Source organism: Rattus norvegicus, chromosome 5, assembly GCF_036323735.1.
Source record: "Rattus norvegicus strain BN/NHsdMcwi chromosome 5, GRCr8, whole genome shotgun sequence".
NCBI lineage: Eukaryota > Metazoa > Chordata > Mammalia > Rodentia > Muridae > Rattus > Rattus norvegicus.
The window spans coordinates 142,186,624-142,415,514 of NC_086023.1; the positions used below are offsets into that span (position 1 = coordinate 142,186,624).

The 228,891-nt window shown below is 47.9% G+C and overlaps 9 protein-coding genes, 2 long non-coding RNA genes and 1 pseudogene across 30 annotated transcripts in view; 6 read left to right on the forward strand and 6 right to left on the reverse strand.

Annotated features, from left to right (window-relative positions):
- LOC102548116 (uncharacterized) overlaps nucleotides 1–8,183 on the reverse strand; it is a 136,631-nt gene extending 128,448 nt beyond the window's left edge. For 2 of the 8 annotated variants that reach the window (XR_005504987.2, XR_005504989.2), the window contains exon 1: nucleotides 7,639–8,165. This is a non-coding gene — a long non-coding RNA (uncharacterized LOC102548116). Of the gene's footprint in view, nucleotides 1–7,638 lie in introns of all 8 variants that reach the window. The other 6 variants (XR_005504985.2, XR_005504984.2, XR_005504986.2 and 3 more) reach the window with 6 other exon arrangements.
- Nucleotides 8,184–8,466: 283 nt separating this feature from the next.
- Pou3f1 (POU class 3 homeobox 1) lies at nucleotides 8,467–11,447 on the forward strand. Its single transcript, NM_138838.2, has one exon. It carries the CDS (start codon nucleotides 8,504–8,506, stop codon nucleotides 9,857–9,859), a length of 1,356 nt encoding a protein of 451 aa, NP_620193.1. The 5' UTR covers nucleotides 8,467–8,503; the 3' UTR covers nucleotides 9,860–11,447.
- Nucleotides 11,448–29,350: 17,903 nt separating this feature from the next.
- Utp11 (UTP11, small subunit processome component) lies at nucleotides 29,351–44,236 on the reverse strand. The gene is made up of 8 exons (NM_001107978.2): nucleotides 44,106–44,236; nucleotides 36,720–36,781; nucleotides 34,694–34,796; nucleotides 34,014–34,127; nucleotides 33,203–33,296; nucleotides 32,977–33,107; nucleotides 30,617–30,727; nucleotides 29,351–29,923 (listed from the first exon to the last, which is right to left on the reverse strand). Exons 1-8 carry the CDS (start codon nucleotides 44,166–44,168, stop codon nucleotides 29,840–29,842), a joined length of 762 nt encoding a protein of 253 aa, NP_001101448.1. The 5' UTR covers nucleotides 44,169–44,236; the 3' UTR covers nucleotides 29,351–29,839.
- Nucleotides 44,237–48,255: 4,019 nt separating this feature from the next.
- LOC120103210 (U6 spliceosomal RNA) lies at nucleotides 48,256–48,355 on the reverse strand (annotated as a pseudogene).
- Nucleotides 48,356–52,010: 3,655 nt separating this feature from the next.
- Nucleotides 52,011–59,388, forward strand: Fhl3 (four and a half LIM domains 3). 2 transcript variants are annotated; one of them, XM_039110011.2, is made up of 6 exons: nucleotides 52,011–52,141; nucleotides 56,690–56,866; nucleotides 56,963–57,137; nucleotides 58,083–58,252; nucleotides 58,337–58,547; nucleotides 58,633–59,388. In XM_039110011.2, the coding sequence occupies exons 2-6, from the start codon at nucleotides 56,711–56,713 to the stop codon at nucleotides 58,785–58,787; spliced, it is 867 nt and encodes a 288-aa protein (XP_038965939.1). In that variant the 5' UTR covers nucleotides 52,011–52,141; nucleotides 56,690–56,710; the 3' UTR covers nucleotides 58,788–59,388. The 2 variants fall into 2 exon arrangements, with proteins under 2 accessions (XP_038965939.1, NP_001101449.1); NM_001107979.1 differs by lacking the exon at nucleotides 52,011–52,141 and adding an exon at nucleotides 52,167–52,214 and having other exon boundaries at nucleotides 58,633–58,918.
- A 544-nt stretch (nucleotides 59,389–59,932) lies between these two features.
- Sf3a3 (splicing factor 3a, subunit 3) lies at nucleotides 59,933–85,430 on the forward strand. 3 transcript variants are annotated; one of them, XM_063287750.1, is made up of 18 exons: nucleotides 59,933–60,019; nucleotides 65,710–65,942; nucleotides 66,219–66,266; nucleotides 66,566–66,618; nucleotides 66,720–66,825; nucleotides 67,862–67,934; nucleotides 70,196–70,287; nucleotides 73,326–73,408; nucleotides 74,264–74,402; nucleotides 75,315–75,383; nucleotides 76,178–76,245; nucleotides 76,509–76,616; nucleotides 78,296–78,365; nucleotides 79,287–79,451; nucleotides 79,539–79,649; nucleotides 80,675–80,765; nucleotides 84,336–84,391; nucleotides 85,158–85,430. In XM_063287750.1, the coding sequence occupies exons 2-18, from the start codon at nucleotides 65,847–65,849 to the stop codon at nucleotides 85,233–85,235; spliced, it is 1,506 nt and encodes a 501-aa protein (XP_063143820.1). In that variant the 5' UTR covers nucleotides 59,933–60,019; nucleotides 65,710–65,846; the 3' UTR covers nucleotides 85,236–85,430. The 3 variants fall into 3 exon arrangements, with proteins under 3 accessions (XP_063143820.1, XP_063143819.1, NP_001020869.1); XM_063287749.1 differs by having other exon boundaries at nucleotides 59,966–60,019; nucleotides 65,386–65,942; NM_001025698.1 differs by lacking the exon at nucleotides 59,933–60,019 and having other exon boundaries at nucleotides 65,784–65,942; nucleotides 85,158–85,414.
- Nucleotides 85,431–92,832: 7,402 nt separating this feature from the next.
- On the reverse strand, nucleotides 92,833–94,864 carry LOC120102976 (uncharacterized). Of its 2 annotated transcripts, XR_005504990.2 has the most exons (3): nucleotides 94,738–94,864; nucleotides 94,314–94,419; nucleotides 92,833–94,086 (listed from the first exon to the last, which is right to left on the reverse strand). It is a non-coding gene; the product is annotated as an uncharacterized LOC120102976 (long non-coding RNA). The 2 variants fall into 2 exon arrangements; XR_010051979.1 differs by lacking the exon at nucleotides 94,738–94,864 and having other exon boundaries at nucleotides 94,314–94,618.
- On the forward strand, nucleotides 94,831–159,370 carry Inpp5b (inositol polyphosphate-5-phosphatase B). The gene is made up of 24 exons (NM_001100755.1): nucleotides 94,831–94,880; nucleotides 95,169–95,551; nucleotides 95,899–95,993; nucleotides 99,925–100,022; nucleotides 100,176–100,205; nucleotides 102,592–102,702; nucleotides 108,499–108,639; nucleotides 133,014–133,119; nucleotides 136,262–136,429; nucleotides 137,633–137,734; nucleotides 139,169–139,283; nucleotides 139,625–139,741; nucleotides 140,304–140,491; nucleotides 141,655–141,766; nucleotides 143,375–143,484; nucleotides 144,809–144,944; nucleotides 149,022–149,132; nucleotides 149,665–149,827; nucleotides 150,788–151,023; nucleotides 152,930–153,043; nucleotides 155,800–155,884; nucleotides 156,217–156,344; nucleotides 157,494–157,605; nucleotides 158,573–159,370. The coding sequence occupies exons 2-24, from the start codon at nucleotides 95,495–95,497 to the stop codon at nucleotides 158,686–158,688; spliced, it is 2,751 nt and encodes a 916-aa protein (NP_001094225.1). The 5' UTR covers nucleotides 94,831–94,880; nucleotides 95,169–95,494; the 3' UTR covers nucleotides 158,689–159,370.
- Nucleotides 159,371–160,400: 1,030 nt separating this feature from the next.
- On the forward strand, nucleotides 160,401–205,187 carry Mtf1 (metal-regulatory transcription factor 1). 6 transcript variants are annotated; one of them, XM_006238884.5, is made up of 11 exons: nucleotides 160,401–160,515; nucleotides 162,492–162,947; nucleotides 178,468–178,706; nucleotides 179,446–179,577; nucleotides 182,511–182,584; nucleotides 183,316–183,452; nucleotides 188,526–188,603; nucleotides 195,975–196,077; nucleotides 196,445–197,043; nucleotides 200,256–200,316; nucleotides 201,855–202,599. In XM_006238884.5, exons 2-11 carry the CDS (start codon nucleotides 162,543–162,545, stop codon nucleotides 202,049–202,051), a joined length of 2,025 nt encoding a protein of 674 aa, XP_006238946.1. In that variant the 5' UTR covers nucleotides 160,401–160,515; nucleotides 162,492–162,542; the 3' UTR covers nucleotides 202,052–202,599. The 6 variants fall into 6 exon arrangements, with proteins under 6 accessions (XP_006238946.1, NP_001102147.1, XP_063144087.1 ...); NM_001108677.1 differs by having other exon boundaries at nucleotides 160,431–160,515; nucleotides 200,253–200,316; nucleotides 201,855–205,187; XM_063288017.1 differs by lacking the exon at nucleotides 160,401–160,515 and adding an exon at nucleotides 160,565–161,219.
- A 1,880-nt stretch (nucleotides 205,188–207,067) lies between these two features.
- C5h1orf122 (similar to human chromosome 1 open reading frame 122) lies at nucleotides 207,068–208,181 on the reverse strand. 2 transcript variants are annotated; one of them, NM_001108678.1, is made up of 3 exons: nucleotides 208,088–208,181; nucleotides 207,799–208,000; nucleotides 207,144–207,546 (listed from the first exon to the last, which is right to left on the reverse strand). In NM_001108678.1, the coding sequence occupies exons 1-3, from the start codon at nucleotides 208,120–208,122 to the stop codon at nucleotides 207,451–207,453; spliced, it is 333 nt and encodes a 110-aa protein (NP_001102148.1). In that variant the 5' UTR covers nucleotides 208,123–208,181; the 3' UTR covers nucleotides 207,144–207,450. The 2 variants fall into 2 exon arrangements, with proteins under 2 accessions (XP_063144088.1, NP_001102148.1); XM_063288018.1 differs by lacking the exon at nucleotides 208,088–208,181 and having other exon boundaries at nucleotides 207,068–207,546; nucleotides 207,799–208,081.
- Nucleotides 208,182–208,209: 28 nt separating this feature from the next.
- Nucleotides 208,210–213,175, forward strand: Yrdc (yrdC N(6)-threonylcarbamoyltransferase domain containing). Of its 2 annotated transcripts, none has more exons than XM_039110147.2 (5): nucleotides 208,210–208,734; nucleotides 209,259–209,373; nucleotides 209,466–209,665; nucleotides 211,731–211,873; nucleotides 212,431–213,175. In XM_039110147.2, the coding sequence occupies exons 1-5, from the start codon at nucleotides 208,343–208,345 to the stop codon at nucleotides 212,601–212,603; spliced, it is 1,023 nt and encodes a 340-aa protein (XP_038966075.1). In that variant the 5' UTR covers nucleotides 208,210–208,342; the 3' UTR covers nucleotides 212,604–213,175. The 2 variants fall into 2 exon arrangements, with proteins under 2 accessions (XP_038966075.1, NP_783194.2); NM_175604.2 differs by having other exon boundaries at nucleotides 208,330–208,734; nucleotides 209,466–209,585.
- A 17-nt stretch (nucleotides 213,176–213,192) lies between these two features.
- Maneal (mannosidase, endo-alpha-like) lies at nucleotides 213,193–220,337 on the reverse strand. Of its 2 annotated transcripts, XM_039111233.2 has the most exons (4): nucleotides 219,671–220,337; nucleotides 218,344–218,453; nucleotides 217,135–217,211; nucleotides 213,193–215,227 (listed from the first exon to the last, which is right to left on the reverse strand). In XM_039111233.2, the coding sequence occupies exons 1-4, from the start codon at nucleotides 220,203–220,205 to the stop codon at nucleotides 214,591–214,593; spliced, it is 1,359 nt and encodes a 452-aa protein (XP_038967161.1). In that variant the 5' UTR covers nucleotides 220,206–220,337; the 3' UTR covers nucleotides 213,193–214,590. The 2 variants fall into 2 exon arrangements, with proteins under 2 accessions (XP_038967161.1, XP_063117398.1); XM_063261328.1 differs by lacking the exons at nucleotides 217,135–217,211; nucleotides 219,671–220,337 and having other exon boundaries at nucleotides 218,344–218,414.
- Between the last annotated feature and the right edge of the window lie 8,554 nt (nucleotides 220,338–228,891).

The following is a 228,891-nucleotide window of genomic DNA, read 5'->3' on the forward strand; positions in this document are numbered from 1 at the left end:
CCAGGTGCTGGGACTTATGACAGGCACACAGAAAGCCATATGCTAGCCACTCTGCTCAGAGCCATGTGACATGGCCCAGCGGGGTCTTAGTGGGAGCACTCTGACTTCAGTCTACTCAAAAAAGGATGAGAATGAAACAGAAACCTTCCAGACCAGTGACTAGACTGAACCTGTCTCTTCCTTCCCTTTAACCTTGGCTTCTGGGGGGTCACTGAGGTGCAGGCCCATGGTACTACAGGTAAATCGAGGTACTCCACAGAAAAACACTTCTCTAACACAATGGGGAGGCGAGTCCTCCATGTACTGTTCTCAGCCACGGACCAAAATGAAGACCCCAGAGTGATTTTATCAGCAATGAGAAGCCCATTCCCAGGCTCAGACAGGTGTTATTCTGGACCCAGCAGATGTCCCCAAGTCGGACACATGTCCAGAGCTCAGACAGACATTGCCCCCAGGCCGGGAAGATGTTGCATGAGGCCCAGACAGATGTTATGCCTGGTTCAAACACATGTCTTGGGCCCAGACAGAAGCTATCCCGGGGCCAGATAATGTGCTGGGCTCAGCCAGGTGTCCCAGCCTCAAACAGATGCTGTCTCCAGCCCAGGCAGATGCTAGCTTAAACTCAGACAGATGTCTGCCACCAGAGATACATAAAGATGCCAAGAGGTCTCTAGAAAAATACCATCCCTAAATCTCCCGTTGCCTCTTCACCTACTACCCCAAGGTCGAGGAAGGCCAGCTAACCATCCATAAAAGTCACCAAACTATATCAGTGTGCTCCTTCACCCCCCACAGCTCCAGGCAGCCACTGCAGGAGGCAGAGCCACACGGTGTGGTAGTAAATGAGTCACACTCATCACAGTATAGGATACCCATGTGTGCCGTGGTAGATGATGGTGGTCAGGGTACCTAAGCCAAATGTAAGGAAGGAGGACACTTGAGGAACGAGGTAAGGACCTCAACTCCTCACTGTGGGACTAAAGGAGTCCTGTGACCTCATCCTCAGAGGCATACTTTGCTCAGCACCCAAGCAATCTCATTCCTGGGTTATTTAAACCCAGAACATGGAGTGAGTGTTAAAAAAAGGGACCCGGAGGCTGGTCCAAGGGAGAAAGAATAGGGAGAGGGAGGGTCCATCCACCAGCTTAGCCTTAGCTGAAAGGTGACCTTCCTTCTCCAAGAGCATCTTGCCCTTGGTAGAAAAAGAATGTCCCCCTGGAGGCCACAGAATTGCCATCAGGAAGCTAGAATTTTGTGGATATCCAGGTCCGAGGGACAGCCTGGGGCCACAGGTGGAAAAGGCTCTACCTCGGCAGGGAGCCTGACCATTCCATCATCTGCCCTGAGAGGTCTCTGTGGGCAGCCGGTTCCTGTAAATAAAGAACCACGCCTTTCAGCAGGTGATGGTTGGGACCTCCCTTGGATCCCTCTTACCCGTAAGAGCTTCCCTAGGCTGAAGAAGGTGAAGGAGACAAAGGCCAGTGAGATGGCTCAGCTGATAAGGAAACCTGGGCTAAGTCTGATTATAAGAGTTCAACCCCCACCCCCACCCCCACCCCCACCCCCACCCCCCACCCCACCCCACCCCCGTCTGCAGAATGGAAGGAGAGAACCAACTCCCACAAGTTTTCCTCATACCTCCACATGTGCACCATGACCACACACACACACACACACACACACACACACACACACACCACTAAATTTTAAAATGTAAAAAGACACATTAATTCATGGAAACCAACATACTTATAGTCACCATACACAAAAGTACCACAGGCCACCAGCTACCACTGCAAATACTGAACCACAAGGCAGTCTCTGCTCTCCAGTCACCCCAATTGAGCCACCTACACCAGCCTTCGGCCAAACCACAAAGCCAGCCCCAGCCTCAACTCTTCTGACAATGGGGACCAGGATTTAAACTGGCGCTCTCTGTCCTCACCCTACCCTGCTGTGGTGAATTTTGCATCCATTCAAGTAAAAGTAAGAAGGGGAGGGAAGACAGGAGAAAGAAAGAGGAAGAGAAGAAAGAGAGGGGATAGGGAAGGGGAAAGGGAAGGAAGGGAGGGAGGAGGAGGTACCAAGCCCAGCCTTTCACAGTAATTAATCCCCTCTAAGAATTTACTGCACGCAGGCAAGGCTCATGTCCCCTATTACAGAACTATGGGCACGGACGCCAGCTCAGAGGCTCCATTCTGCTAAAATAAAAGTACATCTCAATAGCAACTAGCCACTCCTGATGCAAATGCTACAGACAAGAATGACCATCACTCCCACCACAGACCTGTGGGCTGAGGTGGCGGGGAAGGTAAAGGAAATACATCCCTCCTTCCCATCACCAAGCAGAGACAGGAACCCTAAGACTTGGGCGAGACTGTGTCTCCTCTATCAAAAGCTGAACCACCCCTACCCCTGCCCTCCTCAGCCTTGAGCTCTAGAGAGAGAGCTGGGGAAGGACAGAAAACTAGATAGAGTTCAGAGAGAAAGGGGCTGTGCCTTGGGTGGTGCTGAGCACCTAGCCGATACCCACCCACATAGAATGACCCCAACACCCACATTCACCTCCAGAGACCAGGGTTCTGTGACAGCCAGTACCTGACAAATGCCTCCAATCAAAACCACATTCTAGTCTGGAAATGCAGCTTAGTGGGTACGCGTGCTTGCCCGCCACTCAGCAAGTCCTGGCTCAGAGGGCTGAGGTGGGGATTGGACATTCAAAGTGATCCTTGCCTACATTTGAAGCCAGCTATGCAAGAATTCTGTCTCAAAAAAAAAAAAATAGATTTCAGCCCTGAGCAAGCAGGGCAGCAAACAAGCCCCAGTGGGCACGGTCACTCCTGATACCCTTCAGCCAGAACTATGGGGGGGAAGGCAGGTGGGCACTTGCTCTTGAAAGCTGTTCTCTGGCCTTCACATATGTGCTATGGTGTACACGCACCCACACACAAACTCACCCCATACACACCTACGATAATTAAAAATTAAATAATTAATCTGAGGAACCAGCAGTTTCTGCTCCCACAACTCACCCAGACTGCTAACAGAGAGCAAAATCAAGCCACATGTACCCTTTCCAAGCTTCCACTGGTGTTAATCTCATCCCCTCTTTTCTTTCTTTCTTTACTTCTTTCTTTCTTTCTTTCTTTCTTTATTTATTTATTTATTTATTTATTTATTTATTCTTTGAAAGTCAAAACACTTTATTCAGAGGCTTGGGGAAAAGCTGGAGGTCCACACTGCCTGTTGTCCCTCACAGGCAGATCTTAGAGGTCTCCCATCGCTAAGAGTCCTACCTCTTTAATCACCATCAGAGGTCATCCTGCCCAATTTATAAAGGAAGCGATGGAGAGGTCAAAGGCCACAGAGATCGGGATACTGAGACTGGCTCAAGATCCACAGGCCCTGAGCCAAGGCCCAGATGAAACCCAGGACCCTGACTCCCAGAGGCTGCTCTCTTTCTGTGAGAAGACTGGCAGAAGGGAGAGAAGGCAGGCAGTGATTGCTACCCAAACCCAGCCGGCCGCAAAGACTCTAAGAAGCCCTTGGGTAGGAAGACATCCTAAGACAAGGCTCTTCCATCAGCCCAGCAGGTGGACTCTGTCACCCTGTCCTTCTTTTACTCTTCCCAGCATCCCTGATTTGCAAGGGCTCCAGGTGGTGCATCCTGCCCCCACACCACAAAGGCTTATGTCTGCGGCTGAGCCTGCCCTCTGCCCTTCCAAGCCTCCCCACTAATGGCTAGAAGAAAGCTCAGGGGGCTCGGGGACCTAAGGGGAAAGCAGCCAGATCCAGCTGCCACCAAGAGACACTAAACAGGACTGCACCCCTCCTTCCCGCCCCCACCCCAAACCTGTGCTCATGAGTCACCCACCACACAAGCTGCACTACCAGGTACGTGGAACTGAACTGTAACAATGTATGCATCATTGCTAGGGTGCTGACGGTGACAACCTTAGGAGTGTAGCTGTGTTCCCAAGGCAGCCTCGGTGGAGGTCTATGTCTGTGACCTCAGGCTTTGCAGACTGGAGCTTGCATAGCTCTGACTCCTCCCTACAGAGCCCTCCCCACACCCACACCCACCCCCAACCGCCCCGAAGCTCAAAGGCCCCCCACAGCGAGGGCCCCATCTGCTGGAGGCTCAGTGACCTGTGTCAAATGAGCAGGCGCTCGGTCACACTCCAGAGCCTGGAGGAGGCTGGGCACTCTGGGAAAGCTGAGGAGCTCCTGCCTGGGGGCCGGTGTGCGGGGCAGGGGCCCCATGGGGGAGCCTGAGACTGGCAGCAGCCTAGCTGGGAAGCTGCCCAGTACAGGCAAGAAGAGCTGAAGGGAGGGGAGAGAACGGCAAATAAAAAGAGCTTTCCTATGTCCTTGGGGCTAACACTGAGGACAGCAAGTGGACCAGACTCTGAACAGAGCGCAGTCCCTTCCAGCTTTCTGGGCCCTTGTGCAGAACTGGCGGTTCATTCAGAGAATGGATAAAGGGTGTCCGTATGTCTTCGAGATGGTAGAACCCTTTGTATCTGTTCACCTGGGTAAGAGAGCATGCATGGCCAGCTCCCTGTGCTAACAGATACCAAAGTGTACCTATTTGTGTGAATAGCACCGTGTGCCGCTCAAGATCACTGTGTTTTCGACCCCAGGGGGCCCACAGGTCTCACATATTTTAGGGTCAGACAAGGAAGACCCATGTCAGTCTCGGTGAGCTTTCTATATCTGACCCTGTTTAGACACACGCTTTATTTATCATTCAGCATTACTTTGTGTAACTGCATGTTTGACCTACAGACGCAAGACTATGCCCTGTGGCGACTTGGTATGTGTGTGTCCCTGTACTGACTTGCATATCTGAATCTATGTGTTCAGTGTGTATGAGAGGGAACATCTTCTGGCAAGTCCTCACCACTCCAGGTGCACCAGCCATGTAGGCGCCTGACAGACATGTGCGTTCCCATGGCTGTGCAGTGTGGTTCTAAAGAGGACCTCTCCCTGAGACTAAAGGACGTGATCCTAGACCAATGGTTCTCAACTTTCCTAACGCTGTGACCCTTTAATACAGCCCCTCACGTTGTGGTGACCCCCAACCATAAACGTATTCTTGTTGCTACTTCATAACTGTAATGTTGATACTGTTAGAAATTGTAATATAGGGGTTGGGGATTTAGCTCAGTGGTAGAGCGCTTGCCTAGCAAGCGCAAGGTCCTGGGTTCAGTCCCCAGCTCCGAAAAAAAGAAAAAAAGAAAAAAGAAATTGTAATATAAATATCTGTGTTTTCTCACGGTCTTAGGCAACCCCTGTGAAAGGATCATTTGACTCCCAAGGAGTCATGACCCACAAATTGAGAACCACTGTCCTAAAGAGACAGGCCATTCTGGTAGAGGTATCTGCCAGGGGCCTATGACATCTTCAATGCTCCATGTGATCTCCAAGAGTAAGAAGGAAAAGGATACCAAGATTTTCTATGGAAAACTTAACTCCTAGGAAAAGTGGGACTCAAACCCACCTCACTGTAGACTCTACAACATAGAGGGTCTAAAATGTCCAATGCAAAGTTAAGAATTTGACCATTCCTAGTTCGTGTTGCTGCTGACCCCTGGGGCAGCACCCACTATGTACAGGAAGGACACTTAAGTTACATTCTTTGTCATGGCCTCCGAGCCACCGTAAGATGCAGGCCTCACTGTCTCCACTTTAAGATGGAGAAGCCTGGGCTCCGAGAAGCTAGTGACTCACACAGGCTGCTTGCCTATGGGGTGTTAGGCTGGGGACTGAGACGTGCTGAGTAAGAGCCTAAGAGCTTGAGTCTAGCTTTCCTGAGGGTAACCCTCCTCCGTTCAGCACAAACCAGGGAACACAGCTTCCAGGCAGCCCTGACCTGCTCACAAGCACGGCCAGAGATGAGACTGTAGGCCATCTTTGCCCTAAAAGCCAAAACTGCCATTCTTGCAAACTACGGCAACTGGGGGTTGGGTGGGGGAGGCTTGGACCAGAATGAGTAAGGCTAGCTCTGCTCTATCTTCTGAGGATGATGTCATCAGCTCCCCCGGGAGTTAAGGCACAGACCAAATGATGGACACAACAGCACCATGCCCGTGGGTTCACTGAGCCACAGTGGTAAATCTGTACATTGTAACATGTCTGCTGTCTGCGGGGTTCTCATCCTCCAGCAGGATCGGGGTAGATATATAGACTCCCAGACTGTCAAAGACGGAAGAGGAAAGGTATATTGGTCCAAACTCCAGAGCCCTCTGAAGAGTTAGCTGTCCACCTAGCAGACTGTAACAACAGAAAAGAGCAAATAAAAGCCTTTTGTGGGTGGTGGGGTAGGGGGCACTCCCACTGTCTCATAGCATTCCCTGTTCACCTTAGGGAGACAGGAGGGCTGTAAGCCTTTGTCAGTCCCAATTTACAAAAAGGAAAACCAAACTTAGAACAGACCAAGGTACTCTAACCGGAAGACAGAGGAACCTCCAGTTTAAGCCCAATCTTCAGAGGCACAACAGGCCTCGTTAGGACTGGCATGAGAGACTTCAGCTGTAGGAATTCAAGCCTTGGTCCTACCTACACTTAGGTCTGGGAGAAAGCTCAGCCAGGTACGTGGACCAAGAGAACCTGGACTGCCTCACAGTAATTACTTCCTGGGCCAAGACCCAGGAAAACCCGGGTTTTCCTATCTGGGTTCAGGAATCCAGCACAACTCCTGCAGCTAGAATGGGACCTAAAGGAGCCTTGTCAGGACTGTGGCCAAGGGTCAGACAACCCTGACCTCTTCCATTCCTTCCCTTGAAAGCTAGCAGGTGCTAAACTTGGGGCACTGGGCTCAGAGGACAGGATAACTCTTGTCACTGTCAACTCTGTCCCAGCCACCCTTAGAACATCCCCACAGCAAATGCCATCAGAGCCCTTGTCTCTTCTCTTCAAATAAACAGGCTTCACTCCACAGTCCTAGTGGGCTCCTGTCCAGTGAGGTCCTAGCTAGGCCCCCAGCTCGGCACCCTGGTATCTTTGAATCACTTTGAAGCAAAACTAGGAACAGAAGAGGATCTGGCAGTGTACAGAAGCCCAACGCAGGAATAGACTGAAGTGTAGAGGTATGTAGAATAAGGAAGCACACACCAGCTGCAACTGAGGCCCTCCTCCACTCAGGATCCTTAGGAGAGACACAAAACACGAACAGGGATGAAGAAGTCGGCTGCATCCCACTGTCCACTTCTCCAACAAGGACACCTCAACCTCAATTCCTATCAGACGAACCCGAGTCGGCTCCACGGGAAGCTAGACAGTTGCCAGCTAACAGCCTGCACATTGGATTTCCGAAGTGCCCAACTGTTCTTCCCTAAGTCGTCCACTCATCCTATCCTGCAAGTTTCCAGCCGGCATGACCCCACCATAACCAGCGCCAACAACGGACCACCGGTTCAAGCTGGGAGGAAACAACAAGAAAAGGCTACAGCAGGGCAGGACAGGGCCCAGTGTCCATCCCCCACCCACTGGTGGCGCTTTCTTAGGAACCAGTCTTCACCTCGAGGTTCTCTCATTCCAGAACCCCGGAGCCCGGCTGGTTCCTAGAGCTCGCATCTCCGCGTACAGCCTCTGTGGCTCGCTGTCCTGGCTCAGCACTGCCCACGCGGTACTCACCTGGCCTCGGTGCCCAGGAAAAGGAAGGTGAGCCGACGAGAGGCGTGAAGCCCAAGCCGATCCGACTCTGTCCGTGCCTGCTGCACTTTCAGAACCGCATAGGTCTAGCTAGTTGTGACGCTGAATCTATAGGGAGAAGAAGGAAAACCGAGACCGTGGGAGAGCCCGGTGCGACCTGGCAGCCGCAGGAGGCGAGGCCCCGGAGGTGAGCAGCCGCGCGGTACCGAGCCGAGAAGTCACGCTGCCTCGCTCTCGCCGCAGCCTAGAATCGCGGGATCCTGGCCCGCAAGCAGCGGCGCACCGCAGGAAGGAGTGCGGGGCTGAGTCTCTGCTCGGAGCCCGAGCGCCTCCCGGAGCCCGCAATCCCCCGCCCGCCCCAGTGGGATGCGGGCGGAAATTGAGCTTGTGTGGAACGTGGGGACCGACCGGGCTCCGAGTCTCCCGCGCTGCGGTGAGAGCGGGGCCCACGCAGCCGGGACCGGAGGGGGTGCGGTCCCAGTGCCACCCCCGCGCCACTCCCCACGTGGCGGCCGCGCCCCCGGGGCGTGAATGTGTACGCGGGCGGTGCTGGGGGGGGGTCATGAATGAAGCCCCAGCGGCCAATCAGCACTGCCGGCGCGCGGGACCCCGAGAGCGAGACCCAATAGAGAGCTGTGGGTTGCAGGCCACGGCGGAGGGCGGGCACGGGGGGCGGAGGCCGGGGCCGGGAGGCGGGAGGCGGCTCCGCGGGCAGCCAATGGGCGGCGGGCGGGGTGGGGCTCCGGAGCGCCCAGCGGGTCCCGGCTTTAAGCCGGCGGAGCGCGGCGGCGGGGCCCGCAGACGGAGCGAGGCGGCGGCGGCGGCGCGGCGCAGGGCGCGGGGCGGCATGGCCACCACCGCGCAGTATCTGCCGCGGGGCCCCGGCGGCGGAGCTGGGGGCACCGGGCCGCTCATGCATCCCGATGCCGCCGCGGCGGCGGCAGCGGCGGCGGCGGCCGAGCGGCTGCACGCGGGGGCCGCGTACCGCGAAGTGCAGAAGCTGATGCACCACGAGTGGCTGGGCGCGGGCGCGGGCCACCCCGTGGGCCTAGCGCACCCTCAATGGCTACCCACGGGAGGAGGCGGCGGCGGCGACTGGGCGGGCGGCCCGCACCTGGAACACGGCAAGGCAGGCGGTGGCAGTACCGGCCGAGCTGACGACGGCGGCGGTGGCGGAGGTTTCCACGCCCGCTTGGTGCACCAAGGGGCGGCCCACGCGGGCGCGGCATGGGCACAAGGCGGCACAGCGCACCACTTGGGCCCCGCCATGTCGCCGTCGCCCGGGGCCGGCGGGGGTCACCAGCCCCAGCCGCTCGGGCTGTACGCTCAGGCGGCCTACCCCGGTGGCGGCGGCGGCGGCCTGGCCGGGATGTTGGCGGCGGGAGGCGGCGGCGCGGGACCCGGCCTGCACCACGCGCTGCACGAGGACGGCCACGAGGCACAGCTGGAGCCGTCGCCACCACCGCACCTGGGCGCACACGGACACGCACACGGACATGCACACGCGGGCGGCCTGCACGCGGCGGCGGCGCACCTGCACCCAGGCGCGGGCGGTGGTGGCTCGTCGGTGGGCGAGCACTCGGACGAGGATGCTCCCAGCTCCGACGACCTGGAGCAGTTCGCCAAGCAGTTCAAGCAACGACGCATCAAGCTGGGCTTCACCCAGGCCGACGTGGGGCTAGCGCTGGGCACCCTCTACGGTAATGTGTTCTCGCAGACCACCATCTGCCGCTTCGAGGCCCTGCAGCTGAGCTTCAAGAACATGTGCAAGCTCAAACCGCTGCTCAACAAGTGGCTGGAGGAGACCGACTCGTCCAGCGGCAGCCCCACCAACCTGGACAAGATCGCGGCGCAGGGCCGCAAGCGCAAGAAGCGCACGTCCATTGAGGTGGGTGTCAAAGGCGCGCTCGAGAGCCACTTTCTCAAGTGTCCCAAGCCGTCTGCGCACGAGATCACCGGCCTGGCCGACAGCCTGCAACTGGAGAAGGAGGTGGTGCGTGTCTGGTTCTGCAACCGGCGGCAGAAGGAGAAGCGCATGACCCCCGCGGCCGGCGCGGGCCACCCGCCCATGGACGACGTTTATGCGCCTGGGGAGCTGGGGCCTGGCGGAGGCGGCGCGTCGCCACCCTCTGCGCCCCCGCCACCCCCGCCGGCCGCGCTACACCACCACCATCACCACACACTACCCGGCTCCGTGCAGTGACCCTGCGGACTGGGTTCCCCGCCGGCGCAGCGGTGCCTCCGGCGCGCAGCCAGCGCGCGCGGCCTGGACTCTTTTTGTTGTTTATTCGGTTGCTTTGGATTTTACAAAAAGAAAAAAGGAAAAAAAAAAAAGCCCAGAAACTTTTAAACAAAACCAAACACCCGGGACCGACCCCTCTCTCTGGCGAGCGGCGAAAGGCGGCCGAGAGGCTGTGTTGCCCGAGCCCAGGGAGAGAGCAGCGAAGATCCAGAATGCGCCAACTCACTCTGGGCGCCCTGCGCCCACTGCCTGCTCCCTATCCCCATCCCCTCGACGACCCCCGCCCCTGCCCCCGGGCTGTTCGGGGCCGGATCCCGGCAGCGGCCTCCCCACAGCGAAAGGTAACGCGGTGCGGGATTAGGGATTCCCCGGGAGAATGGACGAAAAGAGGAGAGTCCCCAGCAGCTCTCCCGGGCGCGGACTCCCTGTAGCCTGCAGGTCACGGGTGGGGGGCTGTCACTTTATTCTTTCCGCGCCTCTTCTCGCACCTGGACGCGCCCCACCCCCTCACCTTTTCTCCGGGCTTGGTTTTTTACGGTTTTTATTTATTCGTGGAGCCTCTCGGCTCCTGGGGTCCTTCTAACTCCGCCCGCGCCCTTAATTTAAATCGCTGTATACTGTATTTATCGGGGCCCCAGAGGGGAGGCCGCGAGAGCCGCATCTGTGTATAAAAGCAGGAAATAGCCAAAGCTTTAATCTAGCCTAATTTATTTTCCCTTTCTCTTCCCCTCTCCTCCTTCAAGAACGCAAAACAAAAACAAAAAAAAACTAACAAAAAAAATTTTTTTGAGTGTTCATTTTTCGTTTCGTTTTACCAGAGCCCTCGGCTCGGTTCCTGGCCTAGCAGAGAGGGTCTGCGCTCCCACGCACACCCGGGTGGGAAGGGGCATCTTCACCCGCAAGATCGAGCGCGCACCGCGGGCCACTGCTTCCCCGCCGGGCCCTGCCCCTCCTGGCCTTAACGAACGAAACTTGGAAAAGTTGGAACTATTTTTTAACTAGCTGTAGAAATAAACCGTTCCCCCAAGAACCTTCCGCCTGTTTCCCTACCGCTTCCCCCTGCTCTCTTTCCAGCCCCCGCGGGATGCAAGGATGCTGGGGGAACCCTGGGGAGAAACTCTCCAAATTTGGGGTGAGGTGGGAACCATGTAAATATGTGAGATATGTACACAATGGCGGGGGGGAAGAAACACTTTGTGCTTGGTTTTTATTTTTTGGCTTTCTGGGTTGTTCTCCCTCCCCACCCTAAAGGGTTTTGTATGCCCGACTAAACCGAAAAAGATATTTTAATATGGTTTCCTAATTTCTGACCCATCTCTATTTATTTTCTGGATGTGTTTGGAGCTTCCCCCCTTCACCATTTCTTCATCTGTTTCTTAAGGTTTGAGCGTAATTTTTTTTTAAATTTTTTGTTATTCTCAGAAAAATGTTTTGGTCCATTCTCTTTGTATCTTTATTGCAAAAAATAATAATAATGTAGACTGGGAAGTTCCCTTTATATTTATGTTATAGTAAATATTTTATTACTCACATAAACATGTACCCCAGGGCTGTGTCCTGTTCTCTTTACTGCTAAGGCTGGGTTTGTTTTGCAGGAAGCGGTGTGATTCCCCTCTCCTGAAGTTCTGGGCTCAGAAAGGAAGGGAAACACCAGCCTTCCCTGTCTGTATCAGGATGGCCTGCCTGTTGCTTGGTCAACAGTTGGGCACCTGGCCCAGGTACAACAGTTTGGCAGGAATCCCATCCTTTTCCCATTGACTTCTAAAACCAGACCAGGGCCTGGGACAGTAAACCATTGATAACATGGAACCTGGGGTCAGCCATGAATCAGACACAAGCTGACACTCTTCTCAGCCAAAGCAGCAGCTAGCTCACCTCTTCCTGATTACCAGCCTTGATTGTTTCCCTTGATGGACACCCCAACCCCTAACTTTGATTTCACCTTGTGTTCCAGGAATGGAGTCCAAGCCAAGTTTTAGAGTTAAGGCAACTGAAGATCTAGTCAGGCTCCTCCGTCCTACCCCAACTGGCTCTCCATCCAAACAAATGGTACCCAAGTCCACCTCGATACATTGGGCATCTGACAAGTTCAGACTGAGGTCCATTCCATGGTCCTGCGGAATTAAGTCCTCTTGGGAGGGAGTCCTGCCTGTCTGCTTTGGGCAGAGGTAGCCCTGCTTTGCAAACCAACAGTCCAATACACTCTGAGAAGTGGGAGCATAGGCTGCTGTGGGAAAGGCTGAGCATTTCTCCTAGGTAGACATGCAAGAACAGCCCGGAGAGGAGAGATGAGTTTGCTAGCCAAAGGGCTGTGCAGCGCGACCTGAAGGGAAAACCAACATTCTGAGATACTCTCAATCCTTCAGTAGCAACATCTTCAGAAAGTCTCCGTGCTGGGGGCAGGTGTCAGTTCAGCTCAAAACCCAAGGTGACATCCCAGTCAGGATATTTTTTTCCCTTTAAAACAACCCTTCCCAGGTCTTCTATAGCACAGTTCTTTTCCCTTCTCAGGAGAAATGCGAGGTTCTTATTCTTTGTGGAGCAGAGTTTGAAGGCACTGTGGTTCTTCGGGGGGGGGGGGGGAGTTGTAGCCCAGAGAAGAGGTGTAGTAGGAGCCTGTGTGCCTGGGAAGCTGCTCAAGTCTAGTAGGTCTTGGGAGCCCTTGGATCCAGCTGATGGATTGGGTGACGCGCAGGGTCAAGTATTCCAGGACTCCCAAACCTGTGGACTTTAGCTGGACTGGCACATCAGGATAAAATGCAAAACTTTGACCCCTAGATTTGTCCCTGACTTGTAGGGTGTTCCAATATGGAAGCAGATGAAACTTGGCTTTGCCAGTCCCTGCCAGCCCAGAGCCTCTGCAGGTTTTGAAACTGGAAAGGCCTTGAGGAAGACAAGGCCCTTTCACGGGCCTCTTGCCTACAGTTGACACCAATTGATTGATTGATTTCCTAATTGTCTGCTTAATCTTGTACAAGAGGGTGGGCTTATTATTTAAGCAAGTCAACTCAAAAATAGCAAAACAATGCAGCCTCCCAAGAACCAGCAGCAGCTGAGGAATAGAACAAAAAGAAAGGGGGAAAGGGGGAGGGAGAAGATCTTGCACTGCAAGGATTTGGCTTAATGAGATACCAGCCTGGAATCGCCACCCTGCTCCAGACAGCCTAGGAACCCAAAGTTCTAATCCTTTGACAAACTAGTTTAAGAAAGGCATATCAGTTGTGGGCTTGTGTATTTCTTGTATGTAGGTCTGCCTGTGCCAGAGTTCCTCAGACTTCCGTTTGTCCAGAGAAGTGCATCCTTCCATTGCAAACTCAGAATTTCTGAGGCCATCTCTCATCCTTTACGCTCAAAAGTTATTTCCTGTGATCTTGGAGCCACAGGTCGGTAGAACTTGACTGGTCTCAGGAGAAAACATAACTGCTGATAATTGTGTATTCTGTGTCTGAAAATCCATGACTGGTCCCAGAGCCACATGGTATGGGACAGGGGGGATCCATACTATACTGGGAATCTGATGTAAAGCATTTGCAGGAACAAAGGACTGTTAACACTGGAAAGAAGGAAGGTAGCCGTTGTGGTCATTAAGGCAAACCCAGAAGGTCTTAAGCATCAAGCACATTGCTCTTCTCCCTCATCTCCTGTCCCAGGTTATACAGGCTTCTGAGTTGCACGGTATAAATTCCAAGCAGTCATCCTTCGTCCCTAGAATTCAACTCAAGTGTCCACAGGTCTACCTGACTCCTAATCACGGCCCCCTGCTTGGAGTTACTTGAAAGGCTCTAAATCTGTGTGTAGGGGAAAATGAGTCATTGTGACCCACCCAGGGCCTATCTTCTTCCTTTCTGGACATTCCACAGCAGGACTTGAGCCCCGGAAAGAAAAGTCACTTTGGCAGAGGGTAGAGTGGGAGGGGGTTATCTAGCCCAGCTACTCCCATAAGTTTAGCCTAGAGGATCTTGCCAGAGTTTCAGGTTGGAGACTACTGCCAGAGGCAGCTTAGAGACACTTGAGTTCTATCACACTCTGAAAGCCCTGGATTTAGTGTTTCTCAGGTCTTCCCTAATGCCGCTCAAGACTCCATGTGGGAGGACTGCCCTCTATTGGTCCCTGAGCTAGGACATGACACCCAGTCACCAGAATGACCTAATTGTTGCGCATGCCCTCCTCCCAGGTCAACTTCAAGGTGATTACTGGTAGGTAGGCTTTGCTACCTTAGAGCAGAGAGGTGAGTTTAGACTCAAAGGAAGCAATTCTGTTTCACACACAAATGTGCTGGTCTGTGACCCTTCCCTTTCCATGTACACGGCCCACACAGCCATGCTCAGAAACCCACTACCACATGCTGCCTCTCTTATCTCTCCTGCTCACACACATCCCCATCTCTCCTCACCAGCTCCTCAACACTTACACACACACACACACACACACACACACACACACACACATTGCCTCACCCACACCACTATTTGGCCGTCGAGACCCAGCTTTCTGATGGTTGGTATTGAACCCTTGGAAGTCCAGGTACCTGATCCACGTACTGATGAAACACACATTACCGTCCGCCGTCACATGTACCCAGACCCTCTCCCTTCAAGGTTTCTAAGCACTTAACCCCACAAACCACTTTCCAAATACATTCCTGCCCGTCATTGCCCCAGCTCCTCCCAGATTTCTCTGCTCCTTTCAGATAATTAAAGTTAGGCTGTGTGTTTGTATGTGTGTGTGATCTTATTTTTTAAACACACACCCCCACACGTACATATGCGTGTATATATACAAACACACACACTGCAATTAGCTCCAGCCTCCGCCATCATGCTTGAACAGCAAAACCTAGTTATGCATAGGTCCCCATGGGCCCTTGTGATGAACCCAGATTCACCTAGTCATGGGCCCTCCCTCTCCCTCGCTCTCTCTCTCTCTCTCTCTCTCACACACACACACACACACACACACACACACACGCACGCACGCACGCACGCACGCATGTTATAAAGTAATACCCACTGTACACTACAAGAGTATAACCCGCCCCCTGCGTCCCACGTCTCTCTTCAGAGAATCTTAATGGACTCTCCTCAAATGACCCAAGGACCAAGAGCACTGTGCTTCTTCCAACCTGTCCCCTGCCCACGGCATCTCCAACCACACAGCAGTGGACACAGCTCCCCGCTGAGCCTGACCAGGGTGGGCCTGGGTTTTATTAGGCTTCAGAGACAGCACGGAGGCATATGGTCTCGTACACAAGAAATAATGTTCATGTTAAATCAGACCTCATGCATAATGCATGGTGCCTGATCTCACATTATTTTGGGTGTTCGTCAAAATCAGTGTTCTTTCTTGTGAGAACTCCTGAAAAGAAGGGAAAAGAGCGTTTGCTAATTACACCCACAGCCCGGACCCAGGGATCCCAGAGTGCCCTGGGAGCCTCCTCTGCCCCACGTCACCCACCAGTGGGGTCCTGTCCCTCTCTTCCACCCTATCTCCTCACAAGGAAAGAGGGCTTGCCTTGGGTTTGTAGCAGGCAGAAGGCCCCGTGTTATTTTTATTTCTTTTCTCTCAGCTCTCTGTCCCTGGAGGGTTCTGGGGAATAGCGGTGGCTCCGTCGCTCTCTCACACCCGATTCATTTGCCGTTTTATGAACTCCTGGTTGATTCATCGCCTCCCTAAGTCAATGACTCACTCCTGATGGCTTTTCAGAAATCCTTCTTGAAGGGCTCCCGATTGTTCAGCTTCGAGCCGGGAGCCTGAGCCGAGGTGGACCTGGACCTTGCACTGCGCAGTCCCTGCTCCCTTGGCCTGGAGTCACCCTGCTGGGGCTTTTGTGGAAGCTGAGCTGGGAAGGAGGGAGTACTCCCTCCATGCAGGTGCCAGGAGAACCTACCCAAGTATCTCACGGCCAGATCTAGCCTGTGGCAAGGCTCCCTTCAGCAACTGTGGATCACCTGCCTTCTCCTATTGTCATCAAAAAGCTCCAAGAAACTTGCTGTGACTGGCCGGGCAGAGCAGAGTTGCATGACCTGAACCAACAACTCATATTTCCATGCCTCAGTTTCCCGATATGATATGAATGGCTGCTCTCTCCTATGGAGTTGTTTTGAGAATTAAGTGGGATAGTGCTCACAATACTTAGCATAAATGATGGATAAATCAAAGTTGTTTTATTCTGGAAGACCTCTGACCAGGGACCCCATTTTTTCCAAGGACCCTTTTATGTAATAGGTACCCACCTCACCTTACGCTTTATGTTGACTGTCTCCCACAACATTGCCCCCTTTTATGAAAGAGGAAACTGCAGCCCAGAGAGTATTAGCTTAGTCAAGACAGCAAGATTAGCAAATGCCAGCAACTGGAATAGAAGCCATTTTATCTGACTCTTGAGCCTCTCTTCTTTTAATGCGAAGGCCAACGGCAAAAATAGTAGTGAATGCTGAGTGTTTGCTCAAAGCAAGAAGAGGGGAGCTCCAGAATGCAGCCATGGAGATTGGGAATCAAGGGGTTAGAGCCAGCTATTCGGCTAGAATCTACAGCTCCCTTTCCACTCACTACCCAGAATCAGATACATCCCCTGAGGATGTTGGACAACTTAAGAAAGTTGAACAACTTGCCTAAGTTAGTTAGGAAGATCCTCCTGATTGGCCCTCTCCAAGCCTCGAATCACTGAGCAAACACATTGTAGCCAAGGATGGAGACCTAACATCTGCCCAGGCACTCATCCCAGTGTTCCTACCCACTAGCCAGGAGTCTTCCAGAAAGTTCCTTAAGCTCCCCATATCTCGGTTTCCTCTTCTGTAAGCTAGAGTAACAGCATCAGCCCCTCAGAACTGCAGTGAGGACTTGATTGTCGAGAGAATATATAACGTAAACACTTGGAGCCTGGCACATTGCGAGTACACATTAAATGTTAGCTGTAAAAAATAATTTTATATGTACAGTGTGTATTATTGCTGAACTGTTGCAGAAAAAAAAAGAATGTCAAGTACTTCTTGTACTTCCCCTAACACTCTTGCCTTTCTAAAATAATTTCATTCATAAATCCGCTCTAGGATAGTTAAGTGGATAGTCTAAACTCCCCATGCCCAGACCACAGGTAAGGAAACTGAGGCCCAAGGATGGTAAAGACCTTTCTCAGAGGGACCCAGCATACAAGGTGCAGCTTTTAAAGCTACTGCTTCATTCCATTTTGTGGTGAGCCTGCTTCCCCAACCATGTCTTCTGAGGTTATAATCCTAAATTCTGTGTACCAAAGCTTTGTACTGGGCTCTGCAGAAACAGCACCCAGAGGCATTAAGTTGGGCCATTGAAGAGTGGTTGGAGATTTGCTCAGGAGTCCCTGGATCAGGGCCTGATCCCAGAGACAAGACCCTCAGTCCCTGAACCCTCAGACCGTATTTACTCACCCTTCCTGAATCCTGAATCTTTACACCTTTCCCACCCCATTCAGGACCCTCCTGGAGCAGGCCCCAGCACGTTTTTTGACCCTAGCACAAAAGATTCAGTACAGGGTCATGGCCTCTAAACCCGATGGGGTCACAAACTATGAGATTAAAAGTCTGACTGAAGCGTCCTTCAGGTCTCCGTGACTGGTTTTACTGCAACCCTAGCCAGAGGTTAACCAGCCTCAGACACTTGGGGTCACCAATTGGATCATTTGTCACCACGGACTAGAAAATAGCCATTCCTCCATTCACTTATCCGTCAGTCCATCTCCAGCCATCTACTCTTCCATTCATCAAGCCACCCACCTTTGCATGCAACCATTCATCCACCTACCCCTAAACTACCTACTCAACTACCCACCCATCATCCGCCATCCATTCATCCAGTCATCTGGCTTAACGGATGTCAAGACCAGTGGCCTCTAACCTCCACACACTCCTAGCTAGATCCCATTCCCTTCCTGCCCCTCAACCATATAGGGTAGGTGTTTGAGAAGGTGGTGTAGAAGGTAACATTGCAATCTGTTGTTGTATCTATGGAGTTGCATGTGTCAAGGCACTGGGACTTCCCACACTCCATGCCTCTCCCCAGGGTCCCAAAGAAGGTATAGTCCATACAGCCCATGTCGAAAGTCTATGCGGCCTTAGGATCCCCCTTAGCTTTCATTTCTTACCCCAGGAATGTCAAGTTCTGAGTTAAACGTAAGGGGTTTCACTGGTAAGAAGAAGGTTAACAACATAGCCCCTTTCAAGGCCAGCACTGGGTTGCTTTTTTCTATCAAAAATGGCAGGCACATCTAAACACTAGGGCGATACGGGGTAACGCTGTTCCCAGCCCTATCGGTACCTGGGTGTGTACTTGGGACAAATCCCTGATGTACCTTCCCATCACCACAATCCCTCCCAGTGCAATATGGGGGTCTTAGCAGTTTGGAGGATGTTTCCTGCCTTCTAGCCTGGGTGGGCCTGCTTCTTTGACAATGGGGCTACTCTGACCAGCCCACACAAGAGGAAAGATGGGAGATGACGTGGTTGGTGTTCAGAGCCCTGAGGACTCTAGCTCTAGCTATTCAGCCCCCCTCCCCTGACACAAACAATCCTCAGTTACCTCCCCCTCCTGCTCCCCAGAATCTGGGCACAGCTGGAGCCTGCTATGCCCTAGCTACCCCATGAATCACCCCTCTATGGTCCCCGGGGGAGTGGTCCAGGGAGCATCCTACGCTCCACGGAGTGAGGGCCAGAACTGCAGCCCTCAAGCAGGCAGTGTCCACAGAAACAATGGGGGCCTGTGGCTAAAAGCCGGAATGCAGCTATTGTCCTGCCCCGGCCCCCAACCCCAAGGCCTCAGGTCCCCAGGCCAGGCAGGCTGGCGTGGATCAGTGCGTCAGACTCTCGTGTACCAGGACTGGGCACACATGACCTGCTGCTTGCCTTCTCTGGGTAGGCAGGAGGGTAGGCTGATGGGCCAGACCCCACCTCCACAGCCAACCTCACAAAGGATCCTCCTGCACAGAAAGAGAAGCGAGATGGGACCCACGGGAGTAAAGGCAACCTCCAACCTACTCGTCCCTAGGATACTCCGGGACTAGCAGCTCTGAGACCCAAGCTATACATCACAGTGGGGAGGAGACCACATTAGAATAATGCAGGATTAGAGTGGGGTTGCTATAGCGACGTATTAGGGCAATACATCTAGGGAGCCCCAGCCCCTTGGTGATGTATGGCTCTGCTCAGCTGTGGGGAGCAGGGGGAGGGGACCTATCCCTCCCCTCCAAGGGAGAGCAGACACCAAACACTTTTCATTGGAGGAGAACATCTGTGTTAGACACTAAAAATAAGCATCTGAGGACCCTGTCAAGACTGAAAAGTATACCTGCCAACCCCCACCGTCCTGGGCATTCAACTTGGTGTCAACTTCACATCTCAGCTCTAGCCTTAGCCTCGGCCCTCTGCCTATGTTCCATCCCTAACCCTAGCTCATGAAGTAGCACTAAGCCTCCAGCCCAGCCCCACCAGGCTCCAACATTTGTTTCATTGATAAGGACTAGTCCCATACTGTCTCCCTGAATATCTGACAGGATTTGTAAGACAATATGGAGGTCCAGGGCCAAAGAAAGGAACAGAGCCAGGCTGTAGTGGCCTATGTCTTTAATTCCAGCCCCTGCACTTGGAGGCAGAGACAGGAAGATCTCTGGGAATTTGAGGCCAGCCTGGTGTACAGAGCAAGTTCCAGAACAGCCAGGGTTACACAGAGAAACCCTGGGGGGTGGGAGAGAGAAGAAAGAAGAAGAGAAGAAGGAGGAGGGGGAGGAGGAAGAGGAGGAAGAGGAGGAAGAGGAGGAAGAAGAGGAGGGGGGGAAGTTTGGGGAAGAACAGAAGGGAAGGAGAGGGCAAGCTACTAGAAACCTCCCTAGTGAAATCCAGGAAGTCGGTCTTAGACACATACACCCTCCCAGCCCAGTGGCCGTTTTGTGCTGACACCTGGCATCCCATTCCATCTAATCCAAGTCTATCTAGCTTCCCTCTGTATGACCTCAGGGCCACAGAGAGGTTGTACAGATGGACCTACTGGACACACACACACACACACACACACACACAAAGAGGCTGCCAACAAAGAAAGACTCAAAACCAACCAAACAACAACCACCACCAAACTTTCACTTTCAGACGTTTGTATAGTTACGTGACAAAGTCAGATGACAGGCTGCCTTCTGAGCACACTATCAAGTCATTTGTACTGGCTTGCCCACCTCTGAAGCCCTGGGCCTCAACACCTTAGGGACATCAGGGAAGGATTCTCCAGGGACAACACCGACTGTTACTTAGTCGGTGTTTCTTACCTTAGGATCCTACTGAGAGGAGAAAGAAAGCAAAACCTGGTTCAGAAGCAGACTGGCTCCCTTGGCCGTCCATGTGTATTCCACCTATGTACTGTGTATGGGCATGTATGCTGATGTGCATGAGTGCAGGGTGCATGTGCACATGTGTGTGCATGTGCGTGCCCTGCTTCCTCATTAAATATCTTTTTTGTTTATTCACTGAGTACAATAATTCTACAACTCCCCCAAATTCTTCTGGTTTTTCTTGTTTTGGTTTGGTTCGTTTTGAGACAGGTTCTTGCTACCTGACCCAGGCTGGCCTTAAACTCGAGATTCTCCTGTTTCAGCCTCGCAGGTGCTGGCCATCATGCCAACTTTACCCTCTTCTATGTTTGAAAATGACACTGAGGTCCTGTCTCAGCCTGGGCTCCTGGTTTAAACAACGTGTTCACGAAACCCAGCCTCTGTCGCTGCTATCTCCTGGAGAAATAAAAACAACCCAGACCAAAGCAGGAGGCAGAGTAGAAGGCCCTTTGCATAGCCTAGTCCCTGGTGCTAGCCCCCAGAGAAGCAAGGTCTTCATTCCTAATTGAGAACTAACTCTCTCTCTCTCTCTCTCTCTCTCTCTCTCTCTCTCTCTCTCTCTCATTCAGCCCGTATGCATGTGCTCCCTCCTCAGTCAGCCAGACGCACACAAATACACTCACAATGCATTCACTCTCACACGTGGTGGTGGAACAGAAAGCTGAAAGGAAGGTAGTGGGGGAGCAGAGAGCAGAGTGTGTGCCCAGAGGGCAGTTCCTGGGGTCGGGTGGCAGGGTGCCCAGGGTACTGAGTGGGCAGGAGACCTCATAGCTTCCTCTCTTCTCTAGCCAGCGACCAAAGGTCAGCTCAGGCGGCTCGGCCACGTGCAGTCCACCCACAATCCTGGTCAGGTCATGTGAGACCAGGACTGAGGCTTTGTCAACACTCCATTGTCTCCCAGAGCCCAGCCTGTGTGGTAGGGGGAAAACCCTCTCCAGCCCAGACTAGCTGGTGAGTCTCCAGGGCCTTGATAAGATCCCAAAGAGATGCCTCCACTCAGGAGTCCTTCAAGCATGGTGGTGGTGGTGGTGGTGGTGGTGGTGGTGGTGGTGGTGGTGGTGATGGTGGTGGTGGTGATGGTGGTGGTGGTGATGGTGGTGGTGGTGGCGGTGATGGTGGTGGTGGTGATGGTGGTGGTGGTGGTGGTGGTGATGGTGGTGGTGGTGATGGTGGTGGTGGTGGCGGTGATGGTGGTGGTGGTGATGGTGGTGGTGGTGGTGATGGTGGTGGTGGTGATGGTGGTGGTGATGGTGGTGGTGGTGGTGGTGGTGGTGGTGGTGATGGTGGTGGCAGTGATGGTGGTGGTGGTGATGGTGGTGGTGGCGGTGGTGATGGTGGTGGTGGCGGTGATGGCGGTGATGGTGGTGGTGGTGGTGGTGATGGTGGTGGCGGTGATGGTGGTGGTGGTGATGGTGGTGATGGTGGTGGTGGTGGTGGTGGTGATGGTGGTGGTGGTGGTGGTGGTGGTGGTGATGGTGGTGGTGGTGGCGGTGATGGTGGTGGTGGTGATGATGGTGGTGGTGATGATGATGGTGGTGATGATGATGGTGGTGGTGGTGGTGATGATGATGATGTCATCAGTGCCCAGCAGGACCCCATTCCTCTTTGGGACTTCACACCATCTTCAAGAAGTGGTGGTGGTGGTGGGGCTTCTTGGCATTGAGAGATGGAGAAAAGGGAAGAAGGGCCTTCTCTCCTCTGCCACCATGTGACCCCAGCCCCCCACCTCACCCATTCCACAGATGCTCTGGGGGGAAAGAGAGAACAGCAGAGAAGGCTGAAACATGGCCCTGAAGGTCATCTTGCACGTCAGCACTGGGAGGGGCCCCGGAGCCCCTTGTGTCCTGGCTCCCAGCCTGGACCACAACACAGGCTCCATTGACTCCTGTATACCCTCTTTCCCAAGATGCCCACAAAGTCATGGGCTCATGGTTCCTAGCCATAGGCTCCTGAGCCACAGGATCCACCCAAGAAGAAGGCCAGGGTTGGCCAGAAGGACATATATTGCACCTGCACAAGAGTCTCTCAAGTCCAGGCTGGAGGTCATGGCCAACCTCCAGGCCTTGTCCTACCCAGTCTGAAATGAAGTTAAATGGAGACCCAGCTAGGGAACATTCTCCGACAATGCCATCTACAGTACCAAGTCCTATGTACACTTCAAGGATATCCTCGGTGGACTCAGCCCCTTCTACTGAGATGTAAGGCAGAGTCAGCCTGGTCCACTCTGTCTCCTGCCAGGGGTGTCAGGTGAGGGAAGGGGGTGGTGCCTGGGAATGGGGTCTGGAGGGAAGCTGGGGCCCGAGGAGCTCCAGTCAGGGGAGGGCTGGCCCTGCAGCATGACAGAGAGATGATTAAACCCACGGAGAAGATTGATAAGGGTGCTAAACAGCTGCACGTCTGCAAGGTGGGCTGGGGACAAATCTCATCTTGTCCTGACAGTGCTCCAAAGTACTGGGGGGCTGGGCCAGCCTGGCTGAGCTCCTGACCTGTACAAAGAAGCCCGGAACAGGCATGGGGGTGGCTAGAAGGCCACTTTCTGCTTCTCCCTCCTGGCCTCTGATGGGGGCTTCTAGAGCTCACTGAAGCACCCCTGCCCCCTTAACACCTGGGCAGTGCGTCCCTTCTCAACAGTGCCCCGTTCACCCACAGCGTCTCCGCCTCAGCTCTCACTCTCGTTTATTATTAGATGTGATTTACAGCGGAAGCGCTGAGTCAGACAAACTGAGATTTCCCCTAGACAGAGGCAGTGCGAGAGAAGAGAGTCCAGGGGAGGTGGGCAGGGTCCTCAAGAGAGAGCCAGGAGCTGGGTATCCCGGCCTCGAACTTCTAGAATGAACAGGGAGTTTACGTGGCTGTTTCTCCTACTGCTCAAGGCCCAGGATCCTCACTTGAGACTCTTGGACATTTCAGACCCCTTTTCTGACATCTCGCCTCACCTTTGAACTTGTCTTGGTTCTCCTCATTCCCTTTTACAAGTTTAAGAGGAGAACCCAGAAGTCCTGAAGTCTGGAAATGAGTCTGGGCCTTGTGTTCTCAGAAGGCTCTGAAGGTGGTCCCAGGCTCCTCGAGGTGGAGAGAAGCAGCGGAAGGGCCCCCGGCCACCCCACCCCCACTCTGCAAATAGAGACCCTAGCACTGAGTTCCGGGCAAGCGGGGTGTCCAAAGGCGCAACACCGCCTGCGGGGAAAGCACACATTTCTGCTTTCACCTTGTAGAGAAGAGAGTGGTGGGCAGGTCGGTCTCTGCTCCCTGGGTCTCTGACTCCCTGGCAGGGAGGAACTGGGCATTGTTGCCAAAAATAAACGTTCCTTCTCCCGCTCCCTGGCTCCCGGCTCCCGCTCATTAGGATGCGTGGCGTTTGGCTGCGGTCCCACACCTTGCAGCTCATTATAAATATGCAGTCGCTGCTGGCGCTACCCCAATCATCTCTGCAATCAGAGCTTTTAATTAGGTTAATTAAATTGTATCAAATCTCGCAGGGACGCAGTTCACTGATGCTGATGAGGCAGCCAAAACAGACCCCAGCTCCTTGGCTAATGAAGGCCGCTGCCTGCCTGAGCAGCGAGGGGGCAGGAACGCATAATAAAGGGGTGCGTCCTCTGGGAGGAGCTGCTGCCCAGGCCCACGCTCTGGGGACCGGGGAAAGGGTCTTCATTTAGCAAGTTGAGCTCCAGCTGCAGCAGTCTCCCAACCCCAGAGACTATCAGCCTCGATAGAGAACCAACCGTGGGTAGCATCAGGAACCCAGACAGGTGGGCAGTGTTAGGCCTATGCACCTCCACCCCAAACTACAGAGTAAACACCGACTCTATCTGGGGGAGCCTTACTTCTTCCACAGACTATTTTAATAAGGAAAGGGAGCAAGGGAGCGCCTGCGCACACATGCCCGTACACACGGCGGGGGGGGGGGGGGGGGTATCCTGTCACTGCCTCCTTGGTTGTCTTATTAGCCTGTGAGGCCAGGCTGAGGCTAGGAAGCCCATCCCACTGCTGGCCTAGTCTCCATCTGCCATGGAGGCCATCTGCCCCTGGCAGGGGGTACTTTATAATGCTACCAGCCAAAGACAGGAGGGGGTGGCACCCCCCTCCCCAGCTTCTATGTGCCAGATGGACCCTGTATTTTCCCACCTTCCACTCTACCTAAAGAGCCCTCTCTCAGGGAGAGACATTAGTCCCGGCCCTTCAAGATCAAATTAGCTCTGGAAGAGAGCTGATTCCTTTCCACTCTGGTCCTTCCTCACCCTGAGCTGACTGCCCGGGTCCCTGCACTCTCCCACTGGCCGAGGGAACCCATACAAACCAGAGCCGAGGGAGCCAGAGAAGGTCTTCCCCTAACTTGAAGCAGAATGGCAGGTGCTGCCACCTCTGGGGGGTTGTCCCTGCACTGCTCAGCCCTTTCCTCTTAACTCTTCAGTCTCTGAGCAAAACAAGACCAAAGATGGGGACTTTTTTAGTGCTTTCAAGGTGAATCTCTTGGTTCTGTAGACGCTGCTTTCTTTGGTATAGAACGGTTGTGGGTTTTTTGTTTTTTCTACTCAGTAATGTGAAAACTTGAAACCAACCCCCCCCCAACATTTTTCACCTCAGAAAGAAGCCTTTGGGGTAACGAAGGGGGGGGGAGCTGTAAATTAGTCAGACTGGCTCAGGGCAAGGGAGGGAGTGCCCGCCTGCCTCCAGGCACCAGGGTTTCATTAACACTGGTGATCTGAGCGTGGCCATCAGGTGACAGACAATGAAGACCTGAAAAGGCTTCCTTCCCACTTTCCTTAAACCCCCACAAATGCAGCAGCCCTCAGCCTAGATTCTTGGTTCTATTCTAGACTAGCCTCTACCTGCCAGGGACAGACTGCAGGACCTCCCAGCAGTGTTCCTTCCTGGGTCAGGATACGGCCATCACCTCTTCTAGGACCATCAAGTTAGGCAGAGGAGATGGACAGGGAGCTGTAACTGAGACAAGACCTCCCAAAATGCTATGCCAGAGGGAAGAGAAGACAAAGAGATTCCTTACTTGGAGTCAGAAGCCGTCGAGCGATGTTTCCTCTGGCCTGACCTTCTAGGGGAGACAGGCAGAAGGATGCATACCCAGAACAGCCTCTTCTGGATTCCCAAGTCTCAGACTTGGGCTTTGGAAAGCAAGGCTAAGACTCGAGTCCAGGCGTTGCATATTCTATTCTAGGCCAAAGCTCTATCATAGAGTGATACCCCAGCCCAGGGGTAAGCACAACCTCTCTGCCTTTCCTTGTTACACTGTTGCTCTAGCATCCATTCACTACAGACCCAGAAGCCAGTGGGAACTACTGTGCCAGCAGAGGCCCCATGACCTGGCTGGCTAGAGAGTGCACCGTCTGACCCCAGAAGGCAGCTGCAAAGCCCAAGAAACCTGCCAGCTCAGCCTCCCATCCCCCATTGCTCCACTCATCTCCAGTTTTGAGCCAGGACTCCCACCCCAGGCTCAGTACACCCTTCCCAATGCATGCGGCTTTGGGAACTGGCAAGCCAAAATGGCTTTGGGAGGAAGAGAGCCCAGAACCACACACATACTTACCTCATGGTTTCAAGTCCCAGCAGGCCCTGGCCTCACCAGCCTCTACTGGCAAGCAGAGCAGTCTGCACACTGCTCTCCCTGATGCAGGACCTGCAGCTTTGACTGTTCAGTGACCCACAGCCAGGAGCACAGGGAGATAGCAAGCCACAAGTCAACCCTCAGAACTTCACAAAAGGAAACCCCACCACCACCACCACCACATCCCGGTGGACCGACCTCTGGGAAACCTGAGGCTTTGGGAAAGACCCTAATGGTCCCTACAGGATCCTCATTAAAAGTGAGAAAGCCACGATACACTCAAACTAAAAGGAAAGATCTTTTTCATGGAGCGCTCCTCCGTGGCATTAAATTCAATAAACAAATCCATACTCAGCATCTCTGGGGGGCAAGGAGGTTCTGGCAGAAGCTCCTTCGGCATAGACACTCTGTTAACAGCCCAGCAGAGAGGCAACAGCGCCACCTGCTGGGTCCTTTCCCACCCACCAGTTCTTATATCAAAAAATAAAACAAGGCCTTGGCTGGGACCCTCAAAGGTGACTACAAGCTGACAGGGCTGGCCTCAGGGACTCTCTCCCTTGGGTGGATCCTCGGGTTCCACAGGCTTCAGGTGGCTGCTGCTTTGAAGATTTAGCTTATGCCAAAACATGAACCAAACAAGAATACTGAGTCACAGTCCACTTCCACAGGCTGCCCCAGGCCGGTGGCAGGCCAGCATGGTATGCCACACACGTCCACATGCCACACCATCCCAAGCCCAAGAAGGTAGACAGAAAACAAACTGTCTCCTGTTCCTAGCCAGTCTGTCAACCTGCCTAAAGGCTTTGGCTTAGTCTAAGAGTGCATGGGGCTGGAGCCTGGGATGGCTTAACGACAAGAGACCACCAATCTCCCCTTAAGAATCCTCTTGACACAGTGGCTTATAACTGTAATTCCAACACTTGTGAGGAGGCAGAATAATAAAAGTTTGAGGGCTGGAGAGATGGCTCAGTGGTTAAGAGCACCGACTGCTCTTCCCAAGGTCCTGAGTTCAAATCCCAGCAACCACATGGTGGCTCACAACCATCTGTAATGAGATCTGATGCCCTTGTCTGGTGTGTCTAAAGGCAGCTACAGTGTACTCATATATAATAAATAAATAAAATATTTAAAAAAAAAAAGTTTGAGAGCAGCCCAGGCTAGCACAAAGCCATGTTAAAAAAATAAGAGCAAAGGACTGGAGGTGGCTCAACAGATGAGAGTGCTTGCTACTCTTACAAGAGAATCGCTGGCCCCAGACACGGCCAGCAATGGATGGCTCAGCAACGAGGATATACCTAGTCTTGTTCCTCTGGTTCTGTTTACCTCCAGCCTGGAAGCTAGGGTGCTTCAAACACAATGGATTTTGTGGTCCCTTTGGACCAAGTGCAAGCCCCTTCAAGCATCTCCATCTGTGTGTGCCCAGAGGGAGGGAGCACGGATGTGTCCATTCCTGTTTCTGAGGCCCAGGTTGTTGCTGCCTCATGCATCTGTGAACACGAGAGCCCATGCGGCCTTGGGTACTTTGGTGTACGCTTTAGGAGAAGGTGGTCACAAATACTCCCAGTTCTCCCCAGCCTTCCTAACCAGGAATGACAAGAACCAGAGCAGCAATCCCTGGCTGCTTACCCCAGGGCAGACCACTGCTTGGCCTGTTAACTCCTTAGCATGTCAAATTCCTTTCAGGTACCCTACCCTCACCTTGTTCCGGCTAGTGTTTCCTAACAGTGTTAACCTGAATCCTCTCTTGTGGAACCGACATTCAGACCATTGCTGTTAACTGAGCTCAGCACCTCTGCTCTCTGGAACCTTATTTTTCGGGAATCTCAGATCTGAATCCTACAGTTTACAGTCTGAGAAAACAGGCTTTCCCATCTTGGCTCTATACTGGGACCTAGTAGTCATGTCACCTATTAATACTTAAAAAAAAATCTTGGTCTGGAGAGATGGCTTAGAAGCTAATAGCACTGGCTACTCTTCTGGAGGACTTGGATTCAATTCCCAGAACCCACATGGTGTTCACACTCAGCTATAATTTCTTTCATGGGATCCTATACCCTCTTCTGGCCTCTGTGGGCAACAGGAATGTATGCGGTGCAAAGGCAAAGCACTCACATACGGATTTAAAAAAGAAAATCTATCGGTTTTACCAATGGAGCTATTCCTCTCCAGAACGTGGGATATGAACAAGGTTCCCAGAATCCTATTCTCGGTTCTCCCACATCTTCCTCAAGCATGCCCAGTCCTGTTCTGACTGGCCATGGCCTACCTTCCCTATATAAGGGCAAGGAAGGGAAGGGTGGGACCTAGGGAAGAAGCTAAGAAACAGCTCCATATAGCCTGGGGTCTGTATTCTCAGGTGAAGTCATTTATAACCTTGGAATCAGCACTTGGCCCGGAGGAGAGGGGCAGGAGCAGAGCCAGCTCTAGGGTTCTGATGTGAGCTTCCTGAACAAACAGGAGCACTATGAGGTCCTAATTCTGAGTGTTTATGTTTACATGCAAGGAGGGAGGAACAGACTCTTGGACAACTTATGAAGTCACCCAAATACATAAGGTAATGAAGTTCTCTCTCCGGACTGTACAAAACATTTAATCCTTAAGACAGATTACTTTAGCCAGGTGTTTTTGGCATGTCTGTAATCTCAGCCCTTGGGATAGAGGCAGAAAAATCAGGAGCTCAAGGTCATCCTTAGCTACAAAGTTAAGCCAAGGCGCCATGAGATCCCATCTCAAACAGACAGACATTCAGGTTCAGTTGCTAAGCAAACATAAGAATTTAACTTTGCCTCCCAGAACCTACATTTTTGTTTTTGTTTGTTTTGGTTTTTGGAGACAGGGTTTCCCTGGCTGGCCTAGAACTCACTCTCTAGACCAGGCTAGCCTTGACCTGCTTGTTTCTACCTCCCAAGTGCTGGCGTTAAAGATGTGCGCCACCACTGCCCAGCTCTAGAATCCACATCTTAAAAGCCAAGTGTGGAGACTGATGGGATGGCTCCGCAGGTGAGGGCGCCTGCCATCACGCCTGATAACTGGAACCTCATAGTGGACGGAGAGAACCAAATCTAAATTGTCACCTGACCCACTACCCAACACCTGCAATCCCAGCAAAAGGGAGGCAGTCAGCTGGGTCCCTGGGGCTCGCTGGCCAGCCAGCCTAGTGTCAGCAGTGAGCTGGAGGCCAATGAGAGTGTCTTAAAACAAAGTGGACTTACCCTAAGGGATGACCTCCACATGCACCACCACATGTGTGCACTCATATGAACACACATGCACAAAATAAGGATTTTACTTTTTACTATGGTTTTATATTTTTTTTACATTTTTTAAGATTTACTTATTTATTATGTATACAGCGTTCCTCCTGCATGTATGCCTATGGGTAAGAAGAGGGCACCAGATCCCATTGTAGATGGTTGTGAGTCACCACGTGGTTGCTGGGAATTGAACTCAGGACCTTTGGAAGAGCAGTCGGTGCTCTTAACTGCTGAGCCATCTCTGCAGACCTATATTACTTTTGAAAAATTCAATAATGCAATAAAAATGGAATAGAACTAATGATTTAATTAAAAATTAGAATAAAATCTACTAGAAGGAGAATGACAAAACAAAATTATAAACAAAGCCAATGTATAACTCTCCCAAACGGGGAACATAAACCAGAATGCCTGCAGTAGCCGCTCACATCAGTAGCCCTAGGTCCTGCTATGGAATAGATAAGTTGTCTTAATACTGAGAATGGAATGTATTCATCTATTTTCTACTTTGTTACATGAGATTATATAACTCTCCTAGACAAACATAAGTACTTATGTAAGAGGCTCAGTTCATCAATACAGAGACAATAACACTGGGGAGGGACTTTACTATTTTCATAGAAAGATGTCAAGTACTGGGTTGACAGTAAGCCATGATTACAAAAGAGGAAGACCGAGCCCTTTGGACTAATAAAATCTGAAGTTATTACAAAAGAAAGGAGGAAAACGGTAAGAATTCTTTTCCATACAGACTGCTGAGGCTGATTTTTAAGACATCAACGTTTCCGGCGAGTCTGGAATCTGTATATCGCTGGGGAGTTTACTGTTTCTTTCTTCACCTTCACCTTCTGAGTTTTATCCTGGAAGAGGAGAAAGGCGACCAGTAAGCATAAACAGGCTTCATAAAGCAGCAAAGGCTTTCGGTAATCTGGCTAAGGGCAGCCCCGACACAGCCCGTCTCCCAGTTCAAAAGGGCCTTGGGCGCCCTGTGTGGAGCCACCTAACCTCTACCAGCTGTGGACGGTCTTTGGGAAAATTGAGGAGAGAGCAGCTCAAGTAATTATTTTGTTTAAATTATAAATTTAATTCTCTCTTGGAACCCCAGTTGAGAAAGGCCAACCTAAATGATCTGCAAGGCTGGAGAATTTGACATTTAGAGGAGCGGTGATTCGAAAGAGCTTCTTAAATTCCTTAGCTCTGTTATTTAACTGCACACTGTTGTCTATTTTTAAACACCAGTGAGTGGCATGCACTGTTTTGTTAACCTGTTTAAATGTTACGGGAGCTGCTCATAAGCTATAACGTCCATATGCTACCTGATCCTACCCTTTGCTGCTCCAGAGCACTGACTAATAACCCCCCTTATTACCTTCTTAATCAAGGAACACTTCAACAGTGTCAGAGCATAGACATCGGCTCAAACCCCTGCCCCCAAGGAGCAGACATTTCACTGGTGTTGATTTACACACAGCCTAGATCACAGTCTCAGTTAAGACCTTTACAAGAAAAAAGGAAGAAAGGAGAAGAGAAAGCTCAAGGCTCCCGCCGCCTACCATGAGGTCTTTGCGTGTCTGGATTTTCTGGGCAACAACAAACAGCTGCTTCTCCCGCTCGATGCGCTGTGTCAAGCAGTCATACTGCTTTTGTCGTTCTTTGGCTATCCGCTGCAGAAGAAACACTTATTCTCAATAAAGCAAGGCAAAGATGAGTGGGAACCTGGTTGCATCGGTGGTGCCATCAGCTCCCTCCGTCCAGTATCCACTCAATGGAGCCATTGCTAAAGACACCCACTTTAAAAACAGCTCATTCCGGGGTTGGGGATTTAGCTCAAGTGGTAGAGCGCTTGCCTAGCAACCGCAAGGCCCTGGGTTCGGTCCCCAGCTCCGAAAAAAAAAAGAAAAAAGAAAAAAAAAAAAGCTCATTCCGAAAGCGAGACTTAGAGCAACCATGGAGACTTCCTATCAATATCATTTTAGCAATGCAGAATGAGACCCAGAGAAGAAAAGTACCGGCCTAAAGGTAGATGGCTTGCCTAAAGCCTGTCCTGAGCTCCCACTTCCCAGAGTGTTCCCAGAGGTACGCTAAGCAGCCTCAGCCTGAGTGCCCGATCACTGGAGCAGAGCGCAGCAGCTGCCCAGACTGATCACATGCCAAAGTGAACAGAGAGCTCGAGAGGCCCAGTGACGAGTGCTGTGCTGGGCCTGAGAACCCGAATCTAAACCTCACAGAGAACAAGGAGGATTCTTAGCATGAAAGTCCCTGAAAGGGACTTCTAGGGACTCCTCAGAGACTATGAAGTCCTTACACTTCAGAGACTCTGTGAGCATCTGAGAAACAACTTTGGCTTCTTCTTTAAGACAGCATACAGACTGAGTATAACTCATCGGAAATGCTTGGAACTTGCATGTTTGGATTTCGAATTTGGGGGTGTTTGGAATATTTGCATGTGCATGAGATATTTTAGGGATGAGACCCAAGTCTAAATAAGAGACTCCTCATTTTTCATATATCCCTTATGTACACAGCCTGAAGATAACTTCGCATAGTATTTTTGGCGTGCCCGTATCTTGACTGTAGCCCATCATAGGAAGTCAGGTGTACAAATGTCCACTTGTATCCTATTGGCACTCAAAACACTGCAAATTTTGAAGGGCTCCAGAGTTCACTGTTTTGGACTAGGAATGTTCAACCTGTAAACACAGAAACCCATATGCACACATATACACAGAATGTCAGTGTTTGGAGTGGATGCTCACAGACCTCCTCAAGCCAGTCACACAATTTTTGTATCGCTGCAAGTTGCAGACTTGCAGTCCACTCACCAGCACTAGACTCTCCACGAAAGTAATGATGCTTTACACAGAGCAATGGAGTGCCTACACCAGCAGGTCCAAGCCCTCTCACCTTTGTCACTGCAGGTGGTAGACCGTTCCTCGGGGACTGTGAGGACCACTGTACTACCTGAGGAGCAGCGGGACTGTGAGGACCACTGTACTACCTGAGGAGCAGCAGTGACTCTGCTGACTGAAAATACAACCAAGGGGCAGTCAGGATTATCACAAGAAGCCCTCAGCCGGCTCCTGGGATAAAGTGCTTCCTACAGAGCAGGGCTAGCACGGGCCTCAGACTCAGGCTCCTCAGCGCCACGACAGCCTCACAGCAGTGGTTGCAGACAGCTTTTGTTTTCACTTTATTGCACAGACTGTCAAATTTATGGGATTACCCAATATAGTCAAACTAATTAGGGGTATTTATATTACTAAAGCAAGTTTAGCTGCCTCAGAGCTAGAGGAAACTGCTGTGAAATTAAACATTGGAAGCAAAACTGATGCGGTGTAAATGATTCAAATCAAAACAGAACAGCTGTCTGCTTGAAACACATTGACAGCATTTTTTTTTTTAAATGAATCAGTCAGAAGTGAGAGTTCAACTCCAGAAGGCTTTCAGAAAAATCCTGTCATCTCCACAACCCAGTTATGTGATAGAAAGCACCATAAGGAAAAGTCAATACAAAACCTTGGTTACAAACGAGCACTATGAAAACATTTTAATATGTGTACCCACCGCTAACGGCTTAGGACCAAGGCAACATACACCACATCTCTGATTCCAATGCTCCCTCCCTGCTCTGCATTCTCTAAATGTTGGCAAAGGATCCATACATTAAAAGCACAAAGGACCAGATCAGAGCTGGGATTCAAACCCAAACCTAAGCTCCTGACCACAATGGCACTTGTCCTCCAAAACAAACAAATAAACAAAAACACTTCCATCACCAAATCCTCTTTCCACTCCTGTCAACCGAGGTTTAAAAGTTTTCCACAAATATACAAAGTGGCCAAAAAGGAACCACAGACAAAGAGAAACCAAGACTCGCCCAAACGCCCATCTGAGTGTAAACTGAGACACATACCTTGAGGCGAGTCTGAGGGGTAACTCCTTTCACTCTCTCCTTCTGCAAGGTCTCTATTCTGGGTCTATTATAGACCCTATCGAGTAGTTCTGGGGCCGTCTGCAAGTGAGTCGCAACATCAAACTGTTCAACTGAAATTCAAGACAAAGCTTTGAGGCACAGGCTGTCCCTAACAGCACATGACACACAGTGACATGCAGATCTCCCAGACACCAACATTTCATACCTTCCTTTTTGGTGTCAAAAAAGAACACGTGCTTATTCTGTTGCTTCCCCTGGACATCCAGCAGGTGGAGCTCTGATTTCAGTCTTTCAATTTTCTGGAACACAAATATGGCCTCTTTAAAGTAGGTTCTCCAGAGTATCAGAAATAAACTTGCAAGAACTTAGACACTGCACATCATCGCTGTCAGGCAGCAAAGAATTCATTTTGTTCTATTTTCTTTTTGGTATTTTTAGGAACCGACTTTCATCCGGCATCGTCAGCTTGCCTGTCACTATACTTCGTTCTCAATGGTTTGATTCTTTTAAATGAAAGCACTGAAAACATACCATCACCACCTATTTATCAAGTACTAGACTAGGCATGCCACAAAACTCAGCACTGAAAATGTATGACAGAAATAAGCATTCCCATGCTGGATCTCTGTGAGTTTGAGGCCAGCCTTCTCTAGAGCGAGTTCCAGGATAGCCAAGGCTACACAGAGAAAACCTGTCTCGAAAAACAAAACAAAAAAGAAATAAGCATTTTCAAGAAAATTAACTGGTTAATAACCATGGGGCTAGAAACTAGCAGAGCCTGAACTTAACCTAAATCTGTCTCACTCTCAAACCTGAACCCTGTTCCACCATGCTGATTCTATTCCTAAATCATCATCACCTGCAAGGGCACTGAAGACTGGAACCCACTGACAACTGGAGATTATAAAATCCTTTCCTCCATTGCTGTTGTTTAAACCAGGGCCTGGATATTTACTGCCCCCCAAGCACTGGGATTAGAGATATGCACAACCACCATCTGCCCTGTTCTTTCTTACCTTCGCCTCCGCCACCCTCTTCATCTCTATGTACTTGATGTCCTGAGTTCTCATCAGTTTTAGCTGCTCTGCTGTCACTTCTTCCTTGTTGTCTTTGAAAATATGAACTCCGTCCTAAGAGAGGGGGTTACCAGGTACAGTCCTTAGTAGAGAACGATCATTAGTAAGCTGTTGGCATAATTCACATTTAAAACAAAGACAGGCATGTACTGTGTGCACCCAAGAGTGCTCTATGGCCTCGGGCCATTGATGCCCGCCTTGAACAGAGGCCACCTCCAGTCATTTAGCCTTCATATAAGAAGCTGGGGTGTGGGTTGGGGATTTAGCTCAGTGGTAGAGCGCTTGCCTAGCAAGCACAAGGCCCTGGGTTCGGTCCCCAGCTCCGAAAAAAAGGGAAAAAAAAAAAAAAAAGAAGCTGGGGTGTGCGCAGCTAAGGGGTAAGCACTTTGTCTAGTATACAAATGTACTGGGTTTCATTTGCAATTTAAAATAAAAACAAATAGAAAACAGAAGACGGTGCAAGGTGAGCATGCTGACCAGGAAAAGGACCTCTCACCAGGACACCTGGACCAAGTGGAGAAGGGCCAGGTTAAACCAAGGATGCTTCCTGCTCTGCCTTACCACCCGTCCTTATTTCTCAACACACAGGACTCCAACCACTATATCTGCTTTGCGCCTACCTGGAGCTTGGCCCGAGTCATTTTATAGTAGAATTCATCTGGATTTTTTTCAAGAGCCTTCTTCCGGAGAGCTCTGAGGAAATCTTGTTTTTTATGATAGTCACTAAAAAAGCAAAACAGAAAAAATTCGTTGCAGAAAAAGAAAAAAAAAACCTTCACACACAAATGAACTAACTGCATGCATTTAAAAATTCATAATGTGGATGTACACCTGTTACCTCAACACTCGGGAGACTGAGGCAGGAGAATCACAAATCTGAAATCAATCTGAGCTTGTCTCAACAAACAAACAAACACCCTCAAAGCAAACAGACCAACGAAGACCGCATAAACTAAAATGTGTTACACACGTAAAGACTGCTCTGTGGTCACTGTGACTGAGTCACCCTCTCCACAACACTCATGATCTTCAGAGCCCTTGTTCCAGCCACAGCTACAATCACCTGTCTCCACTGCACATCCCAGGACACCAGGTAAAGCGCCACCTCAAACTCCTCCTAAGGGCTGCGGCGCACGCTTCAGCACCAAACTGTTGCCATGACTCAGACCCCACTGACTGCCACCCAACACAAGAGTGGTGACTTCTGCAATCATACTGGATAGTTTGTATCCAGACTCCGCTACTTCTGGCTAAGTAACCCTGGGCAAGCTGAATAACCATTCTACTCCTGATTTAAGAATAAGGTGAGTATAACAGTAACCTACCCCAGAAGGTTGTTGGAAGGAATAAATGGGCACCCAACTGTTATCTGCTAGAATGCTGCCTGACCCACCACAGCACTCAGGGCTGGCTCTAAGCTCATGGTAGAGAGCTTCTCTGGAAGGCATAAGGCCCCAGGTTCAAGTCTCATTTCCCACCACACCACAAAAAGGGAAACAATCACTACTCAGTTCTTGCAATTTGCTTCAAGACCTTTGGTACAGTGGGCATGGTGCACACACCTTTAATTCTAGCACTCCAGAAACAAGACTGGTGGATCTCTGAGTTGGAGGCCAGCCTGGTCTACACAGAGGCACCCTGTCTGAAACAACAACAACAAGCTCTGGTACCAGCCAGGCACGATATATAAAATCCTAGAACTAGAGAGGCCGAGGTAGGAGATCTTGAATTGGAGGCCAACCTAGATACACAGGGAGACTGTCATAAAAATAAAGTTATAAGAAAAAAACTGAGGGGCTGGAGAGATAGGTCAGTGGTTAAGAACACTGACTGCTCTTTCAGAGGACCAGAGTTCAAATCCCAGAACAGACTCAGCAGCTAACAACTGTCTGTAACTCCAGTTCCAAGGGCTCTGATGCCCTCTTCTGCCCTCCACGGGCATACATCCAAGGCAGAGACAGTTGGATAGTTGCACATTTAAGGTCACTCTGGTCTACAAAGCGAGTTTTCAGGCCAGTCAGGGGGTACATAGTGAGACTCGATCTCCAAAACTAAAACATAATAGATAAATTTTTAAAAATTAAAATCTTGGACCTATAGAAAAATCATCATCACTGGCCACCACCGCAGGAGCGTGAGAGCCCCAGCTGACTGAACTCGAATAAGCAGTCACAAGCGTTTTCAAATGAAGTGCCAAAGAAAAGAATGGACATAATTGTTCATAAAGTGTTTTCAGAGTTCATCACCCACTCTCAGGCTCATGACCCGCTCTTCACAGCTCTCCATTCCACCCCACACAGAATGATGCGAGAGACTCGGCAAACGCAGTTTCAGATTCTATCTTTCACTCAAGAAAAGGGAGCAAAAAGAGTCAAGCGCCAAGGTGGAGGCAAATCAACCCCACTATGAGAAACCTTCTGGAAGGGCATAAAAAAATCACAGCATGAGAACTCAAAGAAGTAATGCTCAGTCTCAGCAAAGGGAAGCCTGCGATCACAGGAAAAGATCCAACAGGCTGCCAGAGCGTTGAGTGTTTAATCGATGGCAGGGAATTATTCCGCAGTTAGACGCTTGGGCACTTTAGCTGTAGGATGGGAATGTTGTAATCTCTCTTGGCAGCACCTCTACCAGAAATACTGGACTCACTTTGCACGGAGTTTGTAATCTTTCTTTTTCTCTAGCAAACCCAGGCGTTTCCGAAAGCCAGGCTAGAAGACAAAAGGAAAAAGAAGCAGTTAGTTCTCTCTGCAAACACATGCAATGTGTCACCTGACAGAAACAAGACTCTGTAGTGCTCAGTAAGTGTGTGTCCTTGAGCCAACCCACTACTCCGTTCCTCCCTCCTCCCCTGTACTGGGCCCTGCCCAAGGATGAGAGGCCTCATCCCAGAGCCAGACAGGTCACAAGCACCACCGTAGTAGGTTTCTTGGCCTATTAAGGACAGAGAGAGGCAACAATGACTCGGCACTAAGCAAGCAGTTGCCAGTTGTACTAAAATTACTACCAACTTAATCCAAGGGCTTATAAAATACTATGAAGGGAAAACAGAGTAACAGGAGGCAACCATGGTAAGGGAGCTAAATTTAGAGTTTTCAGACCTAGGTTCAATCCTTGCTTTACCTCTTAACAATCTGTGTGACCTTGGGCAAATAAATCACTGAACGTCTGAGTTGTCACTTCCCTAACGATAAAATAAGACAGTAAGGCTGGGTAAAATGGTGCTTGCCTACAATCCTGACACTTGGGAAGCTAAGGCAGGATTGAGAGATTAGGCTACACAGTAAAACCACAAACAATTAAAAGAGAACAGTAGAGACAAAACGAAGGGCAGTGTGAAAGTGTTATCTCTAACATACACTTCTGTAGCATATAGGTGTAGGGTTCAATGAGTATATCTTGATATATCCTCGTACAGGCTACCATTACTCTGAGTGCTTAATGTCAGGTTAAATTGGTAATGCTTATAATCCCAGAACTTGAGAACTAGAAGAGGAACAGGAGTTCAAGGCCAGCCTCAGCTACATGAAACTATATAAATTATGTGTATGTGTCTATAGCAGATGCCTTTATGACCTTTTGTTATGGGGGAAGTTTTTTGAGACACGGTCGATTCTTTTTTTTTTTAAAGATTTATATATTTATTTTATGTATGTGAATACACTGTCACTGTCTTCAGACACACCAGAAGAGGGCATCAGATCTCATCACAGATGGTTGTGAGCCACCCTGTGGGTGCTGGGATTTGAACTCAGGACCTCTGGAAGAGCAGTCAGTGCTCTTAACCACTAAGCCACCTCTCTAGCCCCAACAGGGTCGATTCTTAATAATCCTTCTACATACTTGAACTCTCCACATGCAGAGGACTGGAATTAAAGGATATGCCACCATATCTGGTTTCTATTAGGTGCTGAGGATCAACCCAGAACCTCTAACCATCGAGGCAAGTACCCTACCAACTGAGCTACGTCCCAGCTCTCCCTGCATCAACTTAACGCTCACAGCTAAGTACTACTCGATTGCAAAGCAATGTTCTATGCTCATTACACATTCCTATTTCTTCTTTATGACACTACAAGAAAGTAAAGCGTATTCCAGAAGCAGGATGGCATTTACAGACTATATTCAATGCAGAACCAAGGCTGGGGATAATGGGTAGAATGCTTGCCTAGGTTCAATCCACAGCACCACATAAACCGTGCATGCTGGCACACACCTGTAAGTAATTCTTGCAGGAAGAATGTAGGTGGGCCGATCAGAAGTTCAAGGTTGCCAGGCAATGATCACACATGCCTCTGATCCCACCACTCAGGAGGTAGAGGCAGGGGGATCTCTTTAAGTTCAAGGTCAGCCTAGTCTGCATAGTGAATTCCAGGACAGGGAGGACTACACAGAAAAACCCTGTCTCAAATAAAACCAAAGTTCAAGGTCTTCCTAGCTGCATAACACATGAGGAACTCACTCTTTAGGGATGTAGAATCAGTAAACCCCAAAGCTAGAACTAGAATCCCTTCTGCTCATGCCAGGCCACACCATTTCAGAGCCCACTCTACTCCTGCTCTGAATAACCTGTGTTTGGCTTTAGTTTTGGAAGCAGGTTTTTATACAGCTCTCCTTGACTCACGACCTCCTCCCTCATTCTGACAGAAGCTATGATGATGGATGGGTGTGTCCACCATATCCAGCTTTGTGTTTTGTTTTGTTTTGTTTTGTTTTGTTTGTTTTTTGAAACTGTGTCTCATTCTACAGCCCAGGCTGGCTTGGAACTTGAATAACAGCTCAAGGAAGGCCTTGTAATCCTCTCTCCTCAGCCTGTCAAGAACCAGGATAGTAGATTTGTACCACTGCAACCCTGACTTCTTTTTTTTTTTTTTAAAGATTTATTTTATGCGTAAGAGTACACTGTGGCTATTTTCAGACACACCAGAAGAGGGCATCAGATCCCATCACAGATGGTTGTGAGCCACCATGTGGTTGCTGGGAATTGAACTAAGGACCCCTGGGAGAGCAGTCAGTGCTCTAACCGCTGAGCCGTCTCTCCAGCCCCACAACCCTGACTTCTAAGGCTGCAGATTCATGTTTCTCCTGAACTTGGAATAATGACTGGATGGAGTTTTACAGTCACCTTTGTCACTCTTAGCCTCTCCAGGAATAATATAACCCACTGTGTACAATGACAATCCTGGGGTGGGAAGAAGGTTCAAAGGTAAATGTCTGCCACTATGTCTAAGTCTGATCCCCTAGGACCTACATGATGGAAAGAGAGAACTGACTCACCAAAAGTTGTTCTCTAACTTCCATAACGACTTCAAGGCATGGTTGCCCAAAACACATACACCCACACCCACACCCACACACCCACACACACACACACACACCAATACATAAATGTAATTTAAAAAAATGTTTAAACTGTGTATGCTGCTGCAAGCACTCAGAGCACTCAGAAGACAAGAAGTAGGTGAATCTCAGTGAGTTCAAGGCCAGTCTGGTCTACACAGAGTACTAGGCCAACCAAGGCTACACAGTTAAATACTGTCTCAAAAACAGACTTTCCTGACTTTTCTTTTTCAAAATTCTTTTTACGGGTAGTGGTGGCATGCACCTTTAATTCCAGCACTCAGAAGGCAAAGGTAGTCGGATCACTGAATTCCAGCCCATCCTGGTCTACATAGCAAGTTCTAGAATAGTGTAGAGCTACAAAAAAGAAGAAAGGGAGCAGGAAGGAGGAAGGGAGAGAGGGAGGGAGGGAGGAAGGGAGGGAGAGAGGGAGGGAGGGAGGGAGGGAAGAAGAGGGAGGGAGAGACAGAGAGAGAGATACTTAGTCAAAAAAATGGGACTGGACAGATGGCTCAGCAGTTTTTAAGAGCACTGGCTTGTAGAAAGCGGCGCGGCGAAACAAAGATGGCGCCGACATCCAGCCTTGTCTGGATATAAACGACTTACTGCGCATGTGCAGGCTTGTCCCCTTGCTAGGGCTCCCTCTAGTGGTGAATAGCAGTACTGCACATGTGCAGTTTATGCACCAGGTATCAGTTGACCGTTAATATGCTAATGAGGTGATTCATTCTCCGCCAATCACTGGAGGACAAGTAGTGGGGTGATCCATGCCCCACCAATCCCTGAGAGATAATTAGCATACTGTTGTATATATAAGTTGAGTGACTTTGCTGCCCGGGGTCCCTGTTCAAGAGAGCTGTAACACTGAGAAGAGCTGTAACACAGTAAAGGCTTGTTCGCAGAAGAATCCTGTTGCCGCGCGTCGCTCTTACTGGTGGGACATTAGGCGCGTGACACTGGCTATTCCTCCAGAGGATCTGGGTTCAATCCCAGTGCACAATAGCAGCTCATAACTGTCTGTTAGGGGTTGGGGATTTAGCTCAGTGGTAGAGCGCTTGCCTAGGAAGCGCAAGGCCCTGGGTTCGGTCCCCAGCTCCGAAAAAAAGAAAAGAAAAAAAAAAAAACAAAACTGTCTGTTACTCCAGTTCCAGGGGAAATCAAACATCCTCACACAGACATTCATGCAGGCAAAACACTAACTAACACACACACACACACACACACACACACACACATATATATATATATATATATATTTTTTTTTTTTTTTGAGCTGAGGACTGAACCCAGGGCCTAGCAAGCGCTCTACCACTAAGCTAAATCCCCAACCCTCAAAAATATATTTTAAGGAATTATTTTGGTTTTTGTTTTCTTTCTAGTTTTTTGTTTGTTGATTGGGGTTTTTTGTTTGTTTGCTTTTATTGTTGTTTGGTTTTTTTGAGACTGGGTTTCTCTGTGTAGTCCTGGCTATCCTGGAACTCTCTCGGTAGACAAGGCTGGCCTTGAGATCAAGAAATCCACCCGCCTCTGCATCCTGACTGCTGGGACTAAAGGGTGAGCCACATCCTGGCTAGATTTGTTTTCTGTGTATGAGTGTTTTGGCTGTACATACATATGTGTACCACATGCATGCCTGGTGCCCTGGAGGTCAGAAAAAAGCATCAAACCTCCTGAAACTGATGTCATAGATAGTTGAAAGCTACCACATGATGTTAGGAACCAAACTGAGATGCTGAATCTTCCACAAGAGCAGTAAATGCTCTTACCTGCTGAGTCATCTCTCCAGGGTCCACAACAGCTTTACACACACACACACACACACACACAAACTTAATGATTTATTTTTATTTTATATGCACTGGTTTTCTGCCTGCATGTGTGTCTGTGTGAGGGTGTCAGATCATCTGGAACTGGAGCTGAAGGCAGGTGTAAGCTGCCATGTGGGTGCCAAGAACTGAACCCAGATCTTCTGGAAGAACAGCCAGTGCTCCCTACTGCTGAGCCATCTCTCCAGACCACTAGCTTTTATTTTTAATACAACAAGGGAGGGAGATTGACAGAGAAAGACATTTCAAGGGTCAGGGAACAACACTGGGACAGAAGTTTTGAAATCGTTACTGTGTGACTGTACGTGTACATCACAGAGAAAAGCAGACACAACATGCGAATCTGTTGACACATTTACCTCCTTAACACAAAGCATTGAGCTTCCACTGCCTCAAAATGAAAGAGGACAAAGAAACATACAAGGAACACAAAGTCAAAAATGGCTCAGGCATTGTCTCAAAATCCCTTTGTTTTATGTTAACCTAAGTCAACTCTTTGCAACTGTGATTCTAGATATGAAATTTAATCTCTTTAAGCATCAGGTTCCTAATTTGTAAAACGGAATAACATCTATCTCCCAAGGACATTTTGAAATTAGACAATCTTTGTACAGCATGTACGGCTATTCCTAGACCTCTCAAAAGGTGATTGTTTCAAGCAGAATGTAGGAGGCTGAGGCAGAGGGACTATAAACTGAAAATTGAGGTAAGTCTAAGTTAAATAGGGAGATCTTGTCTCAAAAAAAAAAACAAAAAACAAAAACAAATTTACTATCTTTGCCTTCAAAAGCAAACTGATCGCCCAGTCCAACACATTTCACCACAATGCTCTATACCTCGACCCTCTCCATATATGTTCCACATCTGATATTTTAAACTTTTATTGTTTTTCATTTTATGTATATGACTCTTTTGCTTTTGTGCCCGTGCACCACAAGTGTGCCTGGTGCCCAAAGAGGCCAGAGAGCCTCAGACACCCTAGAACTGGAGTTACAAATGGTTGTGAGCTGATGTGGATGCTAGGAACTGAACCTGGGTCCTCGGGAAGAGCAGTCATTGCTCTTAAGCACTGAGCCATTCTCTCCACCCCCAAACCCCCCACTTCTGGCATTTTTAATGTGCCACCTCTTATAAAGTTGCCTCTGGCTGAGCAGTGGTGGGGCACACATTTAATCCCAGTGCTCAGGAGGCAGAGGCAGGCCGGTCTCTGTGAATTGGAGGCCAGCCTGATCTACACAGAGTATTAAACCAACCAAGGCTGCAGAGTGAAACACTGTCTCAAAAACAAATCCAAACAGAGGAAAAGTTGCCTCTATCTCCTTGAAGCATCTGACCCAAGTTCTGGCTTTGTCAGCTCTGGCTGCACCTCTTCCAGAACAGCACTTGACCTTTCTGAGCCTTCATTTCCTCCGGAAAATGTGAGGACATAATAACGTGCTTGCAGACAGCTGCTCTGAGTTAAGTGGCAGCGAGAGTTATGCATTCACACTGCAAGTTCTGGCTACTCCTGGTTTTACACAGGTCCATACACAGTCTCACAAATAAGATGTTAAAATACATTTCTGTTGGTGCGATAACCCAGTGGATAAAGTCACTTGCCACCCAGTCTAATGACTTGAGTTTCAACCTGGAACTGACTCCTGAAAATTGTCCTCTGACTTCCACAAAGCTGTGGTACCAATACACACATGGTTAAATAAAAATGCATGCAAAATAAAACCTTTTAATTCTACTGCTTCCACTAAGCATACACTTTTAAAGAAGGCTACTAAGCAGGAAAGGGAACTGTGGTATAGAAGGCAGTGCTATCACTTCTCAACCTTTTGGCTAAGATCAACTACAAAAGGATTTATAAACCATAAGAGAGAGAGAGAGAGAGAGAGAGAGAGAGAGAGAGAGAGAGAGAGAGGCAGGCACATGTGAGTTGGTGGACTTCCTAGAGTGGAGTTACAGGTATTTGTGAGTCCACGATGTGGATGCTGGGATTTGAACTCTGAGAGAGCAGCCAAGTACTCTTAATCACTAAGCCCTCTCCCCAAGCCTTGTTAAAGGTTTGTTTGAACCAGTTATGCAATTTCTGAGAATAGTTAAGTGGATAAAGTGATTCTGCACACATCTTTATCACACATCTTTATTTCTATCACACATCTTTATTTCTACCACATATCCAAACCCCAACACATTCTCCTCAGAAAATCCACACCGATTTATTCTAACTAAATTTACTGGAGGACTCCCTCCCTCCTTTCTTTCTTCCAAGAACTAAATCTACTGCCCCACACTTACTAGGCAATCAGTTCACCACTGAGCTGTATGCCTAGAAATTTTTAAATCCTTATTTTGAGTCAGGTCTAAGCTGCCCAGGCAGTCCATGATTTTGTGATCCTTCTGTCTTGGCCTCTTGGGTAGCTACCTGGGCTATGAGGTCCCCCAGAGTTTGTAAATAGTCAAGACACTCTCCAGAAGGGATAAAGAAAGTACCACGATTTTAGGGGGAGGCATATGACAGATCTACACGAACCACAAATCCCATGCCGAAAGTCATGCCCACTTTAGGAACACCCCTGTATGCGTCAGTTGTGGGGTGGCTACTGTCGCTAGTCAGTCGGTTACGTTCGGTTGACTTTGGCTTCAATTTCCAGGGAAAGGCATCTGGCACACCTTGTCTCACTGAATTAACCCACTGAATCTTCTACCGTAGAGAATGACAATCCCCCTAACCCGGTCCCTGGGTCTCCCGGACAAGGCACGCCGGGATCAGGCCCCATGTGTCCGGTATTGACAGAAAGCAGATGCGCTGTATCCGGATGCTGGGACAGCTAGGGGGCGGGGGCCACCGGCAGGCGCCCGTGGGGCCTGCAAGGCCTACCTGGCTTCGTTCTCGGTGTTCCCGCTGCCGGGTCTTGGCTGCCTTGCGAAAAGCCGCCGACATGCCTCCTGAGGTCTAAGAAATGCTCGGCAAACTCCACCACGGCGACCGCACTACAAGAACCAGCCGCGTCCACCAGGACTACCGGAAGCAGACCCAGCCGCTTGCGACTTGCTATGCAACCTATCAGAAGCCTGCCTTACCGGAAATACATCCCCGCTCAAGCGGCCCGAACAGGAGGCTTCTGGGAAATGTAGTTTCCTAAGCTAGAGGTTTGGGATTCCTTCACAGCTCTCTGTCGTCAAAGAGCATTCACTGGTCCAGGGACCTAGCCTTCGCTCTGGGCCACACGTTGGCATCTGAGAACATGTGGCTGGCACTGCTCTCTTGCAGAGCTCGGCTTGCGCATGCGCATGTACTGTCACCTGCGACTTGGCTTGGGTTAAAATTCTAAGGAGAACGCGGCTCACACTTTTAATCCCAACTCCCTCAAGGCAGAAGCTGGCAAATTTCTGTGAGTTCAAAACTAACCTGGTCTTACATTGTGATGGCCAGGCTAGCCAGGGCTACATAGTGAAATGAAACCTAGTCTAAAAACAAAACAAAACAAAAACTAGAAATAGCCTGAATCTTAACAGTATACTAGAAAGAGCGCCTTAAAACCACATTTGGTTCCTCAGCTGACTTCTGGCTGTGTGACTCTGAGCTGATTGCTTGCCTTTAACTAGCATCATTTTTCTCACCCATAAAATGAGCATAATAAAAGCAGGCTGGTCTTGCTCATAGGAGTATCAAGGGCACTGAGTTGCAGAATTGTATCTATAAGCAGAATAGAAAAGAATCATGTAATGGCAATAAAGTTCTGAGTCTTTCACAACCATCAAAGTTGTGAAGTCTGGCAGACTTAATGTAAGGTAGTATAATGTGTTGGATAGAGCCTTGAACTGTGGAGGGAGTGCTCTGATCGAAGCTCTGCTCTTAACCAAGAAAAGTAGTTTTGCTGAGGCTTAGTATCCACATCTAGTCATAAAATAGTGAAATAATGCTATACCTCGGGACTGTGAGGTTTAAATGACGTAATACATTCGCAGTGCTCTATGTTTCGCTTACTTGTTAGCAGGTTCACAGTAAAGTTGTTGTGTTTCCGGTCTCATTTTGTTTTCTTGTTAGTTTGTTTTATTGGGTTTGGCTTAATCTAATTAGGTTTGGTGTTTTGAGGCAGTGTCTAGCTATGTAGGTCTGGCTGTACTGAAACTCATAGACCCAGCTGGCCGCAGATTCTCAGGGATCTCTTGCATCTGCAAAGAGCTTCGATTACAAGTGTGTGACAGTGTGCCCCCCAGCTATCCTGTTATTCCTGTCACCACTAAAGCTACCTTTAAGTAGTACGGGAGAGAGTTGGACCTGGCCAACCATCACACATCACAGCAGTGTTTGGGGCTGTTTGAGCTCTCCCCCACACCATGATCCTCCTCTCCTCCCACTCCACACCCCACCCCCACTCCCTGCTCCTCCCCAACCCCGGCTCCCGCCCCTCCCATCTCCCTGTATGTTTTCCTCTGTTGGTATTTGGAACCTTTTCCACTACCTGAGACTAACCTTCAGCAGGCTCTTTTTTTGTTTTTGTTTGAGACAGGATGTCACAATGTCGTTCTTGCTGTCCTAGAAGTCACAATGTAGAGTTTAATACTGAGATTAAAGACACGCACCACTACACAGGCTCCTCAGGCTTCCACAGACTCTTTATTGCATCCATTTCACATGACACTGGTCACCTCTCTAGCAGAAGAACGCACCACAGAAACCCTCTTCCGAGAGAGAGTCTAGGGGACAAGAGGATCACGAAGGTCACAGTATAAAAAGTCTTTTTCCTTCCTCTACACGCTTGATCTTTGTTTGCCCAGCTAGGTCCACGTGCATGAGGAAAAATTCCATTTTGTGTGTCATCCTTGGAAACAAGCTACTTCATGATCTAGCCTGTGACCGCCTTCCCAGCCTCATCTCATGAGGCTTAGTTATGTGATAGAATGACCAGATGGTAGCTGTATCCATGCCTACCTTGTCCCCTAAAGAAGTATTAGTGGTCAGCAGCATCTGGGGAAGCCATCACTGTACCCTGGAGGTGGGGACTCTAGAGATAGCCCTGGATTGGCATTGTACAACTATTAGCTTGGCATTTAGAGCCATATCACCCAACTCTTTGTAATCACTTTGTACGCTGTTGTTGTTGTTTTAAGATTAAGAGAGGTGGGGGTTGGGGATTTAGCTCAGTGGTAGAGCACTTGCCTAGCAAGCGCAAAACCCTGGGTTCGGTCCTCAGCTCCGAAAAAAAGAAAAAAGAAAAAGAAGAAGAAAAAAAAAAAAAGCTAAGAGAGGTGATAACTACCATGCACATGGAACCTACACACAGCTTTTCTCTCTGCCTCCCTGCTGTACTCCGCCTTTCACTCATATTCCCCTCTGTTACACCCTTGTGGGCTTGAGAGCACAAAGGACGTCTCTAGGGATTTGAAAGAGAGTATTTACTAAGCTTGAGGCTTGTGAGGGCTCTGCACACTGCAGTGTGAGGAATGAGCAGTAAAGCCAGGGAAGGAAGGGTATTTTCTCCCTAGGAGGAAGGAGGTCTTGCGGTTGCAGGCACCAGAGAGTGATTCAGCACCCAGAGGAAGCCATGAGCAGCTTGGCAGAAGAAAGCCAGAACATTCTTTCGAAAACTCTTGCAAAGTAAGAAGACAAGATGGGGCTTCTTGAGTTTGAGGTAGGGAAGTGTGCATAGAGATCTCCTGAGTGGGAAGGAACACACACACACACACACACACACACACACACACACACCACACACTTTAACTGAAGCCCGTCTCCAAGCACTCTGTTTCCAGCTCTGGCTCAGGCACACCTGTTTCTCAAGAAGGGGGGAGAAGACAGATGGGGAACAGGGACAGAGAGTCCATGAGGCTGATCCCTGAACTCCCTGGGGCACATCTTTCTGGGCCAATGGAAAGAGAGTGAGCAGGGAAATGTGAGTCCACTGGAAATGGAAAGGAGAAAGGTCACAGCCCCCACGGCCTGGGTCTCCCTCCCCCAGGCTGGCCAAGGCCACAGATCTCCTAACTTTCTCTGACCTTTAGACTCTAAGTCCTAACAGCAGAACCTTAGCACTTGACCATGAAAGGGAAGGAGGGAGGGTTCCCACTTACTGAAGACTTAGTGCCTGGTCTTATCCAGTCCTCAACTATGGTATCCTTGAGGGAGAGACTGCCTTCCAGAGGTTCACTGACTACCCAGGTGATGGGTATGATCACTTTTGACATGGAAGCATTGGCATTTGACAGTCTGAGTTTCAATCCTGACTTTGACATTCTTGGCAGCTACTCACTGTATTTGCATTCCCCTTCTCCATCCCTCTCCCTCTCCATATTCCCTCTTTCTTTACAGGGGCTCACAATGTAGCTCTGGCTGGCTGTCCAGACTGGCCTCCAGCTCACAGAGATCTTGCCTATCTAGGCCTCTTGAGTGCTAGGATTAAAGGTGTAGGCCACCACAAGTCCAGCCTCCATTTTCCCATGTTTGTTTGATGTTGTTGCAGGTTAGGTGACCATAATAGAACAAATAATTATACAATAAAATTTTATTTAAAGGGACTAGAAAGATGGCTCAGCAGTTAAGAGTACTAGCTGCCACTACCCAAAGACTATACAAGGACTGACCCTGGGCTCCAACCTCATAGGTAGCAATGAATAGCCTAGTAAGGGCACCAGTGGAAGGGGAAGCCCTTGGTCCTGCCAAGACTGAACCCCCAGTGAATGGGATTGTTGGGGGGAGGGTGGTAATGGGGGAAGGATGGGGAGGGAAGCACCTATAAAGAAGGGGAAGGGGAGGGGCCAGGGGGATGTTTGCCTGGAAACTGGGAAAGGTAATAGCAATTGAAATGTAAATAAAAAACACCCAATTTAATAAAGAAGGAGAGAGAGAAAAAAAAAGAGTACTGGCTGTTCTTCCAAAGGACTGTGGTTCAATTCCCAGCACCCTTGTGGCTGCTCACAACTGTCTGTAACTCCATTTCTAGAGGCTCTGACCCACCTCACACAGACATATATGCAGGCAGAACTCCAATGTACATAAAATAAAAATAAATCATAAAAATTATTTTTAAAATATGGAATATTTTATGAATTTGCAAGTCATCCTTGCACAGGGACCATGCTAATCTCTGTATCGTTCCAATTTTAGTATCTGTGTTGCTGAATCAAGTCCCATTTTTCTCACCTTTGAGAAGAAGATTAGAAATGTATATTTAGGGCTGGTGAGGCAGCTCAGTGGGTAAAAGCACTTGCTGTGAGAGCCTGCTGGCCTTAGTTCCTGACTTAAACTCATGCTGGCAGACTCTAACTGACTCCAGGGCCAGCAAGATGCTTCACTGGGCAAAAGCACTTGCCACCAAGCCTGACTATCCCCAGGACCTACATGGTAAGAAGAAAGAACTCATTCCCACAAGTAGCCGCTGACTTCCTATACGTGTATACGCGCGCGCACACACACACACACACACACACACACACACACACACCACTGTTTTAGAATTTATTATGTATTTTTTATTTCTGTGTATATGTTTGTCTTTGTGTGAGTGAATGTCACCCGTGCTCCTGTCTGAGGAGGTCAGAAGAGGGCATCAGATTCCTTGAAGCTGGGGTTAACAGGCTGTTGTGGGTGGGAGCCGAGCTCAGGTCTTCTGGAGGAGCAGTTCACTGGCTATTGTGTCAGCCTGACACAAACTAGAGTAACTGTGGAAGAGGGAAACTCAATTAAGAAAATGACCCCCACCACGTTGGCCTGTAGGGAAGCCTATGGTAGGCTTGTGGTAGGCTTGTTTGATGGTCGGTTGCTTGCTGTGACTCCTGGGCTGGTGGTCTTGGGTGCTAGTGTGCCGACGACAACAATGACGACGACGACAGGCTGAGCAACTCATGAGAAACACCAGTGAGTAGCATGTTCTGCTACAGTTTTTTTTTATAAAGATTTATTTATTATATATATGCAGCTGTCTTCAGACACACCAAAAAAGGGCATCAGATCCCATTACAGATGGTTCTGAGCCACCATGTGGTTGCTGGGATTTGAACTCAGGACCTCTGGAAGAGCAACCAGTGCTCTTAACCACTGAGCCATCTCTCCAGCCCTGGCTCTGGCATGGTTTTTACCTCCAGGTTCCTGTCCTGCTGGAGTTCCTGCCCTGACTTCCCTTGATGCTGCTGCTATGTGGAATTGTAAGCTGAAATAAACCGTTGACTCTCTAGCTTGCTTTTGGTTATGGCGTTAGAAAACTAACAGCAAGCAGGCTCATGCAACGAACTATCTGTCTCGCCCCCCTAATTCTATTTTTAAAGAGAACTGACTCCAGAGAATTGTCCTCTGACCTCCGACACAAGAACACAGGTACACTAGCACTAGCACACACATGTGAACACACACACACACACATACACACACAAACCACCCACATATATGTACATATATATGTTTATTGGATAATTACATGAGTTCATGTATGTAAAGTGCTTAGGGAGTGGTGCGCACTGAGAGTTCACAGAGTCTGGGATCTTGGTAACACCCTTCAGTAGCACTTCAAGCCATAAAAACAAGATGAAAGATCAGAGAATGAAGTACCTTTACTGCTCACTCATACCTCAGGGCTCAGTCCTAGTTAGGGTTTCTACTGCCATGAGGAAACACTGTGACCAAAAGGCAAGTTGGGGGGGGAAACGGTTTATTTGACTTATACTTCAACATCACAGTGCATCCCTGAAGGACGTGAGGACAGGAACTCAAACAGGGCAGGAACCTGGAGGCAGGAGCTGATGCAGAGGCCGTGGAGGGGTGCTGCTTACTGGCTTGCTCAGCCTGCTTTCTTACGGAATCCAGGACCACCAGCCCAGGGATGGCACCACCTGAAATGGCACTGGACTGGGTGTTCCCCCATCAATCCCTAATTAGAAAAATGCCTGGGGTTGGGGATTTAGCTCAGTGGTAGAGGGCTTGCCTAGCAAGCGCAAGGCCCTGGGCAGCTCCGAAAAAAAAAGAAAAAAGAAAGAGAAAAAAAAAAAAAGAAAAAGAAAAAGAAAAATGCCCTACAGGCTTTCATACAGCCTGATCTTATGGAAGCCTTTTCTCAGTTGAGGTTTCCTCCTCTCGAAGACTCTAGCTTGTGTCAAGTTGACATAAAACTAGCCAGCACACTTTCCCACCATTGTCCTCACTTCATGTCAGGACAGACAGACAGACCCCTGCTGTCTGCTCCAACCAGGAATGATGGTGTTTCCTGCATTCCTGTACATTTAGAGTTCCCTAGACCTGAGAGACAAATCCCAGAGGAAGGGCCCACCCTTAGACTCTCTATTCACTGGCTAGACTCCTGATAGCAGGTGCCTGGCAGGGAGTAGCAGGGGGGTCTAAATGAAAGCAGTGTGTGACATTCTTTCCTCATTTACTGCAGGTCGAACACTGGAGTAGATACTGGGAATGCCGTAGTGAACAACAACAGAAACAAAAACAAAACAAAAAAACCCCGACCCAACCTCTGCTCTCGTGGCATTTGCAATTTAAGAATCAACAGCATTGGGGTTGGGGATTTAGCTCAGTGGTAGAGCGCTTGCCTAGGAAGCGCAAGGCCCTGGGTTCGGTCCCCAGCTCCAAAAACAAAAAACAAACAAGAATCAACAGCATTGTGGTTGGGGATTTAGCTCAGTGGTAGAGCGTTTGCCTAGCAAGCACAAGGCCCTGGGTTCGGTCCCCAGCTCTGGGAAAAAAAAAAATCAACAACATTGAAGCAATTCTTTAACTTTAAAAGGAAACCTGGTCTGGTAATTGTTTTAGGACCTAGGAACCAGACCCATGTTATGGAACGATCCTCACCAGCCTTGAAGGCTCTTAATCCCCACAAACTACCTTGGCTGGATGCAGCCTTGGATCAGGGAAGCCTCTCTGGGCATCTGAATCATCACGGAGATGCAAAGGTTATTACCAGGGTTAGTTTGTTGTCTCTTGTTTTGCAAACAGCACAACAGAGCTTCCCCCACCCCACCCCCGCCCTCCAGATCAAGGCTATTTATTTCTAGTGACAAGCCTGAGGATCCCAGGGGGGTTGGCCTCAAGGACCTGGATGGGCCTCATGTCCCTGGCAGGCGCCAGTCCTCCCTTCCCGAACCAGGGTAGAAGCTGGAGGGTCAGAAACTACACAAGTTCCCTCTCTTCTTAACCACCCCTGCCTACACCAACCCAACCCCTCACATTGTTCACACACCCTCTCAAGAAACCCAAAGCCAATGGGACCTAGGATTAGGGTCTCCCTGAGCCTGAAAGGTCAAAATTATTCCTGGGCACTATTGAAACCTCAGTGCCAGGACACAGCTGAAGATGGGGAGGCTGTTGCCTGGGCTTTCGCCACTCGCTTATAGAATAAAAATCCTTTGAAATTGAGGAGGATAGAGGCTCTCTCTCTTTAACCCAAGTTTTTAGAAAAAACAAAAAAAAACAAAAAAAAAAAACAAACACAAACCCTTGATCTCCACTGGTAAGTCAGAATCAAAACCACGCCTCCAGCAGGCTGGATTAAGGCCTCTTCCCAAGCTAAGGTTTAGTGTAACATCTGGGGATGAGCTAGAGGGAAAAGAGGAGGGGGTCTGGTCCCCAGATGGACTCTAGCTAAGTCCTGGAAGCCCCGTATCCCTGGCCTGGGATCGCTTCCAGAAATCCCCCGGGGTCGAAGGGGCGTAGAGGGCGGGTCAGGCTGCAGGGGGCGAGCAAGGAGTGGTCGAGAAGGTCAGAGCGCCAGATTCGCCTGGGCTGGGCTCGCGGCAGGCAGGAGGGGGCGGGGTCTTGCCCCCGCGGGCGGGTTGGGGGCCCGGGGGCGGGGTCCGGGCGGGGCGGGCCGGCTCACTTCCTCGGAGGCTTAGGGCCGCGCGCCCACTCGCCCACACAGTCTGTCGCAGCAGGCTACCTCGCCGCGGCTCTCTCGGCCCCCTCGGCCCGGCCCGCAGGTAGGAGCCGCCGGGAGATCGGCTCCCGCCCCACCCACGCCGCTCGCGCCCAAGCTCCCGCGCCCGCTTCGAGGTGAGAGTCCCCCCACCCACCCAGCTTCCAGCCCCTGTTTCCGCGCTGCGTTCGGACCAGGGTTGGCGCCCGGGCCCCCACCCCTGTCCTCTGCTGGGGCATCTCGAACACGGGATCCCGCGCGCCTGCACGGACCCCACCGCTCCGCGCCTCCCGGTCGGGCAGGGACCGCCCGAGTTGCAGGGGATTGGGACCAAGTTTGAACTAGAAAAGCTTTAGAGGTAGCGGGGTTGGAGAAACTGAGGCTTTTAAGGAGTCTGGTAGAACAGGGAAGGGCGCGCGCCCCAGGAGGCTACCCGGACCACACCAATGGTGGCTGAGAATGGCCGGATAAACTTCTCGAGGCGCTGCCGGGGACCCGGGTTCTGTGGAGCAATTTAAGAAGCAAAATGTATGACCCCAGGGAACTCATTGCTAGCGCCCTTCCCAGGGCCTTGGAAGGCCCCGAGGCTGGAGCTTGTTAGACTATGGCTAAATCTGCCTCCCTGAGGCCTAAAGAGACTCTCAGGTGAGAGACACTGAGACGCTGAGAGACCAAGACTTGGATGCACAGGGACAGAGATCCTCAGAGTGGAGGCCCCACTAGGACACAGTTTCAGAGATACAGGAACACCTTCACCCCAACACAAAGACAGCAGCCCAAGGGTACCGAGAGGTATGGAGTGGAGGCTAGAGTTCACTGAGGAGAGACACCTAGTGTATTCACTGACAGCTGCCCCAGGCCTGAAAGGGTGGAGGCAAAGCTAGGGGGAAATTGAGTCTTAGCCAGCCCATCCCCCAGGAGGCAGAGGACCTGAGGCTGTAACGCTGAGCTGAAGAAAGAGAGCCCCGTACAGCCTCTAAGACAGCGCCAACTTATTTTTAAACTCAAATCTTGGACGCTCTGCCTCAGCCCTAGGGGACTCTGGGGTGAATGAAATGTTCCTCTCCTGTCCTCAGAGCAGCTGCTGGATCCGCTCCCTTATCCCCTTCTCCCTAAACTGCTTGACTTCCAGGCCCTGTGGGCAAGAGGGGCGGTGGAGAGTTTGGGATTGGTGCCTGGTTGGGGGACAGGGAGAGGGAGGGTTAGAGGGGGCTCTAATTTCTCCCCTAAGTCTCTTGTCAAGGGGGAGGGGTCTTCTCTAAGTCTGAGTCACAGCTGTGGGGTCTGGCCAGGGTCCTCGTGGACTTGGGATATGTGGGGGAGCGGGAGGCGGGGAAGGGGGGTATACCAAAGGGTTGAGCAGTTGGCATGGGTGATTGGAAAGACTTCTGGGTGTCTTCCAATGGCAGGTTGACAGCTGGGGAGGAGAGCCAGCCCCGTCCTCCCCTCCCCCCATGACTGCCCCTTCCACCACTATCATAGCATTTCCAGGCAGAGCTCTCCACTAAGGGATAGGTCACTTGTGCTCCAATTGCTGAACAGTCTCGGTCATGCCCCTAGCCTGCCCCTAGTGTCTTGTGCTGAGCTCTAAACGAGCTATACACTCTGTCCTGCCTTTTGGTGTGCGGCTTGTAGTGACCGTGGGGTATGTATTGTGTAAATAACAAGACATCGAGCAAAGTGTGTGCCCCCGGGAACTACCCACCTGTAAGGTCTTTAAAGTTCCCCCTCCTCCTGTGTCCTGCTGACTGGTCTCAGTGGTTCCCTGAGACTCCTGAGGTCACATCCCAGGCCAATTCCCGCTTCAGGCCTGCCTGAGACCCACCGTCTGACCCCAGTAGGAGTTGAGGGGCTTGTAGTAAAAATACAAGTGACTACCGTTTACTTACATAAGGCTACAGACTTATGACTGGCCAGACACTGTTCTGGGGATTGTCACATTTAAGCTCAACAGCTGTCTTAGGAGAGGGAGGTAATAGTATCTCATTTAACTAGATGGACAGTCTCGGGGCATGTAAACTGTGTACCCAAGGTCACAGGATTTCAAGTCGGGTTTATATTTTGTGACCCAAGCAAGCTGTTATACACTGGACACCGTACAGAAAGATATGCTGCCACTCTGCTCTCGGAAGTTCACTGGTGTGTGTGTGTGTGTGTGTGTGTGTGTGTGTGTGTGTGTGTGTGTGTGTGTGTTCAGTCAGGCATGGAGATATGTGTGTTAGTGGAAATAGCAGATTGGGGTCATCTGGAAGACCCACTGTCTCCTCTAATCTACCCCCCTCCTAACCCCCTACTCCTCCACCCCCTTCACCTCCTCACCCCCCTCACTCTCCCACCCCCTACCTGCTACCAGGAATACAGACCATCTCCCAGCTCACCTTTCTAGTCCTCCAGCCTTGCCAGGGATGGGGGTGGGGTGGGGGGGACTGGGGAAAAGACAAGTGGGCCTTGGTGGTGCCCTTCACTCTGTCCTCATTAGAGACATAGATTAAGGGATTGGGAGATTCTGGGAAGGAAGCAGAAGGCACACCCATGCCCTATTTGGGGTGCCTCATCTCATTGTGGTGACTGGCTCTGAGGGGGTGGATCCAGGGCTAGCCTGGACCTGGGAAGGTAGCTGCTGCCGCCAAGCCCGGAAGGAAGGGCTCCCAAGTGGACTCACGGCCACAGACCACCTGTATTTGCTGTTGTGGCTAACAGCCCAGGCGATCCTCAGAGGCTGGGCCAGAGGAGACCAAGACCTGAATGACGGTGGGGGGAGAGAAGGAGAGGGAAGAGGAGGTTCTCTTCATCCTTTAGCATAACCCCTACCTGAGGACTCTCCCCTTTGAAGACTTCAGCTTTGGTCTGTCCAAAGCTTTGGTGTGTCCTGCTTTGGTTGTGAACCAGGTGTTCTCCCACCTTGTGGAAGGGAAAGTTCAAATTCATAAGCCACAAAGAGGTGGGCCCTTCAAGGCTTGGGACATCTGTTGTTGCCTGAAGTCTGAACTCTAAGGCAAGGCAGACCAAGGTGTTTGGTGAGAATTTACTGTACTTGCTGAGGGGGGTGTGTGTGTGTGTGTGTGTGTGTGTGTGTGTGTGTGTGTTTTGGGAGGGCGGGGAATGCCTTTCCTTCATCTTAAGCCAGGGCAGCTATGGAGAAGGGGGTTGGTAGGATCCTTTGCGCACCCCCCTTTAACTTCCTCCAGTCTCCTGTGCGACAATGACACCATCCCGACTTCCTGTGGGTCCTGGGGGATCTTCCTCACTGTCCAGCCCTTTGAAAGCTTGCTTCATAATGGAGCAGGGTGGAGCAGGGGAACTCTGACTTTGGGGCCAGGGAGACTGGAATTGGCCAGCAGAAGAGACCGGGAACCCCATTTCCCTGCCCCCCCCCATCCTTCATGCTCCTGTTCCAGAGGCAGCTGTGTGGGTGACCTCATCCCACAAACATGCTTTGTTCCTGAGAAAATGGAAAGTGTCTGAGGTTTGGTGGGGGGCTGGGTGTCTGCAGCAACAGCACTTAGGACTCCCCTTGTCTTACTCCCTGTTAAGAAGGGACCCCACTGGGGCTCCAGGGGCTCCCACCTTCTCAGCTTTCACTACTCTGGCCTCAAACCCTGGGAACCCAGGGAAGGTAGGCAGAGGCAGCTTGTCCAGATGCAGGGGACTTTGCAGGGCTAGAACGGGCACCTGGCAGGAGAAGCAAGACACTGCCCTATCTGTGTGTCTCCATTTCCTTCCGCTTCCCTGGGCATCTCGTTTTTTCCCTTTTTTCTCCCTCTGGTTGGCAAAAGGCTGACATCTGGCCCTCCGTGCTGCCACAGCTGCAGCAGATGTCACAGCCAAGACTGCCCGGGCTGGTGTGACCAGAGACACAGCAGAGGTGGTAGGGATGAGGATGAGGTCCAGCTGGGGAAGTCTGGCTGTCCAGCTTGCAGGGTTTCCTTCCTGCCTGAACCTAAGCGGAACCTCTCAAGTTTTTGCTGCTTGGCTGATTCCCCTGGGAGGGGAGGCCCAACTTCTCACACCGACGTGCACCATTCATCAGACAAGCATCTCTCTAGCAGTCCACGATTTCCTGCATCTGCATCGGTAGGGAGTTGGGGTGGGGGAGAGCACACAAAACAGCTCATTCCACCTAAAACTCCCCCAGACCGGGAGTCTAGATAATTAGCCCCTATGATTCCTATCCTGGGAGTCAGGAGGTGAGAGTGTTGTCTATATGCAGTAGGGTTGGCGGCCTCTGTCCTGGCCTTTGGCACCCTAGGGACAGTCCAGAGAGTGGAAGCAAACCTCAGGCTAGGGCAGGAAATGAGTCACTGACCCAGGAAAAGCCCCCTCCCCCCAGATCAGCCAGGGCCTAGATAAGAAAACTTCTGCTTCCTGATTTTTTTTCCTGACCCCTTCCTATTCTCACAGTCAAATACAGAAATAAACATGGAAGATTTGAGCATACACTGAGCGCACTGGGTCCCCAGAGCGGTCCTCCCCCATCTCCACCTGCATCTAGCATCTCCTATGCCCCCTTTCTTCTTTGAATGCAAGGAGGTTTTTTGTTTTGTTTTGTTTTGTTTTAATCCAGGACTATGCTACAGTCCTTCTAGGTAAACTCTGTCCATCTTCCTAACAGGGCTCACTGGGCACCGCCACCATGAGTGAAGCATTTGACTGTGCAAAATGCAATGAGTCCTTGTACGGCCGCAAATACATCCAGACAGACAGCGGCCCCTACTGTGTTCCCTGCTACGACAACACCTTCGCCAACACCTGTGCCGAGTGCCAGCAGCTCATCGGCCACGATTCAAGGGTAAGGACCGGACCAAATGGGTGAGAGTCCGGGAAGACGGATGGGAGAGGGCCAAAGATAAACCCGCCCCCGCTTTGTCTCCCCCCCCCCCCCAAGGAACTGTTTTATGAGGATCGCCACTTCCACGAGGGCTGCTTCCGCTGCTGCCGCTGCCAGCGCTCCCTCGCCGATGAGCCCTTCACCTGTCAGGACAGTGAGCTTCTCTGTAATGAGTGCTACTGTACAGCCTTCTCTTCCCAGTGCTCTGCCTGTGGGGAGACCGTCATGCCCGGTATGTCCCAGGGCCTCTACCCAGCTTTGGGAATTGCTATCTGAGTAAGGTCTTTTCGTCTACCTGTCTCATACATGCGTGGGGGTTGATGTGAGCAGAGACCTACACATGCTGGATGTGTACGTGAATGTGAACATCCTGGAACATGTGTGGAACATGTATGTTCTTGAGAGCTTATTGCACACAGGGAATAGCACACCTGGCTCTCTCTACACATGACAACTTGGCAGGTACCAAAACTGACAAGCTGGAGGCTAAGTGTATCGGACCAGTAGGCCTAGGGAACCCCTTAGGACTCACCATAGGCACAACAGCTGACGTGTCTCACACACACGGGCGTCAGTGTGTGTGTAAAGACACGCATGTTTGGCAGCCTGAGATTCTCAGACTTGCTGCTTTGAAGTTTTAGGTGCAGAGATCAAGCTGTAGGCTTACAGTGTATGGTGACCTCTATGCCTGATGAGTGTGTGGGGATTTGGCATGTGTGGGGAAGGATAGACCTAGAATATGCAAAGGCTTAGGCTGTACTGAACCTGCCATTCCCTAGGGCATTGGGCTTTGTGGAGGCAGAGTAGCCTGGTTAATGAGATCTTGCCTAAGTGTTAAACTGGGAGCTCTGGTAGATAATGGTTATTTAACATGTACTAGGACAACATATATTTTACACAGGGGCTTGATGTATGTTAAAAAAAAGACATGGAGGTTTAACATGTGTGCTTAGCGTGTGCTGTACCATCTTGTGAGTTTGAGGGGGAGAAGTTGGTGTATGTAATATGCCTGGTAGCAGTCTCGCTTGGTGTGCATGGACGAAACTCTGCTAGGTTACAGAAGCGGTGGGGACAGGTTACAGGCGCAGTGGGGACAGCTTGGGAAGAAGAGTTGGCAGAGTGGACCTCGGAGAGTTTGTTTGGGCCACAGTCTAAGTGGGATTCCTGTTTCCCCCAGGGTCCCGGAAGCTGGAGTATGGAGGCCAGACGTGGCATGAACACTGCTTTCTGTGCAGTGGCTGTGAGCAGCCACTAGGCTCCCGCTCCTTCGTGCCTGACAAGGGTGCTCACTACTGCGTGCCTTGCTATGAGAACAAATTTGCTCCTCGGTGTGCCCGCTGCAGCAAGGTGGGGTCTGGGCCTGTGAATTCAGGGTAAGCTCTGTTGTGGGTGGGAATCCTCACTCCCCTGATGATGGACGATGCCCCACAGACGCTGACCCAGGGCGGAGTGACATATCGCGATCAGCCCTGGCATCGAGAGTGCCTGGTCTGCACTGGGTGCCAGACGCCCCTCGCAGGGCAGCAGTTCACATCCCGGGATGATGATCCCTACTGTGTGGCCTGCTTTGGAGAACTCTTTGCACCCAAGTGCAGCAGCTGCAAGCGTCCCATCACAGGTGGGAGCGGCAGCGAGGGCGCAGGTAAGAGCGCGGATGTGATACTGGGTGAGCCTAAGGGGCAGCAGTGTCCGCAGACCTGCAGAGCTAACCTCCAGCCTTCCTCCAGGACTCGGTGGAGGCAAGTACGTGTCCTTCGAAGACCGACATTGGCACCACAGCTGCTTTTCCTGTGCCCGCTGCTCCACCTCCCTGGTGGGCCAAGGCTTTGTACCAGATGGAGACCAAGTTCTGTGCCAGGGCTGCAGCCAAGCAGGCCCCTGAGCCCAGGCTCCTGACTCTCCTCTTTCCCAAACCAAGGGTTCAAGACTATGGCTCCTTTTCTGAACCACTTCTGGGGCCCAGCCCCTCCCTAGAATGGGCCTCCCCAGTTCCCCACTCATGGAGACTTCAAGATTCAGTCACCCAATCCTAACATATCCCACTGGTACTCCCTGAGCTGAAATCTGGGCTCTTGTGAAACGCCCATGATTTAAGCCATTCTCCAAGTCTGGACTCTAGAAATGAGTCCTTCCCACATCAAGGCTCTGGCACCCCCATCCCTCCAAATATGGACTCCTGAGAGGCCTAGGCCTCTTTAAATCTAGACTTCTAGGGTAGATTTTTAGTTTTCCTGCAGATGCCTAAGAAGTCTTCAAAAGTAGATTGTACCCCCGGTTTGACCTCACCCCCATCCCACCCCTATTTCTGGGCTGCATCCGTATGTATAGCAGATTAGGGGCTCCCTGGTTAGAGGGTTGTAAGGTACAGGGTGCTGTTCAGCCTATGAGTACCATGTTATTTCAGCTCCATGTTGCCCAGAGATAGGCAGCAGGAAGGTTGCTCACCCTGTTTCCAGAGAATGCAATAAAGCAGTGTGAGGGAACACAGGCCCCCGTGTATTTGTCGAGAGGGTGAAAGAAGGTTCCAAGGCTGAGTCAGGCTTTTGTGAACCTAGTGGGCGGGCCGTGGGGTGGGGTGGGGATTCTCTCCCCAGGAAGAGGATCCCCTCTGGCAGCCACACCGGTCGGTCCCTCTTGAGCTTGGCCAGCCTCCCCACTACTGGTGGAGGGCTCTTCTGTAAGCGAGGGAGGGATTGGGAGAGGTGCCAGACCGAGCCAAGTGGCAGTGGGTTTCTTGGTCTGGTACAGATCTTCCCCTACCCCCAACAGCCCTGCCTCAACACGACATAGAAACACCGAGTTCTGATCCCCAGTTGGACCCAGACCCTCAACCCCCTTCCCCCTCTTCCCAAGGATTAGTGGGGGCGGCTCAGGATCCGCTCAGGGCCGCACGTTTTTTTGCCAAAAAAGGCAAGGATGCAGCTGCACGCGCCGCGGGAACATCTGGATCCGATTCCCAGCATGAATGGGTCATGGCCCCGCCTCTCGTGATTCACTGGCGGGGGCGGGAGTGAGCCGGAGGGCTGTCCCCTGAAGTGGGGCGATGGGGCGGAGCACTCCCCTGCTGGACGCCCAAGCCTGACCGCTGGCTCTGCGGTTGGACTGTGGCGGCAGGTATGCGCCTGGGTGGCTGAGGCAGTCTCTGGAGGCGGAGACCGCAGGGGTGGAGGGGTGAGGGACTCCAAGAGGAAACAGTGAAAGTGTAGTACCTCCCGAAATCACCCTCAACCCTGGGCCCGCCTTCTCAGAGGGGTAGACTCCTGGAGTCATCTGCCCAAGCTCGCAATGACAATCACCTGAAGACCCAGATACTGGCAACCTCTGGCCTTTACTGGGTGAGGAGTAGGGTCTAATTGTATAGTCCAGGCTGATCCTCCTGCCTCAGCCTCCAGAAAGGTGTGAGCCAACCAGCACACTCAAAAAAAAAAAAAAAAAAAAGTTGGCGTGTGTGTATGTGTGGTGTGCGCGCGCGCGCGCGCGTGTGTGGTAGTGGGTTTTTTTGTTTGATTGTTTGAGATGGTTTCTCTGTGTAGCCCTGGCTGTCCTGGAGCTCATTCTGTAGCTCATGCTGGCCTTGTTTGCCAAGCAAAAGTGGAGAGGTCAGAGGACAACTATGGGAGTCAGTTCTCTCCACCATGTGGGGCTGGGGGGAGGGGAGGACGACTCAAAACTCAGGTAGGAAGATGACGGTAAGCACCCTGCAGCAGAACCATCTCAGCGACTGCCCTACATTTTTATGAACACCCAACATAAAACGTTTGTAGGTTTACATTTTCTGTTTCTCCCACCAACCACGGACCTGCCTCTTATGCCCTTGCCTTCCCAGCTTCCTGCACTCCCAACTTTTGCTACAAGCCTCGAAGATAACTGGGGAAAGGCCCAGGGACCTAAAAGCATAGGCTCGTTTGGGGAAGCACAAGTAATTTTTCATGGAGGAAGTGCCAAGCTACTAAAATGGAAGGCAGAGCTGGGGTGGTCAAAAGTCAGATGCCAATGTAAACAGACCTCACCCTGCTGGTGAGCAGCCCTTGGAAATGTGGAAGCGGGGGCATTGAAGGGTCAGTGTGAGAAAGATCATTCTAGCCGTGTCTGAATAATGGATTAGCAGGGTAAAATGAGCAGGCTGATCAGAACACTCATGCATCGGGCCAGGAGATCATGAGACAGTAGCAGCCAGAAGGGAAGGGGGCGGGGGGAGCCTTGGTGACTGATTGGAAAGCCCAGTGCAGAGTGAGCACAGAATAGCAGTTAGCTACAAGGGAGGCTTCAGACCTGAGGCTGAGGGAGAATAGCATGGTTTAAATCTGCTCACCTCGGAGGGAGGGGTTCGTTTATCTCAATATAAAATTATTCAGAAAAACGTGTTAGTTTGTATAAGCTTGGCACATGCCTATAATGCTAGCACTTGAGGCGAGGCAGGAATGAAGGAACATCTTTGGCTGCATAGTGAATAGGAAAAGAAAAGGGAAAAAGAAAAAAAGAAACAGGAAAAAGAAAAAAAAACCACATGTACAGGAAAGAAAAAGGAGAAAAGATGCTGTATCTTTTTTTTTCTTTAGAATTATTTAATGTATGAGTACACTGTAACTGTCTTTGAACACACCAGAAGAGGGTGCCAAATACTGTTGCAGATGATCATGAGCCACCATGTGGTTGCTGGGAATTGAACTCAGGACCTCTGGAAGAGCAGTCAGTGCTGTTAGCTGCTGAGCCATCTCTCCAGCCCAAGATACTGTATCTTGAGTATAAAAAATGTTAAGGGGTTGGAGAATTGTTTTAGTGATAGAGCACCTTTTAAGGCCCTGGCCTTGGCACCTACACACACAGACACACTTTAACTCAAGTAACAAAATGAAACGGAACAGTTGTCTTTCTATGCCAGATCACCAAGGCTTATCTGCTTATTTTTTGTTTGAGATGTGCGTGTGAGTGTCTCTGTGGATGTGTACATGGTGTGTTCACATGTACACACAGAAATCAGCATTGGGCATCAGTTGCACTCTCTCTCCTCTTATTCCTTTGAGGTAGTATCTCTCCTGGAGATTATGTTTTCTTAGCTAGATTAGAAACCAGCAAGCCCCAGTTATCCTCCTATTTGCCAGCTTTGGCGCCAGGGTTACAGGGTTGTGCTGGGATGCCCAGCTTATTGAGTGGACAGTAGCAATTCCAGTCTTTTTTTTTTTTTATCCCTTTTAATAATTTTTATTTTTTTTTAAAGATTTATTTATTTTATGTACAGCATTCTGCCTGCATATGTGACTGCAGGCCAGAAGAGGGCACCAGATCTCATTACAGATGGTTGTGAGCCACCATGTGGTTGCTGGGAATTGAACTCATGACCTCTGGAAGAGCAGTCAGTGCTCTTAACCACTGAGCCATCTCTCCAGCCCAATTTTTATTTCTTTATGTAATGTATATGAGTACAGCATATCTGTCTTCAGACACACAAGACCAGAGCATCAGATCCCATTACAGATGGTTGTAAGCCATCATGTAGTTCCTGGGGAATTGAACTCACGACCTCTAGAAAAGCAGCCAGTGCTCTTAACTGCTGAGCCTTCTCTCCAGCCCCTTTTTCTTTATTTCTTTTTTTTTATTCATTTATTATATATAAGTACACTGTAGCTGTCTTCAGATACACCAGAAGAAGGCATCGGATCTCTTTACAGATGGTTGTGAGCCACCATGTGGTTGCTGGGAATTGAACTCAGGACCTCTGGAAGAGCAGTCGGGTTCTCTTAACCGCTGAGCCATCTCTCCAGCCCACTTCTTTCTTTCTTTCTTTCTTTTTTTTTTTTTTTTTTTTTTTTTTGAGGTCTCACTTAGCCTTGGTCTTTGCTGGCTGATTTATTTTTATTTTACATGTATAGTTATTTTGCCTGGGTGTACAGATGCACACGACATGCATGAAGTACTCATGGAGGCCATAAGAGGGCATCAGAACTGGCATCAGAGGGCATCAGTTCTTAGCTGCCATATGGTTGGGGGGAATAGACCCGCTTCCCCATGGAAGAGCAACCAGTGTTCGTCAATCTCTCCAGGTCCCCAATTCTTTCTAAACAGGAGACTTATTGGGGTTATAATTTATATGCCACCAGGTCATTCATTTTAAGTGCAAAGTTGACAGAATTGCACAACTCTTGCCACCTCCGGAAGGGTTCCTTCTGCACATTCTGAGTCTCTTCTTCTTTTTTTTTTTTTTTTTTGGTTCTTTTTTTTCTGAGCTGGGGACCGAACCCAGGGCCTTGCGCTTCCTAGGCAAGCGCTCTACCACTGAGCTAAATCCCCAACCCCTCTTCTTCTTTTTTTTAAAAATAGAATAGAGTGTATTGAAGGCATGGGGAGGGGAGTTAAGAGGGTAGTAGGGGAGAAAGAGAGAAGTAGAAAAATAGAAGAGGAAAAGAGTAGAGTAAAGCGGAGGCTGAACATGAGTAAGTGGAAAGAAGAGGGGAAGGGATTAGGGAGAAAGGGGACAAAGGGGGAAGAGGGTAAGAGCGAGAGAGAACAAGAGGAAGCAAGAGCCTGAGTCTTATCACAAACAACTACTCCCTTCCTTTCCATGGATTTGCCTGTCCCAGCATTTTGTCTGAACAAACACTTTGTTTTCTTTTAGTGCAACCACTGAAAGCCATGATTTTTTTTAAAAAGATTTATTACTTTATGTGTATGAGTATACTGTCACTGTCTTCAGACACACCAGAAGAGGGCATCGGATCCCGTTACAGTCGTTACATGTGGTTGTTGGGAATTGAACTTAGGGTCTTTGGAAGAGCAGTCCGTGCTCTTAACCGCTGAACCATCTCTCCAGCCTGAACAAACACTTTTTGATTGTTTTCGATCCTTTTCGATGGAGTCTCTATATGCTGTTCTGGCTGGTCTCAGACTTAACTTCTTGCCTGAGGCACTCAAGTGGACAGTCGTGTCCACCCTGTGCCTTCTTTCTTTCATCTTAAATGTTTTTTGTTGTTGTTGTTTATTCATTTATTATATATAAGTACACTGTAGTTGTCTTCAGATACACCAGAAGAGGGCATCAGATCTCTTTACAGATAGTTGTGAGTCACCATGTGGTTGCTGGGAATTGAACTCAGGACCTCTGGAAGAGCAGTCAGTGCTCTTAACCACTGAGCTATCTCTCCAGCCCCATCTTAAATGTTTTATGCACTCTTTATTTTGTTTTTTCTTAAAGATTTATTTTTATGTGTACGCGTGTTTTACCTGTGTGTATGTATGGTGCACCATGTGATGCTTGATGCCCATGGAGGTCAGGAGAAGGCAACGGGTCCCCTGGAACTGGAGTCATGGATCGTTGTAAGGTGACATGCGAGTGCTGGGAACCAAACCTGGGTGTTCTGGAAGATAGCCACTGAAGCGTTATACCAGCCCCTTCTGTCTCTATGGAGTATGATGCTTTCATGGTTCCTTAGAGCGTTCCCTCACTGCTGAACAGTGTCCTCTGATAACACGTTTATCCATTCACCCATGAATTAGGTGTGTATGTATGTAAGAGTGGATGGCATGTGTACCAGGGTGCCCAGTCATTCCTTGGACCTGGAGATGCAAGTGGTTGTTAGCCACCTGACTCGCGTGCTGGGAACTGGATTCAGATCCTCCGGAAGAGCAGCGAATGCTCTTAACTGCCGAGCCATATCTCCAATCCCAATTAATGGACTCTTGGGTTACATGCAGTTTTGGTGAATTATGAATAACAGGAGCATATGGACAATGTTTTCATTTCTCTGCCTAGAGTAGGCATGTAGTAGAGTCCCTTTTCTTGTGTTGATGTTGAAACCTGTACCTTGGATTTCACACGCGTATGTGTCCATGCGTGTATCTGTGCGTGCGTGCATGCGTGTATATGTTGTTTTGAGATAGGGTCTTATCACATAGCTCAGGCTGAACTTGAACTTATTTTCCTCTTACCTCAGTCCCCTAAGTCTGGATCACGGGTGTGAGCCACTCGACCTTGCTCTAAAGCTGTTTTTCCCAATACATGCTAGACAGGCACTCTATACCAATTCACGCTTTGTCCCTATTCTGTTTGTTTGTTTGTTTGTTTGTTTGTTTGTTTGTTTGTTTGTGTTTATTTCCTGAGACCGGGTCTTTATGTCGCCCTGGCTGTCCTGGAACTCACTATGTAGATCAGACTGGCCTAGAACTCAGAGATCTTCCTGCCTCTGCCTCCTCCTCTTCCTCCTCTGTCAAAGAAAGTCAGCCTAGATTTCATTTTCTAAGCCATACAGTGGCCGGGTATGGTGGCTCAGACCTGTAATTCCAGCAAGTTTCTGCGAAAAGCAGAAAAATTAAGAATTACAGAGAATCAGAAGCCAACCTGTATCAAATAGCAAGCCTACCATTGCTTGAGTGTACTACATTTTTCTTAAAGACTCCTCTGCTAATAAACAAAGGTTGTGTTTTAGTATGAGTAAGTATGACTTTTGTTAAGAACAAAATCACCACCATCTGCATTTTACTGACAGACATACTAAAGTCCAGACAAGGGGAAAACATCACCAGAGGTCACACACTGAAAACTGGAGCTTCCAGGTCCCCTTTCCTGTCTGTATCCTTCAGTTTATCGGTTCAAATGTTAGTGTGTCCCAGCCGGCCCAGCTGTCTGCAGCAAGCCTCAGGCAAGCCAGCTGTCTCTCACCCTCAGCCTGCAGGATTCTTGCAGGCAACCTAGAGACATCTTTCATCGCTGAAGCATCGCGTTTTCAGACCTCCAGCCAGCAGGGGGCAGTGTAGCTACTGTCGCCGGTAGCATCGACTTGCTCTCTTTGTGGTGTTCATTTTTTCTTGAGTCCCCCAAGCCACTTCCGGGACACGCGGAACTTTGGTGCAGCCGGATACTGCGCTCAGAGACACGGGCGTGCAAGGCGGCAGGCAGTGTTTCCGGCAGTGTTAGCGGTCTGAATTGAAGTACCGCGGCCAAGAGAAAATGGAGACAATTTTAGAGCAGCAACGGCGCTATCATGAGGAGAAAGAACGGCTTATGGATGTTATGGCCAAAGAAATGCTCACTAAGAAGTCCACGGTGAGTGAACAGTGGTCGGGGTCGCATCAGTAGGAGGGCCTCGGCCCTCAGCGGAGCTCTCGGCGTTTTATTTGGTCTCAGACCCTCCCTGCGCCCCATCTTCATCTTCCTCCTAAGCTGTCTGGGCGCTCTGGCCTCCTTAACGTCTTCCGAGGGCCCAGCAGCCCTTCTGCTTCAGCCCCTGAGACCTAAACCAATAAGCTCATCCTTCGGGTGGCCTTTCCAACTCCTGAACTCAGAGTAACAACGTATGTGTTACCGTTTGCCTTTCTGCAGCTCCGGGACCAGATCAATTCCGATCACCGCACTAGGGCCATGCAAGATGTGAGTGCCCCGCTGTCTGCTTCCCTTTGGGTCTGGCTGGGCGGGAAAAGTGCTGGCAGGGAAGGTTTGGAGGCTCAGCGTGATTCCTGCCCCTGGGTTCTTAGTCAGATATCCTCTCTCTGCCTCTCAAAAGTGTGGGCGACTACTCTGGGTTCGGGCTGTGTTGTAAAAGTGGTGGAACTTTCAAGACTTTGTATCCCGTGAGGTTTCCTTGGGTCTTGCCAAGACTCCCTTTGTTGTTTACCTAGCCCCATTGTACAAATTTGCTCCATTCTGATGGCTTTGTGTTTGCGTTTCAGAGATACATGGAGGTCAGTGGGAACCTGAGGGATTTGTATGATGATAAGGATGGGTAAGTGACAGTCACATCCCTTCTAACAGTGCTTCAGGGGAGCCATGGTGAAATGATGGCCTTTGTGCTTTATGCACTTTGAATTTGCTGATATCTTGCAGATTACGAAAGGAGGAGCTCAATGCTATTTCAGGACCCAATGAGTTTGCTGAATTCTATAACAGACTGAAGCAGATAAAGGAATTTCATCGGAAGCACCCAAATGAGGTGAGGCTCCCAAAGTAGTTTCCCAAGACCTATCCTTAAAAAAAGGAAAGATGCGAGGAAAATGGTGGCATGCCATATAGATGTCTGTCCAAGAAAGAACGTGCCACTTCACTGCAGTGAGCACAGTTAGGCGACATCCTTCCTGGTGTTCCTCTGCAGTAAGAGAACACAGGAAGCACTAGAGCCTATTTCTTTCTGTCCAGTGAGAGATCGGGTGACCTTTGCACCAGAGTTCTTTATTGGTTTAGTTCCAATTTTGTCTCCCTCATAGTAGCTTTCCCCCTACCCAAACTTACTTTTTCCTTTTTATCTCTCTTAAGAATTTCTCCCACCCAATACAATGTGCTCCTAGCTCTGGCTTGAAATCTACCAACACAATTGTACTGTGCTCATTCCCAGAGTTCAGTGCACCTTCAGAACTCGTGTAAAATATCTCTTGTGGACTACCTCCTCCAAGGCAGTCCTTCCTTAGGATGCTGTATTTGTGGCAAGGAATCAGACGTCTGCCCAGTTATAAAGCAAGGGAAGCTGAGAACACTAAGTAGTGAGCTCCTCTGTACACTTAAGGTCAAAGCGAGCATTAGAAGCCCAGCCTTAAAGACTTGCAAGTATAATATGCATATGTATATACTGTAAATATGTGTGCTTATGATGAGATATAGTTCAGGCTTTTAAAGAAAAAATTCCTGACATTTGAGACAATATGTATATAAAAAAAAACCTGTCAAACATTTTATTTGTATTTTATGTTTGGTAGATTTAAAGAAATAGAACAAATTTGTTGAACGGTTTTTTTTTTAATACAGTATCTAGATGTACATGGACAACCAAATAGGAAACTCCACAAATTGATGTTTTAAGAGTGTTTTATAAACTGATGGTAAAGACTGTATGTTTGGATTTAAAAGAAGCCCAGTAGATGAATAGTTTCACACTAAATCTTGTAGATTAACCAATCAGTGAAAAAAAGCAGTCCAGCCCTGTACTACAAGCCTGAGACATTGCCAGACCCACCTGAGCTTTTCTCTCCCACCAGATCTGTGTGCCAATGTCGGTGGAATTCGAGGAGCTCCTGAAAGCTCGAGAGAATCCAAGTGAAGAGGCACAAAGTAAGTAATGGCTTGATGTTTCTTTCTAGGGAATCCAAATCCGTTCTGAGCTATATAGCTACGACCTATGTTTTTTTTCTTAACCTCTTTTTAAATTTTGTCTGTATGGCTGTTTTGCCTGCATGTATGTCTATATACCACGCGTGTGTGTGATGGCCTAAAGAAGCCAGGGGAAGGATCTACTCCTACTATAGTTACAAATGGCTAGCTATCGTGTAGGGATTAGGATTCAAACTCAGGACCTCTGCAAGAGCAGCCAGTGTTCCTAACTGCTGAACCCAAGAGCCTGTCTCTAAAAACATAAATAAAGGCTGATTGTGATGAGTATAAATTTAATCTCAGCCCTCAGGAGTCAGACAGTTCTCTGGATTAAATAAAGGCCAGACTTTCTTTTTTAATTGTATGGTGAGTTAATATCTTTTTTGTTGATATTTATTTATTCATTTATTTATATCTGCATTGGTGTTTTGCCTACATGTATGTATGTTTAAGGGCATCAGATCTCAGAGTTACAGACAGTTGTGAACTGCCATGTGGATGCTAAGAATTCATCTCAGGTCCTAATGAAGAGCAGTCATTGCTCCTAACCGCTGAGCTATGTCTCTAGCCCCATTATTTTGTTTATCTTGAGACAAAGTTTCTCTCTAGCCCTGGAACTCACTCTACAAACCAGGCTGGCTTCCAATTCAGAAATGGTCTGCTTATACCTTCCGAGTGCTAGATAAAGGCATTAAAGGTTTGCACCACCTCTGCCTAGTTTCCTTTCTCTCTCCTCTCCTCTCTTCCCCTCTCCTCCACCCTCTCTTCCTTTCTTTTTTAAAGATGAGAATCTCAGAGCTAGAAAGATGGCTCAGCGGTTAAGAGCACTAATTGCTCTTCCAGAGGTCCTGAGTTCAATTCCCAGCAATCACATGGTGGCTCACAACCATCTGTAATGAACTCCAATGCCTTTCTGGTATGTTTGAAGACAGCTACAGTTTACTCATAAAAATAAAAATAAATAAATCTTGAAAAAAAGAAAAAGATGGGATCTCTACTTGAAGTCCTGGCTATCCTGAAACTCTGTGTGGACCAGGCCGGCCTCAGACTCAACAGTGATCCACCCATCTCTGCCTCCCAAGTGCTAGGATTAAACATATGTGCTACTAATCCTAGCTAATTTGGTTTTTGCTTATTTGTTTGTTTGGGTTTTTTTTTAAGATTTTTTTTTATTTATTTTATGTATGTGAGTACACTGTAGAGTGAGTACACTGTGGCTATCTTCAGACACACCAGAAGAAGATTTCAGATCCCATTACAGATGGTTGTTAGCCACCATGTGGTTGCTGGGAATTGAACTCAGGACCTCTGGAAGAACAGTCAGTGCTCTTAACCGCTGAGCCATCTCTCCAGCCCTATTTGTTTGTTTAATTGTATATGTGTACAGACAGGTATACAAAGGCATGTGTGTAGGGTCAGAGGACAACTTTATGAAGTCATTCTCTTCTCCTTTTACCTGAGTTTGGGGTTTGACCTCAAGCCTGAGAGCCATCTAGCCGGTCGGTCTGTCTGTCTGTCTATCTTCCTTCCTTCCTTTCTTTCTTTCTCTCTTTCTTTCTTTTTTTGACAGGGTTTCACTATGTATTTCATATTGGCCTTGAACTCTGTTTGTTTGTTTGTTTCTTTTGTTGAGACAAGGTCTCTACATAGCCCAAGCTCTTCTGGAACTGACTGTATAGACCAGTCTGGTCTTGTTGCCATACTGGCCTTGAACTAGTGATGTAGCTGCCTCAGCCTTCTGAGTGCCAATTTTGAAGCAAAGGACAGGATTAGGTGGCTTAGATTTGTGCCCAGAGACTTAGCTCACTTGGTAGACTATTTCTGAGTATATGTGAGTTCAGTTCCTGGCTTTGTAAACCAGCGTGATGGCGCATGCCTGTAATCCCAGCCCATAGGTAGAAGCAGGCAGCTCAGGAGTCTAAGGCCGGTTTAAGCCATCTGAAACCCTCTTTAACCCCCAGCCCTTAGGGCCTCAGGGATTGTAGCGGAGTTTTCAGATTGGTTTCTAGGCTCTGTGGACACTCTGATGATCTTGCACAGAATGCTCTTTTGTGCTCTCTAAGCTCAAAGTGGAAACCTACCTCTGTCACTTGATGAGAGCAGAGAGGACATTTGAGGGACAGGCTACCTCATAGAACTTCTAAAAGGTAGTGCATTTGAAAGAACAAGGTGAAGAAAGTAGCCTGTAACATCCGAATCATTGACGTGTGTGATTCCTTCAGACTTGGTGGAGTTTACAGATGAAGAGGGATATGGTCGCTACCTTGATCTCCATGACTGCTACCTCAAGTACATTAACCTGAAGGCATCTGAGGTAAGGCCTGGAGAGTGGAGAGAAAGTCTCATTCTGGGACTAAGTCAAAACACCTAATTAAAGCAGGTAGAGTGTCCCCCAAGTAAAGTAACTCGTGTAAATATTAAGTAGATGACTGTTTCTTGGAATAAACACTATTTATAATGAAAGTCCGGGTCTTAACGTTGCTGTTAATATAGGAAGCCCATTATTTTATTTATTAATTTATTCATTAACAACAATACTTTGGTAAAAATAGACTATCTGGGCAGTCCTATAGCCCCTCAGGGCAGTGGTAGGGACCTGGACACAGTGTCACAGTGATTGAGCTGTGAACCTGGTGGTCATGCGCCTAGCCACCTGCCCCCCTACCTCTGGACTCTTCATCCTGATGCTGCATGGGTGCTGCGCCCACCCGGGTCGGGACGGTATGAGTTTTTTTTGGGCCAGAATGTGCTCTGAAGTTCATGGGACCAAGTGTCTTAACTGAAGACTTAGTGTACCAGGAGGTAACCCCTGACCAGAAGCTTCTGTCCTGGAGACTCCTGACCAAGACCAACAGGATGCCACGTTGAGCAGAGTAATTGTTTCCTGCCAATGTCACTCACTCAGTGTATGTCCTGGAGGACTTTAATCTGGACCCACAGAATCAGCTCATAATCACCTTCACCCAGAACATCAACCATGCCCAGCTAATGGTGGTGAAGGAATGATGTGTTTACTGTGTGAACTCTGACAGTAGCAGCTGGACCGGCATCTGTCCGGAAGCCTGGGTCTTTTCTAGCTTATTTGGCATCTCCAGAGCTTTCCAGGAATTTTTCTTGCCTGTTTCAAAAGAAATGTTACCAAGACAATGGAGGGCTTTGAATATATCCTGCCCAAGCTACAAGGTAAAGCCCCTTCCAAAACACTTGTTGAGACAACGAAAGAGGCCAAAGAGAAAGCAAAGGAGACAGCACAGGCAGCTACAGAGAAGCCCAAGGACCTGGCCAACAAGGCCGCCACCAAGAAGCAGCAGCAGCAGCAGCAGCAGCAGCAGCAGCAGCAGCAGCAGCAGCAGCAGCTCCTCATATAGCTTACTTCCCCTCCCTTCTCCCTAGTGTACTTGATTATTAAAGATCAACCTGCACCCTCTCTGCAGTCTGGGGTGGTGGGTCAGGGCGCTGTCCTGGTCAGCATCTGTGCTACACCCAACTCTGTACTGGGCAAAGGGGTGCAATGACTTGCCCAAGGTCACAGCAGTGTCAGGTGATAGACTATGCTCCATGAGGGCAGGGCTCCTTGTTTTATTCTCTACTGGGTCCCAAGTACCCTGAACAATATTTAGCACATAACAGGCACTAACAAACACATGGTTTGACTGCCCCCTCCCCAAATAAAATAAAATAAACTATCTGGGGGGTAGGGGTGCTCCTGGGAGAGTGTGCCAGATGTCAACATTCGGTGTCTTTCTTAATTTCTCTGTACCTTTGTTGTTCTTTTTGGGTCTTGGTTTTTTGAAACAGGGTTTTTGTTTTTTGTTTAAAGATTTATTATTTATTATATATAAGTATATTGTAGCTGTCTTCAGACACACCTGAAAAAGGCATCAGATCTTATTACAGATGGTTGTGAGCCACCATGTGGTTGCTGGGATTTGAACTCAGGACCTCTGGAAGAGCAGTCAGTGCTCTTAACCACCGAGCCGTCTCTCCAGTCCTGCTACCTTATTTTTAAGACAGGATCCCTAAATAGGCCTGGAGTCCATCCTTTCAGCTATACTGCTGGCTAGTCATCCCCCAGGATCTCTGCCTCTCCAACTTGGGTGTTCTGGATATGTACTACCATGTAGAGAGAGGTGTTACCTGGGGGCTGAGGATCTGTGTTTAGGTTCTCATGTTTACACTGTAGGCACTTGATTCACAGACCCATCTCACTGCACAAAGAGAAACACCTTGTTTCTTTGTTTGCTTGTTTGTTTTCTGAGACAGGGTTTCTCTGTATAGCCCTGACTGTCCTGGAACTCCCTGTATAGTCTGGCTTTGAAATGAACAGAGTTCTGCCTGCCTCTGCCTTCTGAGTGCTGGGACTAACTGTGTGCCACCACGCCTGGCACACTTCTAAACCCTAAAATCCCTCCAGTGCTCATGTGTTAGGTGCTCGGTGTGACATATGTGAGATGGGAGGTACCTGACCTGTCAGAGAAGGAGGTGTTTATTTGGTTTTTGTTTAGTGGCAAGGTTTAAATGACAGTCTCAGGTCACCAGGAAGTTTAATAGTAAGTTTATATAGATGTGGCACATGGTGGCACTTTTTTAACCAAAGCACTCAGGTGTCAGAGGCAGAAGGGTCTCTATGAGACCTTGTTTCAAGAGAAGAAAAAAATGTCCCCAAGCTCAGCTCCTAACCTTGAAACTCTGCAAGAAGTACCTTGTCCTCTACTGTGCCTCCAGTGTGGCTCAGAGATGCCCAGTGAGTGGCTGCGTGGATTAACACCGCCACCTTTCAAGACTTTATTTTAGAATGGCAAAATCTTTAGGCAGGATCCTGGCCCACCCTGAGTATCCAGCCCAGGTCTTATTTGGATAAATGTTTGTTGACTTGGTCTTGTAGAGTTGGTGTCATGTTCAGCGATCTTGTCCTCACTTCCGTGGAATCAGCAGCCTTAGGATTGAAAGGCAGAAAGGAAAGCCACAACATGAGCCAAGCCTTGATACTTGGTCAGAGAACACTCAGTTTTGACCTTGATTTAAAAACAAAACGGGGCTGGGGATTTAGCTCAGTGGTAGAGCGCTTACCTAGGAAGCGCAAGGCCCTGGGTTCGGTCCCCAGCTCCGAAAAAAAAGAACCAAAAAAAAAAACAAAATTATTTGTGTAGCAGCCTTCAAATGTGGAGGTCATGGAATATCTTGAGGGAGTTAGTCCTCTCCTTCCACAGTGTGTGTCTCTGAACTAGAACTCAGGTCTTTACGCTTGGCGGCAAGCACTTTTATCCACCAAGCCCTCTTTCCAGCCCTTGACCTGACGCTTTGAAGTTGAGCTGCCTTATACCCTGACTGTCATGTGTTTCCTCTTTTCAGAAGCTGGATTACATCACATACCTGTCCATCTTCGATCAGTTATTTGACATTCCGAAAGAAAGAAAGAATGCAGAGTATAAAAGGTAGGCACTCAGTTTCCAGGCCCTTTCTGAATTTAGTTAGAATTCCATGGAAGGATTTAAAGTCAAAGTTGTGGCTTTTGTTGTCTGAATGCTGTACATGAATGACTCTTGGGTTTATCAGAAGATAAGGATGTTGAGTATTATGTTTTAGAAATACTTGTGATGTTGTCATGGTGGTACAAGCCTTTAACCCTAGCACTACAAGAGAAAAGAGTAGGCGGGTCACTGAATTCAGCTGGTCTACATAGTGAGTTCCAAGCCAGTCGGGGATATGTAATGAGACTCTGTCTCAACATAAACATGGGGATGTTCAGCTTATAGACAGAGGTATTTATGAGAACATCTGTGGTTAACACATGCCTTCCTTAATTTTGTGTGATTTAGAAAGATGTCTGTTTGGGGACCTCTGAGGTCTTAGAGTTCAATGGGGAAGTTTTCATGCGATGTGATGTGCTTGCATCTGGCATTAAGCAGAAAGTACTGTCGACTTGGCCACATTTCTCATTCGTGTTCCCCAACCTTGCTCCTTCTCATGTTCTGATTGCCTGACTTTCTTCAGTGCGTTAATTAAGACCTAGTATTTGACAAACTCGTTTAAGAATTTGTAGTGGGCTAGGAATATGGCTCAGGTACAGAGCACTTTCCTAGCCGCCATAAGGCCTTCAGTACTAATCCTACAAGTACAACACACACACACACACACACACACACACACACACACACACACGAATGCTTCAAGTGTTATCTTACCCACTATTATTAGAAATTAAGTATAGTTTTGGGAGCATAGCAGTATGTCACAGGTAGAGTTGTTTCTGTGCTGTGATGGTTTCACCATTGCATGGTTCTCTGCAGATACCTGGAGATGCTGCTGGAGTACCTACAGGATTACACAGATAGAGTGAAGCCCCTTCAGGATCAGAACGAGCTCTTTGGGAAGATTCAGACCGACTTTGAGAAGAAGTGGGATAATGGCACCTTCCCTGGATGGCCGGTGAGCTTCAGTGGGGTTCATGCCAGGGAAGCAAACTAATTATTTTAATCTTGAATCTGCTTCAGGAGGTTGACTGTCAGTCTCTCAGTATCAGGTCACCCTGAGACCAGGCATTCTTTGTACACTTAGAACAAGATTTGTCTGGTCTCACTAGACATTGTCTGGGCCCAGGATTATTTTTTTTTTTTTTTTTCGGAGCTGGGGACCGAACCCAAGGCCTTGTGCTTGCTAGGCAAGTGCTCTACCACTGAGCTAAATCCTCAACCCCTGGGCCCAGGATTTTTAACAACTGTATCCTGACTTCTGCTGACCAAAATCTGATCAGTTTGTATGATTAGAATCTATGTTTGTTTGTTTGTTTGTTTTGTAGAAGCAAGGTGATTTTATTCTTTTTTTTTTTTTTCCTTTTTTTTTTTTCCTTTTTTTTTTTTGGAGCTGGGGACCGAACCCAGGACCTTGCGCTTGCTAGGCAAGCGCTCTACCACTGAGCCAAATCCCCAACCCCCTGTTTGTTTGTTTTTAAGAATTATTTATTTAATTTATGTATGTGAGTACACTGTTGCTGTCCTCAGACACACCAGAAGAGGGCATCAGATCCCATTACAGATGGTTGTGAGTCACCATGTGGTTGCTGGGAACCGAACTCAGGACCTCTGGAAGAGCAGTCAGTGCTCTTAACCACTGAGCCATCTCTCCAGCCTGAGTCTATATATTTTTACTTCTGTTGATAAATTTGAACTTTCAGGAAGAAAACTAAACTGTCTGATTTTTTTTCCTCCATTTCTATGAATTGATCATTGTTTGTAAATGTGATTAAAAAAAGGGATCAGCCAGTCCTGGGAAGTTGGACGGCTTCCTTACCTTCATTCTTCTTATTAACCTGGTTCTGAATAAACTTCCTCTTCCTGCCAGAAAGAGACAAGCAGTGCCCTGACTCACGCGGGAGCCCATCTTGATCTCTCCGCATTCTCCTCCTGGGAGGTATGTTTCATGGCACTACAGGGTACTGCTCTTGCTTAACTAGTTTTCTTTCTCTTGGTGGTGGTGGCGGCGGCGGCTGTAAATCACTGTAGGTGTATGCCCTTGCATATGTGCCACAGATGCATATAGAGACGATAAGTTGTGGGAGTTGTTTCTTTCCTTCCACCAGGTGAATTCTGGGGATCAAACTCAGGTCATCATGTGACAGCGGGCATTTTTTTTCTTGATGAGCCATTTCACTAGCCCTGGCCGTCCTTCAGAGGGACTACTTGCTCTCCTCTATTCAGTGTCTTAGACTTGTTGCAATGCCATTTCCTAAGGACAGGCATGTACAAGGGATATGGAAAAATCAGAAGGAAAAAAATCTTTTAACATCTCTGAAGACTTAAATTTCAGAGACCTATGATATGATGTCATAGGGTTTAGAAAGTTAGAGGGAGACTGAGGCAAGAGAATTGCTGTGAGTTTGAGGCTAGCTTTAGAGTAAGATCTGTCTCAAACCCAAAATCAGTTATTCTAAAACAAAGCAAGGAGCTAGAGACAAGTGTTCAGTTGGTGGGGTACTTGCCTAGCATGTGTGAGGTTCCGAGTTCAGTTCCTGTCTCTGCAAAAAATACTTCTATGAGTGGCCTCCCTATGGAGAGCCACTGAACACTCCCTTCCCATGGTGGCTGACTCTGGACATGGCAGTAGTCAGTCTTTGGGGACTGAAAGGTAGGAGGCTGACTGTAGAATGTAGTCCTGCCTGGGGAAAAAGCTAGTCATGTTGTGTTGTAACCGATTTCTCTTTCTAGGAGTTGGCATCCCTGGGTCTGGACAGATTGAAATCTGCACTGTTGGCTTTAGGCCTGAAGTGTGGTGGGTAAGAACCTGGTTTTGCTATCAAAAACCCTACTGGCTGTGTGTTTGGATGATCCTCTAAGAGGCTGTGATTTTGTTGTTTGATTAACACACACTGCAAAAATCATTTTGTACAGTGTATGATGGTGAATGCCTTTAACCCCAGCACTGAGAGGGCAGGCAAGTGTCTGTGTGTGAGTCCGAGACCAGCCTGGTCCTTAATAATGAGTTTCTTTTAAAAAGAAAAAAGACCATCTGTGTAGTATGTACCTCTTACCTCCTTAGGACCCTAGAAGAACGAGCTCAGAGACTCTTCAGCACCAAAGGAAAGTCCTTGGAGTCGCTCGACACCTCTCTGTTTGCCAAAAATCCCAAGTCAAAGGGCACAAAGAGGTGAGTAGCTGGTTCACATCTCCACTCTGGTTTTTACATTTCTGTCCTATGGAGCCTGCTTTCTACTTCTCCTTTTGCTTTGCTTTTCCCCTCTAAGTCAGGCTCTCCCATAACTCGGATTGGCCTCAAACTTGCTCGTATCTGGGCACGACCTTCAGCTTCCCCCATGGCATCTCTGTCTCAGAAGGTTGCTCTTGCAGGCATGTGCCACCAGGCCTGGTTGGTTGGTTGGTTGGTTTTCCTTTTTTTTTTTTTTTTTTTTTTTTTTTGAAACAGGGTCTCACTGTGTAGCTCTGGCTGTACTAGAACTCACTATGTAGACCAGTCTGGCTTCAAACTCACAGACATCCAGTTGCCTCTGTCTCCCCAGTGCTGGGATTAAGGAAGAGCACCATTAAACCCAGCTAAGGATCGCACAATTTTTCTTTTTCTTTTTTTTTTCTTTCTTTCTTTCTTTCTTTCTTTCTTTTATTTATTTATTTTTTTGAAAGTAGATTTTTTTCTTTTATTGAAGGTAGATTATTGTCTCCTACAATTTATCCTGATTATAGTTTGCCCTCCTTCTATCCCTTCTCGTTCCTCCCCCTTCCCTCTCCTCCCCTCTCCTTCCCTTCAGTTCCACTCCCTTTCTATCTGTTATTAGGAAAGAATAGGCTTTTAAGAGAGAACAGCCAAACGTGACAAAATAAAATATGATAAGGTGAAGAAAAAACTATCATATCAAAGTTAGGCATGGCAACCCAACAGAAGGAAAAGTCTCAGGGGCAGCCAGAAGACTCAAAGATCCATCCTAGTCACAGTCAGGAGTCCCATAAAAACACTTGAGCTAAAAGCCATAATATATACACAGAGGACCTAGTGCAGCCCCGTGTAGGCTCTGTGCTTCAGTCTCTGAACTCTTATGTCTCCCTTTGTCGATGTGGAGAGCCCGTGCTCTCCTGCTGGCCTCTCTCCTCTGTCTCTTACCTCCCTGCTCTTCTTCCCTGAGCTCAGGGGAGGGATTTGTTAGAGACCTCCCATTTAGACCCTCTCTCCACAGAGTGTCTGCTGTAGGCTCTGTGTCTGTTCCTATCTGCTGGGAGAAAGCTGCTCCAGTGATGACTGGATAAGGCACTGATCTAGGAGCAATGTTTTAAGGGCTCCCTGAGTTAGACTTTGTCTCAAAATAGATTTTTTTAATACTTTAATTTTATTAGTGACAGCTGGGTATATTTATGAGCTGCATATGTATACAGGGTATTGTTTTTTGATTTGGCCTTTTTTTTTTTTTCTCCCTAATATGTTATACCAATCCTGGAAAGTGGTTGTTAATCTGATTTTTGCAAGGACTTGGGAAAGTTGCTAAATGTGACCTTCCTTGCAGTTGCAAAGCAGCGGAATTAGGACTTTGTATCGTTACTTGCTTTCAGGGCTTCTTATATATTGCATTCCTTTGTAAATCACAGTGGTGCCATACAGTTGAAGTGGTCTCACAGGCCATTCACTGTACACACAAAGTCAAGATGAGACTCCCTAGCTTCTAAGAACTGCCCTCAGGATTTGAGCAGGGAGGCTGCCTCGTGTGGCCTGCTCACATGCTTGAGATTGTGTAATTCTGTCACAGAGACCGTGTTCCTGACAGGGAATAAAGCTTTCGATACAAAGAACCCTTAATTGATACAGCTTGTTCTTGTTCTCAGAGACACTGAGAGGAACAAAGACATTGCTTTCCTGGAAGCCCAGATCTATGAATATGTGGAGATTCTTGGGGTAAGTGCGATCTTCTAGAGCCGTGCATAGGAAGGATTTTTTTTTTTTTTTTTTTTTTTTTTTTTGGGTTCTTTTTTTCGGAGCTGGGGACCGAACCCAGGGCCTTGCGCTTCCTAGGTAAGCGCTCTACCACTGAGCTAAATCCCCAGCCCCGGATTTTTTTTTTTTTTTTAAGTTCACATAAGGAAGTGGGGTGGGCAGTAACTTAGTTCACCTCAAAGTATGGTTCTCTTGAAGTCCTTGGCCCTTCTTTTGGACTCCTGTTGTATCGTTAGGTGATATTCCCAAGGCTGCCCAATTCTCATAAGGTCAGACATAGACAGTAGACCCTGCCTGTCTCCTCGTTCAGCCCGATCTAGAGTAATGCAGCTCTTTGCTGAGCTTCAGCATAAACCAGGGGGTGACCCAAGAAGTAGGCACTCAAAAGGCAAGCCAGAGGTGACTCAGCGGTGCTTCAGACGTGACTTACTGTGGCACAACAGTTTGCCCCATGTTGAGACTGAAACCTGGCAAGGCTAGAGGAGGGCCAGTACGAAGATGGCTATGGACAGTCTCCTCTTGTAGGGTCTCAGGAAGTGCCCTTCATACCTTCCTGCTTGGTTTGAAGTGCTATCTCCCTGTTTCTGCTGCACGTGATGCTGCAGGCTAGTATGCCCATGACCTTCCAGACAGTTCTCTGTCTCTGTCTCCTGTGGTGCTGTAGGAGTGCTGAGGTTGCAAGGAGGGTGGCTTTTACATGGGTTCTGAGGCTTCAACTCAGGTCATCAACTGAATCATCTTGCCAAGCCAACTTAGCCTTATTTTACAACCAAAACCTTCCTTTTGGAAGTGAAGGGCAGCAAGAGTTAGAGGAACTGTCCCTTCATGTCCTGTACTGATGTGATCTGTCTTTGTTTTGCTTTTTCTCTATGCCTCACCTAGGAACAGCGACAGCTCACTCATGAAAATGTACAGCGCAAGCAAGCCAGGACAGGTGAGGAGCGGGAGGAGGAGGAAGAAGAGCAGATCAGCGAGAGCGAAAGTGAGGACGAAGAGAATGAAATCATTTACAACCCCAAAAACCTGCCTCTGGGCTGGGACGGCAAAGTAAGACTCTCGGGTCTCCTCCATCCCCTCCCACTGTGGAAGGCACAAGGGCTTGGGAAACTAACGCAGTCGCTTGGTCTCCTTTAGCCCATCCCCTACTGGCTGTACAAGCTCCACGGCCTGAACATCAACTACAACTGTGAGATCTGCGGGAACTACACTTACCGAGGGCCGAAGGCCTTCCAGCGGCACTTCGCTGTAAGTCACAGCCGTTCTCCTGGGAATTGAGCAAACACAACACTTTAGAGCGGGGCTGGCAGCAGCCTGAGGGCCACTGCCACCAGAGCTGAAAGCAATCCAAGGCCCATGCTGTGGCTGTGGGTCGGGCTAGCCCTGAGCCTTGACTGCTCTCTGGAGCAGCCACCACTCTGCTGTGGAACTCGGCTTTGGCTTTCCCACACTCATTCTTGTTCCGTTCTCTCTCATTTTTTCTGCAGCATCTTGGATCATGTCTGGCCTTTTGGTCATTTCTCTACATTGCTATAAAGGGGGCTGGGCAAGTTTTGGTTTTTTCAAGTTTTAAATGGGCCCTTGCTTCTTTGCAGAAAGAGTAAACTAAGGCTTGGTATTTACCAACCTGTTCTTGACACGAGTCGTGTCTGAGAAATACCTCATCAGTGGGCTCGCCCTTGCTGCATTCTGCCCTTCATTTTTGGAGGACAGTTACATAATGGAAAAGACATCCTATACTAGATAAGCATGGCAAGTTTTGTGAGCTCCCTCTCAGATGTGTTCCTAGCTGCTCTGGGTCCTTTTCTCTGTGTCCCCCAGTGGACTCTGGGTTTATCTTAGAAGGGTGGGTTGGTGTCCAGGATAAGACCTATGGTGACTTTCATTGTAAGAGCTGAAGTTGTCGTTTCATCACACTCTCCCGGCCTCTCCATCCTTCAGATACCTGTTCAGCAGTTTGCTTCTGAACCTCCAGAAATACCAGCCTGCCCTCACGGCCCCGCAGGGCCTTCTGGGTTGTACCAGCTTCTCTCTAGCACCGAGTGATGAGTCTTGGGTGTACTGCCCTGATACCACTAACTCTAGAACCCGAAGTTTGTACACCTGAGACAGTGCAGTGCCACTTAGCAGTGTCGGCCTGTGTCAGTCCTGGTCAGCTGTGTAGACATACCCCCAGCAGGAGTGCTGCCTTCCCTGGGGTAGGGTCTGTGGTGGGATGAAGTGGGTGCTGTCTCAGCCATCCCTGTTTCACACGTCCCTTTCCTTCCCTCCAGGAATGGCGTCATGCTCATGGCATGAGGTGTTTGGGCATCCCAAACACTGCCCACTTTGCAAATGTGACACAGATTGAAGATGCTGTCTCCTGTAAGTAAGCTTTCCATTGGTTCCCTTTCCAGACAAGATAGCCATTCTTTTTTTTTTTTTTTTTTTTTTTTTTTATTATTATTAACTTGAGTATTTCTTATATACATTTCAAGTGTTATTCCCTTTCCCGGTTTCCGGGCAAACATCCCCCTCCCCCCAAGATAGCCATTCTTATAGCTGTCCTAGTACCCTGCCCTCTCCAGGCCCAAGAGCAGAGACTGTGGCTATAGAATTATATGGCTAAGGCACACATATAATTACTGCATTTTTTAAGGGAGTGAGCAGTCAACAGTACTGATTATATCTCCCTTGAAAAGAATCTTAGCTGAGGTTAGACAGGGCTTTTAGCCTGAGTCTGTGAACTTTCCTCTCTGGAGCATTCTGAGTGTAGGTTTTATGTTTACTCTTCTGAATTGACTTTAATGTGTTAAGAACCACTGATCCAGAAGAAGAAAATAGAACGGGCTCCCTACTCATATTCCTCAGGTAGCTGCAGATAAGAGGAGGACAGCAGGGGCTGGGGATTTAGCTCAGTGGTAGAGCGCTTACTTAGGAAGCGCAAGGCCCTGGGTTTGGTCCCCAGCTCCAAAAAAAAAGAACCAAAAAAAAAAAAAAAAAAAAAAAAAAAAGGAGGACAGCAGCGAAGTGCTCGCTGGAGGGAGGGCCAGGGGGAATGCGTGCTAGGCACTTCGCCTTGCCTGGCAGCCTCTGCTCCCAGTACTTTACTGCAGACTCCTGCACCCCTGCTCTCCTCATCCTTCTCGCTGTTGTTTCACTTCATGCCAGCCAGACGGTTTGTTTTATTTATTGATGGATTTTATTTTGTTTTGCTTTGCTTTGCTTTAGACAGGGTGTCACAGTGTAGCTTCACTGTCCTGGAACTCTCTCTGTAGACAAGGCTGGCCTCAAATTCAGAGATCTCTTCAAATCCACCCTTTGCCTCCTGAGTGCTGTTATTGTATGCGGATGCATGCATGTGTATGTGCCACCACCACCTGGCTCTCTGTTTTATTATTATTATTTGATTTTAAAAAATATATAGTATGTGTGGTGCACTACTTATGTGAGTTTCTGTGCCTCATGTATATACAGGATCCTATGGAGCAGAAGAGCGCATCAGATCCCCTGGTACTAGAGTTACGGGCACTTAGGAACCATCATGTGGGTGCTCGGGGACCCTGGGTCCTCTGGAAGAACAGCCAGTGCTTTTTTTTTTTTTTTTTTTTTTAATTATTATATATAAGTACACTGTAGCTGTCTTCAGACACACCAGAAGAGGGCATCAGATCCCATTACAGATGGTTGTGAGCCACCATGTGGTTGTGGTTGCTGGGAATTGAACTCAGGACCTCTGGAAGAGCAGTCAGTGCTTTTTTTTTTTTTTTTTTTTTTTTTTTTTTTTTTTTTTTTTTCTTTCTTTTTTTCGGAGCTGGGGACCGAACCCAGGGCCTTGTGGTTGCTAGGCAAGCGCTCTACCACTGAGCTAAATCCCCAACCCCCGCAGTCAGTGCTCTTAACCACTGAGCCGTCTCTCCAGCCTTTTCTCCACCTTTTTTTTTTCCCCCCAGAGCTGGGGACCGAACCCAGGGCCTTGTGCTTGCTAGGCAAGCGCTCTACCACTGAGCTAAATCTCCAACCCCGGGCAGAGACATTTCTGCCTCACACTTGGCCTCTATGCAGGCACTAGAATGAAATCTAGGCTCTGGTCTCCATGCCTAAGTGGTAGGGCTCTGCCTTCCGACCCACCCCTGGAACCCTGTTTGGGGGATAGGATCTGACTTTGTAGCCCAGACTGCCCTGAAACTCACTTTGAACTGGTCATGATCCTCCTGCCTCAAACTCCTATGTATAGGTCTGAGCCACCACACCTGGCCTGATTAACTTCCTGATTTATTTTTGCCTTTTTGCTTTGTTGATAGGAAATTAAGTCAAGGTAATAGCATGAATTGTAAATCTACATTTTTTTTTTTTTTAAAGATTTATTCATTTATTATATATAAGTACACCATAGCTGTCTTCAAATACACCAGAAGAGGGCATCGGATCTCTTTACAGATGGTTGTGAGCCACCATGTGGTTGCTGGGAATTGAACTCATGACCTCTGGAAGAGCAGTCGGGTGCTCTTAACTGCTGAGCCATCTCTCCAGCCCGTAAATCTACATTTCAAATGCTTAAAAACGTTTTTTCTGAGCCAGGTGGTGATGATGGAATGCACCTTTAATTCTAGCACACAGCAGGTAGAGGCAGGCAGATCTGAGTTCCAGGCCTGCCTGGTCTACAGAGTGAATTCCAGGACAGCCAAGGCTACACAGAGAAGCCCTCCCTGTCTTGAAAAACATTTTTTCTTACATTTCTTTACTGTGTGCAACTGTTTGTATGTGCTCACATGTGTGCATGGTCATGCATGTGTGGATCCCCTTCCGTCATGTGTTGTGGGAATCAAACTCAGGTCATCATGGGCGATTATGAGTATTCAGAGATGCACACATGTATGCATAGCCCATACATGCATGCATGCATGCACGCACGCACGCACGCACACGAAAGCAACATGGCAGCATTTGTTGGCTGTGTTTTAAGGCAGTGTGGGTACTAGTGTGGCTTATAGTTTAGTTTGCTTCCTTACTAGGATAAACATGACCAAAAACAACCCGGGAAGGAGAGGGTTTGTCTGGCTTACACTTTGAGGTCACAGTGTGTCACTGAGGGAAGTCAGGGTAGGAACTCAGGGCAGAAATCAGGGCAGCTGACGTGGAGGAACACCCATCAGAGGCTTGCTCGCCACAGTTTGCTCAGCCTGCTTTCTTACAACTTGCAAGACATCTTGCCCGGGAGTGGCAGCACCCCCAGTGAGTGGAGGCACCCCATGTCAATCACTAATCGAGACAATGCAGTACAGACAATATGATGGGGGCATATTGAAGTTCCTTCTTCCCAGATACAACTAACCAGGACAAAGCTGAGCTTAAGTCACACTCCAGTACTCCCCAATCTCAGGTGGCAGAGGCAGGATCTCTGAGTTCCAAGCCAACCCGAGCACAAGAACAGCCAGGACTGTATAGAGAGACCGTCTTAAAAAACAAAATAAAGCCCTAACCAGGACATGTATTAAGAAGCCTTCTCAGCTATGATCCTTTTTATTTTATCCCACAGTTTCGCTAGACTCTTGTACAAACTGCTTCTTTTGAGAGAGCTTTCTTTTTACCGTTTGTTTGGTTTTTGAGCCAGGGTTGCTCATTTAGCACAAACTGCCTTCAATCTCAGTATGTAGCCAAGGCTAGCCTTAAACTGCCAGATCCTTCTTCCTCTATCTCCCAAGTGCTGAGGTTATAGGAGTGAACCTCCATGCTGATTTCTGGTCTCTGTCCTAAGACAGTTTTTCTTTCACAGCAACGTGAGACTGTGGTAATTTCTCAATCAGAGGGGCTTTATCTACAGGTTGTTCTAAATCAAAATTCTGTTTGGGGGGCTGACAGTCGGGAGCCTGTGGGGAGCGGGGCGGTGAGAATGATGTAACACTGTACCCAGGGGACTGAGGGCCTAATGGCTGCTTACCTCTCATCCTGCAGTGTGGGCCAAGCTGAAACTGCAGAAGGCTTCAGAACGATGGCAGCCTGACACCGAGGTGGGTGTTAATGTGGATCGTGTTAGGTGTGGCGTCAAGTGACGGCTCCCTCACTACGCAGACAGGAGAGGCTAGAGAGTTTTCTGTTTTAGCAAGTGTAATGACAGTGTCTACACGTGTGTGAGCCTGTCGGCATGTATGCTTTAAGTCTTTGTCATCAGGCACTTCTCCCACTGAGGCAGTTGTGAATAAGGGCACCCCGTCTCTTGTGCTACCCTGGGGATTTCTAAAGAAGTCTGTCACCTCTTAGGTCTCTGAGGAAAGCATCAAGTCAGAGATGGTCCTCTCTTCAGAGTGGGAATCTGTCCTTGTTGGTCTTGACAGGTCTCAGAGATGGCTACCATACATTGAAGGGGTGGCAGTAACGTCCTGGTCCTGTGCAGACCGACAGTAGTCTCTTATTCTATGTCAGTATTGCAGTTTTGTTTTCTTGCATCAAGAGCCCTTCCAGCTGTAATGTAGACCTGAAACACAAGACTGGCCTCGCTGTCAACTCCTGCAGTGGCCCAAGGGCAGAAACCCAGGCTTGGGCACCATTTCACACTGCTGTTTTGGTTTCCTTGTCAGGCTTTCCCTGTCAGGCTTCCTTGTCTCAAACACAAGGCATTTCTTGAAAGACTATGAAGGGATAAGGGTGAGCCACGACTGGTGCCACTCTAGATATCTAGAAACAGCTTTGGATTCCTCTTGGAGCTCTGGTTGAGAAAGTTATGTTAAATTAATGCTGGTTTCTGGCAGTGTGTAGCTAACGGCCTTTCCTTTTCAGGAAGAATATGAAGACTCCAGTGGAAATGTTGTGAACAAGAAGACATACGAGGATCTGAAAAGACAAGGACTGCTCTAGTGGTTGGCCATGCCTGGGCTTCCGTGAGAAGCCTGAGAAAATTTTTCCCAACCAAATGTTCTTAAAGACTTTTTGCTATGTAGTATCTACCTTGTAGGAAGAAGACATGCTGACAGATTGCAGAATTGAGATGTGTTTTATCTTTGTTTTATATTAAAAAGATTTGTGGGAAAATAAAACAGCCCTTGTTCTAGACGTGTTGTTTCTGAAATCCAGGTCTATAAAGTAACATAATCCTTTTGTTCTTAATGCCTCCTGGTCTGGTTCTCACCAGCTTCCATATTGGCTTAGACTTAGGGGTAGTTATTACTACCTATATATAATTCTGTCTGTGTGTCTCAATGATAGCCCAGGCTGGCCTTGAACTCCCACCAGCCCTGCTTCAGCCTCCCTGTGCTGAGATTACAGATCTGGACCGCCTCACCAGGCATGTGTCAAGTAATTGAGACCTAACGTTTCTCCCTTCACTGCCACTTCCCAAATGAGCCTCATGCCGGCATGAACTCTGCCCTCAGTAGAGTCAGCCATCAGTGTGAATATCAGAGAAAACAGGAGGGTGAACCAGACCTGAGGCTTAGAGTGGTTTCAAGGTTTGCCTGTTTTATTTGCCTAAAGAAATTAGCTGTAGTTGGCCTTGGTCCCAGCACCTGGGGAGAGGCAGGCATCTGAGTCCAAAGCCACTCAGGGTGCTGTTGTGAGACTCTGCCTTAGAAAATAAATTAACTGCAGCCAGGTATAATAGCAGAGGCCTGTATTCCAGGCTTCGGGGCAACTCAGGCAAGAGGATGGCTGCAAATGAGCTGCTCTGTGTTCTGAATCTGTTATTCTAGATTTCAGAACTACAAAGTCCTGTCCTACCTATGAGGACAGTCACTGAAGGTTGAGTAAAATTTCCCAGAGCCCTCTTAGCATGGTGACCCTAAGCTGGTTTGTCTTCAGACAAACCCCAACTCTGGATGGCCATCTTCCTCCATATACCTGTTGTCCTTGTCGCGCCCCTGGCAGCCAGGGTCTCGACACCCCTACTCTGAATTACATTACTCTAGTCAACCCATTCTTTGTATGACCTTATGCTTTGGCTCTGCCAGTCCGTGATGAGCAACCTCCCCTAGGCTCATGCAGCAAGGAGCCCATGGTCACATCTAATTGAATCAATTAGAAACCGATGGCTGGAAACTAGACCAAGGTGAAAGGAGAAGTTGCCTTCTCCTGTAGGAGAAGCCTTGCAAAGCAAAGCGGTGGAATGGAGAATGGGGGAAGCCCTGGGGCTACAATAGTAGCCACAACGGGGGGGCTGGAGAGATGGTTGAGTGGTTAAGAGCACTGACTGCTCTTTCAGAGGACCTGAGTAACCACTCAGTTACTCCCAGTAACCACATGGTGGCTCACAACCATCTGTAATGGGATCCGATGCTATCTTCTGGTGTGTCTGAAGAGAGCAACTGTATTCACATAAATAAATAAATCTTAAACATTTCAAATGCACAGTGGAATTTTATTTAGTTGTAAAAGAATAAAATGACATTCAAAGGCCAACGAGGTAGATGTGCTGGATGTGGTGGTGCACACCTTGATCCCAGCATGTGGGAGGCAGAGGCAGGCAGAGCTCTGTGAGACAGAGAAACCCTCTCCTGTAAAACAAAAATTAAAAAAAAAAAAAAAAAAAAAAAGGGGGCTGAGGTGGCTCAGTGGTCAAGGCACTGACTGCTCTTCCAGAGGTCCTGAGTTCAATTCCCAGCAACAACATGGTGACTCACAATCATCTGTAATGGGATCTGATGCCCTCTTTTGGTGTGTCTGAAGACAGCTACAGGGCACTTACATATAATAAATAAATAAATCTTTTTTAAAAATGAAGTCTAGGGGTTGGGGAGTTAGCTCAGTGGTAGAGCACTTGCCTAGCAAATGCAAGGTCCTGGGTTCGGTCCCCAGCTCCAAAAAAAGAAACAAGAAAAATGAAAAAAATGAAGTCTATATGAATGAAATGATCATAAGCAAGTCTTTGCTAACCAAAATTATATATATATATATATATATATATATATATATACACTTCATCCTAGCACTTTGTCAATCCCAAGTGTGACTCCATCTATGCAGTAAACAGAGGGTCCTTAGTGCACGCTGTATCCCATCAGCCTGGAAGATGTCCCCAATAGACAGATCTGAGTGTGGGACAGAGGACCAGAAACCTTCATGGTCCTGGGAGTGGTTGGGAGCAGGCTCGGCTCAGTTTTGCAGGCTTGTGTCCCTTCCCATCTCTGGAAGTTTTCTACCTTGCAGGGAAAACCTCGAGCCCTGGTTTACAGACCCTTCCAGGTCAGATCCCATGGAAGCTGGGATCCCCAAACTCAAGACGAGAGATACCTTTGCCCTTGTCCCACTCAGGTTTACCTTAGTGAGGGGGGAAGATTCTCCATCCCCCAAAACTCTTGACTCTCTGGATAGAGTCTTCTAAGTACCATTGCGACCCCAAATTTCCCTGGCTTGGGTTCTATTCCCCCACTCTACCATCCTTCCCACAACCTCAGATGTTGGAAGCAAATGAAGCCGGATACCTACTTCCTGTCCCTGTACCTGCTTCAGTGCTGACTCTCCTCAGACCTGAGATGCTGCTGTTGCCATGACAACATTTAATTCTCAGAGGGGTCGTTTCCAGAATGCAGGCCTCTTTTTGCTTGTGTCTTATTGTCCTTCTGATAGTATCACTTTTGGGGAGAAAATAGACTTCCTGGGACCTCTTATACCTTATAGGCTGTCTCCGCTGCTCCCGGTCTCAATTCATTCATCCGTGTAATACAATCAAGAGAGCCTCTACAGCCTCTCCCAAGCTGCTTAGGGTTGGTGCTCCACTCCCAGTCCTATAGCACCTACTCAGAAGATGTCTATGGCCAGTGGTTGCCACAGGACTGCTTTACTGCATGGAAAGTGTCTTCAGCATTGGGATCCTGGTCATTCCTGGACCCTGGGACCGTGCCTAGCCTTGGATTTGTTGCTGCTTCTGCTGACTTCACACCTCTTCCGTTTGACTCCTGCATAGCCTTTCCTTGATCTGTGACCTTTGATCTAGCTACTTCCTGCTGTGTCATCTCTCTTCTCTTCCTCATACCAATTCTACTGCTGTTCTTCCCTGGAAGTCAGGTGATCCCTGCTTCAGCCCAGGTAAGGAGCATGTGAAGGAGATAGACCTTTCCTGACTGATGTCCTTCCTCCTCTTGAAATGGGGCCACAGCACTCAAGGCATCCATAGACCTGCCGAAGCTTCCATTGCTTTGGGGCCCTGTTCTCCCAGCAGGAGAGGGCTCCCACCAGGCAGCAGGGTGGACATTTAGAGAACAGTACTGCAAGGTAGGGGGCAGGACATGATGGGACCCAGAAGGGACACCACTCTAAGCGGGAAGGGCGTTAGGGGACCATTCCAAGGGCGGGGGACAGAGATTCCGAAACTGGACAGAGAAGAGTTCCTTTTATGACGATGGGAAAAACTGAGATAGGCCCTCAGGTTGGCAAAGGCCCCACAAGCCTGGGATGCCCACTGTGCTTTACTCAGCCGACTTAACGCTTCCCACTACAAGGCCTGGTGGGCTCAGTTGTAGGGTGAGAGATGAAATGGGTCCTAGCCCTTCCCTGCTGTCCGAGGACTTGGTGTCCAGCCCTGACCCTTGAACACTGTACTGCTACAGTGGAGTGGCACTCCGCCTACTGTTCAATAAATCCTCAGTCTCTGGCCAGAGCACCACCCTTGACCCTCGGCCCAGCTGCCCCAGCCTGCAGCTCCTGCCCCCTAACCTGAGTTCCATTGCCACTGAGCCATACTACCCTTTGACAGATCTTCCAATCTCAGCCCAGTTTTTTTTTTTTTGGGGGGTTCTTTTTTTCGGAGCTGGGGACCGAACCCAGGGCCTTGCGCTTCCTAGGTAAGCGCTCTACCACTGAGCTAAATCCCCAGCCCCCTCAGCCCAGTTTTTTTTTTTTTAATTTATTTAATACTTAATAATAATTCTTTGGTTTCCGGGCCAACATCCCCCTCCCCCCTCCCCTTCCTTATGGGTGTTCCCCTCCCAACCCTCCCCCCATTGCCGCCCTCCCCCCAACAGTCTAGTTCACTGGGGGTTCAGTCTTAGCAGGACCCAGGGCTTCCCCTTCCACTGGTGCTCTTACTAGGATATTCATTGCTACCTATGAGGTCAGAGTCCAGGGTCAGTCCATGTATAGTCTTTAGGTAGTGGCTTAGTCCCTGGAAGCTCTGGTTGCTTGGCATTGTTGTACATATGGGGTCTCGAGCCCCTTCAAGCTCTTCCAGTTCTTTCTCTGATTCCTTCAACGGGGGTCCTATTCTCAGTTCAGTGGTTTGCTGCTGGCATTTGCCTCTGTATTTGCTGTATTCTGGCTGTGTCTCTCAGGAGCGATCTACATCCGGCTCCTGTCCGTCTGCACTTCTTTGCTTCATCCATCTTGTCTAATTGGGTGGCTGTATATGTATGGGCCACATGTGGGGCAGACTCTGAATGGGTGTTCCTTCAGTCTCTGTTTTAATCTTTGCCTCTCTCTTCCCTGCCAAGGGTATTCTTGTTCCCCTTTTAGAGAAGGAGTGAAGCATTCACATTTTGATCATCCGTCTTGAGTTTCATTTGTTCTAGGCATCTAGGGTAATTCAAGCATTTGGGCTAATAGCCACTTATCAGTGAGTGCATACCATGTATGTCTTTCTGTGATTGGGTTAGCTCACTCAGGATGATATTTTCCAGTTCCAACCATTTGCCTACGAATTTCATAAGGCCGTTGTTTTTGATAGCTGAGTAATATTCCATTGTGTAGATGTACCACATTTTCTGTATCCATTCCTGTGTTGAAGGGCATCTGGATTCTTTCCAGCTTCTGGCTATTATAAATAAGGCTGCGATGAACATAGTGGAGCACGTGTCTTTTTTATATGTTGGGGCATCTTTTGGGTATATGCCCAAGAGAGGTATAGCTGGATCCTCAGGCAGTTCAATGTCCAATTTTCTGAGGAACCTCCAGACTGATTTCCAGAATGGTTGTACCAGTCTGCAATCCCACCAACAATGGAGGAGTGTTCCTCTTTCTCCGCATCCTCGCCAGCATCTGCTCAGCCCAGTTTTTACCAGTCCCCTAATCTCTGTGAACAACCTGACCTTTAAATCTTTTGTTATTGTTGTTGTTTTCTTTTTTTTTTTTTTTTTTTTTGGTTCTTTTTTTTTTCGGAGCTGGGGACCGAACCCAGGGCCTTGTGCTTCCTAAGTAAGCGCTCTACCACTGAGCTAAATCCCCAGCCCCTGTTGTTGTTTTCTTGTTGTTTTGTTTTCTATTTGTTTGAGACAGGGTCTCTCTATGTAGCACTGGTAGTCCTATAACTTGCTCTGTAAACCAGGTTGGCCTCAGAACTCACAGAGATCCGTCTGCCTCTGTCTCCCCAATGCTGGGGTTAAAGGTCTGCAGGAGCTGCATGATATTTAGATCTTATCTAGCTGACCCCTACCTTTGAGGCCTTTATCAACTCCTCCAAAACTGGGTTTCCCACTCTCTCACCCGCCCCTTTTTCTAACATGTTCTTTCTCTTAACCCAGCTCAGCCTTCTTTCCCCTTCTGTGCAAGCTTCAAAGGGACATGGGATAACTGGTAGCTCTGCTTGCCAGGGGGGTTGTAAGCTTCCTGTACATCCTAGACGGGCAAGGTGGGGCTGTGGCTTCACAGAGGCTGCACTCCCAACCTAGGGGGTTCCAGCATTTCCCCAGGCAGAGTGCCCTGCTTCCAGAAGTAAGTCACTGAGCATCACAGAGGACAGGCAACTCCCCAGGACCCCTGTGGCAACCACGACTGGGTCCACTCCTCAGAGAGAGGTGTCTTGTACATTGCTGCCTGCTCTGGGAAGTAGAAGGGAGGGCCATGACCCAGACACAGAAGGGCTCCCACCTTCCCTCCACCCCATTTAGCAGGAACCCTTCAAACCTTCAGTTTTCTTTCAGAGGATAAACTATAACCTGCTTTCCTGGGAAGGGAATGCCTGCTTCAAAGGGCAGAACACTTCAGCCATGTGCCCCAAGGGCTTGAACTTCTGTGAGGTGGGCCTGCAGTGCTTCCTCAGAGCTGCGGGAGTGGAAAGGCTCAGCAGTGGGATCTAGAGGGAGCTACATTTGTGGAGCCTGCCTGGGGTTGAGCAAGATTGACCCTCTTTGTTTGGCATGGCACCGTAACACAAGGGATCAGGTGGAATTTTCCAAGCCTCCAGAATGTGGTCTCTTGTTTCTGACTTATTGGTTTTCTGGGAACTGACTGTCTGACCTCATGAGGAAGCTGACCTCATGGGGAAGCTGAGCTCAGCTCAGTTCTAGTTTCATTAAGACTTCGGACCTTCTAGAGCTGGGGGAAGGACAAGGATAACATAAATGGTCCTGCCTATTCTTTTTTTTTTTTTTCTTCTTTTTTCTTTTTTTCGGAGCTGGGGACCGAACCCAGGGCCTTGTGCTTACTAGGCAAGTGCTCTACTACTGAGCTAAATCCCCAACCCAGGTCCTGCCTATTCTTATAGCTCAAATGGTCCAGCTCAGGCTACACTGAAGGCTACAGACAGGCCTGCATGGCAGGCACACTCAAGTGTGGTGGAGCTGTGACTGGGCCCTGCTATCTGAGTGCTGTCAAGCTTTGAGCTCAGGTAGCTGCCTCCAGCCAGATGGGACCTTTACGTTCAATAAGGCCACTCCAAGAGTCACCAGGAACCCCCCTGCCCTGGTTCCCCATTGTAGCTACAGAGAAGCTCCTCCCTTTGCTTCATTCCTGGCCCCAGTCGTCTACTACTTGGGTTCAGCAAGCAACATCTGAGATGACTATGTGTACACTGTAAGCCTTCACCTCTCCCTGCTCCAGATCCTGTTGCTGTATCTTTAGAGAGCGCGACTTATTGAGTCCAGACTCCTCTTTCCTACTCACAGGGTCTAGGCCTTGGGTCCTCCAAGGTGGCATGTCCTTGTCCTTAATCTCAAGAAGAGGTTTGAACTTGTAGGAATGGGGGGGGGTACACCTGTCTGGCCTACATTTTGTGGGAAGACCCCTAAATCCTGCAGAGATAGTTTCATCTGTACAAACTGCCTTGCCTGTGCCATTTCCCCAGACCCTCCTCTCTAGCCATCAGCATTAAGGGGTTTCCCTGATTTCCTTCAGTGACTTTCAGTGCCTTCATCTCTAACCAATTCCCTTTCCCTTCATCCCCCATGTGACTCTGAAATTGCAGTTCAATGAACTTGAACTCCAGTTGTGCTGTGGATGTTTCTAGAAAGATCGGGAAGAATCTGGAAGGGGTTTGCAACATGCAGGCTGAACTGGTTATCAGAATTCAATTCAGAACAAAAAGGAGGGGGCAGGTTGTTAAAGGTTATCCCCCCCAGTGGTGGGGGTGGGGGTCAGTGAGACAGTTTAGTAGGTAAAAATCACGTGCTGCCAAGCCCAATGGCCTGACTTTGATGATTCAATCCCTGTACCACACAGTGGGAGGAACCAACTCCTACAAGTGAGGAGTTTTGTGTGTGTGTGTGTGTGTGTGTGTGTGTGTGTGTGTGTAAGCAATAAATACACATAAACATTTAAAATTATTTTTTTTCTTTTCTTTTTTTTGGAGCTAGGGACCGAACCCAGGGCCTTGCGCTTGCTAGGCAAGCACTCTACCACTGAGCTAAATCCCCAACCCCTAAAATTATTTTTAAAACTTACAATGGCCGGCATTGAAAGCTTGAAACAGGAGAATTATGAGTTTGAGGCAAATCCTAGGCCAGCCTGGGTTAACGAATGAGTCCTTGTTTCAAAACAACGTCAATAAAGTCACAGTGGCCATCCGTTCTGCAGCACTGCCCCACCTGCTGTTCCTTTCCTTTGGGGAAAAGTTGAAAAGCAATTATGTTCAGTAAGCTAATCAGCTGGACGAGCATGTTCCGGGCTGGAGACGTGGCTTAGTCCTGGAGTGTTTGCTTGGCAGGTGTGAGGCCCTGGGTTCCTAGGTTCCATCCTCAGTACTGCTCAAAATAAATAAATGAAATTCTCAGAGCCACTATGCCAGAAATTGCACAAGAGTGTGAGGGCAAGGGTTGGGGATTTAGCTCAGTGGTAGAGCGCTTGCCTAGGAAGCGCAAGGCCCTGGGTTCGGTCCCCAGCTCTGAAAAAAAAGAAAAAAAAAAAAAAGAGTGTGAGGGCAAGACTCAGGCTGGTCCTCAGGGAACATCCAGCTCACTGAGATAGCCAGCAGTTGAGAGAGAACCATTCTAGACTCTTTAATCTGAGCTAGCTTCTTCTGTCCTGTCTTGAGCTGTATATAGTCTTAACCTAGAAGGGAACAATGGAGCCTGGAAGAGAATGGCTCCTTTCAGGGCAAGTGACCAACAGAATGTGGGAAAGGAATTTGAGAACAAAACCCACTCAGGACTGTCCAAAAGATCTGGGGGTTTCCATAAGAGAGATGGCTCCTTAGTTAAGAGCACTTATTGCTCTTTCTTGGGACCCAGTTCCCACCACACACAACAGGTAGCTCACAGCCTCCTGTAACCAGCCCCGAGGATCTAATGACCTCTGTCCTTCTTGGGCATACACACACACACACACACACACACACACACACACACACACACACACACAGTGCACATAAACTCATGTAAGCACACGCACACATACACATACATTTAAAAACAAACCGAGGCTGCTGGAGAGTGGCTCAGTGGTTAAGAGCACTGACTGCTCTTCCAGAGGTCCTGAGTTCACATGGTGGCTCACAACCATCTGTAATGAGATCCGATGTCCTCTTCTGGTGAGTCTGAAGACAGCTACAATGTGCTTATATATAATAAATCTTAAAAAAGATTAAAAATAAATGTTTACAAATGAACTGAATAGATCTTTAAAGAAATAAAGAGACGAGCCAAGAGGGCCACATCGCCCTTCGCTGTAGGACAAGAGTCCTCCACCCAGCCTGGTGGTAGTCATCACCGAGTTACAGATAAAGACTCCAAGACATTTCATGTTCTGTCTGTGAACAGAAGCGCTAGATGGGCCAGAAGAACATTTGCGAGTTCCTACCTGGAAAAATGACACAGGAATTAGAGTTGGACTTCCCTCTGGGCATGCAACACTTACTGGCTGCAGGCTTTGTCAGTTTGGCCTCTCTGTTCCTTAGTTTCTCCACCTGGGAAGAGGAGAAGGTGACTTACATCACGTCAGGGCAGGGTAATTAATTGGAAATGTTTCAGGAAAATAGAAAGTTGTCCCTTTCTGAATGTGAAGAATTGAGGATGAAATTAACTCGAAAATAAAAGTTATTATTTTTTTCCGTTAGGGTAACATGACCACCTTCCTTCTGCCTTGGACAGGGGTCTTGGCCCTTTGATTTGGTGGGCTGAGAAAGGCGTTCCTCACGCCTTTCCAGAATTGGGACGCCTGAGTATGCTTGAATACAGACTCTAGAGTCCAGAAACTTAAATAGGGTCAGGGCGGAGAGCCCCACCTACTCGCCTAGGATCGACTGGGGCATGCTGGGACTTGCAGGCTGGCTGTCCGTCCTGTGACGCCAGGGCCGCTGGGAAATGTAGTCCCTGATCTGGCCTGGGACGTCGGTGTCCTGCAGGCCTACCGGTGACAGCTCAGGAGGTAGGCTGCAAAGACAAGGGTCTGAAATGGGTGCAGAGTGGGAGGGAGTCTGCAAGCTGGTTGCTGGGGTCCCTGTCCTGTGGGTGCCAGAATGGACACTCCTAATCTGCTGCTGATGCAACGGGCCTGTTGGGTGGGGTGAGGGGCAAGGAGCAACGGGACACTTCCAGGCTCCAAGGAAAGAGCAGTGGGGCTGGGTTATTTCTCCAGTATAAGTCGCTCCTAGATGAGACTAAGGCGAAGTCTTTCTCCCCATCCCTATTTGGACACACCACCAACCTTTCCAAGAGAAGAGCCAGACGGACCATAACTGCTCCCTGAAGAGGGCATCAGAGATATACCCAGAAGCAAGGAGACGGGCAAGCATACTGAACCCCACTGGGAACATCTGGGGCAACATCCAGCAAGGAGCAGAGAGGTGGAAACCCATTTTCTGGAAACGTTGAGAGGCCCATTGTAGGAAAGAGGGGGAAGGACCGGAAGGAGAAGCAAGACGACCAGGCTCTCTCTTTTCCCTCCACAAACGCCTCCTCCATCCCCGCAGTGCCGTGAAGCAGCTCTAATACAGCATGGGAGGTTCCCAACTTCTCTATCCCAGGGTTTGACAGATCAGCATGGACCAGTCTGTGGCAATCCAGGAGACCCTGGTTGAGGGGGAATACTGCGTCATCATATCCTTCCCAGCTGTAGGCTGCCGTCCAGCTCATGCCTGCTTTAGCCTTGGGAGGTGGGATGGAGGGTATGGAAATTTTTCTCTCTAAGCCATATGGGAAAAGGTAAACCAATATTTACCAAGTATTCACTTGGCTCTGGTCTCTCTCTACCAGGTGCTTTAAATATGTAGCTATTTTCTCAACCAGCTGCGAAGTTGGGGACTATTATACCCATTTTGCAGATGAGGAAAGCTCGGAGAGGTGAAGTCATTTGCCAGTAGGAGCGGGGAAAGGCAGCGTGGTGGAGTGGGCCGATGGGGAGGTTCCATTCTTGCCTTTCAGTTTCCCTTCACTCTGAGCAGCAGGCAGTACAAGGTGTGCTGTGTAAGGGAGACAGCAGGCAGAGTCGCCTGCTCGGGCTGGTGCGATACCGGCTGGAAAATGACGTCCAGGAGCATGCGTAAGTAGGGCTCAGACTGCCTGTGTGGGCCATGGGTTGTTCTTCAGTATCCTCCAACTCGACTTCAGTCATTCCATCTGACTCTCCTAGACTGATTAACACAATGACAGTGTTCTTGGAACACCGTGTTCTAAACCTTTTATAATCAGCAAGATATGATATGGAGAAGAGGAAGGTATCACACTTGGCCCGATTTTGGGCTCCTGTGAGTGCCTGAGTTTAAATCCAGATGTTGTGATCCTATGCAAATTGTTCTTCATAGCTCTGTTTATCTAGAGTAAAGTTCAGAGGGTTGAACTAGGAATGAGTGATTGCACCAGGAATCCCAGCCCTCTGGAAGCTGAGGGAGGACTGTGACAAATTCCAGGCCATCCTGGGATACATAGTGAGTTCTAAGCTAGCCTAGGCTAACAGTGAGACCCTACCTCAGGGATGGGGTTGAAGAGATGGCTCAGTGGTTGGAATGCATACTGCTTCTGCAGATGGCCCGAGTTTGGTTCTCACCACCCACCTCCAGTGGCTTACAATCTCTGTGACTCCAATTTCAAGGGATCTGAACCCGTGCGTGCGTGTGTGTGTGTGTGTGTGTGTGTGTGTGTGTGTGTGTGTGTGTTTGTCCTTGTCCTCAAGCGCAGGGGCCGGGGGGGGGGGAGGGGGAGCTGGAAATGGGTCCATTAGCGAAGGAAGTGCCTGCCACACAAGCATGAGGACTTGAGTTTGAGTTTAGATTCCTAGAACCCGTGTTAAAAGCAGAGGTGTGGAGAGATGGCTAGGTGGTTGGGAACACTTGTTCTTGTAGAGAATTCAGTTCCCTGAACTCACACTGGATGGTTCACAGCCACCTGTAACTCCAGTCCCACGAGTTCAGATAGTCTCCTCTGGTCTGGTACACTTGAGGCGCATGCAGGCACACACACACACACTCACACACACTCACACACGTACACATTCACACACACCTTCACACACTCATACACAAATTCACACACTCACACTCACACACACATTTATTCATGCTTACATCCATCATATACTCACCAGAGCCCCATGTCCACATGGCTTCTCTTGTTTTTACATAGATGATACTCTGTTGCAGGTCCTGACTGAGCTCTTTTCCTATCTCTCTCTCTCTCTCTCTCTCTCTCTCTCTCTCTCTCTCTCTCTCTCACACACACACACACACACACACACACACACAAAGGATTTTAAAGATTTATTATATATAAGTACACTATAGCTGTCTTCAGATACTAGAAGAGGGCATCAGATCCCATTACAGATGGTTGGGAGCCACCAGGTGGTTGGTGGGAATTGAACTCAGGACTTCAGGAAGAACAGTCAGTGCTCTTAACAACTGAGCCATCTCTCCAGCCCCATAAAGTAATTCTTTTTTTCCCCTCCATCTTTATTAACTTGGGTATTTCTTATTTACATTTCAATTGTTATTCCCTTTCCCGGTTTCTGGGCCAACATCCCCCTAGCCCCTCCCCCTCCTCTTCTATATGGTTGTTCCCCTCCCCATCCTCCCCCCATTACCGCCCTCCCCCCAACAATCACATTCACTGGGGGGTTCAGTCTTGGCAGGACCAAGGGCTTCCCTTTCCACTGGTGCTCTTACTAGGCTATTCGTTGCTAACTATGCAGTTAGAGCCCAGGGTCAGTCCAAGTATAGTCTTTGGGTAGTGGCTTAGTCCCTGGAAGCTCTGGTTGGTTGGCATTGTTGTTCACCATGAAGTAATTCTTTTTTTTTTTTTTTTTTTTTTTTTTTGGTTCTTTTTTTCCGGAGCTGGGGACCGAACCCAGGGCCTTGCGCTTCCTAGGTAAGCGCTCTACCACTGAGCTAAATCCCCAGCCCCGAAGTAATTCTTAAAGAAGCTAGAGAAGGTAGAGAGAGACAGGGTGGATCCCTGAAGCTCATGTGCTAAATGATAGCACATAAATTCTAGCTGAAAGGGGTTGGGGATTTAGCTCAATGGTAGAGCGCTTGCCTAGGAAGCGCAAGGCCCTGGGTTCGGTCCCCAGCTCCGAAAAAAAGAACCAAAAAAAAAAAAAAAATTCTAGCTGAAAGACTATCTCAAAAAATAAAAGTGCAGGGACTGGAGAGATGGCTTGGAGGTGAAAAGCACTTGTTGCTTTTGTAGAGGACCTGGCACCTACATGGTCACTTACAGACATGAATAACTCCAGTTCCAGGGAATCTGACACCCTCGTCTGACCTCCGCCAAAGCCAGTAGGCACAGAGATGGTACACATACACATATGGAATCAAAACATTCACACACATAAAATAAAGAAGTCTAAAATCTAAAATAAAAACCAATTAATTTTTTTAAAAAAAAAAGGGGAGTAACTGAGGAAAAATACTTGAAGTCAACCTGTAGCTTCTACATGCACGTGTATATGACCACCCATAGGCATGTGTGTACACATCTACACTAACAAGCACATATGCCATACATACACAATGAGATTTTAACAGACTTAATTCATTTATTTTTCTTGTATAAAAACCCTTATGTGGTAGCCACAGCTGGAGCCTGAGTCTTCTTTTTTTTTTTTTTGGTTCTTTTTTTCGGAGCTGGGGCTGAGTCTTCTGAACAGAGACTCTGGTGTGGGTTTTCACAAGGTGGTCAGTGAATTCCTGATAAGGGGACTTGGTGAACACAGTCTCTTTCCAGAGGTCAGGGGTCAAGTAGCTATAGTTCTTGGAGATGGCATCAAAGGTGGCCTTGGCAAAGTTGCCCAGGGTGGCAGTGCAGCCCCTGGCTGAAGTGTAGCAGTCATCTATACCGGCCATCATCAGTAGCTTCTTGGGCACAGGAGCAGAGACAATGCCGGTGCCTGGGGTGGAGATGAGACGCACCAGCACAGAGCCACAGCGGCCTGTCACCTTGCATGGTACAGTGTGGGGCTTGCCAATCTTGTTCCCCCAGTAGCCTCTCCACACTGGGACGATCGAAAGCTTGGCCAGGATGATGGCCCCTCGGATGGCAGTGGCTACCTCCTTGGAGCACTTTAACACCAAGACCAACGTGGCCATTGTAGTCCCCAACAGCGACAAAGGCCTTGAACCTGGTCTGCTGGCCAGCCCGAGTCTGCTTCTGCACTGGCATGATTTTCAGAACCTCATCCTTTAGAGATGCACCCAGGAAAAGTCAATAATCTCAGACTCCTTAATGGGCAGGGAGAACAGGTAGATCTCCAAGGACTTGATCTTCATGTCCTTAACCAGGCAGCCCAGCTTGGTGACGGGGATCCACTCCTTGTCTTCAGCTTTACCTCCACGAGCCCCGCGGCCTCGACCACGGCCACGGCCTCAGCCATGACCACAATGAGATTTTAAAAACTAGAAGAGAGACATTAATGGCCGGAAGTGGTGGCACAGGCTTTTTAGCCCAGCATTTGGGAATTTGAGGCCAGCCGGGTGTACATAATGAGCTTCAAGACAGCCAGAGCTACGTGGAGATACAGTTTGTTTCCTCTACCTTGGAAACCGAAAATAAAGTGCTCACTAAATGTTGCCTGGTGATGGTGCCTATTTCACAGGAGCAGAGGGAAGACATAAGATGTGCAAAGGTCTCATAGTTTAAGTGAACCTCAGGGTCTCGGAGCCAGGAGGGAGGGGCTTTACACCTCTTCTAATCTGCCACTGTAACTTGATAGTTGGGGAAACTGGGATGTGGGAGGAGCTGTATAAGGACCCACTTCCTGTCACTCACATCTAGATAGCACCAAAGTGGTTTTTCTTCTAACTGTGAGTAGTTATACTTTGATGATATCATCCATAAATTACAGCTCCCCTGGGCACAGTGGACGGAGAGGGCCTGAGACATGCATATGGTGGCTAGGATACTGCCAGCCAGACACACTAGGGACCCACAGGTGACCACGAGCCCTCTAAACTGTGCCTTCTCCTCATTTCTGCCCTTAGCCTCTTCCTGTATACACACCGGAGGATGGCCATCACAGGAGACGATGTAGCTCTGGACCAGATAGTGCCACTCTCCAAAGACTTTATGCTGGAAGAAGGTGCTGGTTGGGCTGGGTGGATGAACTACTCTCCCCTGGGTGCCCCCCAACTCATCTCTGCCCTTACTATAGGGAGGGTGGTGGCAATGGAGGACGATGTGGGTGGGACAGGACTGTTTAGTTGCTAAAGACATTCTCATTTCCCTCCTTCAGTGTCCCCAGACGGTGAACTCTACATCCTCGGTGAGTAGCCCTTTCAATCTGGGTCCTTGTTGGGTCAGTGGGACAGGATCCAAAGACAGAGGGATGAATGAGAACAATGCACGGTGAGTGTGACGCTAGGTGCCTGAAATCTTAGCGTGTGGGAGGCCGAGTTTGAGGATTGCTTTGAGTTTGAGGTCAGTCTGGATTATGCAGCAGAGTTCTAGGCCATCAATAGATAGACTGGCAGCAAACCAAAAGAGAAAACCGCTGGGTTGCTGGAACAGCTCAACAAGCCATTGAGAGGTGCTTGCTGTCAAGACCAACTTTCTGCATTTAAGCCCCAGAACTCACTTGGGAGAAAAAAAAAGATCCAGCATTTGGAATTTTACTCTAGAGAAAACTTTCCTGATGTCCATATGATGGTGAATAAGACCCTGAAGAATCAGACACTACCCGCTCTACCAGCTGTTTTTCACCAGTCACCCCTTGTCAGTGCAGTTAAGTCCTCCAGGTGGGCTCCATCACCTCAGACACCACAACTTGTCACTCTCCTCTTCCTCCTCTTCTTCCTCCTCCTTCTCCTGCTGCTGCTCCTATTTCTCCTCCTCTTCTTCTTTTTGTTTTTCCGAGACACAGTTTCTCCACGTAGCCCTGGCTGTCCTGGAACTCACTGTAGACCAAACTAGCCTCAAATTCTTCTGCCTCTGAGTTCTGGCATTAAAGGCATGTGCCAACACTGCCCAGCCAGTTCTCTTTTCTTAAAAAAAAAATTATCACATGTTCTTCTTCTCATCTTCTGTGTGTGCATGCCCTTTCTCTCTTTCTCTATCCCCTCCCTGACCCCTTTTCCCCATGGTGATTCTCCTGGCCTCAGTCCTTTGAACCAGTGAACTTGGCCACCCGAGAGCAGCTTCCCAATAAACCCACCTTTAATACAAGAAAAAAAAATTATCACACTAGTGTGTGTGTGTGTGTGTGTGTGTGTGTGTGTGTGTGTGTGTGTGGTGGTGGTGGTGGTGGTGGTGGTGGTGGTGAAAGGACAGCTTGTTCAAGCTTGGCAGCACTTACCTGTTGAGCCATCTCCAGTGGTCCCAGGGTCCCCTGCTTTTTCAGCTTGTGACATCTCCCATCTCCTATTCATAGTCTTTTCTCCTTGCCATGGCATTCTCAGTGCCTGGCTCTACCATGGACCAAGCAGATAGACAGGCACACCGGTGCACTTCTGCACGCTCTTCAACTCACAGGACTGGAGAACCTGTCTCTGCCAGTTCCATCTGGTACAGTGGTGGTGGGGCTGATTAACATTCAGAGCTTTGGACTTTCCTCTCCACAATGTGGGGCACTGCCCGTTTGTCTGAGGAGGCACACAGAGCTCCTTTGCTGTTTCATCAGCTTAGGCCCAGAGCATTGGGAGCCCAGGCTTCCTTTCTTTCCTAATTTATTGTTTTAAATGCACATTATATTCCAATCACAGCTCCCCCGACTCCTCGAATCTAGGAGTGCTCTGCTGCATGTACACCTACCTGCCAACAGATCCCTTGATAGTCATGAACCCACCATGTGGGAATTGAACTCAGGACTTCTGTAAGAGTAGCCAGTGTTCGGGGCTGGGGATTTAGCTCAGTGGTAGAGCGCTTACCTAGGAAGCGCAAGGCCCTGGGTTCGGTCCCCAGCTCCGAAAAAAAAGAACCAAAAAAAAAAAAAAAAAAAAGAGTAGCCAGTGTTCTTAACTGCTGAGCCATTTCACTAGTGTAAGCCTAGGCCTTCTGATTTGCCAATTTGAAGATTCTTTTGCTATTGTTTCTTTTTTTCAAGACCTTATTTACTTATTATATATATACAGTATTCTGCCTACATATATTTCTGCATGCCAGAAGAGGACATCAGATATCATTATAGATGGTTATGAGCCACCATGTGGGTGCTGGGAATCGAACTTAAGACCTTTAGAAGAACAGACAGTGCTCGTAACATCTGAGCCATCTCTCCAGCTCCCTTTTAATGGATTTTTCAAGACAGGGTTTCTCTGTGTACGTCTGGCTATCCTGGAATTTGCTCTGTAGACTAGGCTGACTTTGAACTTACAGAGATGTGTCTGCCTCTGCCTCCTGAGTGCTGGGATTAAAGGTGTGTTCCACCACTGCCAGGCAGAATGCATTCTTTTTTTAAAAAAAATATTTATTTTTAGCTTATGTGCATTGGTATTTTGTCTTTGTGTATGTCTGTGTGAGGGTGTCAGATCCCCTGGCACTGGGGTTACAGATGGTTGTGGGCTGCCATGTGGGTGCTGGGAATTGAACTCAGGTCCTCTGGCAGAGTTAAGTGCCCTTAACCGCTGAGCCACCTCTCTAGCCCCCAGGGTCCACTCTTAATACACTTCAGTGTTTAACTCCTGGTGCTCTCATTTCTTGCCGCTCCTCTACAGGCTCTGATGTGACGGTACAACTGACCACAGCTGAACTCAGGCTTGTATTCCAACTACCCTTTGGTTCACACACCAGAACATTCCTCCAGGAAGTTGCCAGAGCCTGCCCAGGTAGGTAGAAGCCAGGTTTCCTGGAAAGACTGTATTGGCTGGAGGCACTGACTTTCCAACCCCATTGGGATCACACAACACAGTTTCTGCATCATCTCAAGGCTGCTGGCATGGAGTCACAGTGCTCTGGGCTGCCAGCCAGCTACTGTGTTTGCTTTTCCTTTTTGAGATGAGGGTTTTGCTTCCAATTCTGATCCTTCTGCCTCAGTCTCCCTCTGGAGTGCTGGGTTACAAGCATGGGTAGCATTTGTCCGGTTTCTAAACCTGAGTGTTAACTGGGCCGGGACTCTGGGGATTCAGGGCTTCTTCCAAATTAGCAGGGAGGTCCAAATTCTCTAATATCCATAGCTACAACCAAGAGAAGTCTGTCAAATGTATTCTGCTCAAACTCTGCTCTTTTCCCCATTGCAGCTGGAAAAAAAAAAGTCTAGCTTTGGTCCAGCAAAAAGAAGTTGGTGCCATTTGACAAAATTTGTTTAGATGGGAGGTCAGCCAGGCAAGCAGAGGAGAGGTTGTATGCAGAGCAGAGGCCCAGTGACAGAGTATGCAAATTCATGCTGCCAGGTGCTGGGGCTCAGGTGCTCACCAGGCACCATTATGGAGTCCGTTTAAGGCTAATGTCTGCTCTCTGTAGAAATGTACGGTTTGTCTCCTATGACAACTGCCCCTGGGGCCTAACTTCCAGCTCCAAGCATTTCACTAGGTATGCCAGGAAGGTGACTGGCTTTGGGTAAAAGGAAATCAGGACAAGATTAATGGAGCCTTGGATGAGTTTAAGTACTATTCTATAAACAGTTAATAATAAATGAATACATAAGTAAATAAACAAAATATAAAATGATAAAGATAATTAACTTATGATTATTAGTAGTGGTTTCAGGCTAAGTAATATTATAAGGCAATATAGGATAATATATATTAATAATAAATAATTTAGGTTGGGTATCCCTAACATGGCTGAGATCCTTCAAAATTCAAACTTTTTTTTGAGACAGTGTTTTTCTGTGTATCCTTGACTGTCTTGGACCTTACTCTGCACACCAGGTTGGTCTCAAACTCAGAGACCCACCTGTCCCTGTTTCCTGAGTAGTGAGTTTAAAGGTGTGTGCCACCATTGCCTGGCCATGTCTAAAGTTGATGTGTCAAGCTTTAGACTCTCTCTCTCTCTCTCTCTCTCTCTCTCTCTCTCTCTCTCTCTCTCTCTCTCTCTCGGTATTTTTGAAACAGGGTCTCAGTTCATATAGGTCTGGGTGTCCTGAAACTCATTATGTGGACTGGGTTGGCCTTGAACTCACAGAGAATCTGTCTCCCATGTGCTGGGGTTAAAGGTGTTGGGCACCATACCCGACTAGACTCCTTTTTTTTCCTTAAGATTTATTTATTTATGTATGTTAGTACTGTTGCTGTCTTCAGACACACCAGAAGAGGGCATCAGATCCCATTACAGATGGCTGTGAGCTACCATGTTGCTGGGAATTGGACTCAGGACCTCTGGAAGAGCAGTCGGTGTTCTTAACCACCAAGCCATCTCTCCAGCTCCCCTCCACCACCCTCCTACTCCCCCCCTCCCCCAGCTAGACTCTCTTTTAAGACCATTAATTCTTACCATACCTTACAAGGTTGGTATTATCAGTGTCTCTTTATATAGATAAAGGAACTCAGGCTTATCGAGGGCAAGGGCCCTGCCTGCCTGTATGGCTAGCAAGCTGGCAAGGTGGGTTCCTCCCAGGTGAGACCAGGATTGCCCGATGTCCTCTGGATCCTGAGATTTGGCTCCAGAGCTTCCTTGGTTTGTGCCTTTCTTCTTGTGTAAACAGTTCAGAGAAAGCTTCCTGGAGCAGGTGATGTTGAGGCTCAGAGTATAAGGGAGAACAGCATCTCCTCCACACCCCAAATCAGGCAAAAGGAGGAGAAAGGGCGTTAGGCATTCAGGAGCAGTAGCTGGTGCTACTCAGCTTGGATAGGTGAGAGAGCTGCGCCAGAGAAGCTAGCAAAGGACAACTCGTGAAGAGTAACAAAGTTCAGAGATGCCTGGACTCTGCCCTGTAGCTCGTGGACAGGCCTTAAAAGACTTTCCAAATGTTTCCAGTAAGATTTGAAAGTTTGAGACACTCCTCTGGTGACAGGTATGGAAGGCAGTGAGAGCCTGGAGCAGGGACAGCAGAGGAACAATAAGAAGGCAGGTTCCACCATGGTTCAGGCATACACCATAAGGCTGAGGGGGCTGGAGAGTTGCTCAGTAGGTAAGAGCACTCGTTGCTTTCAGAGGCACTGGGAATTGAACCCAGAGTTACTTTCTGTAACTCTAGTTCTAGAAGACCTGATGCCCTCTTTTTGGCCTCCCTTGGGTACTAGCATACTCAAGGTACAAATTTATCGATTCTGGCAAAACATTCATTCCCAGAAAATAGACTGTTCTTTTGAAAATGAGGCTTAGACCAGGTATGTGGTCATAGGACTTGGGAAAATGGGAAAGAAAGTAAGGGGATCATTCAGATGAGACCAAAGTTACCACAGGGACCGTGAGTTTGCGCTGTGTCAAGTGATCAGAACACTGGCTGTGCATACTAGACATGAAATAAATATTTGTTGAGTGGATAAGCAGAGTTTATCTGTGGTCAGGGTCCAAGCTGAGTGTTTCCAGCTTCTTGGCCTCTTGTCCAAAGAATTGAAAAGAAGATCTCACATAGATTTGCAAAAGAAGCTAGGGCTGGGAAGATGGCCCAGCAGTTAAGAGCACTGACTGCTCTTCCAGAGGTCCTGAGTTCAAATCCCAGCAACCACATGGTGGCTCACAACCATCTGTAATGAGATCTGATGCCCCCTTCTGGTGTGTCTGAAGACAATAACAGTGTACTCATATATAATAAATAAAATTAAAAAAAAAAAAGAAGCAAGCTAACATCAGTGGAGCAAAGGCATAGTGTAAGTCATAGAGGGAGACACTGGCAAGATTGACTCAAGGGTCCTGGGGTATCACCTAGTGTTAGAGAGGATTTCATACTAAGGTGTCTGTATTGATTAGTAGTTTAAGTCATATATTTATTTTTTCTACTGTGTGTACCCCTTCCCATAATACATCTGATTTTAATCATATGCATTCCTAATTATGCAGAGGCATAGAGTAGTAAATAGAGAAATTTCCCCTATAATATTACCAGAGGACACAATTTTGCCTGACTGCCCATTTATCCAAACTAGTCCAGGCTGGATCAGCCCTTCTGTTCTTCATACATAGATTCATTGGGAATAGGAGTGAATAGAAAACTGTCTAAATTTGACTGAGATCAGAGGTAGGGAGACTACCACTACTGTTCAGAGATGGGTGCATGTGTATCCCATAGAGATAGGAGGTTGAGGTGGTTCTGAAGTTGCTGAGGGCGTTGGTCATTGTTCAGAGAGGGGTGTGTATGCACGGTATGTGCAAATGAAGGACATAGGCACCCAAAGCAGTTATTTCAAGAGGTGTGTGTAGGAAGGAACCTGGGTGACAGGGATAGATCCTTGAAGACCCACCAGCTAACACTTGACTTTGTATATGAAGGGACTAGGGTCCAGAATGAGGCTTCAGGTGAAGGCTGTCCTTGTTAATCTTCCCTGGGTGAGGTAGTGCCTCAGTCAAGAAACAACAGGTAAGGAGAGGGACAACAAACTCACGTCAGATTGAAAACCTACTGTAAGCTAGACATTTTCTTAGCTATCTGGACGATGCAAGACAACCGTATCTTGTTTCATTTCTGGAGCACTAATAAGTAAAGAGTAGATTTCTTATTTTATTGATGAGTAAACTTCTGACCCAAGTTTTAGGATACCCCCCCAGCTCTAGGAACCCCAGTAGTCTAGTCTTTCCCATTGACCAATTCTGCAATTAAAAAGACTAGTAAAGGCACGGTATTGTGGCACACACCTTTAATCCCAGTACTCAGGAGGCAGGGGCAGGTGGATTTCTGTGTGTCTGGGTGTGCGTCACCACCTCTCAACTTAAAAATATTTTTTTTTTTTTTTTTCTTCTTTTTTTTCGGAGCTGGGGACTGAACCCAGGGCCTCGCGCTTGCTAGGCAAGCGCTCTACCACTGAGCTAAATCCCCAACTCCAAAAATATTGTTTTTTTAAAGAGGGGCTTTTAAATATCTTGTATAAACTGGTAAAGCAAATGTAAGAAACTTACCCTGAGACCCATGAGTTGAAGTAACAAGATAGGTTTTTGGTCTTAAGACTCACAAAGGGGTTGGGGATTTAGCTCAGTGGTAGAGAGCTTGCCTAGGAAGCTAGGAAGCGCAAGGCCCTGGGTTCGGTCCCCAGCTCCGAAAAAAGAACCAAAAAAAAAAAAAGACTCACAAAATGCCACTATTCTAGTTGAGACCTCAGGTCTGCCACTTTCTGTATGTGAATGCGGTCTTTTATTTCTTCAGACTTTAGTTTTCTGATCTGTATGGTGTAGTGGGAACAGCAGGGCCTCCTCTATGCAAACGCTGGGGGTTGTGCAGCTTCAAAAGCATCTCCTGAAGGAGGACCTAATTGAGGACGGCCTGAGAGAGCAAGGATTGCTGGTGCAAACAGTGCTAGCCAGTTCAGGAGAGATGCTTTCTTGGAACCAAAAGGGGAATGGGTGGAGGGTATTAAAGGAACTGGCTGCAGCATTTCTCACCTGCTCCCGGCTCCCAGAGTCTGTGTCATCAACTCTGTGCCAACTTGCTCCCAATCCTCAAGAGCACCCCAAGCTCTCTGGTTGAGAGCTGTCCAGGGCACAGGCAGCATCATGGTAGAAATAGAAAGATAAACCTGACTTACCTAACAATCTAAGGGTGTTGTGAGGAGCAGATAAGATTGGATATAGTTTAGTAGCAAGTAACATTGAAAATAATTGAAACATTGAAAGCAGTGCCTGGCCATCCACAACCTAGGACTTGAGCTTGGGTCTCCTCAATTCAGTTGGATCTGGTTCATGCAGTTGTACAAGCAGAGCAGGCAGGACAAGAAGGGTTTAGCAAGAAGGGTTAATGCTACGGTTTGAGAAGTCAGAACTGGTTTGAGTCAGAAGCAGGGGTTGCTCAGGATCTTCTGCAGGGGAGGGGTGCCCATTGGGTTAGGAGTACCAGAAGGTTGTCTTGTGTGTGTGTGTGTGTGTGTGTGTGTGTGTGTGTGTGTGTACAAGGTTTCAACGTGTTGCTCAGGCTGGCCTGGGATTCACAATCATCCTTGCTTCCTAAAGTCTGAGATTACATGAGTGGAGCCCAGGCTGATCCTGAATTTCTGGTCCTCCCACTTCTACCTCCTGAGTTTTGAGATTATGAGTGTGTGTGTCCCCCCCCCAACCCCCCTATGTTTTATGTGGTGCCAGGTATCCCCTCCCCAGCTGCATTCTCAGGCTCTAGACAGCTTGTCTTAATAGTATATAAAAATAAAATAAAATATGAAATATAGCGTATTTCTAGTTTGTCTGTAGTGGCCAGGAAGTTTCAGATGAAGGATGGAGGAAGTTAAATCTCCCAGCCTTTTCTTTAGAGCGGGCATCTGGTTGAGTGACTTTGCATTTATCCTTTCTGAACTCAGCTGCCTCCTCTATAAAATTAGGATAATAATTCTCCACCTAATAAAGCTTGTTGGATAATGAAGCAGTCCTGCTTTGGCACAGCACTTTAGTCTTCACTTCTGTTAATTGCAATTGGGTTCCAGATCCAAGCCGAGAAGGAGCGAAGCGGGCTTGGGAGAGTCTGCACCACATACAATCTTACAGAAGTGCAGCTGGCTTTTCAACCCCGTGGCTCAGTCCGGGCTCCACTGTCCCTGCCACAGGTTTCGACCCTGAGACGCGGGATCCCGAGTTCCTGTGGCTGTGCAGACACCGGTGCGCGGAGTCCGAAGCAGAGTCGCCGAAACCCCGCGAGTGGAATTCGGACCCGGGTACCCGGAGTGGCTTCGCGCCCATTGGAGGAGGCAGGTATCAGTCTTGGAATGCAAGGCGAGGATTGGAGGATGTCTTGCCTCAGGGGCCCTGGTTACATTCTGCTTTGGGGCGGAGCCACTAAAGAGCCGGAATTTCTATTGGCGGAGGAGGTGCATGAGGGCGGGCCTGTGCGGGGACCGAGAGCGCGCGGCGGGCGGCGGGATGAAGCGCTTGAGGAAGCAGACTGGGAAATGTCGGCAGGCGGCGGCTCTCGGGAGCGCGACTGTGCAGGTCGGGCGGTCTCTGCGAAGTGGGGCTACGGTGTTGGGCTTTCGGGAGGATTGGAGGGTCGGCAGATGGCTGCGTGTGGGCGAAGGTAAAGGTGTTGACCATCAAGCGAGGCGGGGATGCTGCGGCTGAGGATCCGGCTCAAGTTCTGCTAGGAAGTTACTCTCCGCCAGACATGAGGGCAACAGGCCGGTGACCAGCGGGTACCCGGGAATCCTAAAAGAGGATGTTAGGGAAGCCCCGTTGATGGCCGGGTGGGTGACCTCGTACTGCTTGCTTATTCCCCTTGGCGTTTCGGTTTCTCGGGCCGAGGTAGTTCCTCAGTCCTGGCCTTTCGAGGGTGCTGTGTATGTGGGGGTGTGCGCGACTGTGACAGAGTTGTCTTCGGATGAGGCGTGGTGTGTGCTAGCATTCTCTCTGCCCTACAGCCGCTGGGACACAGTGGCCTGTGCACACGTAGCTAGAGTGTAGGGAGCCCTAGCTACCGTGAGACTGGAGGCCCTCGGGGATGAGGTTAACAGGTGAACGCAACTAGGTTTTTGCCACTTATCCCTTGGTATAATGTGCAGCACAAAGGCTAATTGTTGAACAAGGTTTTGTCCTTTGCAGAGAGAGAGAGAGAAAGGCTCCGAAATTTGGGTCAGCCCTGTGATTTAGGGCTCCCTGGCGTTTGTTTGTTCTCCCTAGGGTGTTGTCCATGAAGCACCAGGCTCCTGAGGGCTTTGGCGCAATCACTAGTACCCATTTCTGCCATTCCTGTTCGTCCTTTGCTAGCGATGAAAGGCCGTCAAGTAGCCTTGTCAAGTATGGGCCAGGACGTTTGCAATTATGAGGCTTGAAAAGTTTGAGGAGTTGGAGCGATCCGTTGGGCAAGAGTTTGTAAACTGAGAGGAAACTAGGCAGCAGAGGACTTCCTCAGCCTTTCCTTCCTACCACAAGATGCCACTGAAGCCCTTGATGGTGTAGATAGTGCGCGTCTTTCTCAGGCTTATCTCAGAGGTCACTTGCACAGATGTTGCTTCTGGTTTGTGGTACCGGGACTGGGGAGTGTTTAAGATTAATGTCGTCTCTTGCCCTTTACAACAGGCTACCAGAAATGCAGTTAAGTAGAGAACAGGCACAGTGACTGCACAATGCCAGAGCTGGGCTATCAGGAGCTCTTTTGGGCCTCTAGTAGAGATACAGACCGTGAGAAATCAGGGCAGCCAGCTCTGAAAAGAGTTATCTGCCCCAGGGTGAAATATGTGCACTGGTCGCAGAAGCATTCATTTCGCTTCACAAAGGAAAAACCGACCACATCCTGGAGAGGAATTAATGTCAAGATTTTGCTTTGACTTTTTAATTCCAAAGGTTCATCCCCATCATAATCCCCAACAGTATATGAGAAAATGTAACTGCCAGGTTGCTGCTGTTCAAACGGGAAAGGATGGTAGCAAACCCCTTTCTGTTTGGGTCATCTCTGATTCCAGAGTTGCTCTGGCCTCAACACAGAGTTGCTTCTTTAAGAGGTGGAAGGAATGCTTTAGGCCACCTCTGCACGCACCAGTAGATCCAGCCCCAATGGAAGCAAGTAGTGGATTTTGAATCTTCCTTCGTGTAGACCATCAAAATACCCACTTCCCCAAAACCCCGGGGGAACTAACCCAAGACAAAATGCTGCTTCCCAGTGCCCTGGGTAGCCAGGTGTGGAAGCAGATGCCTGTAATCCCAGCAGTTGAAAGGTGGAAACCACAAAACAAGGAGTTTAGAGTCAGCTTTTAGGTATGCCGGTGAGCACAAGGCCAGGGGCCAGTTGGGCTACATGAAGTAAAACACCATCTCATTAAAACAAACACTTACCCCAACAACAATGGATTAAAAACAGCTATTCTTCAGGAGCCGACATTCTGAAGGAGACAGGTCTGCTAGGCTAGTGTATAAATAGAGCTTGAGGAGGCACAGGGTCAATCTAGCAGCATGGTGGTCCTTGTAGGTTAAACAAAAGCATCTTGAAGGTCTGAGTGTGGCGTTCATCCCATTGTTTTGCCTTGTTAAAGGAAGATCTCACTTTAGTGATTCCCCCCCACCCCCCACTCCTTTCTTTGGTTAGTCTCAGCTGAATTCAAAAGTGCCAAGGTGAGGCTGTGAGATGCCTCAATAAGTAAAAGCGCTCACCTTGTAAATAGGACCTGAGTTCATATCCCTGGATCCCCTGTAGAGTCAGGCACAATGGTGGGCATCTATAATCCCAGAGTCCCTGTGGTGAGATGGGAGGTGGAGGCAGGAGAGTCTACGGAAGCCCAGAAGCCACCTTTGTTGTATTCAGGAATGAATAAGGGATTTTGTCTCTAGGGAGGTAGAAAGTGAGGACTGCATATCCACATGCAGACTCATCACTCAAAGATTTAAACAAGAGCTCCAGGGTGGCTTGGTGGGAATGCAGTAGGAAAAAGAGATTGGAGCTAATATCTGACTAAGTCTGTGTCTTCAGGTCACAGATGTGTCAGCGCTGGGCTGTGGTGTGGAATCACAGTAGCCGATGCTCTTGGATTCTGGAACATTATGGTCTTATTTTGATTTTGGGCAGTAGCTGTTGTGCTTCGTTACTTATTTGATTGTTTTAACTTTGGGATGCTCTTCCTTAATAAGAACAGAGTGTGGCTGGGGAGAAATGCCTCACTTTTGCTATGTGGCAGCCTAAGGGCTCTGTAACTCATACAGCCCCACTGGGGATGCTGCACTCGGCTCAGTATCATCCAAGTCCTTTTGCAAAACATTCACCAGCGTTTCAGTCTGGGTTCATGGCACAGTCCTGGAGTATTCTGGAGGCATGGGAAACATGGAGTTTCAGTCTGGGTTCATGGCACAGTCCTGGAGTATTCTGGAGGCATGGCACAGTCCTGGAGTATTCTGGAGGCATGGGAAAGGAAACAGCTGAAATCCCGTGGGGGTCATTTAAAGAGCTCTGGGGTCCAGCAGAGTGGCTCATCAGGTAAAGGCACTTGCTACCAAGCCTTATGCCCTGAGTTTGGCTCCTGGGACTTACGCAGTAGAAGGAGACTTACGCAGTAGGAGACTTACGCAGTAGGAGACTTACGCAGTAGAAGGAGAGAACTGACTTGGCACACACGTAACATGTCATGCGTGTGCCCGCTCATATCACACACTGACTTCCACACACAAATTCATAAGAAATAAAGGAATAAATATCATTTCAAAAACCAACAAAGTGGTAATAACAATTTTTTTTTCCTGAGACAGGGTTTCTCCGCGTAACCCTGGCAGTTCTAGAACTCACTGTATAGATCAGGCTGGCCTGGAACTCACCTAGGTTGGCCAGCCTGTGTTTCCTGAGTGCTTGGGTTAAAGGAGTTTCCTGAGTGCTTGGGTTAAAGGAGTGCACCACTACCACCCAACACATTTTGGTGGTCCCCCCCCCCCTCCCGGAGCTGAGGACGAAACCCAGGGCCTTGCTCTTGCTAGGCAAGTGCTCTACCACTGAGCTAAATCCCCAACCCCCATTTTGGTGTTTTTAAGAAGGTTCTTTTTCTTTTCTTGTAGCTGATTCAGAATTAGGCAGCGTTTTAGTAGCTCGAGTGTGTGTGTGTGTGTGTGTGTGTGTGTGTGTGTGTGTGTGTGTGTGTGTGTGTGTGTATTTGGAAGCCATAGGTCATTTTAGGTATTGTTCCCTAGGAGCCATCCAGCTTGTTTTGTGAAATAGGGTCTCTCATTGGTCAGTAGTTCTGATTCGTCCAGACTGACTGGTTACAGAGTCCCAGGACTCATCCTGTCTCTACCTCTCTGGTCCTGGGATCGCAGGTGAAAACCATTGCTGCTGGCTTTTTACATGGGTGCAGGGGGTTGAAGTCAGGTCTTAATGCTTATGCAGCAAACACCTTACTGGCTGAGCTCTCTCTCTAGCTCTTGCAACCAAGTTCTCACTGAAGTATGTTACAAATATTTTCCCCTGGACCCAGGAAGCAGAGCATTAAACTCTGCCCGGCCTGTGAAAGGAAATGAGTACTATTTATATCTCGGGGTAGCGTGAAGGGTAACCTACATTACCAAAGCTGGAGCCAGAGAGAAAAATAGCCCGTGGGTCGCTTTTCTGCTTCTTTCATCGGGCTCTGTCTGTTTTAATAAGTCAAACCTGCGTGGCCGAAAGTCTTTCATGGTGGGGACGATGAATTTGCCTTTTGTTTATCTTTGAGGTGGAAACACTGCTCATCTTGTCCGCCGCTGTAGGAAGTCCTTCAGGCTCCTCAGCAAATGAATGCATTCAGACCCACTTGTTTCTTTAAGCAGAACAAAAAGATACTCAGTTTCTGCCTTTTGTTGTTTCTGTCTCCATTTTCCACTTTGTCCCATTCAACCTCTGGCTTCTACAACCGGCAAATCTCCTTCTTAATAATTGTTTTCTTACCAAAATAGTTGGTTTTGGAAGGTCTCATCTGGACCCACAGACACTCAATTAGGCGTGGAGCTTTAAGCAGAAATCCTCCAGGCCTGACAGTTAAGCAAGAGGGAAGCATCAGTGTTTAGGAAAGGACAGTGCTGGGGCGGCGACTCTGACTCTGTGTGTGTGCATTGTTGTTGTGTTGCCTAAAATACACTGTAACAACAACAACTCAAACAAAAAAAAAAGAAAAAAAAATCCCAATAAAACCCAAAGTAGCCAGGCATGGTGGCTTATGCCTGTAATCCCATCCACCACTTGGGAAGCTGCACAGATCACAGCTCCATGGTGTGTGTAAGGTACCCAAATCCCCAGCACTAGAAAAAAAGAGTGGAAGAAATACTTTCATAATTTTGTAAACTTTACTGATGATCCATCTATGGACTGAAGTTGGCAAATGTTTACAGGAGAGAGACTTTCATTCTTGGCATTTTGATAAGGATTTAAAGTGTGTGTGTGTGTGTGTGTGTGTGTGTGTGTGTGTGTGTGTCAGTGGCCTGGGTAGTTTAAAAATGAAAAAGGTGCTTTAACAAGGAGCCTGTTTTGATTGTTCTTTTCTTCTTTTCGTTTGTGTGTATATGTGGAGTGTGCCTGTGTGTGTTCCTGTGTGGGCGCACAGATGTCTTGGTCGGTGTGTGGAGGGTGGAAGAGGGTGTGAAGTACCCTCTTTGGCTTTCTGCCTCATTTCTTGACACAAATGCATTTACTGAACCTGCAGCTTCACCGGCTTTCTGCTAGGTTGAGTCCCAACCATCTTCTTGTGCCCTCAACCCCTTCTTGCCAATGTTGGATTTACAAAATACACAGCCATGTCTGTGTCTTTATGTGGGTGCGGGGATCTAGGCTCAGGACCCCGTGTTCATTCAGCTCTTACCTTCCGAGCCATTTCCTCTCTAGTCCCTGACTGGAAAACGGGAGTAAATTCTTACATCTGTGAAATGGGAGTAAATTTGCTTCCTGGAAGGAGGAATGCTGACGTCCTTCCTTAGGGGTACTTTTGTTTGGGAATCAGACGTTGTATATGCCTACCCACTTCTTCCCACTGAGAGCTGCAGATCCTTTCTGCCTTAGCCTTCTAAATCCCAGGATTACACATGACGCAGTGTGCCGCTACACTCAGTGAAATTTTTACCCAGTTGTCTCTCTCCTCCTTTTTTTGGAAATGGAGCTTCACATAGCCCAGGCTAGGCTTGAGTTCCTGAGGATGCTCATGAACTCTTGGTCCTCCCACTCGCTGGGATTACACAGCTTTTGTTCCGCCTGCTGTCACAGTCTCCCCCTTCCCCCACTACTGTTTCTTTCTTTCAGGGCAACCACTGAAAGCCATGGTTGTCTTATTTTATTGTTTTTTTCAAGATTTATTTACTTATTTAATGTCTGAGTGCACTGTAGCTGTCTTCAGACACACCAGAAGAGGGCACCAGATCCCATTACGGATGGTTGTGAGCCACCATGTGGCTGCTGGGAATTGAACTCAGGACCTCTGGAAGAGCAGTCAGTGCTCTCCACCGCTGAACCATCTCTCCAGCCCCCTGCCTGGCATTCTTACCTAGACAATTGCAGTGGCTCTGTACTAATCTTCCCCTTCCCCTACTTTTTTTTTTCTTTTTTCATTTCTCAGTTCCGATCATCCAGCCACCTTGCTCATCCAGCTACCTTGCTCATCCAGCCACCTTGCTCATCCAGCCACCTTGCTCATCCAGCCACCTTGCTCATCCAGCCACCTTGCTCATCCAGCCACCTTGCTCATCCAGCCACCTTGCTCATCCAGCCACCTTGCTTCCCCTACTTTTTTTTTCTTTTTTCATTTCTCAGTTCCGATCATCCAGCCACCTTGCTCATCCAGCCACCTTGCTTCCCCTACTTTTTTTTTTTTCTTTTTTCATTTCTCAGTTCCGATCATCCAGCCACCTTGCTCGTGCTAGACAGTTACTCTCCATTGAGTCACATCCCAGCCCTTGCCTTTCTGTCTGCTCTTAACTTCCCCTCTTCCTCCTTAGCTCACACTTCCCAACACACCCCATTGAGTCTGGGGTGAGGACTGCTCCATGCCCCAGTGCTTAAGGGATAAAGTTCAGATTCCCTAGTGCCACGTGAGCTTTACCACAGCCGGCCTCTACTCTCACCCAAACCACGACTCAACCTTTATTCACTTCAAACGTTGCTTATTGTTTCCGGAAAAAGCCCTGTACTTTTTTTTTTTTTTAACCTCTTTGTTGACGACATTCTTTTTTTTTTTTTTTTTTTCTTTTTTTCGGAGCTGGGGACCAAACCCAGGGCCTTGTGCTCCCTAGGCAAGCGCTCTACCGCTGAGCTAAATCCCCAACCCCAACGACATTCTTTTGAGACAAGGTCTTCACTGTGTAGCCCTGGCTGACCTTGAAGTTACGGAGACCCACCTGTCTTTACCTCCCAATGCTGTGATTAAAGGCATTGACCAACTAGGCTGAATTTCCAAAAACTTTACTTTTTTGTGTCACATGCAAGCAAGCACGCATGCACGCATTCATGTGTCATGGGGCAAGTGTGGAGGTTCTCTCCTTTATCTCGTGGGTCCTGGAGATTAACTCAGAATATCAGGCTTGGCAACAAGAGCCATTTCTTTAGCCCTGGCTCCATTTTTACAAACTTGAACTTGAACTTTTGAACTCGCTGTTCTTCGCATTTGGGGAGGGATGTCTGTCTGAGCCAGCAAGGTGTGGCTCAGGCCTGTAATTGTAAATACTTGGGAAGTAGAGGCAGGAGGATCAGGAGTTTGAGGTCCACCTGAGCTGCTTGAAGGGAAAAGAAAAGTCTGCCTTTGGCTGAGCTGAGGAATCTAAATTATAGTCTTCACATGCAGCATGCCCCCTCCCTCTCCTCTTGTGAACTGCTCTGCACCGCCCCCCCCCTCACACCACCCCCGCTTCCTGGCTTGTTCTTCCCACTTCTCTTTCGGCCCTATCACCAGACCACACAGTTCACTGAAGGCTGGTGGAAGAGAGAGCCTGGAGGAAAAGTCAAGTCATCTCCAGTAGCCCGTCACCCCTGACCAGTGGTCAAGTGATTGTGTCAGAGTTGCTCCCCTTTAAAGCTTGGCTGCCTGTTTATGGTCCTTGTTTACCTACTGCGATTTGTACAGGGAACAAACCAGATTTTGAATTCAAGACTCAGAGCAAAAAATATGGTTTTTTTAGACTTGAGTTTCTGCCCTCCCCCCACCCCCCCTTAAATATTTCAGTCCTGATTTTCCTGCATCTACCTCCCAGGCTCTAAAATTACAGGCATGTAGCACCAGGCCTGGTTTTGTGGTACTTTTTTTATGCACAGATCCTTTCTCAGAAAAGACAAAAAACAAGCCCAAACAAACCTGTAACTGTTTGGTAAGCAGGCTCAAAGGGTATCAAAGGGCTCTTTCTATCCTTTGTAATGCCAGGTGCCCTGTGTTATTAAAGTCACTCAAGAACTCCTAGCTGGACTGGAGACATGGCTCAGGGTTCAGGTGTCTGAACTACAGGCTGCTCTTCCAGAGGTTAATTCCCAGCAGCCACATGGTGGCTCACAATCATCTCTAATGGGATATGATGCCCTCTTTTGGCATGCTGGTGTATATGCAGATAGAGCACCCATATACACAAAATAAATAAATAAATCTTAAAAAAGTAAAAATGGGGGTGGGGGATTTAGGTCAGTAGTTCAGCGCTTGCCTAGCAAGAACAAGGCCCTGGGTTGATCCTCAGCTCCAGAAAAATAAATAAATAAATAAAAAAGAACTCCTAGCTTTGTGTACTGGGTACTATGCAAACAGTTTTCCTTTGCTATAAGAATAAAATTCAAGGGGTTGGGGATTTAGCTCAGTGGTAGAGCGCTTGCCTAGCAAGTGCAAGGCCCTGGGTTCGGTCCCCAGCTCTGAAAAAAAGAAAAAAAAAAAAGAATAAAATTCAAAGCCTGGAATGGTGACAGAAGGATTGGGAGTTCAAGGCCGACCTGCTGCTAGAAATAGTCCTATTAAGTGGAATTACATCATTTTCAGGAAAATAAATACAGGGGCCCAGGGAATAGCTCAGTTCTTAAAGTTCTTTTGCATAAGCACAAGTTGGCTCTCTGGCATCCATTGTAGAGCTGGGTTGGTGCCATGCTCTTTTAATTCCAGTGCTGGGGAGGCACAGGGAGAAGGGTCCCTGGAGTTCACGGGACAGTCTGGTCTAATTCACAAGCGTCAGGTCATTGAGAGGTCCTGTCTCAGAAAGGACACTCATGAGCACCAACACACACAAAGTCTTCCTTTTTTTTTTTTTTTTTTTGTGCTTCCTAGATTATATGGATAAAGTCATGTGCATAGATGATGATAACAGACGGCAGTTAGAAGTGACATTGTCTAGGGGAGTGAAGAGGACTGAGGGGGTAGGGAGAAAGAAGAGGGGTGGGCACTGGGTGTGTGTGCTCAAAGGGCATCATATACATTCGTGGAAACAGCCTTAGGCAACAGTATAATATAATTAAAGTTGTCCTCTTGTCCTCTAAAGAAGAAAAATGGAAAGTCCAAGGTTTGTGTGGAGTTCAAAGTCTTACCATTTGGCTCAGAATGTGCCACAATTATTATTAGCAGTTGTGATTTATTAAGCAATGACTGTGATCTATGGACCCTAATAATGTCCTGTAAAAATTCTAGGAGCTAGGTGTGGTGGTATGTACTTGTAAGGTAGCAGAAGGATCAGGAATTCAAGGCCGTCCTCAACTCTGTAGTGAATTTGTAAGTTTGAGGCCAGTCTCCTGTCTACCATGAGACCCTATCTCAGACAGCAATAAGAAGAGTTCTGGAAGGAAATCTTCATTTTTATTTTGGGAACATGTCGAGGTTTGTTTGGTTTGGTTGTTTGAGACAGAGTTACTCTATGTAGCCCTGGCTGTCCTGGAACTCGATTTGTAGACCAGGATGGCTTTGAACTCACAGAGATCCCCCTGCTTCTGTCTCCCAAATCCTGGGATTAAAGGCATGTGCCACCACTGCCCAGCAAGTTTGTTTGTTTGTTTTTGTTTGTCTTAATCATCATGACAAAATTCCAGAGGAAAACAAAGTGGGCCAGGAGATGGTTCAGTGGTTGAGAACGCTTGCTGCTCTCATAGAGGACCTTAGTTCAGGTTTTAGCACTCATGTTGGGCAACCACCTGTAACTCCAGCTCTAGGAGACCCAATCCCTTCTGGCTGTTGAGGACACACATACATATGTGTGTGTGCACCGTGTATGCGCATGCGAGTACACACACACACACACACACACACACACACACACAAGAATTCATTTTAGCTCATCATGGCTTCAGATATTTAAGTTCATGGTTATCTGCCTTTGTTGCTCCCGCCCCCTTCTTTCTTCTTCTCTTTTTAAATTTCTTTTTTTTTTTTTTTTTCTTTTTTTCGGAGCTGGGGACTGAACCCAGGGCCTTGCATTTGCCCAACCCCTCTTTTTTTTTTTTTTTTGTCTTTTTTTTTTTTTTTTTTTAAGTACACTGTAGCTGTCTTCTGATACACCAGAGCTGTCTTCTGATACACCAGAAGAGGGCATTGGATCTCTTTACAGATGGTTGTGAGCCACCATGTGGTTGCTGGGAATTGAACTCATGACCTCTGGAAGAGCAGTCGGGTGCTCTTAACCACTGAGCCATCCCTCCAGCCCCCCCAACCCCTCTTTTTAAATTTCTGTTTACTTCAGACATCTGGTAAAGCAAAACCTTCCTACTGGAAGAACATAGTAAAGGAAAGGTGTTCACTGCCCGAATCCAGGAAGCAGAGAGGAAGGTTGGGGGAGAGAAGGAGAGAGAGAGAGGGCCTGGGGCAAGACGCACACTTATGCCAGAAGAGGGCATCTGATCTCTTGGAGATAGAGTGGTTGTGAGCTGTATCTGTACCGTGATCTTCTGCAAGATCCCAAAGTAGGTGCTGATAATTAAACCCGATTGTCTGTGCAGGAGCAGCAAGGCCTCTTAACAACTGAGCTATCTCTGCAGCCTGTAAGTCATCTAGTCCAGTACTCTGTATCAGGGCACACTATCAAGTGCAAGGGGTTAGTACTTATGGAGAAGAAGGAAAAGAGCAGAACAGAATGTCTGAGTGCCTGCTGCATACGGCCATTGCACTCTTTATTTTGAGACAGACTCATACTCTGTAGCCTGGTCTGGCCTGGAACACACTGTGACTTCAGGACTGGCTTTGGAGAATCCTCCTGCGTTAGTCTCCTTGAGCCGCCATGGCTATGCATTTGATCATCATTTGACTTCTTGGTCGCACTAGTACCACTTTACAAATGAGGAAAGAGATTGTCTTTTTCCTTTTTTTTTTTTTTTTTTTTTTTTTTTTCCGGAGCTGGGGACCGAACCCAGGGCTTTGCCCTTGCTAGGCAAGCGCTCTACCACTGAGCTAAATCCCCAACCCCGAGATTGTCTTTTGCTTGAGGTTTCACATGATGTAATGGATGGAGCCAGGAAAACACCCAGCTTTATTTATTCCAAAACCTGGGGTTTTCCTCTCATGTCTCTGAAAGTACCAGACAAGGCTCTCTGAATTTACAGAGACACCTACCGAAGGCTCGTGTGGGCGAGCAGAGCCTTGTGAATGGGAAGGCAGGAGTTGAGGCTGGGTTCTACAGGTGAGGTGGCCAGGAAGTAGGAGGGACTCCATGTCCTAGGAGTGGGTGCAGTGTGTGGGAACCGGTCTTTTTAGATTAAGATGTCTGGGTAATGGATTAATGAGGTAGAATAAAGCCAATATGCAAAGGGCTTTGGATGCCAGTTGAACCAGTTTTGGCCTCAACCTGCAGGCATCATTTGACCCTGAAAGTTTTGGAACAGAAAGATGAAATCAGAGTTTCTTGTGGCCAAGACCAGAGACGACATTGGACCAGGGGAGGTGGAAGGGTCTCTTAGGCTCTAGCGGTAGCAAATGAAGAGGCTCAGCAAATTGCAAAGCTGAGGTCAGAGGAATGGAGGCTGCTGCTGATGGCGCTGAGAGCTCGGGAAGAGAGCATAGGTGTGAGGTCACAGTTTTCCCTGGAACCTACCCAAGTTTAGAACATCCTGTGAGGACTCAGGAGACAGAGGAAGGCTGAGCTGAATGGCCCTGCGTACAGTGACCCAGAGGAGGCACCAGACCTGTACCTGTACCAATAGTTACGGTGGCTTACCAGCTATCGGTTTCCATAAAGTAAAATGAAAAACTGAGTTGCTCATTTGTCGTAGTCACATTTTAGGTGTTTGGTATATTTAACCGTCATGCTTTTGACAGGGCATCTGCCCACAAAAGTTCTTTTTTTTTCCCCTCTGAGTTGGGGTCTCACTATATAGCCCTGGCTGGCCCAGAGCTTGCTATGTAGATGAGGCTGGCTTTAAACTCAGAGCTCTACCTGCCTCTGCCTCCCAAGTGCTAGGAGTAAAGGTGTGTATAGGAATGTTCAATTTGTTTTTGTTTTTATATATATTCATGTGTGTGTGGATGGGGGGGGGGGGCTATGTCAGTGCGCCTTTGGAGGTCAGAGGACACTATGGAGTCAGCTTTCTCCGACATGTATATGGTTCTAAGGATTGAACTCAGGCATCAGGCTCGAGTGGCGAGCGCTTTACCCAGCTGAGCCATCTTACAGGCCCAGAACTAGGATGTTTTTTTTTTTTTTTTTTTAACATTGTTTTTTTTTTTGTTTGTTTGTTTGTTTTTTGGTTCTTTTTTTTTCAGAGCTGGGGACCGAACCCAGGGCCTTGTGCTTCCTAGGCAAGCGCTCTACCACTGAGCTAAATCCCCAACCCCAACTAGGATGTTTTGACTTGGGTCTAAGTATACATTTTTACTTTCATGCAAAAGTCCGGACTGTACGTGAGTGGTAGGCCTGGTGTCGAGAGTTTGAAAGTGGGACCTTGTCTCCTATCTTCGTCTTGTATTTTGGGAGTTGTTTGACTTATTTCTTTAGCTTACAGTTTTGGTAGCCCAAGGTCCAAGTTCGAGCAGCCCGTCCGTTCAGCAGGGTTTGGCAGTGTGTGAAGAAGAGGTCACACTGTGAAGCCAGAAGGACTCGAGGGCCAGGGTGGTTCTTTTTGTAGTGACTAGCCATTGAGGGAATGAACTGGTGTCTTTACAAGAACAGCCTTACTCCCTTCTGAGACTAGCATCCGCAGCTGACCCGGCCACCTCCAGGGCCCTCGACTTTTAGAAGTTCCATCACCGCTTGCCATTGCTAAATGAAGGGTAACTTTCCAGAGAAGCCTGTGGGCAAGCTTCATCCAAACCAGAGCTATCTGTCTGTGTTGCCTACAGACGGGCGCTGGCTTCTAAGTGCCTTGTACGTGAACATAGATTCACGGTCCTTTCTAGCACACGGCGATACAGCTGGCTGCACTCGGCAGCATCTTTGCTTCTTCGTCAGCAGTTCTGAACTCCCAGAAGCCTTGGGGGCTAGCAAGAATTTTTGTTTGGCTCAAGCTAGATTTGGCAGTGGAACTTCCTTTTACCAACATGAGTCTATTCATGGATTTATTTATCCAGCATTGCTATTCAGAAGTCACACTGTGTCTCAGCGTCTACTGGGATTGTTATCTTTTTTTTTTTTTTTAAAGATTTATTTATTTATTATATATAAGTACACTGTAGCTGTCTTCAGATAGACCAGAAGAGGGCATCTGATCTCTTTACAGGTGGTTGTGAGCCACCATGTGGTTGCTGGGAATTGAACTCAGGACCTCTGGAAGAGCAGTCGGGTGCTCTTAACCGCTGAGCCATCTCTCCAGCCCCCTGGGATTATTATCAAAATGGTGTAGGTGATGTCCTATCATTCTGAAGTGCCCTAAATTCTGAATTGCAATATACACTGGGCTCGGAGGTTTTGCAATCAGGCTCTGAGGTTCTGTGTTTGGCTATAAGAAGCCAGGCTAAGAAGCCTTAAAAGGCAACACTGTCTGTAAAGCAAGGTTTGTGTGGGAAGGTGGTGGTGGTGGTGGTTGTTTAAGATGTTAATGCAGAGTCAGAATTAAAGAGGAAGGAAGGTTGATAGATTGATTCCATACTTGTCCACACCCCAATCAAGTTGCAGTGGTTAGGACTAACCAACTAGGCTCTCAGTCGGAAGTGGCTTCAAGTGTAGGCATGGCAGGTAGTCATCAGGAATGCATTCAGAGATCAGCCCTAAGAGACGGCCCCAGTGAGGAGAAAACATTGTTTTCTTCAGTATTCTTTATCGACAGCCAGGTATGCACCACTTGTTATGGCAAGCCAGGGGCCACAGGAAAAAGAGTCCTCTGTCTCTCCAACTAAAGGCAAGACTCCTCAGACAGCTCAGCTAGTTAGGTCTCTGCCGTGATAAATAGCTTCACCGATGCAAGCTCAGGACCTGCGTGTGCTGGGATCCCAGAAGCCGGAAGCAGAGCCAGCAGGTTCGGCTAGCCTCGGCTGTACAGAAGACAAGAGTGCAGACAGTGACCCAAGTTCAGTTTCCAGCATAACACAGACAGCTCACTCCCACTTACAACTCCAGCTCCAGGGGATCAATACCCTCTTCTGGACTCCTCACACACCTGTGTACACACACACACACACACTTAAAAATAAAATAAATCATCTTGTCTAAAGAGATGTCTCAGCTGTTAAGAGTACTGGCTTCTCTTGGTTTCCTTTCTCAGGAACCACATGATATCCCGCAGCCATTTTGTACCCCATTTCTAGGGGATCTGACACCTTTTGGCCACTGCAGGAACCAGGCATACACACAATATGGTCAAATACTCATATACATAAAATAAATACCTTTTAAAATTTAAAAAATAAATCTTTAAAACTGAGCATGGTACATGCCTTTAACCTCAGCACTTGGGAGGCAGAGGTAGGCAGATCTTTGGAAGTTCAAGGCCAGCCTAGTCAACATTGTTAATTCTAGTACAGCCAGGGCTACATAGAATGACCCTGACTCAAAAACAAATAGCAAACAGATTAAAAAATAAAAATAAAAGAAAAAAAAAAACAAGCAAACCTCAAAGCTGGGCTGTAGGGATTGCTCAGTAGGTAAAGACATTTGCTGCTAAGATGACAACCTGAGTTCAATCGCTGAGACTCGCATGACTGAAGGAGAGAACCAGCTAACCAACTCCCACAAGTTATCCTCACCCCCAAACTCCTCCCCCACTTGGGCGCACACTCATAAACAAAGAACCAATTAAAAAGAGGACCAACAAACTGCCTAAGCAGATAAAGCACCTCTACCACCACCACCACCACCACCACCACCACCACCACCACCACCACCACCACCACCACCTCCACCAGCAGATACCTAAGGTATGGAGGAGGAGAAGCAGAATGAAGGAGGCTCTAGTAGAGGACTGGAGGCAGCTTTATGGAGGTGGTGGTTCTGAGCTGGGTTGTGAAGTGGAAAGGAGAGTGTAGTTTACAGACGCTGATAGAATTGGTGCATGGTCTTAGATACACACAGGGTCGGGGACAGAGGAAAGTAGTTTCATTGCCAGTGGGTTGAGGGCTTGGAGAGGCAGGAGTGAGGATGGGAAATGCGGCTGGAGAGACAGTCTGGGGTAACTTATAGAGGACTTTATGTGTTAAATACATAGAAGTTCAGGTTTTATTTCAAAGGTGACTTAAGTCACTGGGGGACTTAACACACAGGTGACGGGCTGAGAAGGATGATTTCTTCTAGCTGTTGACTGAATGGGTTGGAGGAGGGGAATGCAGGCATCAGCCTTGCAGAAGTCAAGGTTGAAGCTAAGGCATGGCAGTAGGGATGAAAAAGAGGGTTAAATATAAAATGTTTGAGAGAGCCTGGTGTGGCATATGCTGTTAATCCTAGCACTCCAGAGGCAGAGGCTGGCGTATCTCTGAATTGGAGGCCAACCTGGTCTACATATGGAGTTCAAGGCTAACCTTATCTTTGGCAAAGGAGACGGAAGGGAAGTGTGGTCAGAGGGCATCGTGGTGCTACGGAGGAGTAGATGCAGTAAGAGCTTCCCAATTGGCTTCCATGGTCGATGCCGGGAAGAAAACTTTCCAAGAACTGCTCACAGCTGGAAATTCCCCCAAACAGTGCCTTAAAGTTTCCATCCATAGTCACGAATGAAGACGGTCTCTCCCACCAAGAGGACGGGCAAGATGGAGCAGAGCAAGGCAGCTTCCTAGGAACACTGCCCATCTGTGGCGCAGAGCACAGATGTCCATCGTAGTCACAGCTCCTTAGGCTGAGAAGCTCAGGTCCCTCTGCCTATTACAAAGCCCCAGGAGCTGACAATGTTAGTGTCCCTGTGCTATAGATATCAAAAGGAAGACCTAAAGAAGGAAGTGACTTGTCATCACACAGGAAAACGGTGGTGGAGTTCCATTGAAGACCTTCAACTTCAGTTCCCAGGTACTCTCATTCCAAGCCCATAGTGTATGCCTGCTGCACTCCAGCGCCTTTCTACGTCTCAGGGAATTGCCCAGGGAGAGACAGCCCTGCTTCCCAAGGCTTATCTTTAGTGAGAGTGGCATCCAGTGTCTGGTATCCATGAGTGATTACAAGTCTTTTGTTGTTGTTTTGTGGGACAGCATCTCATGTAGCATCGACTGACCTTGAACTTGTTATGTAGTGGAGGATGACCCTGAACTTATCACTCCTTCTGCCTCCATTTGCTGAAAGCTGGTTCACTACACACAGTTTCCTGCAGAGCTAGGGTAGAACCCAGAGCACGAGCTCTCAGTGGAGTTACATCCCAAGCCTGTTTATAAATAGCACATGAACGCAGTGACTTCATATCAAATGATGGTCGTACTAACAGGTACTAAACCTTTTAGGTTTAGGTTTATTTAGGGTATGCGTGACTGTGGTATAGTTGTATGTGTGTACACACGCGTGCATGTGGATGCCAGAGGTAGAGATTGGGTATCTTTCTCAGTTGCTCTCTATCTTATTTTTCTTTGTTTCTTTGTTTCTTTCCTTCCTTCCTTATTTAGTTTTTTTGAGATGGGGGGGGGTCTCACTCGTGTAGCTTTGATTGCTCTGGATCTCATATAGATCAGGCTGGCCTCAAACTTGAGATCAGCCTGCCTCTGCTCCTAAGTGCTGGGATTAAAGGTGTGCCACATGCAGCTCTTTTATTTTTAAATTTTTGTCATTATTAGTTTGTGGGTACACAGAGCGAGTGCATGTGTGTGGATGTCAGAGAACAACTTTGTGGAGTTCGTTCTTTCCCTCCATCTTTCCTGGGGAAGCAGGGATAGAATTCAGATTTACATTGTCCGGTAGTAAGTGTCCTTACCCACTGAACCATCTCCCCAGCCTTCTCCACCCATTTTTTGCCATAGGTTCTTACTGAACCTGCAGCTCACAGTTGGGCTAAGCTGGATGGTGGTAAGCTCTAACTCCAGGGACCCGCCTGTCGCTGTCTCACATCCACTCCCAGTGCTGACACTAGGGTTACAGAAGAGTATAGCATAGTGCTGAACGTGGGTGCCGGGGATCTGAACTCGGGTCCACGTGCTTGCTTGGCTGCACTTTACTAACAGAGCCATCTCCCCAGTGCCCAAGAGAAAACTCTTTTAAAAGTTAGATGTGTTACTCAAACTTTTCTGAAGCCTCCTGGGAGGGTATTGACAGGGACATGGTGAGAGTTGTCCGTTTTCACTGAGAACACAGCTCTGTTGAACACCAGGTTTAACAGTAGGGGGTGCTGCTTTCCTTGTGATCTTGTGATTAAAGGCAGGCCAGCGGGGTGAGTAAGCCTCATATCCAGGGGTTGGGGATTTAACTCAGTGGTAGAGTGCTTGCTACCCAAGGCCCTGGGTTCGGTCCCCAGCTCCGAAAAAAAAGAAAAGAAAAAAAAAAATAGCCTCGCATCCAAATGCTTGGAACCTGAAGGGTCTGCTTATGCATAGTAAGATATCATGGATGGTGCCCACATGTAAAGGTGCCATTTGTACAGTTTGTACATACAGGCAGAAGTATATGTTTATCGGAACGTGTGTGTATGTGAGTACATGTTTGTGCGTGAGTGTAGGTGCATGCATGAAGTAATGTTTCATGGTGTGGAGTTTTCCGTTTGTGAGCACCATGTCAGCATTCAGGAATTTTGGGACTCACCATGGCAACACAGGTTTGCAATCCCAGTGCATAGGAGGCTGAGGACGAAGGAGCGCTGGATATTTGAGGTCAGACTGTGATAAATGTTGAGATCCTGTCTCAAAAGACAAAAAATGAGGGGTGGTGAAGAGAAGGAGGAGGTGGGGGTGGGTTTCAAAGGTTGAGGGCTCGCTATTCTTGCAGAGGACAGGGTTTGGTTCCCGGCGTCTGTGTTGGACACATTTTGGATTCAGTGTCCTCTTCTGGCCTTCATGTGCACCCACACTCACGCACACACGCCCAGACACAGACTCACAGGCAAACACAGGAGAAAAAGTAAAATAAGCCTTTAATACAAGTGTATGTGTGCGCATATTTTGTTCCTGAGGAGTTGAACCCAGGGCTTCATACATGCTAGGCAAGTGCCCTACTACCAAGCTATAGACCCTCAGCCCTTTCATCTGTTTTTTTTTTTTTTTTTTTTTTTTTGGTTCTTTTTTTTCCGGAGCTGGGGACCGAACCCAGGGCCTTGCGCTTCCTAGGTAAGCGCTCTACCACTGAGCTAAATCCCCAGCCCCCTTTCATCTGTTTTTAATCAAGTAATCAATTCATTTTTTAAATGGGTCACTCTGTAGCTCAGGTTGATCTTGAATTCAGGGCAGTCCTCCCACCTGGTCCTCCAAGTGCGGGAATTCTGAGTGTACTCCACCACTTCTAGACAGAACTTCTGGTAGTTTTGGTTGTTGTTTTCAGTTTTTGAGACAAGGTCTCCCTATTATGTACCTCTGACTGGCCTGGAACTCTCTGCTGCGTATTTTCTGACCTAGAAGTAAAGCGACAGGGAGGGTGAAGTGGGCGAACACGCTCCCTTCAAAGCCTGGTGACCTGAGTTTGATCCAGGACACACATGGTGGAAGGAGAAAGTAACTCTTTCAGTTGCCCTCTGACAAGTGAATGGTGGCGTGTATGTGTGCCCTCCTCCCCTATGGAAATAAATGCATATTTTGACAGTAGGTGCTGTGAGCTGAGGAAATTTAGGAGTTTCTAGATTGAAAGAAGAGGGATATTTGAGCACCTGTGGGGAGCAGGGTCTGCCACAGTGTCCAAATGAATTTCCAACGTCTGAGCCCAGGCTTCGATGGAAGGAGGAGTTAGCAGTGTGGGTGTCAGGAGGAAGTGAATCCCAGACAGAGGGAGCAGTAAGAGCAAAGCCCTGGGCATGGCAATGATCTTGACACCAAAGAAGGAAGGATGGCAAGGCCAGGATGTGTGAGGCCCAGAGGCTTCAGAGGCCCAGGGCAGGGCCTTCTCAACTCTTGCTTCTGAGGGTGAGGTTTATTCTCAGTGTAATGGGAAGCTATTCGAAAAATTTTAGCAGAGAAGTGACCTCATCTTGGTACTTTAAGGTTTGCTACGGCTACTTTATGGGAAACCGACAATAGGCCTTATGTAAGCAAGCACGCAGACAGGAAGCTGCTGCTGTAGTCTTGTGAGAACTCCTGGCCGTGGTTTCGAAGGCAGAACTTGCTTCACCTGTCAGTGAATTAAATGCGTGTGAACGAGGAAAGGTCTTGGTGTGGTTTGTTTGCTTGTTTTAGGTCAGTTCTAAATAGCTCAGGCTATCTTCCCACAGCAGTGGTCTCCAAATACCAAGACTATAGGTATGCCCCATCCTGCTAGTCGGAGCCCTAAGTTCTTTTATTGTCTTGTTTTGTCAGCTGTACACCATAGCCCAGGCTGGTCTCATTTGAGGTAATTCTTCTGCCTCAGCCTCCCCAGCACTGAGATTACAGGCATATGCTGTAAGACAGCTGAAGTGTACTCGCATACATAAAATAAATATGTGCCCAGTATTTGTGAGATCCTTGCTCTGATCAGCTGGTTGAATGCTGGGACCATTTACTGGGATGCAGAAGGTGAAGCCAGGACATGGGAGAAGGAACTAGATGGAAATCAGATGAAAGGTATAGAACAGAAATGCAAATCTGAGACTCTGTTTAGTTGTTATGTGTGTGCCATGAGGCAAATTTTATTTTCATTAATCATATAGTTTTCCATAGCATCCCAGGGCAAACTGGAGGAGTCTGACTGGGGGCTTCCTAAAGGCCCAGAGTACCTGGGCTCACAGTGGAGCTTGTGGTTTTTGGATTTTCTCCGGATTCTTGAATGATGTAAATAGAGACTTTTTTTTAAAAAAAGATTTATTTATTTTATGTATGCGAGTACATTGTATAGTACATATTTATTTATGTATGCGAGTATAGCTGTCTTTAGACACCAGAAGAGGGCACCAGATCCCATTACAGATGGTCGTGAACTACTGGGAATTGAACTCAGGACCTCTGGAAGAGCAGCCAGTTAGTTCTCTTAACCACTGAGCCATCTCTCCAGCCTGTAGATAGAGACTCTTAAGGTGTTTAGAAAACTTCACTCTGCTTTTCCTAGTGGATGGCCTCCTTGGTGGGCAGGACACTCTTCTGAATCTCTGTTTTAATTTTATTTTTTATCTGTCTTTGAGGCAGGATCTTTAGCCTTAGCCCTGCTTGTCCTGAAACTCAGTATATTGACCTGGTAGGCCTTGAACTCGTAGAGATCTGTCTACCTCTTTTTGTTTGTTTCTTTTTGTTTTTTCAAGAAAGGGCTTCCCTGTATAGCCCTGGCTGTCCTGGAACTTGATATGTAGACCAGGCTGGCCTCTGCCTCCCAAGTGCTGGGACTAAAGACATGCACCACCACATTTGGCTAAAACAAAAATTTTTGAAGCTGGCTATGGTGATGCGTTCTTTACTCCTCGTACCTGGGAATCAGGGGCAAGTGGATCCTTATGGGTTTGAGGCCACGAGGGAAACTGTCTCAGTACACAGGTGGAACCGGAGGACAATTAGGAGGGGATAATTCTCTTTTCTTTCTCTATGTGGGTCCCTATGGGGATTGAACGCAGATTGTCAGCTTGGTGTCAAGAGCCTTTACCTACTGAGCCTTCTCACTGGACAGTGTAGCTCCATTTTTCTAGGCAAGGTCTTATTGAAGCTGATAGTTTCTCTGTGTTCAACTTGTCTGCCATTTTCTTTTTCTTTTTTCTATTTTTCGGAGCTGGGGACTGAACCCAGGGCCTTGCGCTTGCTAGGCAAGCGCTCCACCACTGAGCTAAATCCCCAACCCCTTGTCTGCCATTTTCTTAAGACAAGCCACGGAGTCTCACTCCTGGCCTGGCTTCCTTGTGCTCCCACTCACATTTATGAAGCAAGAGGCCCATGTGGAGGTGCTGGAGAGATGGCTTAGAGATTAAGAGCACTTGTTGCTCTTGCAGAGGACCTAGGTTCCGTATCCAGCACCCACATGGTGGCTCACAGCCATCCTGTAACTCTAGTTCCAGGGGATCTGTGCTGTCTTCTAATCTCCTCTGGCACCGGGCACACAGGTGGTGCACATACATACATGTAGGCAAGACCATCACGTACATAAATGAATAAATCAGGGAAAGAGAGACAGACAGACCGTGACTGACGGATCCATGTGTGCATGTATGTGAGTACACTAGGGCTAGGGAGATGGCTCAGTGGCTAAGAGCGTTTAAATCCCCAGCAGTCACTTAGAAAATAAAGAAAGGGGTTGGGGATTTAGCTCAGTGGTAGAGCGCTTGCCTAGGAAGCGCAAGGCCCTGGGTTCAGTCCCCAGCTCCGAAAAAAAGAATAGAAAAAAAAAAAAAGAAAATAAAGAAAAATTGAACTCCAAGGGCAAATGAATGAGGTTAGGAGCTGAGCAAGAGAACAGATAGGGAAGAGGTGCTTCGCTTTGGATCTTGCTAGGGCATGGGGTGGCAAAAGGGAGGACTGGCTTCCCAAACAAAGGAAGCAGTGAGACCCATCAGGTATCTACTGAAGGAGGTGAACGTGTACGATGCTGCCGGCTGTGCTAACTGGGCTGCATTTGGCCGTCCACATGCTTATCAGTTACCATAAGCAGCAGTTCATGGAAAATTAGAGACGAGGCTGGGCCCTAGAAGCCTGAGAGGAAGTTTGGGGCAGAAGATTGAAAAGACACAGGACAAGAGCAGAGGCTGGACAGAGATGAAGCTTTTTGTGGGGTTTTCGCCTCAGCTCCCAATTCTAAAATCTTGTATATTTTAGAACTTATTTTTTTCCCTTTGAGTCAGCGTTTCTCTGTGTAGCCCTGGCTGTCCTGGAACTCGCTTTGTAGGCCAGGCTGGCCATGAACTCAAGGGTCCACCTGTCTTTGCCGCCTGAGTGCTGGGATTAAATCGTGTGCCCCGTTTCTGTCAGAACAGCTTTACTTTTCTGTGAAAACAGTACAGAAAAAATGTCCTCACCACACATCAGTTTCCTGCATCACTGTTTTGCACTATTGATGACACATTTGTTAACAGTATGAGATCTGTGTAGATGGATGATGATATTTTATGTATGTGAGTGCACTGTCGCTGTCTTCAGCCACACCAGAAGAGGGCATCAGATCCCATTACAGATGGTTGTGAGACACCATGTGGTTGCTGGGAATTAAACTCAGGACCTCTGGAAGAGCAGTCAGTGCTCTTAACCACTGAGCCATCTCTCCAGCTCCAACAGATTATTATTAACCAAAGCGCACACTCAGATTTCCTTGGACTTTTACCCATAGTCCTGTCCAGGACCCCCATGACACTGAACTCTCATGTGTCCCCTTAGTTTCCTCTGATCTGTGGCAGTTTCTCAGTCTTGCCTTGCTTTCGATGACCTTTGGTGACAGCTCTCAGGACTACTTCTTTTTGTCCTTAAACAGGGACTCTGCAGGGGGGCAGGGAGCAGTCTGTCCGGCAGGGATGTAGGTCATCAACGTGACTTATCACAGTTGAACCTTGACCACTTAGCCGAGGAAGTGCCTGTCACATTTCTGTTCCACAGAGCTTTGGTTTTCCTTCTTTGCCGGCTTCATGGATTGGAAGGAAGTCACTCCGCACAGTTCACCCTAAGGAGTAGGGAGTTAGCTTCCTCTGTGAAAGAAAAGCTGCTACGTGAGTTATTTGGAATTCTCTTTGGGAGATTTATGTCTTCTCATTTGTTTTATCATCCCTTGATGATGATGGTGATGATGGTGGTGATGATGATGGTGATGATGATGGTGGTGGTGGTGGTGGTAGTGATGATGATGATAATGATTTTACATATTTTTAGCACTTTCCTATTTTCTAGCACTGTCAGGTACTTAAAGCTTACTTTCTGTGTTTCCTTTCTCAATCCTTAAATAGCAGTGCTTCTCAGGAGCCCACTATTGGAAGACAGTATTAGAACCTAAGGTCTCACATCAGGCATGCATGCTGCTCTTGTGTATTTTTGGTTCTCAGAGGACAGCAAAGGACTGTGTGTGGGGAGGGGGCCTGGGGATGGGGCACAAGTTTGTCCTTTGAGAAACGGTCTCATGTGTCCTACACTCAAATTCACTGTGTAGTTGAGAGTGACTTTGAACTTCTGGCCTCCCAGCCTCTATCTCCCTAACGGCAGGGTTGTTCTAAAAGACCACACACAGTCTACATGGTGCTGGGGAACTGAACCCAGGGCTTCATGCATGCTACACAAGCATTCTTGCAATTGAACAACATCGACATCCCTGTGTGAGTTTTAATTTAATGTTAATCATGTGTGTATGTGTGAGTATGTGACTCGTGTTTGTAGGGGACCTGGGAGGCCAGCGGCATAGCTGACGTTGGAGTTGCGGGTGGTTCTTTCTATATCCATAGCCACATGGCTCTTTCTAGCTCTCTTTCTTTGCTCGTCTGAACTCTCCTGTTTCAGTAGTGGGTCGCTTGGCTTACGTCACTCACCACCCCTTTCCTCGGTGCTCATGTGCAGTGGTTCCACAGAGGCTCATCTGTGCCCATCTTAACCGCAGTCGGAACTGGAGCACTGTGCATGTGGTTTCCCATTTGCCCCTAGGTTTACAAACTGGCTACTCATCTTTAGAGTTTTGTGGTTCACACTTTCCTTCCCTCCATCAGTGTAGTTGGATGCCTTTGTCACTTTCTCTATTCTACTCTAAGAGTCCCTGAGGTTGTTAAGTGATTCCCTTTATTTTTGATGGCGTTTGGAATCAAATCCAGGGCCTTGCACATCTTGCAAAGCATTCTGCCACTCAGTGGCATCCCCAACCCCTTAAGTTTTTGTTGTTTTTGTTTACTTTGTTTTTTGAATCTGGGTCTCACTGTGTAGCTCCAGCTGGTCTGGAACTCACTAAGTAGACCAGGCTAGCTTAGAGCTCACAAAGATCTGCCTGCCTTTGTGTTCCAAGTGCTGAGATTAAAGGCCTGTAGGTTGCCCTAGGGTTTTTGAGATTGGGTTTCATCATGTATTAGAGGTTGGCCTTGATGTGTACATGCAGATTCAGGTGAATGTGGAGGACACAGTTGTGTGTCTTCTGCAGTTGATGTCTGTAATCTGTGTTCCTAGCAGAGGGTGGAGTAGCTAAAACGGCTTTGTTTTCAGTGGCAAACCGTTCTTCGGTTGAACTACTGTTCCAGCTCCGTACATGTGACACTGCACAGTGTGGGCCTTTGCAGAGTTTCCAAGCAGGATGCACACTGCCAGGGACTTCTCAGCTATCATCCGAGAAGTGTGCTGTACTCAAACACACTACTTTATTTCCGTCTCTTTAGGTGGTTATAACGTTGACAGCTCGAGGCCAAATGGGAGAGGCCTGCTGCCTTTGGACCAAAGCTCTGGGGCCAGGTGTCCGGATAAACCAGAAAACTCTCTCACAAGGTAATGCAGCCCTCCCTCTGTTCATATCTCGTCCTAGTGAGACAGCCTTCATTAGAGGATCAGCCCCACCGTGTATACGTTATTTTAGGTAGCTGAAGCCTAAGATCTGTTCTAATGTATGGACACGGCAGACCTACTGTGTTTGCCAAGCTGCAGGCTCTCACAGGACTGCTGTGTGCATCAAAGTTTCATGCTTCACTGTTTTATGGCTAGGTCACAAGGAATTACATAAGGGGTGGAGACTCATCTCAGCAGTTAAGAGCACTGGCTGCCTTGACAGAAGACTCAAGGTTTCTTCCCAGTGGCCACATGGCTCCAGGGGATCTGATGCTCTTGTCTGGGAATTGCACTCCTGTGTGTGGACCCTTATGGACACACACATACTTAAAAACAATAAAATCAATCTTAAAAAAAAAAAAGGAAATGGGACTGCATAGGTTGGGTAGAGAAGATGGTTCAGTAGATAAAGTATTGACTCACAAACTTGAGGACCTAAGTTCAGTTCAGATGCCAAAAGCGCAGGTTAATTTTTCTTTTTTTAACATAAGGCAATAGCCAGGAACCCCTCTAGAACTTGAAAGCGCTCTAAGTCTGGTGTAGAGATTTAGAAAATGATCTGAAGAGGTACTTTGGCTGTGTGGAGCATTAGGTGTGCAATTGGGAGAACCAGATCTACATCCCAACACCCAAGTAACAGGAGAGCTGTTCAGCGGACACATGTTTGTAAACCATGTGCCAGGATTGGAGGATGAGGTCCTGAGGTATGGGACGGAAGGATCATTGGGACTTTCTGGCTTCTACCTTAGCTTTGCAGACAGGAGCCTCAGGTTCAGGGAAAAGGCTATTCTGATCTGACTGAAGGCTAGGCAGAGTGATGATGGAGGAGACACACACACACACAGACACACACACACACACACACACACACACACAGACACACACACACAGAGAGAGAGAGAGAGAGAGAGAGAGAGAGAGAGAGAGAGAGAGAGGGAGGGAGGAGGGGGTGGTGGTGGGGAAGAGGATGGAGAAATCATTAAACTTGGCGTAGAGGCAGGTGGATAACTGTGAATTCAAGGACAGCTAGGTCTACACACTGAGTTCCAGGCCATTCCTCCACCCAGCAAAACCCTGTTTAAAGCAAACAAACAAAAATATATGAGACTGAACATGTCTGATTTTACCTCACATTCTTTTCATACCTTTTGCCTTGAAAAGCTTATTGTTCTTCATTCACTCCTTCCTCTCCATGCATAATTGCATTCAGTGATTCTTTTCTGTCTCATGCCCTCAGGTTAGAAGCGGGCACCAAATACCCTGGCACTGGAGTCACAGATGGCTGTGAGCTACTGTGTCGGGGCTGGGAACTGAGCCTGGTTTTTCCACAAGAGCAACAAGTGCTCTTCACCACTGAACCATCTCTCCAGTCACCCTCCCCTACATCTCACTGTGTAGCCCTGGCTAGCCTAGAGTTTGATACATAGATAAGGATGGCCCTGCCTCTGCCTCCCTAGTACTGAGATTAACATGTGCCACTGGTGGCGGTTTAAATAAAAATGGCCCCTATAGGCACATAGGGAGTGGCTATTAGGACCTACGGCCCTGTTGGAGTAGGTGTGGTGTCATTGGAAGAAGTGTGTCACCAGGGATGGGCTTTAAGGTCTCAGATGCTCAGGCTTGGGCAGTGTGTCACTGTCTCTTCCTGCTGCCTCCAGATCTGGCTGTAGAACTCATAGTTACTTCTCGGCACCATGTCTGCCTGCATACTGCCATGCTGCCTGCCACGATGAAGATGGACTGAACCTCTGAAGCCAGGCCCAATTAAATGTTTGCCTTTATTAGAGCTGCCATGTCATAGTGTCTCTTCACAGCAATAAAATCCTAACTAAGGCAGTCATCATGCTATATAGTCTTACATAACCTTGATATGTAAATAACCGTGGTCCTTAGTTCTGTTGCTGTACAGAGACACCACGATCACAGCAACTCTTATAAAAGAGAGCATTTAATTGGGGTTACATACAGTTTCAGAGAATAAGTCTACTATCACTATATATACAGCATATATGCAGTATATAGTATATATGTGTGTGTATACACACACACACACACACACACACACACACACACACACACACACATTATATACACAACATGGTGGCATGCAGGCTCACACTGAGGCCGTTCTTGAGAGCTGCATCCTGATCCATAGGAATAGGAAGCTGGTATGGGCTTTTGAAATGTCAAAGCCACCTCCAATGAAATATTTCCTCCAATAAGGCCACACCTTCTAATCCTTCTAAACCTTCTGATAGGTCATTCCTTGGGAGCTATGCATTCAAATATATGAGCCTGTGGGGCCATTATTCAAACCACCATACCTGCCTTAGTCAGTGCTGGGAATGGTTTTAAGAGCCTTAGATAGTTTAGTCCATTAAGCCATCTTCAACAAGTTTCTTGGGTTGTAATGTAGGACCCTGGGAGGTGAATATGCTATATTCTTCTTACATTACCTCTTGAATAATTTATATCCTGACTACAACGACTACATAACAATGCAACCTAGATTTCCATTGCCTTTTATTTTTACTTACTCCAGGGAGTACAGAGGACCTTGAGTCTTGTTCTGTGAGGCCACAAAGATGCAGGAAGAACTCTCACACCTGAGTTCTAGCCACTCCACAGCCTCCAGCGGGACGAGAGAATTTTTGTAGTGCTGGGGGTTAAACCCAGGACCTTGTGCCTACATATCAAGTGCTCTGCCTACTGAGCTACGTCCCTTCCTTTTTTTCTCTTTTTTTTTTTTGGTTCTTTTTTTTTCGGAGCTGGGGACCGAACCCAGGGCCTTGTGCTTCCTAGGTAAGCGCTCTACCACTGAGCTAAATCCCCAGCCCCATCCTTTTTTTCTCTTAAGGTGACCTTTGTGACCTAAGATTCTATGAATATAGAAAAATCACTAGACCAATTATACCGTATAATTGACATATCAGTTTACTTACTCTCTCATTTGTTGTTAGCAAATAAGTTTAACTTGACCTCTTTCATTCTGTGATACAGGTGGTAATGTGTGGGAACATCTAGTTTTATATTCCTTTTCCATACTGTACTCAAAATCTGCTTAAAATGCTTTTATTTTTTCCAGACAGAATAGATCGAAGGCTGAAATTACTGACATGGTTCGCTCCTCCACGATCACGGTATCGGACAAGGCTCACATTTTATCCATGCAGAAGTTCGGGCTGCGAGACACAATGGTGAGGTCACACCTCCTGCAGAAGGAAGGGGAGTATACCTACATCCAGAACTTCAGGTAGCTAACTAGGTCTCCACAGTTTTATTTCCTTTGAGACAGAGTGTCTCTGTGTGGTTCTGGCTGGCCTGGGACTCATTCTGTAGACCAGGCTGGCCTCAAACTCTTGGAGATCTGCCGGCCTCAGCTTATGGAGTGCTAGGATTAAAAGTGTGCATCGACGGTTTTTCAAGGCAAAATGATGTCTCTGGAATGTCAGCATCTGCCTCACATACCTTGGATTCAGAAATTGATTCTATTTGATGTTGTTCCTTCGCAAAAAGTATTATTACATTTACTTCTTAGGGGGTGTGTCGGGTAGGGCATCGGGTATCCCAGCTTGGTCTAGAACGTAAAGGATAAAGGCATCCTCTTGTCTCAGCTGTGTAAATGCCAGGGGTTACAGATACGTGCTACTGTGCCCCACTCCTGGTTACTCTTCCTTTTGGATGTGAGTGCGTCAGGCTCTGTGGCTGATGAGCTGCAGTGAGTGGTACAGCTTGGCCCTATTCACGGGGCTGCTAAGGACAGAGCAAAGGGCAGTGCCGAGCCTCAAGTCTCTGCCTGGTATCTATGCCTTGAAGAAAATCATTGAGGTTTAGTGATCTTGTTAGCTGGGCTCACTGAACGTTAAACGAATTAGGCTTTCAGAGCTCTGGAACTTTAAAAACCATTGTGTTGGGACTATAAGGTAAATATCGTTTCTAGGCATGTGGCGAACAAATGACCTCTGACCACTTTGCATTGTTTTTCTTTCAGTAGCACCTGGGGCAGGCGTATGGTGCCTTATGTCTTCACGGTGGCTATTTAAGGGAAGGAGGAGGAATGTTCAGAGAAGCCTGGCTTGCTTGTTCTACTTACCTACCCACCTACCTACTCACCTACCCACCCACCTACCTATCTACCTACCTATCAAGCTGTCAAGCTATTTAATTGAGACAGTCTCTCACTAGGTAGCCATGGTTGCTGTAAACTCAGTATGCAGCCCAAACTGGTCTCGAACTCACAGCATTCCTCCTGCCTCACTGTCACAAATGCTGGGACTGTAAGTACGTGCCATCACACCTGGGTCAGGGAAGACCTTTATCATTTGCAGCTACCTTGGTGCCGTAGTCATTGGTCTAGGTTAAATAGGACATTTCTTATATCTCAAAATGCCATTCCACAGAGACTGAACCCTGACTTTCTGTTTCTGAATCACTAATTGAGCCTCTTTGGTAACAGGTTTTTTGTGGGAACATACAATGTGAACGGACAGTCCCCCAAAGAATGCCTCCGGCCCTGGCTGAGCTCCGACACCAAGGCCCCAGATGTGTACTGTGTAGGGTAAGTGCTTCTCTTTCATTCTTCTAGCTCCTTAGAATAGAGAGCCATGCTGAGGGAACAGACATGAGCTGAGCTGAGTCTTTGTGGCAGGGAAGGAACTGAAACATGAGCTTAGCTCAGAGACAGCTGTGTGTCTAGTCAGTGTTATTCCTGATACACAGAGGTCTGGCCACGTCCTGTGCTTGGTATTTAAATGCTGATATGAACTTAGTTAGTATAACCTTCTGTTAGAAATTGGTGTGTCGTTACTTGACATTCAACACAGTTTTCGTCACAAAGCAAAGAGTATTTCTGCCAGGAAAGGAAGGTTCACTAAAGTCTCATCGGTTAGTCAGTTTTATATATGCGCATATGTGTGCATGTACATTCGTGAGTGTGGAAGCCATTGGTTACTCCCCAGGAATAAGAGAGACAGACAAATAGGGTCTCTGTCTCTAGTCTGGCTGCGGCTCTGCCTGTTTCTGCCTCTCAGAACTGGATGTGGATCACCGTGCTTGGCCTGTGTGTGTGTATGTATTTGTTTGTTTGTTTGTTTGTTTTTACATGGATTCTGGGGATCATACTCAGGTCCTTGTGTTTGTAAGGCAAACACTTTGCTGACTGGGTCATCTTCCCAGTCCCTTGCTTTACAGTTTGAGAAAAAGTCTATGTAGTAATGGTTGGCTTAGAACTTGCTATGTGGGCCAGGCTGGCCCTCCTGCCTCTGCATCCAAGTGCTGGCATTATGGTGTGAACCATCGCGCCTGGCTTGCTTTTTGTTTGTTTGTTTGTTTTTTTTTTTTTTTTTTTTTTTTTTTTTGTTCTTTTTTTTTTTTTTTCGGAGCTGGGGACCGAACCCAGGGCTTTGCGCTTCCTAGGTAAGCGCTCTACCACTGAGCTAAATCCCCAGCCCCGCTGGCTTGCTTTTTATTTCTTTGTTTTTTGCAATGCTGTGGATTAAACACAGGGCACTAAAGTGTGAGAGACAAGTGCTTTCCTACTGAGCCCACACTCAGCCCAGGCATTAATTTCTCCACATTCTCCTTGCATGACAGTCATGAGTACAGCTGGTGGCAGTGGGAGTGGTTAAAGAAGCCTGAATGACTTAGGGGAAAGAGCTAAACTGTGGGGTTTCTATAGATCAAACCAAACCAAAGAAAAGATGGACCTAGATTCCAACTTGAACTTACTACATAGTCTTTGTTGACCTAATGAATATGGGTATACAATGGGGGTGGAGGGGTGTTCTAATTAGTCTAGTGGTTAGGTTCTGGAGAAGAAATGAGCACATGGTTAGAGAAACACCTAGTAAACTTTCTGTTCTCTGGTTCTGTTTACTTTTATCTTTCTGAGGTCCTGCTGTTAAGCATGAAAGCTAGGACCGTGCACCTGAGTGTTCGGGATGTGTTACCTAAATGTCGCCTTCCTCTGCTTCATTGGTCGGCTCTCCAACAGGTTCCAGGAACTCGATCTGAGTAAGGAGGCCTTCTTCTTTCATGATACCCCAAAGGAGGAGGAGTGGTTTAAGGCTGTGTCAGAAAGCCTTCACCCAGATGCCAAGTACGCAAAGGTAAGTGAGGGGCCTGCAAGTCTGAGATAAATGTTCAGTGAACAGTTGTCTGTGCGTGTGCGTGTGTGTGTACCTTCAGTGTAAGCCATATCTGTTCAACCCCACAGAGCTCCAGAGGGGCCTGTCTGAGTGGAACGACTCGAGATCTTGACACTTGTAGGTGGGTTAGGGTATCATGTACCATGCTCAGTGAGTGGAACAGACTCCCTTGTGCCTCGGCCTGGAGGAGGTTGTGTGTCAGTGGCTCAGCCAGCTCTCCCACCACACTTCCCCTGAGGAATTCTGGCTTTCAACTTCTATCTGCGGCAGCCATCACGTGAGACTTGGGCTCTGTGTTCCAGGTGAAGCTCATCCGGCTGGTTGGGATTATGTTGCTGTTGTATGTCAAACAGGAGCACGCAGCCTATATCTCAGAGGTGGAAGCTGAGACTGTGGGGACAGGAATCATGGGAAGGATGGTGAGTACTTGGTAATATCCTACAGCACATTGAGGACCTTGACCCCTAATGTGTTATTCACTCAGCTTCTTGTGATGCAGAAGCCATACAAGCCCACGTAGGATGCTGCTGTTGCAGGGCGAGCTGGACCCTCAAGCAGGGATGGAGTGAACAGATAGCTGAAAAATCCAGCCAGTGGATGTCTTCATCCTGGTAGCTAGTGCCAGACCTTCTGCTTGATCCAAGTATACTATGTAGTATGCTACGGAAACTGTTTTGGCCACCAAGGAAAGCCAAGTCCCATAGTTTTGCAATTTCCTCTTCTTCTTGAGGCTTCTGGGGGTCCTGTCCCCTGTAGGAGCTGAGCTGAACGTGCAGTGGTTCACCAGGGATACAGACAAAAGAACAGAAGGTTGAGAAAGGCAGAGCTCTAGCCTGAGTTTTTAACAGAGATGGTTGGTCATTTTGCTCGGAGATTTGTATTCTTCTCTATAAGATACAGAAAATAACCACTCTGAAGACAAAGACAAGATATCCCGAAAGTCTGAAGGTTTAAATGACTGAGGGGGAATCCTTTCAATAGGGGAACAAAGGAGGAGTGGCCATCAGGTTCCAGCTGCACAACACCAGCATCTGCGTTGTCAATTCCCACCTGGCAGCCCACACAGAGGAGTACGAGAGGAGGAACCAGGACTATAGAGACATTTGTTCTCGAATGCAGTTCTCTCAGGTGGACCCGAGCCTCCCCCCTCTCACCATTAGCAAGCACGAGTGAGTCTGAGTTTCTTTCCTCCTCAGTCCCTGCCTGTGACTGCCAGGCTGGGTTCTCCATTGTGCCGCGGATTCAAATGCTGGAGGCTGGGTGTCTGCCAGGTCTTACTTGTTTCTTGGAAATTCTTGGCTTCCTAAATGATCATCTGGAAGACCTTTAGAACCATTACCAAGCATCCCTTGTCCCTGCAGAGATAGGATTTATTTGCCTAGAAATCTGTCTTGATTGAGCACCAGGGGCAAACATCTTAGGCACAGTTTGGAGCCCTGTTTCCGGTTTCCGTGTCTGCCCTACCAGAGCACGAGCACTCGAGAGTGGGGCCTGGTGCTTTGTGCCTGCCCTTGCTCATTTCTCCTTGATTCCAGTGTCAAACCCATAGTTGCAACCTCAGCAGATTTTACTCGTTTCGCTTGTTCTTTTTTATTTCATTTATCCCCAAAGCTGGCTATTTGTCAGGTTTCAAAACCTTGGAATTTCAGACTTTATGGTCACAGTTAAAGTTTTTGGAACTTCTTTTATACAGAGGAAGCCCCTGGGGTCCAGTCCAAAGATGTGGTACTATTTCTGGCTTCTTGGCATTTTGGAAGCTGACTGGATGGCTGTTCTTCTCCAGGGTCCCTCATAGGGAGCACGTCTTCTCCACTCCGAGGCTGCAGCTGTCACGGCCCTTTGTCTGCTTTTAGGCCGAGGATGCATTTGTTGGAGACAGTGTACACTGCTAGGCAGATGACTTAGTGACATGGCTGTTGGCTTCAGGTAGAGCACTAGAGTTCATGGCGTGTCTGATGATATCAGGAAGCAGCAGTAGGTGATACGGAGCATGTGACACAGCTCTTCCCAGGAGTTCAGAGTAAGCCAACCGGGATGTGGTGGGTGAATCCAGGCTCCACCGTTAAAGTTCAGCTTTGCTTCAGAAAATTCCATCTAGACACAGGCTAAGAGTGCATTTGTGGTCTGGGATGTAGCACAGGGTCCCTGGGTGACTGGCCCTTTGTGACAGTCGAGTCTGCAGTACGTATTAGACATGTTAGTGAGTGGGTGGGAAGGAAAATTCTGCAACAGTTAAGTCACTGTCCACCCTGGGGCCTCTGTCCAATGCATCTTGGATTGGGTGGGTGAAAGCCCCTCCTAAACCTTGTCACTCCGTGCTCTGCCCTCACAGTGTGATCTTGTGGCTGGGGGACCTCAACTACAGAATAGAAGAGCTGGATGTGGAAAAGGTGAAAAAGCTCGTGGAAGAGAAGGCCTTCCACACCCTGTATGCGCACGACCAGGTACAGATGGCCACCATGCCTCCTCCACTGTGAGGGCACAGAGCCTAGTTTCTCTTCCATCATCTTGGGAGGTTTCCCCCAGGACCTGATGCTGTCCACGCGTGCCTGTATTCTGTGTGCATTCCTCTCTGTGGGCTCTGTCCTGGAAGAAGCACCTGTGTCCTTTGGAGGAAAAACACACACTTTCTCATTCACTCAAGAGATCGGAGTTAGGGATATAAGGGCTTTACATTATTAATTTTTTTCTTCAGTAAAGAAAGTACTTGGTACATTTTGGGTGATTTAATATTTCTCTTTAGAATGAGTCCTCTGCTCCTGTCTCCTCCTCCTCACTAGTTTTCTCCAGTGTGAGTAAACTCTTAGCTCCTCTCTTCACTCTGATGAGTCAGTTCTGCAGCCTGCTGTTCCTTACCATCATTTGATGTAGCATGTCTCTCTGAAAGCAATGGCCACTTCAGAGGCTGAGAGAAGCCTGTGTCTGACTGTCCTGGCCCCCGGGAACGTCAGCGGAGACCCTGGAGAGGGCAGTGGGAGTGGATGGGACAAGAGGCGAGAAAAATGGAGACAAGACAGTATTCTGATCAAGTCTCATTTTTTTTTTCGGAGCTGGGGACCGAACCCAGGGCCTTGCGGTTGCTAGGCAAGCGTTCTACCGCTGAGCTAAATCCCCAACCCCTCAAGTCTCATTTAATCAGGCAAAAAGCACTTGCTTTTAAGCAGAAAAATCACACAACACAAAATGGTAGTCAGGGTAACAATAAACATACATCACGTCAGAAACCAATGGCATAAGTTTTGATTTCCCAAAAACTTCTTACCTGCAATAAGTTTCAATTTTCTGAAGTTTCTAACTAACAATAGAGTGAAACTCATTCTTGTACAGAAGCAAGATACCAGAAAGTCTCCAGTATTTTTGGCTGGTGGTAACCCCCATGCATGTTACTTGGAAACAAGGGCCAATGAAGTGGAAAACACCTAGCTCAGACAAAGAATGGCATAAGCAGGCCAGATGGCCCCAGACATCTGACTTTCTTGGCTCTCCTCCATAGATTTGAGACTTCTTTTTTTTTTTTTTTAAAGAATTTTATTTACTTATTTTATGTATATGAGTGCACTGTAGCTGTCTTCAGACACACACCAGAACAGGGCATCGGATCCCACTACAGATGATTGTGAGCCACCATGTGGTTGCTGGGAATTGAACTCAGGACCTCTGGAAGAGCAGTCAGTGCTCTTAACCACTGAGCCATCATCTCTCCAGCCTGACTTGAAACTTCTTAAGTGCTCAGGACTGTCCAGGATGCTGAAGCTTGCTTTCTTGTCTGTGTGAGCTCTTCTCCTGTTTTTGACAACCTTGGCATCATTAGGTCTAAATCCTTTGATTTTTGATTTTCCATCTCTTTCCCAGTACAGAGCAATTGAATGAGAGAAATCTTAACCCTCTGTCTCTCTTTATGAAATCATTTCTTTATTGATTCATGGAATAAGGGTAGTTTTCTCATGGGTCCTTTCTCTTTCAGGTAGGGCCTGGGATATGGATTGATGTTCCAGCCTCTACTGATCCCAGGTTTGACCCTAAAGGCTCTCTCGTCTTCTTCTTTTGTCCAGCTGAAAATCCAGGTGGCTGCCAAGACCGTCTTTGAAGGCTTCACCGAGGGTGAGATTACATTCCAGCCTACTTACAAGTACGATACTGGCTCTGACAACTGGGATACCAGGTGGGTCTGAGGTCACTTCAGGGGTTAAGGAACTGGGAATGCAAGCGTTCTGGGAAGCATTGGCCCCTGTGGGCCTGAGGAGTGTAAGGTTCCTGTGACTCTTCACGTTTTTCATGGTGGCCAAATATTTCCTTTCCAAGCCCACTTCATTTCCACATTATTTCTTTCTGACTGCCTTAAGTGTTGTTCCATTATGGGTTGACTTTTCTTTTCCTTTTAAAAAGATGTTGTGTGTGTGTGTGTGTGTGTGTGTGTGTGCGTGCGTGCCTGCCTGCCTGCCTGCCTGCCTGCCTGCCTGCCTGCCTGCCTGCCTGCCTGCCTGCATATGTGTATGCGCACTGCATGCGGGCCTGGTGTTTGCAGAAGCCAGAAGAGGGTGCCAGATACCCTGGAACTGGAGTTAGAACTCCAGCTGGTTGTGAGCCACCATGTGGTTGCTGGAACTGAACCCAAGTCCTCTGTAAGAGCAGCCAGTGCTCCTAACTGCTGAGCCATCTCTCCAGCTCACCAATTGACTTTGAGCTATGTTTACGGTAATGTGATGATTCCAGCTAAGCTTGTACTTGGTCTTGATGTATTAAGACCTCCCTTCCCTCCCTCTGTCCCTCCCTCCCTCTCTCCCTCTCTTCCTTCCCTCCTTCCTGGATTTATTTATTATGTATGCAGTGTTCTGTCTGCATGCATACCTGTATGTCAGAAGATGGCATCAGATCTCATTGTAGATGGTTGTGACTCACCATGTGTCTGCAGGGAATTGAACTCAGTGTCTTTGGAAGAGCAGCCAGGGCTCTTAACCTCTAAGCCATCTCTCCAGCCCCATAGTTAACATTTCTTTAAAGTGCTTACAGTATGCCAGATGCTGCTGTATAAATTTGATTTGTATGTCTCATTTCAGCCTGTTAAAAGCTCATTGGGGTGTATATGGTTTGTTATGAGACTGTGGACTAAGGTATAGAAAGTTCAAGAACTTCCCAAACAGAATTTGAACCCAGGCAGCAGAAATTCACAGCCTCTTCCTTTAACCACTTCCTGTTAAGGACTGTAAATGCTTCTTCTCCTGTTGCTTTTTCACACTCTCTCCACCCTCAGCAGGGCAGTACAGGGCAGGAAGTCAGCTGTTTTCTGTTGGAGCTTTCACAGTTGCATGGATGATACCCATAGGAGACACCTCGTTCCTCCATAGGCCTAATCATCCGCCATCTTAGATCTTAGTTGCATGGACGTGAAGGCTCTGCCTCGTTGCTCCCTGCCTGAGCCATGGCAGTCACTGAAGACTGGGCCGTGGTGTTTCTGTGATCGTACCAGCGTGCTCTTTGTCTTTCAGTGAGAAGTGTCGCGCGCCTGCCTGGTGTGACCGAGTCCTGTGGAGGGGAAAGAACATCAGTCAGCTGAGTTACCAGAGCCACATGTCCTTGAAGACCAGTGACCACAAGCCCGTCAGCTCAGTGTTTGAGATTGGGGTAGGTGGGCAGCTGGTTTTTATACCAGGGCTGCCTTTTGTCTTTCTGATCAATTTCTCTTAGTCTTGAATATGAGGAAGCTCTTTTTAGGAATTGTTTAATGTCCTGGAGGGATGGCTCGGATATTAAAAGCCCTCGCTGCTTTTCCAGAGGATCTAAATTTGGTTCTTATCATGTTGGCCTCCTCAACCACCCATAACTCCAGCTTCAGGGGATCCAGTGGCCTCTGCAGGAATTGCATATCTGCGGTACACAGACGTACATGGAGGCAAAATGCCATCTTAGTCAGGGTTACTCTTGCTGTGAGTAAACATGACCAAAGCAACCTGGGGAGAAAAAGGTTTATTTAGTTTATATCACAGTTGGTCAGAGAAGGACGTTAGGACAGGAACTCAAATCGGGTAGGAATCTGGAGGCAGGAGCTGATACAAAGGTTGTGGAGAAGCTTCTCTCGACTTGCTCAGCCTGCTTTCTTTTTTTTTTTCTTTTTTCTTTTTTTCGGAGCTGGGGACCGAACCCAGGGCCTTGCGCTTCCTAGGCAAGCGCTCTACCACTGAGCTAAATCCCCAACCCCTCAGCCTGCTTTCTTTACACAACAGCCAGGACCACCAGGGGTGTGTCCCTACCTCTAATGGGCTGTCCCCTACCCCATCAATCACTAATTAAGAAAATGTCTACAGCCTCATCATAGAGACATACATAAAATAAAAATAAATACATTTTTCAAAACATAAAATTTAAGTGTAAAGTTAATTACTACTTGCTTTGATATACCTCTGATATTTCCACATACATGGACGTTCCCTTTCGCCTCTGGACTCTGTTTATACATTTGCAGCTGAGTGTGTCAGTATTCTATGTACGACACACATATATTTACTTTTTATTTCCTTAGTAAAAGGACTCACATTATACATGTGTTGAGGACATCTTTTCCCTGCATCGAAAATGTTTTAGGGCTGGAGAGTATGCTCAATTGGTACAGTGCGTGCCTAGCTTGCATGAGGTGCTGGATTCAATTTCCAGAACTACACAAAGCAGGTATGGTAGCCCATACTTGGAACCCCAGGATCAGGAGGCAGAGGTAGGAAGAACAGGAGTTCAAGGCCATCCTTGGCTACATAGGGAGCTCTCAAGACTGTGCCCTCCCCTACGCCCACCACACAGAAGGTTATGTTTTAGGAACTTACGCAGTTTCTTCCTCATTATTTTGTATTTCATGTTTATTTATTGTGTGTGTGTGCATACGCGTGCATCCGCCAGTGCTCAGGGGAAGGGCAAGGACTTCTGGGAATCTGTCCTGTGTATCCCAGGGATCAAACTCAGGACAGATGGCTTGGAGGTAGGCCCCGGTATGTCCTGAGCCATCTTACAGGCCTCTTCCTTATGAGTGAGAACTTTGCTGTGGTAGGGATGAGTTATAATGTATTGCTTTGCTTCCAGAATAGTTGCCTTACATGTGGTGCTATAGTGACCATCCCTCACGAGTATTTTTATGTCTGTATTTATGTAGACAGATTCTCAGTGGTGGCATCCGTGGTTCAAGGGGAAGTATATTTTAGCAGGATGGTAGTACATGTAGTTTGAGCTATTCAGAGGCCTGTGACAGGATTGATTGAGCCCAGAGTTTGAGAACAGTTTGGGAAACATAGCAAGACTATGTATTTAAAAAAATTTTTTTATTAGCATTTAAGAGGAAGTGCAGGGGCTGGAGAGATGGCTCAGCAGTTAAGAGCACTGGCTGTTCTTTCAGAGGTCCTGAGTTCAATTCCCAGCAACCACATAGTGGCTCACAACCATCTGTAATGGCATCCAGTGCCCTCTTCTGGTGTGTCTAAAGACAGCGACAGTGTACTCACATACATGAAATAAATAAATCTTTTTTAAAAACGAGGGAGTGGGGGTTGGGAATTTAGCTCAGTGGTAGAGCGCTTGCCTAGCAAGTGCAAGGCCCTGGGTTTGGTCCCCAGCTCCGAAAAAAAGAAAAGAAAAAAAAAAAACACAAAAAACAAACAAGCAAACAAAAAAAACCCAAGGGAGTGCAGTAAATATATGTGAAGGGACATAGTAAAGAAACTGCTTACAAGAGTGCTTTATTATTGGGGGGCACGGTTGATTGGATTTGATTTGTTTTTCAAGGCAGGGTGTCTCTGTGTGTAGCCCTGGCTGTTGTGGAGTTCACTCTGTAGACCACGCTGGCCTCAGAAACCTGTCTGCCTCTGCCTCCTAAGCGCTGAGATCAAAGGTGTGCACCATTCTTTATTGAGAACAAGAGAGGCATATCCAGAGGCATCTGGAGTACTCAGAGTCCAGAGAGAAAACTGAGCATGGCCTGGTAAGGGAGAGGGGGAGCACAGTGGAGACATGAGATAGAAAGGGAGAGAGGACAGAGCACACAAGAGGGCGAGAGCTAGAGAGTGAGGGAAGGAAGAGAGGTGGGCAGACCCAGGGGAGCAGACAGTGCTATGCATGAGTAGCTGTGGGGAGGGACAGGCCAACAGACTGTTGTGGACTTTGAAATGTGTAACAGGCACTTATGACAGACACTGAAGGTGCCTGGATGCCAGGCTGGGCCTTGATATTCTGATAGGCACTGCAGGTAGCCATGTGTCCCTTCTGCCAGAGATAAGGGGAAATGACTCCTTTTAGGAGAAGGAAACTGATTTCACACAGTCCTAAGGAATGCTTTTATCTCACCACAGGAAACCCTCCTGTAGTCACAGCTTGAGCTCATTTCTAGATCTATGGACTACCTGAGACCTAACAGTTAGTGCCTATTCGTTTATTACTGTCTACTCCCAACAGCTCTCACTAGTTTTTTTTTTGTTTTTGTTTTTGTTTTTTTTTTTTCTTTTTTTAGGAGCTGGGGACCGAACCCAGGGCCTTGTGGTTGCTAGGCAAGTGCTCTACCGCTGAGCTAAATCCCCAACCCCAAAAATGTGAAGCCCAGGCTGGCCTCGAACTCGTGATCCTCCTGCCTCTGCCTCCTTCAGCAAATCCTACCAGTGTGCGCCACCACAGCAGGCTCTCACTAGTTTTAAAAGAAAGGTTTAATTAACTCTTTGGTGGCAGGGGCTCACTATGTAGTCCAGGCTAGCCTCAAACTCAGAGATTTGGATTAAAAGTATATACCAGCACACCAGGCAAGATTTATTTTTAATTTTTGAGTTTTCCCTGCATGCATTTGTGTGTACTGCCTGCATGGTTAGTGCTCCCAGAGACCAGGTGAGGGCATGAATGCCCTGGAAATAGAGTTCCGGGTGATCGTTAGGCATCATGTGGGGGAGAACCAGGTCCTCTGAGCTGTCTCCCCACTCCCCTCTCATGCTTCCACCAACTGCATGTGAGCTTACTTTTCCATAACTTGCCAAATAGCTTTTCAATCTTTTTAGTTAATTCAATGAGCAAAAGAGAGTGAGCACCAGTGGCTTTGTGTTGCTTTGTGCCACCTCCTCATTCGTTCTTCGAGGTATTAGGTAGATATGGGTAGATCTGAAGTTAGAGAAGAGCCTAAGACTGGGTGTGGTGGCTCTGGCTGTTAAGCTGTGCATTGGAGGCCAGCCTTGTCTACATGCCGTCTCTGAAGTAGGAGGAGCGGGGGTGGGGGGAGGGCTAAGTAGTGTTGCAATCATTTTGCTGTTGAAAATGAAAGGTACTTATAATTAAAATATGGAAGGGAGAGCCTGACACTCCTCCTTCTTGCTGATGAGCTTGGGTTAGAAGAGCTAAGAAATACATCTTTTTATCAAAACCCTTAGGGGAAAACCCCACTGTTGGCCTTTGGGGCGTGGGAACAAGCAGGACCAAGATAGAAACCCAGCGTCTTTTGGCTAAGACCTAAGACCTAACAGGAGGCACCACCAGGATGCTCCAGGCTCCTCCTGCTGGCTAGAGGGCAGGCAGCCTTGCCATAACTGGATCTTTCTGATTCTGTCACTGGGTTATAAACTAAATTTACTTAACTTTCACTTCTGAAATGCTGTTAGTTTTGGTTTCTGATTTCCCAAGCACACTCAACACTGAGAAAGAAGAATGGACAGAAGGCTCCACACTCAGTCTCCGATGTTTCCCTCCCAGGTGAGGGTTGTCAATGAAGAACTCTACCGGAAGACCCTGGAGGAAATCGTACGCTCCCTGGATAAAATGGAAAATGCCAACATTCCTTCTGTGACACTCTCCAAGCGGGAGGTAGGAAAGACCCGGACCTGCTAGGAGTATTAACATCAGGGGTTGGGGGTTGACCCAGTTGGTAGGACCTGCGTTCAAGCCCTAGAACTCAGGATGGGGTAGCATGGCCTTTATTCCTAGAACTTGGGAGGCAGAGTGAGTGGATCTCTGAATTTGGGCTAGCCTGGTCTTTAATGACTTCCAGAGGTTCCAGGCCAGCCAGGGCTACATACTGAGACCGTCTCAGGTTCACAGGAAAACAGTTCACGCTGTGGATGTGCAGCTCCTGGGCAGAGTGAGCTGGATGTTCAGGTCATGGGGCAGTTGGAGAATGGATGTAGAAAATGGAGACTTGGTTTGCTTCAGGAAGTTTACTTATAAAAGCAAACTTGGGCTTGAGCCTGCATAGTTGCTGGTCTTCATTGGCCATTGTGCCCTCTCAGCTAAATACACTTCAAAGAGGTGGTCTTATTTCCAAATAGTTATTCCTGGTCAGGGTGGGTGCAGCTCGAGTAGAGAACACTGGTTCTGACCGGTCCTCATTTGTTCTCAGTTCTGTTTTGAAAATGTGAAGTACATGCAGTTGCAAACCGCAACCTTCACGATTCATAATGGCCAAGTGCCCTGTGAGTTTGAATTCATCAACAAGCCTGATGAGGAGACCTACTGTAAGCAGTGGCTGACGGCCAAACCCAGCAGGGGCTTCCTCCTGCCAGGTAACCCGTCTCTTCCTAGACTCTGCTTTCTCAAAGCCCTGCCTGTCCTTTTCATTTTCCTACATAAGCTGTTTGCTTCTGAATGCTTCATTCTTTGCCTAAGACTTTTGTTTTTTTTTTGTTTTTTGTTTTTTTTTTTTTGAGACAGGGCCTCTCTATTATGTAGCCCTGGCTATCCTGGAACTCACTGTGTCGCCCAGGGTGGCCCCACAGAGATCTACTTGCCTCTGATGGCTCTGAAATCACACACACACACACACACACACACACACACACACACACACACACACACACGAGCACACAGACACAGACACACACACACACACACACACACCAATCCTATCCAATCCCTATAACTGAACTCACCCATATATAAACTAAAAAGTGCTAAGAAGCATGCGCTCAGTGTTAAAAATGGCTTAGTCGCTTGCGTGCTCCGTAATCGAATGTCAGACGCTGCTACTTTAGGAGTCATCTCTATTGCTGGTCTTCTGTCATCGGTGCCCAGTTATCTACCCTGTGGACAGGGAGAAGTGATGGGCAGTCATCTAGAAATGGCAGCATCTCCATCGTGTGGCAGCAGGATTAGGGTGTTTCCTGGCTAGTTCCCAGGCGATAGCTTCCCTGGATCTGTGCCCGGGGGTATTCTCATCTTGCCTGGCCCAGGGCCGGTCCTCTGATTCATGCCTCCTTACTGGACGACTATTCCTGGTTGAAGCCATGCTACTTAGTACGTGGGCTTCTTGACGGTTTGTCTGCCCCGTGGGCATGTGTTATCTTCACATTTCTGGGCTACACTGTTCACATTTTGTGCTTCTCCAGTGCCAAGCACACGGGTCCTTGTTGGGTGATCTTCTGTCTCCTTTTTCAACCCTTTCTGTCTCACTCTCTGCCCTCCTGCCTTTCCTCCTTTCTCTTGACTGCTCCCTAGCTGACTTTACTTTTAAACTCTTCCTGCAGATTCTCATGTCGAGATTGAACTGGAGCTCTTTGTAAATAAGGCTACCGCCACAAAACTCAACTCAGGCAAGGACACCATTGAAGACATTCTGGTTTTACACTTGCATCGGGGAAAGGATTACTTTTTGTCCGTGACCGGGAACTACCTGCCCAGCTGTTTCGGGTCTCCCATCCATACATTGTGCTACATGAGAGAGCCCATCTTGGATCTACCACTGAAAATTGTTAACGAGCTGGTAAGTAGCAGGCCTCAAGGAAACCCCCAGTACTGGGAACGTGGCTCACACACCTCATTTCTATCCCTACTTTCCTGGACACAAGCGTTTCGCAGCTTCCTTGAACTTGCTTAGTATCAATGCAACAAGCCACCCTCAGAAGGACAGTGAGCTGCTTCTCATCACTCTTGTTTTCTTGCTGGCCTGCTTAGACTTCTTTGTGCTGATGTAATGAAGCAGCAGCAGTGGTGGCCAGCAGGGTGAAGGTAGTCTCTCTTGCCTGCATCAGTGTTAGCTGCCCTCTGTCTTCTGCACATGTCTTCCAGAAGTGAGGGCAAGCTTCTACAGCTAGAGGCAAGAGCAAGAGAGAAAAGCTAAGTTATTACATGGCTTGGCTAACAGCCCACACAATACCAATTCTGCCTTACCGTGTGCTTTGGAGCAAGTTGTGAAGCCAGCCCAGATTCCAGCGTAGAGAGACTCCACCTCCTGCTGTGGACAGCCGTGGGAGATGGTCACGCTTTCCAGTCTGTTTCATACCCGGGCATGCATACATGCATGCAAGTGATGGAAACAAAACTCCATAAGCTGGTGCTTTATAGAGAACAGAAGCTTAGCTTTCACAACTCGGGTGGCTGAAGTCTATGATAACGATCCCTGATGACGCACCTTCTTCGTTCACACATGACTGTTTCAGTGTCCTCCTGTGGCAAGAGTAGGAGACTCTTGGTTTCTTACTGCACATGAATCCCATTTGTGACCACACAGCCCTCACGACCAGCCACCTCCCAAAGGCCCCCCTACCAGAAACTGTCACATTGGTGATTAAGATTGGACATGGTAATCTGGGTGGGGTGGAGGAGACGTTGCCTAAACATTCAGTATCCAGCAAGCTGTGCAGCAGAGAAACTTAGCTGTGATCCTCAGTTTCTAGTGAAAGTTTCCATTTTAAAAAATGGAGCTGAGGGGTTGGGGATTTAGCTCAGTGGTAGAGCGCTTACCTAGGAAGCGCAAGGCCCTGGGTTCGGTCCCCAGCTCCGGAAAAAAAAAAAAAAATGGAGCTGAGAGACAGCTCAGTTGATAAAGTGCTCGCCATGCAACCATGAGGTCTTGAGTTCAGTTCCCCAGAACCCACATAAAAGATACGTGCCTGTGCTCCCACCTTTGAGGTCGGAGACAGGTTTTAGACAAATGGGAAAGACTCAGATTCAGTGAGAGACCCATGTCTCAAAGAGTAAGTGGAAAACAACTGAGGAAGACACTCAGTTGTCCTCTGGCCACCACATGCACAAGTACATCCATGCACACAGCATACACACACACACCAACCAGTCCAATAAATAATGACAGTCTGGCAGTAAGTTTGCTCAGACACACAAGGCTCCTACAGAGACCATCCTGACACACAGAACAAGCTTGGCAATTTGTGCACTTTTCCCTTTGAGTGCATATTTTCAGTTAGGGACTCTTGAACTAGTCTCTGTCATTTAATGTAGATGAAAACAGGAGCCCAGTCAAGGAAACTGAAATGTCACAGGTCACATGCTGAGTGGCAGCAGGCCTGGAGCTTACAGTTTTGGGCTCGCAAGTATGTGCCCTTCCTCACTGGGTCACACAGCCTCTCTGGGTGTCACAGTGGAATGCTGGGAAATAGAACTTTTTTTTTTCTACTAAGTTAGGACATATACAACCCTTTTCATGGAAACTACTTGCCACCTCTCTCCCATCTTTAAAAATTCCCTTCTTGTCACCCAGGTGTACCTCCTTTTTTTTTTTTTTTTCTTTTTTTGGCCTCTGGAATGTCCAGTTAGTGGATTGAGGCATTGTCCTTCCCTGTTGTTTGCTGTTCTCATCCTTCACTTCCTGAGGCCAGCCTGGTAGAAGTGCCACCTCATCACGATTTGTCATACTTTTTCTTTCTTTGGAGACCTTGATGACAGTGCAGACTGCAGATGACAGAAGCCAGTTGGAGAAACCCATGGAAATCCCCAAAGAACTCTGGATGATGGTCGATTACCTATATAGAAATGCTGTCCAGCAGGTAGGTGGGGCTTAAGCCAGTCAGACCTGACTGAGGCCAAGCTGCCTTGAGAAAGACCTAGAATGTTTCTGTGTGTGGAAACCTGTGGATCATTTTTCTGCCCCCAGGGGGTTCCAGTGCCTGTTTGACACTGGACTGTAATCCCCATTGGGGATTCCCAGCACTGTGCTTCTTCCCAAGCCTCTCCTTGGTCCCCCAGAGAAGGACTTCTGAATGCCCCCTGGGAGGTCATTTTGAAGTCTTGCAGGAACTCTCACCTGCTTCTGAGAATGGGAGGGGCTAGATTGTTGACAATTCAGGCAGATGACAGACGGAACCCCAGATCATGAATCTGGAGGGCTGATTTCTAGAGAGATTTTAGGCAGGCTTCCTGGGCTGGGATTAGTTGGTCAGTTTGACTGACTTGGCTACAGGTTTGTGAGCTTCAGTCTTCAAAGCAGGAGCCTCCAAAAGGGTCATAGGAAGCTAGCAGGTTGGGGAGAATGCAGGGAATCACAGACAATTAAGATATATTGCTTTAGCAGCGCACAGGCAATTAGTTGGGCTGACAGTGACAGGTACCCAGACACAGGACGTCACACAGTAGGCACACAGGCAGGCTGGTAAAGGCAAAAACTCTTGCCTCTGATCTCAAAGTCATGGTTTGTTGTGGTTGTTGTTTTAAGATTTATTTATTTATTTCTTTTATGTATATGAGTACACTGTAGCTGTCTTCAGACACAGCAGAAGACAGCATTGGATCCCATTACAGGTGGTTGTGGTCTACCATATGGTTACTGGGAATTGAACTCAAGTCAGTGCTCTTGACTGCTGAGCCACCTCTCCAGCCCCCTCAAGGCCATGTTTTTAGATATTTTAATCTTGCAGCAGAATATATTCATACTTTCTTTCTCTCCCCTTTCCTCTCCCCTTCCTCTTCTCCCTTTCCCTCTCTTTCTCTGCTCATTCCCCCTCCCCAACCCCGGCTCCTTTTCCCTACCCTCCAGTACTGAGGATCGAACTTGGGCTTCATGCATGTTAGGCAAAAGCTCTCTACTAAGCTATACTTCCAGCCCAGCAACATACATTCTTAGGATATTCTGTTCTCCATTTAATTGCAATTTTTCTAGGTAGAGTCTAGTATTATAGCACAGTCAGGCCTTGAACTTGCTATGTAGCTGAGAATGACTGAACTTCCGAGTCTCTCACCTCTACTTCCCAAGGGTTGAGGTAATAGCTGCGCACCCCCTCACTTGGTTTATGTGGTGCTGGGAATTGAACTCAGCTTTATGTATGCTAAGCAAGTGCTCTAACAACGGAGCTTTATTTCCCAATTATTTATTTTTTTTGAGATAGTAGTTCACTATGTAGTACAGGCTAATGGCAAAGTCACTAGCCCAAGACAAGCTTTGAACTCATGATCCTCTTGCCTCAGCCTCCCATGTACTAGGACTGTAGGTGTGTACCATTGTGTCTGGGCCTTTTCACATGTCCAAGTCTGCTCTATCCACAACCCCTGCTGATGTTGCAGCATCTCAAACTGTGTTCTGTTTATCCAGTTGCTTCACTTAACTCTTGTAGCATCCTTTGGAGGAAACAGATACCCTGAAAGGCTATTAATACACAATAGTGGAGGGATTAATTAGTTCTTTTTTAAAAATCTACTTTATTTATATGAGTACACAGTCACTGTCTTTAGACACACGAGAAGAGGACATCAGATCCCATTACAGATGGTTGTGAGCCGCCATGTGGTTGCTGGGATTTGACCTCAGGACCTCTGGGAGAACAGTCAGTGCTCTAACCACTGAGCCATCTCTCCAGCCCTAATTCTTTATTTTTTTTTTTTTTTCTTTTTTTTTTTTTCGGAGCTGGGGACCGAACCCAGGGCCTTGCGCTTCCTAGGCAAGCGCTCTACCACTGAGCTAAATCCCCAACCCCTCTTTATTTTTTAAAAACTGAACTTTTAAACATATCTTGTATGTGTATGATTATGATTATTTTAACCCTAATATTGTTGGAACCCTGGGCCTCAGCTCTCTACTGAGAGAATGTACCAATGAGTTACATTCCTAGGCCCCAGACTTCACTTCATAAGAAATCTGTCTTCTGTGTGGATCTTTCAAATGTAACTTGTGAGCAATACATGTAATATTATTGTTGTTATTAATAGTTACATTGGGACTGGAGAGATGGCTCAGCAATTAAGAGCACTGGCTGCTCTACCAGAGGTCCTGAGTTCAATTCCCAGCACCCACATGGTGGCTGATGACCATCTATGATGGGATCTGAGGCCTTCTTCTGGCTTACAGGCACCTGAGCACTAGTCCATTAAACAAACAGTTACGTTGTGGTGTTCTGTTGCTTTATGAAACGAATGAATCCAATGTATCTTGAGGCTAATGAAAATGACATTTACGGACATATTTTTATTTGCATGTATTGAGGGATCTTTTTAGCCCTCCCATCTCATTTCGTTGTTTATTTTGGCTAAGGATTAAAGTAGCTTTTCCGCCTTATACATGGCATGTATAACACTTAGGTCACAGCTCTGCGTGAGTTTTCTCTTATACTGGGTCTTGTTTTGTGTGATGTGGCCTACCCATAGCCTTGTAGCACATGCCTAATGGCCTATGGTAATTCCAGCCGCAGTGACATTGTCCACTGTAGTGATTCAGAAGTCTCACTACACAGCTGCATTTTGATATGGGTGACTCAAGAAATCACTGCCAGTTTTCTGAGAAAATTATTGTTTTATGTCTTTCTCCCCTTTGCAGGAAGATCTGTTTCAGCAGCCAGGCCTGAGGCCAGAGTTTGAGCACATAAGGGACTGTTTAGATACTGGAATGATCGATCACCTCTGTATCCTTCAGAAATGTATATGTGCATGTGGGAATATGAGAGTTTTTAAAAGAGAGAAGACTATCTCAAAGCCCAGGGTCCGATATTGTAGCCTGGCTAACAGGTTCTACTCACTCAGCACCTGTCCAGACATTACAAAGCAGTCAGTGTAGCAGGAGCTCAGGAGAGCCAGGGTCACCTGACAAATAGCGTGTCCCTTTGAGACATGGGCTGGCATCCTATCTCTGAGTAGAACCTGACTGAGCAGGCATCACGGCTGGCACATGCTTGTCCCTGGGCCTTCTCCTCCCCACGGGCAACACTGTCACCTGTTTCTTAACATTGGGCCAAAGGCGCTAACAACCACTCTGTAGCCGAAGCCTTGCTGCTTTTCCTAGAGAGCCTGCCGGAGCCCGTCATCTGCTACAGCGCCTACCACAGCTGCTTGGAGTGTTCTGGCAGTCACACAGCGAGCAAACAGGTGAGGGGAAGCACTGAGCTTCCGCATGCACACCAGCCTGTCCTGGGCACACGAAACCCAGCGGAACAAAGTGTGACAGCCTCTCTCGTGCAGTGACTTGGAAGACTAGCATCATTCCTTCTCAAACCTGCTCTTCCTCTCATGTCCCTTTTGCTTTTAATAGCATCACTCTTAGTTCCAGTGACTCAACCCCAAAACCTGAGTCATTTCTGATTCCTCCCTTCCTTGCCTCCCACGTGCCTAGTCCCATTGATCCATTTCTTCTCCGTTCCCTCCCATCATTGCTCTGTTTACGTGGGGCAGTGCCCTGTGCTCTTGCTCCCTCTCCATCCATGTTGCTCGCTACAATTAGACTGTGAATTTAGAAGTGTCATCCTGTGGGACAAAACCATACTTACCTCTTTCTCACTGCTGCTTAATGACTCTTTTCCCTTTCTTCCTTTCTTCCTTTTCTTTTCTCTATTTCTCTTTTCTCTGAGTCCAGGCCTTTCCCTGTGACTCAGTCTGACCTGGAACTCAGTGTGGCCCAGACCAATCTCCAGTTCACTGTCCTTCTGCCTCAGCCTCCCAAGTCCTGGGATCACCAGTGTTTATCACCCACCCAGTTCCATGTTTGATAGGATCATGTAGCACACACAGTTGCCAACAGCACGGGTTCCGGCATCTGAGTGTCTATCTTCTGGAACCTACCTTTTCCCAGCCCCAGCTCCCCAGCTGATTCTGTTGTGCAGCCGTGTGGGCTAGTCACTGGACTCCAGCCTGGACAGCCAAGCAAGCCTGTGAGCTATATGTTCCTGCCCACCTTGGCGACTTGTGTCCTTCCTACTTAACATTTTGCTTTCTCTTGCCTTCCTTGCCTCCAGTAGCCTAATCCTCGCTGCTACAAGTCTAGTTTTCTCTTATATTCAAGACCCAACTAAAACATCTTAACTCCCTGAAGTCTGAGGTCTTTAGTTTTAGAAGTGTGACTTCTAAATTCATGTAGCACTGACCTTTGTTCCGCTTGGATACTTACGCTGAGTGGCGAGTGGTCAGCCCTGTGTGCAGTCTTACGTTCATAAGACATGTTCTCAGTTCCTGGAATACACGGGTACCCTGTCAAGTACCTGAGGGAACGAAGCCACCAACCCCGCCTTCTCCCTCTTTCAGGTCATTTCCACTCTCCCCACCTTCCACAAAAATGTCTTCAGCTACTTGATGGCGTTTTTGCAAGAACTGCTGAAAAATTCAGCAAAAAATCATTTGGATGAGAATATTTTAGGTAAGTGGCCAAGTGTCGGACAAGCATCTGTACAGAAACTTTAAGGAAGCTTTTTTTTTTTTTCTTTTTTAACTTTTTAAAAAGTGGTCAAGGTATGTTGCTGAAGCTAGACCCAAGCTCCTCTTGCCTTGGTCTCCTGAGTGCTGCATATGTCCCATCATGTCTTGTTTTGGGGCAAAGTTTATAGGCAAATAATTTGTTTGGGGGCTGGAGGGTATGACTTAGTGGTCGAACACTTACCTAACATGTGCAAGGCCCTGTATTAGTTCCTTGTTTTAGTCAGACTGGCTGGCTGGCAAGGCCCTGGGCTCCACCTCTCTCTTCCTCCATATCAACTAGGATTACTAGTATATGCCAGCATGCGGGCATTCAAGTGGGTGCTAGGGATCTGCACTCAGGCTTTCTGTCATGTTTGCATGGTAAGCACTTTACCCGATGAGTCGTCTCCCCAGCCCTTATTTATTTTTTGAGGCAGCCTCCCACTCTCTAGCTCGGCCTGGCTTGAAACTGAAGAGTGGTAGGAATACAGATGTGTGCCACTGCACCCAGCTGTTTGTGTTTCAAAAAGAAAATACGTGGGCATAGCCATGGTGCATGCCTTTAATCCCAGGTCTCAGGAGGAAGAGGCAGATGGAGCTTCTGAGTTTGAGGTAGCCAGGTCCTGCCTTTAAAAAAAGAATGCTTGGGCTGGAGAGATGGCTCAGAGGTTAAGAGCACTGACTGCTCTTCCAGAGGTCCTGAGTTCAATTCCCAGCAACCACATGGTGGCTCACAACCATCTGTAATGGGATCAGATGCCCTCTTCTGGTGTGTCTGAAGACAGCAACAGTGTACTCACATACAGGAAATAATTAAATAAATAAATTAAAAAAAAAAAAAAAAGAATGCTTGAGGTAGTCTGTTCTCTCTTCCAGCCACCCTGGTGTCCTAGTTGCTCAATGGTATTTTCTGTTTCTCTCATGCACAGCTAGCATATTTGGCAGCTTATTGCTCCGAAGCCCAGCTGGTCACCGAAAACTTGACATGGCAGAGAAGAAGAAGGCCCAAGAGTTTATTCACCACTTTCTCTGCAATCCACTCTGAGCCTCAGTACTCCTCCTGTTTTCCTCAAGGCAGCCACAACTGTCAGCCCCACATGTTTCAGCTCACGACCTGCCTTAGGATGGCCTGAGGCCAGCTGGAAGAATGGCAGCTACCTGTTTCTTGAACCTAGACCTGTCCCTTACCCATGCCGTTGTCTTGCACACCCGTGCTGATTTATGAAGACATGGGGGAAATCCACCGTAATAGAACTGACGTTCCATGTTCAATTTTAGTTATTTAACGCAAATAGATCTCTATTCATTTTTATTTAAAAAGTTTTAAGTAACTGTACTTTGCCTTATTCAACCTGCCTCCAGGACATGCAGTCAGTGAGTTCCCCATATTCTGTACTGAGCATCTCATGGTCAGACACTTGGACTAACCGAAGTCCTTAAGGGAAAATGGCTTAGACAGCAGGACTTTGCTTAGATGTCCCTGGATAAACAACTTTAGTCATCCCAGATGCTTCCACTGTCCAAGCTGAGGACATGTACATGCATAGGGCAACTGTAACCTTTCTACTCAACTCCAAGGCCTCTCAGTCACCCCTAAAAGCACTGAAGAAAGGGGGTTCTGGTGAAACAAGTGGGATTTTGTAGGCTCTCCAGTCCTCCCAACTGTATATAAGCTCACCTTTCATAATGTAATATATTTTAATGATAAATGTATTTTTAACAGTGGTGACTATGTTCTCTTTTTCTTAGTTATGTGTATGTGTGTGGTGGTGGCAGTGGCGGCAGTGGCGGCAGCATTATATGCATGTGTGAATGTGCTAGGAGAGGCCAGAGGCTTAGATTCCTCTGAACTTAAAGGAGGTTGTTAGCCACCCAATTTGGGTTCTGGTTTCGAAAGAACTCTCAGGTCTGCGCAGTTAGGTGGTCTTAATCATTGGTCTTCTCTTCCCCCATTCCCCTCTCTCAAAAGATGGTAGTTCCTGACATCTAGTCCTTTGTGGCTTAAAAACAGAGCAGCTGAACTGGGACCAAAGGGACATGTGACATTCTGGTGCGTGAGAGTCACTTAGTCAAACTTACTCAGAAGGAATGGTACAACAGTTTGGGCCTGAATCCTGATCTTGCCTATAAAGACATTGCTCCAACTTAACGTTCTAGAGAAGTCGTTCATGGGGTAAATAAGAAGTATAACGAATATAGTAGAAGCACTAGGAAAATCTCTTCTTGGGCTTTCAAATACTGCTACCAGCTAGTGGTTTCGAGGGTGGTTGGATGAGTATTAGGAGCTGACAGGAGACTGGCCAGTAGGTGGCGCTGACCTCCCCCAGAGCAAAAATCCCTCCTTAAGGTTGGAACCGCTAGCTCCGGCGGGCGCGTGAGAACGAGACACGACTGGAGCGCTCTGCTCAGCGTTCCGTCCCAGGGTCCTCAGCCAGGTGAACTATGTGCGTGGGTACAGTGGGGTGAGAAAAGGGACACCGCGGGCTGGTCTACGCATCTGGAAGGCGGCGGCTAACTGCACCCTTCCTGCTGCAGCTGTGCACGCAGCTGGGGCTGAGAACACCTCAATTCCATGGCTGACATCGCGTATTCTCCCGCGCCCGAGACCACCGCTCCCTACGGTCAGCTTCCCAGTGCAGCACGAGAGCGCCTGACCCTGCTCGCTCCGCCCACAGCCTGCTGGTTAGAGGAGCGGTCTCAGCCCCTGGATAGCAAAAGCCAATCACAAGCGGCAGCGGGCGCAGGGATCGGCCGGCCTCTCCTTCCTCCGGAAAGCGGAAGCGGAAGTGACGCTAGGGACAGGTGGGGGCAATCATGGTGCCGCTGGGGAGGGGAGAAGCTGCCGCTGCCGCTGTTGCCGGGAGCCGCGGAGGTAAAAGCAGAAGCTGGACTCGGCTGGGGCTGGGACTAACCGGGGGGCGTGGGACTTGAGCTCTCTGCCGAAGCCATTCCCGGTTGAGACTTCATTCCAGTCACCCGAGGGACCCCACCCCTCCTCCGTTTCCATGGGGATGGGTATCCAGCCCCCCTTCTCTGTTTCCATGGAGACCCGGACCCTGCCCCTCTTCTCCCAGCTCGTAGCCCCCCGACTGCCTCGGGGTTTTTCTATGTAGCCCTGGACTGGGGGTGCTTTCCCGGTCAGGGTCTTCCTGCCAGTCTCTCAGGGGTGCTCGGTTCGCAGTCCTCGGCCACCCTCACACCTCCTGGTCTTGTTACGGAAAGTTGGTCTTTGCGTTACCGCCGAAGGTGCCGGGGCAGCCCACCGGGGGACTCTTATCTCTCCTCTCAGATACAGAGAAACGTGTATTTCTGGGGTTGCGTAAGCAAAGGTTAGGGCTGGTTCCTCTCAGATTAGATCCCTTAATCTGTGTCTGGTAACTACCTCACCTTCTTGTCACTCCGGCTCACTTGCTGACTCCGAGCAGAAGAGAAAGTGCAGAACCAGGTTGAGAACCAAGTGATGTGTTGGTTATTTTAAATTCTCCTTTTGTGTCTGCCAAACCCACATTTGTAGAACCTGTGTGTTTTCGGGTGAAGGAAGAATCACCATTCCAGACCATGAAAGCTTCAAATTTGGTAATTTCCTCAAGAGACTATCTTCAAAAAAGAGACTATCTTTCATTCATGTCTTTCATTCATTTTGCTGACATTTCCTGACCGACTCGTGTCAGTATGCTTTATGTTAGGGACAGCCTTTCGGGGCAGAAAGCCTAGTCACTCTGTACACGAATACTCTCTGGTCCATATCATGTTTTACGATATAAATAATTAAAGTGATTTGCATTAGCTATTCCTTATTAAGGTTTAGTCCCCTGCAGCCCATGTGTTCTAGAAGGAAGCCACCCTCTTTCTACTGCCTGACGGGATTGTACTTTACCTGCAGTTTCTCTTTCTGTATGAAACAGGAACCATAGGTCCCACTGTCGAATGACAGGCACAGATGGGTTGCCCAAGCAGTAAAGGGCAAAAGAAGGGTTTGTAGGTGATTATGTTCAAAGCGTTGTTTCTGCACCATCAACGACGTGAGGCTGTGTACTGCCTCTCAGTGCAATTGAGGGAGGAGGGCGTTTGGACGGGAGTGCCTCACTTAAGGTTTACAGCAACTTTTCTTTAAGCAGCCACCTGTTTGCTCTTTTATCCTCATGAGCTGCATAGTACCTGCCAGTAAAGCTTAACGCCATCTTTAAAGTATGTGACAGTAAGTCACATTTAGAAGATCCTGTGAACACCAACTTTGAATTTGGGGCGGGGGAGGGGGATTTGCTTTTTCCTTAACAGTGACTGATTGTGTCAGATTTTAAGTATTTCCAAGGAAGATGAGGAGGAGAGAGAGAGACAGAGAGAGAGAGAGACAGAGAGAGAGAGAGAGAGAGAGAGAGAGAGAGAGAGAGAGAGAGATTGAGAGATTCTCACTGTGTATCTCTGGTTCACCTGGAACTCATAGAGATCCAGCTTACTTTACCTCTCAGGTGCTAGGGTTAAAGTCATTCATCACCATTCCTAGGCCTGGATTGCTCTCTGTCTTTTTGTTTTGAGACAGAGTCTTACCACTAACCCTGGTTGGCCTGGAACTCACAGAGGCCTGCCTGCCTATGCCTCCCAAGGTCTGGGATCAGTTAGCACTTTGGTTTGCTCGTTAAACTGAGGGAAAGTGAACCATAAGGATGACTTTAGGATGTAGGTGAGTCAGGGGCTGGGGATTTAGCTCAGTGGTAGAGCGCTTACCTAGGAAGTGCAAGGCCCTGGGTTCGGTCCCCAGCTCCAAAAAAAAAGAACCAAAAAAAAAAAAAAAAAAGGATGTAGGTGAGTCTTGTGCTATGGTTCTAACTCTGGTGTTATCTGTTGCAGAAAGGCCATTACCTTTTCATTTCTCACAATTGGGCTGAGCACAAGTGAACCATGGGGGAACACAGTCCAGACGACAACATCATCTTCTTTAAGGGAGAGGAAGATGACCTAACCCCGCATGACAAGATGCTCAGGTTTGTGGATGACAACGGACTGGTGCCTTCCTCATCTGGAACTGTTTATGATAGGACCACTGTTCTCATAGAACAGGACCCTGGCACTTTGGAGGATGATGAAGACGATGTACAGTGTGGAGAACACTTGCCTTTTCTGGTGGAAGGTGAAGAGGGCTTCCTAATAGATCAGGAAGCAATGTCCCAGGGTTACGTACAACACATTATCTCACCAGATCAGATTCATTTGACTATAAACCCTGGTTCCACGCCCATGCCAAGAAACATTGAAGGTGCGACTCTTACTCTGCAGTCGGAATGTCCTGAAACGAAACGGAAAGAAGTAAGTAAAGCCGCAAATGAGGGCCCGGTGTGGCTTTGGGGCAGCTCCTTCTGCAGCGCGCTGGCAGTTTTAACTGGGGGTTAAAGGAGCTCCTGGGCTAAGAGCCTTCTGTAGTCATGCCGCTCAACAGCACATCCGCTTCCTGTTTTGTTGTGACTGCTTTCTAGAGCTTTTGATTGTATGGCCACATTGTAATTGAGGAATACTGCATTGTAATATCTCAGATGTTCCTCTCCAAATCATAAATAAAGTAGAAATTTCACCAAAGTGAATTCATGTTTATACTGTGAAAGTAACAGCATGGCTTCTCTGATAGTCAAGTGACTAGATTTGTGTGTAATAATAGAACTGGCTATACGTGATTTGTTTTGGAGATGCCTGTAGGAATACGCTTTGTTAATTTAGAGAGTATTTAATGGATAGTAAAGGGAAATTTTTATAATCCAGGCAAGAAACCACAAATGAGATCAGGTTAGCTAAAGGTCGTCACATTCATGTTCAGGAACTGTGGGTGACGTAGTACATTTCAGGAGAGCGTAGAAACTGTAAAGCACTTTACAGATTGTAGATGTGCATTTGAATGAAAGAAATGACATGGCTTAAAGGTAGTGAGTGGTAAGCATCATCCAGGGACTACTGCAAGTTAATTTGAAAAATCCAGGTTACTGTCAGTTACAGTGCTGAGGACTAATGTCAGGTACCACCAAGCAGAAATAGGTTTAATTTCTTGAGGAAATATTTTCCTTTTTTTTTGATGCAATGAAGGTTTGAAATTACGTACAGCTTGTACAAATGGCTTACTCATGACATTTGCTTTTTTTAACCTTAGAATCTCAGTGCGAAGGCTTTAGTTAGGGTGAAACGCCTGCCTCCCTCACAAGGGATTGAGCACTAGTACTGCAAATAAATGAATAAGTAAATAAATACCTCAGAGCTGTAAATACCTTAGCGAGACCATCATGCCCTCCCTCCCAGTGGGTAGAGTGGTCTCTGCAGCCTCGCTGGCTCTCTTCTCTGGTCTGTGCTTGAACATTTCCGAGTGGCAAGAGCACAGGGTTTTGCAGCTCAGCCCAGTCCATTTGTTGGCCTGCTCTGATAGCTAAGAAGTGTTTACTCGTACAGGACTAAAGTCTGCCTTTGTGTACTACTCCAGCCTCCAGTTCTGTCCTGAGAGCTGTTCTTCTGTGAGGTAACCTCACATACTTAAAGGTCCTGTCCTGGTTTTTATACAAGCTGGCCATCTACACTCTAATATCTTTCTGATGGCATTTCCCCCCAGCCTTTCATCAGTTTGGTTGCCTTTAACTGAAGGAATTCCAGCTTTCCAAAGTCCTTTTAAAATCCAGAGTTGAGCATAATCTCCCAAGAGTGAGTCAGCCTGGCCAATCGAGTGGTTCTTATCTCTCTCTTCATCTGGACACTGAACTACAATGACTGTCATCTGTGTTTTATTATCAACATCTCACTGTTGGCTTGTGCTTGGAAACCTCTAGAAGAGTGGTTCTCAGCCAAGGGCAGTTCTCCCCTCAGGAGACATTGGATTGTCACAATAGGGAGGTGCTAACTGGAATCCCTAGGTAGGGCTAAAGATGCTGTTAGACATTTTGTAACACGCAGGACAATCTCTGACAAATACTTACCCATATGTCTGCAGAGCTTGGAGAGAGAACCCTGTTCTGCATTATCATGGGCTCAGCTGTCAGGTCATGTGCTGGCGCCGCTAGACAGGCTTGTAAACCTTTGGAGTGTCTCCATACTGACCTTTTCTTGTTGGTTTCAACCAGTATGCAAGCTTTTAGGGGTTCACCTGCCTTCAGCTGACTCTGTTGTTGGTGTGTTCTTTTTAAGATGTCTGTCTCATGTATCCCAAGCTGGCTTCCAGTTTTCTGTGTGGTTAAGGTTGACCTTGAACTCCAGATCTCCTGCCTTCCCCTTTCTAGTGCTAGGATTACAGGCATGCACTGGCCTCACAAGCATCGTGCTGCAGGTGATGGTGATTTACAGGATAGAGGCAGAAATACCTGGTGGCTGTGGTGTGAATCCTAAGGTGGTAGACACGAAGGGTGCCAGGGCTGTATTTGGGTGCTGTGTGGTTAGGCAAGGCTTCAAGGTGGTCTTAAAAATGTGTTCAGTTTTGAGAAAAGCTGGCATGAGTATTTCTCAGAGATGGAGGCAACATGAATAGAGAAAGGGAGGTAGAAAGCGGAGGTCCCTTTCAGGGAGCATCCCCCTTAAAACAGAGTTAATGCATATGTTTTGCTTTCTGTTTTGAAACAGTCTTGCTATGCACTGCAGGCTTTTTTTTTTTTTTTTTAAGTGTCAATCCTCCTGCTCCCCTTGTGCTGGGATTACAGGCATACACCACACTTTTCTGCAGAGCTTAATAGTAAATGTTCTTGTCCTTACAGACTATGTGGTCTCTGTTGCAACTCTTCCATTATAACACAGTCTCAGTCATAGACAGTGCAGAAGTGGGCTGGGGGTGGAGTTAGTCGGGATATCATGCCACAAGGCCCTGGGTTCCATTTCCGACACCACAGTAAAACAAAAAGATAAATGTAACCATGCATGCTGGCCAAAATAGACTTACTGGCTGTAATTGTCAACCCTTGGACTAGAATGCAGAGAGGAGCAGGGAATACGGATGGAAAGACAACAAAGTTCCAAATCCAGACAGCAATGAGAGCTTGTTGATGGTTCGTGCTGTTTTAGAAGCAGTGGGAGACTTGAGGATTTGGGAGTCAGGAGCAATGTGGTTTGAGTATCATTTTAGAGCCAGGCGGAATAGTGCACGCCTTTAGTCTCAGCACTTGGGAAGCAGAGGCAGTTAAGTCTCTGTGAGTTTGAGGCCAGCCTGGTCTACATAGTTCCAGGACCACCAAAACTATATAGTAAGACCCTGTTTCTAAAACCAAAACCAAAACCAAAACAAAACCAGTAACATTTTAGAAGGAGTGCCCTGGCAGGGGGCAGGGACCTGGGAGGCAAAAAAAGCTAAGACTTAATGGCCTGCTAGAAGACACTTGGGTTTCATCTAACTGATGAAGGAAAGAACCTAAGACTGGAGGAGCTTAGTATCCTGTTGGAATTTGCATAAGGAGCCCTGAGGCAAAAGCCAATCCTAGATTTTAGTCTAACCCCGTGATGAGTCTTTCCTTGAGGACTGACTAGGTGTGGCGGCACACATCTTCCATCTGGGCACTCAGGAGGCAGAGGCAAGTTGATCTCTGAGTTCAAGGCCACCCAGGGCAACACAGTGAGAGCCTTTCTCAGAGATTTTTTTTCCCCTCAATGTGTTGAGTTGCTGGGTTGATGAGTAGGTGAAGAGCCTACCGTGGTAGATTACTTCAGACATGCCCGGGCTGCATGCTGAAGACAGAGCGGCTCTTCCACTCCTTACCTCCCCCGTCTTAACGGTGAGTAAGTCTATTAACAAGAATTGGGTCAAGAAGAGGGAAGTTCTCAGGGAAATGAGTAAGTTTGTTTCGCTCGTCTTTAGCCCTTGGGAGTTAGGAACAGAAGGTGAGACCCACTGGGATGTAGGTCTGAGGTCAAGGAAATGACAGATCCTCAATTCCGTGGGGCAGCAGCGTGAATGAGGGAGGCGCTAGGGGCTGGAGAGAGATAACAGTATTCCAGGAGGTGGGTGGAGTGTGCTGTTCTGGACTCTGGGTCAGGAAGGCTGACTTCCTGTGTGGCCTGAAGAGGGACTGAGGAGCCGTAGGAGATAGTTCCATCTCGGTTGCCACTCACATTTTGAAACAGCCTTCAGTCAAGCCCAGGGTGCAGAGTGTTTGAATGAGGGAGAAGTGAGCTGGGATGAGAGAACAGGAAGCAGGAAGTGTGAAGTTTTTGTTTTGTTTTGTAAGATTTATTTATTCTATATAAGTACACTGTCACTGTCTTCAGACACATCAGAAGAGGGCATCAGATCCCATCATAGATGGTTGTGAGCCACCATGTGGTTGCTGGGAATTGAACTCAGGACCTCTGGAAAAGCAATCAATGCCCTTAACCACTGAGCCATCTCTCCAGCTCTTCTTTTAAAGTTTTATACTTGGTAGAAAAAAAGCACAGGCATTGAAACTTTTTTTAAGTTTAGAAAGTTTGAGCTAGGTGTGGTGGCTCAGGCCTTTAATCCCAGCTCTGGGGAGGCCGAGGCATATGAATTTCCTGGCCAGCTATGGCTACCCTGTCTCTAAACTAATAATAAGTTAATTAAGTAAAACCTCAAAAGTTTGGGACCCAGCTTTAGGCCACCTTCAGTTAATGATTACTGTACAAGTGTTCATGATGAACCCATATTTGAGAAATGTTAAGTAGAACCATACTACTTCATAACTTATCAGAATTTATTACGTTTGGTTTGGTCATAACTAAGAAAGAAGAAAATAGAGACTTTTCTAAATGCTATAAGCTAATGCTATAAAACGTTTTCCAGGGGACTAGTAGAGCACGGTGTTTGTTTGTTTGTTTTTGAGGAATGCTGACCTAGGCAAAAGAGAAGATGGGGGAGGGATTATGCAATCTGATATTAGCTGTCCCTTTCCTGTTTTGTGCTCCTTACCAATTAGCTGCTTCTGTTTGCAAGCCTGGTGTGCCCAAATGGTTTCTTCAGGCAATTTAATCATGAACAGGGCAGGATCAAGGATGGTATGAACTTGTTGCCAGTGACTATCTTCCCTTCTTCAATTTTAACATCTTCTACGTGAGATCTAGGTAGAAGATTCTATAAGCTAGACTTCTTTGAGTTGGGTCCTTAACCCTGCAGCCTAGGGATGGCCTCAGACTCACAGCCGTCTCTTGAGGTCTGCGATGAGAGATAAGAACCTTTGGCCCGGGGCTGGGGATTTAGCTCAGTGGTAGAGCGCTTACCTAGGAAGCACAAGGCCCTGGGTTCGGTCCCCAGATCTGAAAAAAAGAACCAAGAAAAAAAAGAACCTTTGGCCCAGTTTGTAAACTGGTGTCAGGCTTGGTAGGTTTGGGGCTGCCATGGGTATCAGGAAGGAGCAGCAGCTGTGGCCCTAGTCTCTGGAGGCCAAACATTCAGGCTTGCCTTCCAGAAGCACACTCTTACTTTAGTCATTGATTGACAGTGCTTTTTTTTTTTTTTTTTGGCTTCCAAATCCACTTAGTCAGCCTGAGGAGGCCATGTTTACCAATAACAGCTGCACGATCTTTAACCGCTCTTGGCCCTGGAGCCTGTTTTAAGCCTGACCTTTTTACTGCACACATTCACAGGCACTGCTCTGGAGAAATGGAACCCTTTGATAACTCCTCAGTCTTCTTGGCTTCCTAAGCAGCTTAGTTTCTGAGTCAGGTGTTAGCCTGACTTTCCTGTTTATCCCTGATTGTTCCTCTGTCTCCATTAGTGTGCAGATGGCTTTATTGATTGCTTTATTATTGTTATTTTTCATCATGCTTGTCTTGCGCAAAAACCAAGCCAACCAGAACCTTGCCACATACACATACCATTTCTAACTACCACAGGACCTCTGGGCACCCTGATTCTTCCTTTTCAAAATGGGTTCTCCTTATTGATTGGTAGCTTTGAGAGGTTCCATCAAAACATTGTCTTTCTTTTCAAACACCACCCATAAACTTTAGAGCTTCCCCCTCCAGGTTGCTAAGCAGCTGTTCCTCTGATGGGTTCGAGTGGTTCATGGTTCCTCAAACTTTCAGGCATCTCTGTTCTTCCAGAGAACCTGCCAAGAACTGTCCATCCTGTTGCCTGCTTACCTCCTCTGTTACCAACCTTCCTGTCTCTTCTGCTAAATAGTTGGGAGGGCTCATAGGCCAGACATTCTCCATGATGCCCTAACTATGCCAAGCATAATGAAACAATAATAAAGCAGTCGGTAAGCCAACTGCACACTAAGGAAACAGCAAGAAGCAGGTGCCGTGCTCTCTGAATTGTGCTCCTAGGTATTGAGAGATTGGATTGCTAGTCCTCCTCCTCCTTCCCCCCCTCCTCCTCTTCCTCCCTCTTCCTCCTCGTCCTCTCTCTCTCTTTTTTTTTAAATTTTAGATTAAAACTTTTGTTTGTTTTGGTGGAGGTTTGTTTGTTGTCTTTTGAGACAGGGTCTCTCTAAATCTGGTTGTCCTGGAGCTTGCTGTGTAGACCAGGTTGGCCTCAAGCTCACAAAGATTCTCCTTGTCTCAGCTTCCCAGTACTAGGGTGAAAGGTGTGAGCCAGCACTCGTGGGTAGATTTGCTTAGCCTGACAGGTTTTTTTATTAAACATTTATTTAATGTATATGAGTAGACTGTTGGCTGTCTTCACTGTCGCTGTCTTCAGCCACACCAGAGGAGGGCATTGGATCTCATTACAGATGGCTGTGAGCCACCATGTGGTTGCTGGGATTTGAACTCAGGACCTCTGGAAGAGCAGTCGGGGCTCTTAACCGCTGAGCCATCTCTCCAGCTCAGCCTGACAGATTTTAAGTAAGAATAAATGGGTTAGAAGTGGCATGCCTTGTGTCCATAATGCCAGCCCCTTGAGGCTAAGGCAGGGGCTTGCCATGAGTTTGAGGCTGTGCTGTGCTACGGGTTACTTTCCGGCCTGCTGGGTTACAAGAAGAAAGCCTGTCCCAAGAAAACAAAAGGAAGCAAAACAAAGGGGGGGGGGGTGCTGACTCTAGTGTCCAGAGCCTTTTGACAGTTTGTCCTTTGTGTGAGGACTGATTCCAGTCTTGTTCCTCAGTGGCAGTCAGAGGGGAGTGGAGTCATGTGCTCAGCCGCCAGGGCGTTGGGCTGTGCTGGAGTGGAGCCGCCCACCTTCCACTGCACACCACAGTTACATTTCTTCACAGCTCCCTGTTCAGCTCCCACAGGATTGCCATTCAGAAGTAGGACGGAAGAACCTGTCACAGACTGCAAGTGCAGTGCTGAGGATCCATTCATTTCCCTCCCAGGTTTGACTTAGCCAGCTTTTGCCAAATGTCAGTACTGATAACCCACCAGCACTCGGAGAACGGCAGGGCGGGCTGGTGGCTCCATGTGGCTCTGTTGGAGTCCAGAGCAGAATGGTAGTGCCCTGTGCCACCAGGTGAAGCCAGTTCGTCAACATGTCTCCTCCATGGTAGCATGCTGTTTGTCTCTCGGGCCTGTCACAGAGGGCCTCTGACCTGGCAGAGGGACATGTTGGTTTTGTGCCACACCGGTTTTTAAAGTTTGTACCGTAAGAGTTCTGGGTCTTAAGCTGATATTTTACATGGACTGTATTAGGTACTGCTGACATCTTATTCGTCAAAGAATGGGAGGAAGTACTTGAATTTTAGTTCTCTCTCCTTATTTAAATCAAGCTTTTCCAAAAATGAAAGATGATTTCGGCTTTGTTCTCATCTTTGTGCTCTAGTGTATGCTAGCTGTGTAACCGCAGACAGGCTGCTCTCCTTCCTCACTTGTAAAATGGAAATAAAAATACCCCACTGCGTCGTCCTGTGAAGATTGAGTGAGATTTATGTACTATGAAATGTGCATCGGTGTACCTCAGACGCCAGGCACCACGTCTGGTCCAGTTGTTGAGTTGTGTGTCCTCTCTTTCTCTCACCTGTTCCCAGAGGTTCGGAGAATCTCCAGTTTGAGAAAGGTTAGGTATGTCAGCCTCTTTGCTAGAACAGTTTTGGGAAGCATGTTCTCGAGACAAGCTGTAAATAGTGTTTGGAGGCAGGCGTCTTTGAATTCCAGCACTGAGGAGGCAGAGACAGACGACTACCAAAGCCAGTCTGGACTACATAGTTCAAGGCTAGTTTGAGACTCTGTCCTAAAAGAGGGCAATGGAGGTGGGAGGTGTGATTGGGTTCTAGGAGAGCTCACAGACACTTGGTAGCCAAATCTAATAAGCTGGACTTCTGTATTAGCATTACTAACTGATGGGTTGTTTGTATGTCTTTTGGTTTTTGTTTGGGGGAAGCAGGGAATTGAGCCTGGGGTCAGATGATGCTTGGCCAGGGCTCTATACTGTACCTCCAGTTATCTTTTTTGTTTTTAATTTAAATTTATTTATATGTATGAGTATTTTGCCTGCATGAATGTCTATACCTAGTTCATGTGGAGGCAGAAGACACCTGATGTCCTGTAACTAGAGTTACAGCCTGTTGAAAGCCACTGTGTAGGCGCTGGGAATTGAACCTGGTTCCTCTGGAAGAGCAGTCAGTCCTCCTAACTACTTAGCCATCTCTCTAGTTCCTCTTTAAAACATTTTATTTTTATACAAATGTGATCTGACTGGCTTTGAACTCACTCTGTAGTATGGGGTTGTTGTACTGGAATTTCCTTTCCATATCTTCAGATGAGCCGTCTGACCAAGCTTTTAACTGTGTTATAAAATGAGGGTGTTTGTGGTCCTTAAGCAGAGGGCAGTGAACACCAACCAGTCCTTGCTACAAGTAATCATTTGCCCTCCTTCTTGGCTTCTTTCATTTCCTCGGTACCAGGCCACTGAAGGGCACCGAGATCCCATGGCTAAAAGTGAAGGCTTAAATATAACTCTGATAGTTCACCCTTTTAACAACCATAGAATAGACACTGTTGGTCCGCATTTTACAGAAGAAGAAAATCGAAGCGTAGAAACAACTAGCTGGTATATTCCCAGTGTTGGGAGGCAGAAACAGGATCCTTTCGAGTTCTCTGACTGTAGGGTCTGAGAACTTCAGATTCAGTGAGAGACACTGGCTCAGAAAATAACATGGAGGCCTGCTATTGTGGTACATGTCTTTAATCCCAGCACTTAGAGGCAGAACCAGGTGGATCTCTGTTTGAGGCTAGCCTGGGATACATAGTAAAACTCTGTCTGTAAAGACATAAGATAGAGCAAGATAGAGCACAATACCTGATGTCAACCTCTGTCTTGTGAATGCTCTTGCACAAGTGCACACACCCTCCTGCACGTACCCCATAAGCACACTCCACCTTCTTTTGAACGGAGAACTGTCTGATGCTGAAGTCAGTGCTTCTTAGGATAACACACCAGTGCTACAAAGGTGACACTCGCTGATAACAGGGCTGAGAAATGAAAGAGCAAGAGGGTGTCCTCAGTTCTGCATAGATGGAGGGGTGAGGGGTAAAAGCAGCCCTAGGGAGTGATGGATGGGTGAATTCAGCTCTAGTGGGCATTGAAGAGAGGGGATTGTTCAGAGCACTTGGACTTGTGTTTTGAGAACTGTCCATTTGGGATAGAAGTCAGTGCTATTATGGGGAGCAGATTTGCTGTGGGGAGAAGGGACAGGACGTCACTAGTGATGGAGAAAAAAAGAACAGAGTTTGATATTTCCTCCCCTAGGGTTTTTTTTAATTTTTTTCAATTTTTTTTAAAATTTATTCATTTATTATATATAAGTACACTGTAGCTGTCTTCAGATACACCAGAAGAGGACATCAGATCCCATTACAGATGGTTGTGAGACACCATGTGGTTGCTGGGAATTGAACTCAGGACCTCTGGAAGAGCAGTCGGTGCTCTTAACCTCTGAGCCATCTCTCCAGCCCCTTTTTGTTGGTCTTTTTGTTTCTCCTTTTTTGAGACAAGATCTTGCTATAGTACAGCCATTGCTAGCCTGAAACTTGCCATCAAGACCAGTCTAACCTCAAAGTTAGGGCAGTTCTCCTGCTTCTGCATCTGCCTTTTGAATCCTGGGATCAAAGACTTGCACCAGCACACTCAGTGAGGAAAGTGGGTTCTGTAGCTTTAACCACCAGCCAATCATTTATTTATAAGTGTTTGTCTGCTCTGGGCACAGAAGTCCCTCTCTTTATTGTCCTGTGTAGAGTTGAGTTCCTTCCGACTCCCTTTCTCTTCTAGCAGTCTAGGCATTTTTCGCTCTAACTTTGGTGAGCTTTGTCATCTGAAGTTCTTTTCTGCTGGAGCTTGCCTGCACGGCACCTGCCCTCCTTTGCTCCTGTCACCTGAGCTCTGTGATCATCCTCACTGAATGTTGCTGTTTCAGAGCCATTCAGAACACTCTGCAAATCTCAGCCCTAATGCCTCCTGGACATTCATTATACTCGATGCTTGGCGAACTTACCCAGGCATCTCTGTGCTCTTTAGCAGAGTCCCCCACAGCTCTCTGAAGCCACCGGGAAAGTTTAAGTCAGGCTTCAATTTGAAGGTTCTTTGAGAAACGAGTTTTCTTCATGTCCAGTGGAGTCTCCAGTGACATGTTCCCATGACAGATACTGTCATTCATTTTGACAAGCAGACGGTCCATATGTGACCCTTCCCTGAAGTCTTTGGATTCAGCTGGGCATCTCCTCCGTAGATAAGCTTGCTGTAGCCCAAGCCTCAGGTCCTGTGTCTGTCTATTGCCCTGTGTCAATAGCTATATCAGCGTAGCTCCTTAGGCTGTGTTCTTGCCTGCCCTAATTCACCTTTTGACAGCAAGGGCCTTTGTTGTTGTTGGTGGTGGTGGCACCAAACACAGTATAATTCTGGAACACAATTCTTCAAATCCATAAATGATAACTTTCAGTCTCATTTAAAGTTACATGATGTTGTAATATATCTTTGTAGCCATGACAACACTACAATTTTTCTTTCAACTTCTTGCTCTGATCCCGTTTGAGGAGGTCTAGATTTCCCTTTGTGTGAAATTTGTAGCTCCTTTAAAATAATTCTGAAAGCTACTCAATGTGATGTCCATTTGTTATTTCCAGATAAAATGAGAAGTTGAGAATTCAGTTTATTATAGGGAGAAAAGGTATCTAGTACCTAACACCACTTTTTTTTAAACTTTTTTTTTTTGAGATAGGATTTTTGCTATGTAGCCCAGGCTGGTCTTGAACTTGTATCAGTCCTCCTGCCTCAGTCATTCTCCTGAGTGCTACCCCCTCCCCCCCATAACTGTGTCCTGCGTACCTTTCAGTACCCTTCCAGTCCGTGTGTTTTCCTCACTTGGCCTCTTCCCTTTCTAATCTGCCAAGATTTCTTGAAAGCATAGTTGGCTGACTGCTCACATTCTGGCCACTGCCTTGCTGTTCCCATGCTAGTGCTGTGGCAGGGAGACTGAGGGCTTATCAACTGGTGGTCCTTGCTACGTTTGACCCAGCTGGCATCCTACTCAGAACTTCCTTTCCTGCACGATAGTCTTGGGGTTTGCTTACATATGTATATGAATGGCGGGGCATGCTATACACACATAGTCACACTGGCGGGGTATGCTGTACATGTATAAGTCCACATGCCTAGAGTTGATGTCCAGTGTCCTCCTTCATCACTCTGCACTTTACTGAGACAGCATCTCTCATTGAGGCTTGAGCTCACTGAGTGCAGCTTGTCCAGTTAGCTGTCTATCCCGGCAATCATCTCGTCTCTGTCTACAGAGTCCTGAGATTACATGGTGGCCATGAGGCTTGTCTGTGGGTCTACCATCTGAACTCTGGGCTTCTCAACTGCACAGCACAGCAAACCTCACCCACTAAACGTCTCCCCAGCCCATCACCTAAGAGTCTGTCACTACTTTGCTAGCAGTAAGGCTTGCTGCGTTTGTTTCATTCATTCATTCAAAATATAAATGGAGTGAGTGCCACTTCTTCACAAGGCTAGTCTCTGAAGTTGTCAGTGAGCAAGGTAGTTATAGTCCCTGCTGTCAGGCAATTTAAGTTGAGATAGGAAGCAGTCATTCATTTATTTAATTCAGTAAGTATAATGGAAATTATTGCATCTTAGTTGTATTTTGTATTTTAAAGAAAAGGTGGTTGGTATCTCTTTGCTGGTGATTATTTCTGGAAATACTGCTTCTCAAGCATACATGGATACTCAGCCTTCTTTTTTTTTCCTTTCTTTTTTTTTTTTCCGGAGCTGAGGACCGAACTCAGGGCCTTGCGCTTTCTAGGCAAGCGCTCTATGATACTCAGCCTTCTTATGTAAAGGGATTACAGTGTTTGCATGTAGCCTGTGTACATTCTCTTATATACTTTAAATATTTAAAACATTTATTTGTGTGTAAGCACATGCAGAGGTCAGAGGTCAACTTTGTGGGTTTGTTTTCTTCACTTTTACATGTGTCCCAAGGATTGGTCTTGACAGCGTCTATAATGAGCCATCTCGCTGTTGGCCCTCTGTATACTTCTGTTAGCTTAGCTTACTCACGATGCATTTGATGCAATACAGATGCTTTAGACATTGTTTAGGGAATCAAAGGCAGCTCCATATATATTCAGCACAGACACTCCTTTTTTTAATTGTAAGTATTTTCAGTCCATAATTGGCTAAGCCCATGAATGCAGATCCCCCAGATTTAGAGGGCTAGTGGCCCAGGAAGCTGTGAGAGCCTAGGAGAAGCAGGCCTGCACACCGGGACCTGGAGCTGAGGACCAGTCAGGGAGGGGCCCTTGGGGAAGAAATGGCCAATGGGGGACTGAATTGGAATTCAGATGGGAGCAGGGCAGCGGTGAGAGGGGCATTCCATTGCCTCTGTCGTCTCTTACAAAGTTGTCGGCTGCTGTGGCAACTGAAGAATGGAATTCTGCTCTTATCTCCCATCACTGTGATGGACCTTATGACGGAGACCGTCCCTGGTCTTCCCCCTTCAGTGATAGTTTTGAAGTTTCCGTTGGTGAAGTTGGTACATATTCATGAGGGGATAATTACCAATGTGAGCCAAGTGTCAGGTTCCTGGTAAAGATATATAATACTGGCCTTTATAGAAGGGCGCTGTTGTGTGGACATGAGAGGTTATGGAGGACCTGGGAGGTCGGGAGACTTGAATTAAAGGAAGAGTCTTGGGAGGAAGCCAAGAAAGGAACTAGACATTTCCAGTGAAGGGAGAGATCACAGGCGAAGAGGTAGGAATTGAGGCTCTCAGAGGACCAGTGTGCTGTGGCGAGCAGCTCTAGGTTGGACATTCTGCTCTCCTAGGTCCTGAGTTGTGTGAGAAACAGAAAGCATCGGAGGGTCTTAGGAATACCCTGACTATCCTGGTAGGCATTGTGACTCTTATGTGGGGAGAGGCCATGTGGATGGAGCTTTGTTTTAGAATTGTTCTGGCAATGACTTCAAAACTAGGCACCAAGACATCCGTCTGAGTGGACTACAGAATGTGACCTGTGTGGCTGTGAGAGGCTCACCGTCAGTACATGAACAAGCACTTATTTGAGGTCCTCTTAGCAGTTGGAGAGAGGGAGAGAGGAAAGGAGGAGAGGGGTCGGTTAGAAGGAAGGAGTCAGGGGCCCTCCCTTCCCTATCTAGCCAACTAGCTGACAGGCTCGATCCTGTTTAAACCAAGCTTATTTTCTTTTTTTTTTTTTTCTTTTTTTTCTTTTTTTCTTTTTTTTCCTTTTCTTTTTTTCAGAGCTGGGGACCGAACCCAGGGCCTTGTGCTTGCTAGGCAAGCACTCTAACTCTGAGCTAAATCCCCAACCCCTCAAGCTTATTTTCATATGGCACTAGAACAATGGTTCTCAACCTGTGGACCGACCTCGACCCCTTTGGTGGTCGGCAAACCTTTTCACAGGGGTTGCCCGAAACCATTGGAAAACACAGATATTTACATTATGGTTCATAAAATAGCAAAATTACAGTTATGAAGTAGCAATGAAAATAATTTTATCGTTGGGGGTCACCACAACATGAGGAGAACTACATGTATTAAAGGGGTCACCGCATTAGGAAGGGTGAGAACACTCTGCTCTAGGGATAAGTAAGAATGCTGTTTGAGGAGGGATGGGGGTTGTTGAGTTGTTTGTTTGGTTCATTGGGGGAAGGGGAGTCAACACAGAGTTTCTCTGTGTAGCCCTGGCTGTCCTAGAACTCACTCTGTAGACCAGGTTGGCCTCAAACTCAGAGATCCGCCTGCCTCTGCCTCCCACCACGTTTGGCTAATTTTTAATTTTTTATGTCTGTGTGTGTGAGCATCTGCTGAGGGCACAGGCTTCAGAGTCCAGGACCTGCCCACGGTTCCTTTGCAACAGCAGTGTGCGCTCTTAACCACAGAGAAACTGCTCAGCTCCTGAGAGTGGTTTTTTATTTGTTGTTTTCTGTAAGAGTTGAACCCGGGACCTCAAGCATGCTAGACTAATACTGAACCACAGCTCTGGCCTCATTCAGATTTTACATTGTTAAAGAAAAGCTCTTGGGTAACCCAGACTGGTTTCAAATTTCCTGTGTAGTTATGATAACAGAATGACCTTGAATTTATTAGTTTGTTTTTGAGGCAGGATCTCATTGTATAGCCCTGATTGACTTGGACCTCTTCAGGTTAACCAGACTGACATCAAACTTAGAGAAACCCATCTGCCTCTGCCTCTGCCTCTGCCTCTGCCACCCAAGCTGGGTTTAGGGTGTGTGTAACCACACCTGGCCAACCTTGAACTTCTGATCCTAAGTGCCAAGATTGCTGACACACCCAGTTTATGTATGTCTTATAGAGATAGAACCAGGGCTTCCTGTATGCTGGGAAAGTGCTCTACCCACTGAGCTGTGCTCCTGCCTAATTCTTGGATTTTTATTGCTTCTTTTAAAAATCAAAATAATATTTCATAACATGAAAATTATATAAAACTCAAACCTTAGTGTCCATTTATGGACATTTAAGGTTTTGGGATATGGCGGTGTTTGGTCATTTGTCTCTGACTACTTTTATAACATGCAGGGCAAGGCTTGCATAGTGACAGAGACAATAAAACCTAAAATAGGTTCTCTTTGACACTTGAAATTGTTTGTCCTTAATGTCACCCATTCTTTGATCAACCACCCTTTCTGAGACAGCATGGCTGTCTCGTCCCTGAGGCTTTGTCCCTCTAGCCAGGCTTTACTTTGTCTTCTCTGTGCCAAGATCAACTCAGGGGTCCCAACATGTCTGTCTGTCTTTCTTCCCTTTTTTTTTTTTTTTTTTTGTGGTGGTGTCAAGACAGGTTCTTTTTGTATAGCCCTGGCTGTCCTGGAACTCCCTCTGTAGATCAGGCTGGCCTCGAATTCACAGAGATCCACCTGTCTCTGCCTTCTGAGCACTGGGATTAAAGGCGTGTGCCACCACTACCTGGGAAAGTATTCCTAATTCGTACAACACTCTTATTTTTTAAAAATTTATTTTTACAATTTTTAGTTACTTGTTTGTTTATGACTGTGTGAATATGTACAAGCAAGTGCAGGTGCCCGGGGAGTCTGTAGATGACAGATGACCCTGGAGCTGGAGTTACAGGCGGTTGTGAGCGGCCTGATACGGATTCAGAGAATGGAATTCTGGTCCTCTGCAAAGCAGCAGTACATGCTCTTACCTGCTGCACCATCTCTCCAGCTGCCTGCAACAGCTTTTATAAAGACAGACTTAGGGCTTGGGTTGTAGCTCAGTCAAGTGCTTGCCTAGTGTGCACAAAGCCGGAGTTCACTCCACAGCGCTACATAAAGCCTAGGTGTGGTGCTACATGCATGTAAGCGCTCAGAAGGTGGGGACAGGAGGATCAGAAGGTTAAGGCGCTAAGTTTTCTGTCAACTTGTGCTTCGTGAGACCCTGTCCCAGGACGGAGAGGTGAGACCTGGCAGTTCTTTTTTCCTACTGATGAGGTGTCTCCTGTCCTCTGTCAGGTAAAGCGGTACCAGTGCACCTTTGAGGGATGCCCGCGCACCTACAGCACAGCAGGCAACCTACGCACCCACCAGAAGACTCACCGAGGAGAGTACACCTTTGTCTGTAATCAGGAGGGCTGTGGCAAGGCCTTCCTCACCTCCTACAGCCTCAGGATCCATGTGCGAGTGCACACAAAGGAGAAGCCATTTGAGTGTGACGTGCAGGGCTGTGAGAAGGCATTCAACACACTGTACAGGTTGGTCTCTCCCTCTCTCTCTCTCTCTCCCTCTCTCTCTCTCTCCCTCTTTCTTTTTCTCTCTCCTATGACAGCAAGGAGACTTTGGGACTTTGAAGAGCATAGCTGCACTTACCTGTTTGAAGCACAGTCAGAACTTGCTACTTTAAAGATAGATGCCCGTGGATTGGGTGGGAATGTTGCCACAGCTGTGTGTAGATTTGCATCTGGAGGAGTGCCATTGTGCCCTTGGGATTTTAGTAGTTGGCATAGAGTAGTCTTCCAGTTGGCACAAACCTCTGGGATAGCCTTCTATCCCGAGATGTAGGAAGGTACCCACTTGATATCTGTCTTTTTCCATGCTTGTGTCACGAGTCTTCCACAAATCATTAATATTAAGCAAAATAGCAAAATAACAGTGGCTAAGACCATACCATTCTGAAAGTGCCTGCTCCTGTTTGATGCTGGCAGCCAAGCAGGGTTGGGGCTGGGTAATACTTGGTGAGACAAGTAATAATGGCTGACACTGATATGTGCACTGCGCAAAGGCAGGATTGTATAGTAGAGACGCTCCGACAGTCCTGGCTAGTAGTCGAGGGCAGGACTTGAACCCAAGGGCGTCTGTCCCTGGTTAATGCTCATTTTCATTCTCTTTGGGTGAGTTTCAGATGCTAGTGTACTCTGGGACGGCGTTTTGGTGCGCTTGATCCTGACACTGTGGATCATTCTGTAAGGAGCATTTCTCTGGGCCATTTTGCAGGTTGAAAGCACATCAGAGGCTTCACACAGGGAAAACGTTTAACTGTGAATCTCAAGGCTGCAGCAAGTACTTCACCACACTCAGTGATCTGCGGAAGCACATTCGAACCCATACAGGAGAAAAGCCATTTCGGTAGGTCTTGCTGCTGTCCGTCTGTCACTGGGTAGGCCTCAGCTGGGGATCTTGGTAGGCTCTAGGATGTTTTCACTGTAGGAAGAAAGCTCCTTTACCTGTCCTCTTCTCTGGTGGTGGAGCTCTGACCAACTGCTGTGGGTCAGAGATGGTCAGGCAGACTGAAGCGTCTCTCCCAAGGTGATGGCCGTTCTGCCTCATTTGAGTAAGATTCTATATCAACACCCCTTCCCCCCTAAACAAAACATCCTTACTTAAATGGGAAAGAGCCCCAAAGTTATTCTAGGCAGTGTCTGATGTTGTCAGCCAGAGGGCCTTGAGCACCGGGAAGGGGAGACCGACTGAGGGCGGGATTAAATTGTTTCTGCGCATGCTCCTGTAGGAGGGTGCGGGTAGGAGGCTTAGCTCGGTGGTCTGCACACCCCACTCCTCCTTATTTGCTGCTGCTGTTCACATCTCATGTTTGTACACATGCAGGACCACATGCTTTTTGTGTTGATATGTCCAAATCCATATCTTTTACATTTTATTTGATAAGTATGTGTCTGTGGGAGCCCATGTCTTCTGGGTGCTGACACCCACACGGCCAGAAGACAGCATCTGATCCTCTGGAGCTGAACTAAACTTGGCCCCTCTACAAGGGCAGTAGCGTTCATCTCCCCTGCCCTGCCAGCCTCCACGGAGACAAATCTACTTCTGTCAAGTAGCACTGTAAATCTACTTTCTATAAAGCTAAGCCCGAGGATTATGGCTGGTTTTTTTACTACAGAAAGCACGAGGCAGCTGGTTACAGGCACTCAGTGAGTCTTCAGAAGCAGCCTCGGATGTTGTATGACATTTTTATTGAGTAATCAGTCTCCCCATCACCGGGTTGTAAGTATTGCTGAAGAGATCCCATAAACAATGCCCCTGAATTCTGATGGGATATTGCTTAAAGTTATGGCCGCAAGCACACCATCCTTTCGTTCTGAAGCCATTCGCCCTCCTTGGCATACTTAGAGGAATTGAAAAGTCTTCAGAGGCAGCTAGCTCTTAGATACCAATTAAATGAAAATGGGGTTTTAAATTACAGAGTCTCAGCCCCTTTAACAAGAGGTTAGATTCCGGTTAGTTGCTCTATAGATGCTTAAGTACCTCCCCCCAATCAGGTTGCAAGGGGACTCTTATTTCTATATACATATGCATTTAATTTTGTGATGATTAAAATAGTTTTGTCTTGGGGGCTGGAGAGATGGCTCAACGGTTAAGAGCACTGACCGCTCTTCCAGAGGTCCTGAGTTCAATTCCCAGCAACCACATGGTGGCTCACAACCATCTGTAATGGAATCTGATGCCCTCTTCTGTTGCGTCTGAAAACAGCGACAGTGTGTTCATATAAAATAAATAAATAAATCTTTAAAAAAAAATAGTTTTGTTTTGAATATTAGAGGGGACCTAGACAGCTATAGTGATGATTATATGTGATTAAAATCAAAAGGCTTTAAAGAAACTTTCTCCTTAATGAAATAAGATATTTAGATTTATAAAAAAAATCTATTGGTCATATATTTAGGTTCTTTTTTTTTTTTTTTTTTTTTTTTTTTCTGGAGCTGGGGACCGAACCCAGGGCCTGCGCTTGACTAGCTACCACTGAGCTAAATCCCCAACCCCATATATTTAGGTTCTTACTGAGCAAAAACTAAAGCAATATTAAGAACTACACAAACCCTGCCCTTGAGAAAAGCAGATTAAGAAAACCCAGCATGTATCTGGCACGGTCGTACAACACCTTTAATCTCAGCACTGGGGACACGGAAGCAGGCAGATCTGTGAGTCCCAGGCCAGCCAGGGCTACATAATGAGACCCTGCCTCAAGCAAACAAACAAACATACAACCTCTCCCCAAATGTACACAGAGATGAAATAAAATTGGAGGTGAGATATGCCTCAAAGGAAGCATGTGATGGATGCATTAGTATGCTGAGGGGGTGAAGCTCCTTTCTGGCATTGAATTATTAAGAAAGTATGCAGGAGCTAGGAGTGTAGCTCACCAAACATTCACAATGCCCTTATCTTAACTAAGCGTTAGCACTGCGTAAGCCAGGCACCGTGGCGCGTGTCTATAATCCTAGCTCCAGAGTGAGTCGAAAGGGCCTGAGATGTATGAAACCTTTCCTGATGTGGGAATCCTGCCTGCTGTGGATTACTGGCTAATTCCGGATCACAGCCACACCAGCACTCATTGGGTTTATGTTCTGCTGTGTTCCCAGCTCATTTCCTGTATTTTTTGAGGCAAGGCTCATTTTGCAGCCCAGACCCGGCTGTCTGTGAATTTGTGGGCCTCCTCCTAGCTCAGCCTCTTGCGTGCGTGCTAGGGTTATAGTGTCTGCAGGTCCAGCTCTCATTACCCACCGTCAGTGTACATCATAATTCAGTGGCTGTAGGATTTTCCACATAGACTCTCAGCAGAGTTCTGCTCAGTGATTGGTCAGATCTTGTCATTGGGATGCTCTCAACACTTGCCTTACCTGTCTTGACTCTCAGCTCCATGCATGCCACCTTTCCCTTCCCTTGTTTGTTACATTTATTTATGTAGGTGTTTCTCGGTATACCTATAGCAGTCAGAGGACAACTTGATAGAGCTTTTTCCCTCCTGTGGTTTCCAGGGATCAAACCTAGGACATCAGGCTTGGTTGCAAGCACCTCTTACCTGGACTAGCCATCTTGCCACCTCCCATGTTTTGTTTTTGGAGTTTTTTTTTTTTTTTGTTTTGTTTTCAGAGTTTTTTTGTTTTTATTTTTTGCCAAGTCTTCTCATTCCCATCTCTAAAACCACTATGACTGATCTGATCTCAGTGTTCCAAACATTTGCTCTAGCTTGCATGTACAGGATGTCAAGGCTGACATTCTCTTACCTACTGACTGGTTTGTCTTTGCTTAAACAACTCATTTAGATGTGATCATGACGGCTGTGGAAAAGCATTTGCAGCAAGCCACCACCTTAAAACTCACGTCCGTACACACACTGGTAAGTTTAGGCTGATTTCCATGTTTTCTCCCTCTCTCTCTTTCTCTCTTTCTCTCTCTCTCTCTCTCTCCTTCCTTCTTCCCTCCCCTCCCCTCCCTCCTTCCTTTCCTCTGTCCCTCCCCTCTCTCCCTTTCTTCCTTCCTTCCTTTCTTCCTTTCTCTCTCTCTTTCTTTCTTTCTTTCTCTTATATTTATTTGTTTGTTTCTTTGGGTTTTTTATTTGTTTGTTTTTCAAGACAGGGTTTCTCTTTGTAACCTTAGCTGTCCTGGAACTACTTGAGTAAACCAGGTTAGCCTAGAACTAGAGTAAGGTCCACTTGTCTATGCCTTTCCAGTGCTAGGATTAAAGGTATGTGCCACCATGCCTGGCCTAATTTCCGTTTTCCCTTTAAACCTTCAGCAGTCCCTTATCCAGGTTCCTCTTGAGACCTATAAAACTAGGAGAGCGAGTGAGTGCAGGCAGTGTGGCCTTCATTTACAATCCTGTGTTTTCCATGACTGACTTGAGTCAAGAAATTCAGCTTTAAGCCATGAAACCAGACATACCCTTTAGAAACAGCCATGAGGAAGCCAGCAACCTTCCCCCGAGGCACAGGCTACTGCTGCTGCTTTCCTTGGCTCTGGGTTTTAAGATTGAGAAAGTCAGCACCTTCCCTTACTCAGACTTTCCCACCATTAGAAGGAGAAAGCTTTTCTGATTGTGAAACTAACATGGCTTCTTCATTCCTGCAGGCGAAAGACCCTTCTTCTGCCCCAGTAACGGCTGTGAGAAGACATTTAGCACTCAGTACAGTCTCAAAAGTCACATGAAAGGTCACGATAACAAAGGCACCGCGTACAGTGCACTTCCTCAACACAATGGATCAGAGGTGTGTTCTGTTCTGATCTGGACACTGACCTAGTGATTGTGTGCAGCTGCTGTGTCCTTGCTTAACTGGAGGACAAGGAAACAGGGTCAGCATCTCTGTTTCTCTGCAATGGGAGGCTGGAAGCCAAAAATGCTCCCAGTCTCCCTGTTCCTCTGCTCAGCCCTGCCATTTTCCCATTCATCGGGTGTGGGGGAGAACGGGCTATTGACTGGCTTTCCAGAGCAGCCCAGGCAGATTCTCTTCCTTCTACGTGTGTGTGTGTGTGTGTGTGTGTGTGTGTGTGTGTGTGTGTGTGTGTGTGTGTGTGTGAGATAAGCCTGTACTACATTTGGAATGGAAGCTAATGTTGCCTCACACATCCATCAACATCAGAGAGCCAAGTTTTGTCTGGAGGGTTCCCTTGCAAAAGGTTTAAGAGCACCTACCTTAAACACTGAGCCACACAGAGGATCTCTGGAAGTTTTAGGCAGTTTGGTTTGTTCTTTTCTGTTGTTGTTATTCACTAATTTTTACTTTGTTTTATATGGATGTGTGTACCTACATGGACATATGTATATATACCACCTGTGTGCTCTTGAAGGCCAGAAGAGGGCATCAGATCCCCTGGAACTAGAGTTAGAGCTGGTTGAGAGCCGCTGGCTGCTGAGTCTGAGTCCTCTGCAAGAGTAGCAAGTGCTCTTAACCACTGAGCCATCTCTCTTAAACTCTGAGCCCTGTCAAAGTCTGCCCGTCCTGCCGTCCTCCAGCTCCATTCTAGACAGACCTTGGGACGTGTACTGTTGCTTGCTCTTCTTCTCTACATTTGTTATCATGTGCACTGGAGCGCACAGTCACAGACATTGGTTCTCTCCCTCCACTCTGTGGGCCGCAAGGATTAGGGTTAGCGTTGTCAGCCTTAGCAGCAGGCACTTTTACCACTGAGCCATCTTGCCAGCCCCCTTGCTGTTTATAGCTTGGTAGTATTCACTAGCCTGTATCTGTTAATGCTGGAAAGTGAGTAATACCATTATCTTACTATGGTGGGGGGGGGGGGTAATAAAGAAATGGAAGCTGGTAAGAGGAATCTGTCCGTTCTACCTTGAGAATGTGTCTGGAACTGATTCGATTTGCTTCTGTCCTCCTGGGTTTTTATCTGGATCTTTGCCATGAGTGGCTAAATGTTTATTTGATTTGTTGTTGGTTTGGTTTGGTTTGGTTTGGTTTTGGTTTTTGAGACAAGGTGTCTCCGTGTAGCTCTGGCTGTCCTGGAACTCATGTAGACCAAGCTGGCCTTGAGTAGGCTAAGTGCATGCTGGGATTAAAGACATGCACCACCATGCCTGGCTAGGCTAAGTGGGTTTTTAGCATCTTTTCTCCTCCCTCCTCAGGCTTCTCCCCTCTTCATCTGCTCCTCGTCTCTCCCTGTTCATTCTCCACCAAAGGTACTCTACTCTGACCTGAGGCTGCAGGGGCCATCTGCAAGGCCTGTCGTCCCCCATCCTGGATTTTTCCCCAGCTCCAGGTTAACTTACTCAGTGATCCCCTTTGGAATAATGAAATTCACAAAGTATAAAATAAGGTTTATATTTTTGGAGAGACAGCCTGCTCAGAAGTCTGTGGTTTCTAACTTTTAAACAGCAAAGGACCCTTTTAAAGGGACTCAGTGCTGGATAGAAGGCTCAGTGGGTAAAGGTGCTTGCCTCAAGCCTGATGGCCTGAGTTTGAGTCCCTAAACCATGGGGAATAGAGAGAACCACTCCTATAAGGTGTTCTCTGACCTCCATGTGTATGCTATGGTGCCCCCTCCACACATCAAAATAAATAGAAGGTCCCTGAATTGTTAGTGCTGACTAGTATTTGTTGAATTTAAGTCTGTGCCTGTGTCTGTGCTAGGTTCTGCCTCCCTCACATCTCTGTGAGGTCACTGTTGTTACCATTCCCGTGCCACTGACTAAGAACTTTGGAGCTCCTTGTTATTGAGAACTCAACTTTCTTTTTCTCTTCATTCATTTTTTTTTCATTTTTTTACTTATTCACTTTACATCCCACTGTCCCCTCCCAGTCAGCCCCTCCCACAATCCTTTACCCCCATCTCCTTCCCCTTCTCTTCTAAGTGGGCGGGATCCCTTCTGGTTATCTCCCCAATCCTGGTATTTCAAGTCTCTGCCAGGCTAGGCTCTTCTCCCACTGAGGCCAATCAATATGTATTATATATCAATATTTATCTATCTATCTATCTCTCTCTATATATATATATATATCTACATACAATTTTACTATCTACATTGATTATATATACACATACATACATATACACACATACTCATAAATATATATTACATATCAATATCTATATCTGTATATATATAAAACTACATACAATTTTATTATCTACATTGATTATATATACACATACATACGTACATACATACATGCATACACACACATACTCATATATACACATGCAAACACACATACACACACACACACACACATCTTGGAGCAAGGAGAAATGAAGCAGCTTTCCAGGGTCTACATAGCTTGTCACTAGTATGCCTCAGGCAGGCAATGTGACTCCAGAGCCAGCCTCCTAAGGTCTGCATTGTTAGAGACAAGGTAATGTTAGTTGTGAAGAGGGTGGCCTCTGGTACTTAGCAGCCTCAGTTCAAACCATTCTTCTGTCACTAAACACATGTCCTTAGGTAGATTACTTCTGGGCCTCCTCAGTTTTCTTCATCTGATAAAACCAAGCAAAACTGCTTTTTGGGTCATAATCAGTTTCTCATTTTGTAGCAGTGCATGGAGAACACTGATTGTAGTAGCCAGGGTTTTCTAGAGAGAGTAGCAGAACTTATAGAATAAGTACACACACACACACACACACACACACACACACACACACACACACACCTTGGAGGGTCTAAGAATCCAGTACTTGTTCAGTTCACGAGAATGACTATCTCAGCTGGTCTTCAGTGTATGCCAGGATCCTGAAGAAGTTGGCTGCAGTGCTGCTGATGGAATGGACTTGGTGGCAAGGGTTGGAGGAAGGAGGGAGAACTTCTATCTTCCATGTTCTTTATATAGACTTCCAGCAGAAGGTATGGCTAGATTAGAGGTGAGTCTTTCCACCTCAAAAGAGCTAGACTAGGGGCTGGAGAGATGGTTCAGTAGTTAAGAGCACTGACTGCTCTTCCAGAGGTCCTGAGTTCAATTCCCAGCAACCACTTGGTTGCTCACAACCATCTGTAATGGGATCTGATGCCTTCTTCTGGTGTGTCTGGAGACAGCTACAGCTACAGTATACTCATACATAAAATTAAAAAATAAAAAGAACTAGATTAAAGGTAAGTCTTCCCCACCTCAAAGATTCTGATCACAAGCGGATCACTTCCCCCTTCAAATGATCCAGTTAAACAAATGTCTGTCACAGGCTTATCCAGCCTTTTTGGGGTTTTAGTTAATTCCAGATAATAGTCAAGTTGACAACCAAGAATAGTTGTCACACTATGCCTTAAGTCCACCAGTGTTGAGTCTTGGGGGTGTGTCTCTGCCTCCATTTGCACTCAGTGATTCCTGGACTGAGGCTTTAGAGGCCATCTGCAGAGCCCTGGTCCAACAGTGACAGTGCCAGCCTGGGCCTGTCCCTGTCTCCAGCCTTGTATGTCCAGCCTTCCACTGACATCTTCACCTACATAACACAGATCTTCTGCAATCTGACCTGACCAGACCTGTTCCTTCTGCAACCTTCATGGAGTAGCACAGGCTACTGACTTTCTCCAACAGAGGTAGAGATTCAAGTCCTGGTTGTTGAAACTGGGAAGCAGAATGTGGTTAGATGAGAATTATCTGCGTGTGCTGAATGTATGCATGGGTGGGGATATCTGACCCACTTGAACAAAAGCAGGATCCCATAGATGGAGGGTCAGGGTTGTGACTCATATTCAGGAATCCAGAGTTCAGGGTTGCCTGAGCAACAGAAATTTGAATAGTTAATTCTCAGCACCACCCTGAGGAGGAACCTGGGGAGCCCCTCTGGAGATATTCATGAAAGGGGAATGGACTTCCCAGTCAGAAGCACTCCATTTGCCCTCTCTTAATAGCATAAATAGGGCACATCACTTTCTTGTCATAGCATCACTTTTCCAGTGTTTCAAATGAGAGTAAAAGTAATTAACACTTCTCCGGTTTACATGAACAGCGAATGAGTCATGAGAGACCACTTCATAAGTGATGAGAGAAAGTATGTAAATATTAGTAACTTCATGCTATTCCAGCTTTTGTTCTTGGTTTTTGTTTCTGCTTCTGTGACTTGAATCATTAGATAATTTTAAAATTATTAGCCACTGGCTGGAGAGATGGCTCAGGGGCTTGGAACACTGGCTGCTTTTACAGAGGGCCTAAGTTTGGTTCCCAGCAACCATTTGGAAGCTCCCTGCTGTCTGTAGCTCAGGTTCCCGGGGAGCCAAAGCGCTCTCCTGGCCTCCCTGAACACCAGGCACACGTAAAGTACAAAAACATACATACAGGCAAAATACAGACGCATCAAAGTAAACTTAAACAGCAACAAGCATCTACTGACCACCTTAAAGAAACAACTGAGCATGCTCAAACCTGCAATCCCAGCACATCCTGTGCCAGATGAACTGGAGGTGGGGAGATGGTCTAATAAAAATGGAGGGGTTTTCTGTGTAAATTTGTTTTTGTTTTCTTTTTAACGAAACAATATACTTAACCCCTAATTTGGATGGGTGTGATCTTTCTATCTCTAAAGATTTATTTATTTTATGCATATGAGTACACTGTACCTGTCTTCAGACACACCAGAAGAGGGCAGCAGATCCCATTACAGTTGGTCGTGAGCCACCATGTGGTTGCTAGGAATTGAACTCAGGTCCTCTGGAAGAGCAGTCAGTGCTCTTAACCACCGAGCCATCCCTCTAGCCTGGGTCTGATCTCTCTTAAGTGACATTTAGACCTTAAGGACTGGGTGATCAAGTATTTGCTTATACACTGTACATAATATGCATGGTGCAATAAATAATTTTTATTTATTGTTTTTGTTGTTCAATTAGGATTCTTTTTCTTTCACAGGATACAAATCACTCACTTTATCTGAGTGAGTTGGGCCTTCTGTCCACGGATTCTGAATTGCAAGAAAATTCCAGTTCGGTAAGTTCCTCAAGAGGGCTGGAGTAATTCTCTTTGAAACAGCCTAGCCAATGGAAGCCTCCTGGATTTAACTGTGTCAGTCCATGATGTGGGGGATTCTTTTTTCTACCTTTTGATTGCCTTTGGCCTAGGCCATTTGTCCAGTGGTCTCGTCCCAGAAATTCCTTATGTTACTAATAAGGGCAAATACTCATTGAGCACTGTTCCCAAGGCCCCGGTGCAGCCTACAGTGCAATCAGGCATGGGTGGTTTGGCCTCAAGGATGTATCAGAATCTAGAGGTTCTAGACTTTTCTCAATCCTGCCTGCCTCACTTACCTTAGTTAGCTCACCTTACAGGCCAGATAAAGAAGAGGGCTTCCTATGCAGACGTCTGCTAAGGGGCAAACCCACTCCCATCTTGTCCCTGCAGCTCCATGATGGGTTCACATACATGGAGTCTGAGTATAAGCAGGCCAGCTGCTTGGCCTAGATTTTCTGCCACTCTTCATAATGAATAAATGTAATTGAATGTGTTTAAACACTGGCTGACTGACTTAGCAGTGTTGTGGGAAAATGCTTCCTGTTTTCTGTTGTTTTGTATTTTGAGACAGTACCACTCAGTGTAGACCAGGCTGCCCTCAAACTCAGGACAGGCTCCCACTTTTGTTGTTGTAAAATTATAAAAAATGGGGACTGGGGATTTAGCTCAGTGGTAGAGCGCTTGCCTAGCAAGCGCAAGGCCCTGGGTTCGGTCCCGAGCTCCGAAAAAAAGAAAAAGAAAAAAAAATTATAAAAAGTGGTTTTCCTTTACCCTGCTAGGTTCGGCACCGCAGTGTCCCAAGATACCTGCTAGATATCTTGCCAGAATGACACATCCTAACTCCATGGCAGCCCCAGACTAGCAGCCCCACACTCTCTTACACTTAAATCTGCACATGAAAGAACACACAACACAGTAACCTCTGATCCAATTGATAAGATGTAACTGCCCACCTAAACATACAAAGCTCTGTACACATCCATCCCTTAAGAATATTCCTAACAACCTGTAAATACAGAGCGGAATCTTAACGTCAGCCTCCATGTTGTCTCTCTGCCGCTACTCTTGCTGTCTCCTCCTGTCTCCTGCTCCTTTCTGTTCCAGTCTCCTCCCCTTCCCTCAGACTTTTCTCCCGCCCATCCTTCCTTCTTATCCAATGACAGGCCTCGTTCTATCTTGTACCTGCCTCACCTGTGACATCATCCCACATTGCCATCTGTTGTTGTAATAATATAAAAAATAAAACGGTCTTTTTTCCCACTCTAGGTCCAGCACTACAGCGCCCCAAGGTATCTGCTAGATAGACATCTTCATCTCAGTCAGCAAAGCGTCTCACCCGCTCTGCTCCATCCCCTATCACACCGCCCAAGGCCTCTCTCTGAGCCTTTGTGGCATCCCACACACACTCTCTCAAGTTCAGTTCTCCACATGAAAGACCACACAACACAATAGCCTTTGATCTAATTGATAAGATAAATTGCCCACCTAAACATACAAGGTCCAGTACACATCCATCCCTTAAGAACATTCATAAAACCCATAAAGGTGCAGCGTGGAATCTTGACGTCAGCCTCCATGTTGTCTCTTCGCAGCTACTCTTGCTGTCTCCTCCTGTTTTCTTCTCCTTTTCATTCCAGTCTCCTCCCCTTCCCTCAAACTTTTCTTCCTGTGACATCATCTCACACACTTTAGCCTTCCAGATGCTGGCTCTACAGATGTGAGCTAGCACACTGAACTGGAAAACTATTTCTTGAAGCGTGGGGAGTTAATACAGTCAACAGTAGCGTTTACAGACTGTAGGTTCTCACCTAGGTGTGATGGTTCACCTCCCATTGGTAGTAGAATGAAGCAGGATGATCACCTGAGACACTTCGGAGTAACCTGAGACCCTTCTCTAAGGAAGAACAAAAGTACAGAATCAGTTGTATCTGGGGGCTGGACTTAGGCAAGCACGATTCCCTGAGTTCCACCCTCACCTTCTGTGTGTGTGCTTGTGTGTGTGTGTCTTAGGGTTTTACTGCTGTGAACAGACACCATGACTAAGGGAAGTCTTATAAAGGGCAACTTTTTTTTTTTTTTTGGAGCTGGGGACCGAACCCAGGGCCTTGCGCTTCCTAGGCAAGCGCTCTATCACTGAGCTAAATCCCCAACCCCTAAAGGGCAACATTTGATTGGGGTTGGCTTACAGGTTCAGATGTTCAGTCCATTATCATCAAGGTAGGAGCTTGGCAGCATCCAGGCAGACACAGTGCAAGAAGAGCTGAGAGTTCTACATCTTCATCTGAAGGCTGCTAGTGGAAGACTAACTTCCAGATATCTAGGACAAGAGTATTAAAGCCCACACCCACAAGACCACACCTTCCAACAGTGCCACTCTCTGGGCCAACCATCACAATGTATATACACTCGCACATGCACACTAGTGTGTTACAGCACTGGGAACTTTAATTTAGGGCCCGATACATGCTAGGCAAATATTCTGCCTCTGAGCTAAATCCTCAGCCCAGATAGAAAAATTTCATAGCTAATATTTGTTCATAGACATAAATTTATATTTATACAAATAGGAAATCTTGGTGGAGAAAAAATAAAACCAAGCATGCTTGTATATGCTTTTAATCCTAGTACTTGGGGGGATAAGGCAGGAGGATTGCCAGAGATTCGAGGTAAACATATAAGTGAAACCTTCTCAGATAAAGTTAAGCTTGATAGATGGACATTAAGGTGAATACGTATAGACCTAGCACTTGAGAGGTACAGGCAGCAAGATTACAGACTCGGGGAACTATGCAACCCCCCCTGCAAAAAAAAAAAAAAAAAAGCAGTACTAGGGGACATTTAGAACTGAAAATTGAATAAATTCAAAGCCAGGGTCTGTCAAGACTGGTCAGTGGGTAAAGCACTCAACACTCTAGGCTCATGAGCGATGAGCAGTCTCAGGAGTCTCCATGAAGTTATAGAGAATTGCTTTCCCAGAGCTGTCCTCTGATCTCCATAGGCTCTGTGGCTCCACCTCATGTGTGATTTATGCAAAGAAGCAGCACTGTGGAAGATTCTTAGGTTAGACTTAGCAGTGACTCAATGGAAGAGAATCATGCAAGTCGGAGATAGCTTGATTGGAGGACAAATGCAAAGAAAATTAACTTTCCAAAGTTTAAAGCGTCTAGGATCCCCTGAGTTACCTAAGACTTCTGGGTACAGCATTCCTTTAACGTGTATTTACTCCATGCATGCGCACAAATGTTGCACTTGTGTGTACAAATACATGCCACAGCACACACTTGGGAGTCAGAGGTCACTTGGATTCTGGGGATTGAACTAAGGACCTCAGACTCACACAGGCAGCCTCCTTTGTCCACAGGGCCATCTCGACCAACATTTAACTGTAGTGCATAGCCGAGAAGTTGATGCTGGCCAGGACCATGATAACGTTTAGAAGATTTCAGGGGCTCTGAGGCCACCAGGGAAGATACCTGATAGGTGGAGACCATAAGGAGTTGGCGAAAAGTGAGGCCATTTCCAGCATAGTTATCTTTGTCAAGAGAAGAATCCTGTCCCCTCATCTAACTATCTGCTACGCACCTGGCACCAAGTGTTTATCCCAGATTTGGAGAGTTTTTTAGTCTTTTCACCCAAGGACACAGTTCCTTAGAGCAGTAAGACCATTGTGATGTTTCTTAATAGTGGGAACTTGGTACTCTGAAATGGCAAATCTGTATGAGATTATTGTCTTAAGGGTGTCTGTGTAAATGTCCTAGAAATGAACTTGATTTGCTCCGGCTTTTGAGAAGGGGCTGGATCTACCAGGCTGGGCCTTTTGGCCGCTGAGCTTGAGCTCATGTGGCTCTGGTTAAGTCCGGTGTTTTTCCTGCGCTGACCCAGAGCTCAGCCCGCCCTCACCTCTGTTTTGGAGAGTCATTCCCATACTTCTGCAGCCAGGGCCTTTGCTCTGCAGCCTGACAGGGCTTCCTCCCCTTGCTCCTCTTCCTCCCCTGCTCCCCCTCTCCCTGGTTTGGAGCCTTTCTGGAGAAGCTTTGTCCGTGCACAGAGGGGAAGTACCTTACTGTGAGTCCTCAGACGATGGCACCAGCGCAGACAGACCAGTTTCCCGTGGTTTGGCTTTTATGCTTGGGATCATGTTTGCTTCCATTCACTTTTTCTCTTGGAACTCTCAGTTTAAGAACTAATTGTAGCCTTGTGTGCACACCTGCAATCCCAGCTCTTGGGAGGCAGAGGCAGGAGGATTCCTGTAAGGGTGAAGTTGATTTACATAGTGGCCAGCTGGAACTGCACAATGAAGTCCTCTGTGGAGACAAGAACAGAAGAAAAACTTGATTTACAATACAGTACCTTCTTTGAAACAGGATCTGGCTATATAGTCAGTACATGCTGCCTTCAAACTCGCAGTGATCCTTCTGTCAGAGTTCTGGAATTACAGGCTTGAGCCACAAAATCCTTCTTACACAGACCTCTTGTTTCCTCCCTCCTCTCCCCCTCCCTCCCTCATCCCCAGTCTCACCAGTGAGATCTCTTAGAACTCTTGGTGCTGCTGTGCACAGTGGAGAGGTCGATGCTCACCGTCTGTGTTCCTTTGAGGCGGAGTCTCTTTGCTGTGTTTCCACCAGGATTGCTAGTTCCTGAGCTGGGGATGCTGTCTCCTGTCTCCTGTCTCTCTGGCTGTGAAAAGCTGGAATTGTGTAGGCTCATTCTGCTCTCTGTAGCCTTTGGTGTGTCTTCTGCATATTCACACTCAGGTCTTCACACTTGTCTGAGCCCCTCAGATTTCCTCTTTGTCCCCCCTCCCCCCAATCTTTAAGTTTGTTCTTTTGTGACAGGATCTCACTCTGTAGCCCAGGCCAGCACTAACAGACCTCACCCTCAGCCTCCAGGATCCTGTGTTTACAGGCAAGAGCCACCGTGTAAACCGGGTCGCTTTCAGTTACTTTTATTTGCAGTTCACATAATACAGTCTTTACTTTAGTCAGACAGTGATGGAGTACACCTTTAATTTTAGCACTTTGGAGGCAAAGGCAGGCAAATCTCTGAGTTCAAGTCTAGCCTGGTCTACATAGTGAGTTCCAGGATAGCCAGGAATACACAGAGAAACCCTGACTCAAAAAACAAACAGACAAACCCTTTATTTTAACCACGACTTAACTTTGGGAGTCCCTGGCTTGCACTGTTCCAAGATGCATTTGACTGAAGCCTTTGGGCAACTTGGGCACATTCACTCAAGGGTGTCACAGCTGTTCCTACCTGCTGTCACCCTAATTTCTCTTGCTTTCCTGGACTTTTATTGCCACATAGAATTCTGAGATGGAAGTGGACTGTAAACAGGAGAATTAAAGTTTCCTCTCATTTTGTTAAATTGTGTAGGAGGGAAAGGGGGGTGAGGTGTGTGCAGATACCTATGGAAGCCAGAGGCTTTCCTCTGAAGTTGGAGGTCCAGGTGGTTGTGACCATGGGTGCTGGGGACTGAGTTTTGCAAGAGCAGTGTGTGCTCTTAACAACTGAGCTGTCTCTCTGGGTTTTTAAATGCCTTTAGCCTATGGCATTTGATAAGTATAAAGTTTTCACAGAGTTTTGTTACTGAAGTTTTTAGGTTGGTCTGATTTCTTACTGTGGTACATTAGAATGTCATACTGTCTAACAACCTTGGAAGATAATATGTCACTACTGCATCAGAGGGGCAAACTGTAGGAAATTAATTATCTCAGCTTGTTTTGTTGCTGACAATGTAGTACCACAGTTTTACAGAAGAGATATTTACTGACTCACAGCTCTGGAAGCCCAAAGTTGATGGGCTGGATATGTGTTCCTGTGTGTGCAGGCATAAGACCCACCTCCCCGATGCTGGCGCGGGTCAGGGGTCACTATCCTCTGTCACTCTCTACTTTAGTTGTTGGGGCAGTCTCTTATTGAACCCAGAGCTCACCATTGTGACTAGACTGGCTGGTCAGCGAACCCCAGGAATCAATCCTCCTGCCTCTGCCGCCAAAGTGCTGAGAATGCAGGCATGTGCCTCTGTCTTTTATTGTTATCATGCTTGTCTTTATTCATTCATTTTGTGGGGATGTGGGCACTAGGCATCCAAACTCAGGCCCTCTGATTGCATGGCAAGCGTGTTACAGACTAAGCCCTTGACCCCACTCCTTTATTTTGGGGGACAAGGTCCTCCACATGTAGCCCAGGCTACCCTTAAACCTGGGCTGGCCTTGACCTGCCTCCATGTCAAAAACTTGTGTCCTTGGTGACAGATATGTGCTTTAGCGGTGGCTTTTCTGGCAGGAAGGTTGAGCATCAATGTCCTGGTCTCTTTCCTTCCTTTTCTGATTTTCAGCACAGACCAGCCTGGATCTCACTATGTAAACCAGGTTTGCCTGGAACTGACAAAGATTCACGCATCTGTGCTACCCAAGTGCTTGGGTTAATGGCTTGGGCTGCCCTGCCTAGCCTCTCCCCTCTTTCTGAAGCCAGTAGCCTCCTGTCAGACCTCACTATGGTGACCTCATGTGACCGTCACTGACCTAAGCTTTATGAGGCTAAAGCTCTAGCCTGAGTTTCATTCTCTTTTTAAAAAAGGAATCGCTTTGGCTTAATTTCCATGAGTTTCCATGACGCAAATCACTGCAGTAATGTACAGACTGCAGTCTCATTTGTTTGTAGGTTTGGTCTTTAAAACAGGGCTTATGAGATTTGGGTTTATTTTTGTGTCCATGAGTGTTTTGCTTGCACACTGCATGGCTGTAGCCCATGGAGGCCAGAAGAGGATGTTGAGTCCCCTGGAGTTATAAATGACTGATAGCACCGCATGGATCCAGGGTGCACCCCACTCCTAGCCTCCTCCTACCCCTAAATCCCCTCCTTTCAATTGCCATAAATATTTCAGGCTTTGTGGATCCCCTAGTCCCTGTCACAGCTACTTGTCCCTGCTGATGTATTGTGAAAATGGCATCCCTGTGTACATATCTGCATTCCCGCAGAACTTTATACAAAGGCTGGTCATCCTGGTCATCAGCCTGCAGTCAGAGCTACCGATTGATTCTTCATGGCTCAGTGTCAGGGAAACATGTTCCTTTGCAGAAGGGGGAGACAGATAAATGCTGGCCGTGATGGCTCACACCTGCGGTCCTGGTGCCCAAAACCCAAGAGTTGAGTGCTGGGGCCATAGATCGGGAGTGGAAGGCTTGCCTGAAGAGTGCCGGGCCCTAGGTCAGTCTCTAGGACCTACAGAAAGAAGTTAGAGGCCGGAGTCAAATCAAAAGGTCATTCTAGTTCCTCTGCTTGTGTGTGTCCTTCAAAGGGAGGACTTTGTCAGGATGGCAAATCTCACAGCTCTCTCCCTGTCAGACACAGGACCAGGACCTCAGCACAATTTCACCAGCAATCATCTTTGAATCAATGTTCCAGAATCCTGACGACCCTGCGATTCAGGATGACCCTCTGCACACAGGTGTGCTTCACTTTCAATCCACCTGCTTCCAACCCTGTGATGCTCGAGGAAGGTCTCCTTTTCAATCTCTTGCTGGCTTCAGAAACCCTGCAGTAGCTGTGGGCTTTCCCCCTTCTAGTGTGCTGCCTTGTTCACGAGTGGATGAGGCCCACAAATCAGGCTTCTTACGTGTGGAGGTAACACTGAGCTAGAGTGGAAACATCTGTGACATGTGTATGATAGGAAGCCTGGCACTTGGACCTAAGGCAGAGAAGAAAGAAAGCAGGGTGGGCCCCCCTAGCAGCAACGTGGTAGGCCCATAAAGACGGTCTCTGTGGTGCCTCTAAGGCTTGAGATGTGGATACATGCTTCTTTTTTTCCTTGACAGCTGCCTTGATTGACAGCTTCAACGGAGATGCAGAATCTGTCAGTGATGTCCCACCGCCTGCAGGAAATTCAGCGTCTTTATCTCTTCCACTTGTACTGCAGCCTGGCATCTCCGAGCCACCCCAGCCTCTGCTGCCAGCCTCAACTCCGTCCGCTCCTCCACCTGCTCCCTCCCTAGGACCTGGTTCCCAGCCAGCTGCATTTGGCAGCCCCCCTGCTCTCTTACAACCTCCAGAAGTGCCTGTTCCCCACAGCACACAGTTTGCTGCTAATCATCAAGAGTTTCTTCCGCACCCCCAGGCGCCACCCCAGACCATCGTACCAGGACTCTCTGTTGTTGCTGGGGCTCCTGCATCAGCAGCAACAGTGGCATCAGCCGTGGCAGCACCAGCCCCACCACAAAGTACTACTGAGCCCCTGCCTGCTATGGTCCAGACTCTGCCCCTGGGTGCCAACTCTGTCCTAACTAATAATCCCACCATAACCATCACCCCAACTCCTAACACGGCAATCCTGCAGTCCAGCCTAGTCATGGGAGAGCAGAACTTACAGTGGATATTGAACGGTGCCACCAGTTCACCACAAAACCAAGAACAAATTGTAAGTATTACTCATAAGCACACCCAGGGGGTGATATGCATATAGAGGACATGTCTGTCCATCTGTCTGTCCTTCCCTCTTCCTTCCTTCCTTCCTTTCTTCCTTCCTTCCTTTCTTCCTTCCTTCTAACAGTACTAAGAATTGAACCTAGGGCTTCACACATGTTTGGCAAGGCTGTACCACTGAGTATATCCCCAGCTTCCAATCTTTTATTTCAAAAGAGAAATGGCTAGCATGTCTGTCTTGAAACAAGTATCCATGTAGCTATTTCCCCTGATAAAGTATTGCAGATCCAGGGGAATGGATAGGATATATCTAAGATAAAGACACAGAAAAACAACTTGACAGTTCCCTAGTGAAAGCACCTAAGGAATATTCCCTCTGAAGCTAATCACCCTGTAGTGCATGCCCGTCCTGTGGCCTGAGGGCAGGTGTGTCCCAGGAGAGCAGTGGATTGGGATCAATGTTAGCAGATCACAATATTGGCCTTATAACATCGGAAGGTTGCACCCTCCTTTCAGGAGAGCAGACCCACGCTTTGCCACACATGCTGAGGCAGTGCTCCACCCCTTAGCGTGCCCAGGGCTCCAGGGTACCTTTCTGGCTCTCCACATTGGTTCTTAATAACTCTGGAAACGGCATGGCCAGCGTGGCCTTGTGTCTTGAGAGCCTAGTTGCCAGATTCTCTACTGGAGGATACAGAAAAATGAAGAGCATGGTTTATTTTAAGATGCGCATCAAGTGAGGAGACTAAAATATTAATATTACCAAAAGGTGAAGAGCCCGATAATAATACCGGCACTAAAGCAAAACAAAGCAAAGCCCTTTGGTGGCGCTCTTACCTTATGAGAAAGGGACGGCTGTGCCCTCTCTTAGGATGCGTATTTGTTTTTGAGAGAAGGAACATGGTGTGCCATGGCATGTGTGTGGAGCATTTGAGACAGGGTCTCTCTACGAGCCCTGGCTGTCCTAGAACTCACTGTAGACCAGGCTGGTGTCAGACTCACAGAGATCTGCCTGCCCCTCGGTCTCCGCCTCTGCCTCAAGTACTGGGATAAAAGGCCTTTGCTACCAGGCCTACTCTGCTAAGGTATCTTGCCAGCGCTTTTTAAATTTTTTTTTCAGGTTTATTTTACTTTTTGTATATGGATGTGTTGTCTTTGTGTCTCTCCACCCCATGCTAGCCAGGTGCCCTCAGAAGCCATAATAGGGTGGCTGGCCCATACAAAGCAAAGTTGAGGTTTGAAAATAGGCAGGTTGTCCCCTGAGCTGTGCTTCCACTGGAGGGGTCAGCTCCTCAGAGGCTTGCACGACCACACACATCAAGTGGGTCCTGAGCCTCGGCTTTAAACAAACTGGAACCGCAGTGTGGAAATGATTGGGTAGCCACAGGTGGAGGCAGCTTGTTTGCCTGTGTGGTGGTTGGGGTCACTGGAGCCTTTCCAGTATTCTGTCCCAACAGCCACTTAGAGTCTATTGTTTTTCTGGATCTGCGCCCCCCCCCCCCAGCTTTTAAAACAAATGTCATTCTTTTCCCATGTGAATCATTTACATATATTTAAATATGGGCTTCATGACTATGATACCTTTGCCTAGGACAAATGGGCAAAAGTAAGTTTAAGGCCAGCCTGGGCTAGAAAGCCAGATCCTGTGTGTGTTCACCCCCCCTCCCCCGCCCAAAAGTAAAGAGCTGAGGGAGGATCAAGCACTGGGACCTCCATCCTTTTTTATCCCCGCCTTGGGGACTAACCAATGCAACTGTTGTACTACTGAGCCACATTCCACAGCCTTGCATCAGGTCATTTTATAGTTCTGTCTATGTCCATTTTGTTGTACATTAAAGTAGGAGAGACAGAGAGACAGACAGAGACAGACCTCCTAGAGCCGGGAGACCTCCTAAAGCCAGGGGAGATGGTGCATGACTTTAATCTCAGTGCTGTACAGAGGTAGTTAAAGTTCCAGGACAGCCAGGACTACACAGAGAAACGCTGTCTCAAAAACAAACAAAAAAGGATGCCCCTTTAAGACAAGACTTGAAGAATACAGAAATAATATTTTTTCTGTGAGTGGGTGCTTTGCTTGCATTTGTGTCTGTGTACCATATGTGTGCAGTGCCTGTGGAGGCCAGCAGAGGGCACTGGGTCCCCTGGGACTAGAGGTAGAGACTGCTGCCCTGTAGGTGCCACTGTGAGCGGCCACGTACATGGTGGGAATTGAACTCTGTCCTCTGGAAGAACAACCAGTGCTGCTGAGTGCTGAGCCATCTCTCCAGCCCCTTGAAAACCTTTACTGTAATAGGAAGTAAAGTGCAATTCTAATGCAGGTTGGTTTGCTTGGGGTTTTTGTTGTTGTTGCTGTTTTGTTTTGCTTGTTTCGTGTTTTGAGATGAAGGTATCTTGCATTATATCTGATTTTAAACTTACTATGTAGCCCAGGCTGGCCTTGGGCTTCTAGCCTTGGCCTCCTGAGGACCGTGTGCCTGAGCACAGTTTATGGTCTGGATGGCACCGTACGAAGGCTGGTTGATATGTGCTGGCTCTAAGCCGAGTGTCTCGTGTGCCTTCTCATTCATCTTCAGAGCCCTTGACAGGCTCCTCAGACATCACCCCAGCTTTTATAGGGAAACATGGATCTAATCAGTTCAATCACTTGGCTTCGCTCTCAGCTTGGGAGGTAGAGGCAGGTGCATCAGAAGTTCATGAGAACGTGTGTCAAAAGACAAAAAACAAGTGACAAAGTCCAGCTCATTGCACGTGAATCTGGTCTAGCCAAGTCCAAGCCCAACAGTGGGACAGTCCTGAGCCTCGGAGGGCTGTGTGCTCATGGTGACAGCCCAGTGAACACTGCAGACCCCGAGGCGGGAAGGAACACCATAGCTTGCACAGGAGAATCGGTGGACAAAACCAGCCCAGACTTTCCTCTTGAGAAGGCCATCGCTTGAGAAAAGCAACCTTGAAGGGGGTCTCAACACATACAGTCCACTAGACTAGGCCACTGGGAGACAGTGAAGTAACGGGGACAAAGCTGGCTATATGTCAGCATGAATGTCAAACAGGGCAGTGACCTCATACCAGTGCACAAACAAGAAGCCCAAACACTGAGGTTTCTGTCTTGGGCGATCGCTGCAGCTGGGGGTGCTTTGGAGCCTGGGATGGCTGCCGCAGTGGAGTGGCTGTCAATGTGATTTTGTTGTGTTGTGTTTCCCTCAGCAGCAAGCATCGAAAGTGGAGCAGGTGTACTTTACCACCGCAGTACCAGTAGCCAGTAGCACAGGTATGAAATTCCTCATTAGCTTTAAAGGAAGTTCTCTGGCCTCTTTGACCTTGCTTCACTTGTTAATTGTTTAAGTTGACATTCTGTAGTTCACTGAGTAGCCCATGTTCTTGTGGTGACCACAAGCCAGCATGGTGCTGGCGAAAACATGGGCTCCGTTCTTTATGTAGTCCAACTGTTTCCCCTTGGATGGAGCTTGTAAGCAGAACCAGGGGGAGAAGGTTAAATCACAGTTAATGCTAAAGAGGGCAGTGGACTCCTGGGGCTCTTGTCTAATTACAGTAAGAAGCAGCAGCATCTAGGGCAGAAACAGAGCTGGAAGGGACTCAACTCTATCTGAGTGTTCGTTTCCTCTTTCACTCGGACTGAGGATTGAACCCAGAAACTCACACATGCGAGTCAAGCTCTCTACCACTGAGCTGTATCCCAGCCAGAACTTTTACTTGAAACCTTTTCTTTTTACGTCCTAAACCCAGAACCAGGCATGGTGGTGCAGGCCTGCACTGCCAGCACTGTGAGGCTAAGGGCAGGATGATTGAGAAAATTTAGCTCTTGAGCTCCAGGTTAGCCTGGGCTACATAGTGACTTCAAGATCAGTCTGGTAGAATCCTGCAGTGGCTAGCCAACTGAAATAATTAAGGAGAGCTGGGCGGTGGTGCCGTGTGTGCACTCTGGAGGCAGAGGCAGGCGGATCTCTGTGAGTTTGAGGCCAGCCTGGTCTACAGAGTGATTTCCTGGACTACACACAGAGAAACCTTGTCTTGGAAAAAATGGGGGCCCACAGAGATTCATTGATTCACAAAGGTCATAAATGAACTCATAGGGAGCCTCTGACCACCTCATTCCTACCCTGTGACCTCTTCCTCGCCTTCAGCTCTGTTTTACACAGAGCCTGACTGAGTACAGGGCATACGTGTGCGTGACACACGTGAGGGTGAAATGAGAGTGCATGTGAGTGCACACATACAAGGCTGGCTGACTAGGAGATCACATGAGCCACATAGAGAAGGGGCTGGGGGTCTGAGCAGGTCCTGTGCTGTGTAGACAGTTCTGGAATGCAAGCAGCAGTGCTGTGTGCAGTGCCTGGAGCTCAGTACTGCCTATCATTGGTAGTCGCTTGCACAGCCCGCAGGGACCACCGCCTGGGGCAGAAGAGAGCAGGGAGCCAGCTGGTCCTTGAAAGATGTGGGCACTTCTCTGCCTGCAAGTTTAATAAAAGGAAGAGCCCAGAGTATGAAGAGGAGAAGGGTGGTGCCTGCTATAGCTGCACTGACACGGCAGGGAGACAGGGTGCACCTAGATTATGTGGATAGCTCTTCTAAGAAAGAAGCATCATCTTGGATGGGAGAATCCTCACAGGCTTTTTCCCTGAGAAAAAACCTGGACCAATTTAAAGCACAGCAAAACCCAAAGCATGGTGTCTTTCCTACCTATCATGCCTGCCTCCCAGCATTCAGTTCTCCCCAGCCCTTTACTCCCCTACCCCTCATGCCTGTTCCTGGCCACTTGAAGAGCAGTCTCTCTCGCCTCTCTCACAGGGAGCTCTGTTCAGCAGATTGGCCTCAGTGTTCCTGTGATCATCATCAAACAAGAGGAGGCCTGTCAGTGTCAGTGTGCGTGCCGGGACTCTGCGAAGGAGCGGGCGGCCGGCCGGAGAAAGGGATGTTCTTCCCCACCCCCTCCAGAGCCGAACCCCCAGCCTCCTGATGGGCCCAGCCTGCAACTGCCACCCTAGACTTCTCCCTCATCCCTGCCCCCCTCATCCTCCTCCACCGGACCCTCTTCCTGTGAGCAAAGCAGACAGGCTGAGGCTCCTCAGACCCTCCAAAATGTTAAGTGCCATGGATGTGTCAGAGTTCCTGTCCCTCCAGAGCCTGGACACCCCGTCCAATCCGGTTCACAGTGAAGCACTACTGCAGGGGTAGAGGAAAGAGCCTGGCCAGCAGCTTCTCCAGGGGAAGGGCCTGTGCGCACCCCTCCAGGAACAGGGTGAGCAGGGAGTGCCGGCCGGGTGTGATGCTGCCTGCCGTCATGGGGTCAGAAATTGGAAGGATGAAGAAATCTGCCATCTGAAAGCCTCACCTTTCAGACATATTTTCTTTACTCATACCCCAGGAACATCCATTTTAAGGAACTGATCTTTGGAGGAAAAAACAAAAAAAGAAAAAAAAAAAAAGCTAAGTTATAAGTGAACTGTCTGGCTGCACTGTATGTCACTTTTGCTTATTGTTATGTGAACTTGGAAATTAAGGTTACTTGTATGCATAAAAGTTCTAAATGAAAGGGTGTGGTTTCCATCAATTTGGTACTGCCCATCATTTGCACTGGGGTCATTGTGGATTGGGCAGGAGAGTTCACTGTGCCGGGTGTTGCTCTTCTGTGTCTTTAATCTGAGGCAGCACCTGGAGGGCCAGACCACCGCGCTGTGACAGCGGGTAATGGCAAGGGCAGAGGAGAGCTGTGAGTTAGACAGGGAGAGGTGTTTGTTGTTGGCTTGGTTTCTGTGGAGCTTGGAGTAGAAGCAGAGGGCCGTGCCCTGTATCCTGCTCAGTCCTAGGGGGCAGCTGCAGGCCTCCTGGCCATAGTGAAGATGTGGTTCTGCAGGGCCGAGGCAACTGTTGACAGCTCTGTTGATAATGCTAAAGCGATCTCTAGCACAGCCACAGTCTTTGCCTTCTTGGCTCTTCCCATTTCTCAGTGCTTGTCAGTGCTTGAGGCTTGGAGTTCATCTCTCCTAAGGAAGCGCCTTATTTTATCCTAAAGTAAATGAGAGGCTCGTGGCCAGCGGCTGCCAGGGTCTGCCTGCCTTGGGTGACGTTTGTTTCCTCAGAGCAGAAGGGCTGCTTTTCCAGGGAAAGTACGAGCTAAGGGAGCTGGACGAGGCTTCAGGCGGTCGGCAGGCATCTGGTACCCAGTTCTAGCGAGGCTTTTCTGTCATCCTCTCCCACCTGCATCGCTCTTGTCTCTTAGACTTGCATACAGCCTCATACAGTGCAAACGGTGACATGATCTCTAAACAAACAGGAATAAAAACCTAAAATGATGATATTCTACTCAGGGTAAAACAAAAAATCCCCTTCCACCAAAAAGCCTGAAGCTCGCAGTCAGTTACCTCATTTGGAGTGTTTCGTTGAGTTGTTACAGGACTTTTTTTATTAGTCCATAGAATTACACCCATCTCCTTGCCTTTGACTCCAGGTTATTGCCTCTTCAAACATAAGTACAATCTATAGGAGAATGGGGTGTGGCTGTTCTTTGGTGGCCATTGGTGTTTGGCAAGCTCAGAAGGTAGCTGGATCCGGAGACTAGAGGAGGCCTTTGCCTCCCACAAGAAGCAGGGTCCGGTGCCCCAACAGGACAACCAGAGAGCTGTGTAGGTTGAGCCTTAGGGCCAGCTAGGATGGTGACCCTTGTCTTCAGGCAAGATATTTAAGGACAACTGGCCAAGAGGGTCATGGCAGCAGTATTGAGAAGCGGCACAGGTACAAGCAGCTGATCTCCCATTCCAGGAATGTGAATTTCTGATGTTCTACACCCCTCCCCCCCAAAAAAGTTGATGGGTTTGGGTGACCATAGACCTCCGCAGAAATCCAAAAGGTAGGAAGAGCCCTCTATTGGCACAATGGTTAGTCCTTCTGGGGACCAACTGCTTGGGTGTAGGTTTGTCCTTTGCTGTCTCTGGGATTTGCACTCACAGGAAGCTTTGCAAGTGAGCTTGTACCAAGAGGCAGTGATGGCCCTCCCGCTTACTCTGCCTGTGATGGCTGGGAGCTGCTGACATAGGAAACAGGAGCCTAGGGAGGATGTGTGGAAGGCTTTAATGGTTTAAATATGGCTTCTTGGTTAGCTAGGGCTGTGCTCCTAATGTCCATTCCTGGGTCATTGGCTTTTCACCCTCCACAGTTGGGGTAGTGAAGAAACATTTGAGCAGTGTTGAGACCAAAGTGTTGCTAGGTGAAGGAGTTCAGTGATTTTAGAACACATGAGACTCTCAGATCCAAAGAGCTTTTGGGAAGTGAGGGCTTTGCTTGCAGTCAGTGGTTGTGCAGAGCTGCTGTGTGACCCATGGCAGACACTTCTGCCATCGTTACCAGCAGTCCTCCCCCATCCTTCCACAAGCCCTACCCCTAATGCCAAGGACCTTGGAGAAGACGGAGTCTCCCAGCTAAACAAGAGCCAGAAAGACCCTTCATGGAAAGAGTGTTTTCTCCAGGGAATGACCATAGGTTAGGTAAGGCCAAGAAGAGTGAGTTCAAGCAGGTCACTTTAAGCCTTTCCTTCCACAGCAGCCATCACCACTGTCCCCCTGCAGAGCCTACTGGGGTGACCACTGGTCAGCAGTGGGGCTGTGGACCTAGGAGGTGGTCAGGTAATCTTGGTCCCACCAAACTGCCTTATAAATGTGGCCCTTCCCAGGCAGGAAGGTAAGGCCGAGGGAAGATAGCTCAGGCTCCCTGACGGGGTCTGACCAATCTCATGGGGCAGCACTAGTTTGGCCACAGGAGTGCTGTCATTTATTGACTTACTCTAGTTTAGGAGAGGCCTTGAGATGTGGAGAGCCCTCTAGGTAGAATGTAGCAGGGCTTCTCTTCCCTTTCAGAGTCAATAAATGGGAAAAGGTGGTGTTCCGGGTTAAGGCAGTAGGCTGACGGGGTAATGGAAGTGCCTGAGGTTTTCCTGAGGCTTTGTATGATGCTGAATGTGTCCAGAACCTCATATTGATATTTTAAAGAAATAATAAAATAAAAAGCACTTTAGGTTACTTTATCTTTAACCCAATTGGTGCAATTTCTATTGTGTATGTATATATATACATATATACTTTCCACAAAGTTTTATTTTTTGCTCAGAATAAAAGTTAAGTTGAGGTGTAAAAAGAGCACTTACTTGGGTGCAATATATGCGTAGCTTGACAGTCGTTATCCCACATGGCCCTGGCCTGCCCTGGCCTGGCCTGGTTTTCTGCTCCTTCAGCTCTGTGTTGAAGCTGTCCATTGGAAACCGCTCTTAGCATCTCAGCAGCTGCTCAATCTATGCAAGCCTTTCCCGTGTGTCCGGGGCGCCCCCCTCAGACCCTCGGAGGAACTGCTGCAGCTGTTTCTTCAGACCGTTGTTGAAGCTCCTTTTCACGGCTTCTTGGTCCCCCTGCTCTCTTTCCCCTCTCCCCCCAGGACAGAAACAATTCCTGAAAGGAAGGGTCGGTTGTTCCTAGGTAGAATCCTGGCACCTTTGACTTTCATATCTGTAATCCCATCCATTGAAGGGAAAGGCTTCTCCAGCGTCACTGCGACTTGATTTGTGGACCTGCGCTACTGTTGCACATTTACGGCTTTTTCACACCCCCAATCAGAAATATGTTGGAAGGGGCAGGCAGCACAAGCCATTTCTGTACTACTCTCTGCACCACCGGTGTTGGTGCAGAACGACTTCCATGCTTCATCAAATCCACTTCCTAAGCCTTTAATAATCTCCCTCACCAGCTCCCATTTAGTCTTGAATCCCGGCTGTAGAGGCATTTTAAATATACTTCAGCCAAAGCGAGAGTTTCACAGATGAAGTTTGCAAGTGGTTTTGCTGTGACATGGGTGGGAAATTGTCCATCTCTGAGGTAGAAGGGGATGAGCCACAAAACTAGATGATACCACATATTTCTGATTGGTCTGTCTGTTTGGTCTGTTTCTTACATAGTCTTGGGGTAAGAAAAAGGGGTCTTGTTTCTTATGCCCCTGCTCTTGGGGAGGTTGGTCATCAGCCTGGCATTTCTCAGTTCTCCAGGTGGCACAGGGGCTTCTCAGTCCACATTGAAAGCGCAAGTTAAATTGGATCTGTCAAGATATATTATAGTACAAACTTTTTCTAGAACTGGCATTTAAAAATCATACACTGCTCCTTGGGTGGTGGCCTACTGGGACAAAAATAGGTGATGTCATGTCACTTTCTCAATTCAATGCAATTTCTACTTTTTCTTTTTACAGGAAATGTTTTCATAAAACTTTTTTCCATCAAAATCTAGGGTGTTTATTGCAATATCCTCATGGCCCTTGAGGTGCCAAGTCAGAGGCTTGCCTCCCCTTGCCTCGGGTGTTCTCAGGCTTCCCAAGGGCTGTTTTTGAGTCGACAGTCTGCATCTTTTGTGCTTTGGAGAAAATGTCACTGAGGTTGCCCTTCTCCTGAGAACTCCCCCTTGTCCCACTTTGGGGATGGTGGCTGGAAAACAGGCTTTTCTGTTTGTCTGGCTCAAATCTAGCCAGAAAAGGCCACAAACTCTTCCCTTTTCTAACACAAACTAATGATTGGCCAGTGGTCTTGGTGACAAGTTTTTAAGTCCCAAATAGTTTTATTTGAATTATGTAAAAGTATCAAATTTATTTTAAATGTAAACCATGGGAACAACAGACTTCCACTGAGCGATATGAAAACGTTACAGGTTCAGTACTTCCAAAGGAAGAAACCTCCAACCCCCAAAAAGAATACGAATTTGTATTTTTGAAGAATGTGAAATAATGGTGTTTGCTTAATTGCTCATTTTGTATAAACTTAATGTTGTACTTTAAGATATCTGCTATGAAGTGAAAATTTAACTTTTTGGAATTGAAAAAAGCAATATTAAATACTAATGAAATCTTAATTAAATGCTTATTTAAATCTGGTAGTACCTGTGGCATTACTTCCCATCCCTGTCCCTGGTTGAGATTCTCTTCCCACTACCAGCCATCAAGTCTTGGAGGGACAGAAAGGAAAGGTCAGTCACTAAGGGTCTGCATGTTTCCTTTTAATCAAGACTCTGCTGAAGTGTTTTGTGGGGCTGGGCGCCCCCCAAGCATGAAATGAACATATAATACCACCTGGAACCCCCAAAGCAGACCACACCACTCCGGCCAGCACTGCTGGCCTTCTCGAATCCGAATATTCAACACTGGATGTTCATTGGCTACATTTCAAAGCACAGTACTGCCTTCAGCCAGGACGACGTGGGAATGAACCCAGCTGTTAGTAGAGTTGCCATCCCAGGCTGAGGGCCAAGTACCAGCAACTGCCAGTGAAGACTGGCCCCTTTTGGTGAAGGGAGTTGGTCAGAGTCCAGCCATCGGCCCTGGAAAGGGACAGAAGTCAGGGTGCCCGTATAGGGAATGATCAAGACTCTGCAGCTCCATCGCCAGCATCCTTTGGAAGGCCACCTCTGGTGGATACAGATGGCTGGGGCGACGCTCCGGACTTGGCTGAACCGTTCTAGGTGGAACAGAAAGGGGGGAAAATGAGCCCGGAGGAAAGGCCTTAAGTTAGGCCCCGCAAGAATATGGCCACTTGGCATTTCGACAGTACCATACTTTTTCAAAACCTCACTCAGATCAAAGGAAATTAAGTGTAAAGCCGTGGGGATGCTCTTCCACCTGCCTCCTTTGGGGCGGGGGCGCGAGCGTGGCCAGTGCAGTCAGTGGGAAGACCCCACCTCCCCAGGCCCAGCCCAGAGTGGGCACTGACCCCGCCACCAGCCGGTTCCGGGCGCCGCCGGCCCAGCTGCCGCAGCATCTCCTCGCAGGCGGCGATGGTGTCCAGGAGCTGCCGCTGCCGCTGTTCCACGGCGTCCAGCAGCTGCTGGGCGCGTTCATCTCGGGGCGGCTGCGGGGGTGGCCTCCCGCCGAGCCCCAGCCCCGCCTTCCCACGGTCCACGCCGGCAGCCTCCCTGCCCGGGAGAGAGACCGCGTCAGGGCCGGCGCTGGGAGGCGCGAGGTCGCGGCCCCAACCCACCGCCCCGCGGGCCCGCTCTCACCCCCGTGACCAGCCTGCGCCGGGGCCCCACTCCATCGCCGCCCGTGCCACCCGCCCACCACCCCTTTGCAGTCCGCCCCGGCCCCCGCGCCGCGCGATGATTCCGCTAAGCCGAGCCCCGCCCCGTCCCCACCGTTCTTCTAGTCGCATGGGGGTCGCGGTCCCTTTAAGCTGCCCGGCGCGGAGGCGGGGCCGAGGCTCGCCGGCCGGAAGTTGAGTTCGTGCGTCACTTCCTCCCGGAAGCGAGTCTGGACGGATGTCTACTGCGCGTCCGTGTGCGGGGCTGAGGGCCGCTGTGGCGGCCGGCATGGGGCTGAGCGATGGGCCAGCGGGCTCTAGCCGCGGCTGCCGCCTTCTACGCCCTCCCGCGCCCGCTCCGGCGCTTCCAGGGGCCCGGCTGCTGCGGCTTCCGGAGAGCGAGGCCGTGGAGGCCGCAAGCCCCGAGCGCTCCGGTTGGACCGAGGCGCTGCGGGCCGCCGTGGCCGAGCTGCGCGCTGGCGCCGTGGTGGCGGTCCCAACTGACACGCTGTACGGTCTGGCCTGTTCGGCGAGCTGCTCGGCGGCTCTGAGCTGTGTGTATCGCCTCAAGGGCCGCAGTGAGGCCAAGCCGCTGGCCGTGTGCCTGGGCCGCGTGGCCGACGTCTACAGGTAAGGCTGCCCCGACCCGGCCCCGTTGGGGGCGGCACCGCGGGAGGGGTTTCCGGTGACAGCCTTGGGAGACTGAGGCGCCGAGCGCGGGAGGGGCTTGTCCTGGCTCACCGAGGAATCCGGAACTGGAAATTTGTTGGGAACGCTTAACGCTTGCCAGGATCCTCTGTAGACAGTGGGTCGAAACGCTGAGTTAGGCGAGCGTGGCACTCCTCACTTGGTGCTCTTGTGATGTGCAGAGGGGAGGCTGGTTTCGGGGTAATGTCTTCCAGAAGATAAGACAATTTGGAGTTGTATTCACGTGTCACGGCGCTGTGGTTTTGTCCCCAAAACAAGGGTGAAGACTAAAAGCCCGGGATACTCTGTGGAGTCTGTCTTAATGTCAGAGCCCCGAGGAAAAGGAAGTAGAGAGTTAGGTAGATATCGTTCGTTATACACGCAGAGGACCTCTCTGGCATCCGCCCTAAGTCCAGGAAAGGTTCATCAGGGTGATTTGGCGTGGATTTGTGCTCCTTTGCCTGCAGGTACTGTCAGGTGAGAGTACCTAGGGAGCTCCTGGAAGACCTGTTCCCAGGACCTGTGACCCTGGTGATGGAACGCTCAGAGGAGCTCAACAAAGACCTCAACCCCTTTACTCCTGTGAGTCAGATTTTAGCTTTTTCTGCATCTAAATCAGACTCCTTCAAGCCCTTAATGCCTTTCTCATATTCTCTCTTCCTTTTGCTTCACAGCTCGTTGGCATCCGAATTCCTGACCATGCCTTTATGCTGGACTTGGCCCAAATGTTTGGGGGACCACTTGCACTCACGAGTGCCAACCTCAGCTCCCAGGCCAGTTCTCTGAGTGTTGAGGTGAGAATCGACTGCTGTTTCCTCAAAACCAACATGGCTGACACTGTAATGGGATTGCCTGGCAGAAATTGGGGCCTATGGTGCGTAGGTGAAAAGGTTACCCATTTGGTGTTGGTTAGGGGAGGGTATCCAAAGGAAAGAATCTTGAAAGGGGGCAGGTGGTGCACTTGTAATGCCAGAACAAAGAGGCCAAGGTAAGAAAATCTCAAGGTCAGCCTGAGTTATTTAGGGAGACTTATTTTTTTTTTTTTTTTTTTTCTTTTCTTTCCGGAGCTGGGGACCAAACCCAGGGCCTTGTGCTTGCTAAGCAAGTGCTCTACCGCTGAGCTAAATCCCCAACCCCAGGAGACTTATTTTTTAATGAGTTGTTTTTATTTTATGTACATTGGTGTTTTGCTTGCATGTATGTCTGGGTGGTGGCGTCAGATCTCTGGAATATGGAGGTGCTGACAGTTACGAGCTGCTGTGTAGGTAATGGGAATTGAACCTTGGTCCTCTACAAAAGCAGTCAGTGCTCTTAACTGCTGAACCATCTCTCCTACCCCTAGAAGCTTTATTTATCTCTTAGAAAGTGTTGGAATTGTTTTCTCTTGATGGGCCACGGGGGAGCAGGTGCCAAGGGAGAGCAGATGTATCTTTGAATCTATAATAATAGAAAAGATGCTGGGGTGATGGTGAACATCTTTTTTTTTTTTTTTTTTAATTATTTTTTAGGTTTATTCATTTATTATATATAAGTACACTGTAGCTGTCTTCAGATACACCAGAAGAGGGCACCAGATCTCTTTACAGATGGTTGTGAGCCACCATGTGGTTGCCGGGAATTGAACTCATGACCTCTGGAAGAGCAGTCAGTGCTCTTAACCACTGAGCCATCTCTCCAGCCCGATGGTGAACATCTTTAACCCCAGCACTCAGAAGACTCAGCGATCAGCTGAGTTCCCGGCCTGCCTAATTTACAGAATGAATTTCTGGTCTTCATAGAGAGACCCTATCTCAAAGAAAAACAACAGATTACAGGAAATAAAGACAGCTTTGTGAGGGAAGTAATTGTCAGAGACTTGACAACAGTGCTGAGAAGAATTTGGGACTTTGAAATATTAGTTCTGTTCTGTCACATGGCCATTAAATGACAGTCCCAGTCCCAACTTGTTGCCAGTTCTCTCTGGCCTCTTTCTTTTTGGAGGGGACATGTTTCTGTTTGAGACAGGGACCACTGTGTATCCCAGGCTGCCTGAAACTCAAAATGAGGCTCCTCAGGCCTCCCCATTTTTGGCTCTGTACCAGCACACCTGGCCTCACCTAATTTTTGACTCCTGACCTTATTTTATTTTTACTTGCCAGATAGGCCTGAGACAAGATCACCGTAACCCTTCGACTGTGTGGTTTAGGGCAGATGAGCAGGCAAAGAAACTTCGCTCTGTTCTTACAGCACTTAAATTAGGTGCAGTAAAGGGATGGGGTTTTCTATGCTGGACCTGGGGGCCTTGGAAATGCAGTGTCTGCTTTATTTGCTCTTGGTGGCTATACATTGTGGGGCCGGGTGGGAATCTTCCCAGAGAAGGGGTAAGTTCTTACCTTGTCAACACTCCTGGACCAGCATAGTCATCTGATTTGTAGCTGGTATTGTGATTCCCCTATCGCCAAGACCCTGGCCTAACTGCATTGAAGACTCTTCACCTGGGGCAGAGGGAATCTAGCTCTGTTAACAATACACCCCACAACCATGCTCTGATCCTAACTTCACTGAGGTCTAGGATCAGGCTGCTGGAGCGTCACTGTAGGCGCCTGAGTGAAGTCATTTATATGACTCACACAGATGTGGAAAGACTGGCTCATACCCAGCATGCCACTTTTTGGAGCTAGGCCTCCCCCATCCCTGCAGTACTTGGGATTTCCTTTTCTTACATTAAGGGTTTTTTTTTTTTTTTTTTTTTTTTTTTAATGAAAGATGTAACTTGGAGTGTATCCCTAAGGTGGCTTCAGACTTGGTGCATATCAGATCCTGGGTGTTAATTGTGCCCATGACTTAGCTGACCATAACTAAGAGGTTTCTCCACTGCTTAGAGGACAGTGCTTCAATTTAAATGTGAGCCAAATATTCGAGGTGAATTAATATAGCCATGCCCTTCCTCTCATTCTCAGGAGTTCCAAGACCTCTGGCCTCATTTGTCCCTTGTCATTGATGGGGGGCCAATTGGGGATAGTGAAAGCCCTGAGTGTCGTCTTGGCTCTACTGTGGTTGACTTGTCTGTGCCTGGAAAGTTTGGCATTATTCGCTCAGGCTGGTAAGTATCTTTCTCGTGCCACTGGGGTCTGTGAGGGAGGGAGGATGAAAGAGAAGCTTTAAAATACAGATTTTCACCAGACAGTGTTTTGTTTTTTGTTTTTTGTTTTTTGTTTTTTTTTTTTTTGGTTCTTTTTTTCGGAGCTGGGGACCGAACCCAGGGCCTTGCGCTTCCTAGGTAAGCGCTCTACCACTGAGCTAAATCCCCAGCCCCCACCAGACAGTGTTAATGCATGCCTTTAATCCCAGCACTTGGGAGACAGAGGCAGGCAGATCTCTGTGAGGTCAAGGACAGCCAGGGCTACACATAGAAACCCTGTCTTGAAATCAAAAACTTGACCAAAAACGTACATACCTTCATTACTTTTGCATGGTTGGAGCCACTAAGGCCACAGAGAGGTGGTAAGTAGGCAGGGACTACGTTTGCTGGTATGGCTGGCCTTTTCAGATTCAAGTGTGTTGAACAGTGGGACGGTAATCCCTAAGAGGCTACTCAGATTCTGGTGGGCTCAGTGCCCTGAGAAGTCAAACTCTTAAACTGCCTTCTGTCTTCCTCAGTGCCCTGGAAAATACTACAGCCATCCTCCAGGGGAAATATGGGCTGCTCCCTTCACAGGGGTCCTGTTCATGAAACTTGGGAGGACCCAAGAACCATGCTGGATACTATGTGTCTACTACAGGTTGGCAAAGCCTCATTGGCTGAGGTTCCTGGAGCTACATCTGTAGCCTAGCTTTTTAGGCAGTGTCCTTGGCTCTGAATCCTGTAGGCCAGCCAGAAGCTTCGGGTTGAGCCTTGCACCCAGGGGAAGGTTATATTTACTCTGTAGATTCATGTGTCAACCGAGAATGGAGGGAAGAACATTCTTAGAGTGACCTTATTATTTTAAGTGCCCCTCTCACCCCAGCCCTGCCTATAAGTTAAGTAACTTGACTGCAGAATTAGAATGCATTAAGAGCTGCTTTCTGGTGAACAGTGAAATTTGGTTTCAAACCAGCCAGAAGCACTAATGCAGTCTAGAAGTCTCAGGACCAATGCAGCAAAGTCTAGGAGCCCTGGCCAGAGCTTTCTGGGTACAGGAGAGTGGTCATTTGGAGAAAATTATTCTAGGAGTTCCAAATGAAATAATATTGAAAAATAAAATCTTGACTGTTTTCAGCCAGTGACTTTCTTATTTATTGGTATAGTTCTCTGTTTAATTTATTTAACTCAGAAGTCATCTTTGTTCATATGTCTACCTGGTATTTACATAATTATTTTTAAGTATTTGAACTGTATTTCTTTATTAAATATTTCTTCTACAAACAGTTGTAAATGGTTTATTTTTCTTTCGATCTATTTCCTTAGGGTAGGATTTCTCGGTCAAGATATACATGTGCACATGTGCATTATGGCTGTTGATGTAGGCTAGCCTTCAGAAAAGCTAAGTTTCACTGAGGATGCCTGCCTGTTGCCTTGCTATATCATATCCAGTGTGTGTGTGTGTGTGTGTGTGTGTGTGTGTGTGTGTGTGTGTGTGTGTGTGCGCGCGCGCGCGAGTGTGCGTGCATGGGATAAAATTATCACTGATTAAATCCAGCCCTTTTGGCTAAGCTACAAGCTGGGTGGTCAGCCCAGCTGATCTGTCAGGTGGGGTTTAGTGTCAGTGACTGGGCTGGTTGTCCTTGAAATGACCAGTATTCCACCTCATCCTCTGTCTCCATCCATTTCCCAGAGTTACGGCTCAGCTTTAGCCTGTAAACCAGTCCAGTAGGTTCCAGTGAACATTTCCTTTTCAAGAATCTTGCTAAAAACATTCATCGGGTTTTACTTGAACAAGGATCCTTGCATGTAACATTAGTTTATTTGTAAATAAGCTCTGGCATGTTAGCTCCTAGAATCTTCTGTGACTAAGCCCAGCCGTACACTGATTTGTCACAAACTGACCATGGTCAGCATTTATGAGGGCTGCAAGAGGAATGTGCACCGGCAAAAACCATTTCGTATTTAGTACAAATCACAGTAGCACTGAAAGTGGCCTCCCTGGCCTAAACCGCTAAAAGGTGTGACCTAGTCGCCTCTACAGCTAAATGTTCATCTGGGAAAGACTCCGAAGCACAGAGGTATTGTCTTGAAGGAGAAAATAGCTGAACTCCCAGGCCTGGGTGTAGCTGTAAAGAGCGAAAACAGCCGATGTGCTAGCTACACGATTAAACCAAAAGCAGGATCCTATAAGCTTTGGGAAAGAAACCTTGCTCCAGTTCCCCAGCACCTGACAGCAGGTGCTTGATAATGAGTGTGGGTGCTCAGTACTCCTGATTACGGGCACAGGAGTCTACTGGCAGGACCTTAAAGTCCTCTTAGAAGTGTCAAATGTTCCCTGTGTTCGGGAAGATGTGGCAGGGTGGCTGTCCAAAGGAAGTACGGTGCATGCTAGCTTAGAACCCTGAGACCCTTCCAAGCAGAGTGGCTCGCACAACTCCACTATACAACTGCCTGCCGAAGCTGAAAGCTGAGGGCCGTGGAGCTTCCTTAAGCCATTGCAGTCATTTGTCCCCTCCTGCTTCATCATGCCTTGCTTCCCAGCACCACCAGTTCAAGTGCCAGGCTCTGTTCTCCGTGAGCTAGCTGGTCTACCCACAAGCTCCCAGCTGCTGCTTGGGACCAGTGAGTGCCTGTATCCTCAGCTGAACCAGCTTGGTGATCTGTTGAGGTTTGTTTGGGTGATAGTGATGGTCCCCTCACATCAGCCATTGCTCCTTTTCCTTGATGAAGTGCTCTGCCCAGCGTCGGGTCAGCTCTAAATAAAGGCTGGGCTGGTGAGGCAGGTAGTCCAGATACAGGCGAGTTGGCGTCGTCTTGGGGACAGCTTTCTCGATTTGTGTGCCCTCGTGCCACTCATTGAAGGAGGTGATGGAGACTATCTCAGGCCTCACAGTCAGGGCTGCCTGCAGGGCTGTCTCATAGTACTTGCCGTTGACTCTGTTTCGAGTATTATGGTTGTTCCAGGGCCGGATGCTGGTGTCAATGTACCCAGGCCCCACACTAGGGATGAACATGAGGTTGTTGGTATCACAGAAATTCTTCACAGCTTTCCAGTTCTGGTGGGAGGAGCCAAAGGAGAAGCCATTGGAGGCAAAGTAGGTGTACATTCCGTCGAATCCCGCAGCAAGGATGTCGTGGGTGTGGCTCTCCTCCACAAGCAGAGCTATGAAGACCCCATCATAGGGAGTGTTGCGGATAGAGTGAGGCCCGTTTTGTGTCAGGAGGTGGGCCCAGGCCTCGGGGGATGTCAGATAGGAGTCGTAGATATAAAAGAGTGGGAGGCTCTTGCCCATGCTATTCTTATACCGATAAAATGCACCATGGGAGCCATACCTGAGGAGCAGGAGGGAGAGGCTGAAGTTGGTTGTGGTAAGATTAGCCACAGGGGAGATCTTTTTCTGTGTTCACAGCAGTCTGGGATCCAGCAGGTCACATATTGAGCCTATGCCTCCAAGTATTAGCCTGCCTCCCTTCTCAGCCCCCTCTGACCTGTCATCCCTAAGCCTCTTCTCCCCAGCCTGGCCACCTCCTAATAGGTGTCTAGCCTTCATTTCTGCCTTCCTATAGGGTATGATCTGACCACTCCTTACCATGACCTGTAAGGGCTACCGTTTCTGGTCTGACCTTACTGATTGTCATTCCTGCTACTACCCATGAGATTCCACTTCCTAACTGGCCTTTGCCTGTAGTTTCTCCTTTCTCCAGAGCTTTGCAGATCTAACATCACTATCATCAATATTTTGTTTGATATGGCATCTCATGTGACCTGGAGCTCACTAGACCAGGCTAACCCTGAACTAAGAAATTAACCTGCCTCTACCTTCTAATTGCTGGGATTAAAGGCATGTGCCATCATGCCTAGCCAGAGCCGACATTTTAAAAAACTGGGAGCAGGGATGAGGGATGGATCTGGGAGGAGTGGGGAAGGCAAATATGATTTTTAAAATTGCTTTTTAAAAGAATCATTATGCTGAAGAAATGGCTAGAAATTAAAAGTAATTGCTGTGCCTCCAGAAAATCTGAATTCTGCTTCCAGCACCTACATTAGGCAACTTGTTACATGCCTGTAACTCCAGCTTCCTCTTCTGGCTTCTGGCCACACACAGACACACATATGCATATAGTAAAAAATAAAACTTTTGGGCTGGAGAGATGGCTCAGTGGTTAAGAGCACCCGACTACTCTTCCAGAGGTCCTGAGTTCATTTCCCAGCAACCACATGGTGGCTCACAACCATCTGTAAAGAGATCCGATGCCCTCTTCTGGTGTGTCTGAAGACATGTACAGTGTACTTATATATAATAAATGAATAAATCTTTAAAAAAAATAAATAAAACTTTTTAAAAAAAACAGTTGGGGATTGAATCTACTAAATCCAGGGCCTCTGGCCAGTTGACACATGCCTGTGTCCCAGCACTTGAGAAGCTTAAGAACAACAGAGCAGGAGCTGAGGGTCACACTCAACAAAAAGAGCTCAAGGCCAGCCTCAATTAGGCCCACTCATTCCTTGTAGCTTAACAACCACATTTATATGTCAGTTCTAGGAGCTGGGAAGTCCAAGATCAAAAGTGCCTAACAACTTTGGTCCTTGGTGAGGGCTCTTGCTCAGCTAACAGATGGCCAACAGACTGTATTCTCACACAGAAAGCAAGAGTCAGCTTTTTAGATGTCAGGACATATAACCTGTCCTCGCAGAGAAGCACACATCACCATTCTAAAGCAATTCCTTGAAAACTGGGACAGAAGGTACCAGCTCACACTCGTGCTGAGCATGCAAAGGACCCTCCCTGAGTTTGATCTCCAGAACCATAAAAGAAGAAATCCTTCTTGGGCACATTCTTAACACAAAACTTCACTTTGCTTTTTATTGTTTTTATTTATTTTTTTCATACTACAGATTACTGTCGTTTCTCACTTCTTGGTTTGGGAGCTCTGTGGCACCCCCCCCCCCCCCAAGCACTAGATTCTAAGTACCAAGTCAGAAACGTTGCTAAAGATAATAACTAATATATGTGGGCACTGGACAGTATTTTAGTGAATATGTACAAGCATGTATGAAACACTTGGAGACTAAAACAAGACTCAGTTATGGCCCCAGAACCAGACAAACTCAGCTACCTGGCTCAACCCAGCACCCTCACTGTGAAACAACTGTTTGGAACACACATATTCCAGCCTGTACTGCCTGGCCAGGCCCTCCATCCCTTCTCTCCCCGCTCCCATCTAGATCCCCATCTTACGTGTCAATGATGTACTTGATGTTGTCATGGACAGTGATGTCATCCCGGCCCTTGTAGGGTTGGATATGGAAGGCCACCTGCCACAAATAGAGGAGTCGCGTGTCAGGCGAATACAGAACACATACAGATTACTGCCCCCAACCCTGGCTTGTAGGAGGGGCTGAGTTCAGGAATGCCTGACCAGGATGGGCTCAATAAAGTTTGTCACTGCCCTTCAGATCAAAGATGAAGGGGGAAGGCTTGTCCATGTTACACAACAGGGTATCCAGGAAGCATTTTGGGTCACTGCAGGATGGTGTTCAAGTTTCCATCTCTGTCACCTCCAATCATGAGCACAAGGAGATGTATACCTACTCTCTGCCAATGGAAAATGTGCCAGGATCTGTTAAACCTGCCAGGGGTGACCTCGGGAGGGGAGGGGGCTTCTCGGTCATTTTTCTCCCCTCACCACAGAAGTTGGACTGACTTCCTCTATTGATGTGTTGAGGAATATGGCCACACACGTATCCTTCCACTCAAAGATGAGCCTGCTTATGGAGGCCCAGCACTGTCCTGTGCTACATGCAGTGGAGTCTAGAATTCTGTCTGCAGGTCTCTCTGGCTCTTGCCTGCCCAGTATCCAAGATCAGGGTCTCCAACCTAGCCTCTATTACTCAGTAAAAGTGAAGGGACTGGAGAGAAGGCTCAGCGGTTAAATGCACTGGCTGCTCTTCCAAAGGACCTGAGTTCCCAGCACACACATCAGCTGACTAGACTAGCTCCATGGGGATCTTAATGCCTCTGGCCTCTGCAGGCACCTGCACATCCTCACACAGAGATAAACACACACAAAATTTGAAAAATAAAGGTAAATATTAGAAAGTGATACTTCTTTGTCCCCTATTTAGTTTTCTCAATAAAGATGGTAACAGTTGACACAGCCTGCTAGACCCTCTTCCAGTACAGGACACTTGCTATGAATCTGTTATCCCTAGCCACCCCACACTAACCTTATGGCAGTGCCCCTTTGCAGTGGTGGTGGTACATTCCTTTAATTCCAACACTTGGGAGGGAGAGAGGCAGGTGAATCTCTGAGTTGGAGGCCAGCCTGGTTTACAGAGCAAGTTCCAGGACTGTCAGGAAGTTACAAACTGTGAGAAACTCCAGAAGAGGAGTAGGGGAAAGGGAGGGAGGAGAAGAAAGGGCATCTTCCAGAATGAGAGGACTCACCTGGATGTTGTACTGATGGGCAGAGTCCAGAATGGCAGGTACCAGGTCGTCTGTGGGCTCCCCGTTGTCATCAGCCATACCAGGTGGATACCAGGAGAGAACCAAAACGCCTAAACATACAGAAACGCCTTCAGTGGCACACAGTGCGCCACTTCGGCTCTCCACAGAGATTTTCCTATCCGAAATCACCTCCAACTGCATGATTCCAGAAAACCTCGGGCCAGGATCCTGCCAGCTTCCTAGACAGAGCTGAGGCCCAGGGCTCAGCTGGTCTCGGAGCTGTCCACTCTTACAGTGCTGAAGTGCTGCTGCCGTAGGAGCCAGCCTTAGGAGTGCCGCATCAAGTAGCAGAACGAAGAGGAAAGAGTAGCCATGCCACAACTGATCTGGAAGTCACAGCCCTACCTCTGAAGTCCTACCTGAAGAAAAGTCCTATCTCCATGCTCCTAAGGGCGAGAGTTCCTGCCTTGACTGCCATCTAGAAAGCAAACCTAGACAGCATAGCCCACATCCGAATTATCTTTCTGTATGTCCCACACCCCTCCTTATTTGTTTATTCATTTATTATTTTGGAGATACTGTCTCACTGTGTAGCCTGGCTACTATACTACATGGTTGGCTTCAAACTGGGACTCCTGCCTCACCCTCCCAAGTGCTACGATTCTGGCATGCACCACTAAACCTGAATCCTGACCTTGTAGCTCTCCCTCCTATTTATAAACCACGTCAAGGTATAGCAAGATATGTCTTTAAAAGCTGACAGAATTCAATGACAAAATCTAAACTAAATGAACCTCCCCTACCCCAGCCTGTAATGCAGAAGGTTCTCCAGAGTCTCTGCTGGCTGGGGAGTTGATAAAAACATGTGTTGTGCCCACCCTCTGCTCTGCTAGACGGACCTCATAGCTGTTGCACTCCCCTGCACTTGCTGTGAAAGCAGAAGCCTCCTCAGGCTCTCCTTTGAACCCCAGACTGGAAGGGCCGGGATCCCCAGGCCTCACTCTCCTAAATCCTGAAAGACCAACCGACTCTCAGCTGGTCTTTTTACTGTCCCTGCATGAGACACCTCTGCCGCGCGCACATCCCAACAACCCTATGGAAGGGAACTGGGGTTGTGGAGGGTCAGAAAGGCCCAGAAGGTACAGTAGGAAATTGGAAGGGGCGATCGTGTGTAGTGGACCCGGGATAAGAGTGGGAGGGAAGGGCTACCAGGTCAGCCTGGCGGGGGGCTGGGACCAGGGAGCCAGTGGCGGGGCATCAAGAACTGAGGTTCAGGAAGGAAAGGAGAAGCTGGGGGACAGACTAGCCAGGGGAACGGGGGACTCACCGATGGCTGCTTCTTTGAGCTGGATCATATGCTCTCGTAGCACGTCGGGGTCCCGCGAGCTGTAAGGCCCCAGCTCCGGGTAGAAGCTGGAGCCCAAGTCATCTGGAGGGCTGTGGCGGCCACGCGGGTAGCTGGCCGAGATCTTGGGATCCCAGTGCGGCACCATGACATGGTCCCAGTGGATGTAGTGGCCCTCGCGCCGCGGACTCCCGTACCACGAGTAGTAAAAGGCGTGCAGATCGGAGTAGACACGCTGGCTCTGCCGGGGCGCGGGATCGGCCTCGACCGGGCCCAGCGAGGCGCGCGGGGCGGCGGTGCGCGGCGGAGGCGGCGGCGGCGCAGCGGGGGCAGCCGGGGCCCGAGCGGGAGCAGGGTTCCCCTCGGGACGCCGCTCGAACGGTGCTAGTTCCGGGCCTGGGCCCAGTGCAGGCAGCCCGTCCGGGGCCTTGAGCGTGCGCAGCCCCATGAGCGTGCCGAAGGCGAAGAGCAGCACCAGGAAGAGGGCGATGCAGGCGCGACGTCGCCGCCGGGCCATGGCTTTCCCGCGGTGCCGGCCGCCGCGCTAACAGCCTCGGATCCGCGCCATTCCGCCCGCCCGCGCGTCCCAGACCACGGCCAGCGAGTGCCGGGCGCCCAGGGCGGCTCCGCGCCTGTCCCCGCAGTGCGGGCGGGCCCGGCACACACAAGATGCAGTGGCGCCGACCAAGTGACTGCGAGTGGAGGGGGGACCAGCGCGTCCTGGGCCGAGTGTAACTGGGGTCCGGGTGGGGTGCGGAACCGGACCTTCCTGGTAGAAGGATCTTTCAGCCTCCTTGTGGAGCCCTCCTTCTAGGGAGCTGTTACCATCATCCCAATTCGCCCCATCTCCCCAGTACTGAGAAGAGGGGCATTGGGACACCCTGCGAGCTTTGACTGGAGCCAATAACATAGTGGAGGACCCCAGCTTGCACTGGAATCGAACTCCAGGGCTGGGCCTGGCTCTCCTATGCTCTCTAAGCAGTAGTACTGCCTAGTCTTGGCCGGCTATGCATGATCCCCCAATCTTCCTCAACTCTGCTTTCCTGGGGGCAAGCAGCAGCCCCTCCCTTCTGCACTGAGATTGAAGTTAGGGACCTTCTACCCATGCTTGGTAAGAGTTCAACCGTAGGGTTGGGGATTTAGCTCAGTGGTAGAGCACTTGCCTAGCAAGCTCAAGGCCCTGGGTTCGGACCTCAGCTCCGGAAAAAAGAGTTCAACCGTAGTGAGTGAGTCCAATCTCTTTGCCACTCACTCTGTGTTTTGAGACTAAGTTCCCCAGACTGACTGACCTTCAGCTCAATCTATAGGCCAAGCCGACCTTGAATTTGAATCTCTGATCCTTCTATCTCTGAGTGCTGAGGTGACAACACTCCTGGGTTGTTTGTTGTTTTCTGAGGCAAAGTCTCCTGTGTAGCTGAGGGCAGCCAGGACATTTTCTACATGGCCCTGGCTAGTCTTGAACACTCTGGTTCCAGTTCTATCTCTGAGTGCTGAGGTGACAACACTCCTGGGTCGTTTGTTGTTTTCTGAGGCAAAGTCTCCTGTGTAGCTGAGGGCAGCCAGGACATTTTCTACATGGCCCTGGCTAGTCTTGAACACTCTGGTTCCAGACTGATGGTATTACAGACATGAATCGTCATGTCTGGCTTCTCACAGCCATAAACTAAACATCCAGAAGCTCCCAGCAGACTTCCTATCCGTTTTCATTTAAGGTAAGGTATATCTTGTTCGTGTTGAAGCTAATCCATTGTCAAGACCAATCAGAAATGTGAGGAAACCCCAAAGGATTCAAGAAAAGGACCTTGAGTGGCTGTGGTGTCTCCTCTTGCCCTTGCAAAGCAACAGTTAAGATAGCCACCAGGGCAGGTAGATTTACTGTGGAAAAGGAACAAGTCAGCCTTCTGACCCAGGAGCACAAGCCAACAGCAGAGGCAGAGGTGGCTTACTTATTATGCTGACATACTGTGAACGTACATAAATAATCAGCCAGAAGTCTGTGTGTCTAGGATACCCAACCCAAAGAAAGCTGGTGGTTAGAAGTTCACCTTCCAGGTGGAAAGAAGGCCAAGTAACCCCTACGGAGGAAGAGAAAAGCCTTCCTAGAAAAGGGCTATACGTTTTCACATTGCAATGAAGTCCTTGGAGGAAGCTCACACTGAAAGCCTGCTCATACCCCAGTGAAGCAGGAGTTATCAAAGCAGTCCCTTGCTTTGGACTATTAAGTGGGAGTAAAAACAAGCAAGAATGGGCAGTCGAGATGGTTCAGTGGGCAGTAGTGCCCGCCACCTGATGATCTGAGTTTGAATTCTGGGCCGCACATGGTAGGAGAGAACAGAGCCCCACGAGTCCCTCTCTGACCTCCACATTCCTGTCATCGAACGTGCACCCACACACACAAATGAGTATGGCATACACATATAAGTGAATAAATGTACGGTTTGTTTTTTTTTAAGATTTATTCATTTATTATATATAAGTACACTGTAGCTGTCTTCAGATACACCAGAAGAGGGCATCGGATCTCTTTACAGATGGTTGTGAGCCATGTGGTTGCTGGGAATTGAACTCAGGACCTCTGGAAGAGTAGTCGGGTGCTCTTAACCACTGAGCCATCTCTCCAGCCCCTAAATGTAGTTTTTAAGAAGTCAGCAAAGTGGGGCTGGGGATTTAGCTCAGAGGTAGAGTGCTTACCTAGGAAGCGCAAGGCCCTGGGTTCGGTCCCCAGCTCCGAAAAAAAGAACCAAAAAAAAAAAAAAAAAGAAGTCAGCAAAGTGGACCAAAGGAAAGAGATTGTGCAGCACGATCCCAGCACACAGGCAGTGTTGGCAGGAAGTCTGAGTTTGAGGCCAGCCTTAGATGCCTGGTTAGAGCTAGTGTCAAACAGCAAAACAAGGGGGTTGGGGGTTTAGCTCAGTGGTAGAGCGCTTGCGTAGGAAGCGCAAGGCCCTGAGTTCGGTCCCCAGCTCTGAAAAAAAGAACCAAAAGAAAACAACAACAACAAAAAAAAAAAAAAAAAAAAAAAAAAAAAAAAAAAAAAAAAAAAAAAAAAACAGCAAAACAAACTGGTGGTTTGAATATGCTTGGCCCAGGAGGTGGCACTATTAGGAGGCTTGGCCATGTTGGACTAGGTGTGGCCTTTTTGGAGGAAGTGTGACACTGTGTGGGTGGGCAGTGAGACCCTCTTCCTAACCACTTGGATACCAGTCTTCTCCTGCTTGCCTTCTGAACAAGATGCAGAACTCTCAGCTCCTCCAGCACCCTGCCTGCCTGGACACTGCCATGTTTCTAGCCATGATGATAATGGACTGAGCCTCAGAACCAGGAAGCCAGGCCCAATTGAATGTTGTCCTTTATAAGAGTTGCCTTGGGGGCTGGAGAGATGGCTCAGCAGTTAAGAGCACTGACTGCTCTTCCAGGTACCACATGGTGGCTCACAACCATCTGTAATGGGACCCGACGTCCTCTTCTGGTGTGTCTGAAGACAGCTACAGTGTATTCATATAAGTAAAATAAATCTTTAAAAAAGAAAAAAGAAAAAAAGAGTTGCCTTGGTCATGGTGTCTCTTCACAGCAATAAAACCCTAAGACACAAACCAAACAATAAAATATTACTGTCTCTGCTAGAGAGATGCTCAGTGGTTAAGAGCACTATCTACTCTTCCAGAGGGCCCAGCTCTTCCCAGTACCCACATGGCAGCTCACATCTGTCTGTAACTCTAGTTCCAGAGGATCTGACACCCTCATACAGACATGCATGCAGCAAGACACCAATGTAAGTGAAATAAAAATCAAAAACCAAGATTACTGTTTATAGCAGTGGTTCTCAACCTGTGGGGTCTGCAACTCCCCTCGGGGTCACATATCAGACAGTAACAAAATTACAGTCATGCAGTAGGAATGGAATAGACTTTGTGGCTGGGGGTCACCACAACATGAATAACTATATAGAAGGGTCTCAGCACTAGGAAGGTTGAGAACCACTGGTCTGCAGGCCAGAGAGATGGTCAGTTAGGAGCTCTGGTTGCTCTCCAGTGGGCCCAGGTTTACAAGGAAGCACACAATTGTCTGTGTTTCGACTTCTAAGGGATCTAACTTCCTCAGACATCAAGCATCTATGTGGTGCACAGACACACGTGGTGATAATTTTGGAGACTTGGTTTCTTTTAAAAGCACAGGAATATTGTAAGAATATGTCTTTGTGGGTTGGGGATTTAGCTCAGTGGTAGAGCACTTGCCTAGGAAGCGCAAGGCCCTGGGTTCGGTCCCCAGCTCTGAAAAAAAAAAAAAAAAAAGAAATGTAAGTAGAGAAATATATCTAATAAAAGGAAAAAAAGAACCAAAAAAAAATACGTCTTTGTCTTAATCCCAGATATGGGATATGGGGCTGCTTCAGACTGTCCACAGCCGCTGACTGTGATTCGCCTCGTGCTCCAGCAGGGCTGTGATTCTGCCAGAGGATATATAGATGCTAGGGGTCTTGAGAGGCAGAATGGGTTGTTGGTTGGTTGATGTTGATCAGGGCTTGTCAAATAGTTGTGCACACAGAAACAAGAAGAAGAAATTAGATGCCCTGACAGCAAAGATCAACCTTGTCTCAAGGAACGCAACACCCTAATCACAGGAACTCTAATGATAATGCTGTCCCCCTGTCCCCTCCAGCCTTTCCTCTCCCCTATCTAGCATTAGTGTTGAAAAGACAGGAGAAAGGGGCTGGAAAAGGGTGGAAGACAGAAGAACCTAAGTAACAAAAGACTGGTTACAGACACAAACGCAAGCGAAACACTTACATGCATAGATTTTTTTTAAATATTGTGTAATGCCCCAAAGATTTATTTTAAAAACAAGAAGAGACTACCATATAATTGAGGGGAAATGTTTATAAGGCTGTATGAAATATCTCTTGGAAGGTTGGGGATTTGGCTCAGTGGTAGAGCGCTTGCCTAGGAAGCGCAAGGCCCTGGGTTCGGTCCCCAGCTCCGAGAAAAAAAAAAAAAAAAAGAAATATCTCTTGGAAATTAAAAACATTAGAACCCAAAGAAAAACATACAGACTTATTGCCAGGGTGTTGAGGTGGGAGTGGCGGGTGGGAGTGAGAACATTTTCATACACCTCAACGCACCCCCAGTGAGACAAAAGCCTACACACATCATGTGGGGGGGGATAAAAAAAGGAAGGTCACGATGATTGAGCCTTCGAAAATAATAAAGTATTAAAGGAGAAAAAATTTCTAAAATTGCAGTATATAATTTACACAGAAACAATGTTGTGGCCTCCCTGGCAGGCACTCGGGGTCCACTGCCATCCTCTTCTTGGGAGTAGGGGTGGCTCTTGGGAGGGTGAGGGGCTTCCTGTAGCCATGTATTTCATGGATACTTGGAATGAAAACAAGTAAAATAAAACAAGCCAGAAGCCGAGGTGTTGGTACAAGCCTTCAAGCCATGAACCTACGAGTCGAGTCAGAGTGCAAGATAACCTAGGCTACTTGAGACCGCCTTTTTTTTTTTTTTTTTTTTTTGGTTCTTTTTTTCGGATTTGGGGACCGAACCCAGGGCCTTGCGCTTCCTAGGTAAGCGCTCTACCACTGAGCTAAATCCCCAGCCCCAATTGAGACCCCTTTTTAAAAAACCAGTAGGAGTACCACCTGTTCTTCCAGAGGTCCTGAGTTCAGTTCCCAGTAACTACATGGTGACTCACAACCATCTATTGGGAGTTCTGGTGCCCTCTTTTGGCATGCAGTTGTCCATGCAGATAAAGCAGTCTTACATTAAATTAAATAAATTAAACAAACAAACAAACAAACAAATAATTTAAGCCATTTCTCCCCCACTGAATCTCCATCTGAATTCCCACTGAATTTAGACATCTCCCAGTCTGACTCTCACCTCTAAGGATGACATCCACCTCACCCCACTCCCTTCTTCATATCCATCTGGTGTCACTTTATAGAGGACAAAACAGAGACTTGGACCCTCACTCAGGAAGAGGCTTAGCTGAAGAGGAGCCATACCTGGCCTGGCTCTTCACACAAATGTCTCCTGTCCCGGGACAGAGCCCATGAAGACACGAACAGGATTGCTTTCAAGTGGCTTCAGACGCCGGTGATGTGGTTCTCTCCAGTCCTGGGGTTTATAGAGAAGTATTGGGCAGGAAAGGTTCCGTTTAGGAAGGGTTAGTTCTGTCCCTTTGCAGAACCATGCTCAGAAGGTATGAACGGACTGGGAAGAGGCAACCCGGAGCCCTAGGGAACGAATCCCGGAGATTGAGGTGGACGAAGTTGGATTACATTTTTATTACAGGACTTGCCAGTATGGTTTGACTTTTAATACGATGTGTAATATTTGATGGAAAATGAGAGTGGATTCAAACAAATTGAACAGTGGATCTTCTAGGATTGTGCACGGAACAGGAAGGAATATTGGGAAATGGTTGTCTCATAGGTTTGTAGGAAGGATTACACAGAATAAGGCTCTTCATAATGGCTGCATTGGGCCAGACTCAATTATTTTGACGTGTGTGTGTGTGTGTGATATTCTATGTGTGCGTGTGTGTGTGTGTGTGTGCATGTGGGTGAGATATTCTGTGTGTGTGTGTGATATTCTGTGTGTGTGTGAGATATTCTGTGTGTGTATGTGGGTGTATGTGGGTGAGATATTCTGTGTGTGTGTGTTTGTGTGTGAGTGCATGTGGGTGAGATATCCTCTGTGTGTGTGTATGTGTGTGTGTGTGTGTATGCATGTGGGTGAGATATTCTGTGTGTGTGTGTTTGTGTGTGAGTGCATGTGGGTGAGATATCCTCTGTGTGTGTGTGTGATATTCTGTGTGTGTGTGAGATATTCTGTGTGTGTATGTGGGTGTATGTGGGTGAGATATTCTGTGTGTGTGTGTTTGTGTGTGAGTGCATGTGGGTGAGATATCCTCTGTGTGTGTGTATGTGTGTGTGTGTGTATGCATGTGGGTGAGATATTCTGTGTGTGTGTGTTTGTGTGTGAGTGCATGTGGGTGAGATATCCTCTGTGTGTGTGTGTATGTGTGTGTATGCATGTGAGTGAGATATTCTCTGTGTGCGTGTGTGTATGTGTGTATGTATGCATGCATGTGAGTGAGATATTCTCTGTGTGCGTGTGTGTGTATGTGTGTATGTATGCATGTGGGTGAGATATTCTGTATGTGTGTGTATGCATGTGGGTGCATGCACATGCATATGTGTGTGTTCCTGTATCATGTGGGACCTGGAAATTGAACTCAGGTTGTCAGGCTTGGCCATAAGCACCTTTACCAGCTAAACCTTCTCAAAAGCCCCTGTTTTTGGTTTTCGGAGCAAGGTCTCACTCCATAGTTCAAGTTTGCCTTGAACTCACAATCCTCCTGCCTCAGCCTCCTGAATCCCTATGATGTGCGTGTATCACCATGCACGGCTGGGTGTTTGGAAGGAATTGGGATTATTGAGGTCCCACTCCTGAAGTCAATGAACAGGCATGCATTTATTTATTTGCACTGCAGGGATTTGAAGCCAGAGCCTCACACACGCTGGGCGAGCGTCCGTCTCTGAGTCACACCTTCATCCTAGACATAGAGAGAGCCCTGGGTGTCAGAGCCCTGGGTGTCGGAGCCCTGGGTGTTTGAGCTGCTGCTGGCTGCTGGGACTTCAGTTGTGAACCAAATGCATGTGCTTTGGGTCTCCCTGGAGACCACACAAAATGTCCCAGGATAGTGCAGCTACTTGGGCCAACAAAGGTCTCTGAACGAGGACAAATGCCTCCCTTTGCAGTTGTCTTGTGGGATACACTGGAGTGAAGGAGGAGGAGATTTGATTTGGAATAGCCAATTAATGCTCATGCTTGAACCAAGTGACCTGTCTCCATTAATCCCAGATAACTGACCTAAAATATAGGGAATGGAGATGTAGGCTATGTTAGCAGGCTTGAGGCACTAGGCTTCATCCCAGGACACACACGCACACACACACACACACACACACACACACACACACACACACACAGAGAGAGAGAGAGAGAGAGAGAGAGAGAGAGAGAGAGATCTCACCATGTTCAGCAACCTCCAGACTGTCTCTGTCTACCAAACTGTCCAGATCCTTCTTTTAAAATATTTTATTTTTATCATAGGGTATGATAGCACCCACCTTTAATACCAGCACTCAGGAGGCAAAGGCAGGCAGATCTATAGAAGATACAGGGTAGCCTGGTCTACACAGTGAGTTCCAGGACAGCCAGAGCTATGTAGAGAGACTCTGTCTCAAAAAAACAAAATGTAATTTTATTTTTTTTTGGTTCTTTTTTTTCGGAGCTGGGGACCGAACCCAGGGCCTTGCGCTTCCTAGGTAAGCGCTCTACCACTGAGCTAAATCCCCAACCCCGTAATTTTATTTTTAATGTTGTGACTATATGTGTATATGAGTGCAGTACCAGCGGAAGCCAGAAGAGGGTGTCAGATCCCCCGGAGCTGGCATTTCAGGCAGCTGTACCCAGTGTTGAGAACTAAATTTGGATCCCCTGTAAGAACAGTATGTGTTCTTAACTGCTGAGTCAGCCTCCTCTCCTCAATTCATTTTTGAAAGGTGTACCCATGCTTTCTCCCCATGCGCTCCCTCCCCTTGCTAGCATTGGATTGGGTATTCCTGTTTGTGGTAGACAGACCTGAGTGATCCCCATATTCCCTGCTCCCTGCTGTCCCTGACAGTCTACAGTGCCCTACCTTAAGCATCGGTAGGATGTGACAAGATTTTAGCCAATAGATTCTGGCTATGGTGAGAGACGTTAGAGACATAATTAGGTTCTTAAATCAGGTCAGTCCAAGTTAATTAAGATACAGATGATCCTGACTTAATAATAAAAAAAGAATTTCTGGGAAGAGACTAAGAAAGAGTCTCTGGTGGGCTTTATGAAATAAGATTCCGTCCCTGCAAGTCCAGCATTTGCATGAGTCTCCACGCCGCATAGACTGGACTTAACCCCAGCACAGAGGGTGGAGGCAGGAGGATCAGACACTTAGGTCCACTAGGAAGGTAAGTGAGACGGCCCATGCCTTTAGTCTCAGAATTCAGGAGACAGAGGTAGGAGAATCTCTCTGGAGTTTGGAGCCAGCCTGCTTTACCTAGGAAGTCCCAGGTCAGCCGGGGCTATAGAATGAAACTCTGTCTTAAAACAAAACAAAACAACAAACAAACAAACAAAAAAACCGACAAA

Excerpts from the sequence above, each read along its gene's own strand:
- Pou3f1 (NM_138838.2), top strand. The coding sequence starts at position 8,504 with ATGGCCACCACCGCGCAGTATCTGCCGCGGGGCCCCGGCGGCGGAGCT.
- Yrdc (XM_039110147.2), top strand. The coding sequence starts at position 208,343 with ATGTCTACTGCGCGTCCGTGTGCGGGGCTGAGGGCCGCTGTGGCGGCC. Across the intron at positions 209,374-209,465 it reads ACCTCAACCCCTTTACTCCT|CTCGTTGGCATCCGAATTCC; the intron begins GTGAGTCAGATT and ends TTTGCTTCACAG. Across the intron at positions 209,666-211,730 it reads GGCAGAAATTGGGGCCTATG|GAGTTCCAAGACCTCTGGCC; the intron begins GTGCGTAGGTGA and ends TCTCATTCTCAG.
- Inpp5b (NM_001100755.1), top strand. The coding sequence starts at position 95,495 with ATGGACCAGTCTGTGGCAATCCAGGAGACCCTGGTTGAGGGGGAATAC. Across the intron at positions 136,430-137,632 it reads ACCTACATCCAGAACTTCAG|GTTTTTTGTGGGAACATACA; the intron begins GTAGCTAACTAG and ends CTTTGGTAACAG. Across the intron at positions 144,945-149,021 it reads GCTCAGTGTTTGAGATTGGG|GTGAGGGTTGTCAATGAAGA; the intron begins GTAGGTGGGCAG and ends TTTCCCTCCCAG.
- Fhl3 (XM_039110011.2), top strand. The coding sequence starts at position 56,711 with ATGAGTGAAGCATTTGACTGTGCAAAATGCAATGAGTCCTTGTACGGC. Across the intron at positions 57,138-58,082 it reads TGGGGAGACCGTCATGCCCG|GGTCCCGGAAGCTGGAGTAT; the intron begins GTATGTCCCAGG and ends TGTTTCCCCCAG. Across the intron at positions 58,253-58,336 it reads GGTGTGCCCGCTGCAGCAAG|ACGCTGACCCAGGGCGGAGT; the intron begins GTGGGGTCTGGG and ends GATGCCCCACAG.
- Mtf1 (NM_001108677.1), top strand. The coding sequence starts at position 162,543 with ATGGGGGAACACAGTCCAGACGACAACATCATCTTCTTTAAGGGAGAG. Across the intron at positions 188,604-195,974 it reads TGCAAGAAAATTCCAGTTCG|ACACAGGACCAGGACCTCAG; the intron begins GTAAGTTCCTCA and ends TCTCCCTGTCAG. Across the intron at positions 196,078-196,444 it reads GGATGACCCTCTGCACACAG|CTGCCTTGATTGACAGCTTC; the intron begins GTGTGCTTCACT and ends TTTCCTTGACAG.
- Utp11 (NM_001107978.2), bottom strand. The coding sequence starts at position 44,168 with ATGTCGGCGGCTTTTCGCAAGGCAGCCAAGACCCGGCAGCGGGAACAC. Across the intron at positions 36,782-44,105 it reads AACACCGAGAACGAAGCCAG|CCTGGCTTTCGGAAACGCCT; the intron begins GTAGGCCTTGCA and ends TTTGTCTTCTAG. Across the intron at positions 33,108-33,202 it reads TTTTGACACCAAAAAGGAAG|TTGAACAGTTTGATGTTGCG; the intron begins GTATGAAATGTT and ends CTTGAATTTCAG.
- C5h1orf122 (NM_001108678.1), bottom strand. The coding sequence starts at position 208,122 with ATGGAGTGGGGCCCCGGCGCAGGCTGGTCACGGGG. Across the intron at positions 208,001-208,087 it reads GGCGCAGGCTGGTCACGGGG|GGAGGCTGCCGGCGTGGACC; the intron begins GTGAGAGCGGGC and ends TCTCCCGGGCAG. Across the intron at positions 207,547-207,798 it reads CGGAACCGGCTGGTGGCGGG|AACGGTTCAGCCAAGTCCGG; the intron begins GTCAGTGCCCAC and ends TGTTCCACCTAG.
- Sf3a3 (XM_063287750.1), top strand. The coding sequence starts at position 65,847 with ATGGAGACAATTTTAGAGCAGCAACGGCGCTATCATGAGGAGAAAGAA. Across the intron at positions 65,943-66,218 it reads TGCTCACTAAGAAGTCCACG|CTCCGGGACCAGATCAATTC; the intron begins GTGAGTGAACAG and ends GCCTTTCTGCAG. Across the intron at positions 76,246-76,508 it reads TTAGGCCTGAAGTGTGGTGG|GACCCTAGAAGAACGAGCTC; the intron begins GTAAGAACCTGG and ends TTACCTCCTTAG.
- Maneal (XM_039111233.2), bottom strand. The coding sequence starts at position 220,205 with ATGGCCCGGCGGCGACGTCGCGCCTGCATCGCCCTCTTCCTGGTGCTG. Across the intron at positions 218,454-219,670 it reads GCTCAAAGAAGCAGCCATCG|GCGTTTTGGTTCTCTCCTGG; the intron begins GTGAGTCCCCCG and ends CTGTATGTTTAG. Across the intron at positions 215,228-217,134 it reads ATCAAGTACATCATTGACAC|GTATGGCTCCCATGGTGCAT; the intron begins GTAAGATGGGGA and ends CCTGCTCCTCAG.